Source organism: Corella eumyota, chromosome 4 (assembly GCF_963082875.1).
Source record: "Corella eumyota chromosome 4, kaCorEumy4.1, whole genome shotgun sequence".
Taxonomy (NCBI): Eukaryota; Metazoa; Chordata; class Ascidiacea; order Phlebobranchia; family Corellidae; genus Corella; species Corella eumyota.
Window position 1 is genome coordinate 4,396,893 of NC_137493.1, and position 278,349 is coordinate 4,675,241.

Genomic DNA, 278,349 nt, shown 5'->3' on the forward strand with positions numbered 1-278,349 from the left:
TCTTTGCAATCAAGAAAATAAAAATCGAATACGCCTCGGTAAAATTTGTCGATTTTATGATGACTGTGGGGCGTATAAAAAATCTTCTAATAAAAAACATTATTTCTTGTCCAAAGGTAACCAATTCCAGTACATGGAAAAAAAGGGAAATTACTATTATACTGTTAAAATACGAGAACGTATACTACTTGATCCCCAGCCTCCAGAAAATCAAATTTTGTGTTTGCGCAGAATTTACTCTTGTTTAAAGAATTGTGCAAATTACAAACGAAGAATATCGTATATTGAGCGATTTCCGAATGGATTAGAGGCAAACGAAGTTTCGATAGTGGAATATATTGGTTTATTCCCTGGCCATACTCCACATGGTAATCAAAAATCGACTAAAAAAAAGTTTATTCGAACTTCCAAAGATGTAATGGATCTTATAAAAAAAAAGGCGGAATCAAATGAGATACCTAGAAATATTTACGAAGACATGGTATTGCATAACAAAGAACATGCCCCAAGAAATTTGAAACAAGTTCAGAGCATAAAACATAAAATTAAACTACAAGCGAGACCGGATGGCCAAAAATCAAATAATGTTGCGGACGATATGCAACACATTTTATCAATTTTTCATGAAAGCAACTATATGCAGGAAATCATTCAAACTAAAAATCAACCTCCTTCCATAATATTATACAAAAATGAACAATTAGTGGACATTCAAAACCTAATAAAGTCTCCTTCAATATCAGGAAAACCTTTAATTATTGGCGTGGATAGAACGTTCAATCTCGGGCCTGTTTTCGTAACCGTTATGGTTTATCAACATCCAAATCTTATAAGAACAGCAACAAATGCGCCACCCATTCTTATTGGTCCGTTGTTCTTACATTGGGATGGGTCATACGAAACTTATCATAAATTTTTCAGGTAAATCGAATATATATTAATTACTTTAAACCTTTCACACTAAACACAGGTGTTTTAATAATTTGTTTACAGCCATGTGCAGTGCAAGCTAGGTAACGTTAAAAATTATTTTCAAAACGTTGTTTTTGGAAGCGACGACGAAAAAGGGCTAAGAAAAGCGTTAGCCGCTTGTTTCAGTGAGGTGCAACAAGTTTTATGTACTAAACATTTAAAAGATAATTTAAATAGATATTTACAAAGCAAGATTGGAGTAAATATGAACGTAGTAAAACAAGTCAACAACGACTTTTTTGGTAGTAATGGGTTGCTCTGTGTATTGACTGAAAGAGAATTTTTGTTAAGAGAAGCTAGTTTACAACAGAAGTATTTGGAAATATTTGAACACCATGCAGAAAGGGATTTGTTTTTTTCCTATTTTACGTTAACTGTTAAGAATTTAAAAGATTTTGTATGGCAACCTCACGTTAAATACAAAACACCAATAGATTGGAAAAACAATTCTGCTGAATCGATGAACCACATTTTAAAACTGGTCACCAATTGGAAAATTTTAAAACTTCCTGCTTTAGTTGAAAAGCTTCAAAGAATAGCCGAGCTTCAAATAACCGAAATGGAAAGAGCAATTATTGGGGAAGGCGATTTTTCCATTGCTGAACATGTAAAGGGCGTGGTTTTAAACAAGTATATGTGGCAAGAGTACTCTCCTGAAGAAAAGTCAAAGAGACTTTTCAAACTCCTCAAATATTGCACAAACAAAAAAAAAGTCGTCTCGAGTGACGCAAAATTAAAAATTCCAAGAAAATCCAAAACAGCAAAAAAGCCCTATCAAAGACAAAGACCTAGAGCTAATAGAGCTCACACCAAATGAACACAAAAAACACCATTTTATTTACGATAATTTCTTTATTTCTACATGCAAAATTCTTTTATTAAAAATATGACCAAAAAAGGATTGTGGTTTTGTCTTTCAGATAAACATAGAGTAAAATATCCGGTTGCTAACGTTTTAAACTTAACAAAATAATGTTTAAATATAACGTTCATCAATAATTTAAACTAAATATAGAACAATTCCGACATTCTGACCCAAATTAATTTATATAAGAATAGGTTAAAACATACCGGTCGCCAATTAATTTACCTAAAAATAAGTTAAAACTTACCAGTCGCCAATTAATTTAACTAGAAATGAGTTAAAACTTTCCCGATGCCAATTACATTAACTAAAAATGAGTTAAAACTTACCGGTCGCCAATTAATTTAACTAAAAATGAGTTAAAACTTACCGGTCGCCAATTAATTTAACTAAAAATGAATTAAAACACACCGGTCGCCAATTAAATAACCTAAAAATGAGTTAAAACTAACCGGTCGCCAATTAATTTAACTAAAAATGAGTTAAAACTTACCGGTCGCCAATTAATTTAACTAAAAATGAGTTAAAACTTACCGGTCGCCAATTAATTTAACTAAAAATGAGTTAAAACTTACCGGTCGCCAATTAATTTACCTAAAAATGAGTTAAAACTTACCGGTCGCCAATTAATTTAACTAAAAATAAATTAAAACACACCGGTCGCCAATTAAATAACCTAAAAATGAGTTAAAACTTACCGGTCGCCAATTAATTTAACTAAAAATGAGTTAAAACTTACCGGTCGCCAATTAATTTAACTAAAAATGAGTTAAAACTTACCGGTCGGCAATTAATTTAACTAAAAATGAGTTAAAACTTACCGGTCGCCACCGGTCGCCACCGGGCGGTTTTTAGTAGGACCGAAACCAGACACCCGACACTTTTTCAGACACCTCTAAAATTCACTTTATCGTTGTTATTTTTTAATAAAAATGATTTTTCCGACTTTAGGACTATTGTTCCAGCTTGCCTCAACAATTTTTTTTTTGTTTTAACGTGTTGAAATTTGTGGCAAAATTTTTTTAATTTAGGGGTGCCGGAATTTGCGGTAATTTCACCCTCATCAGACACCTCCAAAAACCAATTAAACAGTTATAAATTTTAATAAAAACTGCCTTAACAACATAAGAACGCTTAAACTAACTTGCCCCAGTCGTTTTTAAAAAAAAATAATGGTTATAAAATGGTTTTTAAAGGTGTCTGAAATTGGCAATAACGACCATACTTAAAATTTCTTCATCCTCAGACACTTCCAAAAACCAATTAAACAGTTATAAATTTTAATAAAAACTGCCTTAACAACATAAGAACGCTTAAACTAACTTGCCCCGGTCATTTTTATTAAAAAATAATGGTTATAAAATGGTTTTTAAAGATGTCTGAAATTGGCAATAACGACCATACTTAAAATTTCTTCATCCTCAGACACCTCCAAAAACCAATTAAACAGTTATAAATTTTAATAAAAACTGCCTTAACAACATGAGAACGCCTAAACTAACTTGCCTCGGTCATTTTTATTAAAAAATAATGGTTATAAAATGGTTTTTAAAGGTGTCTGAAATTGGCAATAACGACCATAGTTAAAATTTCTTCATCCTCAGACACCTCCAAAAACCAATTAAACAGTTATAAATTTTAATAAAAACTGCCTTAACAACATGAGAACGCCTAAACTAACTTGCCCCGGTCATTTTTATTAAAAAATAATGGTTATAAAATGGTTTTTAAAGGTGTCTGAAATTGGCAATAACGACCATAGTTAAAATTTCTTCTTCCTCAGACACCTCCAAAAACCAATTAAACAGTTATAAATTTTAATAAAAACTCCTAAAACATAAGAACATTTAAATCAATATTCCTCAATTTTATATTGTATTATGCAAACAAATTTAAAGAACTTAGGTTAACGGATTTTACAATAGTTAAAATGTTTTTAAAAGTAAAAATTGGTAAATACACTTATAGGTTTTGGATGGTTCCAAGTAAAAAGCTTATTAAATTTTTTTTAAATTTCCCTTTTAATGAAAAAACGACTTAATACAAATAATATTTAAGTGTCTATAGTGTCTGTTTTTTTAATTTAGTTTAACATGCACAAATCACATATCCAACTTCTAAGTTTTGTAACCCCCTTTTGACATTTAACGTGATACCACTTCCTACAAACACAACATTGTATTTGTGGCAAATATGTACCATTTCCTGGACAAGACGTTGATTCACATATGTTCCAATTAGTATTTGAATTCAGAACTAAGCATTTAAATTCCTTTCGTTCTATTTTAAGTTGAAACGAAGTAGGCTTTAGGTTAATAACTTTTTGTAGTGCTGATTTTCTTTCATTGGCCGAAATTCGCTTTGAAAAATCTCTCAATCTATTTTGTTTTATAAATAGTGCAGCAAGCCATTTTCTTGCTAAATGGACATTAAATGCATTTGGAACCTGACCAGATAACACGTAAAACACGTAATACGTGTTTATGATTGTGTAAACCCCACAGTCATCACAATTATTTTGTTGTGGGCAATTGTTCATCAAAGAGACTGTCCATTCCAAGTTATTAAATGGTATGTCAATTACAGCATACATAAAGGATAAAATTTTAAGACAACACTTGGCTGATTTCTGCAGGCATGCTCCATGCAATTGACAGACCGTAGAATCAAAAATCCATATATTTTTTTGAGAAATATTACAGATAATTAATTGCCAGTGAATATTATTAAGGTTATTAGGAAAAACAATTACATTAAAGTCCAAAGCTCTGAGTGAACTAATATAGTTTGAGACCAACTCCACATTATTGTTATTTTTTTGATTTTCAAATACTAAAGAAGAAAATTGGAAAGCTTCATTTTTTAGGTCAAGATAACTTATGACTCCGTTAATGCACTTTTCAATGCATATGTCATCCAACCATTTTTTTTTCCCAATTAAACATTCCATTGCAATTGAACAACTTTTTTTTGATCTGTTGTTACCAAAAGATCTTCCTTTTCCCAGGGGGCGTTTCCAAAAGACGTTTGATTTTTCTCCATTTCACCATCAGGTGTTTTGTAGTTTTCCCCACTTTCATTTTTATTTGTTTTAATTTCGGGCATATTTTCTGTCTTACCTTTTTCTTTAGTATATAATTTACTTTCGGAATTCTTATCTTCTCTGCCAATATTTTTCGGCATGATTTCAACTACAGATTTAATATTTTTTTTGTCAATCTCTTTTGCGTTTGCTTTAACTTCAATGTGCTGATTTTTTTTTAAATTTTCCTTTTTTTCTATTATGTCTTTGGGTTTATTACCCTTTTTGACAATTTCTTCTATTGTAATATTACTTTCTATTAGACCTAGGCTAGTTAACTCATCACCATGCTCTTCGTCGCTACCTTTACACATATATTTTTTATCTTCTGTCTCTTGACCTAGGAGCACATCCAGGTCGATGTTCATTTCTGCACTGTTGGGAGCAGGAATTACGTCGTAATCGTAGTCTCTTTGTCTAGCCTTTTTTTTGCCTGACTTACCATCTTTTCCCCTTTGCCTTTTGTTTAACGCCGTGAGTGTATAACTGCGATTCTTGGGATTTTTTTGGTTGGTTTGCAGTCGTTTATGGACCGCAAGTACATGCCAGCATTTTGCAGTAATACTTGAACAACTACAAATAGGTGGAAATAATGTAACGGCATGTCGGGCATCAGTAAATGGATTTATCACAACAAAAGTGCCAGTGTCTCTATCCAAAGATACGCCACTAGACATAAGGCACATTTCAACAACTTCAGTATAAAAAGTTTTTTTAGGGAACTTTTTAGTTTTAGAACCAGAAGCCAAATTTTTTTGTTTTAAAATTTCTTCTTTTATTTTGTTTAAATAAGCCAATTTAGGAATACTGTCTTTAGAATCTTCGCCGGCAGAAATTGTTTCTTCAGAGGACAAAGTAAACCTGCCAAATCCTTTTTCTGCACGAAAAAGGTCATATGCAAAATTCTGAAATAATTTAAAAAACAATATAATTGTGTAGTCCAATCTATTTTCTTTGTTGCCACAAATGTCCTTCAGTACCCTATTGAATGACTCGCTCATGTTGTTGGTTACAGTTTTTCCATTAAAAATTGTAAACTGTTTGGTGTAAAAAAATACTGAATAAGCTAATATATCTTGTTGCAGATTTTTTTCAAAATAATTTACAAATGTTGGTGACCATTTTGTTTTTAATTCCAAATACAATTTATTAAAGTTATCATATGAAGTTGAAAATATTAGTTGTTCAATTTGGTCTTTGTAAACTTTTATGTCCGAAAATTTTCCATTTTGTTTTTTTAACCAGAATTCAACATCTCTCAATATATGATTAACGCAACAAACTAATTTTAGTCCAGTGGTTTTATTAACTGCGTTCATTATCGCTTTTTCATCAGCCGTCACTGGAATATTGTCCAATTCGTGTAATTTTAGTTGTTTGCTAATTATTTTAAAAAGTTCTTCGTGATATTGTTGATCTTTCTTTTCATGAATCATCGCGCCGATGGGAAACATTGGATTTCCATCTATATCCGTTTTACGCATCGTTAAAAATGACACATAAAAGTCCCCCATTTCGAATGTTGTGTCGTATCCAAAACACTGAGGTATTGCTTTATTTTTGCGAAACTTGGTTAGTTCTTTTATAGCGATTTTAATCGTCTCTTCATTCACAAGAATGGCATACACACTAGGCACTATACATAATTTTTGAACAAAATTTGGTAACACTGTAGTCAGTTCTTTGGTAGAAAATATTTCATCAGTGCACATTTGAAAATCCTTTTTTCCTTATATGCAATGTTGTGAACCTGCTTTAAATCTCGCGGTCGATCGACAGACATCCTATCTTCACCTTCATCATGTTGCTTTTTTGCTGTCATTTTGGCATATGTTTGAAACGGAGATTTGTTATTTTCTAATTGAATACTTATATCGTTTAAAACATTTTTTTGTGTTGTAACAAAAATCTTGTTTGGATTTTTGCTATTACCATGTGAGGATCGAAAATATTCTGACTTATCACCAACATAATGTAATAAATAATAATTTTTATCCGTTTTCGTTTTCGATAATGTGTACAAAAATTTTTTAAAGTCTAAATGTTTATTTTTTTCCAGGGGATTTTTTAAATACCATCTTTTTTTTATGACACCTGGGGTACCAACAATGCGCTTTCCACCGTTTAACCAGTTGAGAGAATCACAAAGATAATCTCTAACGCTTTCTTCGTCACATTTAAACAAATGTAAATCTCCATTACATGGATTTATAGGGGAATTTTTAATTAAAAAATGGTCCTCAATTTTCTCATTTGAGCAGTCTTTTAAAATTCCAATAACTTTTTTTATTGAAAGACTGTATTGTTTATTTTCATAAGCCATTTTCAAATTAAGACTGTGCAATTATTAAAATATCTAAAACACAATAACATATTTTAATTTTTTTTATTTTAAAAATGGTCTAATGAGCTAAACCATAACTTTTATAATATGGTTAATACAAATAGGATGTTGTTCGGCAGTTTGTATTAAAATAGTTGTTTATTTAATTGGTTTTTCGAGGTGTCTAGTAATAAAGAAATTTCCACTATGGTCGTCATTGCCAATTTTAGACACCTTTAAAAACCTCTTGATAAACATTATTTTTTTTTAAAAACGACTTGGGCAAGTTAGTTTAAGCGTTCTTATGTTGTTAAGGCAGTTTTCATTAAAATTTATAACTGTTTAATTGGTTTTTGGAGGTGTCTGAGGTTGAAGAAATTTCAACTATGGTCGTTATTGCCAATTTCAGACACCTTTAAAAACCATTTTATAACCAATATTTTTTAATAAAAATGACCGGGGCAAGTTAGTTTAAGCGTTCTTATGTTGTTAAGGCAGTTTTTATTAAAATTTATAACTGTTTAATTGGTTTTTGGAAGTGTCTGAGGATGAAGAAATTTTAACTATGGTCGTTATTGCCAATTTCAGACGCCTTTAAAAACCATTTTATAACCATTATTTTTTAATAAAAACGACTTGGGCAAGTTAGTTTAAGCGTTTTTATGTTGTTAAGGCAGTTTTTATTAAAATTTATAATTGTTTAATTAGTTTTTGGAGGTGTCTGATGAGGGTGAAATTACCGCAAATTCCGGCACCCCTAAATTAAAAAAATTTTGCCACAAATTTCAACACGTTAAAACAAAAAAAAAATTGTTGAGGCAAGCTGGAACAATAGTCCTAAAGTCGGAAAAATCATTTTTATTAAAAAATAACAACGATAAAGTAAATTTTAGAGGTGTCTGAAAAGGTGTCTGAAAAAGTGTCGGGTGTCTGGTTTTAGTACATCCCCTAAAATAACAAGAACCACCGACACGCATGGATAAAAATCAAAGCGCGATCGATATTCATCAAATAGAAATAAATAAAATCCAAAGTCATTAACGTTTAGTAAATAAACATTTTAAACTTTTTTAAAGTTATTAAAAAATTTAACTGTTTTACATTTTTTATTTTTTAATATTTGACTGTGGTACAATAAGATTTACTTTACAATTGCTAACTATAGATACTAGGTCTGCTATTTCACTTAAGCATGGGCCTGATGATATTTATAGCAACATATAAGAATGACAGAAAAGTTATGCTGGATTTTTACCAAAAATCATGCATAAAGCATGTTTTAAATAGCTAAACAGAATTTACTTTTTTTACTGCATCAATATATTGTCAAAATAATTTTGTGCCACTTTCATTGCTCTAATTTTACCTAAATATTATTACAATTGGTCCTACCCTATAATTTATAATAAAAAACAATTAATTAACACTTTTAAAAACTTGAAATTTATTATAAATACCTCTTAAATTAACAAAAAGAAGTTTTTATTGGTATTTTAGTATATCTAATATAAGTATTGAGAAAATACTATGGTAAACCAGATTTTAAACCATAAATATATATACATTTTTGTATTTATTAACATTCTGCCTTAAAATAAGCCAAATCACTGTTACTAAAAAACTTTAATACAATTACATTTTTTATTTTATTTATTTAAACCACATAAGCACAAGCACAAAAGTAAAAACATGATTTTGTTAAAAAGTGGTACTAGTTTTGCAAGCTTAATGTAGATAAAAATTACTTTAATATCTAAATCTAAAAAGCATATTTAAATTACTCAATAAAATCATAATGCGAATAAATTGTTCTTTTAAATCCTTCAATGCAATACAAATAATTGCATGTAAAACCTTCTGATTATATACTCAGCTAAATCAACATTTTTACATATCTAATAGAACTGTTCTAAATAAAAAAATTCTTTACATTTTTAAAAACGTAATATAACGAAAAATATTCATTACAAATTCTCAATTTCAATCAATCCCTTTTTCACTTATTGATGTAGCCAAATAGAGTATGAGTGATTATAATTTAGTTTTTTAATTTTATATACATTTTAATTTTCTTCTTTGTTTTAAGCCATGTAGGGTGGCGGTTTAACATCAACGTCATCCATGTCAGTGACAAGGGGAACTTTCTGGATGTCTTCATATTTTGGAGGCTAAAAATAACATAAAGTTAAAAGTTTTATTTCATGTAGTAAGAAGAAGTGTAAGGCAATTATGTTTAATACTGTGTTAAACACTTGACCTTGGAATTTTAGTCCCATATTAAAGTTTATTTTTAAAATTTATTTATATATACCCTAATGTATAAGGTCAAATAAAATTTATTCTACCTTAAAAAATCTTAAATTTTTTTTTAACAAGATTTTAAACATGACAAAAAATAGAACGACATTTATAGGATATTATTAAAAGACTGAGTAGAGAAGGTCACAAGGCAATGATTTAACAACGTTACAGTAAACATAAATCACAAGTTAAACATTTACTATTTTATAGATTCCTATTTAGGTGTATTGTTTATTTAGTTGCTATTTCAACATACTTAAAGTTTATAGCCTACAATGAAATAGCTTTTATAACAAAAAATAAGCTAATAATTTTACCAAAAACTGAAAAATATTTAAAATAATACAAAACAGATTGGATTTAAAATAAGTTATTTTAATTAAATATCAAAATCAAGCCCTAAATTAAGGGCAAAAAAGGAATTATAATATATATACTGTGGTACTTATTCCATTAAAACACTTAGCCAAGAAAAGAACTAGGCTAAACTTCACCTAATGTACATAATAATGAATAGAAGGCACCTTAAACTTCAGTCCTAAGCGTACTTAACAGACACTCTAATAAAGGAACTAAATTACCTTGAAGTACGCTAAAAGAGGCTTACTGTGGATTTAGCATTAAACAATATTTAAAATAAGGAACAATAAAACAAAACTTTAATTTTTTTTAGACTGAGTGAACTAAGAAGCTGAATAGAAAAAATCTATACCACACTATATTTAAACTTTTATTTACCGTGTAAATTGGCGAAAAGCTTGGCTTAGCATCAGTTACGCAATTGACTTCTGGGTCTCCTCGTTGGCGAATCAACACCTTTAGAAAAAAATAAAATGCTGTAAATTTTAATAGTAATACGTAAATTTGGGGAGTAGTGATATTGTTAGTATTGTTGAACTTTTTTTTCCACCACCACAAGCATTGTTTTTTTCCACCACCACAAGCATTGTTTTTATTAGTAATTTCCTGGTTTATTCAGTCATTTACATTATATTCACTGTATAATTTATTTTTGGATACATTCAAAAATCCCTAATGATGGTTTGTTTAAAATCCGCTTGGTCGATAACAATTAACAAAACAAAGGAAAGTAGATCAATATTATTGAACGAAACACAATGTTATTGATTTTGTGATGCCATTTTGATTATAAGCAGGCACTGATCAATATTAATTATTTATTTGCTTTAGCATTTTTGGAAACTATTTATTAATATACAGGGAACGAAATAACGGGTCGCTATTCGCTAAAAGCGAATCGTTTTTTAAAATTAGCGAATCGTTTTTTAAAATTAGCGAATCGTTTTTTACAAATATATTAGAAATAGCGAATCAACCAAAAAAGATTAAGGCAATAATAAAACTTCGTGTGTATTTGTGTATTTTTACGATATATTTTAAACCGGTTTAGACTAATTTAATTACATCAACATAATCCTGCGTAAATGTAGGTTACTATAGGGCATTTAATAACAATAACTTTCCATATTTTGGCAATGCGTAAATTTCGCTCCCGAGTTCGTTTAGTTGTTGCGCAATTTTTTTAAAATATATAACTTAGCTCTAAAGTAATCAAAAATGTTTTGTTTTTCGTGCGAAATATTCTTAATGATTGTTTAACAATACGTTGCATTTTAAAAATGCCACGCAACTTGTCAAGTGTTACAAAAAAACGAAGATTATAACTTGAACCTAATAATTGCTCTAAAAATGCGACCTCATTTTTAGCGAATCGTATTTTAAATGTTAATTCGTACCTTGATATATATATTGTATATATTCATAAGATAATGTGTTAAGAATATAAAACATTTCTATGCCACGTATTTCTTCAAGTAAGCCACAAACTATAAAAAAACTGTTATCAAATAAAAAATAGTTTTTTTTTTCAAGTTTAATTTAAAAAAAATTACTTGGCAGGTGATGTGTTTGTATGTTCTGTAGGTCATTGAAACCAGAGCTGATTTGATCATAAGGACAGTGAAAAGGAATCCGAACACCATGACTGCCAACCATCTGTCGTCGATAGTCATCAACCATTCCTTCCAATCTTCTGGCATGGTCGGGCACTAAAACATAAAGTTTTTTAAATCAAATATAAACAAAAATCCTCTTAATTTAAAAGGCTTATGAAATAGGGTTTAAAATAAAAAAAATATAATAACTGTGGTAAAAAAAATACATAGAAAAAAAAAAAAATTTTTTAAAACCATTTTTAAAACACGAGGTTATTTTTTAAAAATATGTATGGGTATAATAATGTAGCATATTCAACAGATTGTGAAGAAATAGCAAGCTGTTTTATAAACACTGTGAAACAGAAGTTACACCATTGTTAAGCAATATTACGCCTTAATGAAAACTCAGGTTGTTTAAATAACCATGGCGTCTAGTTTCTTTACACACGAAGCATAACAAAGCAAACACAGACACCTGATATACCATGTTCGTAATCATAAAAATTTCGACTAATTAACAAAAAAAAACATTAAAATATATTTAATTTTCAAACCTATAAATTAAATCAATAATAACTATGGTACCAGTTAGTCTAAAAATATAGTTAAATATATAGAGGCTTTTTTATGAAGAACAATCACATGATTTCAAATACTTGTGTAGTCATCATGACTAAGCCTAAACTTTTGAAAGATTTTTTAAGATTTTTAAACTGTTTTTTTTTGAGAGTTACCTGCATGATGTGTCTTTTAACACTTGGCCAGTAAAACATGATGCTTCCGATAGAAACAATTGTGCAAAGGAAGTTAAACAACTGGATAATGAAAAAGGGAAGCAGAAATCCAGCGCGGTTCTAAAAAAATTCACGCACATTTTTTACTGTTTAAATAGCCCAATAACATTTAAAATTAATAAATATTAAATATAGGCTTTTATTCTTATTATCATACATACACAAATAATAATTTAATTATGAATTATATATAAATATAAATACTATAATTTTTACAAAACTGAAAAGATAAATATATAAATATTTATATAAATTTAGTTCAATTATATAAGTAGCCTCTGTTCATTAATAATACATGGATTTACTGTACTTAAGTGTTCTTTTACCGGCCTAATTAACAGCAAAGTAGGTCAGTGTAGAACCATAATTATATACAGATAAGGGATACTTGTTATATAAAGTAATTGCTACCTTCATTACTCCATAAATTGCCATGCCAGAAATAATTGCCAGCACGAAACCATTTCCAAGACCGATCCACAATGCTAAATATTTAATAAAATTAATTCAACTGTATAGGCTATGCTTTTTTGTTATTCAATTTAGGCAAAAGATATAGTAGGGTTTAGTAAATGGTATAGCTGTTTATCCTATAGGTTTAAGCAATATATTTAAATGTAAATTTTGTCATCATTCTATAAGCCATTTAGAATTTTAATTTTTTATGCATAATGAAATAATTTACAATCAAAATAACCGTAAACCGACTTAGAAAAATAAGCCTGGCCAATTTACAGATCATTTTTAACCATATGTATTCTATAACAGTGGTACATAAAATGGCATAAAAAACGGTTTACTTTTATTAAACTATCATAAAATTTCAGTGACAACTGATTGCATAATTCAAAAACTCACTTGAACGTTGGTATGTTGAAATGTTGTCATAGAACGAATAGTCAGAATCTGACGACCCTGTTGTTACAAAGTCAATCTGTTGGTCTACTTCTATGGCTCCGGACAATAATAATGCTGACATCACAATCGCAAACATCCCACCTAACTGAAAAACAAATTATTTTGATGTTAACATAAATATTTTTTTTTTGCTTATATATTTTTTTTAAATTTGTCATTTTTATTACCCCAGTACTTAAAATCAAATTGGACAAAGTTTTAAAATATGTAATACATTTAAAGCCCATTATATTGACATTAATCGAAAGTTGATTAAACAGGTTTAAGTGAAATAAAAAACATAGGCAAATTAACACAAAATAAATCAGAAAAATAAAAATTAAGCATGAAAACAATAAATCACTTACCAAAACAAGTGTTGAAAGAATAAACGTCCCAACCTTTACATGGCAACAAAAACAACATGTTGGTACATCATTTTTCGAAGTCATATTTAATTTTTTTTTGATAAACAACGTCAGAGTATAAATCCCAATAAAATCTGATAAAGTAGTATTTATAAATTTCTAAAAAGGTGAGTAAACTGTTAATTTTAATGTCCTGATGAAATTAAATTTCCAAATAAATGTCAAGAAAGACCAGCATACTGACAAACAGACAGATCAAGGGGTCTGATGTTAAAATGGTTAGAACACTCGACTTTAATACCTACAAAAATACTGACAGACTGACATAAAAGTCTAGGCTTTATTCTAATTTGAGGCTGGGTTGGGGTAACTAACGACTATCTAATATTTTAATAAACCTCCTTGCTATAGATATAACTGCTCCGGTAAACTATGTTAATGCTTAACAGTTAAAGTTGTTTAAGTCTAGAAACATCGGTTGTTTATCGGTGGGTTTTTTAGCAAAGGTTAACACCCGAAAAAAAATACCTGAGTCAAAAGAATATGGTGAAATAATAAACTAAGGAGAAATTTTCAATAACGTCATAAAGAAAACAACTTATAGTTCTGAATTTTGTTTATCCCCAAACTATAATATTTACACAAATATGCGCTATTTAAAAGCAAAGCTTTTACAGTACAATGACTAATTTGTATGCCTAAAGTCCCCTTACTTTTGGTTATTTAAAGTAGTCCTTAATCTAAATATAAAAAATTAATTTTATTTTTAATTTGGAATAAAGTATAGCTAGGAAAATCAAAAATCACGAAAATTAAAAAGGTCAAACTTTATTAACGTAAGTTATAAAAAAAAAGTTTATGGCGTAGCATTTTGGACTTATTTCTGTCTTAAATGTTAAATTATATACACAAGGTAAAAAACAAAACAAAATTGTTTAAAAGTGATTTTTTGTAATTAAGGTAATTACTGGTAAGCCTATAATATTACCTTAAATTAAAAACGCTGTGAAATTTTGTGTATAATACATTACATAAAATAAATCATTTTTGTATAAGCAAAGTCAAGAAAATATTTAGTATCAACGTGGCAATACAATATAATTACAAACAAACTACGAGCAATTTTACAATTTGTATAGCGTAACTATTACATATGCCTTTTTACATGGGCGTTCAAGCGAGCTTCGAGGTCGCTCTTCTCACTCATGACGAAAAAGATATGGTTTCCATCGAAATTTTTGAAAGGCTCAACAAGTACGATATTCTGTTATTTAGTTAACGAACAATAATATTTGAACAAATTGTTACGATATTTTGTGTCGACTAGCTTACAGATATTAAGTTTTGTTTTAGCTTCATCTATCTACGTTGCTTATATTTAAAAAAAAAGGGTAGTTTAATGAATATTAAAACTATTCACATTTTTTTAACAATCTTTTTGATGATTTCAAATTTGTTCATTTTTTATAAATGGTCGAGTAATATAAATAAATGTCATGCCAGTAAAGAAAGACAAAACTCAGTAGTAACAGCAAAGTAAGTGTGGCAAAACTTGTTAAATTTTTAAAGTATATATTTAAAAATCTATGTAATGTGTTAGTTTAGGTATTTTCTAGTTCCTAAAACCTATATAGTTGTAACTAAAGCAGGAAATACGCTTGTTTTATATAATTTGTATTACAAAAATTTTAATGTATGCTTTATATTTTTGCATAAATTTTAAATTGTATTATGTCATTCTGTTGGTTCACTTGTATTATGTTTATGCCATATGTAGTAAATTAGTGTGGTAAAGTTACTTTGATATATTTTTGATGCCTTTATTTAGACCAGGAGTAAATGAAAATATGACAACTTTACTCTCGCTTTCACTTTTAACAACTGATGCTAGTTTTAATATTGAGCCAAAAGATGTTTTTAATTTAGAATCACACAATAAGTGCAAAAATGAAAAAAATGACTCAAATCATAATGGTAATTTATTATATTTAAACAAAATATTTTTTTTATTTAAAAATATTTTTGTTATTTAAAAAAATTATTGTTAATCTTTATTTTTAAGCTTATTTTACAGATCCAGTATGGAGATTAATTATTGTGGTGAAGTCTGGTGCAAAGTTTTTTGACCGTCGTCTTGCCATTCGTAATTCATGGGGAAAATTTTCCTTCATTGACGGCTGTCACTTAGAAACCATTTTTCTGATTGGCTCAAGTAGTGAGGAAAATGTACAGGCTAAAATTAATAACGAAAGTTTGCAGTACAAAGATATATTGCAAACCAATGGACCCGATGATTATGCGTAAGTTAGTAGTTGCCAAATCTTATTTTGACATGTTTTTGTTATTAAAATTTACTTTATGATTTTACATGTTTAACTAAATTTTTTTATTTTAGAAATATGCCCAAAAAGGTGGCCGCTGGTATGCAATGGGTGTCTGGTTCGATTCCGAGCGACACCATCTACGCTTCAACAGACGATGATTTTGTTGTGAACCTTGCTAAAGTCGTGCAATTTTTTACAAATATTAACAACTTAATTAAAACTGAAAGCTTGGGGGAAACACTGAAAAAATCGCCTTTGTTGTGTGTGTATTATAAGTCGCACACAACTATTCCTGATAGAAATAATGGTAGCAAATATTATGTTTCGGAAAAAGATTTTGGGGGGGACTTTTATCCCACCTTTTGTGGCGGTGGGTTTTACATGATGCCTGTAAACATGGTAACAAAACTTTATCAACTTTCCCAGTCAACTAAAAGCATTCCTATGGATGATGTTTGGGTCACTGGTATTTTAAGATCAAAGTTAGATCCAGGCGACGATAGTAACATAATCACTATGGAACATAGAGGAATAAATATAAAAGATATTTGGCATCATTTGTGGGCTGAACCAGGTTCAGGTAAAGAAATAGCGGATGGTGTATTTAAGACTTGGAATAAATGGTTACCTGAAGTTTTACGTTTACCGCACTGCACAAAGGCTTAACACTTAAACCTACTATAGGAATCTCTGCGCAATATGCCGAAAAATAAAAAGCCCTACTAAATCTTAAAGATGACTTATAACGTATTGGACCTGCCATTTTACATTTATACTTTGCAGTTTTTTTATTCATATTTATTATTATTATATTTCCTTGCTAGTTTTTTGGAATAAACAAATTATTGATTCTGTTAAATTAAAAATGTTACCGTATTTGTGATTAACAAAAAGATTGTGATAAAATGAAGTTGATTCCATTTTTTAAGTATAATACGTAACATAAAATAAATCATTTTCGTATGAACATAGTCAACAAAATATTTAGTATTAACGTGGCAATATAATAACTACAAATTAAATTAATAACGACCCGTTCTGCAATTTGTACAGCTTAACACAATGACGGACAGAAGAATGTATGAAGCAATATCCTGCTATGTAATTGACGAACAATAGTTTTATGACAAACTGTTGCGATACTTTGTGTCGACTAGCTTACAGATCTTAAGTTTTGTTTTAGCTTTATCTGTCTATGTTGCTTATATTTTAAAAAAGAGTAGTTTAATGAATATTAAAACTATTTACATTTTTTCCACAACCTTTTTGATGATTTCAAATTTGTTCATTTTTTATGAATGGTCGAGTAATATAAATAAATGTCATTCAAGTAAAAAAAGACAAAACTTGGTGGTAACAGCAAAGTAAGTGTGGCAAAACTTTTTAAATATTAAAGTGTATATTTAAAAATCTATGTAATGTGTTAGTTTAAGTATTTTCTAGTTTCTAAAACCTATATAGTTGTAACTGAAGCAGGAAATACGCTTGTTTTATATATTTTGTATTACATGTATTTTTTTGTTTACGTAATATTTTTGCATAAATTTTAAATTGTATTATGCTTTAAGTCTTATATATAGTAAATTTGTGTAGTAAAGTTATACTTCGATATTTTTTAATGCCTTTGTTTAGACCAGAAGTTAATGAAAATGATGACAACGTTACTCTCGCTTTCACTTTTAACGAAACAACTGATGAAAGTTTTAATATTGAGCCAAAAGACGTTTTTAATTTAATATCACACAATCAGTGCAAAAATGAAAAAAATGACTCAAATCATAATGGTAATTTATTATATTTAAACAAAATATTTTTTTTATTTAAAAATATTTTTGTTATTTAAAAAAATTATTGTTAATCTTTATTTTTAAGCTTATTTTACAGATCCAGTATGGAGATTAATTATTGTGGTGAAGTCTGGTGCAAAGTTTTTTGACCGCCGTCATGCTATACGTAATTCATGGGGAAAATTATCCTTCGTCGACGGCTGTCACTTGGAAACCATTTTTCTGATAGGCTCAAGTAGTGAGAAAAATGTACAAGCTAAAATTAATAACGAAAGTTTGCAGTACAAAGATATATTGCAAACCAATGGACCCGATGATTATGCGTAAGTTAGTAGTTGCCAAATCTTATTTTGACATGTTTTTGTTATTAAAATTTACTTTATGATTTTACATGTTTAACTAAATTTTTTTATTTTAGAAATATGCCCAAAAAGGTGGCCGCTGGTATGCAATGGGTGTCTGGTTCGATTCCGAGCGACACCATCTACGCTTCAACAGACGATGATTTTATTGTGAACCTTGCTAAAGTCGTGCAATTTTTTACAAATATTAACAACTTAATTAAAACTGAAAGCTTGGGGGAAACACTGAAAAAATCGCCTTTGTTGTGTGTGTATTATAAGTCGCACACAACTATTCCTGATAGAAATAATGGTAGCAAATATTATGTTTCGGAAAAAGATTTTGGGGGGGACTTTTATCCCACCTTTTGTGGCGGTGGGTTTTACATGATGCCTGTAAACATGGTAACAAAACTTTATCAACTTTCCCAGTCAACTAAAAGCATTCCTATGGATGATGTTTGGGTCACTGGTATTTTAAGATCAAAGTTAGATCCAGGCGACGATAGTAACATAATCACTATGGAACATAGAGGAATAAATATAAAAGATATTTGGCATCATTTGTGGGCTGAACCAGGTTCAGGTAAAGAAATAGCGGATGGTGTATTTAAGACTTGGAATAAATGGTTACCTGAAGTTTTACGTTTACCGCACTGCACAAAGGCTTAACACTTAAACCTACCATAACAATATTTATGCAATATGCCTAAAAAATAAAATAACCTTAATCTTAAAGATGACTAATAAGGTATTCGTCCTGCCATTTTTTACATATACTTTGCAGTTTTTTATTTATATTTATTAATATTATATTTCCTTGCTAGTTTTTTGGAATAAACAAATTATTGATGCTGTTAAACTGTAATTGTGATCAATAAAAAAATAGTGATAAAAAATTAAGATGATTTTATTGTGCAATGGTATTTTAAACTGAATAAGGAAAAAGGGGCAATATTTCTTTAACAAATAAAAAAATTGTTCCAGCAATTACATGTACAGTTTTCTGTATAATACGTTTATTAAAAAAATATACCACATCACTAGATAATTGGCAACAAAAAAATGTTTGACGACATCTCGACATTAATCGAAAACTTAGTCAGATAATTTTGGTTGATATTCTTGAATCAATCTCCATGAAAGAAATCCAAACACTATGTTTTGAGCAAACCATTTGAGTTGAGTTGTAAAGTCGGTGATGCCACGGTCAATAGCAAGTTTTTGCCCATATATACTTCCAAGAATGTGAAAAATAATCGATCCGTAAAATGCCCAATAAACATAGGCTGGATTGTCTATTGCCACGTAACGGTAAACTTCTCCTATCGGCCCCAGACTTTTATATGGAAAAGCATTTGGTTTAAAGACTCCAATTCCAAGAACTGTCCACAGACACATAGAAAAAAGTAAAGTACCTGGCTTCACAAACTTAAAAAAGGTCGGGTCATGTTTTGGAACGCCTTGAATAACTGCCATACTTTTTTGTTAAAGAACAATTAGATCTGTTATAAATACACTCGTTACATGTGGTTTTCTAAAATTTCAAAAACAAAAGGCAATTCAATAAAATCAAAATCTAAATATGTTTTAAATTATCTAACATTTTGTCAAACTAAATTTTTTAACATCCTACATAAACTAAACTATATTTTCAATTTTTAGTCACTTTTAAAGTTACAATAATATAATTACTTATCTACCATAGTTGCTATGAAATCTTTAATACAACAAACAAATGATCAGGCCTAAGGCCTTTTTAGATACTAGCATAAACATATCATAAAAACATTTTATTTATCAAACTTGAGCTAAACAGGAAACGAATAAGCTACCATGTCACGTTTTCGATGCACGATAATCTACAAAACCAACAGAGCATTGCATTTTTAGTACATCAGGCAATTTGTTTAAAGTATCATCAATATTTGGAAAAAAAGATAAAGATTTAAAAAAAATAAAGTTTATTTTAAAATAAAATAATTCGCACCATAATAACAGTAATGCCTTGAATAAAATGAATATAAAGCTGTACAGTTATGTGTATGATATATTACACACAAATAAATGAAACTAGTATAAACTAAGGCAACAGGAAAGTGATTAATTTGAGTTCCGGCTTCGTTTGACAACTAATCAGATGATTTTGGTTGATATTCTTGAATTGCTTTCCAAGAAAAAATCCCAAACACCATGTTTTGAGCAAACCATTTGAGTTGAGTTTTTAAGTCGGTTATACCTTTATTATCAGCACGTTTATGAAAATAAGAACTTTCAATAACGTGAGCAAAAATCAGACCGTAAAATGCCCAATAAGCGTAGGCTGGGTTTTCTATTGCCAGGTAACGGTAAACTTGTCCTACCGGGCCTAGACTTTTATACGGAATAACATCAGGTTTTAAACATCCAATTCCTAGAATTATCCACATAATAACAACAATAACAAATGGAACTGGTTTTACAGTTTGGAAATAGGTCGGATCCCCCTTTGAAATAGTTTTAACGATTGCCATGTTTGGGTTGATGGACGCTCAAGCCTATATTGTATATTTAAACTTATTACTTACCTACAGTTTACTAAAAATAATAAAAACAAAAATCTGTTAAAATATTTCAAAATTTAACCTAAGATAACTAAAAGGTCTATAGTTGATATAAAATTATCACATTTCGACTAAACTCATGCCCGCGTTTTTTATGTGATAGCTCATCATAAACAATCTCATTATCGTCATACCTGATTGAATCAATGATCATATGGTTTTATGATGATTGATTGAATATGGGCCTTTTTCTCATTTTTGTTGCACGGTTCGGTGCACAACCTACTAACGTTATGTATTTTAAATGTAGCTACTTTTTTTTAGCATATTTAAATTAAAAAAAATTTAGTGCCGTGCAAAAACGCAAGAACCGTTAAGGTAATAAGAACACAATGTTTTATATTAATTAAATACAAAAACGTAATAAAATTTTAAATATAATGGCGTTTTTTTTGTAAAAAATAAGTTCAATGATGATGCTTTTAATTACACTTTTTACAGTAAATGTGATTAATAAAAAAAATGTGATAAAAATTCAGATGTCTTTATTGTGCAAATGTATTTGAAAAAAAGCCCATAAAATGAATATAAAGCTCTACAGTTATGTGTATGATATATTACACACAAATAAATGAAACTAGTATAAACTAAGGCAACAGAGAAGTGATTAATTTGAGTTCCGGCTTCTTTTGACAACTAATCAGATGATTTTGGTTGATATTCTTGAATTGCTTTCCATGAAAAAATCCCAAACACCATGTTTTGAGCAAACCATTTGAGCTGAGTTTTTAAGTCGGTTATACCTTTATTATCAGCACGTTTATGAAAATAAGAACTTTCAATAACGTGAGCAAAAATCAGACCGTAAAATGCCCAATAAGCGTAGGCTGGGTTTTCTATTGCCAGGTAACGGTAAACTTGTCCTACCGGGCCTAGACTTTTATACGGAATAACATCAGGTTTTAAACATCCAATTCCTAGAATTATCCACATAATAACAACAATAACAAATGGAACTGGTTTTACAGTTTGGAAATAGGTCGGATCCCCCTTTGAAATAGTTTTAACGATTGCCATGTTTGGGTTGATGGACGCTCAAGCCTATATTGTATATTTAAACTTATTACCTACGGTTTACTAAAAATAATAAAAACAAAAATCTGTTAAAATATTTCAAAATTTAACCTAAGATAACTAAAAGGTCTATAGTTGATATAAAATTATCACATTTCGACTAAACTCATGCCCGCGTTTTTTATGTGATAGCTCATCATAAACAATCTCATTATCGTTATACCTGATTGAATCAATGATCATATGGCTCTATGAATATGGGCTTTTTTCTCATTTTTGTTGCACGGTTCGGTGCACAACCTACTAACGTTATGTATTTTAAATGTAGCTACTTTTTTTAGCATATTTAAATTAAAAAAAATTTAGTGCCGTGCAAAAACGCAAGAACCGTTAAGGTAATAAGAACACAATGTTTTATATTAATTAAATACAAAAACGTAATAAAATTTTAAATATAAGAGCGTTTTTTTTTGTAAAAAATAAGTTCAATGATGATGCTTTTAATTACACATTTTACAGTAAATGTGATTAATAAAAAAATTGTGATAAAAATTCAGATGTCTTTATTGTGCAAATGTATTTGAAACTGAATAAGAAAAACGCAGTGACCTTAGTTTCGCAAAACAATTGAAAAAAATCGCCTTATTATTTACATGTGAATTTTTCTGTATAATACGTTTCATAAAAAAATTATATTACATTACTAAACAATTGGCAACAAAGAAACATTTGATTGATATTTCGACATTCATCAAACACTTAGTCAGATGACTTTGGTTGATATTTTTCAATTAATTTCCATGAAAAAAATCCAAACACCATGTTTTGCACAAACCACTTTACTTGAGTTGTAAAGTCGGTTATACCATGTTCAATAGCAAGTTTTTGTGCATATATACTTTCAAGTAAGTGCACAAGAATCAATCCATAAAATATCCAATAAACATAGGCTGGATTGTCTATTGCCAGGTAACGGTAAAATTTACCTATCGGCCCCAGACTTTTGTATGGAAAAGCATTTGGTTTAAAGACTCCGAATCCCAGAATTGTCCAAGTCAACATTAGCAGAACAAAGGGACCAGGCTTCACAAACTTAAAAAAGGTCGGGTCATGTTTTGGAATTGCCATATTTTAGGTAAAGAACGATCAGACCTGTTATATTTAAACTTTTTAAATAAGGTTTACTGAAATTTGAAAAATGTATTTTAAACTATATAACACTCTGTCAACTCAACGTTTTTAACATCCTACATAAACCAAACTATATATTTATATTTTTCAACCACTTTCAAAGTTGATTTTGCCTGTTGTAATTCGAATACTTTTCTTCAGTAGTTGCCATAAAAGCTTATAAACAACAACAAAAAAGATCAGGCCTTAAGCCTTTTTAAATAATAACATATCATAAACAACTTTATTTAGCAAACTTAAGCTACCATATCACGTTTTTGTTGCACGATAAGCTACAAAACTAACAGAGCATTGCATTTATGTTACGTTTTGCAATTTGTTCAAAACATTACATTTAAAGGATATGCTGAAGATTTCAGCAAAGAATTTATAGTTTACCTTCTGTGGTAGAATTTTATTAAGTATGATTAGAACTAAACTAACTTAACCACCTTCAGTAAATATAAAATTAATCAAAAGTCCACTAAACTTGTGCATTCTTTTTTTAATGTAATAGCTTATCATAAACAATACCATTATTGTCATTCCTGATTCAATAGGTATTTAAGCAAACTTTTACGTTTTTGTTGCAAGATTTGCTGCACAACCTAGTCACGCTTTGCATTTTTAAATTGTTTCTACAGCTTTTTTTTATTAAATTTAGAACAATTGTACTTTATGTTTTTTTGAAAAATACAAAAACACAATGTTTTTATATTAATTAAATACAAAACACGTATTTAAATTTTGGATGTTATTGCAAAAAGTAAACTTTTCAAAAAAAACAATCAATCGATTTTATTTAGTGTTTTACAAACATTAATTAACTTAAATAACAATTTAAAAGCATAGCAATTATTTCATAGCCTACATTTTATAGCGTCGTAATCAGTACAACATGATGTCTTTTAATCAGATGATTTTGGCTTGTATGCTTTTAGTGGCTTCCACGAACTAAGACCAAAGATCATGGTTTGAATGAACCATTTAACTTGAGTAGTAAAGTCACTAACCCCCCTTGTTGAGGCTAGCTGTAAGGTATACAGACTTTCAAGAAAATGGATAAAAAGCAACCCATAGAATCCCCGCTGTACGTAAGTAGGGTTTTCAAATACTATGTAATTGTAAAATCTTCCAATTGGTCCCAAAATTTCGTGAGGAAATGCGTTCGGGTTGAAGCAACCGTATCCAAGAAATACCCAAATTAGGCTGGTAACCACGAAGGGTGCTGGTTTCACAAGTTTAAAAAATGTCGGGTCTGTTTTTCGCACGCTTCGAATAGTTGCCATTTTAAATAGGGTTTCTTTAAAATTTTAAACCTTAAACTTATCTCTACACTGCATTACCAGTTAAAAAAACACAGAATAAAACATATTTAGTAAAAAGTAGGCAAACCTCGGTTAATGTTAGCGTTAATTCTTTATATTAGAGTCAACTATCACATTCTAAATTAATAAAATCTGGCAACTTTTCCACTGTTTGAAGGACAACCAGTTACACTGAAAGTTTGCCGATTAGCACTTAGTTGGATTAAATATTACTGAGTCAATATTTGCCGGCAAAAAGTCAACATAAAGGATATTAAATCAACATAACGTTTAACGTGCTTGTTTTAAATAAATGCATTAACTTTAACAACTGCGAATTTTATGTATTGGAAATACGTTTTATAATTTAACGTAAGAAAAAAGTAAATTTAAGTAAAAATCGCCCCACCTAATGCAATTAATCATGACATAATTAAAAAAACGCAATTAAACCGAATTGTTTAAACTTATGTTATCGGAACGATATCACAAGATAGCCGTTACTTATATTAACTGTAAAACCCTATTAACATATTGATTTATAAGCAATTCAAAATGTATACCTTTAACATACTCAAATCTTTATCTATCTATTTAAATGACGCAATTAAAACAAGAATTCGTGGTTGCACTTTTTAATAGTAGCCTATCACTAAGCACCAAGTCAAACGATTAATACAAATAAAGCTTTGTTTTTTTTTATAAACACAGTTCAATGAGAGTCCACCTGTTCCCCAGGTAAAAGAGCTTTATCGAAAGCTGAAAATTGCATTGCAAAAAATAACTTAAAAAACTATTTATCATTTGTTTTCGAAAATAAGTTTTTTAATCACAAACAATATATTTACGTCAATGAGCAAAATAAAGCAGTGATAACTGTTTAAAATATTTAAATGTATTGGATCATGTATAAAACAATAAGCTTAGGCTTAATTCAATATAAACTTAAAAAAGCAACGACAGGCATTTTCCATATAATGATTAATAAATCCAATAACGTTTTCTTTCCTCGTATGTCTATATTATATAGAAAGGAAACAATAGAGCAATCAAGGCAAGATGGTGTTATAATAACACGCGCACCCGGGCTTAGCTTTTATGCAGGAAGTATGGAAATATAAAGTTACTTCAGGGCTGTGAAAAAGCTAAAAAAACAGTATGGCTACGTGACTGCGCTCTAAAAGAGTGTTTTATTGAAATTAGGGAGCTTTTAGTAGTATTTTTTTAAGATTTAAAAAGGTATTATTAATAAATCAAATTAATTATTATACATTATGTAAAATAATTAATTATTTTTATAACTTTTAAGTATAATTAAGTGTAAAACTGTAAAAAGCAATTTATAAAAACTAGTTTATTTCTTATTCATATTAAGGATATCGACATAGATTAATCAGCGTAAATTTAAACTAGTTTCAATGGAGATAACAAGCACTAAAACCAATGCAATGGACGACAAGCTTAAACTACTAGACCAAGAAGTTAGAAAGTTATATCGTTCATGCAAACAAGCTGGTTATAGCCCAGACAAAATCCGAAAAACAGCAGTTCCAGTGTTACATGCAGCTAGAAGGGGGTACTGGAAAAAGAAGGGTAAACAAGCAGCAGTGGGCATTGGATTTGTGCTACTATTTTGTTCCCTGTTTTACTTTGAACCGACTTATTATTCTTTAAGAGTGGTGTCAAAAAAACTCATGATTAAGGTAATTTTTTTCTGCCCCATTTATTTAAACTTATTTAATTTTGGCACCTCTTATACCGAACCAAAATCATATATTTTTTACAAGTTAAAAAAATATTAATTGTTAATATAAAATAAATGATTAATTTTCACTTCGAGCTATAAAAAAATTACAGGATAAAATTTGATTAGTAAAAAATCCTTGGCAGTGTAACAAATTTTCATATTTATTTTTTTGTTTATATCTTGATCCTCGATGTGGGAAGGTCAATATAAACACCTTTATCAGATCTTTCTATGAAACATTAAATAAATTTTAATTTTGTAAATATTGGTCCATTAAAAAAATGTATATTGACCAGGTATTACCTTTGTATGACTGGTCTGCACACTTTGAGCAAGATTGTTTATTGAAAAACCCATTTTATATTATGGAAAATGAAACAATGACAAAAGAAGACTGCGAGGTAGGAATAATTTTTCAAAAAAAAATGTAGACCTAAAATTAATATAAGAAGCCCATTTTCTAAAAAAAATAATAAGAGATGCCCATTTTTATTACCATTCCTAAACTTGACTTTTAAGTTGTGTTTTTACCTTTGTTTAGGTGTGTCTAGAACTTTCGAATCTAACAGCAGAAACAAATGTATCGAGTGAAGAAGTCACAGAAATGATTTTTAACATGGAACCTATTCTTGTGTCCGATGCCACCAAGGACTGGCTACCAATTACATTCGATGAAATGCTAAAGGTTAACATAAAAATTTATAAATTGGTACTTTTTAAAAAAAATTACATAATACCAGAGTGGAAAGGTCGATTTCAAGACCTAACCATAGAGTAACATTACTTTTACCCAGTCTTGAGTTGCCTGTGGAAGTTTGTGATATTATTAATACTAATTGTCTGGTAACTACGCTGCTGATTAGGTTTTAGCTCAGCAGACATTAAAACCAAATATATCGCCTTACTCAAGGGTGCTACAGCATTAGTGCGGTGGGATCGAACACAGGACCTCATGTAGTAAACCCGTGTTCTGACCACTACACCATGCTGCCAGACATTATGTTTGTCTTAACATTAGATAATTATTTTTTTGTACACATAAGATAATATTAGTAAGAAATAAAATGCTGTACCTTTAACAGTTGCACATGGAAAACCCCATATTCTTGAATGAATCTCATACATCTTTTTTTCACATGGCTAAAACAGAAAGTGGTATTGGTAATTCTTCAACCAGTCAGGAGTTAATGAAATTTCTGGAAAAGGATCAAGATTCTGAAGAAAAGTCAAATTTTACAGCTATTTGGTAATTATTTTGTTAGTATGCAATATTTTTAAATATTTTATTTTTTTAGTACATCTGTTAATATTTTTAAACTTTACATTTAGGTATTTAAAAATATTAATGTGTGTATACACCAAAAATCTAATGTTAAAGGAGATTTGAAATCTTTTAATTTTTTGGTAAAAATATTATATTTTAAGGTTTAAAATGTTAAAAAATAAAGCACATCCGTACAACATTTTTAATCAAATTTAGGTCAACATCTAGCAAGGAAAGTTTCTCCATGATTCACAAATATTACTTCAGGCCTTACTTCATACCAGCTATGTGCGAGTTCAACTTAAAACAAAACTATATTCTTATGGGAAGGAAAACTGGCAAAAAGGGAAGAGTGACAATTGTGAGTAATTATGCTACCCATTTTTTTTGTGTGTGTATCTTTATCCTCGATGTGGGAAAGTCGAATGCTAAACATAGGGTAACATCAGTTACTCCAACCTAGTCTTGAGTTGCCTGTGGCAGTTTGGGATATTATAGATTATATTTGTCTGATAATTATACTGCTGATTAAGTGCTGGCTCAGCAGGAGTTCATACCGTTTATAGCGCCTTACTCAAGGGCGCTACAGCATAAGATCAGTGGGGAATGAACCCACGACCTTATGTGTGATGTAGCAAGTGTTCCTACCACTACACCCCGCTGTCGAGGTATAAAATATTAATTTTAAATGCATGCATTTGTTTTGTGATTAGTAAGACTTACTTATTTTAATTTTCACCAAGTTATTGCCAGTTTATGGAGAACTTGGAATATGGATTGCACAGCTGGATGGCATTAGCGACATACTTTTAAAACCAGTTAAAATATGCTCTGAATGTCCCAGCATCTATCTTCAGCTTAAAAAAGGGGAAATAGGTAATTACTTTAAAATCACTTAAAATAAATTTTTTTAAATAAATATTTAACGTTACATTATTTACAGTAAGTTTATCATTAATCAATTGATAACTTAAAAACTATTAAATACCACAGGTAAAATCTAATATAAAGTTTACCTTATTTACAAAACCTGATTTATTCGTCTGATTAGTATTGCAATTTTTTTCTTTTAAGTAAATGTTCCTGCTAAGCTTTACACAGTTGCATTCAGACCAAGAACGAATGAATCTTTGGCTGTAGGAGTTGGCTATACTTATTCTTAAACAAAAGCTTTGTAATGGGTTATATGAACTATTTCTGCTGTAATTAAAAGGAAAGATTTTTATTAATCGTTCGTAATTTAGTAACTTGTTAGATAAGGATTGTTTATTGTTACATAGTATGTAAAAATGCAGAAACCCTATGTATTTCGACTAAATTAATAATTGTACAACAAAATACACAAGATGAATCTTTTAATGTAAAAACAACTATGCCATTTTTGCATAAATATATTAATCTAGTTTATTTTTTATCCGTCTCAGGTTCAAAAAGTATATCGTTATTAACAGTTACAATTTTAACAACTTTTTCTCCTTTTTCCGCTAAAATTTCTTCAATATTCTTTTTTCCTTTTAAATCACTAAACCAGTTTAGGTTGTCTGCAATAATATGATTGTTTTCGCACCCCGGACATTTAACTATCACTACACCATGGTGATAAGATTTTTTTGATATTTGTTTTGTTGTTCTTTCCTTACAAACAGTACAAGTAAACACCAATTGATAATGTTCAGTGTCAACTTTTCCCAAAGTTTTTGCATTTTCTGTTTTTGAAATTGTTTCTTGATTAGTATTGCCAGCATTGTTGCAAAAATGTCTTTGCCATTTTGGGTTATTTGCTATTATTGTTTTATTCTGAAATAAAGAAGTTACGTAGCGTCGATTCGGAAATAAATATTGACGTGGAATTCGATTTGATTTTGTTGAATGTTGGAGAATTTTTTGAACAAGACTAAAAGTTGTTTTTGACATTTTTGATAGAAAATATTTTTATTTTAACTATAATCTGCAAAAAATATAAAAAATAGCATTATTGAACTATTTAAATATAGTAAGAATAGATTAACTTTACTACAGAACTTAGTCAGTCCAAAAAAAATGTAAAAATATTAATTTTTAAGAGGGCCTAAATAAAATAAAACTTTATTAAAACGAAATATCCCTTTATACATCAAAAATAAAGCTAAGTATGGTAAACATAAAAAAATTTGGCAGTTACAAAAAGTTTAAATTGCACAATGCAAAATAACAGTAGGTTATTATTCAAACCAGTTTCTAATAACCTTTAAATAGGATTGTTATTTTCTAAATAAATCTTTAAAAATTAAGTTAAAAAATGTTTGCTTTTAAGAAAAAAATTTTACCATGTTTTATATATAATATATATAGTAAGCTATTTATTTAAAATCAGATGATCGTTTAAACATATTCCTAATCCCGAAATCTACAAAACAATATTTTACCAGAATTACTTTAAAAAATTGTTATATTGTAGATATTGTAGAATCTTTGGGTACATAGCTTTTGGTGAAATGCTCATTTAGTATAATGGTTTTCAGTAAAAGTCGGTATTTTGAACAATATTTTTAGATAAATACATCTTTTTCCCTCCAATCCAAAATATCATTAACATTGTCACTAGAATCGCTATCACTATCATCTACCTCCATTTGTTCAACTTTGAGTATTTTTTTAAGCGTGACATATTTTTTGTCACTTAATTTCTCCATGCGTTTATACAACTGCATCTGTTCGTCAATTTCTTCGATTTGTCGATCGAGATTACCGGTTTCTTGTTCGTCGTCAACAATTTGTTCCGACTGACCGGATTCGCGCTGTAGTTCACGCTGGAACGACTCCCATTCGCGATCCATTTTGTCTGCTGGGGTTTCGACCCCACGAATTTTTGCGTCAACTTCTGGATCATCAAAAAATCCAGCAGGAAGAGATTTTTCCTGAATATCATCCACAGAACTTGTAGAAGGTTCTGTTGATTCTTTAGAGTGGTTTCCATTCGAAGTTGGCAAAATAGAAGTTGTTTTTGTTTCTTCGTTATCAGATGAGGATTCACTTGAAAAACCTGACACCAGCAAAATACCTTTTTTAGGCTTTTCTGGTGCAACTTTTTGAAATTTCTTGTTTTTATCAGTTTTGTCTTTGTTAAAAACTTCTGAATATTCTCGCTTTTTCGACAAGTCATGTAAAGTTTGGGATTTGCCATTGTTTACAATTTCTGCATTGTTAATTGAACTACTTGTTGCTACTTTTAACTTCTTTGGGTCAGATTTCGTAAATTGAGTTTTTTTATCCTCCATCATGTAGTGGTGACTTCTCTTTAATGAGTTATTTTGTGTGGGTTCGGAATTCAATTTTTTTGTTTTCATTTGCTGCATTATTTTTCGCAAATCAGCTTGAGAAACTTTTGCTTTTATTTTTTTAGGAGCCATTTTAAAATAATTTTTATTTTGGTTTTAACTTCAGTGACAAATTTAAATTTCAGTTTTTTATTTAAGAAAAAACGCGCTGGAAATAACCAAAAGTAATACTATGTATAATATAATAGTAAAACAAAATAAATATTTCCCCCCTTAATGTAGGAAGGCGGGGAAGGCCGAATGTGCAATCTTAACCTAGAGTAACAACCGTTACCTCGACCCAGTCTTGGGATGCCTGTGGCAGTTTGGGGTATTATAGATTATAATTGCCTGATAGTTATGCTGCTGATTAAGTGCCTGCTCAGCAGGAGTTCAAACCATTTATAGCGCATTACTCAGGGGCGTTACAGCACTAAAGATTGAACCCACGTCCTTATGTTGTGTAGCAAGTATTCTTAGCACTAAAACACGCTGCCGGCTGACGATGCCAACTTTTGTTAAAACCTTGTCAGGTCGGAGCTGCTAAGACATCCCTACCCTTTCCTGAACAAAGCACCAAATTATTTTAAATAACTTGTTCCAAACAATTTTGGAACATAACACTTACGTTTTTTCTTAATATGCTATTATTGGTTCTACTTTAATACGGAGTAAACCTACAAAACCATCAGCGTGGTGTAGTGGTAAGAACTCTTGCTACAGCACATGAGGTCGTGGGTTCAATCCCCACTGATCTCATGCTGTAGCGCCCTTAAGTAAGGCGCTATAAACGGTATGAACTCCTGCTGAGCCAGCACTTAATCAGCAGCATAATTACCGGGCAATTATAGTCTCTATAATATCCCAAACTGCCACAGGCAACTCGACACTAGGTCGGAGTAACTTATGTTACTCTATGTATAAGTCGCGCATTCGACTTTCCCACATCGAGGATAAAGATATATACAAAAAAAATATATATATAATAGGCACGTTTTTATATTGGTTGTGTTTATACTTCGTTTTTACACAAACTAATCTTAACTCAACATATTAACAGAGTTTCCATTCAATTACATCAAGAATGCATACAATTTATTGTTATTTTTTTAATTCAAAACAATTAATCAAGCAAGTTTTATTTAAAGGCTATTAACAAACAAATAATTATATTTGTTGCTTTAGTGTGATTTCGATAACTTGTTTTTCTTCGTTGTAATCCACGGTAAAATTTCAGATAACTTTATTTTTCGAAAATTCTCTAAACAATTTCGAGTATATGCTCATTAGTTTTTACCAGATTTTAAAACAAAAAATTAATATAAATCAAGTAGTAAGAATTGTTAAAAATATTATATTAATAATACCTAATTTGTTTTAGGGCATCAGTAAATGATGAAGCTACAAAGTAGGTAGGCTGAAAAGAAGCGTCTTGATAAGGGTATACAGAGGTGGTTTCAAAGTCCAGCGGAAGATGGTTAGGCTTATCAGACACAGCATGCTAGGTAAAAGTATATCGGTTAAATTGTAAAACAACACTATCGAAATTTTAAAAATCATTTTTATACCACGTTGTTTTTTTTGTTTTAACGTACTTCTAATTCTCCAAATGCTGAGAGCAATCCGGCACCATACGCTTTACATTCCCCATCTTCCAGACATAAACCAAACTCCACAGTAAACCAGTAAAGCTAAATGCAGAAAAAATATTGTAGGAATGCCTATTAAAAAAAACTTGGTTTGCATTAAAAAAAAACAACCGCCGACCGGCAAATACTTAAACACCGTTAACAGGTGTTTTAAAACGTATTCGAACAAAAAAAACTACTGTTGACAACTCTTTGATATTTTTGTCGCTTGCACCAAGCGAAGCTAAGCCGACTTCTTGTGAAAAACTTGCAAACTGCGGATCACATAACATAGGTATGTGACCAAGAAATTCGTGGATTAAATCACTGTAATAAAGATAGAGATTTGTACCCAGTATAAATACAATTTAATAACATAATATGTTATTTCAAAGGACATTTATATTAAAGTACTGTAAGTTTTGAGCTTCAAGCGACTAAACCTTAACTTGTTATATATAGAGCAAGCTCTGCTATATGTAAAGTTTTCAGATTTTTTTTATTGTCTTTAAATTATTTTTTTAGTTTATAAAAAAACAAGAGGATTTTACGGCTCAGGGGTATGTTGAGGAGTGGACGGGTGACCAATATACTGGGTGCACTGAAACACTTTAAAAGCTAAACTGGCAAGAAAATCACGAGAGGAAAGTAGCCCTGAGACTGGACGAAGCTGAAAACCCGACATCTCTCGGTAAACAAAAAAAAACTGTGTTATAAGTTTAAGTTTTGTGGTAATTATACGGCTTATCATTCTTATGTACAGCTGGATTTAACAAGGCATGTACTTAAAGCTAAAATTCCATTAAATCTATTAAAAATAGATTGTAAAACAAATTGATTTAACTTACTTTGCATAAATTCAGAGACCTCCTGCATTAGGGGGATAACTGAGGGCTTAAAAACACCGCTATCTTCCAACATTTTAAACACGTTCTTATATAAATTACATGCATATTTATCGTGGTATTGCAGTAACTTGTTATATACTCTCGTCCACGTTTTGGTCTCCGATTCGATATACATTACTATAGGCAATTTATCCCCCCTAAATCAAAACACTTTTGTATTATTGATCAATATTATTTTTGGATTCAAAGGGATCCTGAAATCTTATATGTGAAGGTTTTTAAAAAAACTTACTGCTTAAAATTCGTCGCATAGCCACTTATTTTATTTCTTCTGGCCAGGTACTCTAAATCGTTAAAACCTGGATGATTAGAATGAGAATGGGCGTCAACATCACAAATAACTGTTTGACATTTGTCTAAATCAGCTATTTTTGTTGGAAACCATATATCTACACAAAAAGAAAGCCGCGTGAATTAAAAAAAATATTTTGAATATTCCAAGTAATTTCTGTTCACTTTTGTAAGATTTCTAAATTATAATAAACTTGTGTTTTGTTAATATTACCTTTAAAACCTTCACAATTTTCGACATCTGTTAAACACTCTACAAGTTCGGTCATTTTGCCTGAATACGTTTTTCTTCGTTTATTTATTAGGTTGTTACAAAATATATTTTTCCAATTACGAATTAAAAGACATGTTAAGATCAAACTTTGTGTAAAACAGTTAGAACAGTCTTTTTTATTTCCACTAATTGTCAAAATTATCGTTTTTCTTTTATTGCCATTTTAAAAATCGTGATATCACCGGAAAAGAAGAATCATTGTAGCTATAAAAAACAATCTGTTTTTAATAAAAAACTAAACAATTTTTTGATTGGTAAGTTTTTAAAACAATATATTTGATATTGACATTTGTGGTACAATTACATCGCCTAATTACGTTAATATATATATTTTTTATTTGTTCAAACACAAATAAAAACGTGTCCAACTCTTTGTTGAAAAAAAAAAAACTTAAAAATACAGTGTTTAAATTTTTTGAGTAACTTTCAACTTGTTTAAAAATTGAGCACAATACCTGAAAATGTAAAATATTTTTTACCAGAGCTTGAATATTTACCTGCTGATTTATTTTAAGCATGAAGGAATTAGGGGAGCTATATTAGCGTCATGCGCCCGTTTTAAAAATACGAAAACGATGGAATTTTTATACCTTACCCTAATCTATCATTGCGCTTTTTAGTTGATTTTGCATCATTTTTAGCCCGCACAAAGAAAAGTATAAATATTCTGTCCTTTTCCAGTTTTCCGCCCTTATTTCAGTATCACCAGACTACCCCCTTAAACCTGGCGGGCGATGCTAATAGAGCTTCGGAATAAGGTTTTACTAACAACACTTTATAGTTTTACTAACACTTTACAGTTTACTAAGTACATGCCTTGTTAAATCTAGCTAGGTGACTTTAACTTGGAAGAAATGTAGACCAAATGTGGTAGGTGTGTCAACTACAACAATTTTATTTTTTATGTGCAATGCTTTATTTAAGACAAAGTAATGATAATATCTTAGTAGAAACTATGATGTATAACCAAGTAATACAAATCAATATATTTATTATCAGTAAATTTTAAATATCAGATTCTTTAAATAATTCACTTATATCAAGAGGAATATACTCAGTAAAGCAACTTATTTCAGCTGAAATAATTACTTGTTCTTCTTTGAAGGCATTATTCACAGCATATTCGTTAATAAAGTCCATGAAAAATGCAATATTTTCCTTAATTTGTTCCGTGGTTTGAATAGGCTGGCCAATTTTTACTGGCAAAATTTCTCCTTCCTTTGTGTAGTTATCAAATATTGTGGAGTTTTTATACTGAGTCAGCTGCTCAACAAAATCATCCGATGCTTCCTTTACATCTGGAAATTTTTTTTGGAGCTTCTTTTTAAGATCATCGTAAGTGTCAAGAAGTAAGCTATATTCTTCACTGACCAAATACTTGTCACACTCTAACTCGTCTTGCATAATTTTACGTACAACATCATTGGAACCAGAGACGAATGCACCATTTTCCATTGCAAGATTCCGAAAGCGTTCCTCATGGGCAAAAACACACACTTTATTAGTAACACTAATAGGATGTGGCAAAGCTACAGTGTCAGAAAAAAGACAAATTCTTTTTTTCTTGGACCGGCCAAATGGTTTCCAAGTTTTGATGTTAAGTTTTAATATAATTGGCGATGTATCATCAATTAAATCAAGAGCAGTATATTTTTTTAACATTTCAATAGCATCTTGGGTTGAGTACTTTCTAGGTTTAATGGTGTTTTCAAGATATACATCATCAACGGGTGTATCCAACAATGCGTGATGCTTTGTTTCTCCAACACCAATACCTTTCTTCTTATTTGCTTTGGATTTTCGAATATAATTCCGACGAAGTTCTCTGGTGTTATCAATTCTTTTATTATTTTTATAATATATTTCTTTTGTCCCATATTCATGATTTCGTATAAGGACCTTCTTTTCTCGAAGCTTGGCTTGTTTCCAGCTTGCGGGTATCCCAAAATATGATCTAAACAGAGGTTCTGAAGTATGCAGACCTCTACTTGGTGGAATCTGGCATCCTACACATGCAGTTACAACCCCGATAAATTTCGAAGGTGGTAATATAGCTTTTTTTGATAAGATGTTGAGGGAATTTAACATTGTATCATCAATTTTTTTAATATGTGCTTAGCATAATTGTTAAGACCTAGAAAAATCACAATTTAGAAACAAAAGAATAACAATGAACCCAGAGTAATGTTAGTTATATTAAGTAATAAAATAATCACAAACAAACTGCTTTTTTGGAAGTCTTTTTACACATTTTCCATCACAAATTTTTAATTAATATTAACATATTTATTTTGTTCCAGAAATAGTAATAATAAATTTTTATTATATATATTGTTTTTTTTCTTTTAAGCAGGTTTTAGGAAAGGTGGTCATATCCCATTGAAATTCCTTTCAATAATAAACAAGATGCAAAAAAGATTACAAAGTTTTTTTTCACTTCCCGACTCTCTTCGTCTTTTGCTCTCTGTAATTCTTCAGCACTAGGAGCTGCACCTGGCATTCCTCCGACTCGAAACATTTTTTGAAGTTAATTTAAAAAAGTTAAATATCAAAAAAAAATTTCTAAAAATGTAATATTTAATTAAAATTTTTATTATGGACCTCAGAAGGTTAAGGTAGATTTTATAGCACATCATAATGATTGTATAACTTGTTAGGGCATCAAAAATACTAAACAAACGTTTAACTTAAAAATGGGCTATATCTCATGCAACTCAAATTTAACAATGTTAATAAAACATGAAAACACACGAGTACTTTATAAACTGTGTAACTAAACGCACGTTTTTCTCTTACTTTTTGACTTTTATATTCGATCCCGAATGGGACCTAAAAGGACCGAATAAATAAATGGCTCCTTATAATTTTTCTAGGGCAACTTAAAAAAACATAAATAAAGAGCCAAGATAAAAAAAAATAAATTTAAATATGTTTAAAACCTCCTTGATAAGCTTTTTTACAACATAAAGTCAAAATAGGATTTTTTTTTGAAATGAACACATTTTTCGAAAACAAAAGTTTTTAAAAAGGGAATGTTAAGTTATTGCAAAATGAACAAAATATTAAATTAATATAAAAATGTTGTTTTCTGTTATATGTGTTTTGGTAAAACGGTTATTTAATAAAATGGTTTTCGGTTATATTTTAAGTTTTGCAGGAGGCAATACTCGTTTGGAAACATTGCGGGTGGTTTCCCCATTACCACATTCTGTTCAAGGGTTAATTTGTTAAATATTTTAACCCAGCAAAGGGGCAAATGAATTATACGTTAAAGTTACAGAATGAGTTCCAATAGCCAAAATGAAAACAATACTGAAAGTGACTCAGGTGGGTAAATATTAAAAATGGGTTACCCAAAAAAGTTAAGAATTAAAAGTAAAATGTCATTGATTATTTTTCTGCAGAAAGTGACAATGGTTCGAGTGTGGACAGAGTTGTAATTAAAACATTTCCAAACAATGAAGAAAGCCATAACATTGTTATGCAACATGCTGAAAATCTAAATAAAAATGAAACCAAGTCTAATGAGATTGCAGATTCATCAAACGATGCTCAATCGTCTTCCAATCATAGTATACCAAGGTAACTTTTCTATTGAAAACTTAATTAAAAAAAACAATCTTTAATTCTTGTTTTTTATTTTTTTTCGGTTTAATTACATGTTTTTAATTTTTAAATACTTGATCTGTTAGTGGTAGAGTTAATAAAGTGTTAAGGGTTATAGTTGTTTTACCCAGGTACAAATGGTTTAAAACTTAAAACATGCTCTAATTTTTGTAGAAGAAATTCACGCGAGCAATTTAATCAACAACAAAGAATAATGGAAATACGGTATGCTAACAGAGAAATTAATTTTGGAATTTTTCGACAAAGTATAGGAAGAACTTTAGCAATCACAGGTTGAACTTAAAGAATGATATTGTATACAAATTTATAGTAATAAATCTGTATATATGTAAACTTTGTGTTTAAATATTTGCAGAAACTGGTAAAAGTAAAGACAGTAAACTACCAAAAACCAAAAATTTGGATTTAAATTTTGATCGAAATCTGCCCACCTCGCATTCTGTAAGAATATTTAATTCAACTCTAAATATTTATCTAACCTAAATAGTATATAATGTTAGGTGATTTTTATTTTTACTTTATGTTTTAGTATTTGGGAGAATTGGAGGAATGTCATGGAGTTGCCTATCAGGAAGACAACATCCTTCTTCAACTTTCCATTCTCCTTGTAGATGATTTTATTCTCATTCCGGGGCAAACCCTCCCTCTTCAAATATTTCACCCCAACGAGGTTTCTATGATACGACAAGTGATGAATGATGAAAATAAGTTATTTGGAATTGTTTCGTAAGTTTTGTTTTTATAAGATTGCCTTTTCTTGGTATATGACCAAATAAGTAAATCTAAATTTAACTTTTCACCAAAACTTCACTATTGCATTAGTAATTTAGGTAACACATTAAAAAACATTGTTTGTTTAAAAAGTTTTGCCTTTGTTGGTGGCTCTTTAAAGTTTGTAACAATATAAATTAAAGCATTTCCATTGCAAGTCATTAGTGGATAAAATATCTTAATGTTTGTATTTAGTTTACTTTTATAATTTCTGGGTTTGGTGACCATACCAATACCATAGTATACTATAGAATCTTTGTGTAAACATTAATACTTTTAGCATGTTTAAAATCATTAAATTGATTTTGTCATTTTTTCCCGTCGCATTGTTTTAATATTAATTGTATATCGTATTAATTATTTACTTTTATCAATGCGCGAAAAACCAAAAAAAAAAAAATAATAGCATAGTATTTAGCAATACTATAACTTTATCAAGGAATATACTTTAATTATTTTATGTTTAAACTGGCAAAAAAGCAAACATGTCTGGTGAATAAACATGGTAATCCTTTATTCTTACCCTATCCTTTATTCAAATCATTTTATATTTTTGTGGTGTCCGGTATGGTTCTGCGCAATAATAAGAGCACTATACAATTATTTATTTTAGATACAATCGAGAATCAGTTTTACAACCAAGAGTTATGAGCGAGATTGGTTGTACGGCCGAAATTCGCTCGATTAAAGATAAGGAGCAATATGGGATTACAGTAATGGCCATTGTGGTGCAAGGTCGGCAAAGGTTTAAGATTGTCAACAAGAGAGCTCAAGTTAATGGGTAAGAAACTGTTTTTGACTTTTAATCTTGTTTTAAATTTTAAAGTTATAACACTTAATCTTCTCATAATAATTGTTCTTTTATATTAAGCTCTAATATCTTATCCTATTTGGTTGATATTTTATTTTTAAATATAAATGTCTGACTGTCTTTTGATAGCAATAGCTCGGCAGCAGGGTGTAGAGCACTTGGGTTTACAACATGAGGTTATTGGTCTGATTACCATCGCATCCATCATATAGCATCTTTAAGTAAAATGCTATGAACATACTCCTACTGAGTCTAAAACCTATCGGCAGGTTAATTATCTTGAAAAATGCTTAATATTATTCCAAATTGCTAAAGTTAACTTGGGGCTGGCTTGAGTAACACACTGTTACCCCATGATTAGTTTGTGATGTGGGCCTTACCAAGGGCAAAAAATATATAAAATCAAGGACAAAAGTATACAAACAATAGCTAGCACAGCTTTATTGTACAATTAAACCGAATTTGAAGCTAACCATGTTTTTATTACTAGGAATATAATTGCTACTGTGAATATATTATCAGACTTCGATCTTCCAAGTTTAAATAAAAATATTATCAAAAATCATTACTGCCTGGGTAAATATACATCAAGTAAGTTTAAAAAGCAAATCATGTAAACTTTGTTATTTACAGTTTTTAAAAGAATTGATAAACAAAAGAGTGATTTAATTTCATTACAAGTTGGCTAATTCAATTTTTCTGGTTTTAAACTTATTTTATTTTAGGTGTTTCGCCTAATTATTCAAAATTTCCAACTTACGATAGATTTAAACAAAAATATAAACTGACAAAACAAGGTGCTCATTCTACACATTGGAATGCATGGATTTACAGAATGTATGATCTGGTAAGTTTTTAGTTTGCTAAAGAATCTAAAATTGTTTATATCATAGCAAAAAACATACATCCTTATTAAAATATGATCCTCCGTTATTCTTATTCAAATATTACTAATAGTTTTTTTGAGTATGGCGCTATAAACGGTGTAAACTCCTGCTGAGCCAGCACTTATTCAGCAGTATAATTATCGAGCAATTATAATCTATAATATCCCAAACTGCCACAGGTAACTCGAGACTGGGTCGGAGTAACTGATGTTACTCTATGTTTAAGTCGCGCATTCGACTTTCCCACATGGAGGATAAAGATATATACAAAAAAATGTTGGCAAAGTCTTTTTTTGTGAAATTTCTAAAATTGGGTCAGGGATATTAGTTTTGTACACTAATGAAAATTATTTTGTTTCAAATATTTTGGCCTTGTAGTATAGAATAATTCTGTTGGTCCACAGCTTAAATAGTTGTTATTGAAGTGGTGCTGTGCTTATGTATATATAAAACCCCATAATATGCTCATCCACGGTGCTTGAGCTGATGCAAGCAAGTAGTACATCTACAATAAAGCAAGCCATCTAAATCAACTGTTTTCTAAGAAGGGGAGACTTTTACAAAAATATTTGATGTATAGTTTAACTTGTTGTAGTAGTTTTACTTTAAATACCTGTGGTGATTGGTACGAAGGTAAGCAAGACGAATACCTGATGCAGGCTGTAATGGATTGAGAGAGCGCCCACACTTTGTAAACCAGAGTATAAAACGCAACCAAATCCACAATAAACTGAAAAATCTCCTGCAAAAAATCTTTACATTTAATGTCATTCTTATTTAAATGTTGTATGGTATATGTACCACACGATCTTCTGAAATAATTTACTAAACTCTGTCCACATACCTGCACATCTGTGGTGACCTCTTCAGCCGTTAGTTGGACGTTTGGGTTATTTCCATACACTTGGAATTTCCTTTGAACAAATTTACTGTTCTAAAAAAAACATGCAAGATTACCTAGTAATAAAACAGTGTTAAATGTCAAAAATTACCTTAATTAACGCCATAATCACAGCAACGAAAATGTTCGAAAATAGTGGAACGAACATAAACAGAACAAAGGATAATGTTGACGTCACAAAGCCTTGATCCTTCAAGCATTTTATGTGGCCATCTCGAAGGTCACTAACAAAATAAAAAATTAATTAATAAAAAGTGGTAGAGAGCCTGAAACTTTAGCCTACCTGAATTTCTTGCAGCAAGCCTCTGTTGCGTATTTGTGAGGTGATCTGACGTCACTGTAGTTTTGCTTATCCAGATAGCTCAACATCTGCATGAGCTTTTTTCGATTTGTTTCTTCTATTCGCTTTTCCGCAGCTTCGTCGTAGATAACGTAATCGGTTTGCTGGCTGCTGATGACGTCATAATTATCTTCATCGAGCCAGTCGTCTCCGTAAATTTCGTAGTGATAATTGTAGGCTTCGCAGTAGGTAAACATTTTTGCCTTAAATGTTACAAGCAATAACACAATTTATGATTTAAACTACTATAAAAACTTAGGAAGCTCTATTAGCGTCGTCCGCCAAGTTTATAAATGCGAAAAGTGCGGAATTTTTATTACCTTACCCTAATCTTCCCTTGTGATTCCGCCCTTTTTCGCATTTTTTTTTTGTACTAGCCATTTAAACCGGCAGACGACGCTAATGATGCTTTAAAACTTGATTTTTTTCTAAACTTTTGCTCAAAATTACAAAAAAATGTTGCACAAAACCTCTTACTTTGTAAAAGTTGATAGCTTTCCACTTATACGACTGATCCTCGCTTCTTTCACTTAGCAGAACAAACACAGATGGAAGAATCAACTTGCACAAAATCAAGATTAACCAATTTACTTTGCCTTTGAACGTGTCCATCTTATACAACGGTCCTAACATAACTATTTTATATAGACCCATTTTGGCGTGGCTATTTTGTTTTATGAAACAACAATGTACAAAATTCTCGGCCGGAAGTTGTTCTAGTGATTATGACGTAGTTATTGAACTGCTGGCCCGTGCAGTCACGTGCTTGTTACAACTCCACACAACACGTCTTGTGCAGTTTACACTTTAAGAATATATACACATTAATGATATATACCGTCAGCGTGGTGTAGTGCTTAAAATATTTCGCTTAAGCAGGTCTTGGGTCCAATCCTCACTGTTCTTATGCTGTAGTGCCCTTATTGGGCAATTATAAATCTATAAAGTCCTAAACTGCTAAAAGCAACTTGAAACTGTGGCGGGGTAACTGACGTTACTTTAGTTTAGGTCGTTAGATCGACCTTCTCACATCGTGGATAAGTAAATATAAAAAATGAATATATACACATTAAGTAATATACACACATTTTACTGGTACCAAGGTCTTGGTCACATACATTTTGATTTAAACTAAAAACGAAAAATTTTAATAAATATATTATTTTACAACGCAGGATTACCTTAGAATGCTTATTTTTTGGGAACTACGCGAATGGAACCCAGATTTACAAGAGAGCCAAGTTCCTGTCGACCATTCCGAGTTCTCGTTCTGGGTTATCAGAACTTTACCGATCTCCCAAGCCTGGAGAGTTTATTTGGTCGGACTCGACAGCGCCGTTCAGCGGATGAGGTGGCAACTCTATCTTCTATCACAGGTATGTTTTTTTAAAATGGTTTTTGAAGAAAAATCTTTGTTGAAAAATGAAATTTACTTTTATTCACTTACATTTTATTACAACGTGATTTTTTTATAGTATTTTAGTCATTTATTTTTAAGTCTACTTAATTTTTTTTATAGATTTTCGTCTCCTTTTTTAAGTAACATTTATTTTCATTTTAGCGAACCGTAATTGCTTGCAAATCTTGTAGCAGTCACATAGCAAACAGAAGCGATTCGTTTAGTATGTCCGCTAGTGGGCCTATGGCTGCGTATGTTAACCCAGGCGGAGTTGTACACGAAACTTTAACTGTCCTCAAAGTCGAAGGTGTTGATCATATAGGAGACAAAACTACAGAAAACAGTTGGTTTCCCGGGTGAGATTACAAGTTAGCTTTACAAAAATAAATTTAAAGCTAGTTTTACGAAACTAAATCTTTAAAAAAATAATTTTATATATAATGGAGCTTGGTGGAGCATAGTCTAATCTAAGGCCTACAAAGTAAATAAAACGCTGTTAGTGGTGCGCGGGTAAGTTATTGCAAACTAATTTTAGTTGCAAGTTGCGACCATATCAATACAATTAAAATGCCTACCGTAGGCCATGCTATTGACTTATGTACATAATGCAAACAACTTGATTTTGAAGTTATATATTACATAAAATAACAGTAAATCGTTGTTTAGTTATGCGTGGACGATTCTACAATGTTCACACTGTTACCATCACCTCGGGTGGAAATTTACATCAACCAAATCAAAACTTCGCCCCAAAAAATTTTGGGGACTTTCCCGATCTTGTATGCGCCCCATTAATCCTGAAGATCCAGATCATGACGTCATTCAGCCCCATTTATAATATTAGTTGTTACAACGACTTTATTAATAATGGTTCAAAATTAGTGTATTTTTTATTTTGCATGTAAATGTTTAATTTATTTTTACAATTTTCCATAGTTCTTTAAAACTAAAATTAAATTTTAAGTCATTAAATTGTTGCTCCAACCATATAAATTTGTATGTACCTGTAATATAGCAAGTTGCAACATCTAAAATACAACTTTATTTAGGGTAATAAAAAATTAGTTGGTTTTTAAGACTTTTGATTGAGTATTTATTAAACTCGGTCTAAATCGAGCACTTATTTTTTTCTTATTGTACTATTTTCTTCCAATTCTTTGTTGTTTAGCTGCTGCAGCAATAAAGAACAAAATTTTATTTAAATGATTGTGTGATTTCAATTGGTTAAATTTTTTTATCTTAACTTTTAATACTAATAGAAATAAAACAAGATACTGTAATACAAGCTTATTTATTAATAAAATAAAAAAAATAATTATTGCTAACCTAAAAAGCCTTACGCACATGGTTGTTACAACCTTTACTCTGTAGATATGGGTATAAGTTTTCAATATTTATTTTAAATTAAATAGTTGAACGTGCGTTTAAATCTGTTTTTGCAGTTACAGATATTATAAAGTTATTTAGAAGAGTAACGCATATATATTTATTTAAACAAATCATATTAATAATTGAATATGAATAACAAATTCGACGCGTAAGTACATACTGACAAACAACATTTAAGATACCGTTAAACTTTAACTATTGTTTATTATTTATTTTTTCTAATCAACCCATAAACTATTCTTTTTCGTTTTCATTTAAGATTAAAAGACGACGACAGTGGTTCAGGGTCAGATGAAGCTAAGGACAATTCTAAAATAACTTTTAAAAATGTTGTCCCTGGCCCAGGAGAGCATCCGTTGCAATATACCTACTGCTTCTGGTACTCTAAAAAACAGCATACCAGTCGGAACCAAGATCCAAGCAGTTTTGAAAAAAATATGAAAATTGTTGGAACATTTGCATCAGTAAGTTGTTTCGTTAATATTTTTTATCTTAACTTTCATATATGTCTTTAACTTTTGATGTTGCAGGTATTTTTTTGTATATATCTTTATTCTTGATGTGAGAAGGTCGAATTCGCGACCTAAACATAGAGTAACAATTGTTACTCCGATCTAGTCCCGAGTTGCCTGTGGCAGTTTGGGATATTATATAGATTATAATTTCTTAAAATTTATGCTGCTGATTATGAGCTTGCTTAGCAAAAGTTCGTAATGTTTACAGCACCTTACTCAAGGGCACTACAGCATGAGAGCAGTTTAAATCGAACTCATGACCTTATGTAGTGTAGCAAGTGTTCTGACTACTACACCATGCTGCCGGTAATTTTATATCTTATTAGAAATATATATTAGGTTGAGCAGTTCTGGCATACCTACAGCCACATGAAAAGAGTAAATGAGCTGACTGGACACAGCGACGTTCATGTTTTTAAAAGCGGAATTAAACCCCTATGGGAGGTAAGACTTTGTATAAGTTAAGTTTTTTGTGTAGTAAAATTCTTTTTCACAAGGGAAGTTTAAATAATAACAGGACAAGGCCAATCGGCTGGGTGGAAAATGGATAGTTCGTCTTCGGAAAGGTTTGGTGACAAGAGTGTGGGAGAATTTAATTCTTGCCATGCTGGGAGAACAGTTCATGGTCGGAGATGAAATTTGTGGAACTGTTTGTTCAATTCGATTCCAGGTGAAATTTTAAATCAAATTTCGAAAATTATTTTAATTCAAATTTTAATTTTGTTTAGTGTATTTTCAAACTAAATAAATAAAAATTTTAAAAATTTTCTTGTAATTTAATTTTTGTCCTAATTTTTTTTACAATTACAGTTTAACATAATCTAATAAAATTTTCCTATTTAAATGGTTTTTATTTAATTTTTTGTAGGAAGACATTATCTCGATATGGAATAAAACTGCAGGAGACAATCAGGTAACTGCGCGTATCCGAGATACTCTTCGACGAATACTAAATCTTCCTCCTAACACTTTAATGGAATACAAGACGCATAATGATAGTTTAAGGTAGCTAATGTTTAATTTTTGGTATTATTGAAATTTTTAAAACTTGATATTGGTGTAAACCGGCAATGTGGTGTAGTGGTCAGAACATTTCCGTAACTACATGAGGTCCTGGGTTTGATCCCCAGAGATCTTTCATGCTGTAACGCCCTTGAGAAAGGAGGTATAAACGATATGAACTCCACGGGCAACTCAAGGCGTAGTCGGGGTAGCAAATGTTACTCTATGTTTAGGTTGTGCATTCGACCTTTCCACATCGAGGATAAAGATATAGCCTATATACAAAAGAAAAATCTGATTACCTTTTTTTGTTTATTATATATAAATGTATTTAAATGTTACAACTGTTTTTATACAGGGACAAATCAAGCTTTCGTAACACAGAACATTTTTCAAGATAGCACTCGTTTTTTATTTGATAAACAAAACTTGTCATTGCTGTTGGTAATATCTGCTGTTTAAGTAACAAGGTTTTCTTATTTATTGCTATTTCAAGAAGGTAAAACATTTGTAGAAGCTGATTTTTGTTCAGTTTTCTTAAATTGATCATCAAATATATGTTCACTTATGCTTTTATTGAAATCTAGTAACTACATACAATTTGTACATTAATTAAAAACTCGTTTTAACAAACAACAGGGGGTTGTAATAAATATTACTGTTTTCCAAGGACTCGTGTTACCCTAACTCATTTCAAAGAAAGCATGGTTCTGTAGAAAATATAAAAGTTTGTTACTTAGATCTTATAAACTTAAATATATGTAAAGCAACCTATTATGTGACTAAAATGTGCTTATATAGGCTTATAAGTGAATTGCCAACTACTGCGATTGGAAATTTTACATGTTAAGTCAATGGTACGTTTACAGTTGCCAATTATTTGTGGTCGTAGTCCTGTAACACTACAAGGTTTTCTTGAATTTGCAGACATATGTCATTATTTTAAAAAAAATGCTCCAAAGTTATATAATAAACAGCTTACCAAAAGAAATGCTGCAGCCAATAATAAGATGCGAGTCGTTGCACTTGTTTGCTTTTCAACTATAAAACAAGTCGAACTAATTTATGGAATTAAATACAAAAATTATCACTAATAGGATTGAAAAAATTCAATTAAATGTTTAATTGGATATTAACATACATGTGATTCCGAAGTTTTCGTGGTCTTGGTTTATTTTTTTGTCGGTTTGTTCTTTCCATTTTTTCCAGATTTGAGCAACCTGTTCTTCAGTTGACAGTGATACAACCTAAAAAAATGTAAAAAAAAATGTCTTTAGAAAAAAAATGTTAAAATGTCTTTAGAAGCCCAACCCTATGAGGTTCTGTTTCATATTGGGACCAACTGGCATGCAAAAAACGGCGGAAAGGTCGGCAACAAAACTCCAGTGTATATCGGCAGCGTAGGACGTTTACAATTTAGGCGCTTAGCATTGGCCCTAAATTTGTTTTTAAAAAACTCATACAGTTAACATGATATTTTATAAAACCTTGAAATCCATATTTGACAAACAGCGGCATGTCACGTTGGGTCCAATAATTTTCAACTCTTCTTCTGTTTCTTGACTTCTTACTACAAATGTTTCTCGCCATAAACTCCATCTAACAAAGTATTAAATATATGTAGTATCCTATTATCGCTTTTAAGCTGTTAACTAAATACAATAAGAAATATAAGTTTTATATTTATTGTGGCACATAAAAATAACAAAATGTGTTATTTATTTAAATAGAAAACGACTTTATAAAGGAAGCTGCCTTTTATTTGTTTTAAAGCGGCCAATTTTGGATTTGGTTAAAGTAGAATATTGTTTACTTTTGTTGAACTTGTCCTAATTTTTGGTCGTTCCCGGTTCGCCTAACATCAATCCGCATGAGGGCGCACTCGCAACAGCACCAGCAAGTATCTCCGCATCGGTAAGGACGTTCAAACTGGAGGATTGGTTGCGAGAACTTGTCTTGAATGGTTACAGTGTAGGAACGAGCCGGTCCACAACAATGGACACATACGCAGCTAGACTCTAAAATATGAAAATTTACCCAAAATAAATTTCCCAAAACTGAATAAATTACATGTTTTAGATTTAACAATTTTTAAATTAAAATTGGTTTCTAGTTGAAAAACTATAAAGTACTTTATTTAAGTTAAAAACTAAATTTATGGATTTATAATTGTAGAAAGTTTACATTGATTGTATAAAGGCACAGACCTTTAAAAAATACTTAAACGAATTCGTACATTTTTGTAAATTAAGTTTTATTTTTTACCTTCGACTGCTTTGAACAAACACTTTCCATCTTCGTCTGTTATGTTGTAGTCATGGTTACCATCGCATATCGTCCCTGAAGTTTTAATAATCGTTTAATTGTAACAATCATAAATGAGTTTATACCCTATCTTTTAAAATGTTACCTCTTTTTTTGATCTGTCGTGTTATCCATATCTCATCCAACGACATGAAGTTGTTAAACTCACGCCATAGGTCGGGTTGTTGTTCGCTGCCTTTTTTAGGTTTTTTAATTATAGCGTCGTCGTTTAAATGCTGTTCGCGTATAATTGACAGCCTTGGCTGATGCGTTTTTGTTAAGGAATACATTTTAGTATCTCGAAATTTATATTTAAAACGTTTTTTAACCTTATGTTCTTACTAAAATATAACTTACACTAACAGGCAAAGTGTGCCAATTGTGTGTTATTATTGTACAAAGAGTGTTATAAGGCTAGCGAACATGGAAGTCTTAAAACTTTGTGTTTTTAGGTGCCAATAGCGTGTTGTAGTTACAGCAAAGTCAACAGTCTTTTCAGGATCGGTTACTTACACATTCCGATCAAAGAAAGATTAGTCAATTCGGATTTAAGCTTTAAATAAACATTATTTGTATACCAAATAAGAATATTCTTGAAGAAACGTTAATTTGTCGTTTAACTTAACATTTAAATTTTAGGCTGTGTGGTTGTAATTAAATTTTTATTATTTTATTTAGCTTATTCTGGGTTGACTGATGGCCAATATTTTGTAAACTTCTAGGCTCGATTGTTTTTCCATTAACTCCTGTTTACTATTTCCGAATTCGACGATTATCTTCGACACGCGTAAAAGGCTAAGCGAAGTTCACGGTTAACAAATCCTATCGCTTAGCCGTTATCAATGCAATCGTTTGATTAATTAGCCTGTCATGTTATTATGACAAACAATCCATAATCTTGATCATTATTTTTCATGTTGCCTTTCATCAATGCTGATCAGCAGCAAACGTCATCAGCAAGGCCACAAGAACTTGCAAATCTATTAAACAATATTTGGTTGTCAACTAAAATGAAGGTTTTAATAAACAAATAAATAACTCCTTCATTTTACTAATGGTTAACGAACAAAAAAAATAATTTTAATAGTTCAAAAGTGTATACCGAAAAATAACTATGTACATAAATTAAATAATGCATGAATTTACTCAACGTTAGTTAAAATACCAAGTGTTTGGTTATGTTATTCTGTTATACTAAAATATCTGATTTTAACTTAATTTAAGACGGTCCAAGGTTCGATATCTTAGTAAGCAACTAGGATTTTTTTCTGAATCATATTTTAGAAACCTTTTTTAATAACTTTATAAGAACAAGTTAAAATATAATTTGGCAATTTTACAATACCAAAAAGAATTTATTTATAAACAAATAAAAATAAAACATACTGCGGTTCGGATACAGTGAATACATAAATAAAATACTATTTTTTTCTAAGTAAGAAATATTTATATTATAGTAACTGGCAGTTTACCATACTTTAACAATAATGATTACAAAATATAAGAACTGAAAACGTGTCATTAGGGAACATGTTTTTAATTACAGTGGAACAAAGTTATGTAGCGAGGACTTTCCCATAATAAACAAAACCTGACATCATAGTTATTTCGCCTTGTTTATTCCTGATTAGGGTTGGTTTCGTATAAATTATCTTCGATCACAACATTTTCTCGATCCTGTTCGTTGATAACTAAATCGTCACGTGACTTAACAGGGAAGGTTTCGGGATATTCAGAGGTTTTTCGAGGTCGCCCCTTTGGCTTTAACTGCCCGTCGCAGTTGGAGCCATTTATTTGACCCTATCACAATAAAAAACATTGTTTTTACTTCTGGTTACGCGTCGTGTGCAAAACTAGTCGAGTTATATTGTATATTGTGATGCAACAAATTATTTTTCCTATAGTTGACCTAACATTCTTACTACATTACATACAACCAGTAAAACTTCTTGACTTTTAAATCTAAATAAACAAAGAGTAAGCCTAAACCTGCTTTTTCCATTTCATTCTTCGATTTTGGTACCATGTTTTGACCTGTAGTTGGCTTAACCCCAATGCGTCAGCTAGCTCCATACGGTCAGGAGTGGATAGATATTTTTTGCTTTCGAACTTTCTTTCTAGACCGAGAAGTTGGATTTCTGTAAAGACTGTTCTGCTCCTTCGACATTTTTTCGATTTTATGTCCTAGAAATTGCGTTAAATTACTACTTTTTGTTATATTTTACTTACATACAGTTTTATCTATTGAAATTAATTAAAGAAAACTGTATCTGCGCCAAATTTGTTACGATAATATTTATTTCTATGATTAATTCAACGGTTGACTTACTCCGCCGCTTGACATTTCGTCAGAGCTGGACATTTCCGATCGCAAAAACATTGGAAGCCCAACTTGTGGATGTAAAAAGTTTTGAGGAAACGCTTGCTGGAAGTAATCAGAGGGTCTGTTGAAGCCCAGCAGTTGTGCAGGGTCGACTGGGTTTGGTAGATTATTAGGCGTAGGCCTACTGGTGTCAGTTGAAGGGGAAAGTGCTGTCTTGTCAGTCGGAAAAACAAAGTGTTTACTTGCCAGCAGGTTTTTATTAACGGTCGATAAAAAGTTACTAGTAAAAAGTTGATTCAAATTGGCCGTTGATTCTGAAGACAAAAAAAAGTATTAAAAGCATTGCTGATTATCATTATTTAGGTTTACATTTTTCCCTGTAAATTAACAGATATTTATAAGTAACACCAGGTTTTGTATAAAATATATTTTTTTACCTGTTCGGTAAGGATATGCAGTGCCCAAGTAAGATAAGGGGGACAATGGAGAGGTGGGCGAATGTTTTTGCTGGTTAGCCAAATAGTGTTGCTGTTGTGAGGCAGTAGCTGCGGCCAGAAGATTGTTGTTCTGATACTTAAAAAAAACAAAAAAACATTTATTTAATATCTCAATATTTTATTTATAAACAAAGGTTTTAGAATAATTTGCAACAAGCAGCAAGGGTCGTTAAGTCGTTACTCAATACCTGCTGGTAGAGTGCAGCTAGCTTAGATTGAAAGGCTGGGAGGTATAAGGCTTGTGGTAGATTCTGTAGATCGTTAAATAAATTTTCGTAGCTAGGAACAGTAGGGAGATTGTTGGTAAAATTTTGTAGAGTATTTCTTTCGGCATCTTCTTGATTCTCCCCTCTCTCGCGGGCCTCGTGGTATGATGAATGCAACTTGTCTGTTGATAAGTCGCCCGAGTCGCTATTGGGTATTCTCTCAAGGTGACTTGGACTGGTTAAAGTTTTGAGCTGAGGGGATCGTCGATTAAAATCTGACCGATTATATTTCAAATCGTTTAGAATATCTGGCTTGTCCTTTTGTTCCAATGAATCTGACTCATTTCTTTTCGGAGCTTCAACAAAAAAAGACATTAAGTTAAAGGCATTTCCGAAAACTAAAAATAATCATTTTAATCAAGTGGGTTATCTGGTCAAAAAAATCTGCGATTTAGACAAATATGTTTGTTGATAGCGTCAATATTTTAGTTAGTATTTAGTTTTATATGTCATCTACAATGCACTTGTACTAAGCGCTTCGCTGCAATCGTTAAGTGCAAATTCTTGTTTTAGCAGTTAGGACTTGCGGACGGTAATCTTCGGCGTTATAACAAATTGGCCGGAGTCGCAATTTCAAAGAGTTTCCCGGAACGATTTGTCAACTTCTCTCGAATACGATAACGATTTAATAACGATAATCACGGGACCGAAGCTTAATCTGCACCGCCCTTATCTTGGTTTGGTTTTTGATTCGTTAACGAGCTATGAGCGAATACTGTGTGGCATGACGTAGTTTGTAGATCGGGAATTGTACAAAGCGATCTGGTATGTGATATTACTTGTTATCAAACTTCAACGACGTTGATGCCTATTGTCTAAAGTCTACATGGAATTTTTTTTAGTAAGGTAGGGTCCTGGTCTGGATTTTTTAATTTTAAAAATGTAAATTTTTTTTTTATTAAATCAATTTCCTCGTTATAGCCTAGATAAACACTTGAATTAAAATTAACGTAAACTATTATTGACCAATCAAAATATAGCCCACATTTTAAGTTATACCATACGAAATTTTTAAAAGTCGAATTAAAAAAAGGCAATATGAAAGTTGTAATGAATTTGCCACGATTTTAAAGTGTCACCTTTAAAAATTTTTACATGCTGTATTTTAATTTGTTTCCCGCTGACAACGGAATAAAAAAATGTAGTACAAATCAGTATTCGTCGTAAAGTTAAAAATACATATATAGCATCTTATCTATGACATCATATATGATATATCTATATATGTTATATATGGCATCTACCGGTTTAAAAGCACGTGTTTTGGTCAAATTAAAAACAAATATTTTCCATAAAAAGAAAAAAAAATTACCTCCACTTTCCATGGACGGCATAATAGGAAGAGAAAGAATAGCATTAATGCCAAATCTCAGTTGGGGAATTTTCTCCGATTTTTCAAAAATCCTCTCATTCTCCGGAGACTCCTTGGAGTCAAGAACTATTTTTCTCTTTGTGTTAGCAATGCCTCTCAGAATGTCGTCGATTCGAAAAGAGGAAGACTTTTTAGTAGAGAGCATATCGTTATCCAGAGGATCACTCATTATTTCTTCCTTCTCGTTTCTGAAATTCCATCCACGAGGAGGCGACGAAGTCCTCACGAAATCTCTTAAGCTTGAAGTCAAAACGTTGCCGGCGTTTTTTCGTCGATCGTCCATTTATAAATTATTTTTTTAATAACAAGATAATTCTGTAATGTTAATTTCTATATTTTTATTTATTTATTGCATTTAGCCTTTATATGAACTACTGTTATATACTCATCCAAGACTGTTCAGTTTCTACGAATATACTTTCAGTCTAGACCAAGCTTCACCTTATTCAACTCAAGTCTAAGGTTGACTCTTTTTATAATGTAAACGATTTGAATGTATACAAACAAGTAATTTTTTTACCAAGCGCATCCCTGAGCTCATAATGTAGTTACGGACGATTGGCATACGTAAACGATAAATGCCAATGTTTTGATTTCTTAGATAACGCAGAGGTAATCTGACGACGATTTTATCGAGTTTAAGAGCAATCATAAACACAATAATTTGCAAACGTGTCGCAACTGACATGCCTTCGCGTTGATTAAATCAAACAGCCATTAGCTTATCTCGTTAGCGTAAATTCAGGCTATTAGCCCAACCTATCAACCGCACCTGGCAAATAATACAAGCAATATCATTGCCGATTTAACTAATTGTTATATAGCGTTGGAAATTACACGCATAGAACTGTGGTTGTTGCATGATCACCTGCGTTGAACAGCACGCTGACAGCCTATTTGTGCTTTGACATTTTACCTATTAGGTATTGAATTCAATGTTTTGAAAACAAGCTAAACGATATATTGATAAACAGTAGCAACGCTTATTGGTGGCTAAGTTTACCTGCCGAGGCTTTAATTTCCCATTACTTTTAAACGACTCCGTGATTATTGAAAGCCAAAATGGCGCAGGTGCACATGTACTTGCTGAAGTCAATAGTGCGGATACAGTTAGTCTACGACAGCTGTTAAAAGTCGTTATCCCGGCAAACGTTTATTTTGTCAACAGCGCACGGCTAACATTAGCGTTTTTGCATGCGTCAATAATACACGGAAACGTTTTATTTGATTTTGCCAGTTAGCAACATGTCAATACTGCAGGACAGCTTCCTCCCGTAGACATACTCACAACTACATCATTAGCGAGTAAGCGTTTGTGGGAAAATACTAAGGTTAAAAGTTCGCAAGCTTGTGAGCATTCAACGACTGAGAAACATTCGCTTGGCTGAGGCTGATTGATCTGGCCAAATCTAAAATTTAATCTTCGTCGAACTGACGTATGTAATTTGCCATACTAATCCATGTAATCAAATAAAAAGTTTTACGTCACACTAAACTTGATTGTTGTTCATTTTGTTATTATTTTGAAATTAACGAACTAGAACATCATCACCTTAATAAATCTTGCTTCTAATAAATGCGTAAACATCTGCACACTCTAAAGGCCTAAAATACAGATTTTGTTGCAGGTACGCTCTATATTAACCAATTTTACCCCAATTTAAATTATAAGTCGGGCCACCTACTAAAATTTTTGAGTTTAAATCAAATCTAACAGGTGTTATATTTTCCGCCTCGCGATTACCAGTTCGTAAGTGCCCGTTTACTCTTCTTTTGTGCAACTTAACTGTCAAACATAATGTTTACGAGCTAAACGACAAGAGTACATGTGTTTTCACAATGAAATAACTCGAACTGGTACTTACGTTAATGTTGATGATAAACATAGTTCAGCTTATTGTTTGAGGCCTTCTTTATTTGGATATGGGCCGACTGGAAGCGATTTTTGTAGCAGGTTCTGAGAGGTGTACGATTACCCATAATTAATTCGCCATTGAAATGTCGCGATCTTCTTTGTAGTGATTTGACATTATTTCAAGCTTTGTATCAATTTCGTTTAAATTCACATTTAATTATTTTAAATATTTCGACAGGTAAAGTTGGTTTTCAGTTTTTTATTGTTTATATTTTAAATATTTAAAACCTTTTTTGCCGTAAAAATAATAATTTAAAATTGTTTTATATATCGAAAGTAAATTTTGCCTATAATTTTTGTTTATTAATTTTATTTTAAAATTAGTCATTTTTTTATTATTTTTTTTATGAAATTTATAATAATATGTTATTGTAAAATGCCTATTTATATTAAACTTAATTTAATGTATGCTTGCCATAGGTCAAAGCAATATTAAATGGCATTTTGATCACCTATAATATCTAATCAGGGACAAAGAAATTTAGCTAATTACGTAAAATCTTACCCCTATCAGCGCTTTCGGTAATTCGATTATAAAACGCTTTTACAAATATGTCCTTCAATTGTCAAAGGACGTTTTGTTACGTGACAAAAACCCAAAAGGATTTAATAAGTGACGTTGCAAGCGGCATTGAAAACTTAGTGACTGTAAACCGTTCAGTTAACTACACAATACACAACTATAAACAAACGGTGGCCCGGCCTATTTTCTATCAGTTAGCTCCAATTATCCCCGGCCTTTAAATGAGACTCAAAAGGTAACAAAGCCAGGAGGACGGACGATGGAATTTCATATCACTTTGGCTCGCCCGTTGATTTATTTGTTATGAAATTATACAAAATTAAATGACACTTTGGTATGTCCTCTGTGTGCTTCATTCATTGTGTTCGTCGCCATTTTTTTCAGTTTACCTTTGCAAATTAAACTTAGGGTTAGTGGGTGGATAAAATATAAAAGTTTTTAACATTTTACAAGCATTTGGTTAAATTTTAAACTATGACAACAAACAATATGAAGTTTGCGTCGTTCGGTTACGTGTACCTAATAACATCGATTCACCATAGACAGTAAAACTTTTTATCCTTTCTTTTTAACCTTCTCGCTAGTTGTCGACATTTTTTCATTCTCTTGACCTTCATGCAAGGCTCCTTCCACGGCATAAAATTTCTTCGACAGATTTTCTTTTTTTTCTTACAACATCTTGGCTTTCTTCGTCTAGGTCTTGAATTGCAAGCTTGCATCTGCTTTTTACGCCAGTCCAGCGCAACAGCTGCACCGATATCTTTACCGCAGCCCCCAATTTCGTTTTCCTAGATTAAAAACAACATTTTTTAGTAATAAAAAAGATAACGACATGTATACCCACAGCACTATAAAGCAAATTGCATTTACAATAAGGCTGTTATAATAGCAATATCATCGCCTGGATAGTCTGCTGGAATTATACAGAAATATGATGAAATTGACTAAGCAGATAGTAAGTATGCTTGTTGCTTATAATAAATGTAAATACCTGTACTGATTCTTCATCTGATGTTATTCCCGTGTTCATTCGTTTACGCCTTCTCATTTTCATGGCTTCTAGCTTTGCCCTTCTGAGTTGCCGTTTCAGCTGAAAAACAAGTTATCAGTTGTGAAGTTTAATATCGTTCAAAATTTATACCAGAAATTATTTTATTACCTTTTTTTGTGTACGTGGACATGGATTATGAAGTTTTATAACATCACAAGCTGCACAGTCATCTACTGGGCCACCCAGTTCTGTACAGACAGCCGGCATTCTCTTGTAGGCCAAGTTGGCGCATTTTTTAACTGCGTTTACTGCTGCACGGGCAACTCCAGGCTTTCTTTTTTTACTTCGCTGTGATGTAAGAGGCTCGTCAACAGGATCAAGTGAACTGTGTAATTCCTATGGTGTTAGTTTATTATTTTTGAATATTTTTTTAATATAGTCACTTACAGCTTGATTGATTTTGCATTTGCATAACTGATTTGCTACTGACTTTTCTAGAGTAACTCAAAAATGTATAAAATTACCTTCTACTAGAACTCGAAAACGCTTTATTGGGGTAATACTTCTTTCTTTTCACCAGTCTTGCCTAGAAAAAAGACATGTTATATAAATGTACTTAGCATAGGCATGTTTTCACTTTACGAAGTAAACTTACTGTGCTGCTATCTGTTATTGTGTAAGTACTAATAGAGGTATTAGTATCATCGTGGTCACAGATTTTACCGTCATTATACACATTTGCCGGTTTGGTCATTCCTCCAGAGGCCAGTATAGTATCTAAACATGTTTTTTTTTAAAAACACAATTTTCTTAAGGCAAATTTTGTGCAGCCTTTAAAGCTTAGGCTATTTGTGAGTTACGAATTACAAAAACTACTTTATTGCTGGTATAATAGAGTTTTTTTTAACGTTAAATATTTTATTTTAAATGTTACCTCTTATTTTTTTGCGTGCTTCAAGAGATAAAGTATGTTTTGACCCAACGGAATGCGCATCATCGTTAAAAGATTTATCTAAAGACTGCATGCTGACGTTTCTTCCACCGTTTGATTGCGGCATGTTATTACTGCTTGGACGGTGCAATAACTTTTACAAACTAAACTAAATATGATCTATCAAGACTATCCTGATGGCAAAACTTTTTTTAGGATCAGTTATTTTTGGCATGATCCTTTTTAATGCATTTTAATTTTCTTTAAAAATATTTGGCTATCTTTTCTCACCAAAAAGCTCTATATTACATCACAATGCACTTGCAAATATTTAAGTAAAGTTGTTTTAAAAAAGTTCATAAACTAATTTACATTGAATTTATTTTAAAATTAATTGTGTATTTAAATCTAATACAGTGTTTAATAATTTTAAATTATGCTTAATTAAATTACTGATGTTACAATACAGAAATTTTTTTTAAAAAACGTTTCAACTAACATGTATAAATTCGAATCGGTTATAAAAGGTGTGTTTCCTTTATAAGAATGTGTCCTAAAATTGTTTTTAATAACAACTAAAATGTGAAATATAACTTATGAACTAAAAAAAATTGTCACAACAGCTAGTAAAATACATAAAAATTGTGTTAGAGCCATTGGGTGTAACTTGTAAAATGAGTTTCGAGTCAATGGGACAGTTGCACCTTCTAGCCAGGCTTTCAATTCAGGCTTTCCTTGTAGAACTGCTTCGTCGCCAATTATTTTCAAAACATTGGCATGATAGTTGTTTAAATATTTCAACTGAGTAAAAAAGTACGTTGTTTAAATTGTCAAAGTACAGTTTTAATGTGCATTTATATAGGGTTACCTGTTTATCACTCAGAAGTGTGATGTCAATCAGTTTTGCTTGGAAAGGAACTAAAGTGACTGGATCGTATGTGTAAAACTTGTAGCCTCCAAAATTGTACTATAAAACAAAACAAAACGATTTTTTATATTTTGAAGACATTTAAAACAAAATGGAAGCTGCATTATTGCAATAAATTACATTAAACTCACCTCTGTGTCAGCCTCTACCACAACATTTATGTTTTCATGCCTTAATCCGAATGAACCTTCTTCATAGTATCCAGGCTCTGTAAACATTCACATACAAAACAACTTTACTATTTTAACATATCGATTACGTTATTGGTTTATTTCTATATTCGACTTTTTGTAATTAAGAAAAAGAACATGGCTTTTGTTTAGGTTACAAAGGAACTTGCTAGGCTCACCAATACTAGTAAACATTCCTGGCTGAACTGGATATCCATTTGCATTTGCGGTACCAACTCCTGGTGGAGCTTTATATATAAACAACTTTATTTAAGTTTAGGTTAAATTAAAAACAACAACAGAAAATTGTAAGTTTTTTTCCGTATCTCCTTAAGGGGATAGGTTTTTTGATAGTTTTATTAGGTAAGGGTGTGCGGTTTGGGACGTGTCTAAGCTATCCGTAAACGCAGGGCTTAAGGGCGAATAGTGTGGCGTTGGTGCGGCTTCAACCCAAAACCTTTTGGCTCGTAGTCCGATGCCATGACCGGTTCACCACACTACCGGAAACTGTAACTTTTACAGAAAATTGTAACTTTTTTACAATAAGTATAATTTTTTGTTTGTTTACAAAACTACGTTTTTTAAGAATATAAAAGTCCTATTTCAAAGTAAAACTTACATTCGTGGACTGATAAATAATGTCCAATACCATGCCCTGTACCGTGTCTGTATTCAAGACCTAACTGGTACAGAAATCTTCTAACCAACATGTCCACGTAATTTCCATCTTTTGTATAAGGAAAAATTGCAGATTGACCATCAATCTGGCCCATAAGAGCACGTGTAAAGGTTTCCTAAAAAAAACATTAAAAAAATCAACTAAAATTACCAAAACCAAAGAAAAAATAAATTAGCAGTCTTTAAGTGTTACAAACAATTTCGAATGGCTTTGGTGTTCCGAAATGCAATGTCCTTGTTACATCTGTTGTTCCTTCAAAATATTGCCCACCCGAATCAATCATGTACAAATCATTTGTTGTCAGATTTCGATTTGTCTCTGGGGTCGACCTGTTAATTTGGATTGGAAAGACTGTTAAAAAATAACTGACTATTAGTTAAACGCTTATGCCTAAAACGAAACTTAACCTGTAGTGAATTATGGCTCCGTTAGGTCCACTAGCGGATATCGAGTTGAAGCTCAATCCCTTGTTAGCAGTCTGGGCAAAGCGATATGATTTTAACATTTCAGCTCCACTGATTTCGTCCACTAAACCCAATGGAACGTTGGTGTCAAGCCACATTAAATATTGACAGAGTGCAACGGCATCGTAAATCTAAAGGAATTCAGTTTATGAGTTTTATGATATGTTTAAATAGTAGGTGCTGCGTGCAAATTGGTATTGAAGACTGGGTCAGGGTAACTGGTGCTACTCTATGTTTAGGTCGTTAAGTCGACTTTTTCGCATCGAGTTTTCATAAATATAAAAAAGTATTTATAATATTACAAGAAAAAACTTACGTGTGCTTTTCTCATTGCGGCCACCTCCACTTCATTTTTAACCGACTTTGGTACTTTTAGAGGTGATATGTCCAATATTTTCTGAGTCTGTTAAAAAAACGAAACGTAAGAACACTTGAACCTTATATTTAATATTCAACCAACTCAAACTATTTACGTCGTTCACTGCACTATAGATCCCATAACTCGTAGACTCGCTGGGCATCCAAAATCTTTTTGAGGAGTCGCTGCCAAGATTTATTAAATCTGTACGTACTTGATCATATGGGCGGACTATCACACATTCCGAATCTATAGATTTAATACCAATTTTGTTATAAATTCTAAATTTTGATTATTTTGGAGGTTTGTCAAAAACAGTAGTACAAATGCCAATACGGCTTTAATGTTACACGTATTTGATTTGCTTACTTGTTCGGTTAAAATGATCAGTTATCTCTTGCCTGGCAAATTTTTCAGTACTTGCATATAACATACAACACGAGCTTCTTGAAATTAATGCATAGGAGGTAACAACTGGAAGGTTTGAAACATCTCCACCTCGTATATTATAAAACCCTAAACAAAAATACAATGTTTAGGTCACATTTTATGTCAGGTAAGCAGGGTATAACTTTAGTTTATAGTGCACCATATTTTACTTACATGCCACTTCTTCAAGTGTAGAAATCAAAACGTAATCGATATTTTTTGTCTCCATAACCGATCTTGCGTTAGCCAATTTATTCTGTTTGAAAGCAATAAAACATCATATAAACTATATTATTTGTGATTAATTGAAATAAATCAGAGGTATTATTTTAAAGTCTTACTGTCCATTCTAATCCAGCAAATTCCATTGGAAATACAATCACTCCAGCATCACTAGGTGCTGGTCTACCTTCGACCCATACTAGGTCTATTAGGTCAGGAATGGATTCTAGTAGCTCCAGTTGGTACGACTTTAAGTTGCTCTGGTAGTTTTGCCAGCTTTCTATTGATGGAATAAATTTTTTTATGGTAAATTTATATTTAAAAAAGTTGCTAATTTGTTTGAAATACGTACGAATAGAAAATACAAATGGACTAGCTCCAACTTTTTGTCCTGAAGCGAGTTGTGATCCTAGCCAAGCTTCTATACCAAGCACTCCTTCCTCACCTTAAAAATTATTTTGTTTAAATATTACAAACGTTTGTATTAATTTAAGACATATACCTTCTCGCATTAAAATCCAGTTGCAGTCCAGTTCTTGTTCGGCTTGTATAAAATATCTGCCGTCCGTCCACACTGCTGCATTTTGTCTCGTAATGACAGCAACTCCGTTCGAACCGGAGAATCCAGTTATCCATTGACGTCGTTTTTCACTAGCTGCCGGGTATTCGCTCTAGGTAAAGAAGTGTATTTAGGTCTACCTTAATGCTAAATTAACTATACATCACTATGGGCATTAGATATAATTGTGTTTTTATCGTTCTATAAACATTTGTATACTTAAATTGATTGTTTATCGTTTACTGAACATATTTTTTAGTCTACCAAATGTTGGTCGCTTGTAGGTACGATGTAAGCATCATAGTTTGCATTGGCCATTTCTTCTCGAAGCGCTGCAAGTCGCTCAGTCGTGTCTGTTGCAGTTGGTGGAAGTATTGGATTGCTCTTTATGTAAAAAGTAGTTACACTTAAAATACGCTGTCAAAGTAGAGTTTTACCACACGTGGCATAGAAAAATCCTATGTCATTTTTGTCTATTTGCATAACTTAAATTTTTTTTGCTTGTGATGTGTTTTCTGTTCTTAAGATATTTGAACACAAAACAATTTAATTTCTTTGTATTTCTTATTTTTTGTGATGTTGTAACTTACATACTTTTAAACTTACCGGGTCTGAACAATCTTTGCCAACTACTGTCGCTTTTATAAAATGTCTTTCGGTCGCATCTCCCTTGAGAAACTCCTGATCACAACCATGGACTACATCTAAAACTGTGAAACCATAACGTTATTTTTTTAAATTAAATGATATATGCTGTTAATAAAAGCTTTACTTACGTAACAAATTAAGTGCCACCAATACTAATTTCTTCTTACAAATTAACATATTTTTCAACTTTAAAACTCTTATCTGCAAAAATAATTTTTGTAGAATTTTAAATTCCAAATCTTTTCAAACCTTTTGTCGTACTAAGTTAACTTTTGTCCGATTTAACAAATAACTTATCATTGTTATCTAATTTCTAACTGCAGTTTTAATGATTAATTTTTGTGTACACCCCCAAAGCAAATATACTTTTGCATATAAAAGCTTACGTCACTTTACAGTATTTTAGTTTTAGCAAAAAATTGCTTCAAATTATATCAAATTAATTAATAAAATATTTTATCTAAATTTATATATATATTTTTTAGTTTTATAACAAACATTATTAAATTTTTAATAAAATCTATAGAAATAAATATTACATTAATTCGATTTTTCTGGTGGTTCCCCTAAATTTCACAATTTTTTTTGTATTCATCCGCTATACCGAGTTAAAATTAAATATATTTTATTTTTAATATTTTAAATATTATTTATACATCTTAATAATTTTTTTAATTAAATAACTTAACTAATTTTTTTATTATCAAACATTGTTCAATAAAAACAGAATTTTTAATGTTTGATTTTTATTTATTGTTTCTATTTTAGAAATCTCTCCGCCACGTGCGAGTGGCAATTCTTTTTCATCAGTAAGCCTCTTTAGGGTTGCTGTTTTTTATAGTCAAAATGGTATGTTTTTATTCTTGTTTGTTCATAGAATTAAAGTGTGCTAGTTTATTTTAAATCTAGTAAATTTGGTAACAATCATACAAATATATTATTTTAAACTTCATTTATTTGCGGACTGTCAATGGTTTTGATTAGACCGCTATTTTTTGACGTTAAATCAAATCGTGTTTTTGTATGATAAAAAAACGTTATAACAATAGATTAAATAATCAAGTCTTTTAATTTAAAACACTAACTAGGTGTTATGGCAATAGAAGTTTAGATAAATAGTGTTTACTTTTTAAACTTCTTAAAAGCCACTTTTGTCTAAAAAGCAACTCTAGAAATAATATATGCATATCTAACTCTATATATAATTACAAAGTGTTTTAAACTGTAAACATTTATTGACCAATTGTATTACAATTATTTCAGGCTTGTGCGAGACCGTTAATATCAGTCTACACAGAAAAGGGGGTCCCAAGCGAAAAGCCAATCACCCTCCCAGCTGTATTCAAGGCCCCAATTCGTCCCGACCTCGTGAACTTTGTTCACACCAACATTAGTAAGAATCATCGACAACCTTATGCTGTAAAAGGAATTGCTGGTGAACAGACGAGTGCCGAGTCATGGGGTACTGGTCGTGCTGTTGCTAGGATACCAAGAGTCAGGTACTGACATCAAATTAGAAAAAATTAGTGTTATTTTAAATTTTTAAAACATCATTTTTTTTATAATTTAGAAAATCAGAGTTAATTTTTTATTATATATACAAAGGTCATTAAAAATTGTTTAAAAGGTTATTTAAGTTTATTTACTGTAACTGCATGTTTCGAGCTATTTAATTTTTTGCTAGTTCAGCTTAAAAAATACTTTACCAAAGTATTTTATTTCAAATACATAAGTCTTGCTTAAAAATGTTGCAAAACTAATCATCCTGAATATATATAGCTTTTGTTTTATTTTATTGTTCTACTAGAAATACAGATTACTTTTTTCAGTAGTTGGTCAATTTGCAAATTTGACTTTGAACAATAACCACTAATAGTTAAAAAAATTGTTTTGTAGGGGTGGGGGTACTCACCGATCTGGTCAAGCTGCATTTGGAAACATGTGTCGAGGTGGTCGTATGTATGCGCCAACCAAAACATGGAGACGATGGCACAGGAGATGTAATATTAAGCAAAGAAGATATGCTGTCTGCTCTGCCCTTGCTGCTTCTGCATTACCTGCTTTGGTAATGGCTAAAGGTAGGGGTTGAGTGGTTAGACTTATGATATTTGATTATATATAATTAATTGTCAACTAAGTCTGTGTTGTGCATAATGATAAAAACCGGTATATGTAATTGTTTTGTATATAAAAAAATGTTTGTGTTGTGTTGCAATATTTGCATGTAAAATTATATTTTTGTAAGTTTAAAATGTTTTATTAATGGATTTTAATATTTTAACAATTTTTTTAAAATTAACATTGTGTTTATATATTAAACTAAAATGTTTTTTTTTATAGGTCACAAGATCGATCAAATTCCAGAAGTACCCCTGGTTGTTGAGGACAAAGTTCAACAATACAAGAAAACCAAGGAGGCTGTGATTCTTCTTAAGAAACTCAAAGCATGGGATGATATCAAAAAGGTTAGTTAACTGTATGCACGTAATCAGATGATGTTTTTCAAAATAATAATGCTGTGATTGAATTATGTTTTAAACTTGTTGTACACATTTTAAACAAACAAATTAGGTCATGTCAATACATATTTTGTAAGGACTAGTGTTGTTTTGGTATCAATACATCTAAATGTTTAGTTCTTCATCAAAACCTAATACAGAAATTAATTTTTTTGTAGGTGATTTTTTACCCCAATATTTTTGTAAGTGATTTTAACCCATAAATATTGAATTTTTATTACCTTCCAGGTGATGAAATCAAAGAGAATTCGTGCAGGTAAAGGTAAGATGAGGAATCGACGACACACCCTTAAAAAAGGACCTTGTGTCATCTACGATCAAGATGAAGGAATTTCAAGAGCTTTCAGAAATATCCCAGGTATATATAGTTATCCTCTTTTTAATATAAAATTTTTTTTTTATTGTTCAAGACCAAGAAACTTTATGGTCTTATTTAGAAACTAACATTTAAAAAAAAAAAAAAAAATGCATTTCATGTTTATAAATATGTATTTCTTTATTATTTGCTTTTATTAAGCATAAGACTACAAGTATTTCTTATTTTTTGCAGGTGTTACTCTAATCAGTGTGGATCGTCTTAACTTGCTCAAGATCGCCCCTGGTGGCCATGTTGGAAGATTTCTTATCTGGACCGAAAGTGCTATCAAGTAAATTTATTATTTTAATTAAACCTTAAGTACTTACTGGTACACATTATTTTAAATAATTTTATGAGAAACATATTTAGATCCGTAAGGTATATATTTTTGACCAGCTAAAATGACAGTTTTTTGCCTTTTTATACTAAGTTCTTTTAACTAATAGAAAATTAGTAGTTAACCCAACCTAGTCTTGGGTTGACTTTCACATTTTAAAATTTTATTAAATATATTGTTTTAAAATTAAACTACCAGTTAGTTTTTGACAGCAGCTTATCCGTTTCAAGTTCCTTACCTGAGGGCGCTACAGGATAAAAGTAGTAGGAATGTAATTCAGGACCTTGTGTAGTAAAGACCAGTGTTTCATATAATCCATTTTTTCTGTAATTTTAGACGTTTGGATGCCATCTATGGCACATGGCGTAAGCCAGCAACCGAAAAAAGCAACTTCAATCTTCCCATGCCAAAAATGACTTGCACCGATTTGGGTAAAATTTTACAATCTGATGAAGTCAAAACAGCACTGCGTGCTCCCAAGTAAGTTTTTTAGAGTTTTCCTTTTTTTCTTTAGTTTGGGATAATATAAAATATAATTGCCCGATAATCATGCTGCTGATGAAGGGTCGGCGGTTTATAGCACCTTACTTGAAGAGGCTACAGCATGAAAGCATTGGTGATCGAACCCAAGGCCTTATGTAGTGCCGCCAGGTGTTCTGACCACTACATTTTTAAAGTTCTTAAAAATAATCTTACATTATAAAAACAAAAAAATCTTATTTTTCAATATTTGTTCCCTATCATTTTTTCTTGGTACTAATAAATTTTTTACCAGACATGGAAGACGAAGACGAGCAACTAAAAAGAATCCTCTCAAGAACATCAGAATCATGTTGAAATTGAACCCAACTGCTGCAGCAGTAAAACGAGCAGCTATTCTGTTGAAGGAACGTCGAATTCGAGAGAAAGCCGAGTACAGAGCAAAAAAGCCGGCTGCAAAGGCATAAATGCCTCACTTTGTAATAAATGAATAAATTCATTATACGTGCATTGACTTGAATTCGTTTAGCTAAAATATAGAAAGAGGGCTTATAAAATTTAGTTTTATGATTTTAAAGGGTTTCAAGCAGAACGTGGCCTTTAAATAAATTCAATTTAAAACTCTTTTTGTATAACGACAAAAGTAATGGCAAGAACACTTGGTACACCACTATGTAGTCGTGGGTTCAATCCCCTCTGGTATCGTGCTGTAGAGTCCTTACGTCGGGCGCAATACGGTATAAACTCCTGCTGAGCCAGCACTTAATCAGCAGTATAATTATCGGGCAATTATAATCTATAATATCCCAAACCGCTAAAAGGCAACTTGAGACTGGATCGGAGTAACTGATGTTACTCTATGTTTAGGTCGCGCATTCGACCTTCTCACATCGAGGATAAAGTTATATACAGAAAAAATACCTAATGTTAAATTTGATTACAAGCCTGCTAATACTGTAAATGTTGAATTTAAAAAACCTAAAACCCATCGTAGTGTTACCCAAAGAGGTTTGACGACCTCTCTTTATGGTTAGTGTTTTAGGTAGTGAAAAATGCACTGAAAAATTACGAAAAATCTCTTTTTTATTTTTAACCAAACAAGGTGAAAACAACTATAATATTAAATCATCAAATGAGATGTTTAAAAATCTGTGTGATACGACCAGCGATTTTTAATAATAACCTGCCCAATAATTTTAAACTGTAATTTAAAAAAGAATGCTAAAAAATAATGGTACTTTAACGTAGTGTTTGATTGAAAAATATTTAATAAAACAAAGTGTTTTTATCAGTAATATCACGGGTAGTGGTGTCTAAAATTTTTTGTGTTGCGACCATATCTGCACTTTTTAATGGTAACCTTTTTTAGAAATAGGATTTATTTATTTTGATTTAATTTTTTTAATAAAAGTTGTAAATACATATTTTTATTTTTTAAAATTAAAATTTTTATGTCCACAATCCTGGCTACAGTAATTTAACAACTAATACTGATTTCAATCACAAATGATATCATAAATTTCTCATTAAGAAAAAATTTCGCGTCTACCATTTCGAATTGGTGATGAAATCACAAAATGGATGATGCAACACTAACTTATTTAACCCGTTGTTTTAAAATGACACAAACACAAACTTGTCGATTATTTATCCAATTCTTGTTTTTGACAACAAATGAAAAATTAAATCCTTTATTTGAAGTAACAACATTGTTGTGGAAATTCTTATCAATAATAAGTTAACCTGAACAAAACTATGCAGCAATGTTCTAGAGAAAAATAACGGTTTTACTTAGCCTTGGGGTGCAGGTGGTTAAATTGCAATTTAATATTTGTTGAATAATATTGACATTTTAGTGACTTGCATTAGTATATCATTAGTTTTATTGTCTTAATAGGTTGTTTAATATGAAAGAAAACCGTTAAAGTTTAACTGCTTTGCGCCATTGATATTTAACAAAGATGTTTCGGAATATGGCAGACAGTTTTGAAATTTTTTTAAGTTAAAATAAGCGATCTCAAAGAGCATTTTTAATTCTATAAGGAGGCGTGGTTTTGGGTGGAATTTTTTAGCAGAAGCTGTAAACTTTAATTGTTTTATTAAACTTTATTTCGACCTTAGAATAATATTAATCATGGGATTTTAACTATAACAATATGATCCGTTCACATTTATTAATTTTTGCGTGATCACCGCGATAACCACTATCACATTCACATTTATATCAACTAACGAAATTAATAGAACTCGAAAACTCCTGACATATATTTTTGAATTGGCATTCGTCAAAAGGCGTAATCACAGCGAATCAAATCGACATAAACTTCTGATAATATTTTTGGTGTACATAGACATAAGGTTAATTTGTAAACTAAATTTCCGCAACCTCGATTTGCATACATTGGTTGAATCATGACATTTTTAATGAACCTATGGTACGACATTTCACTTCCCTTAATTTGTGGTAAATATTTATATTTACCGACCTTTTTTTTTTTAGTAAATTTACCGGTTAGGTAGCAATTAAATACTAATAAACATTAACCCTGAATGCGTTGAATTATATGATTTAAAAATATTAATTAACTTTATTTTTTTTTGAATTTATTAATTTTACAACCTTTATACACTAGTATTTTTTTGTTGTTAGCGAATCAATACAGGCTAATACAAAGAATGTTTTAAATATTTATAACTAAGCTACTATTAATGTCTTTTGGGCCAAAAGAACCACCCTAACTCGATAAAATTTAATCTTTTTTTTATACCCTGGTTATGCAGTTCTTCTTTTAACCTTTTTTGTAGGTATTTCCTGGTTGGTTTAAAATGTATGCTTTTGAGTCGCAGAGGTTTTTGTTAGAGGTTTCAGTTTCACATTTCCGCTAAATCTTAAAATTTTATCGGAATAGTAAAATATAAACAAAAAAAATGAGTCATAAATATTAACTTTTGGGTTATAATCGATCTAGTAAAAATAATTTAGAAATTTTAAAGCTATTAAATAGCTTTGCTATAACTGAATTTAAGCTCATTTAACTTAACTTACGCTTGTTTAATATGCAAAGTTTAAAATACTTTTTAAAGCAATAGTTAAATTAATATTAAGATTTATAAAAAAAAATTAATAATTCTTTATCTTCAGGTCTAAACGTAAAAGTTGTTGTTTGATTTTAATTCTGAAACAAATTAGTAAATAAATAAATTTCCGGTTTATGAGCTGCCATTTTGATTTGAAATAACTGCTCTGACAAGAATATCGAGAAGAAAAAATTTGGCAAATGAAAATTATAATTATGAAAAATACATTTTTGAAAAAATTCTTGGACATTGAAGCAACAAACAATAAACAATTGTTTATGTAAAACTTGACAAGAAAGAAAAATTTGTGAAATGCAAAACTAGTTGGTTAACAATTTTTCTATTGTTGTAATTACCTAAGGTAAAAGTCATCCTTAACAAACTTAAAAACCTAAGGTTATTAAAAATCGTCTTCAACAAAATAAATTATTTACATTACCAGCTTTTTTAAATACTAAGATGGTTAAATTTGGTAAAAAAATTAGTATCACTAGTAACAAAATTGTATTAGTATGATCACAACTAATAAAATATTGTTTTGCAAATTTTAAATCCTAAAAAAATATTTACTTTTTGTGTTATGCAAATTTTAAAGAAGGTTTTAGAAATCAAATTTTTGGCAGTTAAATTTATAACATAATATATGATTATAGATTGTAATTTTTTGTTCAACATGATTCAATTTCAATTGTTAAATTTTTTTTTTGAAGACTTATTAAATAGAATTTTGTTATTAGTTACTTTAAATAAAATTGTTATGGGGCCTTATTAACCTTTTTTACTACTGTGTTGTTAGAGGTTCACTATTTGTTATTAAAAACTATGCTAATATTTTGTAAATGTTATTTTTTTGAACAATTGCAATATTAAACAAAAATGCTTTAATTTTAATTTGTTTTGGGGAAATTATATTATCTTACTTGTTGCAATTTAGTGCCGAATATTGTATTGCAAATTTAAAAAATACACTTTTAAAAAAGTAACACTGTTTATTAAAATGTTTTTCATTGGGTGTAATAAACGTATTTTAAAATTTTTGCATCTATTTTTCCCTCTCATCTTTTCAAATTTTTTCAATTAAAAATTTGTTAAATTCATTAAAAAATATTTTGAAAAAAAAAATTTCTTTCACATTTCATCTTCCAAAAAATTTAATTGAAAGCAGAACTTAGCGTTTGGATAATCCAAGAATGATAGATTACTGTTTTGTGTTTATGACATGTCTAATTGTCGTTTTTTTTTAATGTGAAATAGCGTAAAGCGCCTGGGCCAATATTAAGAATATTTAACCAGGTCCTCAGTTAAAAAATAAAAAACTAAAAGAAATAAGTAACTTTCAAAAAAAAGAAAAACATTTAAAATTTTGATGTGTATTAATAACAAAACCAGACAAGATAAAATATATTTAACACAAATATTTTATTTTAATTTAGTAGCGAGAAAAGTAACATTTCAAAATGCTACTTGGTATTTTTGTCCTATAGGTATAGGTTAGTTGTGTTTGTTTATCTGTTTTGTGGACTGGTAACCGTGCCATTTTAAAGCAAAGGTGACAAATTAGTGTCAGATTGTAGAGTCTAAACTTTGCCTTTTTTATTTACTCGTAAGTGGGTTTATAATACTTCACACTTCTTGTATTATGCAGAAAGTAAGCTATAGTTACACAAGGTTGTTTTGACTAAATGTTTGCACCTTGTAACTGTAACGTTTGCTTACAATAATACCGATAGCATTGGGAATTGAAAACTCGCTTAAAAGTACGTGCTTGCTAAGCTTGTAGCCTAGTGAGTTTAGTTATTGAAGTGGAAGGGCAGACACGAGCACTTATGTTAGTGTTGTTTGTTTGTCAACTCGAACGTCGGCGCTACAACTTGAACGCCAGCGCTGCCTCCTGTCTTGTTTGTACGAAGCGTTTAAGAGCAGTTAGTCATAGGCTAAGTGCCACCAGTGGCGTTTTACCTGGCCGCACAAACAAACAAATGTAAAACTGCGGTTGTTTAGTGAGTTTAAAAATGGTATACGCCGTTTAAGAAAAAATTGTTTACGACACATTTTGGTTTTGAGACAGTAGATAGTTGGTTATAGATGTTGTGTTAGATACTTACTTTCTAAATAAAAAAAATAGTATGCAAATTTCTTTTAAACAAGATTTTAATCAAGATTCGCCGGTTAGGTAACTTTTCATTTTTAAGCCATATTGTTACAACAATTCGGTTTAAACTATGCTGTGATATTAAACACGATTTTGCTAGGCTAAAAAGCCGCATGGTCACTTTTACTTTTACAAGTTTAGTCGAATTTCACCAGTTTAACAGTACACGAGCGATTTGTAAAAAGGAGAAAATGCAGGCTTTATTTCAAATTTACGATCTGAACTTAGTCCTATGACTGCGTGAATAAACAACACGCTGTGATGAGTAATTGTTATGATTCGGTTTTTGCCAGCAAATCCTTTAGCCGTGATAATCAAAGTACAATATTAATGAAATCACTGGTTAAAACACACTGTATTTATTCAAAAAGCATTTAAGTTAAACACTTCCACAACAAGCTTAAATTTAAACGCTTTTGAAATAGAAAAAGTTAGTTTTAAAAGAGTGTTTTTTTGATGTCCAGTTTTTATTTTCCAGTGGGCCCACTTATACAAAACAACTCTGTTGACTAAATCATAACATCTTGACTGGTATAATGTTATTTTTACGGGAACCAGTATCCTGTAGCGTGTAGGTAACCGGGCTAACATCCGTTTTTTAGTTTGTTTCGCCAGGCGTTTTTGTTTCGCTGAATGGGCGTATATGTCAACACGCATGATTGTGGTTCTGTGCGTGTCTATAAATATTTGTCAAAATAAAATCGCGCGCATTTTCCATTGTTTCGTAACCAACGCGATGTTGCGCGCGCCAATTCACGCGCCATGCTCGATTGTTCGCTAATTTCATTACTTCGTCGCAAACTGTTTGCCTTGTACATAAAAACCTTTTTTCGAAAAAGGTGTTTATAAATAAATAATGCTTTAATAGAAAGAATACACAAGCCAAGCGAGCGTTTTCTATTGATCGCTTTCTCCGCCCGCTCCTTAACGCCTTATTTATTTTCGTTACGAGCGGTTTTATAATAGCCCGTACCCTACTACCCCTTTCCATGGGGTACTTGGGTAAATAGGCGCCGTTCCCGCATTTTTAGGGCTGCTTGTGTGACAAATCTGAGCACAAAAGAAACAACGCGTCTGTGAGCCTTGTTTACTTTTGAGCCATAGCGAAACCATATACACAGGTGTTTACTGTTATTTGTTTATTACCACGCAGCGACGTTTTCGCTTCGTTCTTCATTTGGAGCTTTGGAGGTTCTTTGCCATGTAGCAATATTGCCATAACTAACGCGGCCTTTATTCTTCGCTATGTTTGTTACATATCCAGAAAGCCGTTTTAAATGCGGATTGCCATGTCTTCTACATTAACAAAGGAATGCACGGCGCGTTTACATATTGGATGAGTATGATTGGTACGCGCTTTTTTGTCTTTCATGTTGACAAGTCCTTTGTGTTATTAAATTTAAGGTGTATTTCTCTCGCGAATAAATTCAATTTTTTGGGACGAGATATTTGGCAAAAGATAGTGGCGTGAAGGCGCCCCACAATAGAAAAAAACAAACAGGAAAGTAAAAGTCATTTGTTCGTCTTTACTTGCTACGCCAACGGGAAACTAGGCTAACCCGCAGCGGATGTCACGTGTCGACTTCATATCACCTTTGTTGTGGAATGAGAGGGCGTGATTGATAGGCTGGTGTATTGCAATTCCAACTACCCAGCACTGCGCGTAAAACATCGGATGATAACTGTTTTCAGTAGTCTAGTAGCCTGCGTTTAAGTGAACGACGTACGCAGCACAATATACACTAGCAAACGGTCGCTACCTATAGTAGCGGAAATTATGACGCATAGATGCTATCCAGAAATCACTGGTGCAGTAGTTAGTACATATTCCGCAATCTCTATTTGATTTTGTGTACCTAATTAAGGTGGGGTGTATTGCCTAAATTTTTTGCATTAAATATTTTGTTATTATTTAATGCAATTTTTTAAAGCCAGGTTAAAAATAGGACAGACAGTTATAGGTAAAGTGCTGTATATTCGGTTGTTTTTTTAAGCATTAGATAGCTATTTAGTGTATAAATAATTCAGCCGTATATTTCGCTTGAATGATATTTTAATAAAATAATAGAAAAATGTCGCATAATAAAGGCATAGTAAGTGTATTATGACAAACCTTAATTTAAAATATTATTACTTATTTATTTATTTAAAAAGATATTGTCGAAGCTTAAAATAAGGCATTTTTTAAAATGCTATTATATCTACCTATACATTTGTTATAGCATGTATATAAAAAGCATGTCAGGTAGATGATATTAATAATAATGTATTAAAAGTCATAAAAATGTGGAATTTTTGGTTATTAATTTGACGTCATGGATATGAGAATTTGTGTAATAAATTAAACAAGGTTTTAACGTAAACAACATAAACCGATTTTAGAATAATGTTATGTATAAAAAGCCGTTTATCTCTACAGCATATGAGGGAGTGTTTCTTATATACGAGTAGGTTAACATAAATATTTAATGTAGGATTAAATGTTTGTAAATAAATATTTTGTTTTTATTTATAATGTAAATGAGAAAAGTTTTTAAATAATGTAGTAATAAAATTTGCATAGTTAGGACATAGCGATTTTTGGAAAAAAAATTTTTAATATTTAAAAAAAAATATTTATTTTGGTAAATTATTTTTTTTACAACACGATAATTTTTATTTTAAAATTAGTTTTTAGTTTTCGTGATATTTAAAAAAAAGTTGGGTATTTTTACCGAATAAGCCGCCTCTTCATGTTATCCGCTACTACGCGTTGTTAATACTACAGTTAAACTTGTTTTAATAGATCAGAACTTTTTTTGTTCTACTTTTACGCGCTTTTGACGTAAGTCAATTTTTGGAATAGTCTGTGGGACGAAATGCGTAGTCCGACCTATTATTAGTAAATGCCAGCATGCTTTTTGTAACGCATGCTGTTTATGTGTATACACGTTAACCCGTTTAAATTAACACCGCAGCTATTCCGCCCCCTGTAAGATAACGTCGGTTACGTGGACTAAGCCCACAGGCCACGCCGCTTGTCACGTGACTGATTGCATCATTTTCATGCATTTTTTCATAGTAAGGTTTGCGTGCATGTGTGTCACTTGATGGCGTTGGTAAGCTGTTGCCAAGGCGATGTGCACTCTCGCTTACAATTCTGGGTAAAGTCGCTAGTTTTTTTGTCATTTATGTGGGTAAGTCGAATTCGCGACCTAAGCATAGACTTGTAACTGTTACCTCAACCCAGTCTCAAGTTGCTTGTGGCAGTTTGGGTTATATGTTTGCCTAATAATTAAGCTGATGATTAAATGCTGGCTCAGCAGGAGTTTATACCATTTATATCGCCTTACTCAAGCGCTACAGAATAAAAGAAGTGGGGATTGAACCTACGAACTCATGTGGTGTAGCAAGTGTTCTTACCACCACACATACTTTAAAAAATATAGCCACAAAATAAACTAAAATGTAAAAGAAAACTTGATCTAATTGTGTGTGTTTCTAACTAAGTTATTGTTCGATAAACACCTTTACAAATTCAACTAAAACTCCTAATACGCAGGCCACAACTTATGTAACATATTTTTATTTATTTAAATAAATATTCATCAATCCAGCGCGCCGACAAAGTAAAATAAGGAAAGGCTTGACATATATAGGCCACACGTATAAAAATACATCTGCCTGTTACCATTGTTTAAACACAACTTTTTATCACATTATAAGTAGAAGAGTAGTCTGCCAACAGTCGCATTACAATTGTTTATTTATGTGCAGAGCTTTAGTCTACATTCCCACCTTTAAAATCAACAAAACTGTTTTGATTCTGCTTGGAGCGGGATTACTTTAGCATAATAACGTGGTGATGTATCATGTTATAACACAGTTAGCTAATGACTTGTTTGTTGATATGGGCGCGTAAAAGGCGCTTATATTTAAAACTACCTTTTTGTTGTCAGATCAGCCTGAGTGCAAGAGTTATTTTTAATTATTTATAAGATGCAGTGCAAATAAAAATATAGCATTAATAAATTATATTATTTTGTTTGTATTAACGGTGTTACGGCTGTCGTTATTAAAATTAAGTGCTCAAGTGTTTATCATTCACGGTCATTCCGGCTATTATCAAATCGATTTTCGTTTATTTATTTGCGTATCGAATAGCACAGCGACTGGTCATTAGGCCCACAAATGACCTTAACTGTTTTCTTAGACATAAAGAAATCGGTTAGGGATACGCTTTGCCCTGGAAACTTGAAGTTGTCAAAGTTGATAAATGAGCAGCTTTCGCAGGCTGGGCAGGAGCGCAAAACATTTTAAAGCGACCAGCACTTGAATTGCTAGTGTCGGTTTTAAACTTTGACGGACAGGCCAGCAGACAATGTACTTGGCATTAGGCTGGACAGATTGCTTGGTCATTTTAAGTGATTTTCTTGGACACAGCTGTTATGGTGCGAGTTAAATTACTGCTAAAATGAGCTTGAAATTGGACAATGTGGGACCGAAAAACTTTTAGCAGACTTCTTCCTGTTTTGAGATAAATAATTTTCAAGTCCGCGGTTAGTCCGAAAAAAAAATTTTGGTCATTTTGTTTTACTTTTTTAACATTTAAAATTATTTGTATTTAATATATTTAACACATTTCCTTGTTTCAGTATTCGTCCCATTTTACAAGTCAGTTAACTGATTAAGCCGTTTCTTTCCGCTTTTGGTAAACGACAAACTTATTGTTTAGCGAGTGTGACGTCATATGTGTTCACAAACAAGTCATACGGATTGAAAGCTTTATTGCGATATATAGGTTAGGTAACTCAATAAAAGCAACTCATAGTTTATTTATTTTGCTCGGGCTCCTTCTTAATTTGCCTTTTTCGCGCGTCCTACGCCTAGGCGTTTTCCAACTTCGGGCATGCGCTGTCCAAAGAGTCGCCGAGGCGTATCGGGCATTAAGATAAATTACGCTTCGGCGCTGTGGCTGTGTTTGTGTTTGGTACGATGTTGTTTAGTGTAGTTATTAAACTTACATCGCCTTGTAGCGTTTTAATAACAGGTAGTTAACAGGCCAGCTTGCAGGAAGTACGTGCCTATATCGTGTGCTATTAAAGCTATGAAAGTCGACTAATGATAGGGTCTGATTGTTTAAAGTGTAGATTTTCAACCGGTTAATGTAAATCTCGTCACTTTGAACTATTCGTGCTTTAATTTTGTTTTTTGCCACTTCTATCGGGTCAATTGATTTAACTAATTCCGAAATCAGCAACTGCAAGGAGATTAACATGTAGTGAGCGAGCACGTGCAGAATGAAGGCTACTTGATACGCTTATTTGTAAATAAGGCCGCGAAAAAGTTTTATTTTGGCGACCTTCGGTAGCTTATTTTCCGGCAGGTGTTCGTATTGTTATTATAAGGCAACTTGCTTCCCAGAATAGTTACTGAAGAAGAAAAAGGTTTTGATACCTAATAGGACTACAAATAAATAAAAGTGTTTTGTATTAAAACATTTTTATTTTATAAAAGTTTTAGCGAGAATTTTTACATGTGTTAGCGAGAATTTTCACATATAGCAACTAAATACAGTTTTCTATTTAAAAAGTATATTAACTTTAGAGTTAGACTATATTTAGCACATAATGCGTGGTAATGTTAGTTTGTGTATGCGTCTGTGTTACACATTTAAACGATACAGCTATACAGTCGCCCGATAGTAAACATGCCACACTTTCATGTAATAATTTTGGCCTCCTAACGCCATCGCCGATGTTGTATTAGGTCAATTTTCCTGTTTACAAGTTTGCGCAAAGCGAAAAAACTCGCAGTCGAAAACAAATTTATACACAGCAAACAGCTAATGTTAATTCACTTCTGTTTTGTTTGTAGGTATATGCACTGGAATGTAAAGTATTTTAAAAGCAGTTATACTGCGGTTTGTGTAAATAGGTAGTTAATTGGCTTTGAGATATTTATGACAAAATGCGTTCAATGGGTAGTCAGTTTTTTTATTACACGTTTTTTTAAACTTATTTTTATTTTTTTTAATTGTGTATTTATTTTTAGGTAGCACCTTTGTGTGTTTGTAATGTTGTCGTTTTGTTTTGAGTATGCAACAGTCTAAGCTGGACACAAATAATAACTTGAAAATAGCAAAAGAACAAAACAGAACCAAGTACAACACGAAGCAAGAACTGGATTTTAGGAATTCGCCGACCGGTAGTTATTCCGAATTAGGCATCGACAGAAAGGGAGTTAGTGCTGACCAAGACCTTAACTTTAACTTTAACAACAGCAATCGACAGCACTTTCCCAGCCGACCGAAGAAAAACGCTGGGGAAACACAGCAAGAAAAAACACCTAATAGAGATTCGAATTGGAATAACTTTGATTTGACTGCATTTCAACGCCAGGTCAGATTCTATATTTAAATTATTAAGTTTTGCAAGTTGATATACAGGCTACAACGGTAACTATAATATAGTAAACGTGTCATGACACATTTTTTTTTAAATTAAACGCTATTATTGGGTGCTTTTTCGAAAAGTTTATTTGTTTGGCTTTTCAAATTTGTATATCAGTCGACGCCCTACTTGTAAACATTTGTACATCGATTTATAAAGATAGCGCTTTATGCTTCGTTTAAATCGATAAATGGCGTATATTTAACCCTTTATTACTTGATAGTTCAGAATTAACACAACAAAGCATAGCTACAGCTGACATTTTTCAAACGGCAAATAAACAAAAACTCCACCAAAATTTTATGACGGTTATATTTAAATCAACAGTTTATTAGACCTTAAAGAAATATATTTTTATGATAATTTCCTTGAATTTGGTAGTTAACTGGTGTATTTAAACCGCAGTAAAATGTTGATTGTGGGTATTTAAATTAGCATACACTTGGTTACATCCTAGGTTTTTACATTAAGGCAATGCAGCTTGCTTTTTTGCACCAACACCAAGCCGGTTACAACCAAGATAAAAATCTTCCGAGTCCAGAAGAAAATTCGAATATGTCGAGTACCGCGGCTGGATATCACAAAGGGGGAATTGCATCCGCGTTAAATTCTGGAAACGTATCAGGCTCGGTTTTACCGAATCAGGTAAAAAAAAAAAAAAAACTTTAAGTCAAAAAAAAAAAAAAATTGGAGTCAAAATAAAAAAAAAATTTAAGTCAAAATAAAATAAAAAATTTAAGTCAAAATAAAATAAAAAAATTTAAGTCAAAATAAAAAAATTTGAGTCAAAATAAAATAAAAAAAAACTTGAGTCAAAATAAAAAAAAAATTGAAGTCAAAATAAAATAAAAAAATTTTGAGTCAAAATAAAATAAGTCTTTTAAACTTAACACCAATATTTTAGATCTAAAAAAATATTACTCATGATAAATAATGTATTTCTTTATTTTTTGTATAAACACATGGATAAAAATGTTATTCTGTTACACAGATGCAGCAGCTTTTGTCTCAACAAGTGTTGTCACCCCAACAACTCCAAGCAATCATGCAACAACAAGCTATATCAGCTGCTCATCAGGTTGTTTTAAAAACAGACAGTCACAACTTTAGTTTAAAAGATTTTTTTTTATTTTTGGTTATAGTTTGTGTAAATCTAGGTATTTATATCACAGTCTGGTACTGGTTATTTACGAGGCTAATTCTTTGTACTAATTTTTGATTTTTTTGAGGAGTTAGTTTTGACCTAGTTTAATTATTTTTTCAATAGCACCAAACCCAGCAAATCCAGGAATTCTACCGACAGCAACAAAAGCATATCCAGGACTTTCAACTCCAGGTAATATGGCGGATATAAATATATGTGAATCACTATTACTTTCTCGTGCGCATTTTCGTTTGATATCGAATTGTGTGCGAAAAGCGAAATTTGTTGACACACAACAAATACACGAAACAAAAAGACGGTTTGGCGAAAAGCTTTCCGGGCCTTAAACGGCGGTTTTATCCGTGACAGTTGTTTTTCAAATACAACAAAAAATCTTTATTAATAAACTGTGGTTCGTTTGATCGATGCGTTTTGTATGCCTCGTGCAATTGTCGCCTCATTGTCCAGTACAGCGCTCGAAAGATACGTAAATAAGGGTGCGACTACATTAACAATAATTTCTATTTGTCGCTTGTGATCATTTATTTGCCTGTTATTATGTATAGTCATGCGCCCAAGTTTTGATTATTGCGTCACAAAGCGGACCGTATTTTAGCGACGTCACCGTCGATACCGACGATTTAATTCGTGTTTTTAAGCCAAAATTGACTAAATTCCCCCAAAAAATGTACTGGTAATCCCTTAATTACACTAATTGTTAGCAAAAATTTAACCTAAATTTACGTGATAGGTTAGCAATGAAAAAATTTCGCCTAAAATTGTAACTGTTTCAAGTTGCTATATCACATTTCCAGCCAGCGTTCAAGTCTTAGGTCACTCAAGTTGTCAGCCTGAAATGAACTGTAACGTTGCGAGCTTTGATCCCGGTCCTACGCGGACTTAAAAGCCTGTCTAACCAGTTATCGGTTAACCCAACACAAACACCAGTTGTTTTTATTTATTATCACAGAGTAGGTCAGTAAATATGAATCGCCTAATTGGATCGCTCGGTTATCTTTTATAATCAAAACAAAAAAGTTATTACAGTTTAAAGCCAAGGCGAAAAACAGGGTACGAAGTGATGTATTTTGACTGAAAAGGAGTGGGGCATGGCGCCCCGTTATCTTCCTAAATCGTACACAGACGCAGATAAATTCGACTGATAACAACACCGTGACTAAGGACTAGTCCCGTCGATCACACCAGCATCTTAGTTATTCATCAGTCGACTGGGCAGCCGGCCTTGACCCAGTCATTTGTTTCGCTTCGGTGTACTTTGTTCGCGGCGTCTCGCCTCATTTCTACCCCGGGATCTCGTGTAACCTGGTCAGTCTGGTTAAGTGTAGGGGCTATAACCGAACTCTTTCAAGCGGAAATTTGCCCATGAAATGTGTTAAGGTCAAGGATGGGCTTTTGTGGGGTCAGGTTGAGCGGTTGTTGTTTTACTGGACCCCTAAAGTCTAGGCCGCGTTAGCCTGGCCCGTTTTTCTTTCGTTCCGTTTGGCAAATCTGCTTAAAAAGCTACAAATGTACTTGAACGCTTGTCGACTCAGCTGAGATGAGACGATAAGATCACTTTAAATAACCGTGCGAAATGTCCCTGGCTAATTAACTGAAATGGAATTTGTAATTCAAGAAGCCCATCTTGTTACAAGCCATTTTGCTCTGCGCCCAGTTTCTGAAAGAATTTAAAACAAGCACGCTGTTTAGATAGGCATGAGACTCACGTGCGCTCCTAATCCGTCCAATTGCTAGGCCCTACCGGCGCAGACAGGGTCACGGGCGTTTGACTCGCGGTGTTTTTGTCATGCTCCTGATCAAATAAAGTTAATTGCGACCCGTTGTTTATTTCCCCTTGTGAGACAGGTCTCTACCGGTTAGTGAAGACTTAATTTGCGTTTAGTTTTCTTTTGGTTCGAACCGTAACTTTCACTTACCCATATATTTTCATTACTAATATGTTGTTTAGCTACAGCGAAAATCCTTTTACTTAATCAGCTTAAAAAATGAAACCTAATTGAGAAACAACATCGTGTTTTGTTTCGGGCGATTTACCAACAAACAATCTTCGTATCTAACCACCGCGGTGGTCTTTTCTAGTTTCCGCAATTAGAAAGAAAAAAAATGATTAATTGTCTTTATGTAGGTTCTTATACCGTGAATAAAACCTGTCTAAAAAAGGGCGGTGTTCATTTCAATTCGTTGATTAACCCAAAAAAAGCAGCAACAACTCTATAAGCAATTAGGGTGTTTAGAGTGTATCAACTGACTTGGTTTGTACCTGTTAGGCCAACGCGATTACACTAAACAAATTTGTTGTGATTTAGGATAGGCTGTACATCCAATACGTGTGATTTTTGATAACTATTGCTAATGTGATTTATTAGGCTATGTTTTAAATTCATTTAAAGTAAATGGAAATTTAAAAAATAAATTTTATTTGTTTTTATTTTGCTTTGATGTGAAATTTTTTGATCTGACTAATTTCTTATCGGGCCCGATAAAAGCACTAGCATTTTAAGATACGAATTACTTCCGAGATTGTGGCTTAATTCGTTAAGGTCTTGTGTCGGGCATCATGATTAATAATTGCTACACATTTATTGGTCTCTGGCATATCCGTCCAATGATTGTTTTCCTTCGGATGTGCAAGTTGCTTGAAAGCAAATTTTTAATCGCTTGTCTTTTGATGCTACTCCAAGCAATCAAACAAATAATCGGAAATCACCTAAAGTCCGAAATACAAGACATACGCCCCGTTCTCCCTCGCTCAAAACCTTAAATATTTATAAACAGTCAAAAAATATTTGAGAGGCATTCTCCCGTCTTGTCACAAAAAATTTCGAATTAAACGCGGTCTGTTTAACTGCTTAAACTTGCACTGAACCGGGGCTAGTTTGTTGCCTGACTCGATTCGAATCGGAAGCGCTTAAGACCTTTTGGAAACGGAAACTTGATTTAATGAAATTTGTGTAAACTAGATACTTTGTGGATCGTTTAACTGTTGGCAAACTTGCATTTTTTGTGTTAATTAAAATAAAAAGAATTTTAATATCTCTTATCTTCGCAGAGTATTAATTTAATTGTTGTACTATTAAAAACATATTAATTAAATAAATGAATATTGTTTACACGTAAATAAACGAATGGGGTAAATAACTGCGTTATTAAAATTAAATTGGCTTGAGTTTGTAGCAAATTGATTGTTACAATATTTAAATCTTTATTTTTTAAGTAACTTGACACCGTTTCGAACTAATTAAAGTGTACACAAACTTTTATATATGTCCGCCATTTTAATTATCTTATTTATTTGCTCGCAGTTGGCCGTGGCAAAGCAACAACTTAAAAACACGAACAAAAATCCCGAAGATGCCGAGATAGATTCCAACCAGGGCTCGGGAGAGAAAGGCGAGAGCGATCAACAAATGCAACATCTCGCTTTGCAACAACTGCTTCAACTGCAACAGCTACAACATCAACAACATGCGGCGGCGGCCTTACAACAACAGGGGTTAGCTGCTGCTGCCGTTGCTATGGCACAGGGTAGGGGCCAATCGGGCGCCACATCAGGTAAAGATTAAAAGAAAAATATATATAATTGTTTAAAAATGACAATTTTGTTTCATTCAATATTATATATTTTTTTAAATTCAAATTGCCATTTAATTTTAGCTTTATTATTATTTTTTTTTTTTTTAATTTATCTTTGTTTGTGTATGGTTTTTGAACGTGCTCGCGCGGTTTATAAACTGTAAGCAATTCACCCTCAGATATGTCGTCCGCCGAAATCCAGCAGCTTCTGTTCAAGCACGTGTCCGAAAACAACAAGAAGGAACAAATTTCATCATCGCTTCCCCACCCAAAAACCGCCTCTCTGACTCACAGCTCATCTGTGGATGCGTCTACAGAATTACGCAACAGCCGAGATAGTGCGAGCAACGGATCGAGGTACAAATGTCAAGTTTATTTTTAACATTTACCGTGCCCTAGTGTGTAGCGAAGTTTAATCCAGGCCCTGCATTTTACGAGATAGCGATCAGTTACGTCAACTTTGCGATGCAAATCACCGTGGGTTGCCTCTTTCTACGCTGTGCTAATGCGCCGCGCATTTCATTAACGTTAGACGCCCGGTGTTTAGATATAAACAGGCCTTGCCCGGGTTCGAGCGTAAAAGTGGCCTTGGTCGGTTTATTTATTTATTGTTTCTCGCCAAGTCGTGATCTGTCAGTTGCCACTTGTTTGTGTAGCTTCCCAACAAACATTCGCCGCACTGCGTTACTGCACGATCCTTTGCGGCGCCGTATCTGCAAACTTGGACCTATTTCAGGTACATCTGAAGCCGTGCTTTCCGTTTACGTGTAATACGTTTACAGGTGACGTCACCAAGCCATTTTGAGCGTAAATGTGCTTACGAAATTGCAAGAGGCCTTTGTTCGAGATCTCATTAGAGCAGATATCGAATCAGTTACATGTTTCCTTGTAATATTTAACAAGCCGATATTTGAACCGAGGATTAAACAGCGTTTTTAACAGTCACGATTTCCGAATTTTTTCGAGCTGACGGGTTCGTTTTGATTATTGTTAAACAAACAAACAAGTCTTGTTTATGTTTATTGGTTTTCGACTTAACTCGGCACGCGTGCTGATGTAAAGGCAAACTGCGGTATACGCCTACTAACAGTTAGCCGTTCCTCAAGCTACATGACCTGCAAACTCCTGTCACGTTTTCCTAGCTTAGGAGCATGTTGTTTGTTTATGGTACGCTTCGGTGTCGGTGTCGACCTGACCTTTTGTTTATCTTTTGTAGAAGCAACATTCCCGGCAAGAGGATCTCGAGGGAGAGCACGCCGGAAAATGCGACCTCGAACGCGGAAACTCATCCGCTTTATGCACACGGCGTTTGCAAGTGGCCGGGATGCGACACCGAGTGCACGGACAACATCATGTTCTACAGGTAATTAGTTTATCAAAATCAACAACAAAAAGCGCTTTGTTTTAATTAAAAATCCGACACCTGTAAACTATAGGAGAACGGTACAAAGGTGGCGAAGGTTAACGAGTTTATGTAACACATTTTTCACAGCAGATTTAGCAGTTTTGCATTTTAAATATATTACGTAATTCTCTATAACGTTTTGCGTCTCCGATTCGCTGTAATGTTTGTATGGTTTATCACTAACAATAAAGAGATTGTTAATAGGCTGACCAGGTCATCAACAAACACAACTGTGATGGAAATAACTATAAAATACTCCAAACCGCTATAAGCACAATAGCTATTTGTTTGTATTATATCACATGGTAGTTTGTGGCCTTTTTTTCCTTGGCATGTTTCGCCTTCCGTTATTTTTTACGACAGTTCAAATCATTTTTGAAATTCCTGGATGATTAAAATTGTTTGTTTATAGCGAAAGTGGGTCGATATAAATGCGTCATACACCTTGAATATTTGTTGATTTAGCAGTAAAGTGCAACATTTTTGATTATCAAAAAATAATAACTTCTTTAAATTTATTGTATTCCAGATTGGGCAAAGCATTTAAATTATTGAAAACAATTTGTTGGCTATAAATAAACAGATAGGAATAAGTAATTAATACGTAAATCTGTTTTTTCATGTAAAAACTTAACAAAACTAGCAAAGTTAATTGGTTAACTTTAGTTATTACTGCTTGTTACCAGCTTCCTTTATGGAGGCCTTCATCTTGCCGCAGAGCTCGGTTTAATAAGAAGTCAATTGGTCAAACAATCCTGGTTTTACTATCACTCCTATTTTAATGTTGTCGACATGTTTAAGCGCTGTTGCCGTATAATCTAGTATTAGTCGGTTTCCTTAAAGCAGTAAATAATTACGAGGCCACAATCGCGCGCGGCGTCTCGCTGCGTCTTTCACATATTGTCATTAGTTATTTATCTAAGCGTACACCACCACACAGGCAGTACGGACACATTCCCGCCTCGCCCTGGCTACCGTTGCAACCGGTAGTTAGGCTTCACACTTGCGCTCTGGTGACCTTAACATATACTGATCTACGCGTCAAAGTTAGGTGTAATATTGCCTGATAGGAACAAGCGTCGCGCGAAATTGCTGGTTCGACGTGTAATTATTTTCTCAAATCGGATCAGACGACAACAACGATTAATTTAATCTTTTTTGGGTATTTATATTTGTCTGTGGTTGTTAGTCAAGCAATACAAATAAATAACGCGTCATTTTAGACAGTTTAATAAAACCAAAACGAATTTTTAATTCTTGATTTTTAGTAATGACTATGGCAATAAATAGCTTAAGATTAAAAAAACGGTTATTATGATATGTATTATTGTTTGTCCTCAAATTCTTGATAATTTGTACGTATTGTTGTTTTGAGTGGATTTCAAGTGGTCATTGACTGGAAATGTGCAGTTATGTCGCGAATAACAAGTATTTGTTTCTATTGGCTCGTGTTTTTTCCAAGTTTGTGTAAATTAAAAGATTTGATAGGCCAGTAAACAAATTAAACGTATTTTGGTTTCCACATAGGCTCTTAAACAATTTTTTCATCATTTAAAATTAAACAGTTATAGACAATTTACTATTAGACATTTTGCCAAATTTATCAAATTTTTGAAATCTGTAAAATGAACTTTAATAGCATTTTAATACCCGCAGAGGCTTAAACCAGCACTTATATTTAATGTTTTTGCCTAATTTGCATCTAATTAGCACTTATTTACACAGCGACACCTGCATTACAGGATGCTTTTAACACCGCCAACTTTTATCTTTTATTAGATTTCTTTTTAAAAAATAAAATAAGTTTTTTCTTTTATTGGATCATCTTTTTAAAAACTTTTTTGTTTATGTTACGATTACCTAAACAAAAATTTCATGGTTATTTTAAGTTTATTGGACTTTTCCAAATTTGCATACAATGTTTATACAAAGTATCAACAATAATTAACAATCACCTTATATAAACAATGATTTGTTGTGTTACTAATACCACCTTAATTTTTTTTAGGCATTTGCATCATTTTCATAGATTGGATGACAAAAGTACGGCTCAGTGCCGTGTGCAAATGCAAGTTGTCGAACAGTTGGAAAAACAGGTTTGTTATTATTTTGGTTTGTCCTCAAATTATAAAAAACGACCAATCGTGAAAAAAATTTTAAAAAAGTTTATTTTTGGGTAAGACGGTGTCATTTAAAAAACTTGTATAAAAAATAAGGAAAAAATTATAGACACATCGTATTAGATTTATAGGCCTATTAATTAAAATGTGTTCAGTATGCATTCTGGTTTATGATTTTTTTTGGAATCTGTTAATTGAAAACCGCCAACTTTTTAAACGTGCCATATCGCGTATCAGCGTAAAATTTTTTAAGTGCATTTGATCAGCAAGAGGAAGCGATACAAGTGTATTTTCCGTTCAAACACAAACAAATTAAAACCAGATTGGCTGTATTACAAAAACACTTGGGCTATACAATACATGTAAATACATAATCACCAGCAGCATAACACCATAACAATATAGGCTTCCGTTAATGTCGAGGGCGTTGTTTCTATACCAACACTGGTGAAAAAAAGTTAATTGTATTTAGGTCATTAATTCGCGCGTGCTATATTATGCGTGAACCATATGTGTAACCTTTAGTACAGTGTTTTTAAATCCGTACTTTGCAAACTAGTAGTTGGAAATAACAACATAAACAGCTGCCTAAACTTGTAAACTTGTCGAATTGGTGTATTTATTTTGAGTTGATTAATAGTAACTTGACTGGCAAAGGTTTAAATTAAAGGCGTTTTTGGGTTATATTAACACATGGACACTTCACCTTGGTCAAGTGTATAAACCAAATTCGTTTCCTACCGAATTAAATTACGACCGAATAAAAAAAATTAAATAAAAAATGTCAACCCTGCTTAAATGCCGTTTACTGAATTTAATAATAAACAACTAACGAAATCACAATGCTTAAAATTCAAAAAAAAGTAAAATATTTGAAAATATAGAATAAACATGCAATTGCCCGCTACTTTTAAAAATTTTTAAATAGTTGAAATAAAATTTTTAATTAGCATGAATTTACTGCCAAAGTTAGATACTACTTTACACTTAATACCCCAACTTCTTAAATAGCAGTTCCTATAGCGGTAGGAAGTCGTACTGACCGCCGCTTTAATTATGGCCATCAAATTATCACACTTATATCCGCGCGCGCATTCGGAATGTTTATTGTTGCCCTGTAATATTGCGACCCGTACATCAAAGCAGGTTTAAATTAACGACTACACAGACTAAAGGCATGTCCCGTTTAATAACGGGTTAGCTAATTTATTTTTTATACTGGCGAAAAGTTATATTTCGTTATTAAATTTGTTTATTTTTTGGTTAAAAACCAGGTTGTGAATTTATTTTGTTTATACTGCATCGTGTTGTAACATTAAACCGTGCCCAGTTCGCCTTGTAAACTTTTTTAATTACCTAAACAGGGCACAACCGCGCGTTTTGTAACATTTACTTAACGATTACGACAGGTCCATTATTTTACGAGCACCAAACAAGAGAACAGTATACTTAATTGTTTTTAAAAATCGCTCGTACGCTTTTTTGTTGGGTTAATTTTTTTTTCAATAAAAAATAACTTTTTTACTGGCGGGGGATGTTTTATAGCCGCACTTAGGCGCGTTATTAAATTGCCAGTGGTACACAAATCTTGTTTTCTGCGTTGTTTTTTTGAGCAAATGCCGCGTTGTATCTGGGTAAATATTAACCAATAATTAAATTTCGGAATTTTTACATGTATTGACTATCCCCATTAAATTTAAAATAAAGATGCATTTTTATTGCTCTAGTTAACGGAGATAGGTTTTCTTTTAAGGGCTCCTTAAAAATGGCATCTCAATCGTTCTGTTGTTTTATTACCAAATTTCATTAAACTTTTAAATTCGACATACAAATGTTTTTTACAAGGCTTTTATATTTTTACACACTCTACGAAAATCCTATATTAATTTAATAAGTTATAGATTTAAGATTTTTAATAAAATAGTAGTAAAAAATGATAGCGAATAAAAGTGTGGCGACCCTGTTATAATATACTCTAACAAATTTAGCAAAAATTAAATAGCTTATATAGAGAATTTTAAATGGCAAAAATGTTTATTTTTTAAATGGTATTCTGGCCTAAGAAAAAAATTAAATTTGTTAATTTAAAAAAATATTAAAGTACTTAGATTTAAAAAAAATATTGTTCAATGTTGTTAAAGTTTTTTTTCTATAAAATTGTCAAGAATTAACTTTTATAACTATATGGAAAACACAATGCTTTGTATCGTTTATGCTTATTTACATAAATAAGAGCCCGCTTGAAAGAGAAAGTCTCAAAATAGATGATATAGTCACCTGTACTTTGCGATTGATGTTTAAATTATGTTTGTGTTTGTGTTGTGTTCAATTTCATTCGATGCAAAACGTGATCTATCCATTTCGATATCAGCCAGCGATAAAATACCGACGCGACAATAAAACATTACTAGTTCTATTCCAAATGACGTCATCAGTTAATAAAAACCGACCGGTTTTCGATAATGTAAGTGATTAAAAAATTTACGGGCGCATTTTCGAGATGTATAAATAGGTGTTTACATATAAATTTTTATAGCGATTTTTGATTAAAAAAAAAACGAAGACACACCTTAAATTTAAATGTTCTAAAACCTATATTTGTGATATAAATACTTCAACTTCGTATCAAAACGATCGTTTTTTTAATATCTTTGACGTACAACCCGAGGTAAACAAACGGCTCGCGCAAAATGCAACCGGATCCTATAAAAACATTACAGCTTGTTTTGATGTACGCGTCTTTCATTAAATCTGGTAGCAATTTCTTCAACCCGGGCCCTATGCTATTAACCTTAATCGCATTTGTCCGCTTCGTAGAAGCAGTCCGGTTACGTTAGCTGACCTCACACGGCCCGAACTCCCCTTATAGTTATTTTAAACTAGTTATATTTGTTTGTTTGTAAGGCAAAAGGCGGTTATTTTCTTAAGTTATCGGCGCCGATGCCGAAAAGTTGAATCAGAACGTCGTGATTTTGGTCATGACACCTTAATTGCTTACAATATTTATAGTTGTATACGCATAGGCTATAAACAAACATTGTCCAATTAAAATAATTAAATTAAACAATACAAGTTCAGTTTTTTATCGCTTACTGTTTTGTGTTTGTTATTAGCAATTAACTTATTTTTATATATTCGTGTGTTGTATAATACCCGTGTGTATATATTATTTTTAGCTTTATTTTATTTTTAGTTAAATCAAGAGAAGGATCGCCTGGACGCGATGACGTTGCATTTGCGCGTCGACGGAAAGGGCGGGTCTAAGTCGTCACGTGACGAGACAATGGACGAATCAAAAGTCTGGAATGGAAAGCAGGAAAGCGGACGACCGCAGCACCATCAGGTTTATAACTAATTTGTATCACTTTCTATATTTATTTCTGTTAATTTTAATTTTTTTTCCAAATAAAGGGTTTACATGTTATGTTATCACGTTTATAAATCCCTATATAGGTTTGTACATTGTAATAGCTAAGATTTTATCAGTTGCATTTCTTCTAAATCCCATATTTTTAGCGCTAAAACGCTATCTAAAGCGGGCATCTACAAGTACGTAACAATATACATGTTGTGGTCTATACCTAACTCTGGTTTGTTAGTCGGACTTGAGTAATTTGCTTGTCATTCCTTCGGTTGTTTTTTGTAAGAGTTTAGAGTGACTAGCTCGTTTACGGAATTCCTCAAACCGTGTGATTTCTATCTCGACTGCTTGTTGTTTTATATTCGACACAACAGCTAGTTTCAACACACCTGGCCTATAAAACAATTCAAAAAGCGCCTTGTGGTTGATAAAAACAAACCAACAAATCTTGTAAATTGTTTTACTGGCGCTCCGGGATAAAAGGGCCTAAAAAAACTAATTTTAAGTTTGTGTGTTTAAATTAGCGTTTATATTTAGACCGGTTTGACTAATTGAATAGTAATTACGTGTTTCAACTTATATTTAAGGACAATTGTTATATATAATATAAATATGAAAGCGACGGCAAGTTTTTTAAAATATGTTTCCAGCACGAACGAGTGCGAAATATGTAAAAGGGATTTTAATAAACTTTTAAGTTATTTGTTGTGTCTGAAACTGGTGGCAAAATTTTCTTTCATCTTTTTTCCCGGTCACAAAGGCGCTGCGTGCCATTCCCATTGTCGGGTGAGGATTTCGATCGAAAACAAAGATTAAAGGCGCACTTGGCCGATTCTGTTGTATCCTACTTTATGTACTCTTGCCATCTTCGCAAAACTTCCAAGCACCAATGTCATTAGCGATGCCGATATTGTTTGCGTTTAAGTGGCGGCTTTCTTTGTGCTTTGCCCTATCCAGCTGCGAGGTAAACTTCTCTGCAAAAAACCTAATCTAAAGCCTGTTTAAAGCGCGGAGAAGACTTCTATAGGGAATCTGTGCTTGTTTCTTTTATATGTAAGCTCTAAAGAGATATTAAGTCGTTCAGTCAACATGGTATTGTTGTAGGCCCTAAACAACACTCATTAGCGAGCAATTCCCCCTATTTAACTTGCACTTGGGACGTGCTTGCCTCCAAACAAGGTCGACAACAGTTGATGTGTCTGTAAACACGCTTTACTTTTTTTTTCAATAAGCATTACAGCCCTAGAAGAGCAATTATTGACGTACGGCCTTAACGACTTGACCCCCCTTATGACGTCACAATGCCAAGGTCGCCGTGGAATCAACATCGCGCGTGTTTGGTTTCTTGTTTGAGCACACGGCTCTTTGTGTTGCTACTTCAGCCGACACTCTCGTTTATGTCACGTTGTCGTTGTGCGTTGTTTAGGTTTGTGTTGTTTTCTGATTATTTAACTTTAAAAGCGGAAGGAATAATATTGTTATTATACTCGACAAATATTTATTTCCTACTGAGTGATTTTTCTATTACTAAAAAAATCTAAATAAAAAAACTTTGTTTGTATTTTCCTTGGCGAATTCCTAAATTATTTATTGAAAGCGCATTAAATTGACCAACGCTAGATAGACCGACGTAACCTAATTAAAAGTTATGCTAATGGAAAATATATGTAGTTTAAACAACGGGGTTTGAATTATTTTTAACAGAAAGCTAAAAAAAACTTGCCCTGCTCGGTCAATTTAAAACGGACAGCGTTATTCTAATGCGATTTATTGATGCGTTTAAATATCGACCGAATATAAAAAAAGCACATCAAAAATAAATATAGGCGCTTAATAAAGTCTTCGAATTTTAAAATCGTGGGTTGTATAATTGATTTAGAAATTCAATCTATATCTGGTTTTACGTCCTAAAGAAGTGTTAGACATTTTAAGCAAAATAACAATTTGTGAATTTTTACTTCACTAGCAAATGGCAATGCCGCAAAATTTAAAGCTTTTTTTTACAAAACTCATTTTTATTTGCTTAAGGAATGTCTAAAATTTATTTAAATATTACTTTAAAAATCAAGACATCTTGCATTCATTTTTTTACCATTTTTTAAAAAATTAAATCATTTTATTGCAGGCACCTAATAACAACAATAACAGCCACCATGGAATCGCATTTCCTTACGTTCCAACCAAACCACGTGCTCCTAACAATTTGAGCTTACCCTCTAGCCCCATTTCGGGTCAAAATTTTCCCGGGTTTCCTGGCATCTTTCCTTCGACCTCGGTCCCTTCGTCCCCGCCCCTCTTTGCTCCCCATGTAAGTGGGGGCGGTGGTAGTGCCAGAGAGGGACTAATGCAGCAGAAAAGAAGGCACTCTAATGCGGTCCCAATTTCTACCGGTAAGTTTAAGTAAAACTTATTTTACTATTTTTTTTTAATTGGACCTTTTTTAATTTTTGGTTTAAAAAAAACATTTCGAAGACCAAAAGTATTTTGGGTTATGCATTCATTACCCACAAAATTAAGCAAAAAGAGCCTAAAAAAAGTCGGCGAATTAGGAAACAATAACATTCATTTGCACTGTTTTATAACCAAACAAAATAGTAGCAGAGTGTTATAAATTAATGTTGTACCAATATGGCCTTGGTGCAATAAAGTTAATTATTGTTGGTCTAAGATTACAGTGTAAACCTGATTAAGATAATTCTAAAATTCCCTGGCAAACTTGAGCTCAGTAAACGCATCAAGTAACTAAGATATACGCATTACTTTTTCTATCGTTTGGTATAAGGAAATTTACTCGTGTTTAAGTATCTTAAAATCTTTAAAAAGTCAATTTTACTCATTTTTTTATTTCCATTATTAATCCTTAGTGAAGTAAAAATTAAAGTCACTTTTACCCATTTTTAGGTTAAAATTATTTGTTATGGCATTTATTTTTTATTTGTAATTAGGATTTTTTCTATTTTTGTACCGTATGTACTTTTGCTGGGTTAAGCCAAATGTAGGTCGCGAATTCACTTTCTTTCTGTTAATAATAAATGAGTCAAATTAGCGCACAACAAATTCGATTTGTGGCTGCACACGACGAAATAAACAGCATGATTGTGACGTCACAGTCAGCAGGTTAATCAGGGAATAAAATCGCTCTGAAATGAGGTCATTTCTCGCTCAGCCTCTTTCGCGCCGAACTTGTTTATTTATTTGTTTGGAGCGCTGTCGATTCGAAAAGATGTTAGGTACTCACTTCTGCTTGCTTAATTATTAATGCATTTTCTCGTTCAATAATGCAACCGCTGTTTAGCCCAAGTTGTTTGTTTTATTCGATCGATTGATGCAAAGTCAGCCACCACTGTCGGTCGCAAAGTATTTTCTGTTGTTTAGAACATACAAGCCTATATAGGTGAGCCGTTGCTTTGCTCGATAAAAGTTACGACATTTTTAGTCACAATAACATGCGATTAGATGACATAAGGTCCCAAGAGGATAGCCCTTTCACCTGCACGGTCGGTAATTTATTCGCATCCTCCCATTAAGATACCCGATTGCTCATACCTCTTTGCTTATAGTATACGGCGATTGCATTCATAATTAAACGTGAATTGATTTTTGATTTTTTTTGTTGTTTTTTTTTCGGCAGAACTAACACAGAATCAAGAGTTTTACCGCAACGCCGATGTGCGACCTCCCTTTACTTATGCTTCTCTTATCAGACAGGTGAGCCGGCATGATCAATAAAAGTTTTCTAAAATTAATTTTCAAAAATTAATTTTATGGCATATAATTACTAAACTGGAAAATGATTAACTTTTTTTAACTTAAATGTACGATTTTTTTAAAGAAATTTTTTACTATTGAACAATAAATAAGCCTGTCAATTTGATAAATTAGTTAAAAAATCAATTTATATTAAGATTTTATTTTTGTTGATTTATTTTCGCTCGCGAACGTAAATGCTAATCATGAAATGTTGTTTCCTGTTGTTGTGTTGGTAGCTTCGTTTCACGTCAATGCATTTGGGTTATAAACCGGGCCAGGTGTTTGTTGTTTGTGTTTTTGTGCCTAGAAAAAATCATAACAAAAAATATTTCACGCGTTTTTACCGTTGGTTGACATTTTTTTGAAATACCGATTTTCAGATCAAAGTGCTACATTTTTTCTTTAAATAATATTTGCCATGTTTTTTTGAAGTACTTATATCTTGTATATATATAGTTTATTTGCATTTGAAATTATGTTGATAATTGCGTTTAGTTATACTGTAGGCCTTATGTAATAACTTAAGACTATAAAATTTCTAACTTAAAGTTTAAGAAAAAATTTGCCTTTTGAACTACGCCACAGCGACACTGCGTGACAGAAAAATAGATTTTCAAAGTTTTTTTATAATTTTATTTAGTTTTAGGGGATTAAATCAAAACTTTAGTAATTCCCGTTTTTTATCGTTATATTTTAATACCAACAATGACTTTTTTATTACTTGTTCGTTAAAATCACACAATTAACTTCGGATAAATTCCTGTGTGTTGGCGAACAATAAACGTCATCTAATTTTGTATCAAGACTATTTTGATTGCGCTAATAGCGTTGCTCAAGTGGGCCCCGAAATAAACAAAAGCGGTCTCATAAGGTCGAGATCAAACGGCGCTTAACGCACCAAAGTCCTCGCATCATTGACCGTGAAACAATATGAAAACGAAACAAACTGTTGTTCGATGGTGCCAGCGTTTCTTGTATTTTTAAACGGAGTCAAAACTTAACACGAATTAAAATTCCTTTAATGGCGGTACTTGTAAACATCATTTGGCTTAGTGGTCTTGTTTTGTGATTTGTTGCCGGGTTATTTGAACAGCTGTCCTCTGTCGAAATGTACCAAACACAATATATCGATTTTAGGCCGGCTTTGATTCACTTTGAACGTTTAATAACACTTGATAGAGATGCTAAGTAATGTGTATTTTGAATCACATTAAGTGAGTGCCTTTGTTGTTTGTTAGCACGACCATTGCTATCTTTTTTGTAATAAACACGTCTATAGTTTTTAACCAAATACAAAATTATTTTACAGGCTATAATTGAGACTTCGGACCATCAGATGACACTCAACGAAATTTACAACTGGTTCCAGAAAAAGTTCGCCTACTTTCGTCGTAATGCCCCAACGTGGAAGGTAATATAAACTTTAAGTAATTTAATATGTTGTACGATACAATATCAGCGCCAGTTTGAATAACTATAAGTTTAATATAGTATTTAATAAATTACACGGGATGGCACAAGTGAGTTATAGGCTTCAGGAAATTTCTTGGGTCCGGCCGCGTGCTTTTCACGCCGGCTCGAATAGGCTTACATTTAAAACCCTTGTCACAACCCCTTGCTGTGTCTATGCAGAATGCAGTGAGGCACAATCTCAGTTTGCATAAGTGCTTTGTGCGGGTTGAAAACGTTAAGGGAGCAGTGTGGACGGTCGACGAAAGCGAATACCAGAAGCGAAGGCCGCAAAAGTTCTCAGGGTACTTTTCTTTTAGTGTGGCCTTGTTTTTAAAACATGCTGCTGCTGTTTTTGCTGCTGCGCCATTTTTAGTGTTAGAGTCGTGATGCTTTGCTTTTGGTGTGCTCTTCTTGCCTTGGTTTTGTTTTTTCATTTAACATTTTTTGTTGGCCGTTCAACTAAAAACTAGCAAGCCAAATTGCTGCTCTTTTTCCCTCTTTTCTTTCCTGTTTTAGTGCAATTCGAATGGTGAACCATCAACGTAAAATAACCAAGCTAACTAACTTCATTATTAACCTATTAAAACTCGGTATGCACGAGAATGTACCGGACTAGTAACCTCACACAAATACCCTTTTAAGGGTCAATATTTGTTACAGAACTAGGCTTTATAAAAGTCCTAAATAGGCTAATACCTTTGATAAATATTCCCCCCCTTGAACATATACTAGCAATGTGTTGTCTGCCCCACAGAGCGCAATTCGTACGAATCTGTCTCTTCATAAGTGCTTTAGAAGGTGCGAGGACGTCATGGGCTCCTACTGGACCGTGGACGACCGAGAGTTCCGCAAGGGGCGCCATTTAAAGCGCGGGAGACCTCGAAAATACGACGAGAGAGAAGCGAGCTTAGCGCGCTCCCAGTAAGAAAAAGGGCACCTCTCTCTCTCTCCAATAATACAAACTGTCAATCAAATATATATCTTTCTACTATTGAATCATAGCTCGAAAAATAAACATGTCCGTTGTCTGCATTGACAAAATAAGTAAATCAAAAAATCTGTCGTGATAATTCGATCGCTAATTTCTGTTACATTACCCTGCACGTACATTTCACTTCCCGTCTTTGCATGGTGCTTTGCATGAACCTTAATTCAAGCTGTTTTGCTTTTGCATGCTTGTTAATTTATTTAAAAAATTTGTATAAAATTAAATTGTGTTAACCTAACTTATTTAAAGTAAAGTTTTTTAAAATATGTTCCAGGTTATAATACCAACAAGTAAATTATTTTTTTTTATTGATGTAGAAGTCCTTCGATGCGAGGAAGAATGGATGTTACTTCGAGTCCGGGATATTACGGAGCTCCAATGAGTCTTACAAATATGCAGGTAAAATCAATTCTAAGAAAATCTCCCAAAAAATGAATACTAAAGTATTTTCTTTTAATTTGCATTTTCATGCTAGCAAAAAAACGTCAATGTTAATAAAGAAACAAAAAAATACTTTATTTAACCTATAGCTTATTTAACATTATTGGAAAAAAAATTTATTGGAAAAAAACTAAAATATTTATTTAAGATGGCGTTTGAGAATTTTAATCCTGCCAGTCTAGCGAGCCAGGCTCAAGCCATGTTCGGAGGAGCCCAACTTCCCAACTATAGCAATTTTCTTCCTGGAGGATTCTGTCCTCCGAACTTTTCGTCCGAGGCGATGGAAACAAACTTTGGAGGAGCTCGCATCCAGAGCTTGTCACCGTCTTCAAGCCATCATAGTTTTAAGGATGACGTCACTGGGTAAGAAATAGATAAATTTCTAAAAAAATACATTTTTTGAAAACTGAATAAAAAACAGAATTTTCATTGAAATTACTTTTAATTATGTGTTTAAAATCAGTAATATTTTTACGGTATTCTGCAAATTTTTTTTAAATATTTACTGCGTTTTTTTTTTAATATTATTTAAAAACAAATTTTCTCTGTACACTTGTATTTTTAAGACTTCTTTATTTTTAATTATTTTGATTTTTTAATACAGATCAAAAGCAAATGTCAACCACGATACCGTCGACGAAATTTCTTCGAATCAGTCCGCCGAAACAGAAAGCAGAAAAATCAGTAGTACTTCTCCCCGAATGACCCTAGATGGGTTTACCCCCTTGTTCCGAGACGTTAAACCCAACGTTCACCCATCTGGACAGCTGGGTAACCCACAGTTGAGCCCAAGACGTGACAACGATGCGACTGAAAAAGTCGGCGCTGCTCTTTCCGAAGACTCCTGCGGCGACGACGTGGACAGAGCACCCGGTCTTCAGCAACAAAACGAGGGCCCCCAAGCTCAAGTGCGACCTCAAGCGGTTCTTTCGACGCGAGGCACGTTTGCTATGTTCCACGACAAATCACCAGAGTGATATTTTTTGCAATATTAGGATTAAATATAATATACTTTTGGCTTGATAACCAAGCCCAGCGTTGAGGAGAGTTGGCTTAAGACTTAATTCCTTTAATTTTATGTTGCTGAATTGTTATGTAATGTAGTTAAATTATCGCACCCCATATTGCAGGCTATGTGTTGTGGGTCTCTTTTAATTTTATTTATTTCGCCTTTTACTGGGTCGTTTGTTTTTGTGATAATATCTGCCCTATATCCCGTATTGTTCGTGTAGTGTAGTGCACAGGTGCTTTTAGGACTTGAAAATTCCTTTATTTCGCTGTATTAACGTGTTCCTATTTTTTGCGTAATGTTTTTGTCGCGGTGCGTTCTTTACGAACATCTTATCGATAATTCTTTGCAATTCCTATTTAGAGTCTAGGGTGCTGTAGTAGATATCTAGTTCTATTTAGTAGCAATTACTACTACTACTACTACTACTATTTTGTTGTTTGTATCTAAAGGGTGCTAAATTTTCACTCGCCAAAAGTTTAGCAGTAAAAATTATTTACTTTTTGTATGACGCACTGCACAGGAAAGTATATATATATATAATTTGCACGAAATGTTTTTTGTATTTAGAAACATAATCATACACGCCTTCTTACGTTTACGTTTCAAGTGGTGCATCTCGGTTGCTTTACACAATCTAGTTATTACGTCTGTTTGTAGCACACAATCAAAGTAAATAGCTTTCTGTGGATATGTTTGTGTAAGAAATTTATTGTTTTGTTGAATGTAATGTCATTTTTATTCGGTTATAGGCTTACAGTTTAAAGCTGGTTTCTACCAACCTCACACAATAAATTTATCTATTAGAACATTCTGTTTTTTATGTTTAAACTAAACAATGATAATTATTAGAAATTAAAAAAAATTTAAAAGACTAGATTTATTTGAAAAATAAAATATAGTTCGAAATTATTTGATTATTTTTAACATAAATTTTTATAAATAAAAAAAGATATGCATAAACATTAACTAAGAATATTACAAACCTTACAAACCAGCATTTAAACATAAAAAACCAAACAAGAATTATTTTTTAATTCATTTTCGAATTATAAATATTATAAGATAAAACCGACCAAAATTTAAAAACCTAATAACAATCTTTAAATTTAAATAAACAAACACCTATTAATTAGTAATTAAATGACAAAAATAAAAATTTAATTCGTTTTTGAGTTACTAATATCATGATATACAATTGACCAAGATTTAAAAAATTATTAACAACTTTTAAATTTTAATAAACAAACACCTATTAATTAGTAATTAGTGATAATTAAATGTCGTAAATAGGAAGTTTGCGATTCGTTGGGATAATAACAAACATACTAAAAATTTAGAACTTTTAGTTTTAAAAAACAAAAGTTATCGTCTCAAAATTATTTTAAAAGTTTTAACATATCAATCTTTAACTTTTCAATCAACAAACAAGTAATTAAATATACTTAATAACAAAAATTATTTTTTTTACCCAGTTTTAAGTTGTTGATATCTAAATATACATTAGACCAAGTTTTAAATGCCTAGAATTGATTTTTGATTTTTAATAAATAAACAAGCATTTAAATATAATAAATAAACAAAAATTATTTTTTAAATATGTTTTTTAATTACTGAAATTATGAAGTACATTATACTAAATTTTGAATGCTTAATATTAAACTTTAATTTTTAATAAACAAACAAGAATTTAAATATAATAAACAATCAAAAATTAAATTTTTAATCCATTTTCGAGTTATTAATATTATAATATATAACTGACCAAAATTTGATCAAAATAGGAGGATTGAAACACAATATGATAATAAACAACATAATAAAATTTTAAAAATTAATATACACAAAATCAAAAGTTATTCGATTTCAAATTTCGGATTAGTAAGAATAAAAATAAAAAAAACTAAATTTATTTGATAAATAAAATATGGTTCGAAATTATTTAATTATTTTTAAAAACTATTAATAAATAAAGTTACGCATAAACATTACTTAATTATAAATATTAACTAAATTAATAAATCAAATATTACGTATTTAGTTATAAAACTAAAATCATATTAAATGATTGTACTAAAAAAATTTCAAAACAAAATTATTTTAAATGTTTTAAAAAAAATCCTTTTTAATTAATTAATATTATAATATAAAACTGTTACGTTTATAATATAAAACTATTTATTATGTTTTATAATTTAAAACATAATAATAAAAATATTCACAATAACAACACGTTTTGAAATCTAAGATTTCGAAGCATAATAATTATTACAACAAAAATAATCCCAACTAGTAAGGTCGTGGTAAAAAAAAATTGAAATGTTACCGAAGAAAAGCGTAATTCGTTTCAGGCAATCAGCGCCGAAGTTAGCGAAGCGCAGAATTTAAGAGAAGCGCTTTTAGGTTTTGTGTTAAAACATGTGGTATATAGTTTAATAGTAAGTTTTTAAAGCTAATATTTAATTAAATATTTAAAATTAATAAAGTTTTCTATTTTAAATTGTTTCGTAAGATAACGACATTGTTAGTTTTTTATAATTTGATTAGTTAAGGAACTATTTCTTTATACGCCTTTAGCATAATGCGTTGCGGATGAATACAACTGACGTCACAACTGACGTCATAACTTGACTTCTTGGATCGGCTTGTCCGCCATTAATTTTAAGTTAGTCTGTGTTCAGGATGTTTGTTTTCTGTTTTAGCTAAGTTGAGAGTTTAAGCCATGTCGAAAGCGTCTTTAGGACGAAGCCATCTTTTTCTTTAACAAATCGAGTTAAGTAAATTATTTTATAATTTTTAGTAGTTATTTTTTTAGTGTATATGGTGTTGTTTAATTGGTTATGCAGTGCGTTAGGGGTAGGATCGTGCGCGTATCGATACATTCGTTATTTTAATGTTTGGCGTATTGCGTTTAACAGTCCGCGTATTTATTAAACAACACTATTTGAAAGCGTATCTATAAATAATACCTAACTAGACATTTTAACTGCCCCCAGTTTATATTTGCAGTTGTAGATGACGATCTCGCAGAAAGGGAGTGTCTGATGATGATCTGACGAGAAATAGGTACTAATTAGGCGATTCTACGGTGATTTAAAGAGAAATTGAAGAGTGTGATGTGGGCCACAGGTAGTTGTAAATTTAGGCTTTGATGAGCTGTGAGGAAAAGACCAAAAAGGTGATTTCTTAAGCATCCCGGTAAGATATTTGTTTTTCGAAAAATATATATATTAAATAGATAATAAATTTATTTATCATTGTACAACTTTTACATGTTTCCTTCATAACCTAAGGCCTACACCCTAGCTTTGGAGGCTATGGTCCAACTTGTAAAATTTTAAGATATTATTGATTACAGATATTATATTAAAAGTGACCTAAGACTAAGATCAGCCTAGTTGGATTAGGCGGGTCGCCAGTCTTGCTTTAAATTGAATTCGTGCGCGTGTTGCAACACATTGCTCTGTTCGTCGCTTCAGTTTGCGTCGCTTTCGTTGTTCGTTGATCGCCACTTTCGACGCTATCGTTGTTCGCCGCTTTCGACGCTTTCGTTGTTCGCCGCAATCGTCGCTTCCGTTATTCGCCGCTTTCGTCGATCGCTTCAGTTGTTACGCCAGTTTGCGTCAACTTCGTTGTCCGTCGCTTCCGTCGCTTTGGCTGTAAAGTTGTCAGTTTGCGTCGGTTTAGTTGTTTCTTTTCTAAGGTTTTAGATGACAACTTTGTGGAGCCGAGGAATCTGATGATGATGATAAAATGAGGTAAAGAGAAAATAGGTAACCTATAGTCCCTTGACCAACTAGGTAAAATGTTAGCTAATTAACTAATATTTTTTCTATTTAGACATATATAACTGCTTTCCAGCATTCTTATTAAGGTTTCAGACGACGATTTTGTGAAGCTGAAGGATTTAATGAGGAATAAAGAACAACATCTGGAGGATCTGATGATGATTTCATGAAAAATGAAGAAACTTTTGGAGGATCTAATGAGGAATCGAGAAAGATAGGTAACATGTAGTCTTCTGAAAAACAAGGTAGTCTTTTAACCAATTTAAATTTTTAATTAGACATAAGATAACTGCTTTTTAGCTTTCTTTTTAAGGTTTTAGATTTCAGATGACAATCTTGTGAACCTGGAGGATCTGATGAGGAATAGAGGAACATCTGGAGGATCTGATGATTATTTCATGAAGAATAAAGAAACATCTTCAAGATCTAATGAGGAATCGAGAAAAATAGGTAACATAAAGTCTTCTGAACAACAAGGTAATATGTTAACCAATTTTAATTTTTAATTAGACATAAATAACTGCTTTTTAGCTTTCTTTTTAAGGTTTTAGATTTCAGATGACGATCTCGTGAACCTGGAGGATCTGATAAGGAATAGAGGAACATCTGAAGGATCTAATGGTGATTTCATAAGAAATAAAGGAACATCTGGAGGATCTAATGAGAAATCGAGAAAGATAAGTAAAATGTAGTCTTCCGAACAACATGGTAATCTGTTAACCAATTTTAATTTTTAATTAGACATAAATAACTGCTTTTTAGCTTTCTTTTTAAGGTTTTAGATTTCATATGACGATCTCGTGAACCTGGAGGATCTGATGATGAATTCATGAAAAATGAAGGAACATCTAGAAGATCTGATGATGAATTCATGAAAAATGAAGGAACATCTGAAGGATGTAATGAGGAATCGAGAAAGATAGGTAACATGTAGTCTTCTGAATAATGAGGTAATATTTTAACTAATTTTAATTTTTAATTAGACATATATAACTGCTTTTTAGCTTTCTTTTTAAGGTTTTAGATTTCATATGACGATCTCGTGAACCTGGAGGATCTGATGAGGAATAGAGGAACACATGGAGGATTTAATGATGATTTCATGAAGAATGAAGGAACATCTCGAGGGTCTAATGAGGAATTGAGAAAGATAGGTAACATGTAGTCTTCTGAACAACATGGTAATCTGTTAACCAATTTTAATTTTTAATTAGACATAAATAACTGCTTTTTAGCTTTCTTTTTAAGGTTTTAGATTTCATATGACGATCTCGTGAACCTGGAGGATCTGATGAGGAATAGAGGTACACATGGAGGATTTAATGATGATTTCATGAAGAATGAAGGAACATCTCGAGGGTCTAATGAGGAATTGAGAAAGATAGGTAACATGTAGTCTTCTGAACAACAAGGTAATATGTTAACCAATTTTGATTTTTAATTAGACATAAATAACTGCTTTTTAGCTTTCTTTTTAAGGTTTTAGATTTCAGATGACGATCTCGTGAACCTGGAGGATCTGATGAGGAAAGGAGGAACATCTAGAGGATCTGATGATAAGTTCATGAAAAATGAAGAAACGTCTGGAGGATCTAATGAGAAATCGAGAAAGATAAGTAACATGTAGTCTTCTGAACAACAAGGTAATATGTTAACCAATTTTAACTTTTAATTAAACATACATAACTTCTTTTTAGCTTTTTTTTAAGGTTTCAGATTTCAGATGGCGATCTCGTGAACCTGGAGGATCTGATGAGGAATAGAGGAACATCTGGTGGATCTGAAGGTGATTTCTTGAAGAATAATGAACTTCTGGAGGATCTAATGAGGAATCGAGAAAGATAGGTAACATGTAGTCTTCTGAACAACAAGGTAATATTTTAACTAATTTTAATTTTTAATTAGACATTATATAACTGCTTTTTAGCTTTCTTTTTAAGGTTTTAGATTTCAGATGACGACCTCGTGAACCTGGCGGATCTGATGGAGAAAGGAGGAACATCTAGAGGATCTGATGATGATTTCATAAAGAATGAAGGAACAACTCGAGGATCTAATGAGAAATCGAGAAAGATAGGTAACATGTAGTCTTCTGAACAACAAGGTAATATGTTAACCAATTTTAATTTTTAATTAAACATACATAACTTCTTTTTAGCTTTTTTTTAAGGTTTCAGATTTCAGATGGCGATCTCGTGAACCTGGAGGATCTGATGAGGATTAGATGAACATCTGGTGGATCTGAAGGTGATTTCATGAAGAATGAATGAACTTCTGGAGGATCTAATGAGGAATCGATAAAGATAGGTAACATGTAGTCTTCTGAACAACAAGGTAATATTTTAACTAATTTTAATTTTTAATTAGACATATATAACTGCTTTTTAGCTTTCTTTTTAAGGTTTCAGATTTCAGATGGCGATCTCGTGAACCTGGAGGATCTGGTGAGGAATAGAGGAACACATGGAGGATTTAATGATGATTTCATGAAGAATGAAGGAACATCTGGAGGATCTAATGAGTAATTGAGAAAGATAGGTAACATGTAGTCTTCTGAACAACAAGGTAATATGTTAACCAATTTTGATTTTTAATTAGACATAAATAACTGCTTTTTAGCTTTCTTTTTAAGGTTTTAGATTTCAGATGACGATCTCGTGAACCTAGAGGATCTGATGAGGAAAGGAGGAACATCTAGAGGATCTGATGATGAGTTCATGAAAAATGAAGGAACATCTGGAGGATCTAATGAGAAATCGAGAAAGATAAGTAACATGTAGTCTTCTGAACAACAAGGTAATATGTTAACCAATTTTAACTTTTAATTAAACATACATAACTTCTTTTTAGCTTTTTTTTAAGGTTTCAGATTTCAGATGGCGATCTCGTGAACCTGGAGGATCTGATGAGGAATAAAGGAACATCTGGTGGATTTGAAGGTGATTTCATGAAGAATAATGAACTTCTGGAGGATCTAATGAGGAATCGAGAAAGATAGGTAACATGTAGTCTTCTGAACAACAAGGTAATATGTTAACCAATTTTAATTTTTAATTAAACATACATAACTTCTTTTTAGCTTTTTTTTAAGGTTTCAGATTTCAGATGGCGATCTCGTGAACCTGGAGGATCTGATGAAGATTAGATGAACATCTGGTGGATCTAAAGGTGATTTCATGAAGAATGAATGAACTTCTGGAGGATCTAATGAGGAATCGAGAAAGATAGGTAACATGTAGTCTTCTGAACAACAAGGTAATATTTTAACTAATTTTAATTTTTAATTAGACATATATAACTGCTTTTTAGCTTTCTTTTTAAGGTTTCAGATTTCAGATGGCGATCTCGTGAATCTGGAGGATCTGATGAGGAATAGAGGAACACATGGAGGATTTAATGATGATTTCATGAAGAATGAAGGAACATTTCGAGGATCTAATGAGGAATCGAGAAAGATAGGTAACATGTAGTCTTCTGAACAACAAGGTAATATGTTAACCAATTTTGATTTTTGATTAGACATAAATAACTGCTTTTTAGCTTTCTTTTTAAGGTTTTAGATTTCAGATGACGATCTCGTGAACCTAGAGGATCTGATGAGGAAAGGAGGAACATCTAGAGGATCTGATGATGAGTTCATGAAAAATGAAGGAACATCTGGAGGATCTAATGAGAAATCGAGAAAGATAAGTAACATGTAGTCTTCTGAACAACAAGGTAATATGTTAACTAATTTTAATTTTTAATTAAACATACATAACTTCTTTTTAGCTTTTTTTTAAGGTTTCAGATTTCAGATGGCGATCTCGTGAACCTGGAGGATCTGATGAAGAATAGAGGAACATCTGGTGGATCTGAAGGTGATTTCATGAAGAATTATGAACTTCTGAAGGATCTAATGAGGAATCGAGAAAGATAGGTAACATGTAGTCTTCTGAACAACAAGGTAATATTTTAACTAATTTTAATTTTTAATTAGACATATATAACTGTTTTTTAGCTTTCTTTTTAAGGTTTTAGATTTCTGATGACGACCTCGTGAACCTGGCGGATCTGATGAAGAATAGAGGAACATCTAGAGGATCTGATGATAAATTCATGAAAAATGAAGGAACATCTGGAGGTTGTAATGAGGAATCGAGAAAGATAGGTAACATGTAGTCTTCTGAACAACAAGGTAATATTTTAACTAATTTTAATTTTTAAATAGACATATATAACTGCTTTTTAGCTTTTTTTTTAAGGTTTTAGATTTTAGATGACGATCTCGTGAACCTAGAGGATCTGATTAGGAAAGGAGGAACATCTAGAGGATCTGATGATAAGTTCATGATAAATGAAGGAACATCTGAAGGATCTAATGAGAAATCGAGATAGATAAGTAACATGTAGTCTTCTGAACAACAAGGTAATATGTTAACCAATTTTAATTTTTAGCTAAAATACATAACCGCTTTTTAGCTTTTTTTTAGGTTTCAGATTTCAGATGGCGATCTCGTGAACCTGGAGAATGCAATAATGAATAAAAGAACATCTGGAGGATCTGATGATAATTTGATAAAGAATAGAGGAACATCTGGAGGATCTGGTGATGATCTGATAAGAGAGGTAGTTGTTAATTGGGGTTTTAATAAGTTGTGAGAAGAAGAACAAAAAGGTGATTTCTTTAACATACGGTAAGATATTTGTTTTTTAATAAAAATATATATACATTAAATTGATAATAACATTATTTATAATTTTTGAGTGTACATCTTTCTATATGAATGTTCCCTAATAAAAGTCCTACACCCTAACACTAAAGGCAAAGGCCTTAGCTTGTCAAATTTGAGGTATTGTTGATTAAAGATATATACTAAAAATGACCAATTATTAGGATCAGCCTAGTTGTATTAGGCGAGTCGTCAATCTAGCGTTCAATCTAATTCGTGCGCGTGTTGCAACATACGCTTCGTTGGTCGCTTTAGTTTGCGTCGCTTTCGTCGTTCGTCGTTCGTTGTTCGTCGCTTTTTCTCGTTCGTTGTTCGTCGCTTCGACTTAAACGTCAGTTTACGCCGCTTCAGTTTACACGTCAGTTTGCGTCGCTGTAGTTGTCGTAGCTATATTACTATCTGCTAGGTGGAGATCTGTAGACGTCAAAGTCGACCGCTAGTTGGCGTACTAGAGTGCGATCAGCTGGGATCTACATGCCTGCTATTTGATTTGTTAGCTATTTGTTTATCAGTTACCTACTACTAATAAGTAGGCTACTATTTTGTGTATTGTATTTGTTTAATAACTTGTTGGATGGTGTTTTAATTTATTGTAACGACCTTACAATTTGTTTGTTTATTTTAATAATTTTTCTTAATTATTTCGTAATATTATTCCTTTTTTTAATAAAAGTTTGGTATTCATGCAGTAAATACGTATAACTAAATAATTAATTTATATATTTGTAATTAAATTAAACAACCGTACCAAATAACATATTTAATTATTTTCAATTTTTTTCGAGGTCATTTTGTCTACATTGTGTTAAATGCAATCCAGTGTTTCGGATTAGGTTACACCACTTCGATGATGTCACCCTGTGATCATGTCACCTTTTAAATCGAGAAAGATAGGTAACATATAGTCTTCTAAACGACAAGGTAATATGTTCACTATTTTTTTTTTGTAATTAGAAATAGATAACTGCTTTTTTTAAGGTTTCAGATGACGATGTTGCTACTACCTTCCAATGATGTTGCTACCCCCTGTGTCCCGATGACGTTGATACCACTTTCTGATGATGTTGCTACCCCTCGCTGGTGATGTTGTTACCCCAAATGATGTCGTTACCCCCCTAATACCTTTTCTACCACTTTCCGATGATGTTGCTACCCGACGATAATTTTTCTTCCACTTTTCAATGATGTTGCTATTGATGTTACTACCCCAGATGATGTTGTTGCTGCTTGCTGATGATGTTGTTACCCGCCAATGATTTTGCTACCCCCCCAATGATGTTGCTACCCCCGATGATGTTGCTACCCCCGATGATGTTTCTACCCCTACCTGATGATGTTGTTACCCCCAACGATGCCGCTACCCCCCAATAATGTTGTTACCTCCTGATAATTTTTCTTCCACTTTTCAATGATGTTGTTGCCCTCACATAATGTCGCTACCCCCTGAAAATGATGTTACCACCTTATGGTTATGTTGCTACCTACCGATATTGTTGCAGCCTCTAATGATGTTGCTACAACCTTCCAATATTGTTGCTACAACCTTCCAATGTTGCTACCTCAGATGATGTTGTTGCCTTTTGATGATATTGTAAATGATGATGTTGTTACCCTCCAGAAAATTTTTCTTTCACTTTCCAATGATGTTGCTACTCCTCCGCATCCCAATGATGTTGATACCACTTTTTGATGATGTTGCTACCCTTCGCTGATGATGTTGTTACCCCAGATGATGCTGTTACCCCCCTAATACCTTTGCTACCACTCTCCGATGATGTTGCCACCATCCGATAATTTTTCTTCTACTTTCTAATAATGTTGCTACCAGATGGTGCCTTTTGATGATGTTGTAAATGATGATGTTGCCTTTTAATGATGTTGTTACCTTCCAGAAAATTTTTCTTTTACTTTCCAATGATGTTGCTACCCCCCGCATCCCGATGATGTTGACACAACTTTCTGATAATGTTGCTACCACTTTGCGATAAAGTCACTACCCCCCCAATGATGTTGCTACCACTTTCCAATGATGTTGCTACCACTTTCCAATGATGTTGCTACCACTTTCCAATGATAATGCTACCATCTTTTGATAATGTTGCTACCATTTTCTGATGATGTTGCTACCCATGATGATGTTGTCACCACTTTCTGATGATGTTGCTACAACTTTCCAATGATGTTTGCCAAGTTGAGACATTCGTTCGATAATGTGACCAGTTCGTGCTTTCCCACTAGAGCTATATTGGGTTATATTATATGAATTATTTATTTATTAATATTGTTTTTTGTATTCTTTTGCGGTCCATATTATTTATTTTTAAGCCCAATTTTCCTGTTTTTTTATTCTTTTTTTTTGTCAATATTAATTATATTTTTAGCAATATTTTTGTATTTCTTTCTGTTGTCGATATTATTTATGTTTTTAGCCTTATTATTTTATATTGTTTATGTTTTTAGCCTTATTTTTTTCGTATTTCTTTTTGTTGTCGATATTATTTATGTTTTTAGCCTTAATTTTACACATTGTTTACTGTTGTCGATATTATTTATGTTCTTATTTCTTTTTGTTGACGATATTGTTTATGTTTTTAGCCTTATTTTTTCGTATTTCTTTCTGTTGTCGATATTATTTATGTTTTTAGCCTTATTTTTTTCATATTTCTTTCTGTGGTCGATATTATATATGTTTTTAGCCCTAATTTCACATATTCTTTTCTATTGTCGATATCATTTATGTTCTTAGCCTTAATTTCACATACTTTTCTAAGCCTTATTTTTACGTATTCTTGTCTGTTGTCGATATTATTTATGTTTTTAGCCTTAATTTCACATACTCTTTTCTGTTATTGATATTATTTGTGTTCTCAGCCTTATTTTTTTTTGTATTTCTTTCTGTTGTCGATATTATTTAAGTTCTTAGCCTTATTTATTTCGTATTTCTCTCTGTTGTCGATATTATTTATGTTTTTAGCCTTAATTTCATGTATTTTTGTCTGCTGTAGACATCATTTATGTTCTAAGCCTCATTTATTTCATATTTCTTTCTGTTGTCATTTATTTCATATTTCGGCCTCATTTATTTCATATTTCTTTCTGTTGTCGATATTATTTATGTTTTCAGCCTAAATTTCACGTACTCTTTTCTGTTATCGATATTATTTGTGTTCTCTGCCTTATTTTTTTTGTATACTTTTCTGTTGTCGATATTATTTATGTTCTTAGCCTTATTTATTTCGTATTTCTTTCTGTTGTTGATATTATTTATGTTCTTAGCCTTATTTATTTCGTATTTCTTTCTGTTATTGATATTATTTATGTTCCTAGCCTTATTTTTACGTTTTCTTTTCTGTTGTCGATATTATTTATGTTTTTAGACTTATTTTTTTCCCTTATTTTGATATTATTAATAAATTTTGTTTAACAAAATTTCATATGCCTTTTTTTAATGACATAAACCTATTTAGTGACATAATCGGGTTGTAACGTTACTGCTTTTAAAGTAGATAAGTACAGTAGAGTAGTGGGGATAAATTTAATATTCCTCTTTTATTTACACTATTGGTTGTTTAAGCTCAAAGAATTGTGATGCTTATTATATTAAAGCGTATAACTTTTTTATTTTTAACAACAGCTTTGTGTAATTTATTATTAGTTGAATTTCCTCTTTTTTAAACCTTTTACATTTCAGTTGGGTTTTGCCTGGGTGCTTTAGTTTATCTTGAAATACATGAATACACTTCAGCATTAAGGAAATTATTTAGATTTAACGTTTCAATAGTTTAACTTGCTTACAATTTTATTTCTTGTTTTATGCATCACGTCCTTTACCCAACAATTAGCTCTTGGTTGCAGTTTTTAAGTTTTAAATTAAAGATTATCTACATGAGTAAGATTTTATTTTCATAAGATTTTTTATTTGTCTAATAAAAGGATTTGTTCGTAAATAAAATTCCTTCACTAGCCCAATGTTACCACTGGCTAAAAACGGCTTTACTACATAAGGTTTTGGGTTCGATTTTTAATGCTGTTATGCTCTTGAGTAGGGCACCATAAACAGTAACTTTTGCTAAGCCAACATCTTACACCTAGTAAAATTATTGGCAATTAGAATCAATATTATTCCAAACTGTCAAAGTCAACTTAAGACTGGGTTAGTGTTACACATGTTACCATGTTACTCTATGTTTAAGCCGTAAAGTTGTCCATCCCACATTGAGGATGATTAAATACAAAAAAATGATTTATTAAATTTGTATTGTTTACAGTTCTATTTGTTTTCTCTGCATGGTTGAAAAATTAATTTAAAATTAAAATATTTGAAATTAAAATAGTTTTAAGGTTAGTAATCCTGAACTGTTTTTGCCAAGTTGACATTTAAAAGAAGGAAAATATGTCCTCTCCACTAATAAAACTCTTCCATTTTCTATTGGACCTAGGTTGTGTATTGGTGAAAATTTAGCCAGAATGGAATTTTTAATCTTCTTTGTCAGATTTTTGCAAATGTTCGAGACTTCTTTCAAAGGAAGACTACCTAGCTTAGATGATGATATGAGTAGTGGACTCAAACTCACATGACCCTACTGTGAATGTTTTTTACAATCAAGATAGTTTTATTATAATGATTGTGAGGAAAAATTTAACATTAACTTTGAGCAAATGTTAATCTTATATATAACCGACCAAAATTTAAAAACCTAATAACAATCTTTAAATTTAAATAAACAAACACCTATTAATTAGTATTTAGTGACAAAAATTAAAATTTTAATTCATTTTTGAGTTACCAATATCATGACAAATGGCCAAGATTTAAAAAATAAATAACAAATTTTAAATTTTAATAAATAAATTAGTAATTAGTGATACTAATTAGTAATTAGTGATAATTAAATGTTGTAAATAGGAGAATAAAAACACAATCTGATAATAAACAACATACTAAAATTTCAAAACTGTAAAAGTTTAAAAACAAAAGTTATCGTAACTCAAATTTACAGCTTATAAGACACTGGTTATAAGACACTATTCGAATAAGGATTATAACTTCTTTGTCTTATATCGGCTACTTCAGCTGCTCGTTTTTGTTTATAAACTTACACGAACAACGAAATTTAAATGACGTTTGATATATTGTAATTTTTGTAAAAGAGTAGACGACACAAAAACAATCATTTTTAGTCTAAATTATTTCGTTCAAGAAAGTCCACAGCTTAAGTGGCAGCTGGACAGAGAGTTTTATTGGAAAATGATTTACGTTTTTTCACAATGGGTTTCTAGTATGATAAGAATTGCGTTTAACTACTTTGATTATTATACGCTGTGGCTTACGACTCAATTGGATTACTATGCTCCAGGTTTGTTATTGTATTTCTTTGTAATATATATAAATTATTTTTGAGATTTGTTTAAATTTTTTGTTTGTACTGTAGAAAAGTTATTGTTAACTAGCAACTTGCTCTCCGAATTTTGAGATATTCAATTCTTTTTTAATATATATATTCATATTATATGGGCCTGTTAACTTAAGCTTAATAGAATGACTTGTTAAATGTTAAAGATCTTTAAAATATGTCTAAAATATATTGTATCTGCATTGGAATATAGTAATTTAAGCACTTGGTTTTACTTTTTAAGGCTTAGAGTTTGAAAGCTACTTATTTTATGTTGTAGAGATCTTAATTAAGACTTTATTAATGGGACAAAATAATGCCAAGCCAAAAAGCATTTGCAAATTAATTCATAGGCAATATAAATATTAATATTTAAACTTTTCTTAATGCAATTTAAGGTTAAATTACTTTATGTTTCGACTGTAAGCTCAGTCTTTATAAAAAAATAGTTAAAATTACTAAAAAAAATAGTTTAAATTACTGAAAAAAATTAAACAGGACAACAATGTGTTTAAAAATTTACAGATTGGCGTTTGTATCTTCTATCACCTTTTGTGATTCTATTTCTTATTCTCCCGATGATGATCTTAATTTATTTGTATCTTTGTGCATTGTTTATGTTTGTTTTTCACCGAAGAAAACCAATACTGGAGGCATTTCATAACATGGATGCGTGGGAGGGATGCAGGAGAACTATGGTTACTTTTTGGAATGGTCATGGTTGGATTTGGCATGGTAAAATTAGTTATTTTATCTGGTAATTTTATTTTGAGGTGGTGGGTAAAATAAAATTGTTAAAAAAACAACGTAGAAAGATTTTAATATATATACATAAAAAAATTGGTAAACTTACACTTTAAATTATTTTATTTCCTTGTTCAAAATGATTAAAAAAATGTTTTTTTGTCATGAGATGAAGGTTACTTAGTTAGAAAAAACAGTTTATAATAATTTGACTTGGTATGAGTAATACAAAAGCATGTGAATCACTTTTCATTCATTCTGTTAATTATACCATGACTAAATTTTATAGCAATATGAGCTAAATTCGTAATCTGTTTATTTTTTATTAAAGTATCCAACCTTGTATAGATTATTAATTGGTTTAAATATCAAATAATATTTTTAATGGTCCTTTGTAGCGTTATAGTATAATATATAACATAAGTTTACAAACTAATACCTTATAACAAAATACTAAATAACTTTTAAAATAGTTTAATTTTGTAATTTCAACTGCCAAATTGTAATAATTTAACAAGGAAAAAATGTTACAATTTAAACATCGAAGTTTTTTGTTTTGAAATTTAATTAATTTTTAAATTAAATAAATTTTGTTTTAGGTTATGAAGTAGTGGGGATGGAAAATATACCGAACACTGGCCCAGCTTTAATTATTTATTATCATGGTGCTATTCCTGTTGATATTTACTACCTGATAGCTAACATTTACATGGAGAAAGGTCGAATTATTCGTAACGTTATGGACAATTTTGCATTTAAAATACCAGGTAAAACTTGAAATGTCATTAGTTACTACTCTGGTCCTAAATTTTTTATTTTTTATTTAAAATTTCACAAAATGTTTATGATTGATTTTTTTAGAAGTTAATTTTTACTTAGCTATAAAACTAAGTTCTTAAGGTCTAACCTTTATTGTACAAATATATTAAATTTATAGCTCATGTGCGATTTACACTGATAAAAACAGCTTTAAACCGTAAAGGAATTTAAACAACTAAAATTTTATCAAAAATTAATTTTAAAAAAATTATTTTTTTGCAACTTTTTTAAACAATAACTAATTTTAGGGTTATCGCGATTATTTCATCTTTGGGGTTCTTTTCCTGGTCCCCGAAACAAAGTCGTCGATTACCTTAAGAGCGGTGAGATTGTCTCAATTGCACCAGGTGGAGTTAGAGAGGCACTTTTTAGCGAGAATTATTCGCTCGTTTGGGAGAAAAGACTTGGATTTGCTAAAGCCGCAATTGAAGCCCAAGTTGTAAGTTTTTTAAGAAATAAAATTTACTGCCAAATTATAAAATCAAAATTTTTAAACATTTGTAAAAAACTTTTAATAAGCTTTTAATATTATTAGACTTAAAATTTATTTTTATTAATTGCGTGAACTATTGTTATTTTTGTAAGTGAGTTATTTTTGGAAATTTTAATATAATTATGCATGCCTATGTTACTGAACCCTTTAAATGTATCTGTTTTCTTAAGAAATATTTTTGTTTTTCAGAGAATTTTACCTGTCTTTACTGAGAACTGTAGACAAGCATTTGATTTCATTGGAACAGGACGAAGTAAATTTTTAACTTAAATTAGCATTGTGCATTAAGTCTAATCATGTTTATTCATTTTAGGGGAATTTTTATAATTTAAACAATGACTCAATATTTTTAAAAGTTTTTTTGTAAATTTGTTTTTAAAAAATCCTAAAATTGTAAAACTATTAATAAATTAGTTTGTTAATATAAATTTTACTTATTTAGGGCTATTTAGAAAGTTATATGAAAAAACAAGATGGCCTATTATGCCTTTGTATGGTGGTTTTCCAGTGAAAATGAAGACTTATATTGGAAAGCCTATTTACTTTGATCCAACTATAACACCCACTGCTTTGGCTAAAAAAGTAATTAAGTATTAAAATAGCAAGTGAATTAAATACTTAATTGTACTTAAAATTTTACTAAAATCCTATTTTTAATGTAGTGTTTTAATTATATGATTTTTGATGACATAAATTTTTATTTTAATATTTTATAAATAATAAATATTAAAAATGATGTCATAATATTTACATTTTTTGCTGAAATAGTAAACAAAAAACACAACATAAAATTATTTAATAAATTAAAGTTTACTTGTAAGGAAATGCCTAATTAAGTATGTTTTTATATTATAACTGCTAAAATTTCCCATTTTTTATAAGTCAAAAAGCCTATGCTACTTAATTTCTATTACAGTAAAAAAAATTAATATTTTTACTATGCTTATCCATATAAATTTTTTTAAATATATTTTAATTGTTTTATCCAAAAATTCAAATTTAAATTGTTTTTAGGTAAACACGTCATTACAAGAGTTAATTTCTTTACACCAACGCCAGCCTGGTAGTATATGGAAGGGAATATGGCAACGTTTTCAATCAACAGAAACTAGTTATATTTATTCTAACGGTAACAACAACAACAATAATGTAGAAAGTTGTTCAGTTAACAAAAAAGAGCATAATACGACTCGAAAACAAAAAACTTCAATATGTTTAAGTAGCTAAAATTTTGAAATATTAATATTATTAAAAAGAATAATGCTAGAATACTTTTTTTTTTGGAAATGGACAATAAAAATAGAATTTATTTATTTCAGTTTATATTAATAAGTTCGTGATATAAGTTATATAATACTATTAGTAATGTATTGTGCATTATATAAGCGTGTCTTTTTTTAAGTTAATATGCAAAAAAAGTATTTATTTTCGTTTGTTATTAAATCTTTAAAAAGATGTTAACGTTTTTTTTTGTCATTACATTTTTTTTTAAATTTATCATATATTTTTGGTGTGTAAAATATATGTGATCTAATATTATTTATTGTGTAGAAATAATATATTTTGTTTAAATTTATATATAACAAAAATCGATTGCTTTTGTTTTATTTTTTCATCACTTGAAATACCTGCCTGTAATTATTTGTTTTAGCAAAACTGTTTTTTTTTTCATAAAGAATTATTTATTTACAAAAAATGTAGCACTTTTTTTGTTGTATGTAGCTTACAATATTTCCTTTTTATTTTTGTTGTTCCAAATTATGTTTAACATCATGTGTTCTATTTTTTTAAATATTTTTTTTCTAACTGATGGAATTTAGTAAAATAAACCGTAGTTTGTTGAACTACTATATATATATATATCCAGTATTGTTTATGGAAAAATCAGTAAGTTTTCCAGTATGGTTTTAGTGAGAAGTTTCTTTGGAGGGCTAGTTTCAGAAAATATTGGGTTGTGGGTATTTGGTTTGTATTAAAAACACTAAAACTTACTTTTAAATAACTTGATACATCATTATTTATAAGCACTGTAAATGATCTCTCGTTTCAGCAAATTTAAATCCTTTTTAACAAGTTATAAGTGATGGGTAAATACTACAGTAAAAATAAATATTTTTTACTTGTTGTTCATGTTTTAAACAAGTTCTAAATGTATTTTTTTTAAAAAATAATAACGTTTTAGAATACCTATCACTAATAGTAAGGGTAGTAAGTAAATATGTGCGCACGAATCGATGTGAAAATAAAATTCTCTGTCATCACAACCATATTTTAATAAATTCCGTTTAAACGAAGGTAAATTGTAAAAGAAGGTTAACGAGCTGTTCTAGTTGTTTTAATTTAAGGGTTTTTACGTTGTTGCTAAAAATGATAATTTAAAAACAATTTTAAAATAATACAACTACTATAGATTGACTATTAGGAAGGTGACTTTGTCTGTATGTAAATAGAAATGTCTGTTAGTTAGTTATGTAATGCCATCGACTTATCTAACAGTCCAATAGCTTTTCTGACAAATAGAATATTTTTATTAATATTTTTATATTTTACGTACAACCTAAGGTCTGTAATGTCTGTCTGTCTGTAAGTTTCTTAGATTTTATTATTAAACTTTATTTTAATTGTGTTTTAGAGTTTAAAAATTTTCATTTCAGTTAAGATTTTTTAAAGTTTGCTCATTTAATAATGTAAGCTAAATAATTTCATTAAATAATTATTTGGGCTTCAGCCCTTTTATGCACTTTAACTCTCTGACTGTTTGTGTATATTGGATTAAAAATGAATCGTTATATTCAAATGAAAGCACTTGGTAATGGAACTTATGGTTCTGTGTTTCTTGGCCGAAGTAATGAGACTGGTGAAATGGTTGCTATTAAAAAGTGAGGATAAAGTATACCCTAATGCATGAGCGCATTTGTTTAATATTTTCTTGCAGTAATAATTTAATGCAAATATTTTCTTAGCGTTAACTGCAAATCTAACATGTCATTTTTAAGATTTTTAGGGTCATTTTCATAAAATTTCTAGTTTTAGTTTTAAATAAATTAAGTTTTTAATTTTGAAAATCTTAGTGTGTAGTGCGTAGAAAAATCAAAATATTTTATCTGTAATTTTAGGTTAGAAGAATTTTTATAGGTTTATTTTTTATCAAGACTTTTAAATAAAAAATATTTGTACCAGCACCAGACTGGAATAAAAATCTTGCACGAGAATAATAAACTAACAAAAAGTTATCTTCGTAAAAATTTCATTTTTTTGTAAATTTATTCACTTTTCTTTTTTTAAATCGAACAGGTTAAACATTTACTAAACAAATTAAGACTTGACCTAAATTATTTTATATCTGGCTGTAAAGCCCACAACAATGTTAACTTAAGTAAGAATTTGCTGTTGTAAAAAATGTCTCTTTCTGCCATTGGAATGCACTCTCATCATAACAATATCCCAGCAGTTGGGACTCAAAAACAAGCAGTGCAAAAACCCAAAGGTTTAGCTCGCTTTGAGTTTATAAAGCAATTGGGAGATGGCACTTTCGGTGCAGTACATCTTTACAGAACTAAAGATACTCATGAATTGGTCGCTATTAAAATGTAAGTGATATGAATTGGACGTTTAAAAAAGGTGTAAAATTAGTTTTAATTTGTAATTACTAATTTTTTAGTTATTTTTATTCTTTTTTACACTAAAAATGTATCACAGAACATAAATTTTAAAACAAAATACTAATGTTTATATACTTGCATGATAACATTGTTATGTGTATGGCATAAAATTAACTTTAACACATTTTTAATGCAATTAATAAGGTATAGGCTATACACACTTAAAGATTTATCAGCATTTTGCATGTTTACAATATTCTCAAATTTAATTAAAAAAAAATTCGTTTTTAGTAGAGTCCATGTTATCTTGTAGTCCAGTATGTAAATAATTGATTAGTTGTAGTGTAGTGTTTGCAACCTTAAGACCATAGAGCTTAAATTGAAAGTAATATTCTGTGATATATCATCACTTAAATATCATTTAATTATTTATTACAAGACATTTGTTTGTACTGTATATGGTATACCTTGGTGCTTGGTTAACAATACTGTTAATTAAATCCTGATATTCAATGTTTTGTTATTAGTACTATCAATAACTTGATTACCTGCCAAAATTAATAACAAGATTTTTATATAAACTAAACTAATTTTCTTTAATTTATTTTTTAAGTAAAATTTGACCTAATCATTTTTTGCACTGGGTAAAGTACAAACATTTTTAACAAAATTTTAATTTTAGGATGAAAAAAAAGTTTTACAATTGGGAAGAGTGTGTAAATTTAAGAGAGGTTCGTTCGTTAAAGAAATTAAACCATGCTAACGTTGTCAAACTTAAAGAAGTAATACGGGAAGACAATCAACTTTATTTTGTGTTTGAATACATGAAAGAGAACCTGTACCAGTTAATGAAAGGAAGGTGGGTCATTTTTGCGAGTTTTAATTTCGTATTTAATATTTTTGCTTTTTGTTTTTTTTTTTGATTGTGATGTTTGATTAGTTTAAAAATATATGCAAATGGGTAGTTTGCTGTATCAGCCTAATTAAGCAATTATCAGCATTTGGTCAAATAAAATTTAAGTATAATGATTAACCAACATGATAAAGATGATTAAATACAAGCTTGCTTGGCTAAACTACTAAGTTACCTCACTTAATTCTGTTAATTAATACCAGTAAAAATTTATAAATAATTTATTAAATAATTTTGACTTGCTTTTATTAATAATCAGCATACTCAAATAAACCACTCAAAAAACAAACTTAAAAAATCTGATTTCTGAGTACAGTCGGTTTTGTGCCTTTATGTGTAATGTTAATGTTATAACAAGCACGTTTGTGTTAGTAACGACGGGTAAAAACCAAGTTAGATCGGTTTGCCGTATTACTCGTTCTCATACAAAGTCATTCAACAATTGACATTGATCAAATAATAAGCACTCATAACAAAGAGAGGCTTACTTAGACTTACTTAAACAAACACACAATTATAGCTGAAGAGTCTTGAATGAAATTAACCTTATAGAAAAAGACCCCTTTTTAAGGTATTTAATGTCTGGCTTTTAACAAAATGTTCCCTGTTTGTTTGCTGGGATCAGCAGTATTTCTATTTTCAGTAGAACCGCTTGATTCTTTGTAACATCTTATAATAAACTGTAAAATATCTTGAGGATTACATAGTTAACAACACTCATATTGCATTTTAAATGTGTTAAATTTGATTTAATAAAAAAAAAATTTAGAAAAATTGATTTAAAAAAAACTTTGTAAAAAATTTGATGCCGTAGCGCACAAGAAAGACGTCTTATGCTTGATTAAATAAGGTGTGCCTGAAAAATGAGGGTGTGTTTGACGTGAACATAATTGTTTCATGTTGTTTTTGTTTCTGGGGTTATTTATGAACCTCAATCACTTTAAATGCTTTTTCCTGCGTGGGTTAAACCTTAAAACATTTCCCATATTTGGGCTTTACGATTTTTTATGGAACTTTTTATAGTCTTTTAAAACATTTCTTTTGTGACTTTTTAAAATGATATCCTGCTGCTTATGTTTGTTAAGGGCTATATGTTACCAATAATTTTATACATTATTCTGCATAAGGAAATACTGATTTTAAGTTATCAAATTTTATAAAAACTAGGTCTACAGTGCCAAAGAGTATTATATTCGATAAAGAAATGTGTTTTTTTAAATGGTTAAGTGTTTTAAAAAAAATTTTGTGATATATGTTGGTGCCCTATAGTGAATTATTTATGTACAATCCTCTTATTTAAATTGTGTACTAAGTCCTACTTATTCTGATTTTAATCAGCATTAGGATATTGCTTAATAGTGCAGCTTAAGTAGTGTTACATTTCCCATTGAAATCAATAACATGTGTTTTGTTAGTTATTTTAACTTAATTTTTGTAATCAAATTATTTTAAAATTTTTTTTTAAAGTTTTTTCTTAACATAACAATTAAAAATTTAATTTATACTAATTTCAAAAATTTTTCAAGCTAGACTTTTTTTTTAAACATTTTGTTTAAATTTTAATGTAGTTGCCCCTAATTTTTTTTTTAGTTTACTCTAAAAATTTAAAGATTTCCTAATGTCTAAGATAGTTAAGTAGGTGCATCATTGTGGTTAAAACGACGTCAATAAAAAGTACTTAAAATTTGGAGCTAAGCGTTTTATTATCATTTCTCTTTGTCTCAAGTAATTTCAATAGTTGCTGATTGTTTAAAAGTGCCTTAGTAATTGTCGTGTCACAGAATCATCTTAAAATTATTTACCACCGATTTTTTGTATAATTTTCTCACTTTTTTACAAAATTTTGAGGCCATAAATAAAGGTTACATACCAGCAATTTTAATAAAATTAAATTTTTTTTAATTGTAAATAATTTTTTTTACTGGTTTAAATTAGTTAATGTAACAAATATTGGCCACCGCAAAATTCAGTTTATTTTTTATTTTTAAAACTAATTAATTGAACAGTGTTGTTCATATTTCAACCCTATTTATTTGTATAATATAGTTTTTTTTTAGAAAAAAATTTAATTAATTTGCAGCTGTGTTCATAGTGTTGATTACACTATACCTCCAATATATTGTGTATAAATTTTAAGTCTATTGTAATAGGATATCTATCAACATTGTCTGTATATAACAATTGACTTTTTTGTTTGTTTTGGATTTAAGGTATCAAATTGAATAAAGCTTTTTATAATAACAACTATACAAAAAAACGACAAGGGTTTAAATTTGAAATCGGGATCGGTAAAATATTATTTTTATGTTGAAATCTGTGGAATTATGGCAATAAAACTTTATTTTTTAAACAGTTTTGACAAATGTTTAAAATTTGAATTAGTCCATCTATGAGTATTATGATATTTAAAATATTGGAAAATTTCACTGTTATAAAAACAATGAACTATAGACTATATAATTAATTTAAAAACTTTTGATTAATTTTAGTTTCACAATATCCATTATGTGTTAATGTTTTCTATTATAGCTTTAATACAATACACACCTTTTGTTGTTTTTTTTATATAAATAATTGATGAACCTTTATACCCATTTTTTATCATGTGAAAATATCAATGTTATCACGGTGTATAAAAACCTTCTTTGTGTTTTTTTTATCTGAATTTCAAAGGTTAATTTTTATTGAAAATTTAATATGTTGTTGCCTTCTTTTTTTGATTTTGTTTAATGTTGATTTATTTTATTTTAACAGGGACAAATATCTACCAGAGCCTTCCATAAGAAACATGGTATTCCAGGTCTTACAAGGTCTTGCTTTTATGCACAAACACGGCTTCTTTCATCGAGATATGAAACCTGAAAACCTGTTATGCATGGGCCCAGAATTGGTGAAGATTGCCGATTTTGGTCTGGCAAGAGAAATTAGATCTAAACCTCCTTACACCGATTATGTTTCAACAAGATGGTAAGTTGAAGTTAAAATTCATTTTAACTTTATGTGGCATTAAATATATATATATATATATATATATATATATATGTAGACCCATTTTGTTGGGTACATGAAGACACCCCTTAGCTATGGAATATAAAAATAACTGATTACAAATTTTAATGTTTTTAAAAATCTTTAAACGAAGCATAATGTTATCTTTTTATTTACTTAAAAATATTTTTAGTGACAACAATGTTTTAAAAGGTCAGATTCCGTATTTAATGCCAACTTTTGAAGCTAATAACCCAAATTTTTCTAGGTATCGTGCCCCTGAAGTGTTACTACGTTCATCAAACTACAGTTCCCCTATTGATATTTGGGCGATCGGTTGTATTATAGCAGAGTTGTACACGTTAAAACCTCTTTTTCCTGGTTCATCCGAAATGGACGAAATATTTAAACTGTGTCAGGTGCTAGGAACACCAACAAAGGTAAATTATCGAAATTTTAAAATAGTATTTTTTTTTCGAAGGCTAGGATTTTTTGGTAAATGTTTTAAATTTTCTTTTTAATAATATTTTTTTTTATTTAAAATTTTTGATTGATTTTTGATTTCAAAATTGCTTTTAAAGTTATTTTAAATTTTTAGACTGATTGGCCAGAGGGTCACCAACTATCGGGCCAGATGAACTTTCGTTGGCCCCAGGTCACAGGGGTGGGGTTAAAAGCAAGGGTGCCCCACGCTAGCCCAGAAGCCATGCAACTTATCAGTGACATGCTGCAGTGGAACCCCAAAAAAAGACCCAGCGCGAATCAGGTATGTAGGGGTGGTATATGAAAAGGGTGACCCTTTTAAAAAACTTTTTTTGTTTTTTACAAATAACAAAGTTTATGGTATAGTTAACAAATAATGAATTATTAATTAACAGGCATTAAAATACCCCTACTTTTGTAATGGGCAATCTCTGGGGGCGAAAACCACCCAACAACAAGCTCTTAAAAAGCTCTACGAGCAAAACCAGTTTGGCAATCTACCCCAGCCCATGTCGATGACCCAGAATTATAAACCCCCTCAACCCACCCAGATTCAACCCCCTGAAAATAACAATGCGAAAACGATTGCTCAAAATCCGAGAATTGCTCCTGTTCATAAATGGGAGAAAACTAAACCGCTTAAATTGAAATCAGACAGTTTTGAGGACTTAGCCTCTGACTTAAGTTTAGACTCAAGTGACTCTGAGCGAAAACCAATTGAGTTACCTTCAGCGAAAAAGTTTACTATTGATAGAAAACCTTCCGTTAAAAAAATGGTCGAAAAACAAGTGAAACAAAAACCGTCACCACTTTCTACTTACAAAGATTTACTTGATGATGATGAAATGGACTCTTTGTTAGGCAACGATAGTTTTCCAAAGCAAGACCATCGTCAGAACGAAAGTCCGAGTTCGACTAAACCGCCTAAATTTGAGCCGACTCAGAAAGAGCGCACCAAAAAATTACCCCACTTTGAAGAGAAAAAACACAGTGTTTTGCCGGGTATTGGTTTTGGCAGCAAAACAAAACAAACCACGAAACCCGATTTTCTTACTCGCGGCGATTTCAACAATAACAACAATGCCGGGGAATTAAGTCGATTGCCCCCAAAAGAAGTGGGGCGAAGACCCCTGATTCAGAGAAATAACGACCCCTTTTTGACGGACTTATTTAGTGAAAAGAAAAGTAAAGTAGATCCTAATCCTTTTCCTTCAATACCAAGTCATTCAAATAAACAAAATAGGTCAGTTGTTTTCCTTACAATGTTAATTTTTTTTTAAAGTTAATTTTTTTATGAAATTAACGATCTTTTCTATGTGCCTATTTTGTTTTTCTAGTAAATTATAAGCAAACTAAATTAAATTTCCCAAAATGAGTTTTGGTATTTAAATTCTGAAATTAGTATTTTTTATCTTTTTTTCTTTTAAAATTTTTTTTTAGTGCAACTAAGTTGGGAGTCAGAAGGAGATGGAAAGGAAACAATGCTGACACGTGGGAGGACCTGGACGAACTCAACATCCACAAAAAACCTGCTCATCTTCATAAAAAAAGACTCGATAACGATTCTTTGTTCGGGTTTGTCAATTTTCTAATTAAACTTTTAAAAAAATATTTTTGTTACTTGTGTAAATGAGAAATAAAAAATTTTGATATTTCTTAGGAGTCCAGACTCAAAATTCTCGTACGGATCTCGCCACAAGGTGGACATGAGAGTTCCCTCGACAAAACTTTCTCCTCCGAGGATGTCGGCCAAACAACATTATCTTTCTACATCCAGATATTTACCTGGTAAGCTTTAAATTGAAAATAATTTAATGTTGTTGTGCTTTAGTTGTCGTTAATAAGTTATTGTCGTTTTTTTGTTGTTATTAAGTTATTATTACTGATGTATTAATTAACCAATTTTATAATTTTCAACTTTAATTGAAATCTTTTATTTTGTTTTTTAAAATTAGGAATGAAAATGAAGCCCTTTGATCCCTCTAGTGTTTGGGGAAAAACAACTCAGTACAATAACAACAACATGAATAAAAACATATACAAACCTCATGGTAAAATATTGGTTTATTTGAAATAAGTCAAAGAATAAAAGTTAGAACGAAGACTTTTAGAATTTGTTTTTTTTTATCCAAAAAAATGCCTATATGGATTTGCTAACTGTAGTTGGTAAAATTTGGGTTTTGTCTGAGTTTATAATAATAAAACATGGTTTTAAAATAGTAATACTTGCTTTCAAAGGTGCTAATTATGGGGGTGGTCAGACCAAAGATTTTTCTTACATTCCTTCATTTGCCACTAAAAAAGAAGTTGGTTCTGCGGGGCAGAGGATCCTACTACCTATTACACCTTCCAATAGTAAGTACTTACAAAAAATTGTATTTTAAAAAATTTAAAAAAAATAACAAATAAAATAATGCAAAAAATATGTCATCTGTGTTTAAGTAAAATAAATTAGGCATTCAAGAATGAATTAATTATATTTTTTTTAATTTTAATTTTTTTAGATTATAATTCTTGGAAAGGTCGTGCCCCTCAAATCCAACAACCACCAATCACAAACAAGCAAAATTCGAGCGCCTTGAGACCTCAAGTGGTAAACGATCGGCACGGAAGAACAGACTGGAAGTCAAAGTAAGTTTTGAAAAAAATAATTTTTTCAGAAAAAAAAAAAATGTTATTTTTTTGGTGTTTTTAAAAAAAAAATTTTATTTAAATTATTTCGTAAAATTAATTTATTAAAATTTTTTTCTAGGTATGGAGGTCCTAGGTAATTATACCGCACTTACTTTTTTGTTTTTATTTTTGTAAAAGGTATAGCATACTAGTTTTAATTACACTATTTCATATTCTTGTATTTCAATTCCTTGTAAAAAAGTTTAAAATAATACCACTGAAAATATCTAATAATTCCAAGGTTACTTTTATATTATTTTTTATATATGTTTCTGTAATAAAATTGTTTTGTTACTTTTCTTATTTTTATTTAAATCTTTTTGATTTTTCTAGTCTGTTAAAGGCTAGGTTTTTATTTTTTTATCGAATTAAGATTTTTTATTTTTTTCCTTCAATTCGAATTTTTACGTCCAATCTTCGGTTCAACGTGTTAGAAAAATATTTAATTTTCTTTTTGTGCATTTCGTTTTTGTTAGCGAATACAATCTTTAGAATTAAAATTTACTTCTTAAGTATACATGAAAAGGAATAAGAGAATCAAAAACGTATTATGGAGCATTCCAATATAGTTTTTAGGGTTTGTAAATTAAATATGCAAGTTTTCCTTTGAAAAAAAAACGTATTGAACTTTTTATGACGAAAAATATTCAATTCCGATTTAAATTCTGTTATACCATCATTCTGTAAACAACAAGTTTGAAATAGCCAATTTAAGCTACTTATAGAGTAGGCAAAAGTTTAGGTAAAGCAATTATCCCATCTATGTTGTATGATTCTTGTTTTTTATTAAGTGTTAAAATTTTATACATTAGATTTAAAGCATGAATAGTTTAAATTTGAGATAATAAATTTATTAAGTTAAATCGAAAGAGTATTTTACGAGGGCTTTACAATGAAACCAAAATTTTACAATTATTTGCTTTTCTTTGCCAGTAATAAAGTTGCTTTGCACATAGCGTAGGCGTATAGGTTTACAAAAGCAGTAATGTAAAATACTTTTAAAGATATCATGTTTGTTAAAGTAAAGGGGGGATTTTAATTAAATTTGACTATGGTTTGCTCAAGTAAGGTCTTAGCTTGGAAACCATGCAATTTCGAATGTGATACAAAATACGGAACGGTGCTGTATTTTTCCAAACGCATGGACTATCAATCATCTGTAGAATGGTGTAAAAGCCGTTTTTCTAACCTTGCACTTATTCCAAGTGACGAAATATTCCGAGATATAGTAGAGCATAAGCCGAGTCTCCTTTTTTGTAACAACATTTATCGACTAAAGATTTCGAGCGGAGAAAACACCCATATTTTTCGGGGTGATGGCGAACCAGTGTTGCACCAGTGGTATACATCCTACTTAGCAAAAAATGTTGTCATAAACAACGAAACTCGCAGCCTTGTATTTAAAATATTTCAAAACATTGCAAAATGCCAGCTGTATCCCGTATCTGATGACACAAAATTACCATTTATGTGTTTTCAGCCTAAAACAGTTCCAACAGTTACACCAATACGTAATATTTCAAGTAGTTACACCAGAAGTTACACAGTTTCAAGTAACGCGGAGACTACTTTTTTACCGACTTTCAGTTCAGCCAAAACTGGTGTCAGTACAGGTGCTTTAACTGGCATAATAATTTCGCTAGTGATTGCCCTTTTGTTGTTTTTAATAATAATGTTGCGACGAAAAAGTAATAACAGAAACCATGACAACGAAGTAAACAATCGATCGTCAGCAATTCGACCAGCGCGAATACCAGATTCCAACAAATATGTACAACATGAACAACAACAGACTTTGCAAAATAAAAATAGGGGTATTCAACGACAATTGAACACAGAAAATAGTACATGTGTACCGTTAAACCCAATAGCTAGTAATATTTATGAAACAATAGGAGACCCCAACTCGACAACGTCTGGTCAGATTGTAAACTCAGCGACTAGTTCTCTTTCTTCTACAAACAATACACCCGACAATTTGGGAATGGAAGGTGAAAACTTAATACCAAGTTCGGGATATGAAACAGTTGTATTTAAGAAGTAGTACTTGGTTAAAAAGAAAAAGGTGGTAAATGACATGTATAATTTGACAAACAAACCACACTTATGACATGCAAGAAGTAGCATAAACAGTACCGTAGCCTGTGAAAATCATAAACTGGGAAATATTAAAATATCTTTGCAAAATGCATTTATATTTTTTTTATTTTAAGTTTTTATCAGAGTTTTTTTTACATGCTTGGCTTATAAATTTTTTGTTACGAAATCTTTGATTAGTATTTTCGGCCTTTACAAAAAGAGTATTTTATATTCTGGTTAAACATTTACAACTCTTAACAAAGATTTATAGCCTTTTTATATCTGTATTTTACTACTTAAATATGCGCAATGTTTTTTGTAACATTTTGCTACAGTGAATTTTTCTTGCAAAATACAGCCACTAAATTTACATGGCGAATTTAAATGCTTAATTATATCAAGAAATCTTTGTTACATTACCTTTTTGTATTTGTTAATATAAATAAGTATGTTTTTGTTAACAGTATTATCAATTTGTAGATGCAAATCTATTATCGTTATTTGTTTGTTTTGTTTATCAAAATAAAGTACTTTGTATAGTATTGAAGTTGTTGTAACAGCCTATAGTTAAACAGATACTTATTAAGGACTTATATAGTATACTAGCTTTGTTTTACAGGATTAATTGTCTATTAAACGAATGGGTTTTGAAGTTTAGAGAAATAAACGATTTTTTTACGAGTTATTTGTGACAAAACTAAATATATTTTTAGTAATCTTATTTAATCAACATGAACATCTTGTACAAGCAATTTTTGATAATCTCCAAATTTCTTTTTTGATTTCTTCTTTTCTTTTTTTACTTTTTTCTTTCCACAAACCTTGATATAACATCGTACCACAAGGTAGCCAAAAAACACAACGATGACCAGAAAAAGAAAAACTCCAACACCTTTCATGTCAATTTTTGGTGATGTTATTAACGATGTAATGCCGGTAGATTTTTTGGCATGTCCTGTTCATAAACATAAGGAAGTTTTAATCTTGTGGTCTTGGTTCTACTGGTAAGTGTTGCAATATATAATACTGTCAAAGCAAAACCATGTAAAGTTTACTGTACCATATTTTAGTTGGTAGTTTAATGCATTATTGTTAATACCATTTATGATATGTGAATGGTTGTAAGAAAAAGGGGGGCACATGGCAATAAGGAACTAATTGTTAAAAAAATATTACCTTGGTTGAGGACACACGAAACCTTGTCTTTTAAGAGCATAAATCCTTCTCTGCAAGTACATTGTCTAGTGTTATCGTTTAATAGTTGACATTCTTGTGAGCAGCCCCCTCTATTCTACATTGCAAGAAAATGTAAAAAAATAAAAGTTGTAACATTTCATAAATTAATTAAAAGGTGAACGTTACATATTTATGTTTAATAAAATGTTTTTTTTTATTTTAAATTACAAAGGTTATGTCGGGTTCTGTAGGCAACAGAGGTCTTATGTTATGGTGAATAAATAATAGTAATTTGTTGTTTTTTAAGGTACTCTATATAACAAACTTTTTAAGTATAACGTTTTGCTTACCACGAGGCATGGGTTGTGAGGTGCTAATGGTTTCGAAAGAGATGAATTGTGTATTTTATTCTTGTTCAATCTAAATTTACTTAACAAAGCTAAATAAAAGTTTTAGCTGTTAAGTAAAGGTTTTAACTTTAACAAATATTTTATTTTAATAAATAATTGGTACTTACAGTTGTTAGGAGGTTTAAGAACTTTCGTTTCTTGTAAACTAAACAAACTAACCAAAATCACGAAAAAATACCAACAAACTGTTTTCATCTTTTAACCTACAAAAAATGTCACCTCAATCTACATAAAATTGACAACCGCGTCTCTTTTAAAATATAAAAAATATTTATATTTATAAACAATTCTTTAAGATTTTATTCCAAATTTAATATTTATTACAAGATGCATTTCTTCAGCTGCTAGCCTGTAAAAAAGATGCCGATCATAAATCCATTGTTTATTTGTATTGCTTCCTACTGATTAACAATTTACAGACGCAATGTTTAAAATTCTTAAAGGCAAATCATATTAGGGCGATGTAAATATTTATATTTTTGTAATAGAAAAGTTGGTTGTGATCTGTACTATAGCGTAGGCTTTACACTATTAGCCAAATTAAATGGTGAAATGCATAGCTAAATACTTTTATTTATAATTTTGTAGCTTAAAAATAACTTTTCTTAAAAGTTGGTAAGTCAAAAAAACAAATTTACAAATTGATTTTTAACAACTGTAACGCAATCTACTTTAAATAATAAAAGAATACAAAAATGAATTAGTGTATAATATTTATCCTCAAAACAAATTTTACTTTACGCAAGAATGCATTGTGACGTCATCGGCGGTAAATGGTAAATATAGTAAAAAAATCCCGTATCTATAAATAAACGTAAAGACGAAATGACACATAAGTTTTTAGTTCTTCTAAAAATAGCAAGGGTTACGATTAGTTTTTGGAACTGACTTGTAAAAAACAGTCGTTAACTGTTAACCAGAATTGTGTTTTAGTCTGTTAGTATTGCTATTTTAATTTAAAATATTTATCAACATGATTTTATTATTTAGTCATTCAGTCATTATACATTCAGACATTTCATTTTCGATTTTCAGTTCGGTAATGTTTTTTACTGTCATTTAAAAAAAAATTGAAAACAGTAAAAGTGTTCATTTATAACAACAACTAAGCCCCTTATTAGCACAGTTATCCAGTCTGGAAAGTAGGGCACTGGGCACGCACGACATTTTTTTCATTAAAAAAAATGCACGCCTGGAATTAGCGCTTTGCACGCCTGGTTTCTTAAAAAAATGTGCACGCGCCTAAAGCACGCAAACATAAATCACGCGTGCACGCCTAGACCGGAAATTTTTGTACGCGTGCACGCGCGGTCATGCAATTTTTTACGCTTGCACGCACGAGATCTCGTCAAAAACTGCCCTACTTTCCAGAATGGACAGTTATCGTTTAGCAGGTTAAAATTAGCAGACATTAAATTTAAAAAAAAAATTACATATATCACTCAGAATATACTTTTTTTTATTAGATTTCATAGATGGTTTGTTGTTGATGAAATAATAAAAAAATGGGTTCTGAATCGGAAAAAATTGACGCCACAACAAAAACAGTTTTAAAAACATTGTTTATATCCTTAATTATTGACTTGTTTGGATTTACTGTAATTTTGCCACTGTTTCCATCTCTATTAGAATTCTACAAGCATAATGACAAGGTATTAAAATTTTGAATTTTTTTCTTTAAATTTTAAATATTAATTACAACTTTCAATTATTGTCAAAAAAACTAAAATTTACTTATTTAAAATAGTGTAAAACAGTTATGGTGTATTGGTGCTTTTACCAAATTAAATATTTTTAATCAAATGTTATTTTTAAAAATTAACCCTACATTTTTAGAAATTTATTTTTAAGCAACTAAAAAATTTAATTTTTGACAGGGAGGGTTGTACCTTAAAATGGAGACTGGGGTTGCTTCGTTTCGACAAATGATAGGAGTACCTGAATCTGAAGATATTAATTCTGTGTTATTTGGGGGTAAGGTATTAATGATTTAGTATTGGGTTAATTATGGTTACTGTTATAAATATTTTAAAATTTGTTTTTTATTAAAGGTATGATCGGATCAATATTTTCATTCCTTCAATTTCTTAATTCTCCCCTTTTTGGCGCGGCATCAGATCGATTCGGACGAAAAGCCATGATTCTCACATCTTTATCAGGCTCAGTAATTTCTTATTTAATTTGGGTCCTTTCAGATAGTTTTGCAATGTTTATTTTGGCTCGTGTTGTTGCTGGAATTAGTGAGGCAAATGTCAGTATTAGTACAGCGTCAATTGCAGATTTACCTTCTGCTCGAGCACGTTCGAAAGGCATGGTAAGTTTAAACTAAAAAAAATCAACTGATTTTATTTGGATATACTGAATGTGTTTTGGTATTAAGATAAAGTTAAGTAAATGTGTGCCAAGTTTAATATTTAAAAAAATATATTTTTTAAAACTTTGTGTTGAGCCTATAGTCATGCAGTTTTCAAATTTATATACATTCTTCCCATTTCTTTATTTTTTATTGTGATAACCTATTCTAGTAATAAAGAACAGAACAAAATTTTGATGACAAATTTTGATTTACTATCTTAACTTATTTTTAGGCTGTCATTGGAATCGCATTTTCTGTTGGTTTTGTATTTGGGCCAATGATAGGCGCATGGTTTACAAAACTTTTTGAAGGACAATCCAACTTTTATGTTGGTCCTGCTTTATTCAGTCTGGTCATTACTGTTATCGATATAATTTATGTTGCCCGTACTTTACCTGAAACTTTACCAGTCGAAAAAAGGGTAAGAAAATAATAATATTTTTTTTCAATGCTAATAATTAAATATTCGATTTACTAGGTTATATGATATGTAGTGTGTTCATATATATATGTTTGGCCATTTATTGAAAAAACTAATTTTTCAATCGAAATTCTATTTTTAAGTTTACACAAAAACAATATTAACATTATATGCATGTCTTTTTTAAAATGTCTTAAAAATGTTATTAAAATAGCCATAACAATAAACTCTTTAATTAAATTTTAAAACTTGGTATTTTTAGAACAAATTATGACATGATTTTAATTTAAATAATTTATATTTTTAGGCAAAATCGGTGTTGAGTGGATTTAAAGATTTCTGTCATTTGTTGAACCCAGTTGCTTTGTTTAAATTTAATGCAGTTAAATCTGTTAAGAATACTAAAAAAGGTATTTTCATACTATAAATAAACTTTAACTACCAATAACTTAGTATTATTTATCCTTATCAGTATAATGATGTCATAAAAATTTCCTTTAAAAACAATTCTATTTTTGTATGAAAAAAATATTAATTTTTTCTTATAGAATGATTTTATAAGTATTTATTGTGTTTTGCAGAGGCTTCATTACAAAGACTCGGACTAGTTTATTTTCTGTATTTATTTCTATTTTCTGGACTTGAATTTACTTTAACTTTTGTTGCACATAGAAGGTAATAAATATACTTATATTTGAATCACCATGAAGTTTAAATGACAAAAAACGAAAAATTTAAATTTACAGGTTAATTTATGAATATAAAATCATTTACAAAACACTACAAAACTAGAGTAGAAAAACAAGAAATTTTTTGATTTTAAAATTTTTTTTTATTTCTATAAATTTTTTAGGTTTTCTTTTACGAGAATGGATCAAGGTAAAATGTTTGCCTTTCTTGGACTTATAATGGCATCTGTACAAGGAGGTTACATAAGAAGAAAAATGGAAGGAAAAGAAAAGAAACTTGCCATGCAGGTAGTTAATGAACTAAAATCAAGAAAAAAAATTTTTTTATTTTTTTTTAATATAAGTAAAAAAATAATATGTTTTAATATATTTTTTATGTAACTTAAATTCTAAAAATTAAATAAATTGTTGGCAAATTTTTTTACAAAGTTTAAAATGGGCTGAAGTCTTAAACACAACATTTAACATTTTTGTTTACTTACTAACTTCCTTTGTTTTGACTAAGTTTTCCTTTTTACTTAATTCATCCCCCAGGCTTATAAAGTTCTGTCTTATTATGATAATTGATCTTCTAAATTTCCATCCAAATTAGCAATTAAATATTTAACATATTATACTTTTCATATTAGGTTAACTTTAATTTGTAGTTTTTATTTTAAATTAAATGTATTATACTTTAGAAAACACTAACTTTCCCTATTCAGAATTGGTAGTTTATTTAAAGCTGTAATTTAAAATATGTATATACTAATTAAATCCCTTTATAATTAAAATAGTTTATATTCTTCTAGGAATTTAAATTCTTACTAATGTAAAGCTTCTAGTTTAAAATGTTAAGTACATGTTGGTTAATGTTGCTTTAAAAAGAAATAGAAAGCATGCTATAGCTTTTGTAAATACACTGCCAAAAATCGTGGCTATTTTTAAATAAAATAGGGTATATATTTAAATATAAGTGGTCAAAAAATTTGATTAAATATAACATTTTGAATACCTTTATATAATTTCAGGGAATAATGATATTAATTCCTGGTTTTGTGATTGTTGGTCTTTCTACATCATGTTGGATGCTCTATGCTGGTCTTATATTATTTGCAATTGGTAAGTATACTTTACTTAATTTTTAAATTATCCATACAACAAAAACTTTGTATTTTATATTTTATATTTTTTGTTTCAAGTAAATATATTATATCTATATGTGGGAAATTTACGGTTTTAAACTTTTTTTTGTATAAACTATATAAACATATCAAATCAATTTTTATATTTAAAGTAGTTTTTATAGTTTTATAAATTTTATTTTTACTAGTAACCTGATATTTTAATTTTATCCCGTTAAATAATTTTAAAACATTATTAAATCATTATTCCAAATCAATTAACTTGATAGGCTTTTGCAAATTAAAATTACTAGCCATACGAAAGGTGTAGGTATATGTTAACTAATAGTTGTTGCAATAGAAGTGGATTACAACCTATTTAAAATCAAAATTTTACAAATAAGAAAAAATATTTTAACAATTTGTTTTTATTTTAGCTGCAGCTTCGGTAGTGACTTGTATTTCCTCGCTGACATCATCGCACGGTAAGCACTTTAACTTTTTCGCAGTAAAACTTTTAAAAAAAGTGTTTTGCATTTTTTATTTAATTTTTTTTTTTATTTAAAAGTTTTAAACAAAATCAATATTAATATAAGAGAACTTTTTTTAATGGTGCTTGTATTTACAGTGACCATATTGGCTATTATTCAAAAAAGAAAATGTATTTAGTATAAAATTTACCTAAATTTTAGTTATTTGTCTTCACTTTTGATTATAATATTTAATTTAAAACATTTAGTGATAAATCACTTCTTAATAATTATCTTTTCGGTATTAACATATTAATATAGCAGCAAAATAAAGTGTAGGAAATTGTCTTATTGCTTCCTTTTCCTGGCACACTAACAGCTTATTGTCTCTGCTTTTATGCTGATTTAAACAGCATTTTAATCACAGAAAATTTCAAACTAAAACACAAATTTATGTGTTTTTTGGGGAGATTTCAACAAAAGTTATCAAATTATTTATAAATTTTAATGTTTACTTTTTTAGTTAATAGAAAAATTTATGAAAACTTTTATTATATATTTAAATTTAACAACAGGTTTGGAATCAGAAAAGGGTCGTGTCATGGGAATACTGCGTTCACTTGGTGCCCTGGCACGTGCCACCGGACCCATTTGTGCTGCGACATCTTATTGGTTAGTCGGTGCAACCCCAACCTATATCGTTGGTGGTATCTTACTTTTTATTCCACTATTACTGTTAAAACAATTACAAGTACCAAGTGTTAAAAAAACTGAGTAATTTAGGAGATCAATTATAGGTAATTTTAATTAAAATTTCAACCTACTTTACACATTTTGTAAATCATTGCAAAAATTATAAATCAATATAAAAAGGTAACAAAAAACATTATTTGCAAAATGTAAAAAAAATTTTTTATTGCTCTGTATATTATTTAGAACATTTTTGTGTTATTATACTAATTAGTACTTTAGCAATATTAATATTAATTTTACTCTGTAGTTTTTACTAACTAATTTTCAATTTATACTTCTATAAAGTAGACTTTATGTAAAGGCAATATTTTTTTATTGTATGTGTCGTGTTATTAAAATGTAAACGTTTTTAACTAAGTTACAGTTTTTGTCATTTTTTTATCAATTTATGCAACCTATTTTCTGCCTGTCAAGTTTCGTGTTTGTTAGTTAAAATTTGACAATTATCTGTTATCTGATTGTATTAAGGATATTGAAGTATTTTTTATGTAGATTTTTTTTAACTTTGGAAAAATGTGAGATTTTTTTTATTTGAAATATGGAGCATTAAAGCAGTTTTTTTTTTTTTTTAAATTTTTGTTTGCTAAATGAACTGTATTAAGTTACTTTTAATTGACATTTATACAATTTTGGCTTTTGCAAATCATTATTTTACCCATTTTGCCTGCTTTTTACTAGGAAATTTTAAAACATGTGCACTTTTTATTCATTTTGCCTTTTTGATGTGTATCATATCGATATTTTGTACTTTAATTGCATTTTTAACCAAGTAGTTACAGTGTCATATCTAATAGTGTATCGTAGTTTAATCATGTTCTAAAAATATGCAGAAATATACAAGTTTTACAAATATACACACCAACTTCACTTGCGGCTTGAAATATATATTTTTATTTGCATCATTTACACTAATCATAATGGTACATTGTGCTCATAGTTTAACATTCCTTCTGTTTTAAATTTTGTATTATTATTTTTTAAGATCAAATCGATTTACTTTTATTACTTTGGATGTACTTTAAATGTAGACATGGATTTAATAAAATTAAAAAAATAAAATTTTTATTAAAAAAAAATGTATTTATTAAAAAATAAAAAATATTTTATCATGAATATATTTATAAGGCTACGTCAAGTCGTCAGAAATTTAAGCTATTTTTTAAATTTTTTTACATGCCAGGTGCCATCATTTTTTTTTTAATTTTGTGGTATGTGACATCAGATAATTTAAGGTGATAACACATGTTTTCTGACCATAATAATTGTGCAATGCGTTATCGTTTTCGCTCAGTTGGTTTTCATTAGTTTTGCATATAAAGGTAGGTTAATTTCGTGTTGCAGGTAGACTTTGGCTGTTTAAAACGTTAGGTTAAATAAAAAAACATTTTCGATTATCTTTTATAAAGTATATGACATAGTGATTAGTTATTAATTGTTTTGTTTCTATGTGTAAGCCCGGCATAGTTAAACTTAAATACTGTTAGTCATTCATTCAGGCTGTCGGGTCAGGCAAAGCGCCATAATGACTTGGTCGCTAACCTATTGAATTTACAATTAAGGGCAAAAAGGATTTTTGGTAGAAACTGATGGCAATAAAACAAATTAACGGTGTAAAAATTTTTTTAGAAATTGTTAATTTTTTAATTTAATAAAACTTCGTCTGTTTGTGTTTCTAGACAATTATAATTTAAAAAAAAATATGTTTTTTTCAAATAATATTTAAATGTGATTTTTACAACTGTTGGCCTGTGAAACTGGCTGCAAGAATTGGATATTTCGATTTTCTATGATAAAGAATAAAATGATGAAGCGCTCATCAAGTGGAACGTCTTTAAAAATAACTGCAACAGATTCGAACTCAAAGAAAATAAACCCAACTGTTCTAGGAACCTATCGCGACATCAACCATGACTTTATTTGCCCGATTTGTTTTAATTTAATCGAGGAGGCCTACATGACAAAATGTGGCCACACATTTTGCTTTTCATGTCTTAAGAGAAGCTTGGATGTTAGTAATAAGTGTGTTAAATGTAGCACTTTGTTAAAAAACAAGGACGAAATTTATCCCAATTTTTTACTCAACGATTTGATTCAAAAACAAAAAAAGAAAATGGAAGAAATGATGTCCACTTCAAAAAGGATGAAAATAGATTGTCGATTGTGGGAATGGCAATCGTTTTTAGCAGCTGACGAAAGCGATTTACATTTAACAGATCTCGACCAAATGTTGAAGCTTTTACAGGAAAAACGAAAGAAAATAATGCAAGATAGCTCGTCAGCCAACAACCAAGTGTTATTAGAATTTTTGTCTGAGTTACGAAAGAAAAAACAAGCAGCTCTCGAGAAGATACGGCAAGAATTATCTGTTGTTGAAACTGATATATCGAGAGTTGAAAGTGCTTTAGAATCGACATCAAATGACGAAATGTCAGTTGTTCCCCACAACAACCCAATACTTGCCAAAAAAGAGCAACTTGTACCGAAACCAACAAGTGTTAAGATCGAAAATGGAGACAGTGTTGTCTCAACATCATCTGAAACTTCTAATGGCAGTGAAACCTTTAACAACATGTCGCAAAAGAGTAAATTAGATGAATGTGCAATGCATCGGACTTTGGCGAAACGGCGCTGTAAATTACATGCACATTTTGATGACCTGCAACAGTGTTATTATAATACTCGGATGAGTGAGTTGGCACCAGTTGAAGAACGAAGTGCTGAATTACTTTCTAATTTCAGTAATAAACTTCGAAGTTTTACTCAGTATTCTTCGATACGATCTGTAGCTTCACTGAGTTATGCAAGTGACGTTCTCAACCAGTCTAGCATTGTGTCAAGTATTGACTTTGACAAAGATTGTGACTATTTCGCAGTGGCTGGTGTCACGAAAAAAATTAAAGTCTATGATTATGAATCAGTTGTTAGCAATGCAGTAGATGGAATTAATTGCCCAGTAGTTCAAATGGCATGTAACTCAAAAATTTCTTGTATAAGTTGGAGTCATTATCATAAATCGTGGCTAGGCAGCAGTGATTACGAAGGCTCTGTGATATTATGGGATGCATTTACAGGCCAAAAACAAAGAGTGTTCCAGGAACATGAAAAGCGATGTTGGAGTGTTGATTTTAACACAGTTGATCCACGTTTACTGGCATCGGGGTCTGACGATGCTAAAGTAAAGTTATGGTCTTGTGATATGCAGCACTCAGTAGCTTGTATCGAAGCTAAAGCAAACGTTTGTTGTGTTCAGTTCAACCCACACACAGCATTTCACCTTGCATTTGGAGGTGCTGACCATTTTGTACATTATTATGATATTCGTAACACTAAGAAAGCACTTGCTGTGTTTCGTGGCCATAAAAAAGCAGTCTCTTATGCAAAATTTGTATCAAAAGAAGAAATTGTGTCTGCTTCGACGGACAGCGAACTTCGTCTGTGGAAAACAAAATCCCCACCTTTCGTGAGATCTTTTCGTGGGCACACAAACGACAAAAACTTTGTCGGACTTGCAACAAACGGGGATTATGTTGCATGTGGTAGTGAGAATAACTCACTGTATGTTTATTACAAGGGACTTTCTAAATCTCTGTTAACTTACAAATTCAACGTTGTTAAAAGTGTGTTAGATCGGGATCAAAACGACGACGAAAGCAGTGAATTTGTAAGTGCAGTGGCTTGGAGAGGTAGCTCTAACGTTTTGGCTGCAGCAAACAGCCAAGGTACTATTAAAATACTGGAACTCATTTGAAATTTAAAGTTTATCTTAGCTTTTTGTAACTGAATTTCTTGGAAAGATTTAGAATTTGGAAAATTTACTTGCCTAAATTTTTTTTGATGTATTTAATCACTCTAAACAGCGTTTTTGTTATATAATCTCTTAATATTTATTATATATATTTAAATTCAATTTTTAAATTTATTTTATTAAATTTATAAAGTTTTTTTATATTATTACACAACATTTTTACAGTTTTCATACTTAACTAAAGTTGCAACTCTTTTTCCTACAAAAGTTGCAAATCAATTTTCTTTTCAGTTTGTTGTATTTTGAATAGGCCAAATTATAGCTTCCTTATATTGTCCTCATATTAATATAACTTGGTGCTTAATGTTAACCTTACTAATCTATTAAAACCACTACTAAATTCAACTCTTAAAGGCTACTTAAATAATTTCACTGACATATATATTTTATCTGTTACTTTTTATGATTAAACTTACTAATTGATGCTTACACCATACCAATAATTTTCATATAACTGATGTTTTTGTTAAAAATATGTTACCAACATTTGCAAAATATTTAAAAAAAAGGGTATATATAATAATGCTTTTGTTAAAATTTTTGTTAAAAAACTTATAAGGAGTAAACTTAATTTGAGCCTTTACATAATCGATTTTTTAAAAAAGTTCATTCATAATTTGTTACATTTAGTTAAATTTATTTGTCAAACATTTTTTATATTTTGTTATGTTCCTATGCTTACTTTGTTAACATTTTTTTAAGGATTTAAAAAATATTTTGATTTTTAAATTTAAAAAAAAAATGCCGCGAAAATATGTGAAGCAGAGGAAGGAAGATGACGACAAAGTGATCGATCCCGTTTACCATGCAATTGCGAGGATAAACGGAGATATAAACAGAATGAATAAAGCTGAGTTGCAATCCTACCTTTCCTCTGTAAACTTGAGCAACAAGTAATTTATATGCCAAGTTTTTGATTTTTATTTTTTTGTAAATTTGTGATAAAAAACAGTATATTTTTATTGAAATCCTTAAAAATAAAGGTTTATCTTTTTATTTAAAGCAGGATAATTTAGTCATAATTTCTTATTAAATTGTAGAAAATATTTTTTTTTATTTAATTTGCCTATAAAATACTGTATTTACTTTTAGGGGTGTCAAAGAGGTATTACAACGCCGACTAAAAAACTATTACAAGAAGAAAAAGTTGAAGTTAAAACCTGATGTTGGTCAATGTTATCCCTACCTTGTTGTTGTTGATTTTGAGGCAACGTGTGAGAAAAATAACGAGGCCGAATATTTGCACGAAATCATCGAGTTTCCTGCTATGTTGGTTGATACTAAAACATTTGAAATAGTAAGAAATTATTTGCTTTAAATTAATAAATATGAAAATTATGTTTTGGAAGAAAAAATATTCAAGATTATGTTACATAGATATGCATATTTGCAAGTTCATACCTAAAAAGTCCAAACCTGGATAATTTAGTTGATAAAAAAGCTTTAGAGTCTATATGGTATTTACAATAACATACCAGTTATACTAAGGAACCCATTTTAAAAGAACAACAAGCCATTTTAATGTCTAAATACCTGTAGTAATCCTAGCAAGATAATGTGAAATTTATTAAGAATTCAACCTACAAAGTGGTAACCCAAAAAAAATTTTAATTTACAGAAGGACACATTTCAGAGTTACTGTAAACCAACATTAAATCTCAAATTATCAGATTTTTGTGTAAAACTTACCGGTATTCAACAATCTCAAGTAGACGAGGCTAACGAATTTCCTGTTGTGTTGAATAATTTTGAATCATGGTTAAAGGGTCATGACCTATTGACCCCGCGACAGTGTGCCTTCGTCACAGATGGGTAAGAAAATTTACTGACTAGAAAATAAAAAAATAAAGATTGTTTTTATAACAAAAATTTTTATTTTTAAAAAATATTTATTTTAATTTATGTTGTTAATTTTTTTTTTTTTTTTTTTTTTGTATATATCTTTATCCTCGATGTGGGAAAGAATGTGCGACTTAAACATAGAGTAACATAAGTTACTCTGACCCAGTCTCGAGTTGCCTGTAGCAGTTTGGGATATTATAGAGACTATAATTGTCCAGTAATTATGCTGCTTATTAAGTGCTGGCTCAGCAGGAGTTTATACCGTTTATAGCGCCTTACTCAAGGATGCTACAGCATGAGATCAATGGGGATTGAACCCACGACCTCATGGTGGTTTAGCAAGTGTTCTTACCACTACACCACGCTGCCGGTTATTATTTTAGTAATTTACACTACAAAAGATTATAATATTTGTGTAGCATTAACCATTCATTAAACATACTTACATAGTATGGACTATCATAAGCCAGTAATTTTTCATATAATATATTATAGGTCTTGGGATTTTAGTAGGTTTCTCAACATACAATGTTGTTTGTCAGAAGTCAAATTTCCAAAGTGGGCCAAAAAGTGGATCAATCTAAAGAAAGTATATGGAAACTTTTATAAGGTATTCAACACTTAAAAAGCATGTTTGGCAATATTATGTTTATTTTTTATCAATTGCTTGACGCATATAGTACCAAAAAAAGGGTTATTTTATTGCTGGAATTTAACATGATAGTAAAATACAAACCTGACTGAGTATATAATATAAAGTTTTACTTTTATAAGGTTAATGATTGATTATAGCCTCCTGACTTTCATTTTATATTTGTTCTATAGTTTATTGCAATAGTTAATTTTTTTAAATCAAACTGCGTTAAATAAAACTAGTTTTAATAAAAGAAATGATAAAATAGTAAATCTGCAAACTGGTTGTAACTGCCCTGTATACAGGCTATGATGTCACGGTTTTGTGTTAAGAAATTTTTAAATAAAAATTCAACTTATTTATTTTTTATTTTTAAGTTAAAAAGACCTCGCATGATGGACATGTTGTCAAACATTGGTTTAGAGTTTGAAGGAAGACATCATTGTGGTTTTGATGATGCCAAGAACTTTGCCCGAATTGTCATCAGAATGTTGCAAGATGGAGCCCAGTTTCAGGTTTTGGGATTTTTGGTTTAATTGCTATGTTTTTTTAATATATATGTAAAGGTTTGGGTCCCATTTTATAAAAGTCTGTTCACTGTAAATGTAGAATTATTTTGTTTTGGTCAGTATAAAAAAAACATGCTTTTGACTAATAGATTTTTTTTATATTTTTTTGCCTTTATGATGTATATTGTATTTTTTTGCTTTGCTAGACTAGGTTCTATTTTTGTTGAAAAGTTTTAAGATAAAATTGTAGTTAGAATTTTTTTAATTTGTAATATGTTGGATAGACTAGAGTTCTTTATTTTTTAAATTTTAATTTTTTTTGCATGCCAATTTTAATTTATTTTTATTGTATTAAAACTATAACTCATTTTCTTAATAAGATAAAATGTTGATGCTTTATTATATTTAGGAGATAAATAAGAATTAATATAAACAATTTTTATGATTTATGTTCAGGTAAACGAACGACTTCGCGCAGGCAAACTGGAAAATATTTCTGAGAAGGAAAGAGAATTAATTTCTTGTTTAAATTCCACAAACAGTAAAGAAATGCAAATACCATCAAACGAAGATAATGTTTTTCAAGTAGATAAGGATGATAACGAAATAACTAAAAATTTGCAAGATTTGAAAATTAATAGTGATGACTCCCCTTCTTCTTTTAATTAACTTTTTGTTTTTTAATATTGTTTTTTTTTGCATTTTAGTGATTTAAAAATAAATTTATAGCAAATAAATTATGTAATATTGCAATTTTATGCATTTTTAAATCAATTGTTTTTTGTTGATTTCTAATTTTTTCGGATTTTATTTTTTAAATGGAAATAAATCTATGTTTTTAATAAACATAATGAATTGTAAATAATTGGTTTAACTAATTAGTTTAATAGCCTTTTTGCTAAAAAAAAACATTTAAAATCCATATATATTTCTAAAAATCTAATATTGACACTATAGCGCAATTGCTAAAAGTAAAGAAGTTAAGGCAAACAGTGTATAATACTAATTACATATTTATAGGGGAATGTCAAACAAAGGTACAGTTTAAGTTAATAGCAATAAAGTCACAAAAATATAAAAGATGCCCATAGCTATGGCAGTTGTCGCGTTTTATCACAACCCCTGTTCCATAAATTTCCCTTATAAAGTAAAAGTAATTTATCAATGAAAATCAAATTAAACTTGACTTCGTAGTTATTTTTAGATGTTATTTGATGTGTGTTATTTATAAACCTTTGAAGACTGTCTGTTTTTAACAACGAAATGTAAAGTATAAAAGAGAAATTATGCTAGTTAAACGGCTTGGTGATCTGTCAAGCTAACGTCTTAACTTTCTGACGTTTGTTCTGTACAAAGCTTATAAAATGGCGTCTGGTAGTTTGGAAAGTACGTCGTGGCTACGGCAATTACTTATAGATGTTCAGTTGGAACAGTTTTACTTAAAGTTACGGGACGAATTACAGGTACGAATTACAGGTGCCTTCTGTAAAGGTTTTTTAATTTTTTTAGGTTATTATTAGCATAACACAAAAATTAAATGTTTATGCCAGTAAAAATTACTATATTTACTCAACTATAGTTCACTTTTGTCGAAAAAAATCATGCCAATTTAAATCTATTTTTGTTATATGGAAAAAATATATATGGAAAAAATAAGATATATATATATATAAACATGGTTGGATTATTTTTTCCAGGTGACTCAGTTATCTCATTTCGAATTTGTGAAAGGAGAGGATTTAGACAAAATTGGTCTCGGAAAACCAGCTCAAAGAAGATTATTGGATGCTGTTAAAAAATTTAAAGCCACGCAAAAGAAGTCCTGGTTTAATAGAAAGGTAACTTTAAATTTTGTTGTTATTTTTTTTACTTTAACAAATATTTGTGTAAAATGTTAAACCTAAATAAAAGTTCTAAATAAATAAATGATAAAGTGGTCTTAACATATATAATATATAATATATCATTTGTTTATTTAATTTTAAATGTAACTAATGTATGTTACACATTTATGTGTTTGTAGCTTATGGGCTTAGGTTAAAACTAATAAATAAATCTATACTATAATGAAATGGCTAATAGTATTAACTATTGAGACTTATTTATATTACTTTTATACATATACATGCATGGCGCTTAAATGCATTGATTATTTTATATTCTGTTTTTGTTTTGTAGCAACACAGCAATATTTTTGTATATTGCTTAACTTGATCCTACCTTAACCATAGATGACAGAGGTCATTTTATGAATGTCTGGCAAATTCATTTTAAACATTTAATATCTAAATAAAACTTAAATTAAATCAGGGCATTGAATTAAGGTCAATAGCTTGCATTTAAAAATGTTCCAATAAAAATCCCTTTATTTCATTTCCACAAAGTAAATATTTCTTTTTGTCTGATTTTTTATGAGTCATAATATTTACTTTTGTTCAACCACGAAGTGTACCAGCAAAAGGCTAAATGGTTATGAGAAAGTATTAAAAAAGGGTGTTTACATTTATTTATTCTTGTCTTTGATCAATTATTTAAACAAAAAATGTTTTTGGTTTTAGAAAACTGGTTTTGATGGACCTGCAGCCCAAGAGGAAAGTGGGGCGTCAGGGTTAATGGTGGGGTTTGGGTTAACTTGTTTTATTTCTGAAAAGGAACTTACTTTACAAGAAAAACTGGGTGATGGATCATTCGGGGTCGTCAGAAAGGGTGAATGGACACCTCCAAGTGGGGCAACGGTGGGTTAAAGGGGGATACCCAATTATTTTTTATTTTTAGTTTATTGGGCTAGTTAAAAGGTTTAGGTAATTTTTTGTTAAAAAATTAATTTTTATTTGTTAAATATTTCATAGGCCATTTAATGAGTGTTTTATTTATTTTATTACGTAATTTTTATATATACTGTCATTTTTAATTTAACTGCATTAACGCCATAACTTATACCCTATACTACCATTCAAATATTAAACTTTATTTGGTTTATGAGAAAACATATTTAAACATTTACCTTTATTTAAGTATATAACATTACGTAAATCGAAGGAAAGGGGAAGTAATAAGAGGAAATTATAATATTGTGTTTCTATTTGCTAAAGACCCTGTAAATACAAATTGTATATAAATATACATTTTTTAGAGCTATTAACTTATGCATGTTACTAATTTAAGCTTTTTAAAAAAATAGCCGAAATTTGGACTGGTTAATTTTGATTTTTTTGACTTATTTTTAACATTTTATTTTTTATAAATATTTGTGATTGATATTTTACAACTTTTAATTAATTGTTTTTTTTGGGAGTACAAACTTTACTAATTTAGTTTTTTAAATGACACTTTCTGCCTTTTTCCCTTTTTTATTTTGTTTACTTTTAGATCAAAGTTGCTGTGAAATGTTTAAAGCGAGACATGTTGAATGATGAATCCGTGTTCGATGACTTCGTCAAAGAAGTAAACACCATGCATATGCTAGATCATCCAAATCTTATCAGACTTTATGGCATTGTCATTTCATCGCCAATGAAAATGGTATTTTTAATGTTTTAAATTTAATTTTTTTATTGTTTTATTAATAAGAGTTATTATTTTATGATTGTAATAAAGTAATGCCCACGGAATAAGTTTTTATTGAACCGTCTTAACCTAGCCTAGTAATTGGCAGATATAATTTTGTTTTTGTTGGAAGAGTGATTGAAAATTATAGTGTGTATTCAATTAAAGTTTATTTTTAACTTTATTTTTATTGTAACCAGAAATACGCAAATTGCTTGGCAATTATGGTTTAAATCTGCCTTGGGTTTAGCTTTTAGTATAATATTTATTAGTGCTACTTTTAAATTATCACATTGCTAGAGGCATGGTGAAGTAATTAGACATGTTAAGTTCTGAATTTGATTTTTACTGCTTTCATGTCATACCACCCTTAATTAAAACAGGTTAAGGACCAGACAATATAACAACCAAACTGCCAAAAGGCAACCGAGTTACCATATATATTTTTATATGTTAAGGCTTCAAAGTTGACCTTTATACTTTGAGGCTAAAGACATAAACAAAAATAATACATGCAACCTAATACTCTTTAAAAAAATATAGATACACTAATTAAACATCATGTTTTGGTTTTAGGTAACAGAACTTGCTCCCCTCGGTTCATTGCTGGACCATTTACGCAAATTTGAAGCCCATGTTATTTTTACATTGTGTGAATATGCTTTTCAAATTTCAATTGGTATGGCTTATTTGGAACATAAACATTTTATTCACAGAGACCTGGCTGCTAGGAATATCCTACTTTCATCTAAAGAAAGGGTATTTTTATTTTTGACTTTATGTAATTTAAATAGTTACAGCAAAAATTACTTTTTATTTTAATTTAATACATTAATAAAAAATATCAATAACTATATATTTTTGTTTTTTATTTGTTATGCTAATTAATTTTTTTATTTTGAAATCAATATTTTTTTTAAGAATTTTTTCTTTTAACAAAAATCTAGGTAAAGATTGGTGATTTTGGTTTAATGAGAGCCCTAGATTCAAATGACGATCATTATGTGATGAGTGAGAAGCGTAAAGTTCCTTTTGCATGGTAAATTAAGCTAATTTATCATAATTTATAACACTGTTGGTTTTGATGAATGCATTTATAGCAACAGTTGGTAAAGGTCATGATTTTTTAAATGTAAATTTTGTGAATTTTATTAAATGTTTCAAATATTTAGAAAAATTTTAAACAAAAATAATGTCAATTATATTTTTATTGCTAAATTTTTTTTTACCAATTTTTTTACACAAAGTTTATCATTTTTTCTCCACTAGGTGTGCTCCCGAGTCATTAAAAATGCGTCAGTTTTCACATGCCAGTGATGCTTGGATGTTTGGCGTCACCTTGTGGGAGATGTTTACTTTCGGACAGGAACCCTGGCTCAGTTATAACGGTGCTCAGGTGGGTAAATCTTTTTGGGGTCAGGGGTCCATTTTACTGGGTTGTAAAGTTTTTGATTTTTTTTTTTATGTCAAATTGTTTAGTTTTTATTCTGTGTTATCATTAAGCTTTTCATGTTTTAAAAAATAAAGTTATTTTTTTGGGTAATTTTTTTGTTTCTAATTTTGGGGCTGCCAATTGGGGTATTTTTCGTAGTTGATTTTTATTTGTTTTTATTGTTAAAAATTGTATACTTTTGTTTGTTTTAATTTTATTGTTCTTTAAATAGAGGGTTTTAAAATTTGAACAGATTAAGTAGTTTTAAAATATCTTAAAAGTAAAAATATTTTAAATCCGATCTAAAAAAAAGTCGATAATAATAGCCCATTGACAAGATTTTAATTCTATAATTGGCAATTGTGTAATCTGTATAAATAAAGAAAAACTCTGTTGATATTGTAATCCTTTAAGTGCTATAAATATTTAAAGATTTAAATCTTACTCATTCTCAGGCAAGTCCAAGATAAAAACTTAATCCTCAAATTCTTGAGAGAGGACCTTCAGTTAATTTTGTGTATTGATTTTACGATAGTTATCACTAAATGGTGACTTTGTTATTTTTTGATTTTTTCCGTGTTAGAAAACAGTCACACCTAAAATATTGTTGTCCCTAAGTGACAGGTGTTTATGTTGCGACAGCCGTGCTCCCTAAAAGCTTTTTAAACTGACTGTGTTTATTTTAGGTATAAAATAATCATTGTTAAAATTTTGAAAAAGGTTATGTATATAAATATTCGTGCATTATGCATTTTTTTCTTGTTTTCTTTTAAAATTACATTATCTTGCTCAAAATATCGCAACATATTTTAAATTTCTACTTGAAAACTATTAAAATTTGCCAATTTTTGTTGTTAAAAGTTAAACACACGAGCTGAGGACCTTTTTTTACAGTTATTTTACTTCTAAGACATTTTAAAACTACATTCTCAATAGAATTTTTGTTTAGATTTTACACAAAATAGAGAAGGAAGGAGAAAGGTTGTCGCAGCCTGATAATTGTCCCGATTCTTTTTACTCAATAATGAGACATTGTTGGAAGTTGAGATCAAATCAAAGACCGACCTTTAATCAAATTAAAGAGATGACCTCACAGGTTCGTAATTAACAAACACTTGTTTGAATTTAGGAGAAAAATATTGTTTAATTTTGGGAAAAATATAATGTTTTTTGTCGTAAAAAAGGTTTTTTAAAAATGTGATTCTTTTATTAATGAGAAGGTTCTTTTGAAAAATCCTATTTTTTTAAGCTTGTTTTAAAAAGTATATATGCACCATTATATATAGTTATAATAAAAATTAATCATTTTTTAACAATATACATTTTTTTAAAATTATTGTTTGGATTTTTAGATTTTTTGAATTAATTTTTTTGTATAAAATTATATTGTAGGCATTACCAAGCGAAGTCAAGGCGAAATCGAATTTAACTGAACCTGGTCGATTAAGTTTAATGAAAGGAGATTCAATCACTGTGTTAAGGGGAAGGTAAGGTCCCAAGTTCAATTCTCCGTGTCACCAATCAAATATTTTTTGAAAATAAAATTATGATTTTACATTTGTTAAATTTTTATGCAAATTTTAAATTTTTTTAATTAAATTAGACAATTGTTGACCACATATAGAATGAAATTAATCATAATTTTTTTTAGTATTCAATTCATGTTTTTAATAAGTTAAAAAACTGTTATTAGTAAAGTTATTTAAACATTTGTCATAACACTAAAAATTTCAATATATTTAATATATTTTAATTAAAATCAAATAGAGTTAATAAGTTTTTCTATTTTCAAATTTTTTAGTTAATTTTGTTGTAATATTTACAGAGCTGATAATTATTGGTGGCGGGGTCAGAATAAAAGAACTTTAGAAGTTGGAATGTTCCCAAGACATATCTCAAACAGAGGTAATTGTGCTTTAGTTAATATTAAGTATAACAAGTGAATAGCCCGCCCTATAGTCAGACTTTAATTGTTATAACATGTTTTTTTTGTATATATCCTTATCCTCAATGTGGGAAAGTCGAATGCGCGACTTAAACATTGGGTAACAACTGTTACTCCGACTCAGTCTTGAGTTGCCTTCAGCAGTTTGAGATATTATTGATTATAATTGCCCAGTAATTATGCTGTTGATTAAGTTCTGGCTCAGCAGGAGTTCATACCGTTTATAGTGTCTTACTCAAGGACGCTACAGCATGAGAGCAGTGGGGATTAAACCCACGACCTCGTGTGTGGTGTTGCAAGTGTTCTTACCACTACACCATGCTGCCGGTTGCAACTCTCAACTAATATTTGTCTGTGATAATTTACACACACCACAAATGGTAGTTTTTTATTTTTTAGGCCTTTAAATTGGACATTTATATATTATCCACTAAGCTTTATTATATATAAATTTGTGTTTATTTAATAAATTTTTGCTGGAATTTTTTTTAGTAAAAAAAGTAATTCAAAAAGCTCTTAAACCATGTTACATGGATTTTAGTATTTTAAATATATTTTTTGTGTTTAATATCAGCATTTTTTTTCAAAATTTTTAGCTGAAGCATTTTCGTCTGATGACATAAGTTTGCCCCTAAAACATTCCTTTATCCATACTGGACATGGAAGTGTTGACCATCAGCAAAGTTGGGGGGAGCCACACAAAATCGACGAGTATGCTACTTATTACAATAAAACCTTTTTCTAAATTTAAAACAACTATTTATTGATTATTTTAATTTAAAAAGGCCATTAGATGTAAAAGTAATTTTGTAAAAAAATATTTTTGATATAAATTATATTCAAAAAAAATTTTTGGCCCCCTTTTTATTAGTGATGTCATCATTTTAGATTGTATCTTAATAACCCGATGGACCCACCTGATCTCATCGACATGAATGATGACGCCACGAACTCGAATCACAACTTAGATGACGTCACGATGACTGGTAAGAAAATTCGAATTTTACCAAAAAAAATTACTCAAAAGTATGAAAAATTGACCAAATTAATGTTTTTAACTTAAAAAAATTAAAATAACGTATTGCTAGACAGTTTTTTAATTTAAATTTTAAAATAATTTTTACTCAGACAGAAAGTATGTTGGAATCGCGGAATGTTTATGTTTATATTGAGTATATTTGTTGTTAGATACAGGCTATGTCGGGTTTAGTATATAGGTAAACTAATTGGCCAAATATTTTGTACACAGTTAAGACGTAGTCAGCCCAACCTAACCGTCTCACCGTGTTTAAATTAAAATGTTCGTCCACAAATTGATCTGGCTTTATGCCATGTTTTCATAATAGCCAAATTCCTGAGTTGAAAGTTCAGTGTTTATCAGTTTACGACTGCCAGTCACTTAACTGTTGGTGGTAAATAACCAACAACGGTAATTCAATTAAGCAGTCAGCCTTTGATTAGGTCGGTTTTGGTAATTTAACAATAACCTGGGTGTTCTAAGGAGCTCAGATTGCAATCTGTTGATTTTAACGACGAGATAGTAGGCTTGAACTCTATCGAATATACGTTATTGGCGGAATTTGGTTATAATTTTTTTACGCTGTGCGTCATATCAGTTACCTACTCGATTCTTGGATTGATTTCACGGTATTCGGGATTCGTAATATTTAAAAAGAAATCTGTGATTTTGACAGAATTCTGCCCACTTCTGTTAAGTTAAAATATAATTGTCCTAATTCACATGATTTAAAATGTTTTTTGAGATTTGATCGAGACAATATTTGATCTTTTAATTGAGTTCTAATTTAGTAAATACGGTGATAACGTCACTCAGTCGATATTTACAATACAACAGTGACGTCATTGGCGTTTATTTAACGTTGTCAGTCGTTTAATTTCAAGTTTTTCCGTGTGTTTATGATATGTTTGAGCCGCTTTGAGTCTGTCACTTTAAATTAAAAAAAAAAATGAAAAAAATTTCCAAAAAAAAAATTCGAAATTAAAAAAAATGGAGCATAAATCTGTTGCAGCTGGCGTGAAAAATCGTTTTTGTGCTTTTTACGTTTTTTATCGCTATTACCTTGCATTTGAACCTTGGCGTGTAATCTTAATTTTAACTTTTTTAAGCGGTCAATCTAGTGTGAAATTTAACCCATAATATTCGAGTTTTCTAAGGGCGGTTTGTTTTAAATTTATTCTTTTAAAGTCGAAACCGTAAAAATAACAAGAAGAACAAAGAGATTACTGTAAGCCCAAAGTGTTAAAAATTTCTAAAATAGTATTTTTTTTATCATTTTTTTGTTGGATTTTTAAACATTGATTTAGTTTATATGAAAAAATAAAAATGGAAAAAAAAGTTAGTTAAAAATACATTTTATTAAATTTGTTTAAATTTAACAGTTTTTAACACTTGATATTTAAAAAAATATGTGCCTAAAACTTAATTTTTTTTTAAATTACAATATTTGCAATATTTTAAATCACTATAGCAAAAAATACATGACTAAAAATAATTTTAAAAACAATATAAAAAAACGATTTTATAATTTTGAATTTAAATTCAACCTTTAGCAGTTTTTGACCTTACCTTAACCCTGAACTAACAGCAGTTTCCCTGCTTTTAATAATATCTTTTCCATTTTCTCCTGAGTTCAATTATGTTAAATTATATGCTTGGTAACATGAAATTGTGACAATGTAGTGATTATTGTATTCGGAGAAACACATTTTAACGAGCGCGAATTCGAAAAAAAATTTCGATAATTTTATTTTAATTGAATAAATTTGTTTAGGAATTTGATAAACAATGTAAAATGTCGGGAAATTTTTTCTGCCATTTTAAATTTTTTTTAAACCTAGTTTTATATAAAAAAAATTTAAAAAAAAATAAAACCAATTTTTTAGAGACTTTATATAAACTTTAAATTAATTAATTATAATTAAAATAAAAGTGTTTACCTATAACAGAACTACTGTACTATTTTATTAAATATTATTTTAAATAAACCAAACATTTACGTATCTTGAAAGTTGTAAATATAAAAAAAATTAGAGATCTTATGTAAAGAAAAAAAAACATTTTCAAAACCTAAGAAAATAATCTTCAGTATTTTTTTTATGGCTTAGTCATGTTGCGTTAAAGTGTTTGTTATTGCAAATCCAGAGATAGCATCACATACTACCCCAATCTTATCGGCCTTGTGACGTCATAATAACAGATCATAATCAAACAATAACGCGTGTTTTGCATAGATTCAAGATAAAGACATTAGGCTTGCGATTTAAGGTTAGCTAAACCCAGTTTTATGGAATAATTTTTTAATTTTTTGGATACAATCTTTTGTACTGACGCACCATATACTATATACCACTCTTAATAAAAAGATATAAAAATTAAGGCCGTTTTAACAATTTTTTTTTGTAATTTAAACCTATTTTTTGACTTTTTAAAGTAATATAATTATTAATTAACAATAACAATAATCATATTGTTCTTTTACCATACAATAACAATAATATTGTGTTATAAAACAGCTATGAAAAAATTCGTTTTTAACATAAATATTTCATGCCTTTAGATAAAAACAAAAGATAAATTTAAAATTTTAACATTTATTTTTGTTTTAAAGCAGTTATTTTTTTAGGAGTTGATTATTTTTAAAATTTTAAAAATATTTTTTTTTTTAATATTAAAGAATATGCGCGAGTCTGAAAATGAGTAAAGTCTGTTATGTATTTGGTCGAAAATATAAGTGTTACATTAGTTTGTTTGTGCACTTAGCTCTTGAAAACAAAGTTTATTATTCATCTTTAAGATGAGTAAAAAAATAATAATGTGCTCCGTGCAAAAAAACAAAAACTTCAAAAAATAAAAATATTATGAGGACGCCGTGCTGTGTAAAAAAACAAGAACCTTGTGCACCACATCGTTGTGACGTCATAGGATGTGACGTCACGCGTCTGTGGCGTCCGGTCAATAATGACCACAGCTCTGGTCACGTTGTGGCAATGGCGTGACATTTTTTTAAAAGTAGGGCAACGTCGTTTAAAAATAGAAAAAAATTAATTAAAAAATAAATTTTGGAACGATTTTTTGGGCAGATATTAGGATATGAAATGTTTTTAAACTTTATCTTTTTCTGTCCCCTTTTTTTTGGCTTTGTAATTAAAAATTCATCAAGAAATCAACACGATTAATCATCTCTCTCGATCCTTTGTGACGTAATGAATGGTGCATAATCGCAATCGGAAACGTCTCTACCGGTTGCCTTCCCGCTTGCATTACAGTGTCAAATTCGGGGATTTTCCCTCTGTGATTAATTTTTTTCAACGACTTTCGATTGGTTAAGTTAAATGGGCGGATTTATTTTTTATTTTTTTTTTTTAATATTTAAATTTTTTTGCATGTGTATAAAAAAAATAAATAATTTATGTTTTTTTAACAGACTTTAAATATTTTTTTGCAAAAATTTTCCATTTTTTTATCTCAAAATTAGGTCAAGACCTTACTGTCTCAACGCATTAATCTTCTGTTTGACGCATTAATCTTCTGTTTGGAGAAATTTTTAACTCTATTGATTCAACGAGGTAACTTTGGTTCGTATTGGTCGAAAAATTTGAAGATTAAACCTGAGTTTATTATTCACGAGTCTGAGTCATTTTCGCGAAACTCTTTAACTCCTTTTTGGCATGTTTGGGCGCCAAAATTTTACTGCATAATTAGATGGTTACTATTTTTTTACTCCCTAAATTAAATAAAATTATATATTAAAAAGAATTCTGAAGGAGATTTAACGTTGATAAACAAGCTCTAAATTGGCTTATTTTAACTTTTTACTACAATTACAGCATTCCATTACGAATATTACAAAAATTTAATTAACTTCGATTTGTTGAATAAACTCTTTTAATATCCGACCAACAACAGCAAACGGCGTTTAAACGAGTTTACTGGCCAGCTTAAACCTGTAATCTTTCAAAAAAATCCGCCAAATCTTTACGTATCAATAATTAAGTACTCTATACAACAAAGGCCTTATGTTATTAACGGCAAAGGGTTAAAAGCGAACGGCGAGGAGAAATGGAGAGTGAAATAAAATGTAAATATTGGGAATATTCCAGACGTTTTTTCAGCTGTCTGTAGTCAAAATACACTCAGCATAAATCTATTTTTAGGTCTCTTGATGTTCCATTTTTTAACTTCTTAATCCAATAATTTGTTTATTTTGTCTTGGATTTTGATTTTTATTGAATTTGGTTCTGTATTGGTGGTGTTGTTTTTTGAATATGTTCTGGGCTTTCGGTTTAAACACTAATGAGAATTTTTTTTAAGGAATTCGTTGATTAAATTTGTAATGTATAAACTTAAACAATAATTAAAGTGTCGGGTATTTTATAAAAACCCACGCGTCTACGATTTGTCGTATTCCTGGTAACTAATCAACAATTTTTGTACTAACTTGTAAATTAACATTTTTTATTTATTTGTCAAAAAAAAGTTTTTATTTTTTTCGAGATTTTTTTTTTTATTTTGATTTCCTTTTTTGTCGAGAACGAATTCGCGTGGCTCTGCGATGCGGTTCTGTGACGTCACACATAGTTGTTTGTTTTCAATTTAATAATGAACTGAGTGTTAAGAACCCCGGCCGTGACGTCATCGCTGTTTGTTATGTATATTACTTATGACGTCATAAAGGTTTTGTGTTCTCGAAACAAAAGAAAGACGTTAACGTGTCTAGTTAACCGAAAAAGGGTCAATCTCGAGTTAAACCTTTTCATTAAATTTTGGTGTAAAATTACAAAGATTTAAATTGAAATCTAATTTAAAAACACTTTTAAATATTTTACTAATAAGTCACTAATTGTTTAACTATCGCAATTATTAGTCAGCAAAAAATTTATTACATGCAGCAAAAAAAATAATTTTTCGGAAATTTCTAATTGAAATATTTGTATATTCGATATTTTTCTAATTTTCAGCAATTTTGAAGTCAAAATCACATCTTTAAAAGGGTTTTAAAAGGATATGCATCAGGTGAATGTTGTATCGCATAGCAGACAAAATCAGCAAAAACTTTTGTGATTTAAAACTAAGGAATTTAAAAATCGAAAAATTTGAGAACTTTGCACGTTTTGTACTAAGCATTACTTACTTGTAAAACCTGTTCAGCAGATAGCTAATTATTAGTAAAATATTTAAATAATTTTTAACTTTTAAATCTAAGGAGAATTTTAAAAAGTGCTAAATTGGAGAATTTTGCAATTTTATAAGTGATGTATACAGCATGTTGGTACGGTTGACCAACTTTATCAATTTTTAAGTGAAAAATATCGCCAATATAAGACCTTGCACAAAAAAATTTAAATTAAGAATTTTGTAAGTTATAAAAACTAGTTTCAAAAAAAGTTTTTAAAAATAAACAATATTACAAAAAAATATGCTGCATTCATTTATATAAATTTCATTAAAATTAAGTTTTTATGAATTCGTTTTGGTATTTTAGTTGTCCTTTAATGTAGACACTCTCTCGTCTATGATATTTCCACATTTGATTGGTTTGCCATTTAAATAAACTTATAACGACTTCCACGCTTTTACGTAACATCCCTTTTAACGTTTCACGCATTAAGGTTTAGTATGTTTTAAGTGCGGGTTTTCATAGTGGAAATGAAAATCGCTAATTGCATTAATTGTCGGAATGAAAATTAATTTATAATTTAGAAAAAAATTCGTGAATAAAGTTAGCTAAAAATTTTTGGAAAAATATTAAATTGAGAATAAAAAAATTAATAAGCCTATTAATATGCTGGCTTAGTTTAACCTTTACGAAATTTTACAAAAAAGAATGATGTCAGAAAAAAATGTTTTTTTTTTAAATTTGGTATTTAAAACATTTATGTTTTTTTATTTATTTTGTTTCAAAAATACCGATACATTTTGTCAATACACACTTTTCTCTGTATTTCTTTATTTACCAGCAGCCAGAATAAAGAGCAACATTGTTTTTTCGAAGCTCATTAAAATTTAATCAATTTTTTTTACAAAATTCGGAAACAAATTGTTCTCTTCAACAAAATTGATGTTTTTACACGAAATGAGAAAAGATTTTTTCTGCATTTCTTTCTGTAGTTAATTAATGATGCTCTGCTATGCAATATTTTTTACTTTGTTGTTGATAGAAGGATGATTTTTTTGGCTATCTATCATTTTAATTTGTTGAAAAGTGTTTGTTCTGATTTCGTTATATAATACATATGATAAATTCATCAAAATAATAGTGATCAGTAATAATTATTATTTTTTACATGATTTTTTTAGATCGTACAAGATCATTATATTTAATAGACAAGAAAAATAATACGAATCCCAAATTAATTTATTAATAAAAAATAGATTTAAATTAAAAAATAAAGTTAAGTTTATTTGCTGTTCAATAAAAATACACGATAATTTTTTAATTAAAAATTTTTTGATTTTTTAATTGATTTTTTATTTGATTTTTTAATTTTCGTCTTTATAAAAATTCCTTTTATAGTTATGACAATTGGCGCGAATGCAATTTTTTCATGTTTTTTTTTAACCTTTAAAGCTTTAACATAGGAATTTTAGTTTTAAAGTGAAATAAATTTTTCGGTATTTTTTTGACAGAAACGAAGTTTACTAAATACTGGCTTGAAAAAGATTGGTCTTTTTTTTATACACATGCAAAAAAAGATTGGTCTTTTGATTTAAATATTATTAAAAACTTTAAAATAAAATTAATATAATTTCTGTCAGATTTTTCTTTTTTTCAATTTAATTAATTTTTTTTCAATTGCAAAATCTTTTTTTTTCCCAAAAATTCGACGAAAATTACTTTTTGTTTGAAAGCGACCTGTCCAAATCACGTTGCGATAGTGACGTCATAATCCCTCGACTTGTTTGTTGTTTTGTTTACGTGACGTCACGCGCGTTTCGCGGAAGTCCGACCTCGCGGTTTGTTTTCGTTCGGTGAGATTAGAATCGACGAACACGAAACTGACGAAATTTTCGCCTAATTGTCACCCGATTGTTACGTCATAATCCTTTAATCTCCCCATAAGCGCAATTAAGTGAGTTGACCGTATTAAACCGCGGATGAATATTTAAACAGTGAGCCAAATCTCGCCCACACAAAATTTTTTTTTTATTTTTTGATTTATTTTTCTTAGAAATCTTAGACATTTAAAAAAGTAAATTCTGCTTAAAATTTCATTTTTTTTCACAAAATCCATTTTCTTTGCGCTTCCGCCATTTTTTGTCGCACAATGGATCCAAACACAGTGTCAGGCACGCCTTGTGGTCACGTGACATCTTGTTTGTGACGTCACGGTGAATCGATTATGTCGTAGTAAAGCGAGGGTCAACAAACAGATTCGGTTAAACAAATAAATCTCGCACGCAACTTTTTTTCGGCAGGGTCGCAAAAAAAAATAGAAAAAAAAAAAAAAAAATTGAATAAAATTTTTTTCTCCGAATTTTTCGGGATATCGATTTTCTCAATTTAAAAAAATAAACAAATATTTTCTCTCTCTCTTTTGATTTTTTAAATTTAGGGAAAATAGATATATATTTTTTGTGGGTTATAATTGATCACAATTAATTATATGTTTACGCTAGTTGTTTTTCTACATTTCTATGTCAAACATTAAAAATATTTTTCTAATACTTGTAACTTATATTTGGGGAGATATTTTATGAAATTGAGGAACAGGTTGTGATTTTTTCTCCCATATTTTATTAAAGTAAACACAACTTTTTTGTTTAGTCTATAGAATACCATGTTTAAAAATATTGACATTTCAAATAAATAATATTAGTTTAAGCATGTAAAAAAATGAAAATAAAAAGGTTATGTACCTGTAGATTATGACTAAGCTTTAAAATAATATTATTATTAATATAAAAAAAAATTTAATTTTTAAATAAATTTGTTTTTGAGCTGTAGTTTTTTTGTTTTTCTCAATCAGTTGAATTTTTTTTGTGAAAATCCCCTGTGCGTCACGTGACACACTTGTTTGTGTGACGTCACGTATCCTTAAATTCTCGAATATGGATGTCCGGGATATTAACTTCCTTCTTGCTCGTTTTTGATTGATGCGCGCGCATGCGCAAAACGCACACACGCGAGCGCGCGCGTGAAGTTTTGCACGCCAACATGGCCCGGTTTCACTTCCGCTTCCCTTAGACACTAGTTGGCGCTGTACTTGCGGAACAACACACAAAAATATCCGGTTGTCCGGTAGTGTGGGATACCGGTCTTGGCACCGGGTCACTAATCATGAGGCTTCGAGTTTAAGCCTCGCCAATGCGACTCTATTCGTTCTTAAGTCTGGCGTTTACAAATAGCTTAAACACGTCACAACAGCCAATATAAATACAAAAACTATAATTTTTATTTCGAGGCAGTGTTTTTAAAAAACTAGAATTAAATGGCTTGTAAAAAATGAATTTCTGAAGTTGGCAGCAACCCACTTGAATACGCAAATTTTTGGCCCAATTTTGACTGTAGTTATGCTATAGTGCTTACGGTAAATCAATGTATATACACATAATAGGTTGTTAGTCAGACCCCTGACTGTTTCTGCTTTTATTCTTTTCACAGTTTATAAACCTATTTTGGGAGAATTTATTTCATAAACAACAAATTTCGTTTAAAATAAGGAAGTAAAGATTGTGTTTAGCAGTTTAAATTTTTGATCTCAACGGTTCAATGTGTTAATTGTTCAAAGTGTTATTGTCGCTATCGGTAAGTTCCTTTTTAAATTGTTTATTTAATTGACATATTTTTAATTAAAATTGGACCTGTCAGACTGTCGTGTATACGTATTTCGACGCATCGTAAACAATGTCTAGCATACGCGTAGTATTGAATATACACACCGTTTCCGACATGTTATTAACCGAAGTTAAAAAAATTGGTTCGCGGCATATTGTCTACTGTTCAACTTTTACACATTCGTCAAAATTCGTCAAATATTAGTCATTGGTTGTTAAAATTTACAGCTTTGAAACCGTTTTCTGCCGAGGTCGCTAACCTTTTTGAATCATTAAAACGCGGGACAATAGAAATTAGGTTCTTCTGTTAACTCTGCGTCAGTTTATAAGAGAAATGGATTTAAATCCTAAGTAATTGGACGTTAAATCGAATCATTTGTGGCGCTCTCAAGTAGATTAACCCATGTTATTCTGCCTTTTAATGGTTGGTTTAAAACGGATCGTAAAAAATAACAACTTTTGTTAAGAATTTGAACGCTTAATTTTTAAACAACTTTTTTGATTGACAATAATGCTATTTTTTAAACAGTTTTTTTCTTGAGTCATTTTTTATAAAAATATATATATTATTATGGTTTATGTATATAGATTTAATATTAATTTTTGTATGCTTATTTTTATTGAATAGAATTATTAACATCAATATTGTTTAAACCACAACTAATATTAATACAGTCAGTTTTTCGAATAAATCGGATACCAAAAATGTCTATATTTTTTATTGGAAAAAAATGGTATTTTAAAAAATTAAAATATAAATACATCAAAAGTTTATTTTTACAATAATTAAACGTAGTTTATTTTTAGGAATAACAGAAATTAACTTTTCATTTTTTTTGCGTATTTACTTAATAGTTATGGGTTTAGTCAGAATTTTAGTTCTGTTAAGTATCAAGCAACGACCTGAACTAACCTATTAGAGCAATAAAAAATAATATTAAAATTCGTTTTTTTCTTCGGTTTAGGCAAAATTAGAAAAAGGGTCTTCGGTTTAAAAGAGAGTTTATAATCGCTAGAGTCACTTGTTAAAATAATGGGACCGAAATATTAATCGTATATTTTCTTTTCGAGCATATACAGTTACATAATGGATTTAAATTATTAAACAGAAATTAATTATTTATGAGGACGGGTATATTTTTTTATTTTTGTCAGTTTTTTGGTTGTTTAAATTTGCAAGCAGGGCAATACAAGCTTTAAATTAAACACGCAGCTAAAAAAATAAGAACATATATATTTTTTAGATTTAAAAATTACAAAAAAAATTTTAATTTTTGCAAAGAAATTTTGTAGCAAATTTTAATTCTAAAAAATACGATTTAATATTTTTTCTTTTTTTTTGCATTAAAAAGTCAGTGAGCAAATTTTTATTTTAACTATTTCCTAGTTTTTAATTTATTTATTATTTATTTTTTGATTAAATCAGAAAATTGTGAAAAAAAATTCAGCCTTAAATTTGCGGTCAAAAAATACCAGTTGCCCTTTTAATAATTTCGATTAAAAAGAATAAAATTCCGTGAAAACAAAGCAGTGGATTAACAACGCATCAGCGTGCAATTATGCTAATTCGCTTGTATAGTAATAGTAGTGTCGTTAATCTAACGGATTTCGAATTCGAGGCATAATCGTTTGTTTTTTCTTTGGAGAAAAAAGTCGAAAAGCGATCTTAATCTGTGTTCCGTCAAACTAATTACTCGGATTTGAACCTGAAGAGAAAGAGGCCTGCGCTCAACTTTCGAACTCGGCAATTATTTTAATCGGGGCCTCGTGACGTCACGAAGCCGTGTCGCCACTGAGTGTCGTCACAAGTAGTTGACGACGCTTGCAGGTCGCGAGAAGCGATAAAAAACGATCGTAGAAAAACAAACAGCGATTGCAGAAACCGAATACCAAAAATGTTTTACAAGAAACTGAGACAATTTATCCCTATTTTTTTGTCGAACCGTCAGCAAATCGAGACTGAGTCAGGCAACTGATGTTACTCTATGTTTAAGTCGTGAAGTCGACCTTTTCAAATCAAGGATAAATAAATAAACAAAAAAATATAGGTCCAAATGCCAGTTTATTATCTTGCGACCGCTTTTGCTTACGTAATGAGGTCGATATCGGCGTCCAATACCATTTGCAGGCATTCTCTAAAGCGCTTGTTTATAGAAAACGATCTCGGCCTCGATCTTGCATTTTTGACTCAATCTCAAGTCCGATCTCAAACAAACCTCACTCCGATCTTTAATCGAACTCGGGCTCGCTTTTAAGTCGCACGCTTCCCGGAACGCGACGTCGATTGTGACGTAGTGTTTGTTTGTTTATTTGCCGGCCAATCAGCAATCAGGAATTCCTGGGTGGCCGGACGACCGCGATTAGAGCAGGGACCGTCAACATTGTCGTCATTTGTGACGTCAGAGATTGTTGTTAGGAATTTGCAGCGATAATGGATCACGTGACATAAACCACGTGACCCCTAAAATTTTAAACCATTTTTGCAGATTTTAAATTTTTTCTTGCTTGTAAGTTGCGTGTAAAATTTTTTTCTTAATTTTTAATAATAAATTTTTCGATTTTAAAATGTTTCTAGTTTTAGGAAAATATTGTCGGTACTCGGGTCACTCAGTGTGTATTTACCAGCTCACAGGATCAATATTGATTCAATAACTCGAGTATTTGTGGCTACGGCATGCGCTTAATTCACTTTGCACGCCCGCAATCGCATTACCAAAATAATGCGGGCTATAAACTACTATCTCGCGCTATTTTCGTTGATTTCGGAATCTTTTTGGGTTTTGTTTAAATTGGAACTTCTTTTCTGGCTTCAAAATATTTTGAATCACGTGTTTTGTTGTGTTCTGCATTCGCGGTTGGCTTGAAATGTCGAATCTATCTTGTTTGGTTACATTTTAAAACAGAATGTTTTTTTTTAGTTTTGATTTATTTTTAGTTTCAGTTGTTAAGTGCTTCAACAACTGCCGTGCGTTGTTCGGTTTCACAAGCCTTACATTGTTCTTGCCGCGTGACGTCACAGTCACGCCCGGCGTGACGTCACATCCGCGTAACCGAGCAAGCGTGACGTGACGTGTTTCCGTTGAAGCCATGACAAGTTAAAATTTGTCGAAAGTGAGTTGACAAAATACAAAAAATTAAAATTCGAGGAAAAATGTCGGGTTTTGTGAATTTGTGGAATTATTAGGTAATTCGTATAAGTGTGACAATATGCGTAGGCCGTGTGCTGGTTTAGTGTGATTCACTATTATATTATTGACCTTGTCCTTCTTTAAACGCTCTTTATAAGGTGCCAGACTGCGAATTAAGTTTCATTTTAACGGTGAACTCGGCCAGACAGATACAATTCTCTTCAATAATTATCGCCCGCTAGTTTATTTTGCGTCATCTTTTTTCGGCGTTATATCATTTCGCTGAAAATCGATTGCCTTGTGTTTTTTGAGGGCGGATTTTTTGTTATTTCTCGGGCCTGTTGTTGCGATACAGAGAAAGGTATGCTAGAAATGGATTTTAATTCACTTTCTCCCGACTTTGGAAGGTAAACATTAATACGTAATAACTATTTACTTATTACTAGCAAGTGCTGAATTCCAGTTAGGCTGCGTGGCGTAGTAGTAATAGGCTTGTTGCTGTTTTTATGAATGAAATCGTGCCCCGGGAACGTAGCGTGATTGTTTCTTTTTTTATGACGTCATAGTGTGTGCGCGTGTGTGCTGCGCAACGCACCGGACGCTGACTAGCCTCCCTGTTACATCACACACAACATCGAGCTGGTGTTTTATTCGAGGCGGGCAACAGAGCGACCGCGGCTCGCTGTTCAGTCGAGATATTGAGGTCTACAGGCAGGTTCGATAACGGTTAACCATATATAAAGTGCACAGATGGTCGAAAACGTTATAGCTGTATATCGCATTGCTTTAAAAGTGCTGTAGATAAACCCGTAGAAGCAAATTCTTTAGGGAAAAAGTAGGTAAACGGCCAAGTTCCTGAAAGTGTTATAAGCGTATCTACAGTGTAGTAATATTTACATAGCATAAGGTGTTGAGTATTTTTTTTAAATTGTGTGTTAATTTTAAATAACAGAATATGTTGACATACATTTAATTAGGTACGTGCACTAGTTGGGTTCAAATTTAATTGATTTTTTACCGTTGACATCTAACGGTAACAGCTTTAAATAATACTTGTTTATATTAATTAGAACTTGTCAAAAAAATTGTAACTATTAGTTATAGTTATTTGAATACAATTATACGAAAAAAAGTTTTTAGGCTAGAAAAATTTGAGAGTTTTTTTTTGAAATGTTTTGGTCGTGCCTAATTAGATTGAAACCAAAAAGTCGACCGGTAATTTGTGAAATGCTAATTTAACAGGAATTAAATTAAACTGAGAACCACATTAAGGCCTAACTATAGCTCATCGTGATTAAATTATTATCAAAATCTCTTTTTTTTTCGAAGAAAAATCAGCTGTTTAAATAGTATATAAAAACACATGTATTGGATTATAAAGTTGGAACCGCAATATTAATTGTTCGGATTATATCAGAATATGAAATTAAAGACAATGTACACTTGTATAACTCGCAGAGTGGAAAATGGTGGGTGTTTTGCGACGTTTTTTTAAAGGGGAAAAAATGAGACTGTAACATTTTGAGACTTTTGTTGACATTTTTTTTCTCTTTTTTTTCAGACACTTCTTTTCAGACGAACCCAAGCAAAACTTATCCAACAAAGAAAAATGAGAAAATCAGCAAAAAAAGCAGTTTCAAGTAAGAAAGAGTTACCACATTACATTTTAAATTAAACCTTTTTATATATTTTAAATTTAAAAATAAAAATAAATTTACAAATTTGATTTAAAAATTTATTTTTAATTTTTTTTGTTAACTTTTTAGGCCCAAATGGCAACCCCTTTCAAAGAGTCCAAAGACCTCCCCCAAAAATAAATCGCCACCTGCTACGATCGAACCCCCTCCACAGAACGAAGTCAAACCCACCCTGAACAGAAACACGAAAAAAGATTCGCCCCCGCTAATCATGGACCGAAAAACTGTAACAGGTTAAAATTTAATTTAAAAAATAAATTCTCCAAACACAACGCTTAAAAAAATCCGAATTAATTTTATGAGAAAAAAAATTATTAAGTGCACGTTTAGTTAGTCTACGCATAACCAATTATCAAATAGCTCTAATTAATGACGTCACAAAGTCACATTTGTTATGAGTAACACAACAAAAAGTTGCGCAAAATTCCAACCATTGATAAACTCGATGTCTAACCGGAAATATTCGACATAAAGTCAAACCGAAATAGCCACCCCAACTTTTCTCGTGACGTACCACGCAAACCGTGACGTCATTGTCGCCATTGAAGCGGGAAAATAAGTTTATTAATAACGGCACGTATTTATTTCGATATATTGCGTAATTATTTTGATGAATTGAATCACTGAGTTTACCTTTTAGTTTCGGCCGAAATTTCTATTTAAAACCGTTTATTTAAAACCTACTTTCGTTTGTGAATGCAAGTTTATTTATTTTTAAAGGATCTAGAATTCGATTTATGATATATACATTTTAAGTAATTGTAAGAACACTTGGCTTCACTACATGAAGTCCTGGGTTCGATCCCCACTGCTCTCATGCTGTATCGCCTTTAAGTAAGGTGCTATAAACGGTATTAGGTCCTGCTGAGCAAACATTTAATTAGTAATGTTAATGATGTGGCAATCATAATATAAACCTATTTGCCAAAGGAGCTCGAGACTGGCTCGGAGTTACCGATGTTATTTTATGTTTTGGTAAAAAAGGAGCATTACATTAAGCACTTTGTAAATTCTAGAAAAATAAGGCGGTTTAGGCAAATATTATTGCATCATATTTAAGATTGGCAAAAAACACAAAAAAAGACAGAAACTAACTCAAACGAAAGGCCAACCAAATTAGGCCTCGCTTGCAATTCACCTTTGCTTGCTCACGTGACCGTCTTCCCGTGATTTGTCATGATATTGTGTCGCAATAGCGCTTGCATTGTGATGTCATGAACCCGCTTTGTTGTTGACAGAACGACTTCCCTCGCCGATCAAGCCGCTGACGGACAGCCAGTCGGACAACTCGAAGCAGAACGCACGTGACCGTCAGATCTGGAATTCGGCCTACGACAACCAGGCAGCCGCCCAGCTCGAGTCTGAGGTGAGTGACGTCATAGCTCGGTAACTATAGGGGAAATGGCGTCAGGAAGCCGTTGTTAGGCAATGGGACGTGACGTCAGTGGCGTCGTTAAGTTAACGGGAAGTGAACAAAAAATTGGGCAATCTAGAATGGCGTTGCGTCGTTTTAGGCCAGTTTTGACGTAGTTTCAAACTGGTGACTACCTTTTTGACGCAAAGCCTTTAATTAGACCACAAAAGACGATTTTTTACCTCATAGAAAAATGCTTTATAAGTTGAAATCGTTAAGGTAATGAGATTATTTACCGACTAAGCGAACCACATTAACAGCGAGTATTTTAACAGGAGAGCAATGGAATAATGGCAGCAAGGTACGATCAGGTAGCTGCAGATTCCTTATCATCCGACGACGTTTTTAATCCCACGTGGCCTTCAGACACAGGTGGGTTATGACGTCACAAATTTAAACAGTTAGATTCGTTTAAATTATGAAGATTTTTGAAATATATTTAAAATAATTTTTAAAGTTTAGCAATTTAATTTTGTTGAGTTTTTATTTTATTTTTTTTTTATGAAAAAAATTTATTTTTTCTTTAATTTTGACGTTATTATTTTATGTTTCAGGTGCTACTTGGGACCTTAACTCAAGACTAAATGAAACCCAAGAAGAAAAATTAATAAAAGCTTTTAAATTAAGTTCCCTGCAACAGAAAGCAATGCAAAGTTCAAACGCCACAACCCGGCCATCACCTCGCCTCTCTGCCGCAAATCGGTTATCACAACACCACGGTGCCTCAAATCAGCCATCTCACCAAATACAACCCACCACTAGGTCACCATCGTTATTTACGGACGCAAATCGGTCAGGATCCCAATTGGCCGACAACGATTTCGAGGATTTAAAAAATGAAATGATGAAAAAATATGGTTTTGTCGGTTTTAAAGAAGTCGTCGCATTTTCGAAAAACCTCGACGATTTATCCTCATTGTCAAGTTCAAATTCAAGTTTGGTTACAAGCTCTATTGATCGCCCGACGATCACAACGTCTGTTGACCGTGCAACTGCCTTATTTGAGTCGGCACGCGCAGAGAGTCTAAGCGAGAGTTGTAACCGACGTCACAACACAGTTACAACTCCTACTATTCGCCCCTTTTCTACCTCGACAAACAAACCAGTTGACTGGAGTGAAATACCCCCTTTAATACCCCCTCGGGAGCCTGTAAGACGCTCACCCCCAAACTCGACCCCCTCACCCACCTCGCCTATGATGTCATCGCCTCTGACATTATCAACGAGCTCGGAAAGGCCGAAATATCAGACGCAGTCGTCAACGACGACCGTTTTTTCTGCTTTACCACCTAGGGTCTGTGGTTCGAATCCCGTTATTCTCCCAATAATGAAAGATGGAAAACAAGAGAGTTTTACACACTATTACCTTTTACCGGACGACAAGGTAATTAAATTTTTATTTTTATAAACTAAAAATTACTTTTTTTATTTTTATTTTAGTCTTTTGATTTTTAGTTTACCCTTTTTTAATTTTTTCTTTTTTTATTTCAGTCTGCAGAAAAATATCAACGTGAAAAACTTCGCCATGAACCAATTTTGGGAATTTCCCGCCCCACCCCTTCATGTGGAAGGCCCACCCCATCCGCTGTCGTTACCCCCTTTGTTCGTGGTTCGGGACAAGCCCCTCCTAGACCTCCGCCCCCAACTAGTTCCTTATTTGGGGCTTCGTTCGGTAAGTTTAAAACATTTATGCTTGTAAAATTACAGTATTATTTTTTCAAATAAAAAACGCTGTAGTTGGGATTTAAACACGAATACTTAAAGTCAATTTAAATAATTTTACAGACTCGTACCGAACGCCTTCACCCACCACTACGTCATCAAACTCCCCTTTCGTTGCCGTTAACCCATCACTCACGTACCCCCCTCGTCGCACTCCGGCGCCGAGTTCACCCCGAAGGTCGACCCTTGGTCGGTACGCCGACATGGGTCCGGGTCAAAAGGTCGTGGCCCTGCAATCTGAAGTGTTTGGGGTCACCGACGAGGAATGTCAATCAGCACTTAAACTTAACTCGTGGGAGGTTCCAAAAGCGATCAACTATTTAAAGGTGAGTTTTAGAACTTAAATAAATAATATTTAAATTTTTTCAACACTGCGCTAATATTAGATGTAAGTTGAGGGATTGTATGTAATTTTGGGGAATGTTTAGTCCGTTTTTTTGCTTGCAACAGATTTTAATCTTTTTTTATTCATTTTTAGGTCGAACAGTTATTTAGAATTGGGTTGGCTCCGAGAGATAAGTGTCAACAGATTCTTCAAATGACCGAATGGGACTTACAAGTCGCCTCTCGTATTTTAATCGATCACCACCGTGCTAACACGTGATCGATGACGTCATTGTATCTATGTTTGCGTCAGTGTGATGTCAGCAATCTTATAGGGCGATGACGTAAGGGTTAACCAAGGTCGGTTTATCTGCTTCGATCGTGCATTTAAGCAATTGTGTCGAAAGTGTGAAAGTGACGTCACATTTGACATAGAGCCGTGAACTTGTGACGTCATTCTTGTGAAAAGGTCTCTTAGTAATGATGGAACTTCTTACCTCAATTCTCTATTCGGGCCCGAAATAGCGGGCTCTTCTCTTTAGCCAGTGGTGGCGCTATATCCTGTGAGGCTTATCTACGTTGAGTGCAGTATTACGCGTGGCAATATTTCTATCTCGCTTCTTAAATATATCTTCTACTACAAATATATTGTGTGGTTTTGGCAAAGTTTTAATAGTTAGGGAAAGTTAATTTTAACTGCAAAGAATCTATAAACCTTTTGTCCATTTATCGTTTAGGTTAATGAACTAAATTTCGGTGATGTTTTGATATATACTGGCAGCGTGGTGTAGTGGTAAGAACACTTGCTACACCACTATGAGGTGGTGGGTTTAATCCCTACTGCTCTCATGCTGTAGCGCCCTTGAGTAAGTCGTTATGAACGGTATGAACTCCTGCTAAGCCAGCACTTAATCAGCTGCATAATTACCGGGCAATTATAGTCTATAATATCCCAAACTGCTAAAGGCAACTCGAGATTGGGTCGGAGTAACTGATGTTACTCTATGTTGAAGTCGCGCATTCGACTTTCCCACATTTTCGATAAAGATATATACAAAAAATATATATATATACAACGTAGTTAATAATAAATAATCCCAATACAGTTAATGTTAAAAATAATATTATGATCATATACTATATTAACGTAGTAATTTAAAGTTTTGAACTGTAGGCTTAAGCCAAGTTATGGCTTTGTGGAAACGACACAAATTAGGAAGTTAATTGTTTTGCGAGGATGTGTTATGGTTTCCTTTAGAAATCTATAATGCGCATTGTAAACAAGGTAGTCATAACTGTGGAATGCGGTTGTTAATTCAAAACTGTTTCGCAGTCCTTTTGCATACAGTTTTAAACAAGTTTTCTGTAATGGTTGTCAGTATAAAACAATAGCCAAGTGTCAACACGTACAACGGCCTCCCTATATAGCAGTGGTTCTCAACCTTTTTTGCCCATAGACTATCTTCAAGTTGACTTAAATATACGCGGACTTAAACTATAGATATAAAAATTTGTTTATTTCTAAATAAACTTTAAACACAAGCACTGTATTTTACAAAATAAAGGAATTAAATATGGTATTAATAAAATATGGAAATTAAATACGGTATGTATTAAAAGAATTCTACTGTGAGATTAACTATTTAATAACACGTGACTTGATGTCACTCTGTTCCGCTTAAATGAGTATTTGAGGACATCTTCGATTTATCCTCTTATTTACACTTAATTGCATATTCAAAAAGTGTATTTGATTCTAAATCATCTTCGGTCTTTAAATAATTATTTAACGTTTTTGAGTTAAGAATTATAAAATCGTAAAAATGAAATGCAAGGACACTACAGCTTTGTTGGGACGTTTAAGAGCTTTAATGAACAATGGAGAAAAGGTAAAGCATCCACTCCAGGCTGTTATTATTCCATCTTCGGACGCACATCAGGTAATATTTGATATATCATTCACATCAGAATTTATTATAATTTGTTTAAGTAAGTCCAACACACTCTGTATGCATTGTTAATATGCCAATTTTATAAACTGCGAAGACTGCCAAAACGTACATATTAAAACGTTACTTCTATAGCGTGATATTATTATTTGCCTATATTGAATTTTTAGAGTTTGTTTTTAGAGTGAATATTTAGCAAGTTGTGATTTAAGGAGGGCTTTTATCTCTGGATTCACTGGCTCAGCCGGAACAGCTGTTGTGACTCATAAAAAGGCAGCGTTATGGACAGATGGAAGATACTTTCTACAGGTCATATTGGATTTTTATTTTTGGCTTAATAGTAATTTTTGTTATTTTTAATATAGGTATTTTTAACTAATGATGCATTTCAATCTTCAGGCTCTAGGTTCGATTCCCACTAGTTTCATGCCATTTTTAGGCCTCAAATCAATCTTTGTTATTTATTCAAAAAAATTATTATGGTTAATATTAGTATTATATAGGCTGAGAAGGAATTGGATACTAACTGGACTCTTATGAAAATGGGTTTGTCCGAAACACCCTCTGTTGAAGAATGGTTGTGCCTCGTTTTACCTGAAAGTTCTTATGTTGGAGTTAACCCATTTCTATATTCCTCAGGTTAAATTTTTTTGGGAATTTTCATCATTTTATTTTGTAATGTATTATTAAGGTTGTTATTTTAATAATATAATAGCTTAATATATTCCATGTTTACTACCATTACTACTGCTTTTTAATTGTAATATTTTTTTATCTTTTAAATCCTTGTATCAGATTATATATACGGTTTCCTATGGTACCTAAAAATTAATTTTTGTTGTTAAAATTATTTTATAAATAATAAATCATTTTTTAATTTCAACAAATGCTTTGCTTAGGTGCTTGGAATAAAATGGAGACAGCATTGGAAAAAGAAGGACACAAGTTAATACCAACTACTTCAGATCTAATAGATCAAGTAAGTATGTTCAGTAAAATTTAAATGTTTTTAAAATGCTTGTAATTGATATATTGTTTTTTTTCTAATTTATGATTTTATTAGTTTTTAAATTTTTAGATTATTGTTGTTTTTTACAGAGATAAATAAAGATTAATAATTATTTTCTGACTTGGAAATTAATTTTTTTTATTTAACTTAGCTCACTGAACTAATATTTAACTTGCTTGTTGCTGTATTAGCTTATAATTAGTTTCTTGCATAGGATTGCCAATGTTTAACCTTTGTCAATGTAAGAACAAAATCAAAAAATATATTTTATAAAATTTATGCCTTATTATAATTTTTTTTTAGAAATGATGTAATTATCATTCTAGTATATATTGCATTAAAAAAAAACTTTTACATTTTTTAAAATGCAAATCATAATTAAACCTATTAGAAACTTTATACCTAAATTTTATTTTTTAGATTTGGACAAATCAGCCTTCAACCCCTACCTCCCCTCTCATGATTGTTGACCAAAAAGTCATTGGTAAAACAAGCAAACAGAAGATCCAGGATATGAGGAAAAAGATGGAGGAAAAAGGGGTGAAATGGATGGTTATAACAGCCTTGGATGAAGTAGCATGTAAGAATTAAGTTCTTATTTTACACAAAATAACTTTTAAAATGTACAAATTTAAACCAAAAACCGTTTAATTGTCTTTTAGTGGCAAAATTTTGTAAAATTGTTGGACCATTAGGTCTGTACAATTTTTAATCTATTTAATAATGAAATCAATTTAATTTTTTTCTTAAACTTTTTTTCTGGTTAAGGGTTATTGAATATGAGAGGTGCAGATATTGAATACAATCCCGTCTTCTTTGCTTATTGTGTGATTGGCCTTAACTCCACTCAGTAAGTATCAAATTTAAAATACTAAACACATATGTTTAAATTAATAGAATGATATTAGGCACATTTTTTTGTATAATTTTATTCTCGATGTGGGAAGGTCAAATGCCAACCTAAACATAGAGTAACATCAGTTACTCCGACCCAGTCTCGAGTTGCCTTTGGCAGTTTGAGATATTATATTTAGATTATAATTGCTCGCGGTACTTATGCTGCTGACTAAGTGCTTGCTCAGCAGGAGTTCATACCGTTTATAGCGTCTTACTCAAGTTATTTGCAAATTAAACTAAAAAAATTAATAAAAAATGTTTTTTTCCTTTTTATTAAATTAAATTTTACTTTTTATTTTTTTGCAGTTTGTTTATTAACCCTTCGCGGATAATCCCAGGAATTGCTGAATATATTTCTGATTGTGACATCACAATAGAGAAATATGACTCGTTGATTTACTTCCTCGAGCAAAGATGTTCCTCAGATAAAACTTGGCTTAGCACAAACTCAAGTCATGCAGTTATTTCTGCAATCTATAAGGTATTAAAAAAAGCGAAAAAAATGTAAAAATTTTTTTTTTTTTGTGTTTAATAATTTAGATTTAAAATAGCATATCTTCATAGATGTGTTAACTTTTATTTATTATCACAAAATTTTGAAATGTTGTTTTATTATATTTTTACTAAAACTAGTTTAAATCTTTTTTTTTTTGTAATTGCCAAATATTAGGTATATACTATAAATTTGTTAGCTTAAAAAATCATTTTTTGGTATTTTTTCAGTTATTTAAAATATTTAATTTTTTATAAGTCAAAATAAATAAATGTTTAATGGTGATTTTTATTTTAGAAATATCGGTATTTAACTATGTACAGTGCAGTGTGTATGACAAAATGTGTGAAAAACCAGAATGAGATTGATGGAATGATTAAAGCGAATAACAGAGATGCTGTCGCTCTGTGTCGCTATTTTCACTGGATGGAAAATGAGGTTTAATATTTGTTTAATGGCGTTGGTTTTTTAATTTACTTACCATTGATGTGAAAAGGTCAACTTTATGATCTAAACATAAAGTAACATCAGTTACCCCAACCCGGCCTCGAGTTGCCTTTAGCAGTTTGGGATATTATAAATTATATTTCCCAGTTATTTAAGCTGCTGATTAGGTGTTGGCTTACCAAACATTTATACCGTTTATAGTCTACTCATGGGTTGCAACATGAGAGCAGTGGGTATTAAACCCAGGACCTCATCATGTAGTTAACACAAGTGTTCTGACTCTGATGGTTAGTTATTACAAAATCCCAGAATATTTACTTTTTTTGGTGTTAAGTTTTTGATAAAACCAATTAAATTCAGCAGCTTAAACATAAAATGTTTTTTTTAATTTTTTAAACAATTTTTTTTTCAGGTTCCTAAAGGTAATGTAACTGAATGCTCAGCAGCCTCGAAATCCCTTGAATTCCGATCTCAAGAAAAAGATTTTGTGTCTCTGAGTTTTAACACAATATCAAGTTCAGGGCCCTCAGGTTCGATTATACATTACACACCCAATCCTAATGACGATAAACCTGTCAAAGTTGATCAAATTTATTTGTGTGATTCTGGTGGGCAATATAAAGATGGTGGGTATTTAATTTGGATATTTAATATAAAGCATAAGACCAATAAATTTTAATGTTTTGGAATTAGAAATTGTATGTTGGCCAATGCAAATAAATTATGATTTTTTTACTTTTTTTTGGTTTAAATAAGTTAAATCTTTGTTTCAATTTATTATTTGAATTTGATCTAATTAATTTGAATTGTACCTAACCGGCAGCGTGGTGTAGTGGTAAGAACACTTGCTACACCACACATGAGGTCGTGGGTTCAATCCCCACTGATCTCATGCTGTAGCGCTCTTGAGTAAGGCACTTTAAACGATATGAACTTCTGCCAGCACTTAATCAGCAGTATAATTATTGGGCAATTATAATCTATAATATCCCAAACTGCTGCAGGCACCTTGAGACTGGGTCGGAGTAACTGATGTTACTCTATGTTCAAGTCGCGCATTCGACTTTCCCACATCGAAGTTAAATTATATACAAAAAAAAATAATGCACCATTTCTACTATTTTTTTTTAAATGCACTTGGATTGTATAGCCAAATAAATTGATTAGTAAATAGCTAATTTAATATTTAATATTTTTAATAATGTCATGAAGGCACAACTGATACCACTCGTACCATGCATTTTTCTACACCAACCCCGCACGAAAAAGAATGTTTTACTCGAGTTCTACAAGGTCATATCTCTCTTGCAAGTGTCATTTTTCCAACTGGGGCGAAAGGGTATTGGCTGGATACTCTAGCAAGAATGCATTTGTGGAAAATTGGGTTGGATTATAGACATGGCACTGGGCATGGAGTTGGAAGTTTTCTCAATGTGCATGAAGGTGAAAGTTTTACAATTTTTAAAAAGTTTTTTTCTTAAGAATTAAGTTTTTGTTTTGTCTTTTTAGCTTTAGTCTTTATTTTTTTTATATCTTTATCTGGAATATGAAAAGGTCGACTTCATGACCTAAAAATAAAGTTACATTAGTTACCCCAACCCAGTCTCGAGTTGCCTGTGGCAGTTTAGGATATTATACATTACAATTGCCCGGTAATTATACTGCTGATAAAGTGCTTGCTCAGCATGAGTTTATACCGCTTATAGCGCCTTCCTCAAGAGCACTACAGCATGAGGTCGGTGGGGATTGAACCCAAGACCTCATGTAGTGAAGCAGTTAAAAATCTTACTAGTCAGTTTTTCTTTGTTAATCAAAACAGAATTAGTTTTTTTGTTAACTAATTAAATAACTTTCCGACTTGTATTTAAAAACTTACCTAAATTGGCATGTTGTAGGTCCAATTGGTATGTACATAGGTAATAGTGACCGAGTTGTTAAAGTTGCCGAAGATGTTGAATTACTTGAAGGAATGGTCATCACTGACGGTAAGATCAGTATAAATAATTTTATAAATTTTTTTTCTACCTTTCTTAAAAAAACTCTTGTAAGTTTAAAACTGTATGTTTAAGTGCTTACCAATCAAATACATTTTGAATTTACATAAATTTGCCACTTTATATTTTAAATCTATATAGAGCCAGGTTATTATGAAGATGGTAAATTTGGAATTAGAATCGAGAATGCACTTTTGTGTAAGAAAGCAGAAACCAAGGTAAGTTGTTAGATTCTAATTGCAATAAATTCTTAAAAACCAGTTGAGGACCGAGTTATATTTAATTTATTACTTTGCAGCATAACTTTGGTGGTAAATCTTTCTTTACATTTGAGTCAATTTGTTTGGTTCCGATCCAACAAAAAATGATCGAAAAATCTCTTCTATCATCAGATGAGGTCAGTTTATGTTTTTTTTATATTTTTTAACAATTTTAAAATACCAAGATCTTTTTAAATATTTTTTAAAATTTTTTTTATTTTTACTTAGATTACATGGTTAAACAATTACCACCAGCGTGTCTGTGATGTCATAGGCTCTTTGTTAAAGTCACGTGGTTATAATAACGTTTATGATTGGTTAGTTAAGGAGACAAAACCATTGTAATTTTATCTTTTTTTTCATTGCTTTTTTAAATGCTTCATCAGCCTTTATCAATGAGCCAGTACAGAATATTGGTTACTGTTAATTAAGTAAAAAAAGCTTGTCATTAATAGTAGTTTTTTTTCAGCAATAAATATATATTTTTGATTAAAAGTTAGAACAAAATAATGTTATATATTTTTCTGTTAATACATTTAAAATTTTTTTTTAATTTAAAGCATATTGTTTAAACACTGTAATTAATGCCAAATTTTTACGAAAACAAATCGTTTATTTTATTCAATCCATTGAAAAAAATGCAATTTGCAAAAAACAATTAAAATGCAATATATAAAAAGGTTGCACTGCGTTAACAAGTAATATAATGTAAATTGTGTATATCAAAGCAGCAGTAGTAGGTTGAAATAAGGATTATACAGTGAAGAAATGAAAAAAAATCTAATCTAAATTTGTACAAGTTTAGCTTTGTAGGTATAAATAATCTTAGAGGGCATAATATTTTTTGGTCATTTACAAAAGTTTGATATAATACAACTATTATTGGTAAGTTTCCATAAGTTTATCTTTTAACCAATGTTTCTTCTCGGCTCTATCCTAAACAACTTCTTAAAAGCCCTTCTGAAATCCTGATTAAATATGGTGTAAAGAATAGGATTGATTCCACTATTTAAATAGCCCAGCCAGAAAAATGACTTAAACATTGTGGCATTGACACAGCAGTTTTGTCGACATATTGAGTAAACCAGATAGCTCTGTTGGAAAATAAAATTTTTAAAAACCCAGATGTATTTTTTCGTATATTTATAGTCTAGTTTTTCAATAAAAAATTTCTTTATTTTTTTTTCTGGATATTTGAAAAACCAGCTTTACAGCCTAAACTTAGGTTGGATTTTGTTACTTCGACTTAGTCTCAAAATACCTTTGACAATTGGAGTAAGTACTGTTAGCACTAAACAATTCACTTCAGAATGTAAATTTAAAGGCAATTCCCATGGATATAATATTCAAGCCTAACTTGTATAGCAAGTGTAAATATAGCCAAAAAAAAAATCAAGTTATAAACATACCACAAAGAAAGGTGACCAGCACAGCATATAGCATCCACAAACGATTACAATAATGTAAGTAAACCTTCTTTCTCTTTTCGCTCTTCCGTGGCAGCTGTGCAAAGAAGCACTGCTCTCACGTTTTATTCGAATCCTGTAAAATTGTATTTTAATAAGTTTAGACAAATTGGAACGTGTAGATATAGGCACTAAAAATCCATTAGTGTAAGCTAATTTATATTTAACTATAGAGACCCAATTATATAAAGTCTTTAAATTAAACCCCATTAACTTAAGAAGACTTAAACCTCTTGTTCTGGTAGGTTTACTTTACTTTAAGTTTTACATGTGAAGTATGAGGGTCACTGCTTACTAGTTTTATCTTTTATGTAACATAAGAAAGTATGCCTCTTAAAGTTTGTCTTTAATATTTTTAAGGTGTTTAATTATAATTTTCTCCATTGTACTGTCACAAATAATTAACGGTATGCTGTGTTATTTTAATTACCATAATATTTAACAAAACTTACTGTTTTAAAATTGTACCGATCGAGGCTACGCTGGGAAGTCTATTTGAGTTTGTTTCCATGGAAACAGGCGACCTCCACCCAGCCACGTGTTCACTCGAGTCGCTTTTCTTCACCAAACCCAACTTAAGAAAACAACTCCAGAAGATATTCATCCGCCGTTGTTCGGGAGCTACTTCTTCGAAAATTACACCGTTGTTTTGAATAACGTTTCGCGAACGCGGTTGGTTGGAAGAGTAGTCGACGACTATATCATGGGCCGAAGGTACTGTCAGAAAGGCTTCAGTGTCTTTGTGCTCGATTGTTTCTTGTGAGGCTCTACCCGCCGCTTCCTATCACGTGACAAAAATTATATTATTTTTATGAGTTCAAATGCAAACTTCAAAGTAAACAAGAACAGTTCAGTAGTCTGTTATTGGTTTAACCTAGTTGTAGCATAATCCTTCTTACGTCATAGACCTACCTTGTTATTCTCCTTTGCCAATAAACTGTAACTGACAACAGGCAAAAGCGCATTCCCCGTCTTGTTTTCTTCGTAACTGGAAAGTTGTTTTCGTTCCTGCATGCGCGAACTCTCCCCTACTTTAACACTCTGCGACCTTTTTAACACGGGGTTACTGATGTCATATCCACCCGTTTTCGTAGTGCGTCGTTGGATTCTTTTTACGACTAAAAATAAAATTTAATTGGACGTTAAGATGAGATGTCCGTAATATGTTTTTAGCCTGCATGAAGTAAACAAATTTTGATATTTGTAGTAAGGTTAGAAATAACATTTTGAAGTTAAAATTTTTTTTTTTTTATTAAGAATTTCTGTGTTTTCTGTGTCTGATTTTTTAAACACATATATACCTTAGCATTACGTGCCCATTAATTAAGTCTGTAGCGAATTATTATTTTTAATAATTAGGAACTGTCCTTAGTGGTTAGTTGATACAAGAATATAAAATTCTGGCTAATTCTTACGGAAATAAACTCTGAATTTAAGTAATGTCTAAATCCATGTTTATTAAGTGGCGTCCGTTCAGCAGAACGGAATTGCCTAACTATTTTTAAAACGAACATTTGCACTTAATAAAAAGCAGAAACAAATCGTTGGAAAAATAATTCAATACTGGAGAAACGAGGTTAAAGTTCCCATGTGAAAAGAGTTGTTAAATAACCCGCAAATTCGATAAACAAGTTATAGTTAAAAGCATTGGAACTCATTGTTAAAATAGGGAGGAAAAATACGCCAAAGCTTGACAGCAAATAAATAACAATTTAATTTCAAATCAACATCAAAAACTGTTTGTTTATAAAATTAAAGGTTAGCTTATGTGGATTTATCCAAAATAAGCTACAAGTCAGACCTGTTTTGTATATTTGCACTTGTCTTGTATATCAACGTTTTAATCAAGCAATATTATTTTATTTTAAATAAATTACAAAAAATAGAATCTAACATACTATCAGTTGTCGAACGTCCATGATCACTTCTGTATGTTTGTTGTCTTGAAGTAACTGGGGGACTCTTTGCTTCGTACTGTGGCATTCTGATGAGTAATGCAAAAACCGATAACGAAATTTAATTGGATTTAGAGATTAATAAGTTTTAGTATCAGCTTTAAAAACGAAAGTAATCGACTTTAAAAAATTTTGAGGTTAGGAAATTGTTCTAGTTAATCCTTTTTTACCCTGTAAGAAATGCGAATACCAACATAACTTCTTATTTTTTTCATGGTTTTTGGGATTAATTTTTTTTTTTTTTAAAAAAACGTGGTATAAATAAATAGAAACTTTATGCAAAATGAATACGGGATACAATTTTATGGTACAAACAATATCACCAAGCCTAATAATATCTTAAATTAACTGTAAGGCAACCTGAGACTAAGCCACGTGTCAAAAAAGACAGCAAATTTTTTGAGAGCAAAATTACCTTTCTAAGGCTACATCAAATTTAACATAGAATATTAAAAACTTACGCGTAACCAGCTCTGAATTTCGACCCGATTTTAATTCCAACCACGTAAATGCATGAGTATAACGGGATAATAAAACAAGTAGGAATCAAAAACGATAGAGAAGAAGACAAAACGATGTACCTAAACAAGTTTTTTTTATTTATTAAAAATAATATAAATACATTAATATATTTTGAAAATATAGGCCGTGGTTGTGGTTTATTCGTAGCTTGTATTTTATTAATAATTCATATTTTAGAATTGATTTATTATTTTTTGTTGAAAATTTAAAATAGATAAGCAGATTAAACGTAAGATAGCAACACAAATCACATCTTAAATTGCTTAGCAATATTTTTAGTGAATTTTTGGTGATGAAATGGTAATCCCTTTTTCGATTTTTTTTTTAAATAAAATAAAATTTTAACTTACCATGTGACGTCATTTACAAAGCAATGGTCACTGCCTTGTATTGTTGTCAGTTCGCCGAGAAAGGGTAGAACTGAGACACCAGCAGAAAAAATCCAAATCTAAAACAGTAAAAATTTTAAATAATGTTTTTTAACATTTTTAAAGCTAGATTTATTTGATACAAATTTAAACTCAATAAAAACAAACATCGGGACAAAAGAATTTTAATTATAAAGATTGCGCCATTCAAATGAATATTTACATAAGGCTTAAGAATAAATTATTTTTTGTCCAAAAAATGTCAAAATCAATTTAAATTCGTGCATTTGCTTTTAAATTTCGCACCGCAAAATTTTCATGTTTTTGTTGAAAATCGATTTATTGAATTATTTTCAAGATGGCATTCGCACCCGCGTACGAAAAATATTTAAACACGATTTTAACATTTAGATATTATGGTATATATTCATAAAAAAAAATATGTTTTAAAAATTTAAAAAATTAAATTCAATTTTTTAGCCCTAAATATGTTGCTGCCATATTGTTTAAAGTTAAGGTTATGCTATATGGTAACATGTCCATTTAAGCATGCAGAATATAAACATAAAAAACACCATTTCAAAATAGGATCTCGTATAATTTAACATACGAGTGTAAAAACAAATAATTGCTGAAGTATTCCTCTATTTTTACATAATTTATAAATTATTTATTACTTGAGACCTCATGTAGGTGTTTATAAGTGTATGTCCAGTTTCAATTAAGTTGTTTTTTATTGATTCGACCATCTGTTAAGGTAAGCGGTCAGTTTTAAATGACCAACGGTTGATATAATAATCTATATTTACCAACGCGTTTTTAAAATATTTAATTAATTCACATATTATGAAGATAAAAATAATTAATTTAAAAATAATATTTTTTTCACAAATTATTGTCTCGTATTCTATAAAGGTTACAAATCACAATTAAATGAAGCGATATTTAGTCTATCTTTGACGTAATCGATATTTAGGTTAAATGTTATCTTATTCGTAATACGATATACTTGATACGCAGGAGAATTAATATTAACCCAGATCACGATCTAGGCGTTAACTTCCCTTATTTTTGATTTTTATAGAAAAAAATTATACACCTGACAGAAGAGCCGCCTGAATATGACGCCATTGTCATATTGGTTGACGTGATATGTTTATGGCACTATTAAGTCGGGCTTTACATGAATAATAGCACGGTTTTACCTTATTTTTATACGACAACAATTTTAGACAAAAAAAAGAAAAAAAAATCAATTATTTTTGTTTGATTCTTAGATTGATTTCGTACACTCACTTAAGCCGATTTATATTTAAAACTTATAACAAAATTGACACTTTTTAATATCGAGACTGTTGCAGATTTTATATCGTAGTTATTAAAGTTTTTATAAAGATACCCGATGTCAATAAACATATACGACGTTTTCAGTGTCTTTATACAATAGAATTATTATAATTAATTTTCACAATCCCATTTTACAGCTTACTTTTGTGATTTAATATATACATCTAAAAAAGGTGTGGTTGTTTATGGAGTAAATACAGGATAATACAATGAAATATATTAAGTTTTATGGTTGATTCGAATCTGTAACGGGTAAATGCATATTAATAAAGGGATCACGCGGTTCAGGCTTACGCGGTTTTTGATTGACAATTTTAAGTCATTTGGGTACGGGGATTAGGTAATGACGTCACGATATTGAATACTGATATAAAAGCAATTTAGATCCACTTATGTTTAATTGAAACGCTTTAACTAATAAATCCTAATGAGGCACTAGGTTGTGTTTATTTAAAATTATTTTTTTTTAATGTGTAAATACATTAAGGTTTGGTGACCATGCCATAATGTACTATGAATCTTTGTATAAACATTATTACTTTTGGCATGTTTTAAATCATTAAATTGATTTTTTCATTTTTTCCCGTCGCATTGTTGTAATATTAATTGTATATCGTATTTATTATTTACTTTTATCAATGCGCGAAAAACCAAAATATAATAAAATAAAATATTAGACTTAAATGAATTGTCTGTAAAAGTACAATGCCGGTAACTTAAAATTGTTCGAAAAAATTTGCATACAAATAGTTGGGTACAAGGTTTAAAGCTTCCCGTTTTCTATAAATAAAATAATTTAAATTTAAATAAAATTCTGCTACATTGCATTTTCGGTGGCAAACTAGTTTTTTTTTGAGGTATCTAGTTATACTTCTGCTTTAGTAAATGAACCGCATCGTAACATCCTTTGTGTGTGGCTTTATAGTTATAACATAAGTCACAGTTTTTTTAAAACATGCAATGTATATTTTACAGACATTTTAAACCCAATTTCAAAAATATCAATTTAAAAACAAAAAAATGTGAGTTAACGCCGCCGTTAATTGAAAATTGTGTTTGTGTATTCACTATAGCAAAAACAGAGGTTACATTTAACTTCAACAACATAGACTAACTTTACGGCCATTAAACGATGGAATTTGATTGGATTATAGCGTAATTGGATTTGCCAAGTTGTTTAACGCACTTGGTTAAAATAACAAACTCGTTTTTTTATGAATTATTGATCAAGACAGGCGTTTACTGCTAAAATAAGTTAAGTAACTTTATGCTGACGGCTTATGTAGTTTCCTATTACGTCACAACCAGTCGCAAAGTCGATTACATTTTAGGGCGAAATGTGGTTGCAGGGTCTAAACCTTGGAAAGACGATACAGTTGTAATGCTACTGAACCCTTTTATTGCATTTCAAGCAGTGTTTGATTTACAAATCACGCTACTTACCGGGTATGTAATTTAGGTAGCAGTTATTACTTTATGATGTTACGATTACACGGGCAAACGCTGTTGGCTAATGTAAACAATTAATTACTTTGGCAGTATGGAATAACAAATTATCAACATGTTACATACCTCCGGTTCTAATAAATAAAAAACGAAAAATAACGCTACATAATATACTTACGCTAAATGTGAAGCAGAGAATTCGCGGGACGGACCTGTACTGCTGAAACGCAGTTGGGAATCGCACCGAAATGTAGCGGTCAAAACCTATGCAGCAAATACTCCAAATCGAAGCTGTACACAATAAAATGTCAACCGAAAGGTAAATTCGACAATACACGTCTCCGAACGGCCATTTTCCTAGCAGCTCGTTGGCCAAAGAAAACGGTACAACTAGAATAGCTAAGGACGCGTCAGCTATGGCTAGAGAAACAAGATAAATGTGTTGCTGGCTCTTTCGTTGCTGGTGCGATCGTCGTACGCTTCCATTGCAAATCACGATTATCACAGCCACGTTGCCGATAAGTGTTAACAGGCAAAAGGAACCTGTGAGTAGGATAAGAATGCAGCTGACTGTTGGACTGTATGTTTGTATAGCTGTCGTGTTGCCTAAGCAATTCGACAATGGTACGTAATAGTAGGGGTAGGTTGCTGAAGAGTTATAGTAATTTGTCATTTCTTCCATTTTGAAGTCGACTTTGTGAAAATTCCCAAAGTTGTTTGTGACGAATTTTCGCAGTTCGTTCTCAGTATTACAGCGAATTCGTAACCCGGGAAAATTAAAAATAGAAAATTGAATTTGACAGAATAATTATTTTTGTCAGGTTTTCCCGTGTTAATTCCGATGCCCTTTGTTTCACTTGTACTTTTTATGATATTGACACTTTGATTGAATTTTCCTGTACTTGATTACACGCTTGCTTTAACAAAAGTATGTTCAATTTAAATAGCGCTTAAACATAAGACAACTGGCAACAAACATAACAAAACAAGTCATTATAAAATCATAAATCATAAAACCAACTACAGCCTATCACTTCAAATTCTCTTATCTCTCCGTTATACCAATCATAGAAAAGTTTGATCTATTTTCCTATTTGTACAGATGAAAAATCTAACTATCTAATCTTTAAAATCAATTAATCCCCGAAAAATCTTAATCTTCGTAAATGAAGTCAAATATGAACTTATAGATATATTTAAAAATCAATTTTTCAAAACAACTGTACCTACCTACGATAAAATACCAAGGATTTTAGAACGTCAAGTGCATTTACATTAATGTTGTTGCGTATTTAAAAGTACAGCTAAACGCTACAAGTTGCATGCACCGGTGCGGAACAGTCATTAATTATTCAAGTTTTCGTGTGTGGATTATTTTTGCGGTCAATTTCACAAAAATCGGTTAAAAAATTTGTTCGATTCTTTAAAAAAAATTTGTCGAGTGTCGTAATTTTTAAAATGTCGCGTTATACGAATGTCGTAATTTGATAATTTTAATCCGTAAATAAGCCTTAAATGTGAAATTGAAGATAGCTTTTAATTCGACGTACGTTTATTTTTCTGCCCACTGACCAAAATATCTCTCTGCTCGTGTTTTTTTTTACAACTTTTGTGATATTATTATCTCGATTTCATAACAAAAAATGCCGTTATCTTAATATCACATCTTTTTTTCATAAAATTGTTTTTACAGTTCTTCTTAATTGACTCCTATTATTAAAATTTCTATATCTTGGTCAAATTTTAAGTCTAAAAAAACTGTCCACTGTCTTTATTTTCATTTTAAAATTGGTTAAATGTAAAGCTTTTGTCTAAACACTTTTAAGTAGTGTTTGTCTCTCCGCGTGTTAGACATGGTATGTGGATTACCCACTACAACCTATCATATAAAGATAAAAACTTTGATTTATGACGCTAGGTTTACCTCGAATAGGCTATGCGAGTTTAGCCTAGATTTACGATAAAACGCTAATGCCGAAGCGTACGCTGCGGTCTACCAGAGATGTAAATACCTGAGACGCGTATAAGCTACTTCATAAATACTCAAGGTTGCTTACTGCAAATCGTGCGTACGTTTTAAATTCTGCGTAAACTAAAAAGCGCAGGCTTTTAACGTCTTGGTAAATCTTTTTTTCCGATGTTTATTTTTAAAGTCGTCGTGAAAAGTGAAATTTGTTCCTATTAAATTTATTCGCACTATTTTTATTGCTTACGATTTTTAATTTAAAAGTTACAATATGCTGCTGACAGAATTACTTTTCGAAATTGATTTTTGTTATAGCAGCTACATTTTCTTAATCGATATTCACTTTGCCTTTGATTTAATAAGCTTAAAAAAGTTACGATTTAGACATGTTCTTAGAAATTCTCTGAAAATAGCATTTTTTATGTATAAACAAATTGCTACATTGCTACGAAACAATTTTTAAAGTTGCAATTGAAATAAATTAACGGCGTTGTAGCAATAAAAAAAACATTTCGCGGAATTTCCAACACAATTTCCCAAATTAAACTGATTTTATTATTTTCAAAGTTTAACATTTAAGTAATTATATTTTATTTAACCTTACCTAAATTTTTTACGACTGCCATTTAATAAAACCGTTTAGTAAAGATATTTAATTTCACATTCTCAATTTAAATTCTGCAGCAGCACTAAGGCTAAGTTAAAATTCGCTTAAATGACGATTTGAAAAGGCGAAAAAATCAAAACCAGCTTTAGTCGACAGTTTTTAATTTTTTTGTAATATTGATTATCGCTTTTACAAATTTAACGTGCGTATGTATTTGGATGTGATTGCGTTATTTAACATTTATTTATGATATGATAATCGATGCTTGAATAATAAGATTCCGTATTTAAATATTAAAATAACATATTTTAAGAATACACAATTATATTTCGTTGAGCGTAATATCCACACTTTAAGCCTAAAAATAGTAACTTTTACAGGATTTAAATAATATTTTTTGATATTAACTTTAGTAAGTGTATAAGAAATGTTATACTGTATTAAAGTATTGTTGTTTTGTGCCATTTTTAGCACGAAGTTAAATTAAGAAGTTTAAGTTGTTGTTATTTTATTTTAATACGTCGAACTGGCCTCTAAGTATTAAGTTTGCGACAATGCCGATAAATCTATTAAAACAAAATTAAAACACTAGCTGCGAGATGGCGCCAGAGATTAAGTATTTTTACATTTTTTGAGTATAATATTAACAATTTATTTGTTTATAAAATATACTTTCTAAGCCTTTAAAAATAGTTCACAAGTAAAATTAAATACGCAATTAAAATATATACATCTTTTTTAAAATATTTATCATCTCCCATTTTTAGAAATTCTGTGTGCACGTCTAACTAGTGATATGTCAACATGCTTTACTATTTTGTCAACTTATTTTACATGAAAAGGTCAACTGAAACTTTATAACTTAACTTGGACAAAAATATATGTTATTTGCAAAGTGTAAGTTGTTGGTTAATGCATTTTGTTCGTTAAACTATATAGGCTTGAAACAATTTATATGAACTTTATGTGATAGTGATCCTTTAATTTAAAGGGCTACATAAAGTTAGATAAAAGGCCTAGTGCTTTCTCTGTAACCAAAATACGTTTGTTTACATTATTCACTTGACTGATTTTTCTTTTTTACCGGCTTTGTGCCGATGGTGCAATCCATGCCTTTTTTTTAACTTTGTAAAACTGGTTTAATTAGTTTAAACCTTGAGCAAGTCCGCACGTGTTTGGTTCAATAAAATTTGGATTATATTAAAGATATGTTAAAGTTTATTAGGTTATGTAAAAGTTTACAAATTTTTGCATGTTAATTGAACAAATTTTAGCATGTTAATTATATTTGCAAACGTCTAACTTACATTCAAGATAAAACATTTTCAGAAAATTTGCAGTAGAACAAAAGTTGCAACATTTTTTAATGGCTTCGTAATAGCGATATTGTAGCGATTTTTGGCATTTTCGACAAAGGTATATAACGGGTTGCTGTTTTTACCAAATTTGGCAAAAAACGAAAAATATCTCCGTTTTTTTTTTCATTTTTATGCGAAATAAACACTTAAATTAAATTATAAGTCATCTAAACATGCTAAAAATTGCACTTTTATTAAATTTTCGTTTTAAAAATTATAGCTATTTTTGGAAGAGTATGTATCAGTTGTACTACTAATATATACATTTTTTGCAAATTTACATGGAGTTTTTATTGACAAAGACAAACATTGCACTTCTGAGAAAATAACATCATATTAATTGATATTTCTTCGTTATAAAATATTCGTAATAAATATATTCTACTTTTTTAATTTTTTTTGTTAAAGCGTATCTCGACAATTATTTATGTAAATAAAATATGGTTCAAAATTGTTAGACCATTTTTAATTAACAATATTTAAGTAAATATACTTGTATACAATAAATTTTAAACATAGAAAAATTAATTTTTTAACCCAGTTTTAAGTTGTTAATATTAGGATATACATTAAACCAAATTTTGAATTCATTAAATTGATATTTGATTTTTAATCACCAAACAAGCATTTAAATATTAAATATATTAAACAAACAAAAATTATTTTTTAAATGTGTTTTTTAACTACTTATGTCATAAAATACATTATACTAAATTTTTAATGCTTAATATCGAACTTATAATATCGATCTTTAAAATGCTTAATATTAAATTTTAAAACGAGAAAGTTTGAAAACTAATACATTTTTGTAAAAATAATTACTTAGTAAGATACATTTTTGATATTAAAATATTTATTTGTCCTTATACTAGATGGGGAATCAAACCTGGGTCTGTCGCTTGACAGTCAAGTGCCTTACCATTCGAGCTAACGCGAAGGTTTAAAACAGCTGCATTTTTGTAACCATAAGTACTCGGCGAAAAAAAAATTTGAAAAAGAAAAAATCAATTATACGACAATTTGTTTATACAATGTTTATTTCTTGTAATTCTTATCAATTACTTTGTTGTAAGTGCGCAGGTAACTGGAATTGGCAAATCAAACAATATAGGTTACGATAAAGTTTATGTTACGTTAAATTTAAGTTTCTGTAAAATATAATACAGAAGTTATTTTAAAGATGAAAAATGACATTTGAAACATGAAGTGGTCATTTTGCCCAAAAATATTTAAAATTATTTATTTATTTTTTTTTTTTTTTTTTTGGTTTTTGTCAAATTTAGGAAAAACAACAAGGCTTTTTGTAAAAAAAAATTTTTTAATAAATCAGTCATAACTTTATTAAATAATAATATTTTTTGTAAATTTTAATAAAATGCGTTGTTTCGACTGGTGCGGCTCTACTGGCATTATCGAAATTTGATTCAAAATTTTTAATTTTTGAAAATGTTTTGGTCGAAAATTATATGGTAGCATAATGAGGTCAAGTGATGACGTAATAAGCTATATAAAAAATGCTGTAACTTTTGTTCTATTAGAAATTTCGTAAAATGTTTTATCTGGTATGTTAGTTTGGTCCCTGCGCATCTAATAAAATACTTATTTTTAAGTTTTGAAAAATCATACAATTTTAATAAATTAGTCATAACTTTAATAAATATTAATATTTTTTGTAAATATTAATAAAATGCGTTATTTTGACAAGTGCGGTTTTACTGGCATTATCGAAATTTGATTCAAGATTTTTAATTTTTGAAAATGTTTTGGTCGAAAATTATATGGTAGCATAATGAGGTCAAGTGATGACGTAATAAGCTATATAAAAAATGCTGTAACTTTTGTTCTATTAGGAATTTCGTTTGAAATGTTTTATCTGGTATGTTAGTTTGGTCCCTGCGCATCTAATAAAATACTTATTTTTGAGTTTTGAAAAATCATACAATTTTAATAAATTAGTCATAACTTTAATAAATATTAATATTTTTTGCAATTATTAATAAAATGCGTTATTTTGACAAGTGCAGTTCTACTGGCATTATCGAAATTAGATTCAAAATTTTTAATTTTTGAAAATGTTTTGGTCGAAAATTATATGGTAGCATAATGAGGTCAAGTGATGACGTAATAAGCTATATAAAAAATGCTGTAACTTTTGTTCTATAAGGAATTTCGTTGAAATGTTTTATCTGGTATGTTAGTTTGGTCCCTGCGCATCTAATAAAATACTTATTTTTGAGTTTTGAAAAATCATACAATTTTAATAAATTAGTCATAACTTTAATAAATATTAATATTTTTTGTAAATATTAATAAAATGCGTTATTTTGACAAGTGCAGTTCTACTGGCATTATCGAAATTTGATTCAAATTTTTTTCATTTTTGAAAATGTTTTGGTCGAAAATTATATGGTAGCATATTGAGGTCAAGTGATGACGTAATAAGCTATATAAAAATGCTGTAACTTTTGTTCTATTAGGAATTTCGTTGAAATGAATTATCTGGTATGTTAGTTTGGTCCCTGCGCATCTAATAAAATACTTATTTTTGAGTTTTGAAAAATCATACAATTTTAATAAATTAGTCATAACTTTAATAAATATTAATATTTTTTGTAAATATTAATAAAATGCGTTATTTTGACAAGTGCGGTTCTACTGGCATTATCGAAATTTGATACAAAATTTTTAATTTTTGAAAATGTTTTGGTCGAAAATTATATGGTAGCATAATGAGGTCAAGTGATGACGTAATAAGCTATATAAAAAATGCTGTAACTTTTGTTCTATTAGGAATTTCGTTGAAATGTTTTATCTGGTATGTTAGTTTGGTCCCTGCGCATCTAATAAAATACTTATTTTTGAGTTTTGAAAAATCATACAATTTTAATAAATTAGTCATAACTTTAATAAATATTAATATTTTTTGTAAATATTAATAAAATGCGTTATTTTGACAAGTGCGGTTTTACTGGCATTATCGAAATTTGATTCAAGATTTTTAATTTTTGAAAATGTTTTGGTCGAAAATTATATGGTAGCATAATGAGGTCAAGTGATGACGTAATAAGCTATATAAAAAATGCTGTAACTTTTGTTCTATTAGGAATTTCGTTTGAAATGTTTTATCTGGTATGTTAGTTTGGTCCCTGCGCATCTAATAAAATACTTATTTTTGAGTTTTGAAAAATCATACAATTTTAATAAATTAGTCATAACTTTAATAAATATTAATATTTTTTGCAATTATTAATAAAATGCGTTATTTTGACAAGTGCAGTTCTACTGGCATTATCGAAATTAGATTCAAAATTTTTAATTTTTGAAAATGTTTTGGTCGAAAATTATATGGTAGCATAATGAGGTCAAGTGATGACGTAATAAGCTATATAAAAAATGCTGTAACTTTTGTTCTATAAGGAATTTCGTTGAAATGTTTTATCTGGTATGTTAGTTTGGTCCCTGCGCATCTAATAAAATACTTATTTTTGAGTTTTGAAAAATCATACAATTTTAATAAATTAGTCATAACTTTAATAAATATTAATATTTTTTGTAAATATTAATAAAATGCGTTATTTTGACAAGTGCAGTTCTACTGGCATTATCGAAATTTGATTCAAATTTTTTTCATTTTTGAAAATGTTTTGGTCGAAAATTATATGGTAGCATATTGAGGTCAAGTGATGACGTAATAAGCTATATAAAAATGCTGTAACTTTTGTTCTATTAGGAATTTCGTTGAAATGAATTATCTGGTATGTTAGTTTGGTCCCTGCGCATCTAATAAAATACTTATTTTTGAGTTTTGAAAAATCATACAATTTTAATAAATTAGTCATAACTTTAATAAATATTAATATTTTTTGTAAATATTAATAAAATGCGTTATTTTGACAAGTGCGGTTCTACTGGCATTATCGAAATTTGATACAAAATTTTTAATTTTTGAAAATGTTTTGGTCGAAAATTATATGGTAGCATAATGAGGTCAAGTGATGACGTAATAAGCTATATAAAAAATGCTGTAACTTTTGTTCTATTAGGAATTTCGTTGAAATGTTTTATCTGGTATGTTAGTTTGGTCCCTGCGCATCTAATAAAATACTTATTTTTGAGTTTTGAAAAATCATACAATTTTAATAAATTAGTCATAACTTTAATAAATATTAATATTTTTTGTAAATATTAATAAAATGTGTTATTTTGACAAGTGCGGTTCTACTGGCATTATCGAAATTTGATTCAAAATTTTTAATTTTTGAAAATGTTTTGGTCGAAAATTATATGGTAGCATAATGAGGTCAAGTGATGACGTAATAAGCTATATAAAAATGCTGTAACTTTTGTTCTATTAGGAATTTCGTTGAAATGTTTTATCTGGTATGTTAGTTTGGTCCCTGTGCATCTAATAAAATACTTATTTTTGAGTTTTGAAAAATCATACAATTTTAATAAATTAGTCATAACTTTAATAAATATTAATATTTTTTGTAAATATTAATAAAATGCATTTTGACAAGTGCGGTTCTACTGGCATTATCGAAATTTGATACAAAATTTTTAATTTTTGAAAATGTTTTGGTCGAAAATTATATGGTAGCATAATGAGGTCAAGTGATGACGTAATAAGCTATATAAAAAATGCTGTAACTTTTGTTCTATTAGGAATTTCGTTGAAATGTTTTATCTGGTATGTTAGTTTGGTCCCTGCGCATCTAATAAAATACTTATTTTTGAGTTTTGAAAAATCATACAATTTTAATAAATTAGTCATAACTTTAATAAATATTAATATTTTTTGTAAATATTAATAAAATGTGTTATTTTGACAAGTGCGGTTCTACTGGCATTATCGAAATTTGATTCAAAATTTTTAATTTTTGAAAATGTTTTGGTCGAAAATTATATGGTAGCATAATGAGGTCAAGTGATGACGTAATAAGCTATATAAAAATGCTGTAACTTTTGTTCTATTAGGAATTTCGTTGAAATGTTTTATCTGGTATGTTAGTTTGGTCCCTGTGCATCTAATAAAATACTTATTTTTGAGTTTTGAAAAATCATACAATTTTAATAAATTAGTCATAACTTTAATAAATATTAATATTTTTTGTAAATATTAATAAAATGCATTTTGACAAGTGCGGTTCTACTGGCATTATCGAAATTTGATACAAAATTTTTAATTTTTGAAAATGTTTTGGTCGAAAATTATATGGTAGCATAATGAGGTCAAGTGATGACGTAATAAGCTATATAAAAAATGCTGTAACTTTTGTTCTATTAGGAATTTCGTTGAAATGTTTTATCTGGTATGTTAGTTTGGTCCCTGCGCATCTAATAAAATACTTATTTTTGAGTTTTGAAAAATCATACAATTTTAATAAATTAGTCATAACTTTAATAAATATTAATATTTTTTGTAAATATTAATAAAATGTGTTATTTTGACAAGTGCGGTTCTACTGGCATTATCGAAATTTGATTCAAAATTTTTAATTTTTGAAAATGTTTTGGTCGAAAATTATATGGTAGCATAATGAGGTCAAGTGATGACGAAATAAGCTATATAAAAAATGCTGTAACTTTTGTTCTATTAGGAATTTCGTTGAAATGTTTTATCTGGTATGTTAGTTTGGTCCCTGCGCATCTAATAAAATACTTATTTTTGAGTTTTGAAAAATCATACAATTTTAATAAATTGGTCATAACTTTAATAAATATTAATATTTTTTGTAAATATTAATAAAATACGTTATTTTGACAAGTGCAGTTCTACTGGCATTATCGAAATTTGATTCAAAATTTTTTCATTTTTGAAAATGTTTTGGTCGAAAATTATATGGTTGCATAATGAGGTCAAGTGATGACGTAATAAGCTATATAAAAATGCTGTAACTTTTGTTCTATTAGGAATTTCGTTGAAATGTTTTATCTGGTATGTTAGTTTGGTCCCTGCGCATCTAATAAAATACTTATTTTTGAGTTTTGAAAAATCATACAATTTTAATAAATTGGTCATAACTTTAATAAATATTAATATTTTTTGTAAATATTAATAAAATGTGTTATTTTGACAAGTGCGGTTCTACTGGCATTATCGAAATTTGATTCAAAATTTTTAATTTTTGAAAATGTTTTGGTCAAAAATTATATGGTAGCATAATGAGGTCAAGTGATGACGTAATAAGCTACATAAAAATGCTGTAACTTTTGTTCTATTAGGAATTTCGTTGAAATGTTTTATCTGGTATGTTAGTTTGGTCCCTGCGCATCTAATAAAATACTTATTTTTGAGTTTTGAAAAATCATACAATTTTAATAAATTGGTCATAACTTTAATAAATATTAATATTTTTTGTAAATATTAATAAAATGCGTTATTTTGACAAGTGCGGTTCTACTGGCATTATCGAAATTTGATTCAAAATTTTTAATTTTTGAAAATGTTTTGGTCGAAAATTATATGGTAGCATAATGAGGTCAAGTGATGACGTAATAAGCTATATAAAAATGCTGTAACTTTTGTTCTATTAGGAATTTCGTTGAAATGTTTTATCTGGTATGTTAGTTTGGTCCCTGTGCATCTAATAAAATACTTATTTTTGAGTTTTGAAAAATCATACAATTTTAATAAATTAGTCATAACTTTAATAAATATTAATATTTTTTGTAAATATTAATAAAATGCATTTTGACAAGTGCGGTTCTACTGGCATTATCGAAATTTGATACAAAATTTTTAATTTTTGAAAATGTTTTGGTCGAAAATTATATGGTAGCATAATGAGGTCAAGTGATGACGTAATAAGCTATATAAAAAATGCTGTAACTTTTGTTCTATTAGGAATTTCGTTGAAATGTTTTATCTGGTATGTTAGTTTGGTCCCTGCGCATCTAATAAAATACTTATTTTTGAGTTTTGAAAAATCATACAATTTTAATAAATTAGTCATAACTTTAATAAATATTAATATTTTTTGTAAATATTAATAAAATGTGTTATTTTGACAAGTGCGGTTCTACTGGCATTATCGAAATTTGATTCAAAATTTTTAATTTTTGAAAATGTTTTGGTCGAAAATTATATGGTAGCATAATGAGGTCAAGTGATGACGAAATAAGCTATATAAAAAATGCTGTAACTTTTGTTCTATTAGGAATTTCGTTGAAATGTTTTATCTGGTATGTTAGTTTGGTCCCTGCGCATCTAATAAAATACTTATTTTTGAGTTTTGAAAAATCATACAATTTTAATAAATTGGTCATAACTTTAATAAATATTAATATTTTTTGTAAATATTAATAAAATACGTTATTTTGACAAGTGCAGTTCTACTGGCATTATCGAAATTTGATTCAAAATTTTTTAATTTTTGAAAATGTTTTGGTCGAAAATTATATGGTTGCATAATGAGGTCAAGTGATGACGTAATAAGCTATATAAAAATGCTGTAACTTTTGTTCTATTAGGAATTTCGTTGAAATGTTTTATCTGGTATGTTAGTTTGGTCCCTGCGCATCTAATAAAATACTTATTTTTGAGTTTTGAAAAATCATACAATTTTAATAAATTGGTCATAACTTTAATAAATATTAATATTTTTTGTAAATATTAATAAAATGTGTTATTTTGACAAGTGCGGTTCTACTGGCATTATCGAAATTTGATTCAAAATTTTTAATTTTTGAAAATGTTTTGGTCAAAAATTATATGGTAGCATAATGAGGTCAAGTGATGACGTAATAAGCTACATAAAAATGCTGTAACTTTTGTTCTATTAGGAATTTCGTTGAAATGTTTTATCTGGTATGTTAGTTTGGTCCCTGCGCATCTAATAAAATACTTATTTTTGAGTTTTGAAAAATCATACAATTTTAATAAATTGGTCATAACTTTAATAAATATTAATATTTTTTGTAAATATTAATAAAATGCGTTATTTTGACAAGTGCGGTTCTACTGGCATTATCGAAATTTGATTCAAAATTTTTAATTTTTGAAAATGTTTTGGTCGAAAATTATATGGTAGCATAATGAGGTCAAGTGATGACGTAATAAGCTATATAAAAATGCTGTAACTTTTGTCCTATTAGGAATTTCGTTGAAATGTTTTATCTGGTATGTTAGTTTGGTCCCTGCGCATCTAATAAAATACTTATTTTTGAGTTTTGAAAAATCATACAATTTTAATAAATTAGTCATAACTTTAATAAATATTAATATTTTTTGTAAATATTAATAAAATGCGTTATTTTGACAAGTGCGGTTGTACTGGCATTATCGAAATTTGATTCAAAATTTTTAATTTTTAAAAATGTTTTGGTCGAAAATTATATGGTAGCATAATGAGGTCAAGTGATGACGTAAAAAGCTATATAAAAAATGCTGTAACTTTTGTTCTGTTAGGAATTTCGTTGAAATGTTTTATCTGGTATGTTAGTTTGGTCCCTGCGCATCTAATAAAATACTTATATTTGAGTTTTGAAAAATCATGCAATTTTAATAAATTAGTCATAACTTTAATAAATATTAATATTTTTTGTAAATATTAATAAAATGCGTTATTTTGACAAGTGCGGTTCTACTGGCATTGTTAAAATTTGATTTAAAATTTCCAATTTTTAAATTTTTTTTTGTCGAAAAATTTAAGTTAAAAGTTTTAAGTTATTTTTCATTGACAAAGTTAAGGTTTTATTTTATGTCATTGGACAAATTTTTTTAAGGTGTACATGGCAGAATAGGAGCCTGAGGTACAAGTCTCTTTTTCTATTTTTATTTCGACATTGTTAAGTTAAAAAACTACATGTAAAACACAGTTACGATACACATCAATAAGGCAAAGAGTAAAAAGATTTATAACTTACAGAAAGAATAAAAATGACAATAAAATAAAGATGTAAGAAAGCATGGATAAATAAAGAAAAAAACAAAATGCAAGATACATATCACTCGAGGATAAAAAATAATTAAATATATAATACAGTATAATAATCAAAGTAACGAAATAATTACAAAAAATATTGCAATTCAATATACATCATTTGTACAACTACTGAGATAAAAAATAAGGTAATTTGACGTACAAAATTTATAAAAAAATAAATAACATAAAAAGTACTCAAAAATTACTGTTTATATAAAAATATGTCCAGTTTTATTTACAGAAGTATTTATGTAATTTCAACTTCTATATTTGGATCTGTACATTAGATTGTCACAAAACCTCGGCAAAATGGTTATTGAACCCTTGACAAAAAGAAAACAACAACTAGCCCCTTAAGAATCAGAAAACAACTAGCCCCTTAAGAATGGGTGATTGGATGGCCCACAGAAAAAGCGGAGTAGCGGGTCTTTTGGCAAACGTTGCATGTATGCTCTGATCTTTTTTCCTATAAAATAATAAAGATTAGAATATTGCATACAAATATTTAAAGTGTGGTTGTAATTATTTGATTGTGTTAATGTTAAATGTATCATGTAAATTAAGATATGGTTATTTATTTGTTTTGTGTTGGTGACTTTTTACATTAAAATGGTTTTATACAAACTTAAATAGTTTTACTTGTCAACCAGAATCTAAAAATAAAAAACAGAGTTAGTATTTGTTTATGGTAATCTACCCTGCAGGAAAAATAAAAAAGGTTAGATTGAAGTTTTCTTTTTAACAGGAACTCTAAAAGAAAAGAACAAATTAAAATTGGCCAAAAACAAATTGACGAGCTCTTCGAAATAGTCAACCAGCATCTAAAAATAAAAAACAGAACGTTTAAAATTGTTTTTGGTAATCAAAACCTGAAAAAAAGCCTGTAAAAAAGCGTTAAGTTTGGTTTAGTTTTTAAAGGCCCCTGAAAAAAATTATAATTTGGTTAGTAATCCCCCTGTAAGGAAATAAAACAAACGGTTTAAGAGGCCCCTGTGAAGATAAATAATAGGTTTAAAGGTAAAAGGAAATAAGAATGGCCTGCAAAAAATAAAAGAGAGAGAAATTGGAAATTTTTGTGTTTTTTTCTGCATGTTTAATGTAGTGTTTACTGTGTATGCTAATTTGGACTCCGTCCACGAAATTTATAATTTTTAGTTTGGATTTCCATCCACGAAATTTAATACTGCTTTATATCGGGCTCCGCCCACGAAATTAAATAATTTATGTTGGGTTCCAACCCACTCACACACTTAAAAATATAACAGGGCGAATAAAATACAGTGAATTTACACACATAAATAATATAAACTACACATTGGCCTAGTTCTCTAAAATCTAGTCTTTTAAATTTTTTATATATACTTTACTTGCGGAAAACATCTAAAAACCCATTAAACAGTCCTGTTAAATATAATTATAAACACACAGAAACCTGAACACACTTGGGACTGTGTCAACTATACCACTTTTAATGCGCAAAACTACGAGTTGTTACCAGTAAAAATAAAAAAGCAGACACGTGATACTACAAACATTTAACCCGTGAAAACTTTTAAAGCGCTTGATTATGCAGTACATATAAAAAAATAGGCACGTAAAAACCTACATTCCAAAAAGTTGTCTTCAAGTCCTAAGTTCTTTGACTTAACTTCCCCCTTGCTAGTTGCAAGGGAGACTCATTGTGATTCCATCCACTTTCCATTCCTCCCAATTCCTGCCATTACCTTTTTCCTTCATTCATTGAATTCAAATAAAATTTATGTTCTCTGCATCAAAAATATTGTTTAGAAAAAGGGTGATAGACAACCTAAACCCTACTTAAAATTAAGTTTTTTTAAATGTCAATTTTATGATATGTCGAATCATGCCAAAATTTTTAAAATTATGTCACTTATTGATTCTTTTAGTGCCAACAACATTAAATTATGTCAATTCACATGCCAATTATTAATAGTGTATAATTGTTATTTTTTTCGTGCCAACAATTTTAAAATATGTCCATTTTTAATAACTAGTGCCGGATTTTTTAATTTATGCCAAATGTATAGTTATTTATACATTGAAATACCTCGTTTAACTACTTTTTAGGAGTACCTGCGCATCAACACAGGTTTAATAATGTTTATAAGTTTTTAATTAAAAAATACAAAAAATTATTATTTTATTGGCAAGTATTATAAATTAATACTAATATTTATAACATTACAATTTTTTTTATGATTATTTCAAAAATAGTTGAAAGTTAAAGAATAATTTTAAATCAATTAAATGAAAGTTAACATACCTGGAACCATGTTCAGAAAACTTGGACACAAGTTGTCTCACAGGAGCAAGTTCAACTTCACTAACTTTTCTAAAAAAATTAAAATCTTTTAAAATTTACATTTTTTTTATATAAAAGATATTTATATTTAATTATTAACTGCTAATAATATGCAACACTTTATACTGGTAATGATAAACTTTAAAAAACCTAACTATAAATCACTAACAAAAACACGTCTACTCACCTGGAAAGTCCATCTAGAAGGAACTAAAATTCCGATTTCAATTCAAATCTGCCACGAAACACTAAGTCACGTGACTCTGCACATGTTCAGTGACATGTGTGTACGTGCACGACGCTTCTTGCAGTGAAAAGCGCTTTTCAAGCTGTCACTTAAAATATATTTGCCTAAATCTTCTAAACAATTCATTATAACGTTAACATAACAACACAAATTAATAACCTGTTATAATATGTAAATGTATATTTACTTTTTAAGAATTATTTGTAACAATTAACGTCCTAAATTACGACTAAACAGCTTATACGTGCGTTAACATAGCGCATTACGTAACACCAGGAATTTCAGATTATGATGCAATTTTGTGTTTTAAAGTAATTTCTCGGGGAGACGCACTAATTAAGACGTCGCATTCCCTTCGCTTAATTGATAAATTACAGCTGGATTTATCTACATTTTTTAACCTTATTTGGTAATAAAATCTCTGTTTAGTCTGCACGTGTTAACTAATTAAAATTTGCACCCGAGACCTCGTGGTAGAAGAATTTTTTGAGGAGGCGCACTAATAATGACGTCACGTTCCTTGCGCCTCGCTTAGTGGAAAATTTTAAGTTTCCATGCTTTATAAAAGACCTAGTTAAAGCTATAGTAAATTATATTATTCCCCTTTCTTAATTTTAATAAGTCGAAATTCAATGTTTGTTAGTGTCCAAACACATTTTTATTATTATTGTATAAATATAATACTCAAAATAAGTTTTTTTTTATTTTTAATAAATATTCAACAACAAAAAATAGCAAAAATAAATTAACTAAACGTCATGCCTGTTCCTGAAAGTCCTAAACGTTTGCAGAGAAGGCACGACCGCTTGTTATTATTCATTAACTTATTCATGGCGCTATTTCCTTCAATTAACTATTGTATTGTAATAATTTGGTCGCCATGCAAACAAAACTTTTAAATTTCCGTAACCTAGACTTGTTCATATCTACAATCTGTAGTTATAGTTGGAAATCTTAGATTTCGAAACATATTGCTATTGTCAGTATTATTTTTGTAATTCTTACTTATCCAAATTTTGATTCAAAATAACTTTTGATCATGTAAATATAAAGTTTTGAAATTTTAGTATGTTGTTTATAATAATATTGTGTTCCAATCCTCCTATTTTTAAAATTTAAATTTTACTTATTACTAATTGCTTGTTTATTAATTAAAATTTAAAGATCGTTATTAGGTTTTCAATTTTTGCTCCGTTTTGAATTATAAAATTAATAACTTAAAAATGGATTAAAAATTTAATTTTAGTTTGTTTATTATATTTAAATTCTTGTTTGTTTATTAAATATTGAAGTTCAATATTAAGCATTAAAAGTATAATGTATTTTTTAATATAAGTAGTTAAAAAACATATTTAAAAAATAATTTTCGTATATTTAACATATTTAAATGCTTGTTTATTTAATAAAAGTATTAGTATGTTGTTTATAATAATATTGTATTCCAATCCTCCTATTTTTTAAATTTAATTTTTACTTATTACTAATTGCTTGTTTATTAATTAAAATTTAAAGATCGTTTTTAGGTTTTCAATTTTTGCTACGTTTAGAATTATAAAATTAATAACTTAAAAATGGATTAAAAATTTAATTTTAGTTTGTTTATTATATTTAATTTCTTGTTTGTTTATTAAATATTGAAGTTCAATATTAAGCATTAAAAGTATAATGTATTTTTTAATATAAGTAGTTAAAAAACATATTTAAAAAATAATTTTCGTATATTTAACATATTTAAATGCTTGTTTATTTAATAAAAGTATTAGTATGTTGTTTATAATAATATTGTATTCCAATCCTCCTATTTTTTAAATTTAATTTTTACTTATTACTAATTGCTTGTTTATTAATTAAAATTTAAAGATCGTTTTTAGGTTTTCAATTTTTGCTTCGTTTAGAATTATAAAATTAATAACTTAAAAATGGATTAAAAATTTAATTTTAGTTTGTTTATTATATTTAATTTCTTGTTTGTTTATTAAATATTGAAGTTCATTATTAAGCATTAAAAGTATAATGTATTTTTTAATATAAGTAGTTAAAAAACATATTTAAAAAATAATTTTCGTATATTTAACATATTTAAATGCTTGTTTATTTAATAAAAACCAAAAATAAATTTTAGGAATTTAAAATTTAGTAAAATGTATATCCTGATATTGACAACTAAAAACTGGGTTAAAATATAAACTTTTGTTTGTATAATATACTTGTTTGTTTGGTAAAAATGCTTGTTATATAAAAAAGCATGCTACAAATAATCAAATAATTCCGAACCATTTTTTATTTATCAAATAAATCTAGTTTTTTTTTAATTTGATAATGAAAACGAAAAGCGCCCTTTTTGTTTTTAAATATTTTTGCAATTTTTTTTATCTAGTATTTTAGTTATACAATTGTATATTTAACATAATGTATAATTTCGATTTTAGAAATTTTGCGATTTGCCCATAACTTCCATAAAAAAACAATGGTTCAGATTTTAAATATTATTCCATCCAGTAAAAACCAATGCGAAATTTAAACAAATAAGATGTCGCAGGGTAACTATACGTATTTAAAATTTAATAAATACTTTAACAAAAAGGCTAAATGTATCTAAATTTTTAAAATTTAATAATATAATAAAACTAAGATATAAAACCACAGCAAAATTGTGCAAACAAATCAAAAATAAATAGGTAAAGTGATATGCAAAACTAGGTGAACAATAAAAACTTAGGTTAGACAAATAAATTTAAAAACACATATTAATATACTGCAATTTATACATGCATACTGTAACCGTGATTCTATCTACTACTGTAAAATGTTAATTGCATAACATAGGCCCGCCCCCATAATCTTGATCTAATTCATTACAAAAAAAATGATGCAAAAATATATTTTTAAGATATTTTAAAGTGAGCAAAATATATGTGTGTAAAAATAAGGCAAAATAAAAAATAAGAACAAAAAAATACTTAAACTGTACAAAAAATATAATTTCGAGTGCAAATAAATGTTCTTGATACCTTGAAGAAAATACTGATAAAAGTATTTATGTAGAGTAAACTTATTTCTAACTACGACGTCATTTTTTAATTACGCAAGATAATTCTTGCTGGCGAAATAGATCGTGAACGCAAACTTTTCCTAAATTAAAAAAAATAATAATCATAAAATAAATATCAAATAATTGATAGTAAGTAAAAATTGGCAAATCTATAATCGTAACTTACTTATTTTCTTTGGACTTTCTGTTGACTGCACTTTTAACACGAGGTTGGCCTAGAAAACATAGAACAAAATACATTTAATAATAAATTGACAAAAAAATACAAAAAATATATTTTTTTACCAATTACTAATCGATAGCAAAAATTTTTTTTTAAACTAAGTAACTAATTGAATTTTGATTACGTTTATTTGTTTTTGGGATAGGAAGTCCGATGGTTGATTGCCTTTTAAATTCGGCCACGAATTCTTCCGAAATTTTCCCGTCTTCACCTAAGTTACTTATCAAAGAAGGGTAAATCCCCTCTTCCGATCTACAAGACGTCATCAACTCTCTGCTGGCCGTCCGGTTAAAGCTTAAGTAACCTAAAAGGTAAAAGTTAGAAAAAAAGGTGCCAAAAAAATTGTACTACAGATATAATTTCATTTTTAAACATTCCTAATGGTTTTTGCATAGCTTAAGATAAGGCAAATTAAATAAGATATAACCATATTAACTACACATTAATAATAAACATGTCTACCCAAGGCCTGTGCTACTGAAAGTCGAACTTGGTCATTTTCCGATTTAAGGAAATTCAACAACTTTCCAACTGCTCCTGATGTAACAATGGCTTCCGGAACACCAGCTCGAGTATGGGCCAAACTTCCAAGGTATTCAGCTAAAAAAAATGTTTTTTATTTTAGGGTCCTTGCATTTTTAAAATTATTCATAGAGCCAATTTTAAGATATTACATAGTTAATTTATATTATGAAGTCTTGGTAAATAAATAAGAATTAATGATAATATTTTAAATTAACCAAGTGAACTTAAAAAAAAATATGATAAAAAATTTTTTTTTCGTATGTTTAGGTAACCTAATAATTTTCTTACCTGTACAAATTATGACATCATCGCAGTCATGCTCCAGTAAATTTATGAGTTCTAGAATACCTTTGGATGAAGCATCCACTATTGAACTGTCAATAATAACACGAGCCAATACCACAAGCTAGTAAAAATGCAAAAAGTAGTTTTATTTAAATTTAGTCCACATACCAATTGTAAAAAATATTTACAAGATAATTTATATTTAAAAATAATGTCTAACCATAGATGTTAAATCTATTTATAGGTCCCATACATTTAAAAAATGACATAGTTAAAAGCCGGTACATGCTATAAAATTAATTAAATTTTTGAACCCTGACTTATTCTTTATACTAACTGCAAACGTTTTTTTTTTCTAAATTCTTTTATACACCACTTACTGCTACCTTTTAAAACTTTTTGATTTAAAAGTGACTATATCTACCTTTTCTTTAAATGACTACATTTTCTTTATTTAGATCTAAAATTATTAAAACTTGACTTAGATATCAAGAAATTAAAACTTGACTTAGATATTAAAACTTGACTTAGATATCTAGAAAAACGGTAGACATTAAACATAGTAAAATATTTAAAAGTAAGTTAATGTCTTCTTTTACAACATTTTTAAGATACCTGAAAAGCTGTGGCAGCTGTGATTAAAGGTAGATCGAACGAAAACAAATCAAAAAAAACATCAAATGATAGACCTCCACATGTGTGTATTCTATGTTGTTGGGGTAGTCGATTAAATGCAAATATTGTAAGTGCTGAGCAAGCTCTAGATTTTACCATCTGAAAAATTATTGATAAAACTATTGAAAGTTAATATATATTTAAAATCAATATTTAAAATTGGTATATCTAGTAAAACAGACATATTATTCAACTTAAAGACAGTATTAAGAAATTAAAAGATCCTTTAAATTCATTTATCTAAATTATAATCTAACATTAAAAACTTTATTTTAATATAAGCAATTTAATTTAACTTACTATATTAGGAGAATGTAGAATTGTGAGCAGAATATCAAAACTAAAACTTCCCATTTCGTTTAATTTAGTTTCACTTTCAAGGCAACCAGAAACTAAACAGGCTAATGAATGCAATAATTCCACCTAAAAATAAAAACATTTTAAATGTTAAATAAAATATTAAAATGTTCTGAAAATATATTAATGGCTATTTTACCATTAAAGTCACATTTAAATACAAAAATAACCTTTTTTTATCTTGATGTACATATTCTATACAAAATAATCAAAATGTAAAACTTATTTTTATTTCTTTATATTGTGTTATGAGAAAAAAAACACCAATCAGTTACAAAATTATTAACAATATTTTTACTTGTAAATCTTCATCATGCGAAGTCTGCCATATTTTATCAAGAATTAACCCAATACCGCCATCTTCTTCTATCTCTTGTTGAAGTTGTTTGTTGTTAACATGCGCAACTCCTTCAAATAAACATCATTTTTAGATTTAGGATTGGCATCAGTTCATTACAATCAAATACTTGCGGTTATTAGTTTAATGTGTACTTTAATCACAGATGATAAATTTTTATGTCATAATTTAAAATGAATTAATTTTTTTAAATGGCTAGTGTAATAACAAAAAGGCTTATTATCAATATAAAATAAGTCTTATCATCAGTAAAATAGCATTTTTAGGCCAAAGTTTTTACCAAAATTTTAAAAATAAACTGTCTGGACAAATTTACGTGATCAATGGTATTAGTGGTATTGATTATTTCATATTTTAAAATAAAAAATTTTGTAACTGTGAAAATAATTCTTATATCTACCTATGCACAAGCTACTAATGGCTTTCATGCATGCTAGAGTAACATTTCTGCTGATATCATTGAGTCTAAGCAGTCGAATAAGAGGAGAAATTGTCCGGTCTTTGGAAAGTTGAAGTTGTCCGTTAACACTGTTTTTGCTCCATGCCTGAACGGCTTGACAACCTCAAATTTTTAAAAATACAAAATAGTACAAAAATTTTAAACTAAATTTTATTTCTGAAAGAATTTTTAATTTTGATTTTTATAGTGCCAGTAAACTTAAGTAGGTGTAAACTTTTACTAAAATCAGTTTAACAAAAATTAAAATAACAGGTTAAGTATACAAAACCAATATAAACATAACAGCCTATCAAATTTTTAAGATTAAGATAAGTTAACAGATATAGTCTTACATTAAGGTTGTGAATATAATTTGTTCACATTAACAAATTTTCTTGAAAATTATGTTTGTAAAACACTTTCTTAAAGTTATATTGGTGATATAAGTACTATTGGTGATATAAGTATTGGTGATGTATAAATGTGAGAATATATTTTTGTTACTACATTACCAATAAGTTGTAAGGTGTCTGATTTGCTAAGCAACATGTCAATGATTTGCTTAGTTCCGATGCGATGTGCAATTGCTCTTTGCTGCTCTGGGTGGTCACCAGCAAGTGACCACAAAGCACAAGCCCCTTTTTCTTTTGCACTATCCGACCAAATCTATAAAAAAAAATTCAAAAAAATAATAAAATTTTTATGTACTAAAAGAAAAAACACAAAAATATCTTTATAATAAGAAGTAAGGGACAATTTTAGTCTTATCAGAAAATAATCCAATATTTCTAAGAGGACATTTAATTTACTTGAAACAGTCGGCATAATGCGTCTGGTGCTCCTTCCAAGCTTGCTAGTTTTTGAGCTTCTAGGTTTCCTCGAGTCATGCAATCCACTGCCAGTGCAGCTTTCATTTGTGAGTTAATGCAATGTCCTTTTAATATTGTCACCAATGGCTTTAATGCACCCTTCTCAAGAAACTCATTCTAAAATAAACCAAATATTTTATCTTTTACGTATGTTGTTATTGTGATATTCTAAACAGTTAACATTTTTAAAAGTGTAGTAGTTATATTTTAACCAACTAATTTCAAGTTTTTTTTTTAAACTAACAACAATGGCCTTGTTTTAATTTTTCATGTTCACAAGCCTTAAGCAATAACTATAAACAGCAAAAATTCCTGCTGAGACCAAAACCATTTTGCAGGGCAATTATCTGGCAAAATGCTCAGTTATATCCTAAACTGTCCAAGGCAACTTGAGACTGGTCTGGATAACAAATGTTAACCTATGTTTAGGCCTTAAAGTCACCGACAGTGTGGTGTAGTGGTAAGAACACTTGCTACACCACCATGAGGTTGTGGGTTCAGTCCCCACTGCTTTCATGCTGTTGCGCCCTTGAAGGAGGCGCTATAAACAGCAAAAACTCCTGCTGAGCCATCAGCACTTAATCAGCAGCATAATTACCAGGCAATTATAATCTATATAATATCCCAAACCGCCAACGGAAACTCAAAACTGGAGTAACTCATGTTACTTTATGTTTAGGTTGCGCATTCCACCTTACAACATCAAGGATAAATTTGTATATAAAAAAGGTCAGAATTTTCACATTGAGAATGAAAATATACAAAAAAAAGAAGTCTCAACAAAAAACAAATTGTTTGATTTTTTTACTTGATTATTTAAGTTATCCAAACAGATTGCTGCAATTGTATCAGCAGTGGCAGCCTGCAACAAGTCATCTTTGACCCCAAGAAAGTAAACCAAGAGTCCAGATGAACCTTCTTCCTCCACAATAAGGTCTTGTATCTTTCCGTCTGTGTCTCCTCGACACAAAGAGGATAAAGTCACAACAGCATTGACCAGTACATCCACCACCTGGGGGGGTTAAAATATTTTTTAATAATAAAATTTTAAAAATATTTTTAAGGCTGTACTATAAAAAGTTTTTTTTCGTATATATCTTTATCCTCGATGTTGGAAGGTCGAATATGCGACCTAAACATAGAGTAACATCAGGTACTCCGACCTAGTCTCGAGTTGCCTTTACCAGTTTGGGATATTACAGAGATTATAATTGTCTATTAATTATGCTGCTGATAAGGTGTGCTGGCTCAGCAGGAGTTCATTCCGTTTATGGTGCCTTACCCAAGGGCGCTACAGCATGAGAGAAGTAAGAATTGAACCCACAACCTCATGGTTGTGTGTGTAGCGAGTGTTCTTACCACTACACAACGCTGCCAGAAAAAAAAACATTATTTAATTTTAGTTATAAAACAATACTTTATTTAAAAAAATGTACAAGTATAACCATTTAAATTGGGTTGGACTAGCTTTTAAAATTACTTACATCAGTCCTTAGTAGGTCAACGAGAGGTCTGATACCTCCGTGATCAGCAATAACCGAAGCATTGTTGTTTACCCTTGCTAAGTCTGACAATACAACTGATGACCTTGACTGAATCTCACGCTGTTCATTGTTTGAAGTTTTTTCGTCACCAGTTTGTGGCATACTTGGTTTTAACAGCGAGATAAGAACTAGAATAAAGTTATAAAAAATTTAGACTTAAAATATTAAAACAATTTTAAATTTTTTTTATCCACAGAAAAGTAAACAGAAGACTACAAAAAAAAAATTGTAAAAATTTTTGATTTAATATACATACATTGCCCTGTTTGGTATAATACATATTTTTGTGAAAGCCCGAATTAGTTTTTTTTATTGAATACATTGTAAGTGTGCTTTCTAAATATGACAACAGTTTATAAATTAATGTAACATACTTGGTATAGCACCAGAACCTGCCACTTTAACTCTAACTTCATTGTGTTCTGACATTAAACAAACTACTGAGCAAGCAAGCGATCTGATTGGTGGAGACATCTCAACTCCTATTGGTCAGAAAGTTTAGGTCTTTTTTACATTTTACACAAAAATAAATTGATTTTAATTTAATTGTTAAAACTGTTGTATTAAAAAAGTTTATTTCTAATTTTAAAAAATTACCAAAAATTAAGAAAATTACCGGTGTCAACATTTGATGCGGATTTAGGTCTTCTTTTCCCGCTATGCAGAAGATTAACAAGAGGTTCAACAACTCCTGCATCCAATAAAAAACTCCAGTAACCATTTCCATCCTCCTGTTCCTTTGGATCATGAAGAAGAACCTCGAGACATCTTAAAGAAGCATCTTGGCGAACCACTGATGAAGATTTTAACATTTCTAAAAAATTTGATTTTGATTTTAGCAAAAATATATTTCATTAAAATTATATTTAGGTTAAAACTTTTATTAAAATGCATTTGTCTTTGTTTACAGCATATTTTTTTATTAAATTTGCATTATTGTAATCATAAAGCAAAATTAGCTTAATAAAAAACATTTAAAAAAACATTTTGTGCAAAAAAATTAAAATATTTTGATTCATGTTAAATTTATAAAACAAATATTCGTATTTTATGTCAACCATTGAACCATAATAAAAAATCTAAATACAACAAATACCAACCTACTATAATGTCCCATACTCTCAGGTTAACAGATTTTTTGTTGTCTTTTAACTTAACAAAATAACTCAACAAGTCGGTATGAAAATGCAGCACAGCTCGCTGGACAATCCCATCGTTATTCCAATCCAGCGCCTCAATGTTTGCTCCGTATTCAACAAAATATTTTAATGCATCCAACGAGCCACTTGAGGCAGCAATGAGCAGAGGTGTTACATTATCTCTGTGTCATTTAAATAAATGATTTAGAATTAAAGATAAACTGTTTTTTTTATTAACTCTTAATTTTATATAACTTGTTTTTAAATGTTTATTTTATTAAAATAATTTTTTTTAATATCTAACAACAAAAAAAGTACAACATAAAATTTAAATAAATTTTGGTATTGATAGCACTGATATGAAAGTGAATGTGATTTATTTTAAATATAAATGACAAATACAGAATTAGCAAGTGTGAAAAATGATAATTGTGATTTGATTTTTTTGTGAATTGTGAAACTATAATACCAGTTTGATGAATCCAAAAATCTGTAAAACTATAATTGTTAAACTTTCACAACTAAAAATGGGCATTTCAGGCAATCAAAAAATGGGCTTTTCAGGCAAGCTAGAGATATATTTTGCAATGCATCATGCTCTGGTTTAAAGTTGAACAATCTAAATCATGCCAAGCCCATAATCATTGATTTTAGAATAGATAACTCATTTACATTTAAGTCAAAATTAAGATAGTATAAAAGGTCCTGAATCCAATATCCCTTGCTACTGTAAGTACTTAAACAAAATAGTCCACAAAATAACACCCAAATAAAGCAGCGTAAACCCATAACGTAAGTCAAAATAATAACACCAAAAATGTTAAAGCAATGAAAAAGTAGCACATTGTTTTTTATTTACCCTCCTGTGGCAGGGACCTCCAATAGGTTAGGATGTCTTCTTAAAATTACTCGTATAATTCCAACCTGATCACTTTCTGCAGCATGGTGTAGACAATTTCGTCCGTTACCGTCGCTTAATATCGGATTTGCTTTACTTACCAGAAGTGCTGTGATGCATTCTAGTGCACCACATCGTGCCGCAAAATGGAGTGAAGTGGCACCTGTCACAAAAGTGTTAGAAGATTTGTTATTCAATTTTAAAAGTTTATAAAAAAGTTATTTAATTTTAAAAGTTTATGACAAATCATAAAACATGTTTTTCACATTTAAGAAAATGATAAATGTAAAAAATAAATGAAAGGTAAAATAAACTTAGATATTTAAAAGTAATTAATATTTGTTTTTCACAGCAAATAGATATATGGACCACATACACAACATCTAAATACCCAAAGTGCAAAAAGTAAATTAAAAATGTTATTAAAACTTAAAAAAACATCAAAAACTCCCCAAAAAATGTTATTGAAAAAAGTCTTGTTTTTATTTTTTTTTTAGTTTTGTAAATATTTGTTAAAAGTTGGCAACACAACATTTAGTGTTAAAAATTTACCGCTTCGTTCATGAAAAATATTTTCCTCAATATTAGGATCTGAATTACCTGTCATGATTATGTTTTTTTGTTTATGATTACACCATAAATGATTACCTTATACTAATTAAGGAAATAAGAAAAAGTTTTTAAATTAATAAAACAATTTTTGTGGTGTTTATGTTAAAAAAAAATTTTTTTGAAGAAAAAAAGTTTTAATATTTTTTTTATACTTCTTTAACGTTTTAATTGTGCACCAATACAATTTTAACTAAATGTAAATATTTATTTAAATACTCACGGGTAGTTTTGCTGTTAATTTCAGTTCTTCTTACATTAACATTTGGATTTTGACTCAACAACAAACTTAAAATTGATCCTCGATTGTGAATACAAGCATGATGTAAAAGTGTAAAACCCTATAAAATAAATCAATATATTAAAATTTAAATTGAATTTTAGAAATTTTTTTTTTTAAATTGGCAGTTTTACTTATATTGTAAGCCTATTTTCTGACATACATATATGTATATATATAGTCAACCAAACCCCAATATATAAAGATAATATTTTAAGATATTTATAACACGAAACTACATACTATAGTTTTAAAAAAATTATGCAAGTTTAGTTTTAAAAAAACACATTTTTCTTGGTATTTATAAGTTGGTTAAACCTTAAAAAGTTTTTTGCCAAAGTTAAAATTATCTTAAACTTTATTTTTACACTGATTAATCAATTTTTAAATAAATAATAACCTTAACATCAGATGAGAATAAAGATGAGCTCGCTGTTTTCTTGAGTAGAGCAATAAAAGGAGCAACCAAACCCCTTTGTGCACATAATCTCAAACTCGCTTCAGTACCCTAAAAAAAAATTTTTTGTTTAAATCTTTAAAATTGTTTTACCTTAACAGTTATTTCTTTAAAAAAAGCTTTTTAAAATTAAAAGCTACAGCACAAACTTTTTAAAAAAAAGTTTAATTTGTAATTTTACTGTAATGTAGTCGTTTAAAAATCGAAATAATAAAACCAACAGCATGGTGTAGTGGTAAGAACACTTACTACACAACCATGAGGTCTTGGGTTAAATCGCCACTGCTCTCATGCTGTAGCGCCCTTGAGTAGATTATAATCTAAATAATATCCCAAACCGCTACAGGCAATTCGAGACTGGGTCGGGATAACTGATGTTATTCTATGTTTGGGTCGCGCATTCAACCTTTCTACATTGAGGATAAAGATATATACAAAAAAATAAAGTAAAAAAAAAATAAATAAACTTCTTTTTAAATAACAGAAATCTACAGCCCAGAAATAATAAACCTTCAGAAAATATTTGTCCAAAGTTTTTTCTAAGCAAATTTAAAAAAATATTGTATACCTTATTTGCCAATGCAGTCCTAAAACCAAAAACTTGCTTAAAAGTCTCAGAAAGTTGAAGATCACTCATGGGTAATTTTCTCGGGCGTAGAGAACTTAAAAGTTGGTATCGAGCATGGAGCCAGCCGGGTAACGGGGGTGAAGCTGGGTAATATGTTTCAAGGGGAACTCGGACAACGTAATAATCACCCTTGCCTTAAAAAAATATAACAAAATTTTATTGTACTTATAAATTGTTTAAAAAAATAATTTTGTACTATCTGATATCGTCTAATTTAGGTTCCCCAATAAAATTTTGTTTACAAACCCAATTTATAAAAGTTACAAATTTACAATTAAAAAAAATAAAAAATCACACTTATCGTTTCTTTACCATGTCTAACAGTAGGAACAGGGTATCCAGGTTTTAATCTTTCTTGCAATAAATCCTTTAAGTGTTTTGCTGCATTTTCTTGCACATCATGACACCAATTTATATCAGAAAAACCCTGGAAAAAATCATTTAATATGTGATTTACATATTTGATAGGCTAATCCATTTTAACAATACACCATAAACACTTTATGTATGTCTAAGGAATATGCCTTTAAAAAAAAACTACCATTTGTGGTGTGTGATTAATTACTTGTTGTGGCTATATTACAACAAGCTATTTATTGGTAACTTGTCAATTAAGTTAATATTATGTTTGGTCGAAAAAATATTTAAATGGCTAACTGTTTTTTTTAAATGCTTTATATCTAGTATATATGCAACCATATAGTAAAGGTTTAACTAGAAAAAGCTAAAAGTTGGGCTCATACTTACTTAATTACTAGATTTTTTTAAACTAAAGCAAAAACAAAACTCGACCACCTTATTTTCAAATATTAATAAAACTTACATTTAAATATCTTTTACCTCTATATTTGAAGTTTCGATATCAAACTGAATTTCACCGTGGCTATGTGATAAAAATGCTCTCTGTCCGGTGCGATCAAGCGTGAATGTCTCGCATGGATGCACGCCCTTTGGACCAATCGCAAATGGTGGAAGTTCATTTTCTGTTCTTAAAATATCTCCTAAAAAAATATTTAAATTTTAAAACTCCTTTTTTAAATGGAAAAAGTTTTTTTTAAATGGAATTTAAAAAATGTAAAGTTTATAATTTGTAAACTAAGGAAAATAAAAATGCAATTCAACTAATTAAATGTTTGGTAGATAAAAACAATTTATAAGAGCTTTATAGAAATGTCAAAAAAAGGCCTAATATGTCTAATTCTATCGTTTGTTTTTTAAAAAACTGATCGTACTACATGGCTAAATAACAAGATGATTTAATAATAACCAGAACAATTGGTAAAACTGTAGCCCAGTGGGCAGCCTAGTAAAGTTTAACATATTTAAACTTACCTGATAGTTGTGTGAGAAAAGCTTCTGTGTTTGGAACCCTCATAAGCCTTAATCTTAATGCTACAAGCACAAGTGAAACTGAGGAAATAAATTTCAACAAAGAAATATTTCGTTGAGTTTGTGGATCTGCATTTAATCCTTTGCGAATCATTTTCAACTAAAAATATTAAAAAGCCTAAATTTATAGGCTCCCATTTCATTTAAAGTAATATAGCGGTAAAAAAAATTTAGATCCAAGAGCCCAAGTTTAATTGTCACTACCAACAAGCTTTAAAATATAAAAACAAGCCATTGTAGTAAGTAATACACATATCCAACAAAGTTAAAATCTAATTTGATTGATAAACATGAAAAAATTGTAAAGTTTTTTTGTTTTAATACCAAAAATCATTACAATTTTAAAATGTTAGCAATTAAAAATTATTTATATATATAAAGCTTTAATGTTTGGTTTTATACATTAATACTCCCATAAATTATTATAAAAACTTACGTGTTGTCTTAGCCTTCGCCTTAGTCTTTGTTGTGACATTGCTGATATTGAATCTCCATCGGGTAATACCACAGATGAAGAAATATCAAATTCTGATTCCAACAAAATTACATTTTCTTCTTTACAACATTTAACTTTGGAGGTGTAGACATTTAACACACATCGAACAAACTCTGTAGTTGTATAAAAGTAAAAACAATTAATTTTTATTACAGTATTTGTAGCTGTTGGAAAATTTGGATGCACTACATTAGGTACTAGATTCGACCCCTACTGCCTCCCACAATACTTTATTTTAAAAACCAATTAACACCTTAAAAAAGGCATTCATTTTTAAGCTGTTAAAAAACTTTAATTGAGACGGGGTCTGAGTATTAAATAATACAAAATAAAAAATTTACAATTTCTAATAATTACAATTTCTAATAAAAAAATAAATTAACCTGCATATGAATTAAAAAACTTTATTTCTTTATGAGCTGTATATTCACAAGGATCCACTTTGTTTAATTCTTCATACACATTTTTCAAGTGTTCATTTTCAGTGGAATATTCTTGACCTTAAATTAAAAACTTAATTATTTAAATAAAACCCTTAAATTTATTTTTCAACTACAAAAAAAAAAAATTTAACGGCAGATATATAGTACATAAACAAAGGTAGAAAATAAAATAACCGAACAGTTTTTAGTAGAACATTTCTTGATTTTGTTTTAGTATGGTTACTTTAATAATATAAAAAAATGTTCCGATCAAAATAACTTACCAGCCATTGAGAATTCTGTTAAAGGATTTTTAATTTGATTCCATTCTCCAGTTGCATTATTAACATCTAATATACTTCTCCACCTTTCTGCCAGTTTTGTTCTTTTACTTTTGATTAAATGAGCACCATGCCATAACGACTTCATCGCATAATCCACTTCTAGTAATACCTGGCCTAAGTTTTAATAAAATAAACCTTTTTTAGACAAAAACCAATTGACAGGAGAATTTTCTATGCTTGCTAATATCCAAAACTAACTCGAGAATGGGCCTAGGCACCAAATGTTACTCTGAGTTTAGGTAGTCAAGTCGGCCCTCCAATGTGGGTTTGGTGACCATGCCATAATATACTATAAAATCTTTGTGTAAACATTAATACTTTTGGGAAGTTTTAAATCCTTAAATTGATTTTTTCATTTTTTCCCATCGCATTGTTGTAATATTAATTGTATATCGTATTTATTATTTACTTTTATCATTGTGCGAAAAACCAAAATAAATAAAAAAAAATATATTACGAAAAAAGATTTACAAAAAACATAGATATACCAATTCGTACAATTCATTTTAAAATGTTTTTTACACATACTCTGAAAAAAATTTTATATAACAAAAATATATAAAATATAATTCAACTTGCCAACTCTAGTGTTCTTATAAGCAAGTGGTAACTGACAAGTTGTACTCAAATCAAAGTTGGGCTCAAGTGAAAAAGAAGGCATTTGATTCACACCGAAAATACCTGATGTTAACTCTCTGATTATCTTAAAAACAACAAATTAAAATTAATAAAAAGCTAAACTTTTAATGTTTTGAACTTAAAATTAATTATCTATACTTTTTCCTAATATGACAAATTAAGTTTTAGTTTTTTTATGTTTATATATATCTTATCATCAGCAATATTAACAGATTAATTTTTTTAACAATATATACCAAAGTACTTAGATAACTAAAATGTTAATAAAAGGTTTTTACAATACACAATCATAACCTACCTGATGTAATTCTCTATATTCTAGATCAGGAATTCCCTTTATTTTAGGAAATAATAAAGTAATCTGTGGTGCTTGGCTTAAGGAAAGATTTGATATAAGACCACATGGTAAACTGGCTTGGCCCCTAAGTAAAATGCAAAAGATAATTTATTTTTCAAGTTGTGACAAAAAGTCACTAGAGGTGCAGTGGTTTTAGAATACTTGGCTTCATAACTTAAGGTCATCAGTTCGATTCCAACTGCTTTATATTAAATTGTCCCTTAGTAAGGTACATGAAATCCTATTTTTTTAGAATACAAATTAATTTCTAAACTTTTGTAATCTTGGTTTTGACAGAATACCTAAATTCAGGTGAGAGCAGCCAACTAGCCGTACTTTGTGCAATTAATTCTCTTAGTTCATTTTTCTTGAATGTGTCAAAGTATGTTGCAGCATCTCTGTGAGGCCCAGTGTCTTGTGCCTAAGAAAGGGCAAGTTTAGTTAAAAAAAAATTTAAGTCAAATTACTGATTTACCCAAAACATTTATTTATATTTATGTATCATTAATGTGATAAGGCTGACATTGGCTCATCAGGAGTTCATACTAGCGCAATACTTAAGAAAGCTACAAATTGAAGGCAGTATGAATCTAAGTCAAGTCATTGCATACATTTTTCTAATGATATGCCTGTTATCACATAATAAAAATTAATGACAGTTTAATCTTTAAAAAAACTGCAAAAATCTTAATATTTATTTAAAACACAGTTAAACATTGCCTTTAAAGGGCAAAATATTTATCCAGGTGAAATACCCTAGTTTTGACAATTAATACAAATGTTTTTATTTGATTTCTTTTGTATGTTAACAATAAAATAAACGTTGTGAAAACTTCAGTAGTATAATATGACAATACATCAGTTGTTTAACAAAGTACAATATATATACATTGTTATCAAAATAATGAACTTTTCTTTTTTGTATTTATCTTATTTTAAAGCATTGTTGTAGTAACAAAAAACTTTAACTGGTCTTAATTGAATTTTAAATAAGGATATAATACAAAAAATTTATTTAAAAAAAAAATGATTGTATTTTAGCCTGAGTAAAAATTCAAGTTAGTTGTAAATTGTCTTTGTTGCATATAACACTGATAATCAATTACACAAAACAAAAATAATACTAACATTTTGTCGAGGTGTTTGCCCTCTTGATGAAATATTTGATCTGGAAGTTGTTAAACCGGCGGTTGCCGGTCGAGGACTTTTATGTTTGCTAAAAAATTAAAAACATTTAAAAAAAATTGATTTTTATGCCAAAATAATTAAAATAAACTTTTCATACCAAAAAAATCAAAACAGAATTTTTAAAAATAACAATATTATATTTTTAACTTTATTTACCATAGAAATTTGTTTTGTTAAATCAAAAAAAACAAACTTTACTTCAAGGTTAAATTGTATTTAAAATTTAATCATAATTTTCAATTTAAACAAAAATACACTTACCTAGATTGTGTATTAGTGTTTTGTTGTAAATTTAATTTTAATTCCGGGTTTACTTCTTGGTTTAATGCCGCACTTTGGGGCCGGACACCTGACATTTTAACAGCCTACTTAAAAACTTAATTCCCCCAAAAAAACAAGTTTTAAAGGGTCACAGCTTTAACCTATGATAATTGTTAATATATATTCTGTAAGCTTGCTTAAATACACTTTAAAAAAAGTATGAGCCCTTTTTCCTTACTCAAATTTGAAATTTGATCTTGTAAGAAAATATCATGAGAAAAACGAATGATGAATAAGAAAAAGAAATTGGATATCACTTATTTCCCATAGACTTATGTGTTGTAATCCATAATTATTTTACTAATCATTTCCAAATTGCTTTTTTAGTATAACCTAGTAAATTAATGCTATTGAAATTTAGCAATTTTAATAAATATTTAAAGTCTGAAAATTGATAGTTTTCAAATTTAAATATCAAATGAAGTTTTATTATTAAGCTTTTTTTTGTATATATAGATTTTTATCCTCAATGTGGGAATGTCGAATGCGTGACTTAAACATAGAGTAACATCAGTTACTCCGACCCAGTCTCGAGTTGCCTGTGGCAATTTGAGATATTATGGATTATAATTGCCCGATAATTATACTGCTGATTAAGTGCTGGCTCAGCAGGAGTGCTGGCTTCGTACCGTTTATGGTGCCTTACTCAAGGGCGCTACAGCATGAGATCAGTGGGGATGGAACCCAAGACCTCATGTGTGGTGTAGCAAGTGTTTTTACCACCACACCACGCTGCCGGTATTCACTATTGTTATTATATTTATAAAAAAACAAAATTGTTTAATTCATAAAACTTCCTATATGCGGTAACATTTAAATCAAAAGTTAACGAAATAAATGAGAACAAATTAAATTTTTTTGACCACGTTTTTTTACAACATCTCTCAGCGATAATTTACAACTGATTTATACCGCTATGGTAACCGTGCGCATTGTTTTGAAATATGATCACTGAACCGAAATAAAATAAACGTTTTAATAACGTTTATCCTTATTGAGTTCCTTGAAGAATAGGTTAATATAAAAAAATGCAGGTATTTACTTAATAAAACTATTTAACGTGTCGTTAAACCATACAAAATAAATGGTCTTTAATTAACTAGAAAAGATGTCCAAAAAATTGCAGAACCTTTTTTACAGCTAAGATGTATATACAAATTTATTCAACAACATTAAAAACTTAATATTCAAATATATTAGACTTTCATATACTAAAAAGCTTATGAAATTACCCTGGTCTTATATAATTATTACCTTCTTTGAATTTTTATTACAATATATGAACTGGATGGTTTTATTAAAAAATCAAATACAAAACAATAGTACCTTAGATCACAAAACTAAATATATATATCTATAAAAAATAAATATTGTATATAAATCTAGTTAGAAAAAATTTATAAAAATATATGAACATAGTTTAAACAACGCTAAATTACAGTGTGATGTATTAGATATTTCAGTATAAGATTAAGTGTTTAAATCTTCTAGCATTCTAATGACGTAACAGTAACTATGCTGACGTCATGTTTTTCATGGATGGATTATGATGACCTCACACATAGGTGACGTTAATCAAAAAGGTTTCCTCGTTTTTAGCTTGGTCGTCGTTGATGAATATATAGACGGGGGATTTCCCTTTGTCTGATACACCAGATGCGAACCTTAAACCAATTGTTGTCTTCTCACCAGCACCAAGCTGCAAATAAACAAAAATTTTGTCAGTAATAAGCAGAATTTACTCATGCAACCTTAAACCAAAATCTTTAAAACAACATTTAACCGAAATTTAGGACAGATTTTTCAAGAGTTTAACAAAATTTTTACAGAAATGGGTTAAAAAAACTAGGGTTAATATAAAATGTGGCATTGTCAATAAGATAGTGTTTTGGGGTATCAGTTTTGATTAAAAGTTCTTGATCAAATGACAGTTATCATTATAACCATGTAAATTAAAGCAAACAATTTTAAAACAATCAATGACTATTACCTACACATCCTACTATCTAGTAAAAAAGTGTAAAAAAAAGCAAAAAAAATAATCTTACTTGCAAATGTGTTTCTTTGAATTGTAAAAGATCAGCCCTGTTTGTGACAAGAAAAAATGATTTCTTGTTGCCATAGGGATTTGTGTATGTGATCATCTTGTTACAACCTTTACCTCCTGATCTTGGTAACTCAATATCAAACTCCTGAAATTAAAAAAAATTAGGAAAAGTTTTGAATTTTTTTGAGTTACCTTTTTAAAGTGTAAAAAAAATTATAACAAAAACTTAGACTATAAATTTACTGTAAAACAAAAATAGTTTTGGATATATTTTTTCTTTTTTTTTACAAAAATTTAGGTAATACTACTTGAGTAAGAAAATAATTTAACTTCTAGTACAATTTAAAACAGTTCTTAAAAAAGGCAATATAAACATTTCTAAATCCTACTGTTTCAAAACAAATAAGCCTAGGTTATGAATAAGGCAATACTTTTATTAATATGCAAAACTGTCCTTTTCACATCAAGGATAAACAAATAAAAAAATTTAAAAAAAACAAACCTTAGTTATCACAGGTTCTCTGGTCTTTACTACAACAAGCCAGGATCTAATAAGTTGGTGAAATTCAGTGTCAACTACATTGACGTACATGTACTTGCTTCCACTTATCCTGCTCATTGTTGAACAGTTCAACTCATAAACCCCATTGTGAGGTAATAAGAACGAAGAATTGGGTGACACCTGAAGAAATGAGTTTGGTAAAAATAATTTTAGTCGAGAATTTTTTAAAATATGCAATTTTTTAAAGGTGATATTTATTTTAAAAACATAATAAAATTTTTTTTTTTTGCATTTATTTATTTGCAATGTGGAAAGGTTGACAGAAGTTTATACCATTCATAGTGCCTTACTCAAGGGCGCTACGGCGTGAGAGCAGTGGGTATAAAACTCAAGACCTTAAGCAGTAAAGACAGGTTTTCTGACTGCTACACCAGGCTATTTAATTTGCAAATGGAATTTAAAACATCTGAGCAAATACTTTATTGAAAAAGCTTTCATTAAACAACTTAAAGGTTTACAAATGATTAAATTTAATATTTTTTTCTTCAAATGACAAAAAAATTTATTAACCTGTAATAACTGTGGATGGGAGGTGTAACACTGAACCATTCTCGAAGTCTGTGTTCCTCTTAGAACCATGGAAAATTTACTCTGTTGTCCCATCACACAATTAACATCAACTCTTTTTAGGGAGTGAATGTAGAACTGCCAGATCTGAACAGGACTGGCCAAGTAGGGGTCACTAAAATAAAAAAATATATATTCTGTGTGTTTTTAGGTTTAGTGCTTTAATATAAGTTAAAATTTTTTCTGTTGCTTGAACCAGATTTAAGGCCAATATTTTGAAGCATAAAATGTACTTTTCTATGTCAAATTTTTTCTTTGTATAGAATAAAGTTAAGATTATAAAAAATAAAAAAAAAAGGGTAAGTCTATAGCTTCTAAATTATTTTTAAATAATATCCTGAAGTTAACTCAATTTTATTTATAATTTCAATAAATTTTTTTCCAAAAAAATAAAAAAATATATGTTATGAGCAAAAATAAAATAAAAAAATATAGGAAATTAAATCATTTAAACTTACTTGTAAATGGCCAAAAAGAATCGTCTTACACTCGGGGAAACACCAGAAGGTGCTTTGAGGAAGATTTCTCTAGGTTCATCACGATTAAGTGCACGAGCTTGACAAACTATTTCGTTATCACTACAAACCACATGGAAATCACCACCTTAAATAAATCAAATTAAATTGAACGTGTTAATTAGAAAATTTAAAGTAATTGTCGTTATTTTAATTTATTTTCTAGTTTAAAATTTCGATTTTTAAAAATATAAGGCAATTTTCAATTTAACTGAATTTTTAAAACAACAATTTTTTTTTAATTTTTTAAATTCTGAACAACATCATGAATAAATACGACAAAATCTAAACATAATTGTAACCTTTTTTTTTAAAAAAAGCAAGCACAAAAAAACTGACCTTGGTCACTGAAAGGAGGTAATCTAATACATTTCTTCAAAAAAGTTTGTTCGGGATTATAAAACCTGAAGGTTTGGTCCACTACATGGGGCTGTGGAGCAACTGTCAGTTGGAGAACCGACAACGGCCGACCTTCTGCTGTTCGTAGGATTGCCTAAAATTTAATTAATAAAATTTTTTTTTACTCTTTATAAAACATTAAAAATTATTATTCTTTTTACCCTGATAATTTTTGACGTTATGGTCCCATGATTGTTCTGGTCCACTGGTTGCAAAGTGGTCTTGGTTGGTTTAAAACCACCCTGTGGTGACACCAAGTGGTTGACCTCATAACCTTGGTAACGAAAGGGAATGTAGACAGTTTCTTTGGGTCGCAAAAATATCTTGAAACAAATTTTATTAAATTTGATATGAGATTTTAAAGTGAAATACTTACACCTCAAATACAAGCTATATGCAATAGAGCTAAGGGACTTACATACTTATGTTTAAATGTCTGTTTAATTTGATGGCATTTAAAATTTAAAAAAATGCCATTTGTGGTGCATGGGTAACTTAACCTGGACAAATATTAGTTGCAAGTTATGACAGTATTTTAACACTTAAAATGTAGCCTGAAAAAACAGACAGTTAGCCGGTATTTGAAAAAAAAATATTCCCTAAAATTTTTTTTTAAACTAGTATAAAGGCACTGACATTGTTTAACAAGATCTATTACCTATTTTATTTTTATAATATTAAAAAAAAGGAAAAAAATCTGTATTTTTAAATAATATTACCTGTGGTAATGTTGTATCTGAATCAAAATTGAACATATTTTCCTCAACAGGAGTGTGTAAATTTGCAAGTCCCTTAAAATATCTCCATTCTCTGGAATCAGTGATCACCCTGTTAAAGTAATTATACTGTATCAATTTATTTTAATACAATTTTATATAACTCGGTTAAATCTACATACAAAGAATCCCAATTAATAAGCTTAAATTTAGGGTCAAAAATGCCATTTTCTATGTACAGGTGAGTTAGCATAAGCAATTCCTATTGACCCTACTACAACAAGCATTTTAATAGTAACCAGCCTAAAGGCCTGTTCACACGACAAGGTAACATTGCGTTGCGCTGCGTTGCGTTACTTAACTTTATGAATTCTAGGAATTTCTTTTTTAAAATTTTAATAAACAATACCTAATAAAAGTATACCGCTCGGCCACAAAACTTTACGAAATCTTACATAACTTTCGCAAACTGTGAACGTCTCTTTTTATTTTAAATGGTTGCAAAATCTTGCATTACGTTGCGTTGCATATGCCGTGTAAACGGGCCTTAATTAGTAAAAAAGCAGACCTTAGAGTGGGTTAAACTTGAAATATTTCCTTTTTTAAAACTTAAATTTTCAAAAAATAATTCCCAATTCACTTTTCATGTTATGTTAAAAAACTCACCTTAACTCATTTGAGTCACACTCAATGGTCACAGTTTGTTGAGTTGAGTATGGATTTTTAAGTTGAAGTTCAACAAACTCAGCGACACCTAGTGTTGGATTTATAGTGAATCGAGTGGTTATCGACATCATCAACATCTCGACAATGTGGTCGTGCTTGAGTCTTTCTCGAAAGGTCGAGATGGTTCGAAGGTCACGAACTCTCATCGTCTTTTCTTGTTTGTTTAACTGTGCGAAAAAATAAATGAACTTAAAAAAATAAAATAAAAATTTTAAAAAAATTAAAAAAGATTGTTCAGGTTTTCAGAAAGTTTTATTCTAGAAAACAATTTTTTTAAAACAAAAAAAAATTACACTAACCAAGGCACGTTGTCCGATAGTAGTTGGTTTTGACTCTTTGTTACTATCTAGTGTCTGCTCCTTTTCTCTGACAGCGTTCATGCGCGATATTTTCCGCTTCCGATTGTTTTCCAGTTCCTTTCCAATCAAAACATTTTCCTTGTCACTAAAAAATAATTTTAAAAACATTTTTCGGTTTTAATTTTAAATCTCCTGCAAAACGAAAACTGTTTAAAAATTCAAATGGTATTCTTACGGGATTTCTTCATTTTTATTTGTTGCATTAATCAGAAGAAGTTCTGACAATTCTTGATTTGATTCGATCATTTTTTTCGCTTTACATTTTCCTCTTACACCTATAAAATTACGAACAAAAATTTTGTTCAATAAATCATATTATAAAGTTAAATCACAAATTTTTAAATATTACAAGTTAATTAAATTGATTTGTGATTTAAATTAATTTTGTAGCATAACGTCAAAAAAAAAATAAAAAATTGCTATAAAAACAAAATATAAAAATACGGCAAAAAATAATTTTTACTTTGGTTATTAGATTGTAAAGCAGAAGTGAGAGAACCTCCAGTAAAGTTCGATCCCGTCAAATCAGCTACCACTAGGTGCTCCTTACGAAACAATCTCGAAGATTTTTTAGAATTTGACGGAAACCCTATATTTCCAAGTCTGTGGGTGAAAAAGAAAGAACACATAAAAAATTCTAAAAACTTTTAAAAATTGTTAAAAGTTTTCGGGTTTTACCGTAAATGAAGTTTTCCTTTGAATCTCTTTGTCACTCCAAGTGGTCGAACACTGCCTCTAGTGGAGAGATCACCAGTGAGAGTGGAGTTTGAGTCATTATGTTCTGATGACATCACATCAACCTCGTGGTTCACACAAACAGCAGTTTTACCACCTCTTAATAGGTGCTAATAAATTAAAACAGAATTTATAATTTAGACAGAAAAAGAATTTTATAATAAATTAAAACAGAAAAAGGATTCATTATCTGAATTTATAAAATCATAAAAATATTTTAATTTTAAAACCTTGACATATAGAAAATTTTTTGGGGGCTTAGGTAAAATTTTTAATTTTTTTAACTTGCCAAGGATTTTATTCTTAATTTGTGTCCAAAAATTATACTCAACAACTTATTTGGCACAAATAAAAATTAATAAAATTATTCTTATATTTTGTAAGCTTGTTCATTATTATAATTAAGCACACTGTTGTATGAATAATCCTTCAAATAGGCATTCAATTAATTGGCAAAAACAAGTATATTCTATTAAATTTAATTACTATGTTATTTAAAACTTGATAAAAATCCGCCAAAAAATAAAATCCCCCTATTACCCACCTTAAGGGGTAGTGCGAGTGACCCCATTAACAACAAAGAGTCCCCGTCCCATACATCAATATGTAAACTGTGTGATTTTAAATATTTGAGAAACAAACCACATTCCCCTTCTTTCATGTGTTCGGGGTCAACATAAAACCTAACTTCTAATCCAGGTTTACCTGTCCAAAAAAAATTTGAAATTAGAAAATTTTGCGAAAAATTTTTTGTTTAATTTTAAATTTGTTACGTTTAAATTTGGTAATGTAAATGTTTGTAGTTATGCTTAAGTAAAACAAAAATTAACACTTACATAAATTTTCTATTTTATATTGGTAATATTTTTAAACACCGCCTTTTCTATGTTTTGGTTTAATTGATGTATAAAAATTAATTAAAATTTACGAAACATTTTATTTTGAAGTTTATTAGGTGCTAAATTCTTAAATTTTTTAAGAAGTTTTGCTTAAAAGTTATGCTAAGTTTCATGTTTTATCGGCATAAGACAAACAACTGAAAGCGCTAGTCAGTTTAATATTGAATTTTTCATTTTTCTAAACTTACCTTCTCCCAATATGTCTCCAGCTTCGATTTTTCTTAAAATAGCTGGCGTGTGGTTGCTATAGCGACCGTCACTGTCAAATTTTCTCACTAGCGCCACCCGTTGTGTGGTAGTTGAAGTAAAACGATACAATTGAAAAGTGAAGAATAAAGAATTAGGAGTGATTTGGGGAAATCCCCCATTTTGAGGGGTTCCTATGTTTTGAGGGACTTCTGGGTCGCTGAACCCCAAGAATTGGACAACAATTTCGTTTGTCTAAAAAAGGTTACATTTTTTTTAATTCCGTTTCAAAAGAAAAAATAAATACAATTTTAAAAAAATAATCAGCTTTGAAAACTAATTTCAACATAAAAAGTAAATTTTTAACCTGCAACGGATCAAGTGCCTCATTTTCCAAATTAAACAGGTTGTCTGCAACATCTACTACATGTGCCAATTTGCCATGTCTATCCAAAATATTTGGAAACCCAGATGAGTACAGGCGAGCGTAGGAGGCTCTTGTCAGCGAAGGTATTCTGTGGAAAAATGTTTTCAAAAAAAATATTTTTATGTTGATGCCAGCAAGTTTAACATTGTTGATGCCAGCAAGTTTAACATCGTAATGTTTATTAAGTAAAGACTATTGACTTGTCACATAAAAATTGTTAAAAATTGCAATTCTTGATCACGAACTGATATACTTTCGAAGTACCGGCAGCGTGGTGTAGTGGTAAGAACACTTGCTACACCACCATAAGGTTGTGGGTTCAATCCCCACTGATCACATGCTGTAGCGCCCTTGAGTAAGGTGCTATAAACGGTACGAACTCCTGCTGAGCCCAGCACTTAATCAGCAGCATAATTATCGGGCAATTATAATCTATATATTATTCCAAATTGCCACAGGCAACTCGAGACTGGGTTGGAGTTACTGATGTTACTCTATGTTTAAGTCGTGCATTCGATTTTCCCACATCGAGGATAAAAATATATATAAAAAAGAAAAGTATAAAAATTGTTATTTAAAAAAAATTGGTTTAGCAAATATATAGTGATCAACATCTTAAAAATATATTTAAAACAAATAGTTAAATAAAAACACAAAACTTACTTTTGATTGACAGGTACCAAAGGTGGGGCATGAACTGGATTTTGGGTACCCCTCATTTCAAGATGGGTTATCTCAACAGGGAAATTCCCCTCCGGTTCCTAAATAATTATTTGGATAGTTCAAATTACCAGAATAAGGTTTATCCTATTTTAGTGTAAAAAGTTATTTAGATGTTACTTCATTAATTGTCGATGGTTCGTAATTAGATTGTGAATTGTCGTCCATTGTTGTTGGCTGCCTCATGTGGCTTTCGTATAATGTCGCTGACGTCTCTGTAAAGGTCACGGGTTCATCAGAGGTCAGGTATCGAAACCTAATATAAAAAAAAACAATAATTAACACAACCAGAAAAAAATAAAATTAAACTTTAAGAATGTTTACAAAATTATCAAATTTTTCAACAAAAAAGTTTAACTTACTTAATAGATCCAATTTTATTATCTTCAGTCTTATTTTGAATTTCAAAAAACAATAAACTGTCAGGATTTCTATCCATACCCCCCTAATAGAAAAATAATATAAATTTGCTCACAATAAAAAAATTAAAAATCAGTGTTATTTTAAACACTTTTGATAAAAAAAAATTTATCAAAAAAAGGCTTTACAAAAATTTTTATATGATCATATTACAAATTTATTAGTTAAAGAATGGTCGAATTACGTGGAGGTCTATTGTGATCGGTTGGTCATAGTTGAGTGAATATGGTGACCATGCAGACCAACGAACCATAATTGTTACTGGTTGAGACTGAAGACTTGGCATCGAACCTTTAAAAAAAAACATGTTAATAAATTAACATTTCCCTTAAAAAATCATACATAAATACTCTATGGCTTACCCTGTTAGCATTTTATTTGATGTAATACCATTACAAATGGCAGTTTTATTTATTTTGTAGTTCTATAAATTGGAAAAACATATTAACGCCCTAAGCTCTATTTTATATAAATTTTAACAAACAGTTTAGGTAGTGTGGTAAACCGATCATGGCGTCAGACTATGAGCCAAAAGGTTTCGGGTTCAAGCCCCACCAATGTCATGCTTTTTGCCCTTAAGCCCGGCGTTTACAAGTAGCTCAAACACGTCCCAAACCGCACACCCTTAACCGATAAAAATGCAAAAAACATATCCTCTTAAGGGGATATGAAAAAAAAACAGTTATATAAAACAATATACTTTTCATATATTATTTTAACCACTTTACCTGCTTGTGCTGTAGTTTGAGATTGAACTGGCACAGAAAGAATATATTCAAGTTGAAACACAACAGCTACATGGGGATCATCGACCATCTCGTTTAACTGTACTCGACTTCGCAACACCAGGTTACTACTGTTGCTCAAACTAAAACACAACAAAGTTCACAAAACTGTTACAACCATTGTCTAATTTCAGATTTACGCAAATCAGTTAAAATTTTAAGTTTTTTTAACATAAAATTATAAAAAATATTTCACCTAACAGGGGCTGGCTCTTTTCTTTTTCCACGTCCAAAGCTATTGGTTCGGTCTCGACCAATCACAGCCTCCGGTTCAAGGTGAACAAATTGAGGATTTTGAAGATAACAAAACCCGTTGTGGACACCAATCTAAATTGCCTTATTAATTTGAAAGTGTTTTCAAGCAATATTCTTAATAAATGATTAACAAACAAAAATTTTTTTAATTTAACTAACAGTAATTATTTTGAAATTAAAAGTTAGTTAAAATGTAAAAAAAAAATGTTTTATCAAATTGTTCAAGATAAATCTTCAAGTATTACTACCAACAAAACTTGATAAATTAGATATTTCATTAGTTTGTGCTTATTAATGTAACACTAGAAATGATCTACAAACACTAGACCTACCAACAATCTTCTCTCTGATACAGTTACATTTTTTCCATCAGTTGTTGCTAAGTTTGCTTTTTTCAACCGATCCTGATTAACTTTGTTGCACAAATTAGCTTCAAATTTATCGATTGAAACCCCCAGATTTAAACTCAGTTTATCAATGTATGTCACTTGAGGTTCTAGCGCTTGTGCTTTGATGTAATAATCCTTCACTAAAAAGGTGAAGAAAATTTATTGTATTTTGTAATTTTTTTTCCCAATCTAAAGAGGCTGGTTTTACAGCTCAAACATAGAGTTGTTACCACAGCCAAGTCTCAATTTGCGTTTTGCAGTCTTGAATATAATTTAGCATTTTGCCAAATAATTTACCTGCCGATTGGTTTTGGGCGTGACAAAAAAGTCATGGCAGTGGGAATTGAACCATTGACCTCATGTTTTTTTTGTATATATCTTTATCCTCGATGTGAAAAAGTCGAATGCGCCACCTAAACATAGAGTAACATTAGTTACTCTGACCCAGTCTCGAGTTGCCTGTAGCAGTTTGGGATATTATAGATTATAATTGCCCGATATTAAAGTTGCTGATTAAGTGCTGGCTCAGCAGGAGTTTATACCGTTTATAACGCCTTACTCAAGGGCACTACAGCATGAGATCAGTGGGAATCAAATCCTCATGTGTGGTGTAGCAAGTGTTCTTACCACTACACCACGCTGCCGGTCATGTTGTAAAGCCAACTACTACACCTTCCAACCAGGTTGTGGAAACATGAATATTTTTTTAATTTAAAAGAGTTTGATAAAATTTTTACCTTTTTGATTGTTGATGGTACATGTTCTTTTCATGCCTGGAACCCTTTCATCTGAACCAAAAACCAGGGTTTCCGGGAGTAAATGAACAACCTCATTCAAACCAATGTGTTTGTTAAATTGGCAAACAATTTGACAACCCTGGACCAATTTTAGAAGTGGATTTGCTACACAGCAAAAATAAATAATTAAAAAAAAAATATTACACCGCTTTAAACATTAAAAAAATATTTAAAAGAAAAAGATTGTAAAGTAAAAAAATTAAAACATTTTACTTTCGATTGGATCATTCATATAAAGTAAAGCACGAGGGGAGCCATGATAAACATCCAATCTAAACAAATAATATTAAAAAAAATAATATATTATTTTATGAAAATTTTTGATTTTTGATGACCCACAAAGTTTAAAAAAAAAAAAAAAAAAATAGGTATTTTAAATAACACTTCTTAATTGTGTTTTTTTAAAGGTAGATTTTTATTATTTTTATATCTGTGGTTACAGACTAAGTGTTATGTCTATATCCTAAAAAGATTTAATTTTATTACAGGCTGCTGTTTGAAACACTTGTAAAAAAATTCAATTTTTTTTTTTTTTAATTTTAAATTTAAAAAATTCATTTTTTTTAAAATTCAATTATTACTTGTAAAAAAAAAAATTCAAGTTTTAAAGTTAATTTTACTTTTGAACTTGTGTGCTGTTCGTTGACGTCAGATCCTTTTGTTGGACTCCACTTTTAAACAACCTCAGCATGCTCCACCCTAGCGACAGCTCCTTGACAACCACTGTGTCGGTTGCTAGGGGGGTTTTAGGGGTTTGCTTGGCAACCAGCTCCATCACCATAATAATACTGGCATCATTTATTGAGGTATGAAAATAAACAGACTACACGAAAAAAAAAACTTTTATCATATAACTAAGTTTCTTTTTGTACCAATAATTTAGTGCTTATATTTTTCTTTTAGCTAAAAATTCAATTAAGAAAAACACATTTTATGTTTTTAAAAAAAAGTTAACTGTTTGCCTGGTTAAAATTGAGTTGAGATTGATCGTTTGTTTTTATCTTTCTACTTTGCCAAGTTCTTCCAATAAATTGTTGGTAAAATATGTCGAACAATGTCAACCGAACTTCGTATTCTGTATCGTAAACATCTGGAGAACTCTGTAAAAATTAATTTAAATTTAAATATTAAGTTAACTAATTTGCTATTCTTCGTTTTAGTTTGAAGGCAACATCCACTGTTTTACAAAAGGGTAACATTTGCTTTGCTAGTATTTCTAAATTTTGAATTGTTTTTGGACAGGACAGTGATTACTATTAGCATATATTTAAAAGGCAGTATGATACAGAACACTGAAGTATTATAACCAATACACAATATCACCATGTTTCTAGTGGTTGTTTTAATATTTTTCAAGTTAAATGTTTAAAAATTTATTTAAATAAAACTAAAACCGAATATATACTCTTTATTAAAAAAAATATTTATATTTATATCCATAAAAGTATACTCGAAAATTCAAAATGGCTTTTTTAGTTAAATCACCTGGGGAAAATAAGAATGCAGCCTCGGCACATTTAATACCCCAACCACATTTAATCTAAACCCCTGACTTTTAAATTGTGCCCCAAGCTGTAACCCCTTTTTAAGTTGGCGTTTAATGTGACATTTTAACCCAGCGTTTCCCCTGATTTTTAAATCGTGTTTAATTTGGTTTTCAGCCAAGATTTCAACTTTTTTATCCTCATTACCAAATTCGGGTAAATTGTTGAAAATGGGATCGGGTAATATTTTATATTCAGGAAATATTTTGCAAATTTGCTGATTAAAGCTAACTTGTTTGGTTGTATGCATTTTTAAATTCAAACAACATTTTAAATGTAAACTGTAAAAAAGTTACTTAATTTTTTATAAACTTATTAAGCAGAAAAACAATGCATTTATGGACTAGCATTAATTTTCTAATGAATTATTACTAAAGTTTAGAATTACAAATTAACTATTAAACTAATCAAACATGCAACTAACTATCACTGTTTACTAGCCATACATACTAATACCAAAAAATTTCAAAACCCTAAAAAATTTATAGTTTCATTATAAAAATTTAATTGCCAAAAATTGAACTACACTCAGGCAACCCCTTGCCTGCACTAAAAACGAATGCAAATCTTAAACAAAACTAACAGTAATGTTACACTTGATCAACTAAGCACTAACTTTACTTTTTACCTGAACAAGTCTTGAGTAAAAATAGAACTAACATGTTTATAATATTATGTTATTGATTTGTAGTTTGTGTTTGCATAGTATTAGTATAATCTTCTCCTGACAGTATAACTATTGTTAATTATATAAGAATGTAAGTGTAATAACATTTAATAAACTTGTCGAACAGGCTTCTATTTGTCTATTGTACTATGCTTATGCCAGTTTATTTCTACTTCAAATAGGAAATGATACATTTTATGACCTTGCCCTTTATAAATGCCTTTAAAATTTAACAAAGCAAATAAAATATCTTATTAAACACCCCCATAAATTTATAAAGCAACTGATGTTAAATTAATGCCATGCCACCCTTTGAATCAACAAACTCCACCAGCAAGTGCCACTTTATAGCATTTCCATATCACAACAACTTTTTCTTTTACGTTTAATTTTTGCGGTGCTGTATTTAATATTCTAGGTTCAAGTGAGAATAGTGTCTTACTTTAAAGGCTGTAAGGTGAACTTAAACTGTAGTCGTGTAAGTTGACTCAATTTAATTTTGCATTATTTAGAGAAAATATTTTTAGAGTTATTTAAGACATTGATAGGCTATCCACAAAATTTCTAACATAATTTTTACCAAACAAGGTTAATAAATATGCTTAACAGTAGACTATGCTAACCCACAAAAATTTTTAAAGAAATATGTCAAATTAAAAAAATCCTGTTCCTGACAAGCAAATCAATAAAATTTTGTTTTAAAAATAAAATTTGTGCATTTTCCACAAAAAAACAAAATTAATTATGACTAAAATTAAAAAAAAATGTTAATAGAGATATACTTACTCTGGAAAGGTGGCCACTAATAGTCTGAATGTGAAATTGGTATCCATTGGAAACTGCTTTATTTGAAACTCTGTCATTGGAAATTTCAAGGTCTCTCCAACTTTGAATAATCCCAAACCAGTCTTTGGCCTTTATCTCCCCCTCATTTAATAAACTACCAGTAGATTTTGGTGCTTTAACCATTGCCCCAATTAAGTATGTTTAAGTTACAATTTAATACATTATCTAACAAAGTTAAAAATATTAGATTTAAAAATTATTTTTCACAACTTAACAAGTTATAAAATTTTTTTGAAGTTTTCAAGATTTATTATACTTTTAAAGGTCATTATTGAGGTGTTGTTAAAAATTGTGTCGTTTTCTTTCCATTCAGGCAATGGTAATTCAACAACAGAATTCATTTCATTTACAAGATATAAATACTTATGCTCAGTTTCCAAGGTTCTGTGTATTGTGTTTTCGTATATTGAAGAAAAGCTATTTCCAATGATTAAAATATTTTCTAATCTAGTGTTTTTGATATTTTCTTCTAATAAATTATTGTACAAAAATTTGTTGCAATGTACCATAAAAAATAAAGTCTTTTTATTTCCTTCGGCTTTTATTTTTCCGCTAAAATTTTCTGTGATAATATTAACTCCAAAATATTTTAGTAATTCTATGTCAATTCCACTAAAAGCCGGGTCGAAGGCATCACATGTTATCTTTTGAGGTAAACCAAGATTGAAGTTATCTTTTAACTTTATTTGTTCCAAAAATTCTCCAAAACTTAAATTTGTTTTCAAAAAAGAAATACAAATTTTTTGGATTATTATTAAAAAAGCAAGTTGATATCTTGATTGAAAACTTTGAGTAGGTTTCCCGAGACCAAGACTCACAATGTGTTCAATTTCGTTAAAGTATGGTTTAAAATTTTTATAAAATTCCTTAAAAAACTGAGTTTGAGTTAAAGTTTCAATTGCTGAATAAACTTGGTTTATGTAAAACTGAACATCGTGGTCAGTCTTTAAATCGTCAGTCGTTATTACAATGTCTTTACATTTAAAATTTCTCGTAGGATGTTTTCTTTTAGATTTGACGATTTGCCATTCCGAAGACATCACTATTTATTTAAACAGTTGAGACATCAGAACATTAAGAAACTGACGTTATAGTTTAAGCAGTAAAGCAACACATACAGCTTTTTGCCTTCTAAACCTAATTAACTTTTAAAAATTAGAAAATTTTTACGACTAAATTAAAAAATTTCAGAATTTTTCACTTCGTATAGTTGTTATTTTTTACCTGAGTAACCAGCACTCATGCGTGCCCAACTGAAACAAAGTCACGTGATCAAAAATATATTTTTATCTTAATTTAAATTAAGAAAAAATTTAATTTTAAAAGAACTTTATAGAAAAATCCAATAAAAATATTTTCTTATTATTATATTTAGCCGTTTAACAAATCATGTACCGTAACTCAACTAAATTTACACATAATAATACATTTGCACGTCTATGAATACATAGCAAGCGAAAAGCATTTTAGTTAGCTAAAACTATAACATTTAATTTCAAACTAATAATACTTATAAATAAGAAATAGCTAGTACTAAATAGTAACAGTGTTAGTTAGCTGGTAGATAGTACGGCCAGAAAATGTTCCAGAAAATGGCAAATATGATAAAAGCAATAAAGAGAACAATTGAAACAATTGTAAAAATGGTGTCTCTGCGACTTTTCTTGAAATTTTGTAGTAGTACTATTCCCATAACTACACCAGTAACAGCACCAGCAATATGTGCCATAAATGCAACGCTAACCCCAGAAGTAGTTGTCGAAAATCGACGGTAAGCGGCATAACTAAAGTCCACAACCACTAAAGTAAGATTACATTTTAATTTAATTGAATCAGGTATTTAAGTAAAAGCATTGTTGTTTTACATTGGATATTACACATAAAAATTATTGTGGCATATAGTTATGATTTATATTTTACTTACGCAAAACAACAATCAATAGAACACGAACTATTCTACTCCATAGTGGCATAACATCACCATTCTAAAATCAGAATAAAAATTTTCTTTTTATATAACCTAAAAAAGTTCTACATTAAAAAAGGCACCAAGACCATTTAATTAGTAGCCAGGTAATCTATCAGATCTATAGCACTTTAAATTTCTTAATAGTGTTACCAGTATAACGTTGGCAATTTGAGCAGTCAATAATGCATACACTCCTCCACTTCCGCCTACCAAAACTGCATTAAAGTCTACGATCGATGTAATCAAAGATCCTAAACACAATTTTTACATTATAAAGTGTCGCTTTAAAAGATACAGTGCAACGTATAAATCCGTAAGCAATGTAACAAAGTGTTATTTATGATAATATCCGTTTTGTTTTGTTATTGGTTTAAGTTCTTAGTAGGAGGCCTATGTTTGCGCTTTCAACCGATACAACATCACTAGTGTTAGTTGCTATATATACATTTCCGTTTCTTTTGTATGGTATATGGGCGTGTCGTTATGCTAGTTGTATTCAAATAACTTGAACATTCTACCTGCCAGTACGCCAGACAAATAGATTCCCACGACCCGGATTCCACCATGTACCATTTCAAGCGGGATCCCAAGTATAAGTTGAATTAGTACGTTGAAGATAATATGTTCAACTCTGTTTTACAAATATATATGTTATATATTAACAGCACAATGTTATTGTACAGAAAAAATAGTAGATTAACCAAAAAAACTTTATTTAAATAGTTACTAATACTAATACGTTGAGTTTCTTACCCTGCATGAACAAACATGTAAGAAATAAATCTCCAAACTTCTTGTCGTTTGTCGGGTCGAAAAGTAAGCGGTGAATCAACCACTTCCCTGCTTATATTGACCCATTCCTTCGATATCACCCCATAATAAATGTACACTGCAAACTTACACAACAAAACATGTCATTTTCAAATGCTTAGTGTTTGCTAACTCTTTAATTTACTGTTAACTAGAACATGGACTTATATTAGTTGTTTTTTGTACGTACTTGCGCAAGACTGACAGCAACTAGTACAACAGGCGGTGGGCAACATTTGTACTTATGTGAGTACAATTCGTCTTGTTGATTTTTAGAAAGAACAAATCCGCCAGCGAAAGACAAACCTTTTCGAAATTGCGCAATTTTTGATTTGTGGATTCCAGTTTGAGCAGCTACGTCTGCAGCGTCTTCATTTTCCTTTAAACAAATTACTTTTTAAATTGTTGGTATGTTTATAAAATTTCCTTTACAATTTTTACTTTACAGTTGTATTACTTGAAAAGCTTCTTTATAAACCGTAAATAATCAATAACGTTATCTTAGAACTAAAACTAAATATCTCCACTCATCTCATGCTGTAGCGCCCTTGGGTAAGGCTTTATAAACGGTATAAGCTCCTGCTGAGCCACCACTTAATCAGCAGCATAATTATCGGGCAATTATAACCTACAATATCCCAAACTGCCACAGGCAACTCGAGACTGGGTTGGAGTAACTGATGTTACTCTATGTTTAAGTCGCGCATTCGACTTTCCCACATCGAGGATAAAGATATATACAAAAATAAAAATACTTTTTGTCAAGTGAAAGTTAATTTTGCATTACTTGGTTTTAATTAAAAAAAATTATGTATAAAGTAGGCTACCCACAACAAACCAAATATATATATATAACTTAAAGAAATTATGGTTTTTAATTTTTACCATTTCGTTAATTTCTTGTAAGGACACAAAACCATCTTTGTTTTTGTCCATATAATTGCAAAGTTTCTTAATTGTATTTTCAGAGAGTTCGCTCCGCTTTGCCTCGACAACCTCACGAAATTTATCAACTGGCATTTTAGTATCATCTCCAACATGCTGTTTGATTATCTCAGTTTAAGATTTCTTTTCTATTTGTTTTAAATTCAGATAAATTTTAGTTAGTTTACTTACCCGAAGAAAAATAGATTTGATGGTCTGAAAAGAAAACAATAAACGTTTTTAAATAAATTTATTAAGACCTTTCAATTAAAACTTAACTTTGAGAAAGGTTTTAGAAAATTTTACCTGTGATTCACTGCTCGAAAAAGCATGATTATCCATATTTTATTAGGACTTCAAAAATGTTCTTTAGCAGCAAAAATACTAAGGCTGGTAGCAACTATTAATGTAAATGAAGTAGCAATGCATCTTTACAAACTGTCATTTTCCTGTTTATAGTATTAGGTTACAGTCTGTCATTTGCTTTACCATTTTAGCAATAATTAGGCCACCATATACATATAAAATAATGAAACATAATTTAACGACTCATTTATAAAAAATTTTGCATATAAAATCTTCAATTTTAAAATGTAGCTTATTTAACAACATTAATTTTGTTTTTATTCTTAAACGTGAGAACATATATATATATATTATATTTATTGTTTATGACCTCTATCTCACATATAATTATTAATAAAATAGGTAGTTTTTCACACTTAACTCATAAAATTGACATAACATGCTTTAACTGATTAAGACTTGCATAATTAAAATGTAGCACAACCCAAAAAATATTACTAAATTCATAATTTTAAAAATTAAAATTTGCATAAAAGTGTACCTTATAGGCTAGTACACAACTTTAAAAACGTTATTAAAACAAATACCAAAGTAAAAAACAAAAACAAATTGAAAGAAAGGCTATAGCGCCCGAAGAACGCCAATACATTTCGCTTTTACAACGAACAAAGGTTGGAGAGGTAGTCAAAAACTCTTCGAAGATGCTGCCCTTTACATTTCTATGTGGAAAAGAAATATCGGGAATTTCTACATTGAGAAACTCGCAAAGGGGAGCCCACCCTTCTTTCACGTTGAAAACTAAAAGTTTGTCTTCAGGTGCATTCTAAAATGTTAAAAAATATGCTTTTTAAAATATTTTATGATGAAAAAATATGAAGGCCTAAAAAGCTAGGAAATGTACAGCGAAACTGTTTAAAAAAAGTATTTATTCAAGTCAAAAAAGGACAAGAAAAGTAGCCATATTCCCATAATTAAAATTTGCTAGAAAGTAGTTCGCACGTACTTGTAAAACATTGGCGATGTGTCTTCTGTACACCATTTTCATTTTCATTTCGTTTAACTCCATATTCTGTAACCAGCCGACTAGGTATGGAATTCCGAATATCGTAATCCCTGTTTAAATTTAATATGTTGACTTAATGATGCTATGTAAACAATAAAAGGTAGCTTGAAAGTGGGAAAATATAGATTCAGTTAATTTACTTACACATTAGTTGAACTCCAAAATAACTGTATTTCCTGTAATGAGGCGATAACATATACATAAGTTTAAACTTAAGGGAGTGTGAAGCCTTCACTTGCCGTTCCATACTTTTAAACCATTGATCTTCGTTGTCCCGAATAGTAAGAATAATCTAAATTTGTTAAAAAAAAATTCTAAATGATCTGTAGCGAAAAAGTGTATGAACCATGCAAATTGATTGTCTATAGCCTATTTAGGGCCTGCATACTTTTTTTTCTGTAACGAGGCTGCTGACAAATTTCTCTGCAATTTAACAATACAACTCAACCGTTTAAGTTTATTTATACCATTTGAACGACGTTGTTTGGTGTGGTTCTTTTGCAAGAAATTCATACTTAATTCGCTTGGGGCTAAATGCGCATAACTAATAATATGTAAATTGATTTGCGGTTAGTAACATATAGACATGTTACGCTTAACTGCGGCCTAACAAACTTCAATTACTTTCAAATAAGAAAATGTTGTATGCCCATTTCATGCTTTAGTACATGGACTTGTTTGTTACTTGTGACCTCTAAATCCTAAACTATTGGTACATTTATTTCGTGTCTGTTACATGCACAAAGTCAATTGTGGAGTAATTTATTTTCCATAAAAATTAGGTTTATTATCATTGCTGTGAAACAGCGCTTAAACACGAACATAAATTTTAGATTGGCAAACCTTAGCATCGGGAAAAGCTTTATGAATTTCGTCCCAAAAGAAACATGCAGGCACATCGGTCACAGCATCAACGTTTTCATACATTTTTCGAAAGTCGTCAGTGGTGCCGCCTGCACGCATAATTTTTTCCCATTCATCGTATAAAAACTCAAAGTTTTCTAAGTAATCATATACATTATATCCTAGCCTTTGCAATGCTTTTACCATTGATTTTGTGCCCGTTTTTGATAGGCCGGCAACTATAACCTTCATTCTAAAATGCTAGCTGTCTAATTGCAAAGGTCTGTTTTAGAAATGAGGGCCTTTGGACTCGATATTCTACTACTAGTTTTCAGTTTAGTTAATGATTACCTACACTACAGTAGCCTTTATAGTTTTGTTTGCACTGTCAGTACTATTCAAGGTTTTTAACCTTATTAAATTACTTAATATAAAATAAACCTAATCAGAATGAACTTGTGTTTTAAGCTAAATAAATTGGACTTCAGTTCGGTTTCGTACGATTATCTAATCATTCACAAATTGTTTGCCGTTTTCGCGGTTTTGAATTTTCTTCGAATTAAAGTTAAATCACTTGGGAATGTTTGCAATTAGCACAAACGTTTACAGATTTGTCATTTCATGTCCTGTAAAATTTAAATTCTTAGTTAACAAAAAAAATACATTTTGTATAACGGAATGCGAGTATTAAAATAACTGATATATATATCCGAACCGATTGTGATGTCATAGACGAAGTATTCAAGATGTCACCTTATTGAAATTTGTTCAGTGGTTTTGTTTTAAAAAACAGCAAAATTTCTAAAATTAAATAAAATAAGATACAGTCTTTTAAAACTGTTCAAGGGTCTAAAATGAAGTGATTTAGGCGCTTTATTTCAAAAAAATATCCGGGGGAGCATCCCCGTACCCCCCTAGCCATGCTATGATTTTCTTTTTGGCATGCCCTTCAATGTATTTCACAAAACGTATGGCATGGTTGAATAGACAAGGTTATTTTAGAACAGTTCATATTTAAAACAAATTGCAAAAGTGTATTCTTTTCGTTATTTGTAAAAATGTAATTCTAAATATAACGTAATTTTACCGGTAAAAAAAGTTTACATAGTGTAGCGGTCTCCGTCGACCCAATCGGAAGGTTATAAATTAAAGTTAAAGACAGCAAATGGTTCGTATTTGCAGTTAATTGTTTTTCTTAACTGGCTGATTACTTTGCTGCTGGTTAGGAATTCTTATATTAACCACCCAAGTGAATTCACTGTATAATTATATTATACGGCAATTTCTTATTAAAATCAAGTTCCAATTTTATTAACGATAAAGCAAAAAGTTAAAATCCAAAAATACAACTGCTTGTAGGAAGGCATAAGATGACCGTTTTTAAAAAGAATAACAATGAATAGAATCACATGTCAAAGGCAAACGACAGGCTTTAAAAACAAGTTTAAGATTAAAAGACATATCAAAATAGTAGTTAATATAAGGTTTTGATGAAATCAAGAAACGATAACAAAAATAATTCCCACCAAATGTGAAATAGTTAAATATATTGTCTTTAATGTTAACAAAAGGTTAGCTTATGCACAATAAGCTACACATAGCAAATGCAGACACTTGTTAAAATTCGTTTTATCTTAAAATAATATTTAACAGATAAAGTGTTATAGCTTAGCAAGGTTATTTCCCAAAGTATTTTCTCCTATGTTTGACTTGTTTTATAAAAACGGGAAGTTAATAAAACGCTTTTCTTTTTTGCACTAGCATTAAATTTGTTATTATAGTTTAGTAAAAACAGAATTAGATCCAGCATTTCAATTACAGGTTTTAATAATAGAATCAGTTTTTACATATGTGAATAGAGATGATATTTTTTTTTAGAGTGCGTTGTTGTGACGTGTTTAAGCTATCTGTAAACGCTGTATTTGAGTGTAAATAGTGTGACATTGGTACAGCGTGAACCCACAAACTGCCATAAACAGTATTTCACGCTAGTATTAAACCTTAGTATATTAAAATAGTTCCCTTTTATTTGTTTGTGTAACATGTTTAAGAACGTTTGCTTGGTTATCTAAATAAGGTAATATGTTATTTGTAGTACTCAATAGTCTTCTCCAAACATTTTCTGGTAATATAAACCAAAAACATTTTTAATGTTAGAGAATGTTAATTTAAGGAAAACACACTGAAAAATTATGGAAAATAATAAACCAACCCAAAACAAAAAAAACTGTTGCTGGTGTAAAATTAGTATTCGCCTATTTGTAATATGCTGTGTTATTGGCCTAATAAGTAAGTAAACAATAACTTAATTACAGAAAACTTTTTATAAAGTTTTTAAATTTTGACATAACACAATAACGACCTTAGACCTTAGTACATATTAAACCAATCAATTTTGTTTCGTTTTTTTGCAGTTATAGGCCTATACCTTATATCGAAGAAAACCAGTCCAAACACTGCAACAACAAACAAGTTATTTCAGCAAACATCACCGCCAAAAACTTCAACATCCACGAAATCATTACCAACAATACCCACGACGTCACCAACAACAACAACTACACGATCCATGACGTCACCACCAACAACATTCATAAAGTCATTACTAACAATACCCACGACGTCACCAACAACAACAACTACACGATCCATACCGTTACCACCGACAACATCCATGACGTCACTACCAACCACATTCAGGACGTCGTCACCAACAGCATCCACGACATTACCAACAACAACTACACAGTTCGTATCGGTGACACCAACAACATTTACAACATCAATGAAGCATGATATATTCAAACCCAGCGTCAAACGACCAAAAAAAGCGCCAACAACCAGAAAAGATATATCCCTGGCAAATTTCAGAAAGAGATTTCGTAAATCTAAATTTAGTTGCTCAATAGGGTGTGGAACATACCAGAAAGAAAAAGGTAAGTAAGAATACAATTCACAAATTATTTAACTCAGTAGTTAAACATTTTAAAACGTAGAACTTACCGATGCCTATTTTTTACCACTGTTTGGCTTACAACACTTTTTAAGTTTTGTTTAAAGTAAGATAAAGGATATTTTATTTTACAAAATAGTTGTTTTTTGCAGTAAGAAGCAATTGCTTGTTTTGGCAGAAAATACATTGTAAAACGAAAAGTAATCCCTATAGTTAAACTAAGAAGAAAAACTTCTATCATTTTTCAGCTGTATATAAAAATTGTGTTTTTTCAATAATTTTAACGAGCCAAACAAAAATATAAACAAATTATTATTATTCAAAAGTTTATTGTCCAAATATAAAATCAAGACATTCAATAAAAAGTTATTAATTGGTGTTAAGTCCATTTATATGGAAAAACAATTTATATTTTCCATTAAATTTAAATCCAATTTTACACTCAGTTGGACACCATTAGCCGCCTTTGTGCGTTTCTTTTTTTGTATCGCCTTATCGCCTGGTCATTTAAGTTTTTTTCCTTTTTCCAACGTTCTTAAGAAGTCACGTGATTTGTGTTTCGCCTTTTTTGTGTTATATTTTTTCGTGTGGTAACTTGGAATGATTTCGGAATTATATTTTAGTACGTCATATATTTTAGAATACGATTCGCCCTGTTCTAACAATTCATAAATGGTCTTTAGTTAGTTTTTGTTAAAAGTAATATCGATTTGTAAGTGTTAAGGCCGGTTTACACAGGAGGCGAAGCGCGCAACGCGAAATTCGGGAATTCGCTTTGCGAGTGTTTACACCAGACGCGAACGGGTTGCGCTTATAAACTTTTCTTATATTAAATAATTTTTTATATTTTTCTTTAAAAATAACTTTTTTGCATTTATTTTAGTAAATTTTAAAAATTTATAGTATTTTATTTTTTTGGGTGCATTCACAGTCAAAATATATGTTAATGTAGGTATTTAGTAAAAAATATACCCGTAATTAATCTATGTTATTGTATTTTTTAATAATATAAGTTTGTAAACGTATATAACTTTATATTTCAGAATTAAGTTGCCTTTTTATGGCCTTTTTTGCGTACAATTGACACGCGAAAATCGCGTCTGTCGCTTCTAGAGCGACTCGCTTACGAACAACGCGAAGCGAAAAAGAGAGCTTTTCGGGGAATCCCCGACATAATAGAACAAACGTAAAATTTTGCGTTGCGCGCGGCGCACGCGCTTGGTGTAAACGGGCCTTTAAGCCAGTATTGTTTTTCTTGTGTACTGAATTTGAATACATTGTAGAGTATCTCAATTGTTGTTTCAGTCGAGTTAGACAGTTGTAATTCTGGGCCCATTATCGGCATTATTTTTATATTAACTGGGATCAATCTGTGATCAAGGGGCGTATTTTATTCTCCGATCAACCTATTGTTGGTCACGTGGGGTAAGGTTAGATAAACCCTACATTTCAGCTATGTTAAAATAAAAGGCATTAAATGTGAAAACGTTACTTATTAACCTTTTTGGAAGGTTTATTTTCAATTTAAATAAAAGTCCTTACATGTAACGACGAAAATAAATTATGCTATTAAGTATAATACAATTATTAAGTATAATAAAATCAAAAAATGTTTATTTTATAATAATTGCATACCTGTGAAAAAGGCGTTTTTATATAATGATATTTAACCAGTCATAGACCAAAAAAGTTTATCTATAAAATTTACCCGTAACAAACTAAACTAGCACATATTTTCACTTTTATTAAAACATTGTGACAGTAAAAACGAACAAAAACAACAATACCAGACTTTTTACACAAGAGTTTGGTAAAAAACACATGTATTTTAAAATTATTTAAAAGGATTTAAAAGTTAGGGTCTAGCAATAAAAAACGATTCTAATTAATAGCATTCGTCGTTAGCTAAAGTGGAAAATAAAAACTGGCAAATGATGTTCTTGATTTTTTTGCAGAGTTTTTTTTTTATAAAAACAAAACGAAAGAGAAAAAGATTCAAACTCGCACGAATATAAACACCAATGTGATGGGTTCTTTTTAAAGTTCTTTAAAGGTCACCACCACGAATTCTCCTGATAAAGAATATGTCCCTTTGCATGATTGTTCTTCGAGATGCAAACTCACTGGCTAGTTGAACATCACTAAAAAATTTGGTGAGGTAGGCCTCTGTTGCTTCATGTAGACACTCGAATGCATCTTTTGTCCAATGAGTCACTTGGGTATTACACTGTTTCTGGATTTCTCTCGCCTAACAAAACCCCTTAAAGTTAATTTTTGCCTGACACTAGTAATAACAAAAATAATATACAGTCCTTTTAACTTACCAATCTACTAAATGGCAGTTTGTGTATACAAAAATTATTTTTTGGTTTAATTCTTCTCGTGGATCTTAAAGCTTGTGCACTTGGACGAAATTGGGTAGAACTTCTGTGAGAATGACTAGTGCCAGGTTGTTGATCTGAATAAAACATGTTTAAAACCTGTCTCAATAAAAAAAGCCTACTGGCACCAATGGCAACTCCTGATGCCTTGCCTTTGCCAGTTCTAAATATTATTGACAAGGTTTTTGGTATATGATTTTAAAACATGTGTACAATTAGTTTACGGACAGGCAGGGTTAGTTATTAATTTAAAGACACTATCATGAAGACGCAAGCACAATGGACCTAGGGTGCCTCTAAATAAGCTGTGTGCAATGAGCATAATCAGTGTAATAAAGGTAAAAATGTACATTTAGACACAGTGTCCGTTGACAAAATAATGCTTAAACACTCAGACTATACAAAAAGAAAGTTAATTTTAATTAAGCTGAGTTTATTCAAATTCTTGAAAACCATTAAAATGAGCTCATAACCAATGCAACCTTTGTTTTGGTTTGGTCAAACTGACCTTCTGAGTCTCAAGTTGCCTGTGGAAGTTGGAGATATTATAGATTTTTAATTGCCGGGTAATTACGCTGCTAATTAAGTGTTGGTATTTAAAAAAGTCAGGTTGGACAAAATTAACTTTTTATTTTTTGTCCGACAATGTGCAAAACTCTGCAAACAGACTATTTATTGTATATATGTTTTTTACTCTGTCAGTATGTGCCCAACTAAAAATGTGTGCAAGCACATATGTGTATTTTGTGAGCTTGTCACCAAACTGACAATGTGTGTAATTTTGCAAACAGGCTATTTACCCATCAAGTATAGTTTAAATGCCTGATAACCTTGTTTTGCTAATTACTTAGTAAAGAAATTAATAATATGCTTTTAAACTAACTTTTTATAAGTTTTAGTTTGTAAAATTAAATATGTGACACGGGAAAAGAACAACCTATTTTTGCACATTATTCGTTAAAAATATCTATTTATTGTTTATTTTTCTTTTAAATACTATCCGGAAAAAACTGATCATAGATAGCAAGATAAAATTTAACGCGGTAATTAAAATTCCAATGCTGCTCTGTTTTAAAGGAAAACCTGCGTGCTAAGGTGTCCGTTGGCCGTAGTGTCTGGTTACCGTTTAAATATATACATCCCACCTTTATTACACTGATTGCACACATTACACACAGCCTATTTAGAGGGGTTGTCAGAAGGTCTCAAGCTGACATTTTACGCAGCAATTTCGTCACCGACCCCCCCCCGGTTTTTTGGAAGGCCGAAGCTTTACACGACTAAAGCTTCTGGTCCCCTTTAAAGGGACCCTTGACCTAGTACTCTGTATTTAATTTAAATAACCACAGTATCATGTGATATAATTATTTACGGTATAACAATTAAATAATTGTTAATGCTTACAAAAAGTATAACACTATACTTACAAAATAATTGTTGTCTAGCATGACTATTCCTATCATGATGTCCACTATTATCACTTCTTTCTTGATAGTATCTAGAATGCTTATTTCTACTATGAGGAGATTTTTGTGGAGTTGCAGATTTTTTTCTTCCTGAGCCGTGTGTAGATTTTCTGCTGCTAGATGGTATATGATGTCGAGGAGTTGGCATTTTATTTAAGAGTGTATTAATTAAAATCAGGTTTTCTGTCACAATAAAAAAAGTTTCTAGGGCTTATATATGTTATATTTTAACTCTGAAAGTGTAAAATCATTTAAAAAATGTTCTACTATTACCGTTGAGACTTAAAACTGTGCATTGTCGAAAACTTTCGTTCGGTTCTACTTATTATCACACAGGACCACACAGGCCATACTGGACAAAACATTTACCACACAAGATAAAAAATAAAACGCAGAAATCACATTTCCAAGAAGAGGGTTAGAGCAGAACTTAATAAAAAGTGTCTCATTGTCAATATTTAGTGTTTATCAAATAGCAATCAAAATAGTCAACGCGTCCTGTGTAGTCTTGTGTGATAAATGGTCGCTACTGTGTGGTCCTGTCCAGTTCTATGTGGTCCTGTGTGGTAATTAATAGGACCTTTCTTTAAAAAGACAGTCAACTGTATAGTCTGCCAATTTAACTGTAAGTTAAAAAGTACAAAATCATTTTGAATATTTACACATTGACAGAAAAAAGTTTTTTATCTATATATTAAAACAAAAACATATTATGTACTGTTATGTATATATAGATAAACTTTAGGAAATCAAACTATCCTACGTTTAACTGATTAACAATTGATATTTCAACAAACTATTTTAGTACAATTTGTTTCTAGGATAGCCTACATTGTCCCTACACAAATCACAAAAAATGTAATTTCAAAGATATTTTTTTGTACAAACAGAAACAGACAAACAGTCGAACAGTGACATTACGTTATTTTTTGTATATATCTTTATCCTTGATGTGGGAAAGTCGAATGCGTGACTTAAACATAGAGTAACATTAGTTACTCCGACCCAGTCTCGAGTTGCCTTTGGCAGATAATTATACTGCTGATTATGTGCTGGCTCAGCAGGAGTTTATACCGTTTATAGAGCCTTACTCAAGGGCGCTACAGCATGAGATCAGCGGGGATTGAACCCACGACCTCATGGTGGTGTAGCAAGTGTTTTTACCACTACACCATGCTGCCGGTCAAAAAAAAACAAAAAACTTTAAAACAAAAACTGTACAAAAGATCCTTCCAAAATTTCAAATCACACCCAGACATTTTTTAGCCATAGTTGGGCTTGTTGCAGTTAGATTGCTAAACTGCTTAAAAACAAATTTTAATAGGTACTTTCTGACTTTCAGATTTTCAACTTCTATCAGTATATGGTTATAGTATTTTTATTTTAATTTCGTTTTATTGCAGTCAGGTCAGACAGTCAACACCAGTCTGCCAGTTTTCAAGAAGACTAAATGTTAATTTTAAAGATTTGTTAGACCGCCAAACTGTCAGCTATGCTTGTACGTACATAAACCACACAACCGTCGGACAGTCTGACTTGACAGTTAATACTCGCAAATATTTTTACGTTCTTGAACTATTTGTAAATAATTTTTGTTACACAATCTGCGGGTATCTACACACTGATTTATTGTTTACCTACACGTCTACCTTATTTGATAACTTATGGCAAAATAATGTTACAAACGGTACTGATTCTACTTAAACAAAATTTTAAAAACAGACACTTCAACCAAAATAAATAATTTAAATGACGCGCTTTTAAAGTAGAAACTTTAAATAACTTGAATTTTTTTGTTGAAATTCCGTTTATCCTCGAACAATTATAGGTAGCCCTTACAAAACACATTTAGTGTTTTTTAAATGTACACAAAAACAATAATATTCAAACTTTGCAGACAAGTAAATTTTTAATGTTACTAGTTTTGCTAAGCAATAAATATGAAATGCAATTTTACTAAATAACGCAAAATTCACAAAACACGCCTTGATTTTTACTTATTGTTTAAAATCCAACAGCAACTATTGTTCCCAGCGTTTCAACTTTGTTTCTTATAAATACGTGAACGTGAAAAATATCAGGTATAGATTTTACAAGCTGCGGACTTTCAAAGATAATAATATCGTAAACGTCGAGGGAATACATTTCCTGAATTTTTAGCTTACAAAATTCAGGAGATAAAGACAGCGAAGACCAAATGATAAAGTGCATTATACCCTCCTCAAAGTAATAAGGATAGGGATTTTTTCGAAAAACAAACGTTCTTCTATCTAAAAAAATAAATTTAGATTGATTTTTTAAATCACTATAAAAATATTTTTTTGTTTTCACCTTTTTTTTCTGTGTTTTTAAATTTGGTTGTTGACTTTAAAGGCTTCTTTTTTCCATCCACAGTTTTTGTTAAGCTTATTTTAATCGGGTGACCGAGGTATTTATGTTTACAATATTCGCTGGTAGAGAGCCACGATTCGGAAAGTGTGTAGTTCTCTAATTGATACAAAGTTTCCGTTTCAAGATTTCTGCTTAAAACAAAACAAACCGAGTAGAAATTTGAAGATACTGTTAGCTGAAATAGCTTCACAATTCTTATAATAATAAACCCCGATGTAGTAATGCTGATTTTACGGCTTAAGCATAGTGTTTTCAAATGTATGTCTTATAAATTGTTAAAATTGATCTATTAGCAGGGTATTTTTGCAACTAAAAATTAACTTTATATTTGCTATGTTGGTATGGTATTTATCACATTTGCTTGGCAGACTGTATTAATCGCCTACCTTTTTAAATCCCCACTGCCGTAAAGCACATCCAGCATTTGTTCCCAAGAATATTTTTCTGTTATGACCCTGTCAGGTTTAATTAGCTTGAGCAAACTCTCAAGCTGACTGTCAGACAAATCACAACGCCCATGTTTCTTAACAACCTTCCTTACGTTCGAAAAAGTTAACGTAGACATGTGAGTGCTGTAAAATAAAAGGACCTCGATTTCTTAAACTATTTAACTTTTTTTGTTTCTAAGTTAAACTTGCTTTTCGACAGTTTATATTCAAATTTACTTTTTGGTTCTATTCTTTTTAGGTTAATTTTTACAGTGACTGTACATAGCCGACATTTGTTTATGTTTAACATTTAATTTAAACACGCGATCAAATAAAAACCGGATGCTGTCGTTAACATTAAAACATGCATCATCATGGTCAATTTTATCTAATTGCCATAAAAACGTTATATGCAGGTTCAGTAAAAAAAATTATTTTTTTTTTAAATATTTTTTACTACAGCTTGCATGTTTAGGCTTTCGCAAAATTTACATATGTTGAGGTAAAGAGTTTTAATGATAAGCGAGTTTTGTGATTGTTTATGTCAAAACATCATATATTGCCTGCGGTACGTGTCTGGGCCAAACAAGCGCAGGATATTACGCATTTAAAAATAAAAACAATCGTCAAAAATTATAATTTTTTTTTATTTTTTAAACCAATGTTTAAATGCAAGCTGTACTTGTAACCAGCAGCGTAGTGTAGTGGTAAGAACAATTGCTACACCACATGAGGTCCTGAGTTTAATTCTCCCTGCTTTCATGCTGTAGCGCCCTTGAGTTAGGCGCTATAAACGGTATGAACTTATACTGCCACCTAATCAGCAGCCTTATTATCAGCCAATTATAAACAATAATGTCCCAAACTGACACAAGCAACTTAAGTTATTCTACTGATGTTATTCTATTTTTAGGTCGCGCATTTGATCTTCCCACATCGAGAATAAAGATATTTACAAATAAAAAACTAAAAACCACTTGTACAAAAATAAACGATCTGTGTTTAAAAGTTAGAATCTAGCTGATAAAAAGGGGTTTCGCGGTATAGGGGTCAAGTTTTAATGGGTATATTTAGAGGGTTTAAATAAAAAAAAAGGTCGTATGTTAAAAGAACCAGAAAAAATACCTTAACCAAAAAAGTAACATTTTTTCTCAAAAAATTTCTTGCTAAAATAAAACAAACAATTGCATGAACCACTTTTTATTAGCACGAATCAAAAACTCTGTTATATCACTTGAACAACGGACCTCGAAATATACAATTCGCAAAAAAGGCGTTTTAGGATTGCAAAAAGTGGTTGAAAATTTTCTAGATATTAAAAAGAAATTTAGTTTTTTTTTCATTCTTTTAAATATCCACATGCGATTGACTACAACATAAAGATTTTAGGGAGAAAAAATTAAATGATTTTAAAAGTTTTTTTTAAGGAACCCATTAAAATCTCTACGTTGTGGCTTTTTAAACTTATTTTTTTATAGAAATGCTATTTACAATTTTATGCTGCTTCGTCGATACTAATGGTTGGCAAAAAAAATTAAAAATTATAAAAATGTTTTTTTCAAATAACTGCCATATCTAAAATTTGGGATGCTGTATAATACGCTGCTTGCTAATATGCAAGAAAAACTATTTACAGGAATACTGATAGAAAGGTATTTACAATTTTGGGCACCATATAAAAATACTAAAAGTGTAATCAGAAATTAACAAAAAAATTAAAAATATTTAAATTTAAAAATAGGTTTAATATTGATATTTAAAAATTTGAAATTTAATTTTATGGGTGCCATCTAGGTTAACAGTTTCGAAGATAGTCTTCTTTTTCTTTAATGGAGTTGTACAACTGTGCTGCCCGCGCTTCAAGGGCATCCAATTCGTCGTTTTTGTCACTTAACTCGCTTTCGTAATTGTTAAAAGCAGTACCAATACCTTGAAAAAAATTAAATGTTAAAATCAAATTAATTAAAATAAAGAAAAGGGAAGCCCTGTTTGTGATGACGTAGAAAGTACTAACATGTATTCATTCACTACGCTACTTAGTACTTTCAACGTCACACAAAAAATATGGTAACCTGGTTTTTTATGTTAATCATTTTCCAGTATTTTTGAAAATTAAATTGTAAGTACCACAGACATTTTTTAAGGTTCTAAACACATAGCATTTTGTGATTCAGTGTTAACCATACCAACATGCTATATACATCACCCACAAAATTGCAAAACTCTGTAACATAACACTTTAAAAAACTTTAGTTCAACAGTATGCTATTTTTTACACCCCCTAAAATTACACCAACAACTGGATTTAAACTTAAGACCTCACGTTTTAAAAAAGTATTTTATTTTTAGTGCCTTCAACACTTAATTTAAATTACTGGTTCTCTATAAATTGATTGAATTTTTTTTGACTCAGCAAAAGTTTGGACTATTCATTGCGCCATATTCAAGGCGTTTTAGCATGGATACCACGGGGATCGAACCTAGAACCTCATAAAGTAAAGCTAAGTTAAAGCGTTTTTTTTAAATACCTTCAAGAGTAGATACACTAGCAGTAACAGTCTGCGTTAAACTTTGAACGTTTCGGCGCAGAGCAGCGAGTCGTTCAGTTTTGTTTCTCTTGTCGTTGATTGCTGTTGTAGTGTCGTCAATCAGTTGTGCTTGTCCCTCCAAACTCTAAAATTAAAAAAAAAAATTATTTAATTTTTTTCAAATCTAGTTTTAAAAAAGAAGATTGATTTTAAAAAATAAAATCACAAGTTTAAGATTTTTTATATTTTTATTATATTTTAACTTTAATTTTTAAAAAGATTGTCTGAAGACTTACATTGGCTGCTGATTGCGCCTTGTCCCGTGCAGCGTTCGCCACGTTTATAGCGTCATCTAGCGTGAGCAAATTATCGTTCATTTGAACTTGTACGGATTTCACTCGAGCGTCGAATTCGTTTAAGCGGTCGGATATTTCTTTCATTGTGCCCTCAATGTCCTCAGTAGCTGTTTTTATCTAAAAAATTAAAAAAAATACTAATTAAAACTAGATAAGTTAAGCGGCAGCGTGGTATAGCGATCAGAAGGCTTTACTACATGAGGTCCTGGGTTTGATTTCCACCGCTCTCGTGCTGTAGCACCCTTGAGTAAGGCGCTACGCACGGTTTAAACTCCAGCTGAGCCAACACTCAATCAGCAGCTTAAAATTAGTGGGTAAAAATATTCAATTATATTTCTTACCGCCAAAGGTAACTCGAAACTGGTTCGAGGTAACTGATGTTACTCTATGTTTATGTCGTAACGTCGACCATTCCACATTAAGATTAATGTAAGAAAAGTATAAGGCTGATAATGATTTTTTTTACTCGTTAAAATTACCAAAAAGTCAGGCAAAAAAATTACCTCGTCAATTTGTGATTCAGCCATGGTGATATCACTTTGTGCTTGGTTCTTGGCTGCTTCTGCCGAATTTGAGGCATTCTCCGCTAGCTCCAAAGCAGTAACAACCGCGTTAGCATCACCAGCAACAGATCCTGCGTCGGCCCTGTAGAAGTAGAAGAAATAGGAATTAAATTTTTAATATTCGAGAATGAAATTTTTAGCTGGTAAAAAAATTAAAAAAGATATAATTTTAAGTACTAGTAACTTAATAATATTAAAAAAACACTGAATTATTGTCTTTTTTAAGTTGAATGAACAGTTGAATTACATTTTTAAAGTTAACCAACTAAAATAATCATTTTATTATTTTACTTACTTTGCCTTGTTAGCATCTACAAGAAGTTGTTGAGCAAGTTCCAGATCTCCTTTCGTGCTCTCCAAGATGTCATCCACGTTAGGGAGTCGGGACACAAGATCTCGAATGTCGCTTGCCAGTTGATCGATCTCGTCTCTTCCTACTGGAAGAGACAACTCGAGGACTTTCTGGGCCAGTATTTCAATATCTTTAGGGCTAGCGCGATTTCCTGTCAAAAAGAGTTTTCATGTTGAAAAAAAATCAAACAATAAATTTGTTTGTTAATTTTTTCTGTTAAAGAACAAAATTTTCGTTGCTGTAAGATTTTTGTTATTTTTAAAAAATTTGGTTGTTGCAAAATTTTTGTTGTTTGGAAAAAATAAAAAAAAAAATAAAAAACTTACGGTTTAAAAATTCTCGGATTTGAGTGATCAAATCTCGGACTTCTTTGTTTTGTTTTCTGACTTTATCCTCAACTTGTTGGGCTCTATCCTTGGTAGCTTGGGCTGCATCTTTAGCTTCCTGTGCATTTGCCTTCGTAACCTAATCAATAAATATTAAAATAAAAAAATTTTAAATCACAAAGAAAAATCACCACGAAAAAAAAAAATTAATAAAAAATTTATTTTATTTAAAAAAAAAAAATAAATTTTTATTTAATAAAAAAAATTACAAGAAAATTAAAATAAATAAAAAAAAGTTTTTATTTTATTTAATAAAAAATTTTAATTTTACTTGAACAAGAGCTTTCAAGTCTCCGGTTTCTTCAGAAATCATCGACAAGGTTTCCTGCGTTTTTTGAGCCCTCGTTTTCGCATCTTGAGCAAACTGAGCTGCTCCGTTGCATCCGATTCCTCCGCAACTGTCACATCCAGCTCCTCCACATCCTTCATCACATCCCTCGGTTGCTTTTCCACATACCTAAAGAAAATTTTTTTTGTTTAAATTCAGAATAGGTGAAAAGTAAATATAGAAAAATATTTAAAATCATTAAAGACAAGAAAAAAATTTAAAATCATTGCAAAATTTTACAAATATTAATATTTTAATTTAAAGAATATATAAATTAAACCCAAAATAAATCTCAAGGTAAATCTACGTACTTCAGCATTGAGTTGAGAAACCGACAACTCGTCAATTTGTTGTTTTCGATCCACTAAATCACTTTCCACCATCGACAATTTATCCTCGAATTCCATTTTATTGTCGTCGAATCCCGCCTCCACTGAAGCGCGAACTTCTTTTGATTGGTCAACGAGACTTCCTGGTTCAGTGGTTGCAGCTTGTGCCTTTTTCTCAGCCTGGGCTGAGGCATCGGCAGCATCTTGAATTTGTTTGTAGGCAGCTAGAAAAAAATAAATTAAAAAAATTTTAAATAAAAATTTGATATTTAAATTTATTAAATTTGTAGTCTATTTGATTGCCCTGTCCCGGTAGTATTTTAATTGTCGTAATATGTTTTCAAAATAATATTTGCTCATAGTAATTTGCCTGTGTACCACAAAAACATATTTTATATCTAAAATCCTATAAATCGAACAGATATTCATATAAATAGTGTTAAAAGTTTAAAACCATTTGTTAATATAATAATCATCAATTTTTTAAGCCAACTTACATCAACATTTGACCTGTAGACTTAGCACTTACCAACTGGAGAGACTTTGCTGATATTTTGTTTCTGTTCTTTCAGTTCATTCAGTTTGTCGTTCAAGGCTTCAGCTTGGGTATCAACCTCATCCATGTCGTTGTTGATATCAGCATCTGATCTTCTTATTCTCTCCATCTCCTTTGTCAAGTTTCCGATTCTTTCTTCCTGAGCCTTAAGATTTTTCCTAAAAAAATTGAATTTTCTTTAAAAAAAAAAAAAAAGAAAATTTTCTTTTTTATTTTATATAAAATATCTAATAAATTTTACCATTTAAAAAGTTAAATTTTTTCTATACTTTACAAACAAGATATCTAAATGTTTAAATAATTTTCAAATAAAATAAAATTTTTTATTTTAGGGTTTACTTTAAAAGTTGTAGAACGCAAAATTTGAAAAAAATTTTTTTTCATTACATTACACAAAATTATCAAAAACTTACTCAATTAATCCAACAAAATCTTGAAAGTCGGCGCTGGGGTCAGTTCGGTTTCTGTCTAATTCTTTCAAAGCTTTCTCGATCGCTGCAAACTCATCTTCATACACTCCTGTGATTCCAGTTTCGCCGATCAATTTTGCTTTTTCCAGCGCAACATTTGTTCGATCTGTAAAAAAAATTAAAAGTTAATCATGAAAAGAAAAATAATCTAGAAATTAAGATCTTTATTTAAAATAATTTAAAACAAACCAAAAAATTGGATTTTTAATTAAAAATTTACTAAAAAAAATTACCTTTTAAATCCGTGATAATTTCATCCCAGTTGTCGAAACATTCTCCGCATGGTTCGCACTTAGGGACTTCCCCAGTGAAGCCCCTAAGACATCGGTTACAGGTTCGACCTCCGACACCCTCAACACATTCACACTGACCAGTGGCGGGGTTGCATTGGTTGGATTTGGAACCCCCGACATTGCAGTTGCAAGCTAAAATATGTAAAATTTTGTTAAAAAAATTTTAAAAAATGTTTTTTTTTTAAAATAAATAATTTAATTTTCAATATTTCTAAAAAACATTTGAGCATAAAAAATGTTAATAAAACATTTAAATTATTTAAAATTATTTAAGGTTAGTATATTTTCTTTTGTAAATAAAAAAAAAAATTATACAAATTATAAATTTTAAACTTTTAAATTTGTTAAAACAAAAATTACAACGTTAGGTTTGGTTAGTAATAATTGTACCACACAATTTATTTTTTGTATTTTTTTAACCATTTCTGACAACACATGGTTCAATATTTTTAAAATTCCATGCTAATTTGTTTGTTTTCAAATTACTGTTCCCCAAAAAAACGTTACCATTAGCAATGGTTGAACCAACAACAGTTGGTGTTTGGGTGGTTGTTTTGTTTGGTACTTTAGTTGGATTTATACTTCTAGTAGTGGTTAAAAGTGGTTTGGCACTGGTTATATATGGCCTGGTATTGGTTATTAATGCTTTGCTACTGGTTAATAATGGTCCACTACTGGTCTTAAATGATAGGGTACTGGTCTTAAATGGTTTATTGGTTGGAGTTGGTTGTTTTCCAGTGGTTGTACAAACTGTTAAAACCAAAAAATATTAAAAAGTTGAAACTAAACTTACCAAAACATTCAATATTTGGGTTACCAAAATGACCATCGGCACAATCGTTGCAAGTTTTTCCACCAAATCCTTCATTACATTGACATTGGCCAGTTTCCTAATGTTTAAGGTAAAATTAGTAAGAATGGTTTATGATTTGAATAAATGGTATATTTAAAAGGGACTAGATTGGTTAAATGATTTCAATAAATGGTAAATATTTAAAAAGGACAAGATTGGTTTAATAATTTGAATAAATGGTATATATTTAAAAGGGACTAGATTGGTTAAATGATTTCAATAAATGGTATATATTTAAAAAGGACAAGATTGGTTTAATGATTGAATAAATGGTAGATATTTAAAAAGGCCTAATTTTTTGCTCATTTGTATAGAAGCATGTAAATCTAATTTATACAAGCATCAAAAATGTCTACTAGCGAAAATAAAAAAAATGCAAAAAATACAAAAAAATCTTCTGTTTATCTTAAAGCAAAAAAAAAATTCGACAAAATAAAAAATAATTTAACATTACAAAAATATTTCAAGTTTACCTCATTACAGGAAGGTCCCTTGGAGTTAGCAAGGTTACAGTCACAAGCAATGCAACCTTGACCAAGAGCCAATCTCCAGTGATTTGGAATACACTGACCACAATCACGGCCGGTCACGTTGGGCAAACACTGACAGTTACCGGTTGTGATGTCACATTGGCATTGATTGTCGTCGCAGTAAGAACGATCGGTTCCGAGGATGTTACAAGAACATGCTATACAATGAATTTTAAAAATAAATACCAACTTATTGTAAATAATGATTAGTAATTTTTTTTTAATTTGTCTTTAAAAAATTTTGGGTTTTATTTTTTTAAATTTATGAATATAAAATTTGTTTTTTTTGCAGTATATGTTTTTGGATTCATTTACTGACTTTAAAAACCAATGTTTTAAATTAAGACCCCTAAAAATATATAAATTACTTCATAACTAACCTGTGCAAGTGTTATCAAATGCACTGCCGTAGAAAAAATCTCTACATCTTTCGCAATGGGGGCCTGCAGTGTCGTATAAACAATTAGTACAAACCCCTGTGTCTGCATCACAGGCCCGTGGGTCGCTGGGGTTAATGTTGTCGTTGCAGTCACACTCCCGACAAACCCCATTGGACTGTCTGGGATTTCCCCAGTAAGCCGGGGCACACTCGTCGCATCGGGGTCCTGGGTAAAATTTAAAAAAATTAATTTCAAAATTTTTTTTAAAGTAAAAAAAAACTATTTTTCGATAAAACAAATTTTAATCAAACCTGCATAGCCTGGTAAGCAATAGCAAGTCACTAGACCGGTGATTGCATCTTGACGACAGCCACTTGCAAACTGACGACTGCTGCCCGGACCATTCGGACACATACAGGGCTTGCATTGGTCGAGACTGCCCAACAGTGGGTTTCCATAGTAACCAGGTTCACAACTGAAATAAATAAATTTCTTTGTTAATTTAAAACAAAATTAATATTTTTTTTTATTAAATTATACCCAAAAATAAAACTTACGCATCGCAATGATCTCCAACTGTGTTGTCCCTGCATTGAATACAGACGCCTGTCCGTTGGTCGCAGGTGTCCGCGTGTCCGTTGCATTCACACAGCCGACACTCCGGGAAGCTGTAGTGTCCAGGCTGACAAAGGTTGCACTGACGTCCTGACACACCGGGGCGGCACTGGCACTGACCACGTGCCGCGTCACAAAATTGGTCGACACTTCCTTGAAGATCACAATCACAAGCTACAAGAAAAAATATTTTTTTGGTAAATACTTGTTTAAAAATTTAAAACTATTTTTTTAGAATAAAAAAGAAAAAACTAGATTAAATATTTTCGCAGCAACTTTATAAAACTTACCTCTGCAACCAGCTGGTCCAAATCCATAAGTCCCTGGAGCACATCTGTCACATCTTCGACCAATCACATTAGGTTTACACACGCATTGCCCTCCCCAGCTATTACAAATGGAACTTTCACTCCCTTGTGGGTCGCAGTCGCAAGCTGGACAAAAAAAGTTGTTAGAAAAAAAACCTTTAACTCATTTCTTTACTCAAACTTAAGTGAATGAATTTTCTAAGTTTTACTCAAGCTCCAAAATTTTACTTTTCTTTACTCAAGGTACAGAATTTATTTGCTCAAATTTTAGGTGAACAAATTCTTTAAGTTGAGTAACTTTCTTCACTTAACTCAAATTACAAAATTTGCTACTCAAATTTCACTCATAAATTAGACTTACGTTGAGCTCCTTCGTGGATGATCGCAGACATGGAGAACAAAAGTCCGGCACACTCTGGATTGGGTTCACGATCCGGGATAAACATCTCATCGTTCTGACAATCAAGTTCTTCGAATTCTCGTGCTCTCTGGCGCCCTTCAACGGTCCCTTGAAACATGTCGACGCTCTTGTACATAGGTACAACCAACAACTACAAAAAAATTTTTCAAATAAATAAAAAAATTTGAAACGAAAAGAAAGAGAAGAAAAAATTTCAAGTGATCTAATGTTCTAATTTTTTGTTTTTATTCAAAATGGCAATAAATAAAAGTACAAAAACAATTTTTATTAAAGTTTTTTTTATTTTTGTTTTTTTATCTTTAGCTTAAGTTACGTCTAAAACTTACAGAATCGATAAGAATGTCAGGTAATGGTGCGTTAGGGTCTTGTTCTCTCTGGTATCTTCGCATATCAACAACAACCCTGTATGTATAATCACTCTCCAAACAAATAACACCTAAAAAATTAAATAATAAAATTAAAAATTGATTAAAAATAAGTAAGTAAATCAAAACATATATAGGCTATGCAAGAATATGCTGACAAAAAATTAAATAAAAACTTTATAAAAAAAAATATTCAGAAATATAAAAAAATGCTCTACTTTTCCACTCTCTACTAATATTTTTATACCCTTATAATATACATACTTAAAACACTATCATATATTTGTACTTACCCAGACTGCTATGAGTGGTAGGTGCAGCAGGTAGTGATGCGATCCAATGGTCGTCTTCTGGTCGAGTGTTTCCACACGGACTCGAGGTTGGAATATTTCCTTGATTTGGTCGTTCAATTGTGATATCGACATACTGCCAAGCATCTGGCATCTGTATATAAAATTTAAGATTCAAATAATTTAAAAATTGTTTTTTAATTTGTAATGTTTTCTACATTTTGCTGGGTTTTGGTTGGAATAATTTATTTTTTGATGCTTTTAAGCAATTTTTACGTGTACTTATATAAACCTTTTGTTTAAATAAACTAAAAAAAACAGTAAAAAAAACTTTAAAAATCCCCCAAAAATTTAAAAAAAAAATTAAAAATTGCCCAAAATTTACTTACATTTGATTGATATCTTAAGACCAGGTCGTAATCCATCGATAACGGAAGTCCACTAACAATAAAAACAATCACACCTTCTTCCTGTACAAACATATAGCCATCACCTGTCCATGTAACTGGTGGAATGTGTTGTCTCTTGTCTTCATAACCACCCTGGAAGAAAAAAAATTAAGTTTTTACAATGTAAACGTAAGATATCTAACTTAGTCATTTTTACAATAATTTTTTGTTAAATTTTTTTTTTTTTTTTTAAATAGCAATGTTAAATAATTGTTATTATCTACAAAATATTAAAAATATGTTTATTCATTAGTTTACTTTTTTTAACAACTTAATAATAAAATATTCTTGGTAAATTACTATAATAACAGATTTTTATTATTTAGTTTTAATTTTTTTCAAATGTATTTTTTTAAATTAAAAACAGATGAGTATTCTTTAACGTAATACAACTAAATATTAAATAGTTTTACTTATAAAATTACCCTTTCAATTGTAGCATCTTCTGCTTCAAAAGTATAAAAATCTAAGCCAGGCAAAAAGTTGCCGGGTATAACAAAATCACATCGGCGATGATTGATATTTGGTTTGCAGTTACATTGCCCGTTCTGTTCGTTACAGTTGTTGTCATAAGCCCCACCAATATCACAATCACATTCATTACAACCGTGAGTTGTCGAGCTCATACCCCATGTTTGTGGCTAAAAAAATAAAAAGATAAATAAAAAAACACGAACTTGTAAAAAAAACACAATGTTGCTAAATGTAACAAAAAAAATTGTTTTATCTTTTAAATTTAAAATTACCATCTAGCATCTGTTGCTGTTTAGCAATTAAATAATTTAATATATTTTTATAATACTGCCATGTTCACATTGTCTTTCAACATATGGATAAATTTACTAATAAATTATTTAAATAGTTAAAAATTGTCACCAATATTTAAACATATGTGCAACAAAAAGGCTAACAAAACTAATTGGATTGACAAAAATATTATTTAAAAAAAAAATTAACATAAATTTAACATATTTCAAAACTTGTAAAATTAAAAAAATCATACATAAAAATTTGAAAAACAGAAAAAAAATAGTTTTTTTCAATTGTTATAATAAAAACTCACTAGACACATGTCACATCTTCTACCAGTTGTAAAACGCTTGCAAATACACTGCCCTGTTGTACTATCACAAGTATTTGCTCCAGTTAAGGTCCCAAGTGAGTCGCAATCACAAGCTAACAACAAAATAATTTGTTAAATTAAATAAATGATATTAACGCATAAGATAATAATTTATAATTCATTTTACACAATGTAAGGCCAATCAAAACCAGTTTTAAGGTAAAAAATTTCAAATAAATAGTAAAATGTGGCAATTCTTGCATTTTGAATAAAAAATTTGCCATTAAAATCTAACAGCAATTAAAAGCAAATGTAATACTTCTACAAAATCAAACTTTTAAACTATTTTCTTTACTCAAATTTTTTATGCATCACAGTTTAAAATTTATAAAATCTGTATATTTCAACAGAAAATTATGACCACCCCCAAAAATTCCCCCTCCAAATAAAAAAACATTTTAAAACCACCCACTAACCTGTACAGCCGTTGGGGTCATTTTCATCTAGTCCAAAGTACCCAGGTTTGCATCTGTCACATCTGGGTCCCTCTACGTTGCGTTTGCATCGACATTGCCCCGCGATCATGCCCAAAGATGGGTTGGTGATCCCGTCACAAATTCCCCCGTCCATTGACCCGGCCACCTCACATTCACACGCTGTTTACACCCATGCAAATTGAGTTACAATATATTCTTTAAAAAATTTTAATAAAAAAAAATTACGCCAAAAATGTTATAATCTTTTCAGTAAAAAAATTTTATTAAAAAAAAGGGCACAATTTTTTTTTCAGTTTTTTCGTAAATAAAAATTATATTTGACATTTTTACATGACCACTTAAAAACACCTTGACCCTCTTTTTTTTAATAATCACCATCAAAATAAAAAAAAAATAATTAAAAAAATAATGAACTTACAAGCACAGACGGTTGGATCTCTGATATCTTTGTTAGGGTCGACATAGTAGTAAGGAGCACATTGTTCACATTGTCTTCCAACAGTATTGTGTTGACAATTCTCACAAACTCCTCCGCTCACCTGACCAGTTGCTTCGTACACGGCAGGGTCAAAATGACACTCGGTGGCGTGGTTGTTGCAGTTACAAGCTAAAATATAATTTAACGGGTTTCAAAAAATAATAATTCAATGTACAAAAATTAATTTGAATTAAACTTGGCTTGACTACTTGAGGCCGTGGGTTCAATCCCCAATGCTTTCATGCTGTAGCACCCTTAAGTAAAGCACTATGAATGATATAAACCCCTTTTGAGACAACACTTAATCAGCAGATTAATTATCAGGCAATTATATTTTATAATATCACAAACTGCTTTAAGCAACCCGAGAATGGCTCGGGGTAGCTGATGTTACTCTATTTTTAGGTGTAGTGTCGACCTTTCCAAATCGAGAATAAACAGTATAAACAAATTTTAACCAAAAAAAATGATTTATGACAGCTATTCTAGGCCAAAAATACAAATTGGAGCTAATAAAACAATTTGCGAATTTGTCGTTTAAAACTTCAAAGAAATCAAATACCATAAAACAATAGCGGATTTATCTCTTGAACCAATTAGCACGACTGTTTTATGACTTTTTTCACACGCGGCCGCTACGATCAAAGGCACCTAATTATGACGTCATAATTACGAATAAAAGCGGCATTTTAAAAAAGCGCAATGCCAATTTTGATTCAATTTTTAACAATTTAAAAAAAAAAATTAAATTTGATATCAAGATTTAGAAATGTATCTTATGAAGCCATTTTTTTTGTGACACAGTTTATAAATAGGTCAATTGGTATTTAAAACACAATACATTTTATAACGTAACAACAAAAGTTCATTTCAATTTTAAAAATCCAAACAAAAAATACGAATCAAAAAGGTTAAGTAACTTCTAGTAAACTACAAGTATAAATCACCAATGCAAAACGCTAAGGAAACGATTCAAGTCGAATTCTGACGTCACGCTGCTATTTCAGCGGCGCTCAATACAGGAAATATAAAGGAGTCTAAAAGGTTGATATGGTCTAGCGAATCTCCTAATAGGAAACCGATTACTCGCTTGTAAAGGCTCAGGGCTTTAAAACTTTCGATATTTAATTGACGGAAATGGGATATTAACACTACGTTACATCTGCGAACCCTGTATTTAGGCTACATTTAATTTGTATGTGTTATTAAATGTATAAAATATTTTTTTTGATTACAGTTAATATTACTGAAGTAGCTTTTATTACCAAAAGTTACACCGAAATTGGTCACTTTTTTGGGGTTATTCGCTAGGTTTTGTAAAATAATTCAACTAGCAAGACAATAAAATTAAAGTTACTTAAACTACCTACAATATCTTCCTTACATATTATAGTAAAAATTCAATAAGCGTAGGTAGAAATTATGTATTAAAACAATTTAACCTGTCTATAGGCAAATTATATGCATAAAGCTTGTTCTAAATCCCATTTACTTACCTTATATACAACAACACAAAAAAGAAACCAATACATTTAAACAGGGGCAAAAGATCACTCATTTTTAACAAGTTTATTTAAAAGTGACAAAAAGTTAAAATTTACTCACGTTGACATTCATGTGGCATCCCTGCCTCAGCTGGCCTCCAGGGTTGATCGTGATAAAATGGTCGACAGAGCTCGCAGTTTAATCCGACAGTGTTATGTTGACATTGACATCTGCCATGGACCTATTAGCAACTAAGTGTTAAAAACTGGCAAAAAATTAAAGTTTACCTAAATTTTTATTAAGATTTATTTGAACCCCTGACTTAATTAATGTCATATTTGTTACTTTAAGTCAATTTAAATAAATGGCAAAACTATAGAAACCCCATATTTTTAAAGTATTCGAAAATGATTTACACATATTTTACACAAATGTGTTTTACAGATACACAGGCACAATGATATTGTTCATTCCAAAATTTCAAAATACCAAAATGACCCCAAAATTTTATCCCCGTCATGTGACAACAACATGCGTTGCTCACCCTTTTTTTGACCCCGTTGTTTTGTGACAATCACTATTTGTCTCCAAACACTATGAAAGTGCTGGACATACCATGCACAGAGTGCATTACAAATATATAAATACAATACAATTATTATCAACAAAAACAACCCAAAATTGTTTTAAAAAAAACAAGATTTTTTTGATTTGTTTTCGTTGGTTTCGAAGTTTTTAATTAAATTAAATCATCAGAAAAATCATCGGCAATCAATGATTAGTTTTTTGATTATCATTTGAAACCAGATTTCTGTTCACAAACTATTTTGCTGTTCTGTTAAAACATGCAACTTCTAGTCGTCAATTACGTTTTCATTACAAATCATAAAAAAAATTAGAAAAAGAAAGCGTACAAAAATATTTTCGCTGTTCTGACACCAAAAAAAAAATTTTAAAACCTTTGTTCACCATTTTATGTCAGACACCAAAACTGTTTTACCTGGTCAGCGGACACCTTAAAATGAGATATTCAAATTTTGATTAAAGGGGGTGTAAATTTAACTTGTATAAACACTACGCAATTGCAGATTGTGAAAATTATGGCACAAAATTATGGAATCACCAAATCGCTTGATTTTTACTCAGAAATTATATTCTAAAATTGTGCGAAAATTTGGTGAATAATGAATTGTGTGTGTCTCATGCCAATTAACTGGTTTGATGATTTTTTCTAACCAAATCAATTACTTACTCGCCGCTGATGGGTCTTTAACTGAAATATTTGATTAATTGTCGGGTTATTTTAAAAACAAGCAAAGCATAGGCTAAAAAGCAAGGTTATTTTAAAGCACTCTCATTGTTTTGTCGGCTACAAGAGAAAAACTAAAGCAAAAATATTCGATACTTAATTTTGACATTTTGTTGCCAGATTTTTTATACCTCTGTGCGAGATACTTTCTGCAGGATGAAAAATGAGATTAAATTTTGTACTTGTTAGAAAAATATAATAAATAAAAAAAAATACAATCTAAGGCATAATTAAAAAATAATAAATGCATTTTTTAATAAAAGCAGCTAAATTTTGCCTCTAAAATAAATTTAAACAGAAATAAAAAGTTTTGTATTTTTTCGTGTCAACACAAAACAAAAAAATAATAAAAATTTAATTTTCTAATTAAAAAAAGTGTTTACCATGACGCTTGTGATGTCATTATCATCGACCACGTTGTCTATCGGAGTACACTCATCAGCATGGCCGTAACAGAAACAGTTTCCACGGACGATGAGTTCGTACAGAGCGTAGTAATATTTGTTTTTGATGTCAGCCCGAGAATCAAGTAAGTCATCTCCCAAGGTATGAAGCTCAGTAAAATTAATCCTGACAAGATTTAAAAAAATTTAATAAAAAAGAGTAAATTATAAAGTCAATAAACAAGCTTGTTACCTTTAAACCAGTTTTAAAAGTCAGAAAAAATTATTTTTGGCAAAAAATAAAAAAAAATTTTCAAAATTTTTTGGTATAATTTTCAAGTTTTATTTTACCTAAAGTTAGTGATCTTAAGCAAGTTCTGGATCTTGGGAGCATATGGGTCCTCGATTCTAATATTGGGTTCCAGGACACGGAAGATGACTTCTCCTCCGTTCGACGGTTCAATCTTGGAGTAACGCTCTTCACAGATCACATCATCAATCTCTTGTGGTGGCCCCTGGAAATAAACACACTTCAGTTACAACAATTGTTCACAAAAATAATTTTAGTCAATTTTTAAAACTCTTTTGTTAATTATGGCTGTTAAGATTTTAAAATTAAAAAAAGGGCGATCAAATGCAAATAAAAGCCAATATCCCAGTTCGTTATTAATGTTAAGTAAGTTTAATAAAAAACTTGTATTTTCAAATACATATACATATATATACTAATAAATGCAAAAGTTCTTACCCTTGGAATACCAGGAAAAGACTTGTAACAATCGTAAGCAAAGTATCGGTAGATGTTCCATGTTTTCCCGAAATCCATCGAGCGCTCGATAAACATGGCTGCAGGTCTGAAAGTTCGAAATGTCATGATGGCATGAGTAAATTGAAATTCGGCCTCCAAATCAAGTTGAATTGAAAGCTAAAACACAAAGATAATTATTATGAATGTTATTTTTATTATGAATTTACAGTGTTAATAATGTTAAGCCCTTTTTTTAATTAAAATAACACTTTTTAAGGTATTTTTAAACAAGCTAAGCCCGATTACACTGCAGTTTTCAACAAAATTAAAAAAGGGGCAAAATTACTTTTTGAAGTCCATTTTCTGACTGCCACCAAGTTTCTAATCGATCATTGAATGTTGTGATCACATTCTGGATAGCATGAGATTCTTCCGGTACCACTGCATCACATGTGAAGCATTTCTGGATGTCTTTCAAATGACTACAAATAAAAAAAAATTAAAAAAGGTTATGCTATGGGCATTAGTCAAAAAAAAACAAAAAATGTCTTTAAATTAAAATATTTTACATTTAAAAGATGTCCCCAAAATACCATTTATAAAATCGAAGAACTATCAACAATTATTAATTTAAAGCCAGAACAGAACATTACACGCTTGTTTATAATTCTATTATAAAAATATCTCTTACCTGACAATACAATAAGGTTGTGGTCCATTTGTTCCGCAAGTGGATGTTGCAGAAAGTCTGTGTCCTCTTCCAACAAGAAGATCTCCTGTGCTCGGAAAACAACTTCCCCCTGCACAACCCTGGCACCATGCCAACTCACTTGCTGAAAAAGGAACAAAAAAGATTTAATTTAAAGTTATTTTTCTGACACAAAATACCACACTTGCAAAATAAATTGAAACCTAACACAATAGAACTACAGATTTAAAAAAAAATACATTTAATTATAATACATATATAATAAATTTTCATATTGAATGATTGACAGATTTACAGACAGGCAAATACTCATTAATAAATTATATATATGTCATATGTTGTTTTATAAACAATTACACAATCTGCCACATTGTTAAATACTCGTATTACATAATTACACAATGAACTAAACAATACTCTGATACACTGACAGACTGATACTAGTATTTGTTTCCAGACTTTCAACGTCATTATGTAATTTTTTACAAATATTGACAGATTGACGTTAGCTTAATCTGTTTTTTTTACTTACCCAAAGCAACTACTACTAATCCAAGCAGAAGCTTCATGTTATTCGTGTATTCTTTACCTAGAACAGTAAATTTAAAAATATTTAAGAATACAATGGTTACTTTATACTTTAAATAAGGTCAGTACAAACATAATACCGTATATAAATACTAGCTAAAAATACATCTACGTATATTTACACTAAAACTAAGGTAACTTAGACTTTGAAAGGGGTTAAAAACTAAGTTTACCTTTACAATATCAATTAATTTCTTTCTCAGTTCGCGATAACTTGATGAAAAGTCAAACGCTAAGTGAATAAAATTGTTTCTTGGTTTCCGTCTTTACTCCGCCCTTGCCTTTTTCCTTTTTGTTGAGACTCAAGATTCTCTTTTTTAAGTTTCTCGGTTTGAGACAACCGGCGCGAAAATTAGGTCAAGTTTCAAACAGAGACGTTTTATCAAGGTCGAATGCAATTCACAAGTTGGTGATAATTCCTTTTCACTCAAGTTCACGCCTTGTTAACTATTGTTTGTGAAATTAAACCAGCGATAAACTTTTAAATTAAATTTTCGTTAATTGAAAAGAAATAATTTCTCACAATAATAAGTTATTTTTCGACTAGCACAAATTTAGCGAATTTTCTTAGTATTTTTAAGTTTAACAATAAATTATATTGGTCCTTGATAAAATAGCAAATAAAAACATCACAATAATAGCAAAATGGTATATTTTTTGTCTTTAATTTGGTAAGAATTTTTAAATGCAAATTTAAAAAAAAAAAATTTTTATTTTAATTTTGTTGAATATACTTTTGGTGCCGCAAAAGTCCTGCTTTAAATATTAACAGATTTTATTTTCAAATATTTTAAATATTTATAGAAAAAACATATTGGGCAATATCACATATCATGCTAAAATATTTATTTCATATAACTTGAAAAAAAAATTAGTCAATTTTGTATTAAAACCGTTTGGATAAATAGATTCAGAAGGTAAAGGCATTTTTCAAAAAAAGCTTCTTATCACAGTAGTTTATTAAACAGCATTAGCTAAGATGAAAAATACTACAAATTCTTATTTTGCATTATACTCTGGCGAAGTATTCACAAGCATTGGATTAATATTGTCTCTTTATCTTTGTGTAATGTACGGCATCTACAGATACAGAAAGGCAAGACTTATACAGCAAAATCCGCAAGAACCGGAACTGGACAAACTACAGAGTCGATTCAACGTACTGGCCCATTTTTTTCTTATGTGCTTGGCTGTAACAACTGAGATCGGAATAAGAACAGATGAACAACATTGCAAAATCATATTTCTCACATTTATTGTGTTTTACAATTTGAACATGCTCAGTATCAACTCGTACCTATGGTCTAGACAAGAAAAATTTTACACATCGGGACAACTTCAGGTTCTCTCATCCCAATTCCTTCATAAAGTTAGCACGTTCGTGTTTGTATCGTTTGCTTTAAATAGATTGGTTAACATAGCATTGAACTTTAAATTGGTTTTTGAATGGGAAGAGAATGATTACTGTTCTATAACAAGTAGTACTCGCGGACTTTTACAATACAGCTACACTACAACGACTGGACTGTCAGCGTTATTTGGCGTGTGCATACTTTTGTTGATGCTCTACCCAGTTTTTCGAATTTTTGGGTGTAACCGAATCGATGATGCAATTGAAGGCCCGGTAAAAAAGATGATTATTCGCGTCAGTCTTAGCACACTTGCCTACGAACTACTTGACATTATTCGACTGGTTATTTTTGCACGGTTCCACAGTGAACTTGGATTTTTTTTTTGGTCCGGGCCATTTTTGGTTTTCAAGGTGTTTGGAATGATTGCCATCAACTTTTCCTTTGTCGATTATAAAAAAAGAATGTTCCCTTCAAAATGCTGGTAATCTGAAAATATTTTTATCTTATTTGTCTTATAATATTGGTTATGTCGGTTAACTTATGTTCTTGCAAATATCCTATCTTCAGCAGGATAAAGTTTAAAATTAATCGCACAATTTTTAGAATAAGCAGCAAGTATAAATTTTGTACAAATTTAAAAATAAAACTTATTTTAAACAGGTGCTATTTTGTAAATACCGTTTTAATGCTGAGAAAAAATAGTTTTTATGATATTGTTTAAGATTATTTTTTAAAAATATGCTGTGTTGCTTTGTAGCGTTTAAACCATAACCACACTAATATATATTTTTTCTTGTTTATTAATGTGTATAAAATTTAAGTAAAAAACAATGTTGTTGGTGTGTCAATAAAATAATTTTTAAACAGTAAAAAAAATGTATTACTTATTTTGAACTAAGTTTGCTCTAAAATAACATGGCAAAAGTTGCCCTAAAATAACATAGCGTTTACCCTCAATTCTGTTAGACTATGCTTCTACACACAAAGGCTTTATGGCAAAGCAAAAAATTCTAGAATTTAGATTTAAAAAATCTGTTGGTACAAATATCTTAAGGTCTTGTTCTAAAGGTATGTAAGCAGAAATGACTATTTACATTTAGAGATGACCCCTGCGTACTAAAATTTTAAACTGTACCAGGAGTTTCTATCTAAAGTTTTAACAACAGACTAATTTTCCATAAAATGCTGCAGTTTTTAAATAAAAATCGACTAAATAAGTCTTTTTGCCAGAACAAAAATACAGGAAGACAAAAAGTAACAAAATGGTGAAACTCAAAAATTAACGATTAGTACATTTCTATAAAAAAATAATTTCAATTCAGTAAAAAAATACAGTTTAAGCCTGTTAAAAGAAGTAAAAAAAAAATAAAAACTTCTAATCTATATATTATCAAGTCCAACGTTATTTAAAATGTACTCTATTTTTAACAAGTTTTTCTATAGCTGTTAAGATAAAGCATGGCAAGAAAATACAAGCAATGACGTCATAATTAAAGTACTTTAGTGCGACCTTATTCAAAACCACTTTAAAGAAATAGCAGTCGTTCATCACAGATAGAAAACGAATATAAACTCATGGTTGGCAACATTATGTAGGTAGTAAAGTTATATCGATCAAGTCAGACCACGTGATTTTTGTTCGCGTACAGGTCACGTGACAAAATTGCGAATGAAAATAGGTAAAACGTGACACAATGATGGAAGGCAAAGCATAATAATAATAATTACAAAAATACTGCAAGCCGCGTGACGTCACTTATAGTGACGTAACAACAATAAGTTCAGACGGAGACACGGTATGATAGTGACGTCATGGCCAGTAGGATTTACGCTATGATAGTGACGTCATATAACTAGAAACTAGAAAAAACTTTCAGCACTCGACAAATTTGCACTTACCAAACGATATAAAAATATGGAAGCACCAGATATGATAAAAAAAACAGGATGACGTCATTAATGCTGACGTCATGGACGTTAAAAGCGCTTAGCAAACGGGATTTTGTATTTGACCTTGCTCGAGTTATGATCGAGGGTTTGGTGAGGTAGATTCAGGGTTTTCGAGTTCAGCAAAGTCGAACCCAAACAAACGCTAGTGGGAGTACGCGAGTCTCCGCTAGGGAGCGCCAAAACAACAGTCGCGACCCCCGCGCCTACGTCACATAGAGGCTCGTACGTGATTGGTCCGAATTTGAACGGGCATCGACGCATTTTTCTGCGCGCTCGTTTCTCGTATCGGGGACTTCCCGATTTTGACCGGACGAACGAGGTCTCCTGTGATTGGTTGGATTCGGGCGTCAAACGACTCTTACCCGTGACGTCATCACGCACTATGGTTACGTACTGAGTGGTTGCGTTAAGTAGAGGAATGCGGTGTTCCGCCACCAAGGGTCGCTGCTGTTTGTCGCTCGTGACGTCATCAGAATTGTCTTCAAGGTTGCCAGAATATCTTGTAATTTAAATACAAGTCAGAGTTAAAATAAAGAAACGACGAAAGAATACATTACAAAACAGCGGAAGGTTTTAATTTTTTAAGGAATTTATTTAAAAAACAGAAAAAAAACAATTACTTTGTTAGGGCCTTCACTTAGAGATGTATAAAACTTACCTTCTGGCGTCTTCTGGCGTAGCATAATTTCCTTTCGTAGTTCCTGGCTTCGTGACGACATCGTTACTTCCGCGTAACGTCGATGACGTAACAAACGGGGTGTAGTCTTGCGAAACGCTCTCCTCGCTGGCCGAAGGTTTGACAGAAGTTAGAAAAACCCTGTTTATTAAAACAATAATTGTTTTGTACGATTGGACCCGAAATAGTAAAAGTTCTGCTATAACCTTACTTAGAACCGCCACCACCTGCCAGCGGTGGGGATTAAACCCCAAACTTTAAGTCATTAAGTCATTAGTCATTAAGAAAAAAAATGTTAAAATTGTAAATGTTTTTAGTTGTTTTTGTTAAATGGAGTCTTACCTTCGAGCGAGGGGCATCGACGACTGCGCGTCATCAGTAGCCACCTTGTGGTAGCCTTTAGTGTTCTTGGACACAATGTAGTCACCTTTGTTGTTCTGCCGCATCTTTTTACGATTATTTTTATTCGAAGGTTGGTTTGGAGGATCGAAATACACGCAGATACAAGCAAAAGGTCGACTAAAAAATATATATTAAATAAGGCGAAAAAATAACTTCTTATTTCTATAAATTTATAAATTTAACCGACAGGATGGTGAAGTGGTAGTAAACACTTGGATTTATTACATAAGGTCTTGGGTTCGATTCCCACTGCTCTTATGCTGTAGCGCCCTTAAGTAAGGCACTATAAACGATAAGAAATCCTGCCGAGCCAGCACTTAATCAGCAACATTTAATTATCGGGCAATAATATTTAATAATATTCCAAACTGCAAAGGCAACTCGAGACTCGGTTGGGGTAACTAATGTTACTCTATGTTTAGGTCGTGAAGTTAACCTCCACACATCGGGGAAAATAAATGAACAAAAACAAAGGATGATAGAAAATGGGTAAGAGTACCCCATTTTCTAGTTTTGCTTGCATTTTAATTAATTACCTAGCCATATTTTGTAGTTGTATGTGGTGAGCTATCCTTGCTTGCTGTGTGTCTACCGTTTGTTTAATTTTCCACACCAATATACAGAGAGAAAGAAATAGGAAAAAACAAGAGAAAAATACCGAGAAAAAAACAAAGAGATCGATCTGCGTTTGATCCTAAAATAAAAAAAAATACAATTTTATTATTTTTAGTCAATTTATAATTTATTTTATTACAAATTACAAAAAAAAAAATTTACCTGGCGAAATAACAATCTTCCGCGAGCGTTTTGAGCGCCACCAAGCGCACGTTTTTCACGTCCCGCATCCACCACTGGAGGAGGCTCGTGAGCCAACAAGATGACGTAAAACTTAGCCTGCTCGAGGTTGTAACCGTCGTGTGGACAGGTCACGACTAAACGGTCACGCACGCCAATGGCACGCAGTGATTCTGTTGGTTTCATTTCAATGTAAGTGTTGAAATCGCTGACCTGAACTTCTCGTAACTAAAAATTAGATAAAATTGGAAAAATTAGAAGGTTTTTATCCGATTCTAAAATATACTGAGGCCCAGAGTTCCATACTAAATTCTTTTTTTTTTGTTTATATCTTTATTCTCGATGTGGAAAGGTCGAATGCCCGACTCATAGAGTAACATCAGTTACTCTGACCCAGTCTCGATTTGCCTATGACAGTTTGGGATATTATGGATTAGAATTGCCCGATAGTTATGCTTCTGATTAAGTATTGACTCAGCAAGAGTTTAAACCGTTTATAGCGCCTTACTCAAGGGCGCTACAACATGAAATTACTGGGGATTCAACACAGGTCCTCATGTAGTGTAGGAAGTGTTCTTACCACTACACCACACTGACATTTTTTTCAATATCATAGCAACCTAAAGTAAAGCTTCTTGTTTAAGCATATTAAAAAAAAAGGAAAAAAACAGAAGCTAAAATGAAAAATTGACTCACCTTTCTATGAGTCTGTGCCCAAACAATACGAGCTAAACTCAGTTCATCATTAAGCGTGCCCTCGAGGTAAGTTAAGTTCGAGGTTGCTGTGACAACCGAGTGGAAACCAGTGTCCGGGTCAACTCTGAAGATCAAAATTTAAATTCAATTTGACATTGTCCAAGTTGGTGATAAAAATTACCACAATTAAAAAACTTGATTTTTTGAGCATTTAAAAACCTTAAAAGTGTCTACCTTAAAAAGTACTTACCCTTAAAAAGTACCTTCCTAAGAAAAAGTACTTACTTTATTGTAAAAGTGTCTTCCAGATCCGATAAAAACACGTCGACCTCTCCTTCTGTCACATCCACAATTAGCCGGATGTCAACATTCGTGAATTGGGGGTGAAGGGCAAAAAAGGTTGTGCGCCCTACTTCTAAAGGGGGAATTCCAAGTCTGTCGGGTGCCACACATGAAGTGGAATCAAAACAAAGTTCCTCACCCATTCCAATCTAAATAAAAAAAAGATTTTAAAATTTCAATTAAAGAACAAATTTTAATTTAGAATCTAATTCTATGCTTAACCAAAAAAGTTGTTGGACAGTTTCATAATTAAATAACCCACCAATTGGTTTAGGCTCAACAGGGGCTCGTGCCATTTATAGGGGCTACTCAAAAATGCTATGACATAAAACAGTAAAAGTTTAACTAAAGACCCTTTGAAGTGAAAGCCTAGTGTTTAAACCACTACACTTAGAAGGTGGTGGGTTTGTGGTAAGAACACTTAGTACAGGTTTGCTATGTTTGTTGAGTATTGATATTTTATTTAAATAAGGTTTTTGACCCAAGAAAATATTTAAAAATAATTTTTAAATTTTTTTGGAAATCTGACCTCCTTATAACACTGTCCTCCTTTTGCAGGGTTACCAGCATAATTGTCTTCACATTTATCGCACTGTTTTTTCCAACATTCTAGCAAGGCCGGTGAGTTATGACACTTGCTCTCAGCGGACGAGGCAGTGTGGTTGTTGCAGTGACACATGGCACCGTTGTCGCGGTTGCATAATGTGCCGTGGCCGTTGCAATCACATTCACGACATACACCATTCAACTAAATGACAATAAAGTTTAAAATAATAATTAAAATCAAGATTCCGTTAAAAAATAAAAGAAATAATTTATTTTTTTTTAGAAAAATTTAATTTAAATTTAAAACAAAAATTTTTTTACTAAAACAACAATATTTACCATAAAGTAACCATCTATACATTCTTCGCATAAATTTCCTTGGCTGTGGCCAGTACAATTCACACAACAGACATTACTACTGCTCTGGGGCCCACTGACCTCTGACCCAGCTGTGCATGACCCTGTAAAGGGGCGTTGGGGGCTAAGAAGGGAAACCTGATTTTGCTGTCTGGTCACACATTTTTGCGAGCGACCATTGCAAATTGTCTAAGCAAAAAAAAATTTAAAAAAATTTTATTTTAAAAATTTTATTTTTTAAGTAAAGTATACAAAACTATATTTTTTATGATTAAAACACATTGTAGTAAAAAATAGTTTAAAAAGAAATAATTTTTTTAAAATGCCTTCACCAGGATTTGAACCACCTACCTCACAGGGAACACAACTTTCATGCTTAGTTGGATCACCAACAAAACCAACTTTGCAAAACTCACAACTTGAACCTTTAGTGTTGTTTAAACAAAGAGTGCAACTAAAAAATTAAAACAAAAACTTATTAAACAGAAATAATAAATATTATAAACTTCATTGAATTCATTTTTATTTTATTTATTTTGCATTAATTAATATTATTAAAATTTACTATACAAAATTAATTAACAAAAAAATAAAATAAAATATAAGTCGTTTTTATATATACTTACTTATTTAGATTGTCCTGAGTACATGCGCTAAACCCATTACACTGGCATACAAGTTGGCAATATTCACCGACAAATCCAAACTTACACTTGCAAGTATCTGGTGCTATACATTCACCATTCACACAACCTTTAAATTAAACAAAGTATTAGTAAATACTTATACCTATTATCTTGATTTTTTAAAATTTGATTGAAAAAAAAATGTTTTTTTAAAATGCCGTTTGTGTTGTGCGAGTATACATTAGTTGTTATCATAGTACAGCAATTAAAACCCAACCACAAGGGGAGCTATTGACTGGTATATATTATAACAAAGACATACACAGTATATTGCAAGAATACAGTTTACATAAAATTAAAAAAAAAAATTAAAAAAATTATACTTGACAAATATGATAGCCTGACTCAAAAATTCAATGTTAAAGTCTTATAAATTTTTTTAATTATTTGAAGTTCAAATTAAAGTAAAAAAAATATTCCGAAAAGACTAAACTATTACCTGGGTTACAGAAAGGTTCACAAAATCCAAACTCATATTTTCGTTTGTATCCTTTTTGACAATTGCAGTCAAAACCCACATCTTTATCCGAACACAACTCGAAGTGAGGAGGGGTTGTGACACAAGTGTGATGACCTGTTTCACACTCATTCTCGAGTGGGCATGACACATAGTGCCACGACATTTTTTGTGTGACATGAGTCGCAGACAAGGGCCCCTTAAAATATATATAAAATTGGTATGAAAATATGAAAAAAAAAATAAAATTCAAAAACTTTGAACAAAAGCCAAAAACAGAAACCAAAATCTTGAAGCGAAAAAAAAAAAAATTCAAACAAAAACGTTAACAAAATTAAAGTAAACCCACCTGAAATCCCCCTTTCATGCAAACCCCACCAACTCCACCCCCTAATCCCCACCCACATTCACTCTTCTGAATACAATCCAAACAATAATTGGTCGAACCACATTCAAATTTATCACACTTCTTTTTACATGCTCCTCCTAAGCAAAACAACTCGGAGGCCACGGGGTCAACACACAGGTTAAAGGTCGATGACCACAAGCAAAGATCAGATGCCACACAACTGGAACAGGTTGTTTGAAGGTCACATCTCGCTGGACACTTGACCTCCTTATTTGAAATAGGAATCGGATTAAAAGGGTGTGACAGGGACTTTTTAACCACACACCCCCATTCTTTACTCAAGGGGTTAAGCGCCCATGTGCAGTTGGGTTGGGTCAGGCATTCTTCGCAAATTGATGACCAACATTCATCGCAACCTATTTAAACAAACTCTATTTTAATATTTTAAATTTAGATTGGCCAAAATCTATTTAATTCAAAACGATTTTTGCTTAAATTACTTAACTAACATACCCATTTAAATATTGGTTTAATAAAAAATTTAAATAACTGTGAAACGTTGCAACATTATTATTAATTTTGTACAAAAACTTAAAAATTTTATACCTAATTCAGATTGCACAGCATTAGATTGGTTACAGATATGGTTAACTGGAAAACAACCACCATCAGCAGCATTTAAACCAAATGAACACCATTTACAATAATCATCTTGGTAAGGTGGTGTGTACGCAACACAAGATAAACAATTTCTTAAAAAAAATTTTTTTTTAAATCCAAAAATTTAAAAATGTTTAAAAACTTTAAAAAAATTTCTTAATTTTACAAAACTCTTACTTAAATTTATCACAAGAAATATTCTGATCAGCTAAACACGGGTCTGTTAATTCAGTTTTCTGGTTTGGATTGTTTAGTTTAATATCACAAATTAAAGAATCGTTTAAAAAGTTTTCCTTGCTAGGAAGGCACAAAACTTCTTCTTTATCGAGATCCTTGAAAAAAAAAACCAAAAATATTAAAAATGATATATTTTAAGAAAATATAAATAAAGAATATTTTCATAGTATTTAGTAGTATGTCATTTATAAATTAAATTATACATATATTTTAATACCTTATAGATAACAATGCACAACATGAGCTAAAACAACAATAAAAAACTTAAGGTATTGATATTACACATTAAAAAAAGACAAATCTTATACCTTTACTTATTAAAAAAATAAAACTGCAGCGCCCTATTTCTTTTTTAACAATTATCAAAACACTAAATACTCATAAACAAAACATGACACTTATTTACTTAATAACTAATATACAATTATAAAAAAATAAATCTTCTCTATTTAACAGCCAATGCTGGAACAAATTAAATCTTATTTAGTTACATTAGGCTTTTGCAATACATTGCAAAATGGAGAAGTTAGTTTTGGGATTAATTTTTTTAGGGACTAACTTACTAAATGGGCAACAGCGGTATACATATGAGGGTGTAGAATATTATTTTAATGTCGACAGTAGTTACACTTTTCAGGCTGCAAAAACAGAATGCACAGAATTATTAAATGCAACTTTGGCAACCCCTAAAACTTCGGAAATTCAACATTTTTTGAATCAAACAATGTATTCAATTGAAGGTAAAGCATTTATAATTTAACTAGCTAAAGACAATTTTCTTTAATTCGGTCTTTTGATTTAGGTTATGCTTATTCCAAATTCTGGATTGGGCTAACAAGAACAAACCCAGCTAACAAAGATTCTTCGTTTGAATGGGAAGATGGGACAACTTTGTTAAGCAACCAATCTAACTGGGATAGAGATAATGGGGCTCATGAGCCTAATAATGGGGGTGGTGGAAATGAAAATTGTGTTAGCCTTAAAGTTGGACTTCAAAATGGAATGATGTAGATTGTTTTAACAGAAGGGAAGGAGAAGTTGTAAAAGGGATTATTTGCCAACGGAGTATATCAAGTAGGTATCTTTTTTAATTTTGCTAGCAGTAAAACTTTAGTAAAAATTTAGTGGCCAAAAAAATATGATTTTTTTTTCAAATAAATTTTTTTTTTTAAACAAAAAATTAAAATATTAAACAAATTACTTCAGCTACAACAGCAACTACTACTACTATAAAAACAACTGCAGGTGCTCTAACAGATAAAGAACCAATACCAACAGTGTCTACCCCAAAAAACCTGACAACAACAAACTTAACAACAACAACAAAAACCTACAGTTAAACAACAACAAGAAAAGGTCAAAAACAGAAATATAATTTTTGTTCTAAATATTTTTTTGATATTAATACTAAATAATCGGTAAAAATAGTAAATAAATCTGCTTTTAATATATCAAAAGACCTTTTAACTTAATATTTAGAACAATTCATTAATAATTGGTTTCGTAATTATTGGATTGTTTCTATTTATTTCTATTGTTGGAAATCTCTATCAATATTACAGATATACTGTACAGAACAATATAACAACCAGAACCAGCACACGTATGTAAAAAGCTATTGTACTTTATAGTTTACTTATGTTAAGTTACATACTATATTTAAGTTACATACCGCATTTGTATATTCTTTTAATAAAAAAATACACTTTTTTTAGGTAGGCCATCAAATTTACCTAACCGTGTAGACAATAAGGAAGGTATTTACGAAAACAAAAGATTTTGAAACATGTTCTCAAGTAAACTTATAAAGCAAAAACTTATATATTTATATAAATATACGTTTGGGTAACATTGCCTTATTACTAAATATGCTAAATTTTGTGCAAAGTCATAGTTTTTTTTTTGAATTTAAAACAATTTCTTTAAATAAACTACCAAAGATACTTGTGTACCATAGTAGTTAAAACCTAATAAATAATAGATCTATAAATTATAAAAACCTGGGTTTAATACTAACTGAACTTAACTTTCTGTAAAAAAACTTAAAATTGTGAAATTTAATTATGAATCATGTAAAAGATCAAGTTTTTAGCCTCAATATTTTAATGAAAATTTTGGTATATAATAAACTTACTGCATTAGATGAAGAACAAATAATACAACCAGCCTTTAAATCTTTACATTCTTGTTTGTTATTTGTAGTAAAGCAAATCGAATTCAAGTTTAAGACCTTGAAATATAAAATACAGGATTAATATTTATTGTGATATATTTTTTAAACTGTTTATTTTGTTTACATAAGACCTTATTAGGACTTATTTTTAAATTGAAATTTTTTAATTTTTTTAATTTTTATTTATCTGTAATATTTTTTTAAAAATTAACCAAGAAAATTATTGTAATAAAGATTATATTACCCTTTTTGAATATAAATCAACAGTTTAAAATCATTTTATTAAAATAAATTGTTACAAATTTTGTCATTAAAAAAACAAAGTGTGATAATTTACCTTTAATTTGTTGCTGAGTAGTCCATTGGAACTACCACCATACACATATAACATATTGTCAACATTAACACTGGATCCTCCTATACCTAAGTTTGGCGCATATAATTTTTCTATAATTTAAACAAAAAAAAAATTAAAAATAGAATAAATTTGAAAAAAGGATAATAAATTTAGGTAACATCAAAAAAAATTGTTTTTATTTTTTATTTAAATTAAATAGTAAAATTTAAAATTTTTAATTTAAGAGTAAAAATAGAAAATTATAATAAAATAAAACAAAAATGTATAAATATTAAAAGTACCATTTAATTTAAAATTTGATAATAATCACAAATTACCTTTTAAATGTGACAAATCTTGGTTTAAATTAGTCCAAATGTTGCAACCAAATCGAAACAAATACAAATCATTTGTAAACTTATTTTTTTCTGTTCTTCCCCCAAAAATAATAAATCCTCTCACGTTGTCTAAAAAATAAATAATCAAACGTGTTTTTAAACCTAAAATCCAACTTTGAATTTCAAAATTCAAAACTATAATTTTAAATTATAAAAATGCTTTAAACAATTCTGTTTTGTCTAATTTATTGTTGCATATACCTTTAACATTTAAAACTGCTGTGTGGAAGTATCTTAATGTTGGGGCTTTCCCTTTCGGCTCCCTAATTTGGGTCCATCTTTGTTTGAGAGGGTTATAGACATCGATTTGACCCACCACACTGTCGGGGGAACCTTGTTGCCCCCCGTTAACATAAATGAGGCGGGTAAGTGGGTCATAAATAGAAGTGTGTCCAAAGGCACCCCTAAATCTTGACCCACTAACCTCTATTTCACTCCATTGTTGATTTGTGATGTCATAATCAAAAACCTGCAAATGATTAAAATTTCATTTAGTAAAAATGTTTTTTTAGTCAGCTATTTATAAAAATAAAAAAAGGAGCAAACCTTATAATTGATGTTATATTGGCTTGTGAGTCCTCCAATAATTATAATATTTGAGTGGTTAAATAGCGTCATCGTGTGGCCAGCTAAACCTGGGATATTTGTTGAGTAAGGTAGAAGAATCCAACCTGTGTGAAAATACCAAAGATTAAACAAAGTTTAAATATAAATTAATGATATGAGTATTTTTTTTCCACACACTACAGATTATATATGTATCAGTATGCAGTTTAAGTATTACACTACCAATTCCATTACAACTTAAAAACAAGTGATAAATTATGGATCGAGGTTTTTTTAAATTTGATTTTATTTTTTTTGTAAAAAAACACAAATAAATAAATATACAAAAAAACATAAAGATATTTTTACCTTTATTTGTATGAAATGTCCACAATTGATTTAATATTAAACCATCACTTGCAATTCCTCCGAAAACAAACATTTTATTTGTTTTATTTTCAAATACAGCGGCATGGAAATAGCGACCACTAGGTGACAATGTTGAGTTTATTTTCGAACACGTTTGATTCATCAAGTTGCAACTAAAAACAAAAGGATTTTAAAAAAATATATGTTGATAAAAAAAAAAATAATTTAGATTAAATAACTTAAAAACATTCAACCAAAAAGAGTTGGTATTTTCAAATAAACTAATATAGCCATTATTAAAACATTAATCTGGTTATAAAAACACCATTATACCTGTTTAATTCACTAGTCAGACCATCCACAGCCATTCCACCAAAAATCAACAATTTATCACCATTATAAACCATGGATTGACCAAATGTTGGTAATGGTAAATTACCATGGTTAATTACTGGTTGCCAAAAATATGGTATATTAAGGTGGTTCGTTGAGATGCTACAATCTTTACCAATGTAACCGGTGTTACATATACATATTCCCTAAAGAATGATATAAAATTAATTTTTCCGATAATTAAATCATTTTCTTACATAATTAACATAATCAATACCGCCAGCATAGTGTAGTGGTAAGAATACTTGCTATACCACATGAGGTCGTGGTTTCAATTCCCACTGCTCTCATGCTGTAGCGCCCTTGAGTTAGGCGCTATAAACGGTATTAACTCCTGCTGAGCCAGCACTTAATCAGCAGCATAATTACAGGGCAATTATAATCAATAATATGCAAAACTGCTAAAAGGCAACTCGAGACTGGGTCAAAGTTACTAATTTTATTTTATGTTTAAGTCGCGCATTCGACCTTTCCACATCAAGGATAAAGAAATATACAAAAAAAGAGATTTTTTTTTCTCGACTATTTATTTTTAAATTAAATTTTTTTTTAGTTTAAAAAATAGGTGCTTTTCAAATATTAATTCTACATAAAATATATACATTCTTAATATAAATCATTAAACTTATAGTTAATTTATAATTTAAATTTATTACATTACCTTTTCACAAACCCCTTGTTCACTACAGTTAAATGGACAAATTTGTTCATAACAACAACCTGGTATATTGCAATCACATATCTCATACAATGTATTAAAGTGACCTATATTGTTGTAATCATTTTCATACATTACTGTCATATAACCTAAAAAAAAAAGTTTTTTAAGAAAAAATTATGTTAGTATTTAAAAAAAAACATTTCATGGGAATTTTAAACTAAAAATAATGATATTTTTTTGAGAATTTAAATTTAAATTTTTTGTCTTTAAATATTTTTGTATTACACTTAATTAAACCCTAAATATTATTCTTTAAAAAAATTGCAAAAGATAGTTAGTTATCACATAGCTTACCTGAGAATGCAAATAAATTAATTTCTTCGTTTAAAGTATCCCCACATAGAGAAGCAATTAGTTCAGAAGTTGTTGAATTATCAGGACTATATATTCCATCATATATATTTAACTTATCCTGCAAAATAAAATTTTAAAAAATTGTATTTTTGAAATGTTATATTAGAGAGTTTTAAAACTTTTTAAGTGATGTATATAGCACGTTAGTATGGTTGACACTAAATCACAAAATGCCTTTAGAACATCTAAAAATGTCTGCGGTACTTACAATTTATTTTTTTTTAAATATTGAAAATATGAACACCAAAAACCAGGTTACCAAATTTTTTCGTGTGACATAGAAAGTACTAAGTAGCGTAATGAATGTAAACAACTAGTACTTTCTACGTCATCACAAACAAAAGTTCACTTTTTCTTTTTTTTAATTAAATTAATTTTTTTTTAAAGTTGTATAACTTGAAAGGAGAGTAAAATTATTTAAAGTTAAAACCATTTTTGTGTTCAGTGACACCAACTTCAATTTTTAAGTAAATAATATCGCCAATATAGGACTTTAAGTTAAAAAATTAAACAAAAAAAATTGCCAAACTTACCAAACATGAGACATAAAAATCAGACAAAATGGTTATTTTTATGGCCAGATGGTCTTCTGGTGTTTTAATAAACCATGCACAATAAGCACCAGATTTTTTTGCTGTGTTATTTAAACCAAAAGCACCATTCATCGATGACATCATTAAACTACGACCATTACAGTTATGAAAACAGACACCATTATTTCTACAAAACAAAATATAAGTTTGAAAAAAAATATAACGCTGTCCTAAAACTAAAAACAAATAAAAAGTAATCACATTTATTTTAGAAGTTTTGTAAATTAAACAAACTTGAAAACTGCAAGCCCTACAAACTGCATTTTGAGCATTTGACCTTCCCACATCGAGGATAAAGATATATACAAATCTTTGCAATATGGTCGCCAATAATAATTGCCTGCAATAGTTTACCCTTACACTCTAAATAGCATATTTTATTTCGAAGGCCTATAAATTGAACATACATATACATTAGGGATGGGCCAATCGAATCCGAGTTCGAGTACTCGGCCCGAGTATTAAGCATATTTTAATACTCGTGCTCATCGAGCATTTTTTAGTACTCGGACGCCGAGTAATAATTTGTCATTTAAGATCGTATACGATTTACTAAACATAAAAAAACAAGAGGTTTGCTTTTTTCTAATAATTTATAATCTACTCTCAATTATATCACGTTATTTAAGCAACAATTGCGCAACTAATACACTTTTTACTACACTTTTTTTACTAAATTTTACGCATAATAAATTTGAGACTTTTACATTTTCGTTTAGACTTAAAATGATATTGCTATCAGCGGTAAGTAGTTTTGCCAACGTTAAACACTTTATAATCCATAAATACGTGTTTTTTGGCAAATTTTGCAGTTTTAAAATTATGCGGGAAAGATTCTCGTGAACAGTTATATACGTTTAAATGACGTCATAACCGAGTACTCGGACTCGGCCGAGTATCGCGACAAAATACTCGGGCTCGTCGAATCCGAGTAATTTGGATTTCAGCCCATCCCTAATATACATGTATATATGTCATCCACTGAGATGCATTAAAAATGGGTTTAAAATTTCATTTTTATTAGGGTTGTAAATTTACCTTGGGTTACCATAGTAACCTTCATTACATTTCTCGCAATTGCGACCCTCAGTGTTGTTCAAACACAAACAATCACCAGTGGCTTCGTGGCATGTGCCATGAGTCATATCTCCGTGACCGTGGCACTGACAAGGTTGGCAACCGAGTTGTGACACATCAGCTGTGCCATAAAAACCAGGTTGGCACGTGTCACAGTGGTCACCAGTCGTGTTGTGATAACATTTGTCACAAATTCCTGTTTAAAAAAATAAATAAAAAATTATGGTGAATTAATAGAAAATAACTTTTAAAGAGCTAAAATAGGCTTAGAATTATTGTAAATGGGATAAAATTAATATAATTAAAAAAGTATGTTTAGATATTAAAATCAATTTTCAAAAACTGATCTGCAAAATTTTAACTTAAAATACCCAAAAATAAATTAAGTTGTTTTGTTATCTTTAAAAAATAGTTTAGAAATAGAACCAAATTTAAAAAAAACTGATCTGCCAAAAATATTACCCCGATTAACTACTTCACATTAAAAAAAAATTTATATTTATATATAAATTTCAAACCATTAAAAAAAACTTTAAAAAAATGAGTTGTTACTTACCTACTCCAGTATTACAGGTACTGTGAAAGTTACAAAGACAATCCACACCACAATCTTCTTTATTCTCTTCATTTGAGGTCCAACCAAGATCACAAATACAATTATAATCAGGGTAACCACTTTAACACAAACAAATATTTTAAATTGGGTAAATACTTTAAGCCAAAAAAATCGAATATAAAAACTTAAAACTTTGATAAAATAATAGTAAACACTTTAAAAAAAACAAACCAATAAAAAGTACCTACCCTTAATAATTTTTATAAAATAAAAAAAAATTTAAGCATTTTTGTAATAATTTTCGGTACAACCATTACAACCATTAATACAACCATTAATTTTAACATATTACACTTGTAACCAAAGAAAAATGAGCCAAATCCATCATTTTACCTGCATTTTCCATTGCCACAACTTTTAAGACAAGTTTGATTACAAACGAATCCGTCACCAAAAAATCCAGGATTACAATTGCAAGTATAACTGGGTTCCAAGTCAATACAAGATGCATTTTTATCACAATTATGAAGAACATTACCAACTGGCCATTCTACATAACAATATAGTTTAAAATTTATCGGTTTGCTTACTATGTACTATGTATTATTTTATATAAAAGTATATTTTATATAAAAGTATATAAAATAATTTGTTTAGTTGTTTAAGCTTCTTAATTTTTAATCTTTTAAGTTACCTTAAAGCTGTTAGCATTTAAATAATGATAGCAAGTATTGACTAACTAATGGTTACAGATAATTAGTTTATAACTAAATTTTAAATCAATCAAACCATATTACAAAAATATAACACATTGGGTATAATTGTTAACCAACAAAAAAACACATTAAATTTTGACACTATATAATTGCTATGCTTAACATCTTACCTTTAACACATTCATTAACAGCAGGACAAGTTAGATAGAACCATTGATTGTTTAAAATTGATTTGTTATATGGCCCCCCGAAATCTCCATTAGTACATGTACCCTAGTTGTAAATACACAAAGAAGAATTAAAATGTGTATAGGTTTGTATTAATTAATAATACTAGTTGCGCAAAACGTTATTGCTTTAAAATTACTCATCTTTAATGGTGTACCACAATCATTAATTTTAGTTTTTTTAATTTTAAGTGCATAAAAATTGAGCATATATTGTCCATTGTGTATTATTTATATGAAAATGAAAAGAACAAAAAACAGATTGTTTATTGAAAAAATATGATTCACATTCAATAACTAAAATTTTTTAAGTTCAAGCTACTTATTATTATAATACTATACAAAATTATATTGTTAGTTTAATCTAAAAGAAGGATCAAGAAATTGAAATAATTACTTACATCTAAAACTTCATCTGAACTTTCCCAACCACAGTGAAAATAATTTAAACATTCACGGCAATTTTTTATCAGTGAACATCTAGGTTCAAATATTAAATTAGTATCAGATATATATATTTGGTAAAAAAAATAAAATAAAACGGGTTATATATTTTTTATTAAAATTAAAATACTTTGTTTTTAAGTTCAACTGTTTAAAAATCCTCTTTTTTATATAAAGACATACACCAAAACATTTTCAAATAGTGGTATAACTGAAAACTATTTTAGGTCAAATTAAAGTATATGGACAATTTTATTCCTAATTAACATTATATTCCCAAAAATGTGAATAAAATAAAGTTTATTAAAAATAATAGTTAATTGTGTATACTTACCCTACTGATTTATTTTAAGTTTTTTTAAAAATGGGCAGAACTCACAACCAATAAATGACTGTGATAATTTACCGGTGCACAAAAAATGGCATTTTTTTATTTTAAAAACCTATGAATGGGAGATACATAATCGTGTATATGTCGACTAAGCTTCATTATGTCTAGATTTAAAAATAAATTTAACTTACTCATTACACTGGTTGACATCCTCAAGCCAGTACAAACATTCACCTCCTGGTGGATTTGAGGATAAATGATAGACATCACTATAGCACCTTCCGGTGGTGGCACACCACAAACATGAACCTCGCACAACCCCTGTTTTATTTCGACCACTTAAACACTCACCACACGAGGTCAGGGTGTGGCAAGGAGCAGGGCATGATGAGATGTCAGAAATTAAATAAGAAGCTTAAAAATAAAATTAAATTTAGTTTTTAATATTTTTATAAATAATAAAAAAATCAAATTTTAGATTAAAAAAATTTGTAAATAAAAAATAATAAGTAAACCTTAAGAGTAAATTTAATTTTTTTTTACCCAGATTTAAATAATTTTTAAACCTTACCAAATTTATTGTTGTTTTTGTTTCTAACACAGTGGCCATCAATATTCCAAACACAATCTCCAGTATTACTTAAACATGAAGAACATGTTACAAAATCCAAACAACTACTGCAGGAGATAGGATCTAACACAACACCAAAAAACTCCAGACCTATTTCAATAAAAAAAAATTATTCAATAATTAGGAATAAATATATGTGAGCTATATGATTGTTAATAGTGATTTGTTGTATAAAGTATTTTAAAATTTGTTTTCGCTGAATGAGGTCCACGGTTTGATCCCCACTGCTCAGATGCTGTAGTGCCCTTGAGCAATGCGTTTTAATCAACATGAGCTCCTGCTAAGCCAATACTCAATCAGCAGCTTAAATGTCAAACAATTATAATTTATAAAATCTCAAAACTGCCAAAGGCAACTCGAAACTGAGTCGGGTAACTGATGTTACTCTATGTTTAGGTCATGAAGTTAACCTTCCCAAGATGAGGATAAATAAATCTCAAATAACATATTTATTTTAATTACTTGAACTTGGTCCACAGTTTATTTTCCCAGACAAAATGTCAGCCCTATTTTCACACTGCTTCAAACCCGAGCACCAAGCACAAGAAAAATCTGTCAGACACTTCATGCAATCAATATAACTCTGACATAGGTTTGGTTCAGAGTGAAATGGTTCCAAAAACTCAGAAGTTATTGTATTCTTGGTATTCTTATACCTAAAATTTTCATAATAAAAAATGATTATAACATATGTAGTGTTAATAATAATGTTAAAGATAAAGAGGTCATGAAGATTTAGGGTTAATTTTTAAAAAGTTTAAAAATGCTGGAATATTTTTGCAAATTAAAAATATGACAGATTAAATAAATAAAAATAAAATTTGCAATTTCATAATCCTTTTCAAAAAACTTTAAAATATTTTTTTAATTTTGTTGTGTGCAATATTTTAGAAAAGTTTGAATTATTTTTAGGGTTTAAACAATTATTTAAACTTATTTAACTTTAAACATAAAACACACTTTTATATTTATATTTTATTAAT

General features: G+C 30.2%; 38 protein-coding genes across 50 annotated transcripts in view; 15 read left to right on the plus strand and 23 right to left on the minus strand.

Moving 5' to 3' along the window:
• Positions 1 to 8,874: 8,874 nt before the first annotated feature.
• Positions 8,875 to 13,744, minus strand: LOC145749657 (lysosomal-associated transmembrane protein 4A-like). Its single transcript, XM_082565483.1, has 7 exons — positions 13,561 to 13,744; positions 13,154 to 13,298; positions 12,707 to 12,780; positions 12,236 to 12,355; positions 11,457 to 11,612; positions 10,282 to 10,359; positions 8,875 to 9,410 (listed from the first exon to the last, which is right to left on the minus strand). Exons 1-7 carry the CDS (start codon positions 13,642 to 13,644, stop codon positions 9,324 to 9,326), a joined length of 744 nt encoding a protein of 247 aa, XP_082421609.1. The 5' UTR covers positions 13,645 to 13,744; the 3' UTR covers positions 8,875 to 9,323.
• A 1,028-nt stretch (positions 13,745 to 14,772) lies between these two features.
• Positions 14,773 to 17,170, plus strand: LOC145750457 (beta-1,3-galactosyltransferase 5-like). Its single transcript, XM_082566497.1, has 4 exons — positions 14,773 to 15,096; positions 15,389 to 15,534; positions 15,635 to 15,860; positions 15,956 to 17,170. Exons 1-4 carry the CDS (start codon positions 14,960 to 14,962, stop codon positions 16,548 to 16,550), a joined length of 1,104 nt encoding a protein of 367 aa, XP_082422623.1. The 5' UTR covers positions 14,773 to 14,959; the 3' UTR covers positions 16,551 to 17,170.
• Positions 16,947 to 18,684, plus strand: LOC145749937 (beta-1,3-galactosyltransferase 5-like). The gene is made up of 4 exons (XM_082565827.1): positions 16,947 to 16,963; positions 17,517 to 17,668; positions 17,769 to 17,994; positions 18,090 to 18,684. Exons 1-4 carry the CDS (start codon positions 16,947 to 16,949, stop codon positions 18,682 to 18,684), a joined length of 990 nt encoding a protein of 329 aa, XP_082421953.1.
• A 426-nt stretch (positions 18,685 to 19,110) lies between these two features.
• Positions 19,111 to 19,491, minus strand: LOC145749939 (transmembrane protein 254-like). The gene has a single exon (XM_082565830.1). It carries the CDS (start codon positions 19,489 to 19,491, stop codon positions 19,111 to 19,113), a length of 381 nt encoding a protein of 126 aa, XP_082421956.1.
• Positions 19,492 to 19,846: 355 nt separating this feature from the next.
• LOC145751040 (transmembrane protein 254-like) lies at positions 19,847 to 20,600 on the minus strand. The gene has a single exon (XM_082567112.1). It carries the CDS (start codon positions 20,523 to 20,525, stop codon positions 20,145 to 20,147), a length of 381 nt encoding a protein of 126 aa, XP_082423238.1. The 5' UTR covers positions 20,526 to 20,600; the 3' UTR covers positions 19,847 to 20,144.
• Positions 20,601 to 21,251: 651 nt separating this feature from the next.
• Positions 21,252 to 21,632, minus strand: LOC145749940 (transmembrane protein 254-like). Its single transcript, XM_082565831.1, has one exon. The coding sequence runs from the start codon at positions 21,630 to 21,632 to the stop codon at positions 21,252 to 21,254; it is 381 nt and encodes a 126-aa protein (XP_082421957.1).
• Positions 21,633 to 22,388: 756 nt separating this feature from the next.
• Positions 22,389 to 22,757, minus strand: LOC145749943 (transmembrane protein 254-like). Its single transcript, XM_082565836.1, has one exon. The coding sequence runs from the start codon at positions 22,755 to 22,757 to the stop codon at positions 22,389 to 22,391; it is 369 nt and encodes a 122-aa protein (XP_082421962.1).
• A 950-nt stretch (positions 22,758 to 23,707) lies between these two features.
• On the minus strand, positions 23,708 to 24,088 carry LOC145749944 (transmembrane protein 254-like). The gene has a single exon (XM_082565838.1). The coding sequence runs from the start codon at positions 24,086 to 24,088 to the stop codon at positions 23,708 to 23,710; it is 381 nt and encodes a 126-aa protein (XP_082421964.1).
• An 878-nt stretch (positions 24,089 to 24,966) lies between these two features.
• On the minus strand, positions 24,967 to 29,058 carry LOC145750068 (DNL-type zinc finger protein-like). 5 transcript variants are annotated; one of them, XM_082565998.1, is made up of 6 exons: positions 28,134 to 29,058; positions 27,841 to 27,968; positions 26,927 to 27,068; positions 26,385 to 26,532; positions 26,157 to 26,286; positions 24,967 to 26,082 (listed from the first exon to the last, which is right to left on the minus strand). In XM_082565998.1, exon 1 carries the CDS (start codon positions 29,029 to 29,031, stop codon positions 28,522 to 28,524), a length of 510 nt encoding a protein of 169 aa, XP_082422124.1. In that variant the 5' UTR covers positions 29,032 to 29,058; the 3' UTR covers positions 24,967 to 26,082; positions 26,157 to 26,286; positions 26,385 to 26,532; positions 26,927 to 27,068; positions 27,841 to 27,968; positions 28,134 to 28,521. The 5 variants fall into 5 exon arrangements, with proteins under 5 accessions (XP_082422124.1, XP_082422125.1, XP_082422120.1 ...); XM_082565999.1 differs by having other exon boundaries at positions 26,927 to 27,049; positions 27,841 to 27,974; XM_082565994.1 differs by having other exon boundaries at positions 27,841 to 27,974.
• Positions 25,219 to 28,972, plus strand: LOC145750067 (uncharacterized). Of its 2 annotated transcripts, none has more exons than XM_082565993.1 (8): positions 25,219 to 25,345; positions 25,520 to 25,809; positions 26,150 to 26,254; positions 26,395 to 26,538; positions 26,936 to 27,099; positions 27,334 to 27,478; positions 27,861 to 27,993; positions 28,192 to 28,972. In XM_082565993.1, exons 2-8 carry the CDS (start codon positions 25,525 to 25,527, stop codon positions 28,278 to 28,280), a joined length of 1,065 nt encoding a protein of 354 aa, XP_082422119.1. In that variant the 5' UTR covers positions 25,219 to 25,345; positions 25,520 to 25,524; the 3' UTR covers positions 28,281 to 28,972. The 2 variants fall into 2 exon arrangements, with proteins under 2 accessions (XP_082422119.1, XP_082422118.1); XM_082565992.1 differs by having other exon boundaries at positions 25,261 to 25,345; positions 25,482 to 25,809.
• A 168-nt stretch (positions 29,059 to 29,226) lies between the features above and the next one.
• LOC145750469 (uncharacterized) lies at positions 29,227 to 30,744 on the minus strand. The gene has a single exon (XM_082566510.1). It carries the CDS (start codon positions 30,504 to 30,506, stop codon positions 29,646 to 29,648), a length of 861 nt encoding a protein of 286 aa, XP_082422636.1. The 5' UTR covers positions 30,507 to 30,744; the 3' UTR covers positions 29,227 to 29,645.
• Positions 30,745 to 31,587: 843 nt separating this feature from the next.
• Positions 31,588 to 33,509, minus strand: LOC145749948 (tyrosine 3-monooxygenase-like). Its single transcript, XM_082565842.1, has 8 exons — positions 33,455 to 33,509; positions 33,182 to 33,338; positions 32,890 to 33,086; positions 32,593 to 32,728; positions 32,242 to 32,368; positions 32,009 to 32,104; positions 31,781 to 31,914; positions 31,588 to 31,674 (listed from the first exon to the last, which is right to left on the minus strand). Exons 1-8 carry the CDS (start codon positions 33,507 to 33,509, stop codon positions 31,647 to 31,649), a joined length of 930 nt encoding a protein of 309 aa, XP_082421968.1. The 3' UTR covers positions 31,588 to 31,646.
• A 915-nt stretch (positions 33,510 to 34,424) lies between these two features.
• Positions 34,425 to 36,069, minus strand: LOC145750516 (large ribosomal subunit protein uL1m-like). The gene has a single exon (XM_082566570.1). It carries the CDS (start codon positions 35,600 to 35,602, stop codon positions 34,520 to 34,522), a length of 1,083 nt encoding a protein of 360 aa, XP_082422696.1. The 5' UTR covers positions 35,603 to 36,069; the 3' UTR covers positions 34,425 to 34,519.
• A 644-nt stretch (positions 36,070 to 36,713) lies between these two features.
• LOC145751334 (protein cereblon-like) lies at positions 36,714 to 43,226 on the plus strand. The gene is made up of 11 exons (XM_082567450.1): positions 36,714 to 36,841; positions 36,919 to 37,096; positions 37,295 to 37,413; positions 37,497 to 37,582; positions 37,671 to 37,867; positions 38,526 to 38,693; positions 39,214 to 39,314; positions 39,449 to 39,570; positions 42,027 to 42,227; positions 42,413 to 42,606; positions 42,917 to 43,226. The coding sequence occupies exons 1-11, from the start codon at positions 36,796 to 36,798 to the stop codon at positions 43,086 to 43,088; spliced, it is 1,584 nt and encodes a 527-aa protein (XP_082423576.1). The 5' UTR covers positions 36,714 to 36,795; the 3' UTR covers positions 43,089 to 43,226.
• LOC145751336 (uncharacterized) lies at positions 39,220 to 41,511 on the minus strand. The gene is made up of 6 exons (XM_082567452.1): positions 41,329 to 41,511; positions 40,795 to 41,054; positions 40,603 to 40,735; positions 40,455 to 40,544; positions 40,224 to 40,352; positions 39,220 to 40,115 (listed from the first exon to the last, which is right to left on the minus strand). Exons 1-6 carry the CDS (start codon positions 41,503 to 41,505, stop codon positions 40,047 to 40,049), a joined length of 858 nt encoding a protein of 285 aa, XP_082423578.1. The 5' UTR covers positions 41,506 to 41,511; the 3' UTR covers positions 39,220 to 40,046.
• A 396-nt stretch (positions 43,227 to 43,622) lies between the features above and the next one.
• Positions 43,623 to 45,817, plus strand: LOC145751338 (eukaryotic translation initiation factor 4E type 2-like). The gene is made up of 6 exons (XM_082567453.1): positions 43,623 to 43,787; positions 43,899 to 44,103; positions 44,494 to 44,598; positions 44,672 to 44,824; positions 45,023 to 45,159; positions 45,515 to 45,817. The coding sequence occupies exons 1-6, from the start codon at positions 43,768 to 43,770 to the stop codon at positions 45,555 to 45,557; spliced, it is 663 nt and encodes a 220-aa protein (XP_082423579.1). The 5' UTR covers positions 43,623 to 43,767; the 3' UTR covers positions 45,558 to 45,817.
• LOC145749949 (phospholipid scramblase 1-like) lies at positions 45,648 to 47,750 on the minus strand. The gene is made up of 7 exons (XM_082565843.1): positions 47,567 to 47,750; positions 47,422 to 47,496; positions 46,970 to 47,174; positions 46,644 to 46,755; positions 46,298 to 46,403; positions 46,139 to 46,197; positions 45,648 to 45,746 (listed from the first exon to the last, which is right to left on the minus strand). The coding sequence occupies exons 1-7, from the start codon at positions 47,748 to 47,750 to the stop codon at positions 45,648 to 45,650; spliced, it is 840 nt and encodes a 279-aa protein (XP_082421969.1).
• Positions 47,751 to 48,857: 1,107 nt separating this feature from the next.
• Positions 48,858 to 52,222, minus strand: LOC145751335 (uncharacterized). The gene is made up of 6 exons (XM_082567451.1): positions 51,859 to 52,222; positions 50,469 to 50,842; positions 50,221 to 50,356; positions 49,790 to 50,097; positions 49,450 to 49,644; positions 48,858 to 49,260 (listed from the first exon to the last, which is right to left on the minus strand). Exons 1-6 carry the CDS (start codon positions 52,199 to 52,201, stop codon positions 49,078 to 49,080), a joined length of 1,539 nt encoding a protein of 512 aa, XP_082423577.1. The 5' UTR covers positions 52,202 to 52,222; the 3' UTR covers positions 48,858 to 49,077.
• A 4,650-nt stretch (positions 52,223 to 56,872) lies between these two features.
• Positions 56,873 to 60,705, minus strand: LOC145749950 (xaa-Pro aminopeptidase 2-like). Its single transcript, XM_082565844.1, has 16 exons — positions 60,694 to 60,705; positions 60,352 to 60,471; positions 60,031 to 60,199; positions 59,881 to 59,973; positions 59,648 to 59,808; positions 59,481 to 59,562; positions 59,247 to 59,393; positions 58,993 to 59,126; positions 58,836 to 58,922; positions 58,463 to 58,650; positions 58,252 to 58,384; positions 57,996 to 58,170; positions 57,556 to 57,624; positions 57,338 to 57,414; positions 57,147 to 57,245; positions 56,873 to 57,079 (listed from the first exon to the last, which is right to left on the minus strand). Exons 2-16 carry the CDS (start codon positions 60,403 to 60,405, stop codon positions 56,873 to 56,875), a joined length of 1,875 nt encoding a protein of 624 aa, XP_082421970.1. The 5' UTR covers positions 60,406 to 60,471; positions 60,694 to 60,705.
• An 812-nt stretch (positions 60,706 to 61,517) lies between these two features.
• On the plus strand, positions 61,518 to 64,939 carry LOC145749740 (large ribosomal subunit protein uL4-like). The gene is made up of 8 exons (XM_082565591.1): positions 61,518 to 61,584; positions 61,999 to 62,234; positions 62,632 to 62,813; positions 63,076 to 63,200; positions 63,483 to 63,612; positions 63,805 to 63,901; positions 64,286 to 64,429; positions 64,725 to 64,939. The coding sequence occupies exons 1-8, from the start codon at positions 61,582 to 61,584 to the stop codon at positions 64,894 to 64,896; spliced, it is 1,089 nt and encodes a 362-aa protein (XP_082421717.1). The 5' UTR covers positions 61,518 to 61,581; the 3' UTR covers positions 64,897 to 64,939.
• A 9,823-nt stretch (positions 64,940 to 74,762) lies between these two features.
• On the plus strand, positions 74,763 to 96,158 carry LOC145751406 (uncharacterized). The gene is made up of 16 exons (XM_082567539.1): positions 74,763 to 76,039; positions 76,562 to 76,735; positions 77,082 to 77,168; positions 77,358 to 77,426; positions 80,558 to 80,807; positions 81,008 to 81,185; positions 82,045 to 82,191; positions 84,242 to 84,329; positions 87,547 to 87,696; positions 89,840 to 90,104; positions 91,346 to 91,422; positions 92,774 to 92,875; positions 93,097 to 93,218; positions 94,222 to 94,303; positions 94,494 to 94,708; positions 94,950 to 96,158. The coding sequence occupies exons 1-16, from the start codon at positions 75,737 to 75,739 to the stop codon at positions 95,320 to 95,322; spliced, it is 2,682 nt and encodes an 893-aa protein (XP_082423665.1). The 5' UTR covers positions 74,763 to 75,736; the 3' UTR covers positions 95,323 to 96,158.
• Positions 96,159 to 108,961: 12,803 nt separating this feature from the next.
• Positions 108,962 to 112,952, plus strand: LOC145750240 (DGAT1/2-independent enzyme synthesizing storage lipids-like). Its single transcript, XM_082566225.1, has 7 exons — positions 108,962 to 109,211; positions 109,773 to 109,982; positions 110,591 to 110,758; positions 111,059 to 111,249; positions 111,493 to 111,556; positions 111,746 to 111,885; positions 112,318 to 112,952. Exons 1-7 carry the CDS (start codon positions 109,103 to 109,105, stop codon positions 112,528 to 112,530), a joined length of 1,095 nt encoding a protein of 364 aa, XP_082422351.1. The 5' UTR covers positions 108,962 to 109,102; the 3' UTR covers positions 112,531 to 112,952.
• Positions 112,953 to 113,943: 991 nt separating this feature from the next.
• LOC145751549 (serine/threonine-protein kinase ICK-like) lies at positions 113,944 to 122,455 on the plus strand. Of its 2 annotated transcripts, none has more exons than XM_082567726.1 (12): positions 113,944 to 114,893; positions 115,588 to 115,764; positions 118,573 to 118,785; positions 119,075 to 119,246; positions 119,405 to 119,572; positions 119,685 to 120,532; positions 120,730 to 120,864; positions 120,950 to 121,077; positions 121,245 to 121,340; positions 121,528 to 121,644; positions 121,794 to 121,920; positions 122,042 to 122,455. In XM_082567726.1, exons 1-12 carry the CDS (start codon positions 114,703 to 114,705, stop codon positions 122,058 to 122,060), a joined length of 2,391 nt encoding a protein of 796 aa, XP_082423852.1. In that variant the 5' UTR covers positions 113,944 to 114,702; the 3' UTR covers positions 122,061 to 122,455. The 2 variants fall into 2 exon arrangements, with proteins under 2 accessions (XP_082423852.1, XP_082423853.1); XM_082567727.1 differs by having other exon boundaries at positions 113,944 to 114,182.
• Positions 122,456 to 126,941: 4,486 nt separating this feature from the next.
• LOC145751409 (solute carrier family 75 member 1-like) lies at positions 126,942 to 132,465 on the plus strand. Its single transcript, XM_082567541.1, has 11 exons — positions 126,942 to 127,021; positions 127,094 to 127,279; positions 127,505 to 127,601; positions 127,679 to 127,941; positions 128,216 to 128,404; positions 128,712 to 128,814; positions 128,986 to 129,079; positions 129,258 to 129,381; positions 130,104 to 130,194; positions 130,634 to 130,681; positions 131,242 to 132,465. The coding sequence occupies exons 2-11, from the start codon at positions 127,133 to 127,135 to the stop codon at positions 131,442 to 131,444; spliced, it is 1,359 nt and encodes a 452-aa protein (XP_082423667.1). The 5' UTR covers positions 126,942 to 127,021; positions 127,094 to 127,132; the 3' UTR covers positions 131,445 to 132,465.
• A 641-nt stretch (positions 132,466 to 133,106) lies between these two features.
• On the plus strand, positions 133,107 to 135,343 carry LOC145750009 (E3 ubiquitin-protein ligase COP1-like). The gene has a single exon (XM_082565915.1). It carries the CDS (start codon positions 133,206 to 133,208, stop codon positions 135,165 to 135,167), a length of 1,962 nt encoding a protein of 653 aa, XP_082422041.1. The 5' UTR covers positions 133,107 to 133,205; the 3' UTR covers positions 135,168 to 135,343.
• Positions 135,344 to 135,921: 578 nt separating this feature from the next.
• Positions 135,922 to 139,065, plus strand: LOC145750298 (3'-5' exoribonuclease 1-like). Its single transcript, XM_082566296.1, has 6 exons — positions 135,922 to 136,117; positions 136,317 to 136,521; positions 136,843 to 137,036; positions 137,562 to 137,676; positions 138,078 to 138,215; positions 138,666 to 139,065. Exons 1-6 carry the CDS (start codon positions 135,966 to 135,968, stop codon positions 138,876 to 138,878), a joined length of 1,017 nt encoding a protein of 338 aa, XP_082422422.1. The 5' UTR covers positions 135,922 to 135,965; the 3' UTR covers positions 138,879 to 139,065.
• A 363-nt stretch (positions 139,066 to 139,428) lies between these two features.
• Positions 139,429 to 163,851, plus strand: LOC145751464 (activated CDC42 kinase 1-like). Its single transcript, XM_082567625.1, has 20 exons — positions 139,429 to 139,672; positions 139,907 to 140,047; positions 140,768 to 140,944; positions 141,579 to 141,731; positions 142,332 to 142,514; positions 142,703 to 142,794; positions 143,025 to 143,151; positions 144,137 to 144,283; positions 144,580 to 144,674; positions 145,013 to 145,092; positions 145,729 to 145,843; positions 146,021 to 146,118; positions 159,618 to 159,696; positions 159,823 to 159,986; positions 160,992 to 161,119; positions 161,443 to 161,539; positions 161,722 to 162,551; positions 162,659 to 162,839; positions 162,953 to 163,215; positions 163,368 to 163,851. Exons 1-20 carry the CDS (start codon positions 139,574 to 139,576, stop codon positions 163,491 to 163,493), a joined length of 3,375 nt encoding a protein of 1,124 aa, XP_082423751.1. The 5' UTR covers positions 139,429 to 139,573; the 3' UTR covers positions 163,494 to 163,851.
• Positions 163,852 to 164,164: 313 nt separating this feature from the next.
• Positions 164,165 to 170,874, plus strand: LOC145751497 (xaa-Pro aminopeptidase 1-like). Its single transcript, XM_082567669.1, has 14 exons — positions 164,165 to 165,153; positions 165,346 to 165,471; positions 165,666 to 165,801; positions 166,062 to 166,141; positions 166,592 to 166,751; positions 166,940 to 167,021; positions 167,375 to 167,549; positions 167,859 to 167,999; positions 168,421 to 168,634; positions 169,221 to 169,451; positions 169,904 to 169,993; positions 170,144 to 170,220; positions 170,301 to 170,399; positions 170,491 to 170,874. The coding sequence occupies exons 1-14, from the start codon at positions 165,037 to 165,039 to the stop codon at positions 170,605 to 170,607; spliced, it is 1,845 nt and encodes a 614-aa protein (XP_082423795.1). The 5' UTR covers positions 164,165 to 165,036; the 3' UTR covers positions 170,608 to 170,874.
• Positions 170,875 to 170,951: 77 nt separating this feature from the next.
• Positions 170,952 to 178,562, minus strand: LOC145751407 (alpha-2Da adrenergic receptor-like). The gene is made up of 8 exons (XM_082567540.1): positions 177,545 to 178,562; positions 174,556 to 174,653; positions 174,145 to 174,264; positions 173,627 to 173,712; positions 172,641 to 172,846; positions 172,181 to 172,509; positions 171,672 to 171,804; positions 170,952 to 171,356 (listed from the first exon to the last, which is right to left on the minus strand). The coding sequence occupies exons 1-8, from the start codon at positions 178,046 to 178,048 to the stop codon at positions 171,171 to 171,173; spliced, it is 1,662 nt and encodes a 553-aa protein (XP_082423666.1). The 5' UTR covers positions 178,049 to 178,562; the 3' UTR covers positions 170,952 to 171,170.
• Positions 178,563 to 195,241: 16,679 nt separating this feature from the next.
• On the minus strand, positions 195,242 to 210,358 carry LOC145749529 (ankyrin and armadillo repeat-containing protein-like). Of its 4 annotated transcripts, XM_082565314.1 has the most exons (32): positions 210,209 to 210,358; positions 209,888 to 209,975; positions 209,062 to 209,180; positions 208,721 to 208,844; positions 208,363 to 208,486; positions 207,724 to 207,897; positions 207,401 to 207,517; positions 206,958 to 207,130; positions 206,465 to 206,621; positions 205,973 to 206,133; positions 205,445 to 205,559; positions 205,073 to 205,266; positions 204,448 to 204,555; positions 203,991 to 204,108; positions 203,711 to 203,758; positions 203,120 to 203,321; positions 202,222 to 202,442; positions 201,738 to 201,935; positions 201,496 to 201,603; positions 201,062 to 201,249; positions 200,386 to 200,589; positions 199,518 to 199,694; positions 199,221 to 199,374; positions 198,670 to 198,831; positions 198,210 to 198,319; positions 197,855 to 197,977; positions 197,495 to 197,653; positions 196,883 to 197,000; positions 196,532 to 196,669; positions 196,194 to 196,373; positions 196,013 to 196,061; positions 195,242 to 195,926 (listed from the first exon to the last, which is right to left on the minus strand). In XM_082565314.1, exons 1-32 carry the CDS (start codon positions 210,301 to 210,303, stop codon positions 195,872 to 195,874), a joined length of 4,461 nt encoding a protein of 1,486 aa, XP_082421440.1. In that variant the 5' UTR covers positions 210,304 to 210,358; the 3' UTR covers positions 195,242 to 195,871. The 4 variants fall into 4 exon arrangements, with proteins under 4 accessions (XP_082421440.1, XP_082421441.1, XP_082421442.1 ...); XM_082565315.1 differs by lacking the exon at positions 203,711 to 203,758; XM_082565316.1 differs by lacking the exons at positions 195,242 to 195,926; positions 196,013 to 196,061 and having other exon boundaries at positions 196,200 to 196,363.
• A 1,196-nt stretch (positions 210,359 to 211,554) lies between these two features.
• Positions 211,555 to 224,981, minus strand: LOC145749968 (nephrocystin-4-like). The gene is made up of 28 exons (XM_082565868.1): positions 224,770 to 224,981; positions 222,735 to 222,872; positions 222,393 to 222,595; positions 221,986 to 222,044; positions 221,713 to 221,877; positions 220,919 to 221,115; positions 220,528 to 220,658; positions 220,275 to 220,414; positions 219,731 to 219,837; positions 219,489 to 219,571; positions 219,247 to 219,382; positions 219,070 to 219,167; positions 218,347 to 218,494; positions 217,982 to 218,234; positions 217,439 to 217,599; positions 216,838 to 217,004; positions 216,623 to 216,762; positions 216,335 to 216,434; positions 216,100 to 216,244; positions 215,741 to 215,967; positions 215,078 to 215,186; positions 214,520 to 214,681; positions 214,299 to 214,452; positions 213,903 to 214,047; positions 213,388 to 213,559; positions 212,818 to 212,997; positions 212,317 to 212,460; positions 211,555 to 211,967 (listed from the first exon to the last, which is right to left on the minus strand). The coding sequence occupies exons 1-28, from the start codon at positions 224,950 to 224,952 to the stop codon at positions 211,824 to 211,826; spliced, it is 4,191 nt and encodes a 1,396-aa protein (XP_082421994.1). The 5' UTR covers positions 224,953 to 224,981; the 3' UTR covers positions 211,555 to 211,823.
• On the minus strand, positions 224,963 to 225,962 carry LOC145749969 (SRR1-like protein). Its single transcript, XM_082565870.1, has one exon. It carries the CDS (start codon positions 225,867 to 225,869, stop codon positions 225,048 to 225,050), a length of 822 nt encoding a protein of 273 aa, XP_082421996.1. The 5' UTR covers positions 225,870 to 225,962; the 3' UTR covers positions 224,963 to 225,047.
• A 416-nt stretch (positions 225,963 to 226,378) lies between these two features.
• On the minus strand, positions 226,379 to 228,874 carry LOC145749954 (rhomboid-related protein 2-like). The gene is made up of 9 exons (XM_082565847.1): positions 228,839 to 228,874; positions 228,725 to 228,748; positions 228,494 to 228,649; positions 227,799 to 227,987; positions 227,552 to 227,694; positions 227,317 to 227,429; positions 226,949 to 227,049; positions 226,754 to 226,814; positions 226,379 to 226,629 (listed from the first exon to the last, which is right to left on the minus strand). The coding sequence occupies exons 1-9, from the start codon at positions 228,872 to 228,874 to the stop codon at positions 226,379 to 226,381; spliced, it is 1,074 nt and encodes a 357-aa protein (XP_082421973.1).
• Positions 228,875 to 229,387: 513 nt separating this feature from the next.
• Positions 229,388 to 230,996, minus strand: LOC145749957 (uncharacterized). The gene is made up of 5 exons (XM_082565852.1): positions 230,745 to 230,996; positions 230,046 to 230,193; positions 229,842 to 229,951; positions 229,499 to 229,661; positions 229,388 to 229,398 (listed from the first exon to the last, which is right to left on the minus strand). Exons 1-5 carry the CDS (start codon positions 230,994 to 230,996, stop codon positions 229,388 to 229,390), a joined length of 684 nt encoding a protein of 227 aa, XP_082421978.1.
• A 1,365-nt stretch (positions 230,997 to 232,361) lies between these two features.
• Positions 232,362 to 234,924, plus strand: LOC145750603 (uncharacterized). Of its 2 annotated transcripts, XM_082566674.1 has the most exons (4): positions 232,362 to 232,821; positions 232,918 to 233,033; positions 233,159 to 233,680; positions 233,850 to 234,924. In XM_082566674.1, the coding sequence occupies exons 2-4, from the start codon at positions 232,937 to 232,939 to the stop codon at positions 233,912 to 233,914; spliced, it is 684 nt and encodes a 227-aa protein (XP_082422800.1). In that variant the 5' UTR covers positions 232,362 to 232,821; positions 232,918 to 232,936; the 3' UTR covers positions 233,915 to 234,924. The 2 variants fall into 2 exon arrangements, with proteins under 2 accessions (XP_082422800.1, XP_082422799.1); XM_082566673.1 differs by lacking the exon at positions 232,362 to 232,821 and having other exon boundaries at positions 232,842 to 233,033.
• A 365-nt stretch (positions 234,925 to 235,289) lies between these two features.
• Positions 235,290 to 237,773, minus strand: LOC145751153 (uncharacterized). The gene is made up of 3 exons (XM_082567246.1): positions 237,506 to 237,773; positions 236,022 to 236,155; positions 235,290 to 235,945 (listed from the first exon to the last, which is right to left on the minus strand). The coding sequence occupies exons 1-3, from the start codon at positions 237,690 to 237,692 to the stop codon at positions 235,745 to 235,747; spliced, it is 522 nt and encodes a 173-aa protein (XP_082423372.1). The 5' UTR covers positions 237,693 to 237,773; the 3' UTR covers positions 235,290 to 235,744.
• Positions 237,774 to 241,553: 3,780 nt separating this feature from the next.
• LOC145749967 (laminin subunit beta-1-like) lies at positions 241,554 to 258,226 on the minus strand. 3 transcript variants are annotated; one of them, XM_082565865.1, is made up of 35 exons: positions 258,169 to 258,226; positions 257,940 to 257,996; positions 257,390 to 257,531; positions 257,045 to 257,180; positions 256,699 to 256,875; positions 256,302 to 256,465; positions 255,951 to 256,137; positions 255,699 to 255,716; positions 255,511 to 255,531; positions 254,379 to 254,499; positions 252,714 to 252,902; positions 252,275 to 252,454; positions 251,799 to 251,911; positions 251,161 to 251,376; positions 250,676 to 250,828; positions 250,290 to 250,440; positions 249,958 to 250,067; positions 249,572 to 249,761; positions 249,193 to 249,336; positions 248,845 to 249,076; positions 248,599 to 248,762; positions 248,288 to 248,512; positions 247,851 to 248,065; positions 247,318 to 247,414; positions 246,465 to 246,656; positions 246,175 to 246,337; positions 245,735 to 245,919; positions 245,188 to 245,429; positions 244,820 to 245,005; positions 244,489 to 244,627; positions 244,106 to 244,313; positions 243,751 to 243,892; positions 243,188 to 243,364; positions 242,892 to 243,036; positions 241,554 to 242,292 (listed from the first exon to the last, which is right to left on the minus strand). In XM_082565865.1, the coding sequence occupies exons 2-35, from the start codon at positions 257,974 to 257,976 to the stop codon at positions 242,159 to 242,161; spliced, it is 5,295 nt and encodes a 1,764-aa protein (XP_082421991.1). In that variant the 5' UTR covers positions 257,977 to 257,996; positions 258,169 to 258,226; the 3' UTR covers positions 241,554 to 242,158. The 3 variants fall into 3 exon arrangements, with proteins under 3 accessions (XP_082421991.1, XP_082421992.1, XP_082421993.1); XM_082565866.1 differs by lacking the exon at positions 255,511 to 255,531; XM_082565867.1 differs by lacking the exons at positions 255,511 to 255,531; positions 255,699 to 255,716.
• A 2,807-nt stretch (positions 258,227 to 261,033) lies between these two features.
• The window catches only part of LOC145749963 (multiple epidermal growth factor-like domains protein 8), a 22,699-nt gene continuing 5,383 nt past the window's right edge, over positions 261,034 to 278,349 (minus strand). Inside the window, exons 12-44 of the mRNA XM_082565860.1 lie at positions 277,829 to 278,022; positions 277,307 to 277,456; positions 276,927 to 277,149; positions 276,362 to 276,440; positions 275,904 to 276,006; positions 275,411 to 275,567; positions 275,018 to 275,136; positions 274,423 to 274,657; positions 273,325 to 273,511; positions 272,732 to 272,849; positions 272,378 to 272,523; positions 271,657 to 271,862; positions 271,324 to 271,496; positions 270,955 to 271,079; positions 270,610 to 270,877; positions 270,349 to 270,477; positions 270,011 to 270,120; positions 269,635 to 269,730; positions 267,441 to 267,595; positions 267,210 to 267,355; positions 266,604 to 267,019; positions 266,237 to 266,453; positions 265,738 to 265,864; positions 265,463 to 265,565; positions 265,094 to 265,300; positions 264,738 to 264,956; positions 264,152 to 264,357; positions 263,867 to 263,990; positions 263,153 to 263,398; positions 262,912 to 263,069; positions 262,316 to 262,492; positions 261,956 to 262,114; positions 261,034 to 261,796 (exon numbers count right to left, since the gene is read on the minus strand). Of these exons, the coding sequence (XP_082421986.1) occupies positions 261,325 to 261,796; positions 261,956 to 262,114; positions 262,316 to 262,492; positions 262,912 to 263,069; positions 263,153 to 263,398; positions 263,867 to 263,990; positions 264,152 to 264,357; positions 264,738 to 264,956; positions 265,094 to 265,300; positions 265,463 to 265,565; positions 265,738 to 265,864; positions 266,237 to 266,453; positions 266,604 to 267,019; positions 267,210 to 267,355; positions 267,441 to 267,595; positions 269,635 to 269,730; positions 270,011 to 270,120; positions 270,349 to 270,477; positions 270,610 to 270,877; positions 270,955 to 271,079; positions 271,324 to 271,496; positions 271,657 to 271,862; positions 272,378 to 272,523; positions 272,732 to 272,849; positions 273,325 to 273,511; positions 274,423 to 274,657; positions 275,018 to 275,136; positions 275,411 to 275,567; positions 275,904 to 276,006; positions 276,362 to 276,440; positions 276,927 to 277,149; positions 277,307 to 277,456; positions 277,829 to 278,022 (5,950 nt within the window). The 3' untranslated portion in view covers positions 261,034 to 261,324. The remainder of the gene's footprint in view (positions 261,797 to 261,955; positions 262,115 to 262,315; positions 262,493 to 262,911; positions 263,070 to 263,152; positions 263,399 to 263,866; positions 263,991 to 264,151; positions 264,358 to 264,737; positions 264,957 to 265,093; positions 265,301 to 265,462; positions 265,566 to 265,737; positions 265,865 to 266,236; positions 266,454 to 266,603; positions 267,020 to 267,209; positions 267,356 to 267,440; positions 267,596 to 269,634; positions 269,731 to 270,010; positions 270,121 to 270,348; positions 270,478 to 270,609; positions 270,878 to 270,954; positions 271,080 to 271,323; positions 271,497 to 271,656; positions 271,863 to 272,377; positions 272,524 to 272,731; positions 272,850 to 273,324; positions 273,512 to 274,422; positions 274,658 to 275,017; positions 275,137 to 275,410; positions 275,568 to 275,903; positions 276,007 to 276,361; positions 276,441 to 276,926; positions 277,150 to 277,306; positions 277,457 to 277,828; positions 278,023 to 278,349) is intronic.

Bases quoted from the DNA above. Each gene is read 5' to 3' on its own strand.
- LOC145749657 (XM_082565483.1), bottom strand. From the start codon at position 13,644: ATGACTTCGAAAAATGATGTACCAACATGTTGTTTTTGTTGCCATGTA. The intron at 13,299-13,560 runs GTAAGTGATTTA...TTTGTTTTTCAG, and splicing joins TTCTTTCAACACTTGTTTTG to TTAGGTGGGATGTTTGCGAT. The intron at 11,613-12,235 runs GTAACTCTCAAA...TTTATGTTTTAG, and splicing joins TTAAAAGACACATCATGCAG to TGCCCGACCATGCCAGAAGA.
- LOC145750457 (XM_082566497.1), top strand. From the start codon at position 14,960: ATGAATATTAAAACTATTCACATTTTTTTAACAATCTTTTTGATGATT. The intron at 15,535-15,634 runs GTAATTTATTAT...CTTATTTTACAG, and splicing joins AAATGACTCAAATCATAATG to ATCCAGTATGGAGATTAATT. The intron at 15,861-15,955 runs GTAAGTTAGTAG...TTTTTATTTTAG, and splicing joins AATGGACCCGATGATTATGC to AAATATGCCCAAAAAGGTGG.
- LOC145749937 (XM_082565827.1), top strand. The intron at 17,669-17,768 runs GTAATTTATTAT...CTTATTTTACAG, and splicing joins AAATGACTCAAATCATAATG to ATCCAGTATGGAGATTAATT. The intron at 17,995-18,089 runs GTAAGTTAGTAG...TTTTTATTTTAG, and splicing joins AATGGACCCGATGATTATGC to AAATATGCCCAAAAAGGTGG.
- LOC145749939 (XM_082565830.1), bottom strand. From the start codon at position 19,491: ATGGCAGTTATTCAAGGCGTTCCAAAACATGACCCGACCTTTTTTAAG.
- LOC145751040 (XM_082567112.1), bottom strand. From the start codon at position 20,525: ATGGCAATCGTTAAAACTATTTCAAAGGGGGATCCGACCTATTTCCAA.
- LOC145749940 (XM_082565831.1), bottom strand. From the start codon at position 21,632: ATGGCAATCGTTAAAACTATTTCAAAGGGGGATCCGACCTATTTCCAA.
- LOC145749943 (XM_082565836.1), bottom strand. From the start codon at position 22,757: ATGGCAATTCCAAAACATGACCCGACCTTTTTTAAGTTTGTGAAGCCT.
- LOC145749944 (XM_082565838.1), bottom strand. From the start codon at position 24,088: ATGGCAACTATTCGAAGCGTGCGAAAAACAGACCCGACATTTTTTAAA.
- LOC145750067 (XM_082565993.1), top strand. From the start codon at position 25,525: ATGGAGATAACAAGCACTAAAACCAATGCAATGGACGACAAGCTTAAA. The intron at 25,810-26,149 runs GTAATTTTTTTC...TATATTGACCAG, and splicing joins CAAAAAAACTCATGATTAAG to GTATTACCTTTGTATGACTG. The intron at 27,479-27,860 runs GTGAGTAATTAT...ATTTTCACCAAG, and splicing joins AAAAGGGAAGAGTGACAATT to TTATTGCCAGTTTATGGAGA.
- LOC145750068 (XM_082565998.1), bottom strand. From the start codon at position 29,031: ATGTCAAAAACAACTTTTAGTCTTGTTCAAAAAATTCTCCAACATTCA.
- LOC145750469 (XM_082566510.1), bottom strand. From the start codon at position 30,506: ATGGCTCCTAAAAAAATAAAAGCAAAAGTTTCTCAAGCTGATTTGCGA.
- LOC145749948 (XM_082565842.1), bottom strand. From the start codon at position 33,509: ATGACCGAACTTGTAGAGTGTTTAACAGATGTCGAAAATTGTGAAGGT. The intron at 33,339-33,454 runs GTAATATTAACA...CTTTTTGTGTAG, and splicing joins AAATTGTGAAGGTTTTAAAG to ATATATGGTTTCCAACAAAA. The intron at 31,675-31,780 runs GTATTATTAATA...GAAATTGTTTAG, and splicing joins GATGCCCTAAAACAAATTAG to AGAATTTTCGAAAAATAAAG.
- LOC145750516 (XM_082566570.1), bottom strand. From the start codon at position 35,602: ATGTTAAATTCCCTCAACATCTTATCAAAAAAAGCTATATTACCACCT.
- LOC145751334 (XM_082567450.1), top strand. From the start codon at position 36,796: ATGAGTTCCAATAGCCAAAATGAAAACAATACTGAAAGTGACTCAG. The intron at 37,097-37,294 runs GTAACTTTTCTA...TAATTTTTGTAG, and splicing joins TCCAATCATAGTATACCAAG to AAGAAATTCACGCGAGCAAT. The intron at 42,228-42,412 runs GTATGTTTTTTT...TTTTCATTTTAG, and splicing joins AACTCTATCTTCTATCACAG to CGAACCGTAATTGCTTGCAA.
- LOC145751336 (XM_082567452.1), bottom strand. From the start codon at position 41,505: ATGGGTCTATATAAAATAGTTATGTTAGGACCGTTGTATAAGATGGAC. The intron at 41,055-41,328 runs GTAAGAGGTTTT...GTAACATTTAAG, and splicing joins AAGCTATCAACTTTTACAAA to GCAAAAATGTTTACCTACTG. The intron at 40,736-40,794 runs GTAGGCTAAAGT...TTATTTTGTTAG, and splicing joins GCTTGCTGCAAGAAATTCAG to TGACCTTCGAGATGGCCACA.
- LOC145751338 (XM_082567453.1), top strand. From the start codon at position 43,768: ATGAATAACAAATTCGACGC. The intron at 44,104-44,493 runs GTAAGTTGTTTC...AATATATATTAG, and splicing joins TTGTTGGAACATTTGCATCA to GTTGAGCAGTTCTGGCATAC. The intron at 44,599-44,671 runs GTAAGACTTTGT...AAATAATAACAG, and splicing joins GAATTAAACCCCTATGGGAG to GACAAGGCCAATCGGCTGGG.
- LOC145749949 (XM_082565843.1), bottom strand. From the start codon at position 47,750: ATGTATTCCTTAACAAAAACGCATCAGCCAAGGCTGTCAATTATACGC. The intron at 47,497-47,566 runs GTAACATTTTAA...TTAAAACTTCAG, and splicing joins ACGACAGATCAAAAAAAGAG to GGACGATATGCGATGGTAAC. The intron at 46,404-46,643 runs GTTTTATAAAAT...ACATTTTTTTAG, and splicing joins TGTCAAATATGGATTTCAAG to GTTGTATCACTGTCAACTGA.
- LOC145751335 (XM_082567451.1), bottom strand. From the start codon at position 52,201: ATGGACGATCGACGAAAAAACGCCGGCAACGTTTTGACTTCAAGCTTA. The intron at 50,843-51,858 runs GTAATTTTTTTT...TTTTTGTTGAAG, and splicing joins GCCGTCCATGGAAAGTGGAG to CTCCGAAAAGAAATGAGTCA. The intron at 49,261-49,449 runs GTTTAGGCTTAC...TTATTGTGATAG, and splicing joins GAATGAAATGGAAAAAGCAG to GGTCAAATAAATGGCTCCAA.
- LOC145749950 (XM_082565844.1), bottom strand. From the start codon at position 60,405: ATGGCCAATGCAAACTATGATGCTTACATCGTACCTACAAGCGACCAA. The intron at 59,127-59,246 runs GTAAGCAAATCA...TTAAATCTATAG, and splicing joins TGATCATTTTAACCGAACAA to ATTCGGAATGTGTGATAGTC. The intron at 58,171-58,251 runs GTTTGTAACACT...TGTTTTTTTTAG, and splicing joins CACCAAAGCCATTCGAAATT to GAAACCTTTACACGTGCTCT.
- LOC145749740 (XM_082565591.1), top strand. The intron at 63,201-63,482 runs GTTAGTTAACTG...ATTACCTTCCAG, and splicing joins CATGGGATGATATCAAAAAG to GTGATGAAATCAAAGAGAAT. The intron at 64,430-64,724 runs GTAAGTTTTTTA...ATTTTTTACCAG, and splicing joins ACAGCACTGCGTGCTCCCAA to ACATGGAAGACGAAGACGAG.
- LOC145751406 (XM_082567539.1), top strand. From the start codon at position 75,737: ATGCAACAGTCTAAGCTGGACACAAATAATAACTTGAAAATAGCAAAA. The intron at 77,427-80,557 runs GTAATATGGCGG...ATTTGCTCGCAG, and splicing joins TCCAGGACTTTCAACTCCAG to TTGGCCGTGGCAAAGCAACA. The intron at 82,192-84,241 runs GTAATTAGTTTA...AATTTTTTTTAG, and splicing joins GACAACATCATGTTCTACAG to GCATTTGCATCATTTTCATA.
- LOC145750240 (XM_082566225.1), top strand. From the start codon at position 109,103: ATGATTTACGTTTTTTCACAATGGGTTTCTAGTATGATAAGAATTGCG. The intron at 110,759-111,058 runs GTAAAACTTGAA...AACTAATTTTAG, and splicing joins TTTTGCATTTAAAATACCAG to GGTTATCGCGATTATTTCAT. The intron at 111,250-111,492 runs GTAAGTTTTTTA...TTTGTTTTTCAG, and splicing joins CCGCAATTGAAGCCCAAGTT to AGAATTTTACCTGTCTTTAC.
- LOC145751549 (XM_082567726.1), top strand. From the start codon at position 114,703: ATGTCTCTTTCTGCCATTGGAATGCACTCTCATCATAACAATATCCCA. The intron at 115,765-118,572 runs GTGGGTCATTTT...TTATTTTAACAG, and splicing joins TACCAGTTAATGAAAGGAAG to GGACAAATATCTACCAGAGC. The intron at 119,573-119,684 runs GTATGTAGGGGT...ATTAATTAACAG, and splicing joins AAAGACCCAGCGCGAATCAG to GCATTAAAATACCCCTACTT.
- LOC145751409 (XM_082567541.1), top strand. From the start codon at position 127,133: ATGGGTTCTGAATCGGAAAAAATTGACGCCACAACAAAAACAGTTTTA. The intron at 129,080-129,257 runs GTAATAAATATA...TAAATTTTTTAG, and splicing joins ACTTTTGTTGCACATAGAAG to GTTTTCTTTTACGAGAATGG. The intron at 130,195-130,633 runs GTAAGTATACTT...TTTTTATTTTAG, and splicing joins TCTTATATTATTTGCAATTG to CTGCAGCTTCGGTAGTGACT.
- LOC145750009 (XM_082565915.1), top strand. From the start codon at position 133,206: ATGATAAAGAATAAAATGATGAAGCGCTCATCAAGTGGAACGTCTTTA.
- LOC145750298 (XM_082566296.1), top strand. From the start codon at position 135,966: ATGCCGCGAAAATATGTGAAGCAGAGGAAGGAAGATGACGACAAAGTG. The intron at 137,677-138,077 runs GTATTCAACACT...TTTATTTTTAAG, and splicing joins TATATGGAAACTTTTATAAG to TTAAAAAGACCTCGCATGAT. The intron at 138,216-138,665 runs GTTTTGGGATTT...ATTTATGTTCAG, and splicing joins AAGATGGAGCCCAGTTTCAG to GTAAACGAACGACTTCGCGC.
- LOC145751464 (XM_082567625.1), top strand. From the start codon at position 139,574: ATGGCGTCTGGTAGTTTGGAAAGTACGTCGTGGCTACGGCAATTACTT. The intron at 142,795-143,024 runs GTAAATTAAGCT...TTTCTCCACTAG, and splicing joins CGTAAAGTTCCTTTTGCATG to GTGTGCTCCCGAGTCATTAA. The intron at 162,840-162,952 runs GTAAGTTTAAAA...ATAATTTTACAG, and splicing joins CTTATTTGGGGCTTCGTTCG to ACTCGTACCGAACGCCTTCA.
- LOC145751497 (XM_082567669.1), top strand. From the start codon at position 165,037: ATGAAATGCAAGGACACTACAGCTTTGTTGGGACGTTTAAGAGCTTTA. The intron at 168,635-169,220 runs GTGGGTATTTAA...AATGTCATGAAG, and splicing joins TGGTGGGCAATATAAAGATG to GCACAACTGATACCACTCGT. The intron at 170,221-170,300 runs GTAAGTTGTTAG...ATTACTTTGCAG, and splicing joins GTAAGAAAGCAGAAACCAAG to CATAACTTTGGTGGTAAATC.
- LOC145751407 (XM_082567540.1), bottom strand. From the start codon at position 178,048: ATGGAAGAAATGACAAATTACTATAACTCTTCAGCAACCTACCCCTAC. The intron at 174,265-174,555 runs GTAAGTTAAAAT...AAACTTGTTTAG, and splicing joins TTTGTAAATGACGTCACATG to GTACATCGTTTTGTCTTCTT. The intron at 172,847-173,626 runs GTATGTTAGATT...TTTTATTTTTAG, and splicing joins TGGACGTTCGACAACTGATA to TCGTAAAAAGAATCCAACGA.
- LOC145749529 (XM_082565314.1), bottom strand. From the start codon at position 210,303: ATGTCAGGTGTCCGGCCCCAAAGTGCGGCATTAAACCAAGAAGTAAAC. The intron at 208,487-208,720 runs GTAGGTTATGAT...GTTGTTTTTAAG, and splicing joins AATATAGAGAATTACATCAG to ATAATCAGAGAGTTAACATC. The intron at 207,518-207,723 runs GTAAGTTATTTT...TTTTAATTTAAG, and splicing joins AACAGAATTCTCAATGGCTG to GTCAAGAATATTCCACTGAA.
- LOC145749968 (XM_082565868.1), bottom strand. From the start codon at position 224,952: ATGGTTAAAGCACCAAAATCTACTGGTAGTTTATTAAATGAGGGGGAG. The intron at 220,415-220,527 runs GTGAAATATTTT...GTTGTGTTTTAG, and splicing joins AAAGAGCCAGCCCCTGTTAG to TTTGAGCAACAGTAGTAACC. The intron at 216,245-216,334 runs GTAAGAATACCA...ATTATTTTTTAG, and splicing joins AATAAAAATGAAGAAATCCC to TGACAAGGAAAATGTTTTGA.
- LOC145749969 (XM_082565870.1), bottom strand. From the start codon at position 225,869: ATGTCTTCGGAATGGCAAATCGTCAAATCTAAAAGAAAACATCCTACG.
- LOC145749954 (XM_082565847.1), bottom strand. From the start codon at position 228,874: ATGGATAATCATGCTTTTTCGAGCAGTGAATCACAG. The intron at 228,749-228,838 runs GTAAAATTTTCT...TTTTCTTTTCAG, and splicing joins TTTCGAGCAGTGAATCACAG to ACCATCAAATCTATTTTTCT. The intron at 226,630-226,753 runs GTAAGTAAAATA...ATCTTACTTTAG, and splicing joins TCTATTGATTGTTGTTTTGC to TGGTTGTGGACTTTAGTTAT.
- LOC145749957 (XM_082565852.1), bottom strand. From the start codon at position 230,996: ATGAAGGTTATAGTTGCCGGCCTATCAAAAACGGGCACAAAATCAATG. The intron at 230,194-230,744 runs GTTTGCCAATCT...TAACAAATTTAG, and splicing joins AAGCTTTTCCCGATGCTAAG to ATTATTCTTACTATTCGGGA. The intron at 229,662-229,841 runs GTACGTGCGAAC...TTAACATTTTAG, and splicing joins ACATCGCCAATGTTTTACAA to AATGCACCTGAAGACAAACT.
- LOC145750603 (XM_082566674.1), top strand. From the start codon at position 232,937: ATGGAAAATAATAAACCAACCCAAAACAAAAAAAACTGTTGCTGGTGT. The intron at 233,034-233,158 runs GTAAGTAAACAA...GTTTTTTTGCAG, and splicing joins CTGTGTTATTGGCCTAATAA to TTATAGGCCTATACCTTATA. The intron at 233,681-233,849 runs GTAAGTAAGAAT...TGTTTTTTGCAG, and splicing joins AACATACCAGAAAGAAAAAG to TAAGAAGCAATTGCTTGTTT.
- LOC145751153 (XM_082567246.1), bottom strand. From the start codon at position 237,692: ATGCCAACTCCTCGACATCATATACCATCTAGCAGCAGAAAATCTACA. The intron at 236,156-237,505 runs GTAAGTATAGTG...TGTTTTATTCAG, and splicing joins TGCTAGACAACAATTATTTT to ATCAACAACCTGGCACTAGT. The intron at 235,946-236,021 runs GTAAGTTAAAAG...GGGTTTTGTTAG, and splicing joins AACTGCCATTTAGTAGATTG to GCGAGAGAAATCCAGAAACA.
- LOC145749967 (XM_082565865.1), bottom strand. From the start codon at position 257,976: ATGAAGCTTCTGCTTGGATTAGTAGTAGTTGCTTTGG. The intron at 256,138-256,301 runs GTAAAATAAAAC...AAATCTTGTCAG, and splicing joins CTTAAGATCACTAACTTTAG to GATTAATTTTACTGAGCTTC. The intron at 245,430-245,734 runs GTAAGTGCTAAG...ATTTTTTTCTAG, and splicing joins CAGCAAAGTCTCTCCAGTTG to CTGCCTACAAACAAATTCAA.